Raw genomic sequence first — 250008 nt, forward strand, 5'->3', positions numbered from 1 at the left:
AGGATGGCTTGAGGCCAGGAGTTCAAGACCAACCTGGCCAACACAGCAAGACCCCATCTCTAATACATGCATATATATATATTTAAATAGAAAAAAAAAGATATGGGAAAGGTTAGGTCGCCTCTTGGGCTCCCTGTAGAGGGAGGTGCCCAGCAGTGTGACAGCCTGGCCTAAGGGTCAGGTTGCTTCATGAAGAGCGATGGCTCCCAGGGGCTGAGGGCAGAGGCTAGAGGGCAGGGTGCTGGGCACATAGGCTGGACTGGCTGGGGCAATGGATGGGGGGCACCACCCTGGGTGGGGCACCTGGGACACGTGGCCTCAGGGCTGGTGAATTGGGAGGCCACATCTGGGGGATCAGCCCAGACAGGGTCTGGGGTGGCACTGGCCCACTGAGAGGGTAAAGAATGTGGCCATGCTCCCACCCAGCCACCAGAATGGAAAGCTTGACCCCCGTGGACCCTGACCTCACACTGCCCTGCTCCTGTGCCATCACACGGCCAGGCCGCTCCCCCAGAGGAGTCCGCACCACTGCAGCCTCCTTCCCGGACTCCCCCACACTCTAGCTGACTCCCTCTTCCCTGGGCCATCTTTAGACGCAGAGCCCTTGGCCCCTGACCTTAGCCCTCTTCTGTCTGACCTCCAACCCCTCTCCTGCAGGTGAGCTCCTCTTCCCAACCCTTTACCCTCCACCCCTGGCTTAGGGCGCCCACAGAGCCTCTTCTGATGTCACCTTTTCCTGAACTGATCCAATATCAGCTCCCATGGGGGACATAGTGCCATATCTTGCAGGCTCTGAGGCCCAGCCTGCCCAGCCCAGCTTCCTCCTTGGGTACAAACCCGTGTAGATTGGAATTCCAGCCAGTTCCAGAACTCTTATGGGCTGAGAGATTTGAGAACAAGATACTTTTCCTCTCTCTCTCTTTTTAAAATTATTTTTATTTTATTTATTTATTTATTTATTTTTGAGATGGAGTCTCGCTCTATCACCCAGGCTAGAGTGCAGTGGCGCGATCTCAGCTCACTGCAACCTCTGCCTCCCAGGTTCAAGGGATTCTCCTGCCTCAGCCTCCCGAGTAGCTGGGACTACAGGGATGTGCCACCAAGGCCGACTAATTTTTTTTTTTTTTTTTTTTTTTTTTGAGATGGAGTCTCACTCTGTTGCCCAGGCTGGAATGCAGTGGCACGATCTTGGCTCACTTCTACCTCTGTCGCTTGGGTTCAGGCAATTTTCTGCCTCTGCGTCCTGAGTAGCTGGGATTATAGGTGCCTGCCACCACGCCCCGCTAGTTTTTGTATTTTTAGTAGAGACGGGGTTTCACCATGTTGGCCAGGCTGGTCTTGAACTCCTGACCTTGTGATCCACCCACCTCGGCCTCCCAAAGTGCTGGGATTACAGGTATGAGCCACTGCGCCTGGTCACTTCTCCTATCTTTATTGCCCCATAAAGTGAGGCTCACATGCTGAGCCCAAGGTGGTAGTGAGGGCTCAACATAAAGTTCTCAGAGCAGTGCCTGGACAGAGTAAGTGTTCAAGTATGATTGTGATCCATTCCAAGAGAGGACCCCTTACCAACTCTGTAGGACTCCTCACTGGGCGCTCGTCACACTCAGCCTCCAGGAAGGCCCCCAGTGATCCCTGCCTCCTGCTGTCTGTTCCCTTATGTACTCCCTGAGTGTGAGTGGGACTGGGTGACTTAGGAATAGAATACAACCCACACGGCCCAGCACAGTGGCTCACGCCTGTAATCCCAGCACTTTGGGAGGCTGCGACGGATGGATCACAAGGTCAGAAGGTTGAGACCAGCCTGGCCAACATGGTGAAACCATGTCTCTACTAATAATACAAAAATTAGCCTGGCATGGTGGCGGGCACCTGTAATCCCAGCTACTCAGGAGGCTGAGACAGGAGAATCACTTGAACCTGGGAGGTGGAGGTTGCAATAAGCTGAGATTGTGCCACTGGACTCCAGCCTGGGTGACAGAGAGAGACTCCATCTCTCAAAAAAAAAAACAAAAAAAAAAAAAAAACATTGTGCTGGAAGCGGTGGCTCACACTTGCAATCCTAGCACTTTGGGAGGCCAAGGTGGGTAGATCACGAGGTCAGGAGATCGAGACCATCCTGGCTAACACGGTGAAACCCCATCTCTACTAAAAATACAAAAAATTAGCCGGGCTTGGTGGCGGGTGCCTGTAGTCCCAGCTACTATTCGGGAGGCTGAGGTAGGAGAATGGCGTGAGCCAGGGAGGTGGGACTTGCCGTGAGCCGAAATTGTGCCACTGCACCCCAGCCTGGGCGACAGAGTAAGACCCTGTCTCAAAAAAAAAAAAAAAAAGGCCGGGCGCGGTGGCTCAAGCCTGTAATCCCAGCACTTTGGGAGGCCGAGACGGGTGGATCACGAGGTCAGGAGATCGAGACCATCCTGGCTAACACGGTGAAACCCCGTCTCTACTAAAAAAATACAAAAAAATAGCCAGGCGAGGTGGTGGGCGCCTGTAGTCCCAGCTACTCGGGAGGCTGAGGCAGGAGAATGGCGTGAACCCGGGAGGCGGAGCTTGCAGTGAGCTGAGATCCGGCCACTGCACTCCAGCCTGGGTGACAGAGCGAGACTCCGTCTCAAAAAAAAAAAAAAAAAAAAAAAAAAGTCCCGGTGCGGTGGCTTACACCTGTAATCCCAGCACTTTGGGAGGCCGAGGCAGGCAGATCACCTGAGATTGGGAGTTCGAGACCAGCTTGACCAACATGGAGAAACCCTGTCTCTTCTAAAAATACACAATTAGCTGACTGTGGTGGCACATGTGTGCAATCCCAGCTACTCGAGAGGCTGAGGCAGAAGAGTTGCTTTAACTCGGGAGGTGGAGGTTGCAGTGAGTGGAGATCGCGCCATTGCACTCCAGCCTGGGCAACAAGAGTGAAACTTCATCTTAAAAAAATAAAAATAAAAATAGGCCGGGCGCGGTGGCTCAAGCCTGTAATCCCAGCACTTTGGGAGGCCGAGATGGGTGGATCACGAGGTCAGGAGATCGAGACCATCCTGGCTAACACGGTGAAACCCCATCTCTACTAAAAAATACAAAAAAAACTAGCCGGGCGAAGTGGCGGGTGCCTGTAGTCCCAGCTACTCGGGAGGCTGAGGCAGGAGAATGGCGTGAACCCGAGAGGAGGAGCTTGCAGTGAGCTGAGATCCGGCCACTGCACTCCAGCCTGGGTGACAGAGCAAGACTCCGTCTCAAAAAAAAAAAAAAAAAAAAAAAATTAGCCAGGTGGTGCAACACCTGTGGTTCCAACTACTCGGGAGGCTGAGACAGGAGAATTGCTTGAGCCCAGGAGACTGAGGCTGCAGTTAGCTATGATGGCACCACTGTACTCCAGACTGGGTAACAGAGCAAGACAGTATCAAAAAAAAAAAAAAAATACACACACACACACACACACACACACACACACACGTATATATGTGTATATATGTGTATGTATATACACATGTCTATACATACACATATAGACATGTATATGTATACACATATATACATGTATACACATATAGACATGTGTGTGTATATATACGTATATATGTGTGTGTGTATATATAGAGTCCACGTGATGGGACATCCCTTCTGAGATTAGGTTAGAAAAAGACCAACTTTTGTTTTGGATACTGGTGCCCCCATTCTTGCTCTCTTGGCCGGGGAGAGCCAGCTGTCCCAAGCGGGAGAGGCAAAGGTGGCCAGTAGCTGAAGGCTTCCCGCTGTGGGTGAGCTCAGAACAAATCCCTCCAAGAACAAATCCCTGCTGTCCCCTCTGCAGCCTGCTGGAGACCCTGGGTCAGAGCCATGGGCTGGGCCACTTCTGAATTTCTAACCCACCTATGCTGTGAGATGGTGTTTGGTTTTCAGTTGCTAAGCTTTGAGGTAATTGACTATGCAGTAATAAATAGATACCTAATACCAAAGTTGATTGAAAAAGCCATTTACAGTAGAAAACAGTCTACTGTAAACAGGAGGCCGAGGCGGGTGGATCACAAGGTCAGGAGTTCAAGACCAGCCTGGCTAACACAGTGAAACCCCGTCTCTACTAAAAATACAAAACTTAGCTGGGCGTGGTGGCAGGCGCCTGGACTCCCAGCTACTCAGGAGGCTGAGGCAGGAGAATCACTGGAACCCAAGGGGCGGAGGTTGCAGTGAGTTGAGATTGCGCCACTGCACTCCAGCCTGGGCAACAGTGCTAGACTCTGTCTCAAAAAAAAAAAAAAAAAAAAAAAGACCAGCCTGGATAAGATGGCGAAATCCCATCTCTACAAAAAATTAAAAAATTAGCCGAGTGTGGTGGTGCACACCTGTAGTAGTCTCAGCTATTTGGGAGGCTGAGGTGGGAGGATTGCTTGAGCCGAGGCGGTTGAGGCTACAGTGAGCTGTGATTGTGCCACTACACTCCAGCCTGGGTGACAGAGCGAGACCGTGGCTCATGTCTGTAATCCCAGCACTTTGGGAGGCCGAGGCAGGCAGATCACCTGAGGTCAGGAGTTCAAGACCAGCCTGGCCAACATGGCAAAACCCCGATGGAGGCTCTGTCCACGGAGCTGTCTGGCAGGTCCTTGCCACTGTACAGCACAGCCAGCACAGCCTCCAGGCCTGACACCTGGGTGAGTCATGGCCCCTCCATCACAGGCGATGCATGGCTCTACCCCGAAGGTGCTCGGCTGGACGAATTTCACACAAGGTGATGGGGGCCAGGGCATGTTTCGGGCAGGAAGTCAGCCCTGGACATCTCAATACTCACATGCGTGTCTCAGTCACACTGTGTTTGTGTGTGTGGAACAGTCACACTGTGTGTTTGTGTTTGCATGTGTGGAACATAAAAAGCTGATCACCTCAAGGGACATCCCAGCCCACAGCTCCCCACCGCACACGCCCCCCACTGCACACACCCCCCCACCACACCCACCCCCCACTGCACACACACAAACATGTTCCCAATGCAAAGCAAGCAGTTTTGCCCCACGCGCTCATCCCAGAGGCAGGTGTCCGCTTCCACACCGTGTGGTGACGCACATGCACGACGGGGGCAGATCCCCAGCACCCGCCTTCTCGTGAGCCACGTTTGTTCTGGATTCAGATACTCCGAGCCCCGGGAACCAAGCTGCAGGGCCAGTGCCTTCCAGCCTCCCCAGCCAGGAGCCTCCAGTCCCTCAGGAGCTCCGCAGGCCTTCAGGAGCCCCAGGAAGCGCCCTCTGGCTCCCAAGCCCTTCCGGGCCTGCTGTAGAGTGGGGTGGGAAGCTGTTGGGAGGGAGGAGCAGAGGAGTTCTGGTCTCCCCTAGCCGGGCCTCCTGCTGGGACCCCTGCCAGCTGCTCCCCACCCCCAGCCTTGGCTCCAGGCCTGGCAGCCCCCGATTCCTCCCCTTCATACTCTCACAACTGCAAAGAAGGCCGGGGGAGGCCCCACTAAAGCACAGCCTCCAAAGTACACCTGGGGACTCCGGGACCCTGGGCGCCCTGAATCCCTCTGGGCCTCAGTTTCCCCCAGAAAGACAGACCCAGAATCAAGAGGGATCTTTGACGATGGGGGTGGGATTAGGCGTGTGTGTGCTTCCCGCACATCCTGGCAGGCTGTGGGCGTTCTTGGCAGGCAGCCACCAGTCCCCAGGCTCTGGAGGAGGAGGCCGGATGGGGGTGGGAGGCCGGGAGCCCCAGGGGAATGAGCTGCACCGCCCACGCCTCCATAGGAGCGGCCTCCACACACCCAGCACAGAGAGGCTGGAGCCACAGGGCCTCGGAGGAGCTGCTGGGCTCCCTGTTGCTGTGGGGGAGGTTGTCTTGGGTGGTCTTCCTCCTAGCCTTTGCCCAAAGGTGCTCTGGGACAGACCCCTGACCACCTCCAAAGACTTGGGCCTTAGTCTCCATAGAACGAGGGGTTTCTGGACCACCTGCCAGCTACCTGGGCAGGGCTGGGTACCAGCACTTTAGGTCCACTGAACCGTTAGGGGCTGCCCAGTCCACCCCACTACTTTCACCTCTGTCCTGGGTTGCAAGAGCGGCTTCAAACCCCAGACCCTACAACCCAAGACCTCGAAACCCAGATCCTGGAATCCTAGACTCCAGAACCCCCAGACGGGAACCCGGACCAAGAACATTCCCAAGAGCTGCTCAGGGGCCATGTGGGGCCTTTCCGTCCTTCTGTGACAAAGACACTTGTCACTCGCTGTCCAGGGATGGAGCATGGAGTGCCTGCCTTCAGAATCTGAAAGGCCTTCTCCAGAAACTCCTGGTCTCCACTCCCAGCCCGCCGAGGGGCGAGTGCGTCCCACCCGCTGTGGGCTGAACCTAGTCCTGGGGGCTCTTATCAGTGCCCTGAGAGGTCCCCGGGAGGGAGCCGCATCCCACCAATGGATGAGGACACAGGAGCCCCACAGAGCTCACCCCCAAACCCGGCCTTCCCAGAACGGAAAGATGGCAGCCCCCAGGAGGCCCTGCTGGCCCTGGCCTGGGTCTGCTGAGGGCAGGGCCTGGTGACAGTTTCCAGTGTGCCCTCTGCAACAGCCTTCTCAGGCTCTCACCGTCACCCCACCCAGTCTCTGTACACCACTGCTTGGACAGCCGGGGGCACACAGAGCATGACGCTGGCCCAGCAGGACCAGGGTGGGGGCTGTACCTCAAACGCCTTTGACCTGAGTCCTCTAGTGGTTGGGAGGAGCCACCCCGACAGGGGCATCAGGTGATGTCCTAATTGCATCCAATTAGGATCCAATAGGCCTCAGTGGGCCCCACATAGCAGCTGGGGCCAATCCTGGAGGAGGGGATCTGAGCCCTGGGCGGGCTGGGCAGCTACGCAGGACTCTTCGGGGCCAGGCACGGCCTGGCTTTTCACACGACCCAGTCCCATCCCAGGGCCTCGGTCTTCTGTCTATGTAACGGGAACACCCCCTTGAGGGCTGTGGTGTGGACCTGATGATGGCGGCGAAGTGTCCTGGGCCCAGCTAGCCCTCCTGTCTTGGTCCTGGGGGGCGAGGTGGGGAGGGAGCTGGGGGCAGAGTGGGGCAGAGTCGTCCCCCTCCTGCCTTCCTGGCATGGCGTTGAGTTGGGAAAGGTCGCAAAGGGGTGGGCTCTCCTGAGCTGGTGGCCCAGGCAGCCGGGGAGGGCAGCACAGGGTGCCCCTGCTGGGTGCTGGGTAGGGCACCAGTGTCCGGAACGCTCAACACAGCCCTCCCCGTGGGGCTGCAAGGCCCCCACCCCGTATTAGCCGGGCAGCGCTGGGGATGTGGCACCAACACCTTCCAGTGGAAATGTCTGTGTCGGGAGCTGAAGGCTGGGCATTGAAACACCTGCAACCAGCTCTGAAGGCCAGGCCTGCTGTGGGGGGGTTGGGTTCCACCCAGTGTGGGAAGGATCGCAGCAGTGTGGGCCAGTGGAGAGCGGTGGCTGGCTCCAAGTGCAGATTCTGCCTCAGTTTCTCCATGGTTGTCTTGGGGGCCGGTCTCCCTCAGCCCCAGCTGCCTGCCCTTCCCGCCCCCCCACACCTCATTCCTGCAGGTGGCCCTCCCTCCAGCCCCGGCTGGGCCCCCTTCCCTGTGGCTGAGTTACCCCCTGGCCTGCACCAGCCAGTGGGGCTCCTGCTCCCACGGGGGCATCCTTCATGTATTTTTTCCCAAACCGCCCCTCTCCCGCGTCATCGCAGCTCCTTGGATTTACATTGGCCAGAGCAGCAGGCCTGGGCCACCCGTTCACCCGCCATCCCTTTCACTGAAGCTGGTGTGCCCTGGGGCAGGGCCAGGGATGTGGCACAGGAGGCTGCCCAGCAAGTGCCTGAGGAAAGAGGGAAAGTCTGAATCACAGAAACAAACACATCAACAGATGCTGTTCACAGCTCACAAGAATCCCATGATATCCCCATTTACAGAAGTAGTGGGCTCAGAGAGGTTAAGCAACTTACCTGGAGTCACACAGCCCAGAAGTGGCAGAGCTGGGATTTGAAGTCAGATGAGTGAGCCTTCAGAACCAGACCCTTTCCCTGAAAAATGGGACCTCCTGGAGGCTGGATAAGGCCTCAGTGGAGACACTGTGGCCCTCACAGCAAGTCTGACAGACACACAAACAGAGACTCCAGGTCTTGCCCTGGGAGGAAAAAATGCTGGCCCTGCTTCCTCTCCTGCCTGGGGAAGGACGTGCACACACCAGGAAGCCACCAAGAGGGGCTCAGATCCCAGCAGGTTTGCCCCTGACCTGGGCCCCAGAGCCCCCTGTGGTCCTAGGTTTGAGGACCTGCCTGGGGACAGGGCTAGGCCGCTGGTCCCAGGGCCTTGCAGCCCCAAGGTGAGGGCTGTGTTGGGTGTCCCTCACACTGGTGCCCCACCCAGCACCCTGACGTACCCCCTGGGAGTCAGCTCTCCACAGCAGCTGAGGTTGGAGGGATTAGAGGCCCCAGAATTGCCCTGCCGGTCAGTCACCCTCAGAGCACCTGGGAGGACTCTCCCAGGAGCTTATTAGAAATGGAGGGTCCAGCCGGGCGCAGTAGCTCACGCCTGTAATCCCAGCACTTTGGGAGACTGAGGAGGCAGGTGGATCACGAGGTCAGGAGATTGAGACCATCCTGGCTACCATGGTGAAACCCCGTCTCTACAAAAAATACAAAAAATTAGCTGGACATGGTGGTGGGCGCCTGTAGTCCCAGCTACATGGGAGGCTGAGGCAGGAGAATGGCGTTAACCCGGGAGACGGAGCTTGCAATAAGCCGAGATCTTGCCACTGTACTCCAGCCTGGGCAACAGAGCGAGACCCCATCTCAAAAAAAAGAAAAAAAAAAAAGAAAGAAATGGAGGGTCCAGGCCGGGTACGGTGGTTCATGCCTGTAATCCCAGCACTTTGAGAGGCCGAGGCGGGGAGATCACAAGGTCAGGAGTTCGAGACCAGCCTGGGCGACATGGTGAAACCCCGTCTCTACTAAAAATACAAAAATTAGCCAGGCGTGGTTGCGCATGCCTGTAATTCCAGCTACTCGGGAGGCTGAGGCAGGAGAATCGCTTGAACCCGGGAGGTGGAGGTTGCGGTGAGCCGAGATTGCGCCACTGCACTCCAACCTGGACAACAGAATCGAGACTCCATCTCAAAAAAAAACGAAAAAAGCAAAAAGAAACAAGCCCTGACCTCTGTGCCCTCTCCTGTCTCCACCTCGCCAGGAGAAGCAGGCGGGCTCGCAGGTTATCTGCAAGGCTGTCGTCGTCAGGCAGGCCAGGGGACACACGGTAATCCCTCGAGCGTCCTATCGATGTCCCTGGTCACTCCACAGTGATAGCAAGAGGAGCTTTCACTGAGCACTCCAGCTGTCCCGAGAGCTGTCAGGGGATCTCATCTGCTCACGACTCCTGGTTTTGCAGTGGAGGAAAGTGAGGCACAGAGAAGTTATGCAATTTGTCTAGGGTAACACAGCTGCATGCATAGGAGCCGGGATTCGAACTCAAGCCATCAGGCCCAGAACCCCTGCTCTTAACCATGAAAGTTATATGTCTTCTTGTGTTAAACAGCTGGAGCCCCCATCATGTGACAGGGAGAATGGCCGTCTTTCTACCCTGGGTCCTACAGGAAGTTCAGGCACCCCTGGAGCTTCCTCCATTCTGAAGAAAGACTAGGAAAGCTTCTGTCCCAGGACACCCTTCTCTGCTGCCCGCTGCGCGGCTGCTGGGGATGCCTCACTGAGGTAGGTGTCAAGGGGATGGGAGGGGAGGGGTGCTCCCAGGGCCTGGCTGCCAGGGAATTTACATGCCCTACAGTCACGACGCTTCGTCTGTGCTTGCTGAAGTCTCCCCTGCCCCGTACTCCCTCCACAGGCCTGGATCACAACCACATCGCCCGGAAGTTTCCCCAGAGCCTCTCCCCTCCCTGCCTGCCCCTCAGAGGGGTGAGGGCAGCAAGTGGCCTTGCAGGAAGGAACAGAGTGGCCTGGGGGCCCCTAGAGAGTCTCCCTGGAGCAACAGACTATCCACTCCAGCAAGGCACCCGGGCTCCCCTGACACCAGAGGACAGATAGTCTTTTTTTTTTTGAGACAGAGTCTCGTTCTGTCACCCAGGCTGGAATGCAGTGGCGCACTCCAACCTCCACCTCCTGGGTTCAAGTGATTCTCCTGCCTCAAGCTCCCGAGCAGCTGGGATTACAGGCATGCACCACCACCCCTGGCTAATTTTTGTATTTTTAGTAGAGACGGGGGTTTCACCATGTCGCCCAAGCTGGTCTCGAACTCCTGACCTTGTGATCTGCCCGCTTCTGCCTCCCAAAGTGCTGGGATGATAGGCATGAACCACCGTGCCTGGCCTGGACCCTCCATTTCTTTTCGTTTCTTTTTTTTTTTTTTTGAGATGGAGTGTCACTCTGTTGCCCAGGCTGGAGTGCAGTGGTGTGATCTCGGCTCACTGTAAGCTTCGCCTCCCAGGTTCACGCCATTCTCCTGCCTCAGCCTCCCAAGTAGCTGGGACTACAGTTGCCCGCCACCACACCTGGTTAATTTTTTGTATTTTTAGTGGAGACAGGGTTTCACTGTGTTGGCCAGGCAGGTCTCGAACTTCTGACCTCGTGATCCACCTGCCTCGGCTTCCCAAAGTGCTGGGATTATAGGCGTGAGCCACTGCGCCCCGCCCGCTTTTCTTCTCTTTCTTTCTTTTTTTGTTTTTTTTTGGGATGGAGTTTCACTCTTGTCACCCAGGCTGGAGTGCAGTGGTGTGATCTTGGCTCACTGCAACCTCCACCTCCTGGGTTCAAGTGATTCTCTTGCCTCAGCCTCCTGAGTAGCTGGGATTACAGGCAAGAGCCACCATGCCCAGCTAATTTTTGTATTTTCAGTAGAGATGTGGTTTCACCATGTTGGCCAGGCTAGTCTCGAACTCCTGACCTCAGGTGATTCACCCGCCTTAGCCTCCCAAAGTGCTGGGATTACAGGCGTGAGACACCACACCTGGCCCTTTTTTTTTTTTTTTTTTTTTTTTGAGATAGAGTCTCACTCTGTTGCCCAGGCTGGAGTGCATTGGTGCCATCTCGGCTCACTGCAACCTCCACCTCCCAGTTCAAGCGATTCTCTTGCCTCATCCTTAATAATAGCTGGGATTACAGGCACCTGCCACCATGCCCGGCTAATTTTTGTATTTTTAGTAGATATGGGGTTTCACTATGTTGGCCAGGCTGGTCTCGAACTCCCGGCCTCAGGTGATCCGCCCACCTCAGCCTCGCAAAGGGCTGGGATTACAGACATGAGCCACCGCGTCTGGCCCGGTTTTTTTTTTGTTGTTGTTTGTTTGCTTTTGCTTTTGTTTTTGAGACAGAATCTCACTTTGTTTCCCAGGCTGGAGTGCAGTGGCATGATCTCGGCTCACTGCAAGCTCTGCTTCCCGGGTTCACGCGACTCTCCTGCCTCAGCCTCCCGAGCCGCTGAGACTACGGGCACCCGCCACCATGCCTGGCTAATTTTTTTTTTGTATTTTTAGTAGAGATGGGGTTTCACCGTGATAGCCAGGATGGTCTCGATCTCCTGACCTCGTGATCCGCCCATCTCGGCCTCCCAAAGTGCTGGGATTACAGGTGTGAGCCACTGCGCCTGGCCTGGCCAGGCTTTTTTTTTAAGTAAATAAATATACATCTATTTTTTGCAGAGAGGGAGTATTGCCACGTTGCCCAGGCTGGTCTTCAACTCCTGTGCTTCAGGGATCCTCCCACCTCGGCCTCCCAAAGTGTAAGAGTTGTGTGAACCAGAACAACTCCATCTTGAGAAGGGGCTGAGTGAAATGAAGCTGAGACCTACTGGGCTGCAATCCCAGGAGGTTAAGCCATTCTAAGTCACAGGATGAGATAGGAGGTCAGCACAAGATACAGGTCACAGCCGGGCGCGGTGGCTCAAGCCTGTAATCCCAGCACTTTGGGAGGCCGAGACGGGCGGATCACGAGGTCAGGAGATCGAGACCATCCTGGGTAACACAGTGAAACCCCGTCTCTACTAAAAATACAAAAACTTAGCCGGGCGAGGTGGCAGGCGCCTGTAGTCCCAGCTACTCGGGAGGCTGAGGCAGGAGAATGGCGTGAACCCGGGAGGCGGAGCTTGCAGTGAGCTGAGATCCGGCCACTGCACTCCAGCCTGGGTGACAGAGCGAGACTCCGTCTCAAAAAAAAAAAAAAAAAAAAAAAAAAAAAAAAAGATACAGGTCACAAAGACCTTGCTGATAAAACAGCTTGCAGTAAAGAAGCCAGCCAACACCCACCAAAACCAAGGTGGAGACAAGAGTGACCTCAGGTTGTCCTCACTGCTACATTCCCTCCAGTGCCATGACAGTTTACAAATGCCATGGCAACATCAGGAAGTTACCCTATATGGTGTAAAATGGGGAGGCATGAATAATACACCCCTTATTTAGCATATAATCAAGAAATAACCATAAAAATGCGCAACGTTGGCCAGGCATGGTGGCTCACATCTGTAATCCAAGCACTTTGGGGGGCCAAGGCGGGCAGATCATCTGAGGTCAGGAGTTCTAGACCAGCCTGGCCAACATGGTGAAACCCTGTCTCTACTGAAAATACAAAAATTAGCCGGGCTTGGTGGCTCATGCCTGTAATCCCAACTCCTCTGGAGACTGAGGCAGGAGAATCACTTGAATACGGGAGGCAGAGGTTGCAGTGAGCCAAGATCTCGCCACTGCACTCCAGCCTGGGAAACAGAGGGAGAAACAAACAAACAAACAAACAAAAGGGCAACCAGCTGCCTTCGGACCTGCTCTGCCTATGGAGTAGCCATTCTTTTTTTTTGAGATAGAATCTTCTTGCTCTGTTGCCCAGTCTGGAGTACACTGGCACAGTGTCGACTCGCTGCAACCTCTGCGTCTTGGGTTCAAGCGATTCTCCTGCCTCAGCCTCCCGAGTAGCTGGAATTACAGGTGCCTGCCACCATGCCCAGCTAATTTTTTGTATTTTTAGTAGAGATGGGTTTTCTCCATGTTGGCCAGGCTGATCTTGAACTCCTGACCTCGTGATCTGCCTGCCTCGGCCTCCCAAAGTGTTGGGATTATAGGCGTGAGCCACCACGCCCGATCCAGAACAGGCAACTTTTTTTTTTTTTTTTTTTTTTGAGATGGAGTCTCACTCTGTTACCAGGGCTGGAGTGCAGCGGCGCGATCTCGGCTCACTGCAACCTCCGCCTCCTGTATTCAAGCGATTCTCCTGCCTCAGCCTCCTGAGTAGCTGGGATTACATGTGCCTGCCATTATGCCCAGTTAATTTTTTTAAGTAGAGGGGTTTCACCGTGTTGGCCAGGCTGCTCTTGAACTCCTGACCTGGTGATTCGCCCACCTCGGCCTCCCAAAGTGCTGGGATTACAGGCGTGAGCCACCGCACCCGGCCAGGCAACTTTTAAACCCAGGCAACTTCTGTTCTTGTCTTTGGCCACTCTGGGCTCCCTGCTTCGAAGTCTCAAAATGTCAAGTCAGGGAGGGTCCTTGGAGATTATCTTTCTACGTCCTCATTTCAAAGACAGGCAGGAGCTCAGAGATGTGAAGGGATTTGCCCAAGGACACGCAGCTTGTCAGTGATTACATCAGATATTGCTCATGGTCCTCCACTTCCGGTCCCCACCTCCCCCTCTCCCAGAGATCCAAGGGATTAGAAGCTCTGATATTTTATCAGGGCATTTGCTGCCTGGAATTAAGACATTTCCCAGCCTCCCTTACACATAGGTGTGGCCATGTGACTAATTTTTGGCCTTAATGTAAGGAGTGTGTTTGACTTCATAAAGAGTCCTTAAAGGGAAAGGCACACTCTACTCCCTTCTCATTTCTGGGGATGTAGATTAAATGGCAGGAGTTTCAGCAACCATTTTGAACACGAAGTGATCTCAGAAATGAAAACTATTCATGTGGCCGGGTACAGTGGCTCACGCCTGTAATCCCAGCACTTTGGGAGGCCAAGGTGGGCGGATCACCAGGTCAGGAGATCGAGACCATCCTGGTTAACACGGTGAAACTCCGTCTCTACTACAAATACAAAAAATTAGCCGGGTGTGGTGGTGGGCACAGCTACTTAGGAGGCTGAGGCAGGAGAATGGTGTGAACCCGGGAGGCGGAGGTTGCAGTGGGCCGAGATCCCGCCACTGCACTCCAGCCTGGGCCACAGAGCGAGACTCCGTCTCAAAAAAAAAAAAAACTATTCATATGGGCTGAACGCAGTGGCTCATGCCTGTAATCCCAACACTTTGGGAAGCCAAGGCAGGAGAATTGCTTGAGTCCAGGCATTCAAGATCCCCACCTGGGAAACCAAGGCAGACCTCCATCTCTACAAAAAGCACGAAAATGAGCCAGGCATGGTAGTGTGGGCCTGTAGTCCCAGCTGCTTGAGAGGCTGAGGTGGGAGGATCACCTGAGCCCAGGAGTTGGAGGCTGCAGTGAGTTGTGATCGTACCACTGTTGGCGGTGGAGGGTTTCCAGGATCTTGGTGTCCTGAACAAAGAATTGGACAAAACGTATAAACAAAGCAAGGAAAGAATGAAGAAACAAAAGCAGAGCTTTATTGAAAACAAAAGTACAATCTGCTGCCCAGAGTGGGAACGGGCCGGAGCATAGAGGCTCAAGAGCCCGTTACAGAATTTTCTGGAGTTTAAATACCCTCTAGAGGTTTCCATTGGTTATTTGGTGTGCACCCTATGTAAATGAAGAGGCTTAAAGTGAGTTACCAAAGTGAAGTTACAAAGCTATTTACTGTGTGTACACCCTATGTAAATGAAGAGGATGAAGTTACAAAGTCATGTACTTGGTGAACACCCTATGTAAATGAAGAGGATATTTCCTGTTGTGGCTGCAGTGCCTCCTCTCTCCTCTCCATTTGATTTAGTTCTGGGAAGTCCTCAGGTTCCCTGCCTCCAGGTCTTATTCTCCTGACTCAGCACTGCACTCAAGCCTGGGCCACAAAGCCAGATTCTGTCTCTAAAAAAAAGGAAAAAAAGAGGCCAGGCACAGTGACTCCTGCCTGTAATCCCAGTACTTTGGGAAGCTGAGGAGGGTGGATCACGTGAGGTCAGGAGTTGGAGACCAGCCTGGCCAACATGGTGAAACCCTGTCTCTACTAAAAAGACAAAAAATTAGCCAGGTGTGGTGGCATGCACTTGTAGTCCCAGCTACTCTGGAGGCTGAGGCAGGAGAATCACTTGAACCCGGGAGGCGGAGGTTGCAGTGAGCCAAGATTGCGCCACTGCACTCCAGCCTGGGCAACAGAGCAAAACTCCATCTCAAAAAACAACAACAAACAAAAAGAAAAAAAATAAAACTACGTATGGCAGAGCCACAGGATAAAAGGAGTAAAGGGAGCCCAGGTTCCTGACACTGTGACACTCCTTGTCATACAAGCCCTGGCACCCTCTAAACAGATTTTGTTTTTGTTTTTGAGACGGTGTCTTGCTCTGTTGTCCAGGCTGGGGTGCAGTGGCACAATTCAGCTCACTGAAACCTCTGCCTCCCCGGTTCAAGTGATTCTCCTGATTCAGCCTCCCGAGTAGCTGGGATTACAGGCACCCACCACCACGCTCAGCTAATTTTTTTGTATTTTTAGTAGAGACAGGGTTTCACCATGTTGGTCAGGCTGGTCTCGAACTCCTGACCTCAAGCAATTCACTCACCTCGGCCTCCCAAAGTACTGGGACGACAGGTGTGAGCCACCGCGCCCGGCCAATATCTTGACAATGAGAGAAAAATAAGCTTCCATCGAGTCTGAGCTGTCCTTTTCTCAGGTTTTCTACTGGGTCTGCTTGACTCTGAGTCTAGCACTTTTCTTGCTTTTCCAGCGTTTCTTCTCTGAGGAGGTGCAGTGAGGAACAGAGAGGTCATGGTTCAGAGTAGGCCCTGGGGTTTATGATTTGACATTTTATGTAGGGTGCAGGGACCCCAAATGATTTCTATCTTTATTTTATTATTTATCTTTTGGGACGAGTTCTGCTCTGTCACTCAGCCTGGAGTATAGTGGCTCCATCCTGAGTCACTGCAACCTCTGCCTCCTGGGTTCAAGTGATTCTCCTGCCTCAGCCTCCTGAGTAGCTGGGATTATAGGGGTGTGCAATCACGCCCAGGTAATTTTTGTATTTTTAGTAAAGACAAGGTTTCACCATGTTGGTCACGCTGGTCTCGAACTCCTGACCTCGTGATCTGCCTGCCTTGGCCTCCCAAAGTGCTGCAATTACAGGCGTGAGCCATAGCGCCCAGCTATTATTTTATTTTATTTTATTTTTTTATTTTTTTATTTTATTTTATTTTTTTTGAGACGGAGTCTTGCTGTGTCACCCAGGCTGGAGTGCAATGGCCAGATCTCGGCTCACTGCAAGCTCCGCCTCCCGGGTTCACGCCATTCTCCTGCCTCAGCCTCCCGAGTAGCTGGGACTACAGGCACCCGCCACCTCGCCCGGCTAGTTTTTTTTTTGTATTTTTTATTAGAGACGGGGTTTCACCGTGTTAGCCAGGATGGTCTCGATCTCCTGACCTCGTGATCCGCCTGTCTCGGCCTCCCAAAGTGCTGGGATTACAGGCTTGAGCCACCGCGCCCGGCCTATTTTATTTTATTTTATTTTATTTATTTATTTTTTTTTTTTAATTTTTTATTTTTTTTGAGACGGAGTCTCGCTCTGTCGCCCAGGCTGGAGTGCAGTGGCGCGATCTCGGCTCACTGCAAGCTCCGCCTCCCGGGTTCACGCCATTCTCCTGCCTCAGCCTCCCAAGTAGCTGGGACTACAGGCGCCCACCACCGCGCCCGGCTAATTTTTTGTAATTTTTAGTAGAGACGGGGTTTCACCGTGGTCTCGATCTCTTGACCTTGTGATCCGCCCGCCTCGGCCTCCCAAAGTGCTGGGATTACAGGCGTGAGCCACCGCGCCCGGCCTTTATTTTATTTTAGAGACAGAGTTTCACTCTTGTTGCCCAGGCTGGAGTGCAATGGCATGATCTCGGCTCACCACAACATCTGCCTCCCGGGTTCAAGTGATTCTCCTGCCTCAGCCTCCTGAGTAGCTGGAATTACAGGCATGTTCCACCATGCCTGGCTAATTTTGTATTTTTATTAGAGACAGGGTTTCTCCATGTTGGTCAGGCTGGTCTCGAACTCCTGACCTCAGGTAATCTGACCACCTTGGCCTCCCAAAGTGCTGGGATTACAGACTTGAGCCACCGCACCCAGCCTTTATTTTTAATTTATTATATATTTTTTAGACAGGGTGTTGCTCCATTGTCCAGGCTGGAGTGCAGTGGTGTGATCACAGATCACTGCAGACTTCACCTCCAGAACTCAAATGATCCTCCCATCTCAGCCTCCTGAGTAGCTGGGACTCTGCTGTTGCACCTGGCCCAAAAATGATTTTTAGTCATTAACTCCTTTTTCTTTCTTTTTTTTATTTTTGTTTTTTTGAGACAGGGTCTCGCTCTCTCACCCAGGTTGTAGTCCAATGGTGTGATCTCCATTCACTGCAGCCTCGACCTCCTGGGTTCAAGTGATCCTCCCACCTCAGCCTCTCGAGTAGCTGAGACTACAGGTGCACACCACCACCCCCAGCTAATTTTTTTTTTTTTTTTTTTTTTTTTTTTATAGAGACGGTTTCGGCCGGGTGCGGTGGCTCAAGCCTGTAATCCCAGCACTTTGGGAGGCCGAGACGGGTGGATCATGAGGTCAGGAGATCGAGACCATCCTGGCTAACACGGTGAAACCCCGTCTCTACTAAAAAATACAAAAAAAACTAGCCGGGTGAGGTGGCGGGCGCCTATAGTCCCAGCTACTCGGGAGGCTGAGGCAGGAGAATGGCGTGGACCCAGGAGGTGGAGCTTGCAGTGAGCTGAGATCCGGCCACTGCACTCCAGCCTGGGAGACAGAGCAAGACTCCGTCTCAAAAAAAAAAAAAAAAAAAAAAGTAGAGACGGTTTCACCATGTTGCCCAGGCTGGTCTCGAACTCCTGGGTTCAAGCAATCCTCCTGCTTTGGTCTCTCAAAGTGGTAGGATTACAGGCTTGAGCCACTGTGCCTGGCCGCTAAACCCATTTTCACAGGAAATTTTACTCAGAAGCTCAACAACAACAACAAAATCACTTCCTGAACTGAGAATGTCCAGTTGAAGTGAGTGGGGTGGGAGCCCTACCCACGTGGCCTCCCCTCCTAGGTCCCCAGTTCCCTAAGCCTCTGGCACAGCTACGTATTTATTTATTTATGTATTTATGTATGTATTTATGAGACGGAGTCTCGCTCTGTCTCCCAGACTGGAGTGCAGTGGCATGATTTCGGCTAACTGCATCCTCCACCTCCCAGGTTCAAGCGATTCTCCTGCCTGAGCCTCCAAAGCAGCTGGGATTACAGGCGTGCACCCCCACACTCAGCTAATTTTTGTATTTTTAGTAGAGAAGGGGTTTCGCCATGTTGGCCAGGCTCGTCTCAAACTCCTGACTGCAGGTATCTGCCCACCTCAGCCTCCCAAAGTGCTGGGATTACGGGCGTGAGCCACCGTGCCCGGCCAGGGCTACATTCTCAAAAGCACCTTCCTGCCCCCTGCCGTACCACAGGGTGGCAGGACCCAGTCTCTGGGTGTCAGACAGAGAGAGTGATGGGAAGGCTACAGTGACTCAGCCGGGGAGCCACCAACAGCCAGCCATTACCCCTGGGTCCGGGGTCAGGCAGGGCTGCTCTGTCACCCTCAGGAGTGTTTGGCTCCAGGGACTCAGGGCATAGCAGCACCTTCCCCAAGTCCTCCCCCTCCCACAGGGCAGGCATGGGAAGCAGCAGGTCCCATCTTTCCCCAGGATACTGCCTGGCAATGCCTGGGTAGCTGGAGTCCAGGTCAAATGCGGGGGAGCAGGAGGGCCCAGAGCCTCAGCTCCCCTGCCAGGCTCCTCAGGCTTCTCCTACATCAACAAAGCAAATGAAGGCAACAAACTCAGAAAGCACTTCTCCACCGTTCCCTCTGCCATGAGTGGCCGCGCCACACCCGGCCCTGCCCCACCCCACCTCTTCCTTCCCACCGCTCTGTGACTCAGAGTTAAGAGATGAGATACTCTGAAATCACTCTAGGGTGAGGGGCTGGCATTTGTGTTGCCAGCCTGATGGACTTGGGAGGCACCCACAAACTACACCCTCGGTGGCTGAGGGTGCATCCTTCTGTTCAGCGAGTCATCAGGAAGCATGTCACAGTGGAGTGGTGCTTTCTCCATTGGTAGCAGGTGGAACACAAGTTTCTCAAACTTTTCCACCATTGTTTCCCTAATTGTGCAGGCCAATTGACCAGGATAATGGAGGACTGCTGCTATCACAAAAGAACCTTGGTTCATCAAAAATCCACGTGAGGCTGGGTGTGGTGGCTCATGCCTATAATCCCAGCACTTTGGGAGGCCAAAGCAGGCAGATCACTTGAGGTTAGGAATTCAAGACAAGCCTAGCTAACATGGTGAAACCCCGTCTCTACCAAAAATACAAAATTAGCTGTGTGTGGTGGCGCATGCCTGTCATCCCAGCTACTTGGGAGGCTGAGGCAGGAGAATCGCTTGAACCCGGGAGGCGGAGGTTGCCGTGAGCTGCAATCACACACGCCACTGCCCTCCAGCCTGAGCAACAAGAGCGAAACTCCATCTCAAAACAAAAACAAACAGAAAAAACAAGAGCGAAACTCTGTCTCAAAAAAAAAAAAAAAAAAAAAAACTAAAACAAACAACAAAAAACAAAAACCAAAACCAAAAAATCCATGTGAGTGTTATGCTCTACCCCTGCAATATGGGAATGCTTGTATGATGCAAAACTTACGTTTTATGCATTTGCTCAATTTTGCACCTCCCACTCCAAATGGCCACGGAAGCCTGGTGCTCCAGAAGCTGTTCTGTGCTATCCGGTGGCTTCTCCTCAACCTAGCCTGCACTCGCCCGGCTCTCATTCTTCTAGTTGAGAAGCAAAGTGTTAGAGAGAGCATGGATTTTGCCATTGGAATTGCTGGCTTCTGGTTGTGGCTGTGTGACCTTGGGCATCTCACTTGACCTCTCTAAGCCTCCATTTCCCCTCTGCTTTTAGTCCCCACTGAGGCCAACATGTGTCTGGAAGTGGGGGTGGGGGTGGGGGTGAGGCGTTGGGATGGCGTTTTCTTCCTTGGCAGGCAGGGCCCTCAAGAGACTTAAAGAGGGGCCGGGTGCGGTGGCTCATGCCTGTAATCCCAGCACTTTGGGAAGCCAAGGCAGGCAGATCACCTGAGGTCAGGAGTTCGACACCAGCCTGACCAACGTGGTGAATCCCAGTTTCTACCAAAAATACAAAAATTAGCTGGGCATGGTGGCACGTGCCTGTAGTCCCAGTTACTCAAGAGGCTGAGGCAGAGGCTTGAAACTCTTGAAACTGGGAGGCAGAGGTTGCAGTGAGCTGAGATGGCGCTACTACACTCCAGACTGGGTGACAGAGTGAGATCCAGTCTCAAAAAAAAAAAAAAAAAAAGAATCTTAAAGAGGGCTGCTGTGAGTTATTCTTGCAGACGCGGAAAGTACCCCATTTTGACTCCTTAGTCTTTGGCTCTGGCTGGGTAGGGCCATCCTGGCTTGGTACTTTTGCCCTAGCTCAGTCCATGGTGAGCCCACCCAGGTGAGCAATGCTCCTGGGCATGCGGTGCAGAGGCTGGGCCGGGCGCTTTGTGGATCCCCATGCAGGATGGGTTCTGGGGTGCACAGAAGAACCTTTTTCAAACATGGTGGTAAAATACACATCACATAACATTTACCGTTTGAACCATGTTTAAGTGTACAGTTCATGTCCTTGCCATGGTCAGGGGAAAGAAGGAGGAAGGGAGGAATGGAAAGAAAAGAAAAGAAAAGAAAGAAAGAAGAAAGAAAGGAAGGAAGGAAGGGAGGGAATGAAAGCGAAAGAAAGAAAGAAAGGAAGCAGGAAGGAAGGAAAGAGAGAAAGAAGAGGAAGGAAGGAAAAGAAAGAAGGAACTAAAGAAAGAATGAGGGAGGGAGGAAGGAAGGAAGGAAGGAAGGAAGGAAGGAAGGAAGGAAGGAAGGAGGGAAGGAAGGAAGGAAGGAAGAAAGAAAAGAGTGTACAGTTCAATCTTTCCAAGCCAAAACTCCATACCCATTAAACAATAGCTCCCCATTCCCGGCTCCTCCCAGCCCCTGGCAACCACCATGCTACTTCCTGTCTCTCTGAATTTGACTACTCTGGACACAGAATATAAGTGGAATCCTACAGTATTTGTCTTTTTGTGACTAGCTTATTGCACTCCGCATAATGTCAGGGTTCGCCTTTCATCCATGCTGCAGCATATGCAGAATTTCCTTCTTTCTACGGTTAAAGAGCTCTCCACTGTCCATATAGACTATTTGCTCAACCCTTCACCCGTCCGTGGACCGGTGGGCTGCTCCCACCTTTTGGCTGTTGCGAATGCTGCTACTGTGAAAGTGGGTGTGCAAATGGAGGAACATTCTTTTGATGGTGTTGAATTTGGTTTAACCCATATTAGAGCAAACATAAGGAGCACAGCAAACATCACAGATATGAGACATGAATGCTTAGGGTGCGGCTACAGTGACGAGGTGATTTCAGGTCAATCACGAAAGGGCGACAGCGGACAGGGTGAGAGTCGCCAGGAGCCAGCGGGAATGACTTCGGTTTGAGAAAGTCTAAGCTGGGTCAAGCCAAGGAGGAGCCGGGGCCTCTCGCCCCGCGTCTCCCTCTCCGGGATCCCCTCCCCGGACCTGCCACTCCTGTCTCCGGGCTCGCCCGGCTGCCTGCGGCTACCACACACCCTGGGGCAGTTTTGGCCCCGGGTCCCAGGAAAGCATCTGATTGGCTGTGTTCTCACTAGGCCAGCCCTGATAGATCACTGGCCAGCCTATGGATAGGCTCCCCTCAGTCAGATGCCCATGCCTGGTCCAATCAGCGGTGGGCAGCCTGGAGGGTTGGGGAAGGAGCTGTGGCTGGCGGGGCTCCCAAGTCCTGCAGGGACTCCTGGCGGGTCCAAGGTGAAGCCCGGCCAGCCGCAGGCTTCACAGCGCCCCCTGGTGGTCCGGGGCGGAGGCGGGGAGGAGCCCAGGCAGCGGCAGAGGGAAGTTCAGGGCAGGCGCGGAGGCTCAGACCTGTAATCTCAGCACTTTGGGAAGCCAAGAGGGGAGGATCGCTTGAGATCGAGAGTTTGAGACTAGCCTAGGCAACATAGTGAGAGCCTTATCTCTACTAAAAATTAAATTTAAAAAAGGGGGGTCAAGGTCTGAGGATGGCTAACTCCACTCTGGACTGAGGGTAACCAAGGGAAGGGTGTTGGGGAGCGGTCCTGCCTGGGGCTGACCCCCCAGAACTTGCCCAGCTCCTCTTCTATCTGGGGCTGGGGGAGTTGGTTAGTGCGGAGTGGGGTGCGGGGACCCAGAACCCCCCAAAGCTGTTCTTCTCTCCCGGTCAGCCTCTGCCCTCTCCTAGCCCCCTTTCATCACTCAGGGAACCCTGAAAGTGAGGACCTCAGGTACTGTGCGTTTCCTAACGTCGCCTCAATCCTGGGTGTCCTGTTTGGACCCTCGGGCCTTCTGCGCGGCTCTCAGCGAATCTCTGAGCACAGGGATGCGTGGGTACCCCGCCCTTTGGTTCCAGGCTCAAATCAGTGGCACAGTGTCCCCGCCAGGCCAGAGAGAGGGGTCGGCTCCCAGCCGTTCGTGGGTAGCTGGGGCTGGCGCACGCACATCCTCTCTGCCTTTCCCTCCCGAAGCCCTGCCGTGGGCCAGGCCGCACCAGAACGGGGAGCGTCCCTAATTGCCCTGCACTAATTGCAGCTTCACCTGCGCAGCTGGGCTGGCCTCCCCTGAGCCTGGAGCTTGTTATTGGAAATAAGCCGATTTCTCCAGTTTGGGAGAATTCAGACTTGGGGGTTGAACTACTTGTGATTTGGGGCATTTATCATTGAAAATAGGCCTCGTTCCCTCATGGAGAGTTTTGTGTAAACAACTCGGCGCCACACATCCAGGCTCGTGTATCCGTGTGGGGTTTCCAACCTAAGAAACACGAGGCGGCACCCCAGGGCCCTAGGACCACGCACAGGCCCCAAGGGTTTGGGGACTGAAACTGGGAAGGTTCAGGGCTGCCTCCAGCATTGACCAGATCTCAGCTGAGCCACAGCCCATATGAAGGTTTAGCCCAAGCTCTGGCTCTTTTTCCCTCCCTCCCTCCCTCCCTCCTTCCCTCCCTCCCTCCCTCCTTTCTTCTCCCTTCCCCTCCCCTCCCCTCCCCTTTCCTTTCTTTTTGACAGAGTTTCACTCTTTCACCCAGGCTGGAGGGAAGTGGCTCACTGCAACCTCCACCTCCTGGGCTCAGGCAATTCTTTTTTTTTTTTTTTTTTGAGACTGAGTCTGGCTCTGTCGCCCAGGCTGGAGTGCAGTGGCCGGATCTCAGCTCACTGCAAGCTCCGCCTCCCGGGTTTACGCCATTCTCCTGCCTCAGCCTCCCGAGTAGCTGGGACTACAGGCGCCCGCCACCTCGCCCGGCTAGTTTTTTGTATTTTTTAGTAGAGACGGGGTTTCACCGTGTTAGCCAGGATGGTCTCGATCTCCTGACCTTGTGATCCGCCCGTCTCAGCCTCCCAAAGTGCTGGGATTACAGGCTTGAGCCACCGTGCCCGGCTGGGCTCAGGCAATTCTGTCTCAGCCTCCTGAGTAGTTGGGATTACAGGAACCCACCACCACACCCAGCTAATTTTTTTGTATTTTTTAGTAGAGATGGGGTTTTACCATGTTGGCCAGGCTGGTCTCGAACTCCTGACCTCAGGTGATCCACCAGCCTCGGCCTCCCAAAGTGCTAGGATTACAGGCATGAGTCACCACGCCTGGCCCTTTTTTCTGTTTTTGTGATTGAGTCTCCCTCTGTCACCCAGGCTGGAGTGCAGTGGTGTGATCATAGCTCACTGCAGCCTCAAACTCCGGGGCTCAAGTAATCCTCCCAACTCAGCCTTCTGAGTAGCTGGGATCACAGGCACATGCCACTATGCCTGGCTAATTTTAAAAATTTTTGTGGAGATGAGGTTTTGCCATGTTTCTCAGGCTGACCTGGAATTCCTGGGCTCAAGTGATCCTCCTGTCTTAACCTCCCAAAGTGCTGGGATTACAGGTGTGAGCCACCCACACCTGGCCTTCTCTAAGAGTTTTATTGATGTAGGCCAGGAGTGGTGGCTTACACCTGTAATCCCAGCACTTTGGGAGGCTGAGGTGGGTGGATCACTTGAGACCAGCCTGGGCAGCATGGTGAGAATAATTATTGCTGAATAATTTCCATTGTATGGAAATCCCACACTTTATACATCTATTCACCAGTTAATGAATATGCCTTTCCATTTTGGGGGTATTATGAATAATGCTGCTATGGACTTTTTTTTTTTTTTTTTGAGACGGAGTCTCGCTCTGTTGCCCAGGCTAGAGTGCAGTGGCCAGATCTCAGCTCACTGCAAGCTCCGCCTCCCAGGTTCACGCCATTCTCCTGCCTCAGCCTCCCGAGTAGCTGGGACTATAGGCGCCCGCCACCTTGCCCGGCTAGTGTTTTATATTTTTTAGTAGAGACGGGGTTTCACCTTGTTAGCCAGGATGGTCTTGATCTCCTGACCTCGTGATCCGCCCGTCTCAGCCTCCCAAAATCCTGGGATTACAGGCTTGAGCCACCGCGCCCGGCCTGCTATGGACTGTTGACTAAATAAATAAAATGTGGCTGGGCATGGTGGCTCATGCCTGTAATCCCAGCACTTTGGGAGGCCGAGGTGGGTGAATCACGAGGTCAGGAGTTTTAGTCCAGCCTGGCCAATATGGTAAAACCCCGTTTCTACTAAAAAAAAAAAAAAAAAAAAAATTAGCCAGGCGTGGTGGCACACACCTGTAGTACCAGCTACTTGGGAGGCTGAGGCAGAATGGCTTGAACCTGGGAGGCGGAGGTTGCAATGAGCCGAGGTCGCACCACTGCACTCCAGACCAGGTGACAGAGCAAGACTCCATCTCAAAAATAAATAAATAAAAATTTAAAAATGAAGAAAAAAAGAAAGCTTTTAAAGATATGAATTTGATGGCTGGGCACGGTGGCTCATTCCCGTAATCCCAGCACTTTGGGAGGCTGAGGTGGGCGGATCATCTGAGGTCGGGAGTTCAAGATCAGCCTGACCAACATGGAGAAACCCCGTCTCTACTAAAAATACAAAATCCAGCTGGGCATGGTTTTGCATGCCTGTAATCCCAACTACTCAGGAGGCTGAGGCAGGAGAATCGCTTGAACCCGGGAGGCGGAGGTTGTGGTGAGCCAAGATTGTGCCATTGTACTCCAGCCTGGGCAACAAGAGTGAAACTCCGTCTCAAAAAACAAAAAAGAGTGAGTTTGATTCAGAACCCTCCTGAGGACATTACACAGAGGCTGATAGCCCAGAACATTTCCTTAGAGAGTTTTTCTTACATTGCTCCAAAATAGTGTTTCAGCTCACAGCTACACATGAGCTGTGGGAGTCCAATACGGGCAAAATCACATCAGACTTGCTCAGAAGTTACACTGAGGCAGTCACACCAAGGTTTGGGTAAGAATACATCTGGTTATAGATTACAGAGGCATCATCACTAACCAGATGTTTTTTTTTTTTTTTTTTTTTTTTTTGAGGCGGAGTCTCACGCTGTCGCCCAGGCTGGAGTGCAGTGGCGCGATCTCGGCTCACTGCAAGCTCCGCCTCCCGGGTTCCCGCCATTCTCCTGCCTCAGCCTCCTGAGTAGCTGGGACTACAGGCGCCCGCCACCGCGCCCGGCTAATTTTTTGTATTTTTAGTAGAGACGGGGTTTCACTGTGGTCTCGATCTCCTGACCTTGTGATCCGCCCGCCTCGGCCTCCCAAAGTGCTGGGATTACAGGCTTGAGCCACCGCGCCCGGCCACTAACCAGATGTTATGAGGAGGAAAAGGCAAGGCTAGGGTCATGGATCTTTTAGAGAATGTAGCAACTCAAGCCAGAGGTGTGGGGATGGAGACTGTGTGCTCGTCACGTTTTGTCTTCAAAGCATCTTTCTGGAGAGCTGCGGGTGGTCACAGAGGTGGGCTTTTGTGAAATTGTGCTGCAAACGGAAAGGAGCATGCATGGCTTCCTAGGTGTGCTACTTTACCTCACAGAACGTTCACATACAAATCTTTGTGTTAGAGAAGATGTTTTCAGGCCAGGCATGGTGACTCATGCTTGTAATCCCAGCATTTTCGGAGGCTGAGGCGGGAGGATTGCTGGAACCCAGTTCGAGCCAGCCTGGGCAACACAGTGAGACCCTGTTTCTACAAAAAAATAATTTAAAAATCAGCCAGGTGTTGTGTCACTCCCTGTAGTCCCAGCTACTCGAGAGGCTGAGGTGGAAGCATCACTCGAGCCTGGGAGGGTGAGGCTGCAGTGAGCTGTGACCATGCTCTCTAGCCTGGGTGACAGAACAAGATCCCATCCCTAAGAAAAAAAATATATATATTGTTTTCATTTCTTGGGCAGGTACCTAGGAGTGGAATTGCTGGTTCTTATGATGAGTTTAGGAAATGGCCAAGCTTTTCCAAAGTCGTTGCATCATTTTGCATTCCCACTGGGAGTGTATGAGAGTTCCAGTTGTTCCATGTTCTTGTCAACAGTCGGTATGTTTGGATTTTTTCTTTTTTTTTCTTTCTTTTTTTTTTTTTTTTTTGTGAGACAGGGTCTTGCTCCGTCACCCAGGCTGGAGTGCAGTTGCACGATCATGGCTCACTGTAACCTTGACTTCCCGGGCTCAGGTGATCCATCCACCTCAGCCTCCGAGTATCTGGGACCACAGGCAGGCGCCATCATGCCCAGCTAATTTTTTTTTTTTTTTTTTTTTTTTTTTTGAGATGGAGTTTCGCTCTGTCACCTAGGCTACAGTGCAATGGCGCGATCTCAGCTCACTGCAACCTCTGCCTCCTGGGTTTAAGCAATTCTCCTGCTCCAGCCTCCCGAGAAGCTGGGATTACAGGTGCCTGCTATCAAGCCTGGCTAGTTTTTTTTTGTATTTTTAGTAGAGATGGGGTTTCGCCATGTTGGCCAGGCTGGTCTCAAACTTCTAACCTCAGGCGATCCGCCTGTCTTGGGCTTCCAAAGTGCTGGGATTTCAGGTGTGAGCCACAGCGACCGGCCATGCCTGGCTAACTTTTTTATTTTTATTTTTTGTGGAGATGAGGTCTTACTGTATTTCCCAGGCTGGTCTCAAACTGCTGAACTCAGGTGATTTGCCTTGAGTTCAGGAGTTTGAGCCTTGAGCGTTTGTATCTTAGCGACTGGTGCTCCTCCAACCTCCCCAGGACCCTGAGGATTTGGAGCTTCAGGGAGAAGGAAGAGAATTCCCAGCCCCTCCTTAGCCAGTCCCATCCTCCTCCAGGAGCCTTCCCTGCTTGTTCTGGCCCTGGAAGGTCTGCTGTCTACAATCTGTCTCCACTGCTTCCCCATCATTGTGCTAAGCTGTGATGCCCATAATAATAAACCAGGCTTCCTGGGATTCATGCGTTTTTGAGTCTCATTCCACGTGGACTCTGGGCTTGTTTTGGAGAGTGAGGTATTAGAAAGCATGATGGGAGCAGAGGTTTAATGAGCTCTTGCACATTGGGGCTTGTCCTGTCATGCTGTGAGGAAGACCAAGTCAGCCACGTGGAGAAACCAAGCAAAGGAGCCTGGAAGCGGGGCGGCAGCCCATGCTGGCGGCAGCCGAGCTCCCACTGGCAACCAGCACCGACTGTAGCTGTGTGGGTGAAGCCACTTGGACATTTCACTCCAGTTGGACCTCCAGATACCTACAGCTGTAGAGTGAGCCCAGCGGACACCATATGAAGCAAAAGACTCATCCAGGCCGGGTGCGGTGGCTCACACCTGTAATCCCAGGACTTTGGGAGGCCGAGGCGGGCGGATCACGACGTCAGGAGTTCAAGACCAGCCTGACCGACATGGTGAAACCCCGTCTCTACTAAAAATACAAAAATTAGCCGGGCTTGGTGGCGCATGCCTGTAATCTCAGTTACTCAGGAGGCTGAGGCAAGAGAATCGCTTGAACCCGGGAGGTGGAAGTTGCAGTGAGCTGAAATCACGCCACTACACTCCAGCCTGGGCAAGAGTGAGGAAAAAAAAAAAAAAGAGCCATCCAGTCAATCCAGAGAACCGTGAACAATACTACATCATTGCTGTTTAAAGCCACCCTGGCAGGGTTGTTTGTTACACAGCAGAAGAGAACTGATACACTGTGGAGATCTCCTTGTCTCTCAGGGGTCACTGGCATCACCTGCAGCCCCTCCATCCTCCACCTTCCCCCTTCCTGTCCATCACTTTTGAAAGGTGGGCGGCTTACCCAATCACTGCCCTCCTGGGGCCAGGAAGCCCCTTCCAGTCCAGCCCTCTGCTCCTTTCACACTGAGCATTGAGGAAAGCATCTCCTGGCAGGGCCTCCGCACCCCTCTAGGCCCTCAGCTCCCTGCTGGACATAAAGACATAGGGTGGCCGAGTGAGGGGTGGCTCCTGGGAATCCTGATGCCGCCACCTGGACAGCACTGGACCCTCAGTGGGCTCTGCGGACCGTGTCCTGGGGGTTCCTGGGTGGGGACAGCTGACGGGCCGAGGGGGTGGCGCAGCAGGGATGGGAGCTGCAATGGAAGGCTAGGCTGAGTCCCTCCCCACACTGCCCGCACGCTCTCGCCTGCAGACAGCTCCTCAGCCGCTCTGGCCTCAGCGTCTGCACCTGTGAAGTGGGCCTGGAGTATGCGGAAGTCCCAGCCGGGGAGACACACAGGAGCCTGGTAGACGTGAGGCTGGGGAAGGCAAGGGAAGTGGCAGTCGGGACGCGCGAGCAGGCCGGGCTGGGTGGACGGCCACCAGGTGGAGGGTACAGGAGCGCGAGGGTCCGCTCTCCGAGGGAGATGGGGCTCGGACCGGGGAACACTGTCACCCGCAGGCCGCGGGCCGCGGGCCGCGGGCGGGCAGAGGCAGAGCCTGGGACCTTGAGGGCGTCTCCCGACTGGGCGGGGGGCGGCGCTCGTCCCCGCTGGCGGCGCCGGGAAGCGGAGGCGCGCACAGCCCTCTCCCTGCGCCCAGCGCGGTCCGCGGACTCCGGCTGGGGGAGGGTAACCCGGAAGGGGCCCGCCGGACCACCTGCCCCGCCCGCCCCGCAGGGACCTCCGATCGGTCCAGCCAGGGGCAGGCGCCGTGGCCGCAGCGCGGATGGAGGGACTGTGGCCATTTCACGCTGGGGAAGGTGGAGACCCTGGTGGGCAGGGGCCCGCCGAGGCCGCGGGGCGAGGGGAGAGCGGGGTGGGCATTCAGCCCGCGAACCCCACCACCGGGGACAGGGCGCTCGGACGTCCCGGCCCCCGCAGCCTGGGGCGCCCGGGTCGGGGGTCCCTCGCTGGGCTCTGGCAGAGGCGGCGGGTCGCAGTGACGTCCGCGGCCGCCAGGGGGCGGTGTCGGGCCGCGCTGGGCGCTGGGGTTGCTCTCTGTGCTGCCGCCCGCCTTCCCCTGCGCGGATGGGGATACTGAGGCTCGGACCCCGCCGGCACGGGCCAGGGCCTCGCCTCTCCCCGAGGGCGGTCGGCAGGGTCCGACCAGGGGACACCCCCGCCCCTACAAAATCTCTGCAAAATCTGCCTTGGGGCAGATCAGCGGCGCTCCGCCCCCCACCCATGTCCCGGCCCTGCTTCGGGGCTCGGTCTCCCGACCCCTTCCTCGCCTCGGGCCCAGAAAGTGATCGTGCGGACGCAAGGACCCGGTGGGGCGGGGCGTGTGGGAAGAGGGCGCGCCCGCGCACGGGCCGCTGACACCCTTGGGACTGCCCTGCACTGTGTGACCTGGGCTGGGCCAGGCCCTTCAGTCTCAGTTCCCCCTTCTGACTCACTTCTCTGCAAGCTGCAGCTACTGATCTAGCACAGTCCCGAAGGTGGTCCTGGAAAATAAGATGGGGGCGCAGACGAAGGGGGGCTGCAGTGACCCGGCCCCTGCGGTCCTGCGGGGGGCGTCGTCTGGAGGAGGCGCTGCGAGGAGGCGCCCCCAGCTCCGTAAACCTGCGGCTCGCTCATCCCCAGTGCGAACCCGTGGAACGCTTCCCAGCCCGAGGGGCAGGACGCACTCGAGACCACTCGGCCGAATCCAGCGCGAGGTTGCGAGGAGGGGCGGAGAAGGGCGGGTGCGTTGGATCCTCCCAGCCCGTCCTGCTCCCTGGCGTCCTACTTCCCGCCAGGCCTGGCCACACCAGGACACGCCGGGAGCTGGGCTGAGCCGAGCCACCACTGGTCTCCCACACCCCCCAGTGTCCAGAGAGCCCTAGGCAGGGAACTTGGTGCAGCCCGGGATGAAACACGGCTTCCTGCCCCCAGCCCTGCGCCAGTCGCTGAGCATCAGGAGGGCCGCACTAGCCGCATCCCCAGCACGCCCTGGCCCCACCCGCTGCCTGCTTAATTCTTCCTCTATGTAGTCATCTGCATTTATGGGCACCCACAGGACTACCCGCCCAGCAGGCATAGGCAGGCGCCACCCTGTGGGCGGGCAAAGGGGAACCCTCCACCTGGCCGGTGCCAGTAGCAGGGCCCAGAGAGCCCGCGGGAGTTCCTTTAGCCAGGTGACAGCTGAAATGAGGCCACACAGACTCCTGGGAGAGACGCATCCAGGCAGAGGGAACAGAAGGGCCAAGGGCCCTGAGGCTTGAACACAGTTTCCTGGTGGCACAGGAAGGGGTTCGGCCTAGACGGAGAGGAGTTTTGTTTTGTTTTGTTTTGGTTGTTTTTTTTGAGATGTTGTCTTGCTCTGTTGCCCAGAGCAATGGAGTGCGACGGTGCAATCTTGGCTCACGGCAACCTCCCCCTCCCGGGTTCAAGTGATTCTCCTGCCTCAGCCTCCCAAGTAGCTGAGACTACAGGCGCGTACCACCATGCCCTGCTAATTTGTGTATTTTTTGTCATCATGGGGTTTCATCAGGTCAGCCAGACTGATCTTGAACTCCTGACCTCAAGTGATCCACCCACCTGGGCCTCCGGAAGTGCTGGGATTACAGTCATGAGCCACCGCGCCTGGCCCAGGGGAGTGGTTTTAGTCTGGCATGGGCAGCCCAGGAGAGGAGGGCTTTAGTCTGGCATGGGCAGCCCGGGCGGGGAACTGTAAGGAAAGAGGGGCCAGGTAGGTGTGACTTTGGTTTGGGGAGGGTCCCTCAGGCTACAGGGAGCTGCAGCTGGGCCTGAGAGGTGTGATGGAGCAGTGACAAGGGGGTCAGGGCATTTCTGCACAGATCCCACGGGGCTTGACCAATGATGGGGGATGCAGGCGATTCCTTATCTCAAGTAGCCTCCTCCAGGAAGCCTTCTCTGCCTACTCAGCTCTGGACTGCAGAACAGCTCCGAGAGCCTGTTTGTTGAATACATTAATCAGTGAGTCTGCTCAGTCGTGTTGGCTGACAAGTCAACTGTCTGACCAGGGGTGGCTGAGCTGAGTCCCCCCATATTGTGAGTGGGAGGAGGAACTACAGCTTTCATCAAGTACAGAACCCCAATGGGGTTACTACAAACTCATGAAACCAAAGGAGGCTGAGGCTAGAGGATCCCTGTGTGAGGATCTCTTGAGCCCCAGAGTTCAAATTCAGAGTTGAAATTCAAATTGAGACACTCCGCCATCTGCCTTTCTCTGAAAAAGAAAAAAACAAACAAAAAGTTTTACCTTAATTACACAAATACTATTTGAACATGTGCCACTTTCTTTTTTTCTTTTTTTAGAATCAGGGTCTCACTCTGTTGCCGAGGCTGGTGTCAAACTCCTTAGCTCAAGTGATCCTCCTGCCTCACCCTCCTGAGTAGCTGAGGTTACAGGTGTGAGCCACCATGCCTGGCCTATGTTGAAATATTTTTAAAAATCCTAGCAGCGGCCGGGCATGGTGGCTCATGCCTGTAATCCCAGCACTTTGGGAGGCTGAGGCAGGTGGATCACCTGAGGTCGGGAGTTTGAGACCAGCCTGACCAACATGGAGAAAGCTGGTTTCTACAAAAAATACAAATTAGCTGGGCATGGTGGCACATGCCTGTAATACCAGCTGCTCAGAAGGCTGAGGCAGGAGAATCGCTTGAACCCGGGAGGCAGAGGTTGCAGTGAGCCGAGATGGCGCCATTGCACTCCAGCCTGGGCAACAAGAGTGAAATTCCATCCAAAAAAAACCCCAAAAAAACAAAAAAACAAATCCTAGCAGCTATGTTATTGGTTCAAGCTTTGTGCCAAGTGTGGCTTCAAGGACTCGGTAGACATCACTGTCATCTCTCCTTGCAGATGAGGAAACCTAGACTTTTCTTTCTTACCTGAGGCTGCAAGTGCTTTAGGCACATGGTAGCCATCCATGTGACTGACTTTCCAAATCAGGACCTGGGGAATGTGAAAAGGAATGGTATTATAATTGTACCTGGATGACAGAGACTGTCCCGGGGAGGTCTCTTAGTCAGGACTTTTTCAAATGACAGATCCATATCCAATGGGCCTAAGCCCGAGTAGCTGGGACTATAGGCATGCACCACCAAGCCCAGCTAATTTTTGTATTTTTAGTAGAGACAGGGTTTCACCACGTTGGCCAGGCTGGTCTTGAACTCCTGACCTTGTGATCCACCCGCCTGGGCCTCCCAAAGTGCTGAGATTACAGGTGTGAGCCACTGCGCCCAGCTCCATTTTACTCACTTATTTAATGGAAAGCCCTAGTGCTCAGGCATGGCTGGATGCCGTGATCCTACAAGGACTCAGAGACAGTGAGGCCATGTAGACTGTCTCACATCTCTGCCCAGGAGGGACTCGGCCCTTAGGCTCCAGGCTCACACCCAGTGCTCTCAGCAGGCCCAGCAGGAGAGCAGGAGCCCGCAGCAAAGTCACAGCAGGCTTCTCCATGACCATGTCAGCCATACCCCTTCTGATGGTAACCTAGGTAGCTTCCAGTTTTTCCTTATTAAAGATGCAGTAGTGACTCTACCTCCCTAGTACTGGGTATGCACTTGTATTCTCTTCAAAGCTTTAATAATGACATAGTTAGAGATGAAATATAAAATTCAGCTAAATTCTTTTTTTTTTTTTTTTGAGACGGAGTCTCGTTCTGTCACCCAGGCTGGAGTGCAGTGGTGCCGTCTCGGCTCACTGCAACCTCTGCCTCCTGGGTACAAGTGATTCTCCTGCTTCAGCCTCCCAAGTAGCTGGGATTACAGGCGCCCACCACCATGCCTGGCTAATTTTTTTTGTATTTTTAGTAGAGATGGGGTTTCACCATGTTGGCCCGGTTGGTCTCGAACTCCTGACCTCAGGTGACCTGCCTGTCTCGGCCTCCTGAAGTGCTGGGATTCCAGGTGCGAGTCACTGCACCCGGCTGCTGAATTATTTTATGAAACATTAAAGAATTAGGGCAGTCGAGGTAGCTCATGCCTGTAATCCCAACACTTTGGGAGACTGAGGCAGGAGGATCGCTTGAGCTCAGGAGTTCAAGACCAGCCTGGGCAACATAGCAAGACCTGGTGTCATGTCTACAAAAATAAAAATAAAAAAATTTATTTTTTGTGTGTGGTGGCCTGTGCCTATAGTCCCAGCTACCCAGGAGGCTGAGGTGAGAGGATTACTTGAGCCCAGGAGATTGAGGCTGCAGTAAGCTATGATTGCACCACTGCACTCCAGCCTGGGCAACAGAGCAAGACCTTGTCTTTAAAAAAAAAAGAAAAAAAAAAGACAAGAGAACAAAATCCACAGCAGTGAGCATTGTATTGGACATGTAACTCGGAACACAGGCAGGTATTTACCTGGGATAAGATGCCTACAAAAGGATCTGCTGGGCCCACAAGGATGCGAGTTTTCCCTGCTGGTGGGGCAAGTGCCTGAATCCTAACCCCGCCAGCACAGGCTGTTCCCAGGCTACTCAGTTTTCGCCAGGAGCCTGTACACGTGCTGATTCCGAGCGAAGCTGAATCACATGTCTCCACATGTCTGTTGGTCAGCATGTGGATAGCCTATGGTGCCCTCGCCTGTCTTCCTCCCGGCTGATCTTCCAACTATGTTAGGGGCTCCCTGCGTACTCGAGACGCCACTCCTTGGCTATGCATGCTGGACCCTTTGGCTCCCAGGATGTCCCTTGTCTCCACTGGTTTTGTCCTGTCTTTGGTCTGTACTGGCATCCCAAAGCTGAGTCTTGAGAGATGCTAATGGGGCTGCAGACGTGGTGGGGCAGAGCCCAGCCTGCCACCGTAGGAGGGAGTGGTAGTGGCTCCTGGTGCAGGTGCCAGTCTTAAAGGCCAGGTGAGCTTTGGTCTGGTCTGGTCTGGCCAGGCAGTGGAAGGACAGGACCTGCATGAGGTGGGGCAAGTGGTGGGACACCCCCAGGCTCTCACCTGGTCCTAGCCACTCTGCATGCTGGCCCTGCCAGTCTTGCCACATGAAACACCTTCCTTCTGACACCCAAAATCCACCTGACTCACATCACAGATAAGTGACTAGTGCTCAGCCCAGTCCCACCGCTGGTAAGTGGCTAATTAGGGGGGATCCAGCGTGTCTGGTGCCAGTCCCTCCCTGAGGAACCTGCCTGCCTGCACCTGTGGTGCCTTCCTGGCCGCAGCCATCTGTCCCATCCCACTTGCCCAGATGGCAGGCTCCGCAGGCCTGGCCGGGCAGCAGGGGCTCAGGTCAGAGAGGATCTCAGTGCAGGCAGTAGATGAAGCCCTCTCCTCCAGCGCCTCCCCAGCCGCCACCCCTTCCCAGTCTCAGCAGACGGCCTTGAAAACAGAAGCCACCAGAGCAGATGTCTCCGAGCACCTTTACCTGCACCCTCCTCTGTGTCTGTGCCCAACGTGCTGCCGCCCCAAGAAGAACTTCCCATGCTGCCAGCCCAGGTGCCCGTCATGAGTGGCAGGCCCCACCCCAGCCGGCCTCCTCCAGGTTATCAGCTGGCCTGCATCGTCAGCGTTTTTGCCCATCAGCGCACTGCACACATAATGGACACACACACATGCAGGCTGCAGCATGCTGCCCACACACACGCGTGCACACACAGCACGCCGCCCATGATGCACAGATGCATGTGTGGGCCTGCCCACGTGTCTGAGTGCACATACATGCATATGCACGTGTGTTATCCCCACCGTTTCATTCTTTAAGCCTGCCCCTTCCTCTCCCATCCTCACGGCTCTATCCCGCTCCCCGCTTGCTCCTGAACTCTCTCCAAACAGGCTTCTCCCTCAACCCATGAGATTCTGTAAAGGGCACTGTGACCTATGTGTTGCCACATCTGAATCCATCCCACCTGACTGCTCCCTTATTTTTGGGACACCTTGTCTTCGGGGAGCCCTGTGCCTTGGCCCCACAGCCCTTACCCACCTCCTTTCTTGGAAGCCCCGGCTGGGGCCTTGGGCCTCTCACCTCCTGTCCCTGGTGCCTCACACTCCAAGCACCCTCTTTATACCCATGCCCCCCACCTCCAGGGCCAAGGACACCTCTTGGCTCCGCCACCTTCCAGGTGCTCAGCTTTCCCCTAACACATGGGAGGCCTCCTAGATTCTCCTCATCTGCTCACACCCTCACCTATGGGCCAGGGGTCCTGCAGCAGGTGGCACGTCTCTCCAGGGATTCCCGGTGCCCGCCGCCTGCTACAGCACAGTTGGCTTCAGTGGCTGCAGCCTCTGTCTCCTTGCCGTGCATTCTCAACTAGAGTTGCCAAGAAAACCTAAGCTGGCCATACCGCCCCTCTGAGGGCCCTTCCCGCTCCCCAGCGTCCTCACACGCTTTCTGGGGCCTCTGTGCTTGCAGCCCCAGCCTTCCCCCACTGCCTGTAGCTCCCTGCCTGGGCACACACAGACCCTGCCCTGGTGCGACAAGCCCTCCCAGAGGAAGAGGAGTATGCCTGGGTCAGGTCCCAGCAGGAGCATGATGGGGTCAAAGGTCAACTCCCATCTGAAGCTGGCAAGACCCCCCCTACTCCGCCCTCTGCCTGGGGCTTCCTAGGTGTTTGGAAGTCATGCTCTGCCTGTTCCCCTGTCCCAGCCACCCTCCCTGCAGCCCATCCTCCCTCCCTGAGGAACCTGCCCCTTTGCAGCTGGTCACATGTCCCCGGGCCGCCTCTACTGCAGCAGCGATGCCATGAAACCACGTGGAGGGCACCACCAACCTCGGCACTGCTGCCCTAGGAGGTGCAGGATGTCCACACTCGTGCCCACAGGGGACAGCTTTCATCAGAAGACACTGCAGCAGAGATGGCGGCTGCGACCCAAAGCAGGGGGTTCCCCTGGGGCTGGATCTAAAAGTGACCTGAGGAGAAAAAGGCAAGCGGCTGAGGTGAGGCAGTGCTTTGGGGCCCCGTGGTAGGCAGTGTTACAATGTCTGCTGCCACTTGCACTTACAGTGGGACAGACACGCGGACTCACACTGAGGCTGGCTGGGGAGGGAGGGACAGGCACGCAGGGCTTCCAATCTGCCCTGTGTTGCTCCTTCAACTGGGTCCTGGGCTCCCAGACATCTTAATGCTCTCTGTATGTGTGTCTAAAATAATTCACTAATGAAACCACTTCCCAACCCTCCACTTGGGTCTCCAGGGAAAATCCAGGATCCTTGCTGGGCATTCCAGGCCCCATGGGACCTGGCCAGTCAGGTGGCCTCTGCAGTCTTTGGGTCACACTCCAGACCTTTGCCCCTGCTTTGCCCTCTGCCAGAAATGCCTCTTTCTGCCCATCCGGACTTTGTGGCTATGTCCACATCCACAGGAAGCTTCTAGACAGCAGAGAAACAGGGTCAGACTTGGCTTTTAGAAAAAGGTCTCTGGGGCAGGCGGATCACTTGAGGCCAATAGATCGAGACCAGCCTGGCCAACATGGCAAAACCCCGTCTCTACTAAAAACACAAAAACTAGCTGTGCATGATGGTGCATGCCTGTAATCCCAACTACTTGGGAGGCTGCGGCATGAGAATTGCTTGAACCTGGGAAGTGGAGGTTGCAGTGAGCTGAGATTGCTCCACTGCACTCCAGTCTGGGTGACAGAGTGAGACTCTATCTTGGAAAAAAAAAAAAAAAAAAGGCCTCTGGGATCCCCAGTGAGGAAGGCAGGTGGGGGCACAGGGGCAGGGAAAACATCAAGGGGTGGAGAGAGACCTGCCCTGAGGCCCGGTGCACAGCTTGGCATCCACTGATGCCCTTTCACCCTCGTTCCACCAGTAGCCATGGAGACGGCTGTATCTTAACTCCAGCCTTCGAAGAGGGCAAGAGAGTAGGGGAGTCTTGAGCCACAGATAGCCCACCTGGGCACCATCTCCCCAAGATGTCCCTCAGGGCCTGGGGCTCCCAAAGGTCAATTATTGACCCCAGGACCTCCACTCATTTTGCTCTCCCTGCCATCGTACTCAGAGGCATCCAGAACTGGCGGATGGGAGAAGCTCTAGGGAGACAGGCCTAGACATAGGAGGAGACATGTGGAGCTGAGGCAAAGGCGGGTGCGGATGCCAGGCCCAGTGCCCTCTGTACCCCTACTCCTGCTGACGACCTGGACTCCCTGGAGAGACAGCGTGGCCTGCAAGGTCCCCCGCCCTGAAGTGGGGAGGGTAGGGCTGGTGGGGTCCGGCCATCCCCCTGGTGGGTCCATGCATGGCAGCCTGGGCAGGGTGCATGTGAGTGCCCACCTGTGCTGGGGTGGCCTGACCCTCTCGGCCTCACAGCCTTGCCTGCCTCGTGGTACTGCCCACCTGGCCTCTCACGACTGCTCTGTGGTGTGTGTGCCTAAGGGATTGAGCTCGTTGGGCTGGGGACAGGGGCCTGCCTAGGTCTGTTGAGAGGGCCCAGATATAGGACTTCCACCCAGACTGACTGGCTGGGGCACAAAGAGAAGCCAGGACAGGGCTGAGTGTGTGTGCAGGGGCGTGCCCTCTGGACCAGGCCCCTCCCACCGGGGCGAGGCAGAGGCCTTGCCTGGATGGAGCGGAGTGGAGGGTCTCCCTGGTGAGATAGTACTGGAAGGGCAGGGACAGCATTCTGGGGAAGGAACCAGAAAGAGCCCTTGCATGGAATGTGGGTATTTCACCATGAGACCCCAGCTGCCTGGCCATGTGTTGGGGACTCCAGGTGGAAGGTCGTGTCTGGGAGGATGGATGGGGGGCTGGGCAGTCATTGCCCCTCTCCAGATCTGCGTCCACACCTGTAAAATGGACCTAGAATTCCCAGCCGCTGGGGCGAGTGAGGCCATAAATTAGTAAAGATGGACCCAGGCTCCTAAGCCCCCTAGGTCATGACCCCAAACCTTGGAACCCCCCACGGAGACGGTAGGGGTGGCCGAGGCCCAATCCAATCTATCCCATCCAAATGTGGGAAGAACCGCAGGGCAAACCCCCGGTTTCCCTCCTGGCCGCTCCTGTCTTTGAGGACACCTCTCTTGAGCCCTGATTTGCTGGCGGATGAACTGGGGATCATCGTGTCCACTGTGGCTGGTGGTCGTGAAACGAAGTGGAAACAAGAGTGTTGAGGCCGAGATGGGCGCAGTGCGCGCTGCTAAAGAGCTGTCCCCATCCGTCCGCCCCTCCCTCCCTTGCGCGGGTCAGCTGGAGCGGGGGCGCGCCAGGCACGACCCTGGCCGGGCAGAAGGCGGTGGAGCCCTTGGGGGTGGCGGCTCCTACCCCGGGCCCTCCCATGTTGCAGATGGGGTAACAGCCCGGAGGTTTTTCCCAAGGTCACGGAAGGTCAGAGAAAAGGGGAGCTGGACGTGACAAGGAAAGTCACGCACGGCGGAGGGCGGGCCACCTACGCGCGCGCCCGGGCACACAGAGCAGCGGCGCCCTCCCCGGTCGGGGCCGCTCGGAGCGCGTAGCCTTTCTTCGCCCGCAGCTCGGGTTCCGGGAGACCCGCCCCCGCCCTCCCCGCCCCGCCCCTTTCGCCACGGCCCCGCCCCTCCTCTCCGTTCCCCCCGCCCGCGCTCCCTCAAGTTTCTCCGAAGTTTTCCGCGGGTCCAGCGGTGCGCTCCGCCCGCCGGCCGGTGACGTAACAATGGTGCAGCGCGGCGGCCAATGGGCGGTGGCGGGGGCCGGCGGCGCGGGCCAATGGCGGCGGCGGACGGTCCCGCGGTCCTGCCTGGCCGGGGCCGCACTGCGCCGCCCGCCGCCCGCCGCCCGCCCGCCAGCCGCCGGCAACGGCACCGCCGCCCTCCGATCCAGCCGCGGCGGCTCAGAGCGCGGCTGCGGCGGGCGCGGGCGGCGGCGGCTCCCTCCCTTGCGTCCGTCGTGGGACCTTCGCCCGCTCGCCCGCGGGGGACAGCGCGCGCTCCGACCCGCGGCAGGGGCGGGGACGCCCGGCCTGTGGCCCCGCGCCCCCCATGGTGAGTCCCCGTCCCCCTCGCCGCGCCCGCGGCCGCCCCCTCCTTCCCCGGCACACGCGCATGCAGGTGCAGCCCTCGCTGCGCCGGCCACCTGCGCGCAGACGCCCCGCACGCCTCCGCGACCCTCCACCGCCCGACGTCTGGCCGTGCCGGCCGGGAGGGGACGGGTAGGAGGAGGTGGCGGGCGGCCCCGGGCGCGGCGCTGCCTTCGATGGCCCAACCCCCCTATTCACGAGCCGCGGCCGTGACTCTGCCCGGTGACGTGGGGAGGCCGAACTTTACGTAACCCGCCCGGCGCCCCACGCGTGCCGGCACAGGGCATACCTGGGGCCCGGAGGCCCAGGCTTGGGGAAGGGGCTCCAGTCACGGTGTCGTCCACGGGCTGCAGCCCACCCTCACGGTGCGGCTCTCTTTAACTCAGTTACTGCCAGTGATAGTGACCCAGTCAGTGTGTGTGGACGCGGCCTGCCTTCTGTACCAGGCCCCTTGTGACCAAGGGCTTACCCTTGAAAGAAGGCAGTAGGGAGCTTGGGACAGAGCCAGAGGTCAGACGCCTATGCTCAGGTCGGGGCTGGGGACTCAGAAGGCAGGGTCAGGGCTCAAGCTCGATTCCCTGTGGGTTGGGGGTCCCCACCAATTCTAGAATGAGCCCAAACTGAGACACAGGAGACCTGAGTTCTAGGCCTGGCTCTGCTGTGGCTTGCTGACCTTGGAGAAGCTTCTGCCCTGCTGGAAAGTGGGATGGCAGTACCCGCTTCATCTAGTAGTTGGGGAGATCAAGAGAGGTATGAGACCTGAAGAGGACGGCAGACTATGCGGTGCGGTGCACACCGGTCTCCAAGTTGTTTTCAGCCTCCTGTCTCCTCCCAGGAGCTAGGGGTGCTAACCTGTAAGTGTAGGCAAACATGTTTGGATAGAGGGCTGGTGCCACGCCCCAGGCTCACCCCGCCCGCACAGCCGTCGTCCACCCCTCCCCTTTCTTACAGATGAAGCTGAGGCTCGGCCAGGGACAGTGATAGACCCACGTCCCCCGAACTAGGTGATCGCGGTGCAGGAACCAGGTAGGTCTGAGTCTAGATCATGCCTCTGAACAGCCCAGGAAGAGGCTCCAGGGGCCTCCAAGTGGTCTGGGGTCGGAGGTCAGGGTCAGAGTTGCGCTTGGGCCGGAGAGTGGATTTGCCTTATCTTGAGATGTGGGCCCAAGCTTCCTCATCCCCTCCCTGGCCTTTTCTTTTGGGTTGTATGAACCTGGCTTAGGTGGGAACAGAAGCTTTTCCAGTGGGTCCCTGGGTTGGAGAGGGGAGGGAAGATTTGAGGGCATGGGCAGCAAGGGCATTTCCAGCAGAGGTGCCAGAGAGCAAGTCAGTTTCAAGGAGGGAGAACAGGTACAACTAGATCAAGGATGGAGGCGGGGGTTCTGGGCGTGGGAGAGATGGAGCTGTGGGGTGACTGGAAGGGCCTGGCCAAGGCTGGAGGTAGGTATGAGGGCCTGGTGGGCCAGGACCGGAGGGGCTGTGTGAGGGGCAGAAGGGAGTCCCTGGGCCTCCCCAGCTTCCCCGTGCCTCACCGTGGCCCCTTCCTTTTCCCGCAGGTGTGCCTTCGCGGGATCCATGCCTTGAGGCCCAGGAGCGCCCCGCCGCCAGCATGCCGTGGGACGCGCGGCGGCCTGGGGGTGGCGCGGACGGCGGGCCCGAGGGCCCGGGCGCGGCGCGCTCGCGGGCGCAGAAACAGTGCCGCAAGTCGTCGTTCGCTTTCTATCAGGCGGTGCGCGACCTGCTACCCGTGTGGCTGCTGGAGGACATGCGCGCCAGTGAGGCCTTCCACTGGGACGAGCGGGGGCGCGCCGCCGCCTACTCGCCTTCTGAGGCGCTGCTCTACGCGCTCGTGCACGACCACCAAGCGTACGCACATTACCTGCTGGCCACGTTCCCGCGGCGCGCGCTAGCACCGCCCAGCGCGGGCTTCCGCTGCTGCGCGGCTCCCGGGCCGCACGTGGCGCTGGCCGTGCGCTACAACCGCGTGGGCATTCTGCGCCGCATCCTGCGCACCTTGCGCGACTTCCCGGCGGAGGAGCGGGCGCGCGTGCTGGACCGGCGTGGCTGCAGCCGCGTGGAGGGCGGTGGCACGTCGCTGCACGTGGCCTGCGAGCTAGCGCGCCCCGAGTGTCTCTTCCTGCTGCTGGGCCACGGCGCCTCGCCCGGCCTGCGCGACGGCGGCGGCCTTACGCCTCTAGAGCTGCTGCTGCGCCAGCTGGGCCGCGACGCCGGGGCCACTCCCTCCGCCGCCGGAGCCCTGGCCTCAGCTCCAGGGGAGCCGCGCCAGCGCCGCCTGCTGCTCCTGGATCTCCTGGCGCTGTACACCCCGGTGGGCGCCGCCGGCTCGGCCCGCCAGGAGCTGCTGGGCGATCGGCCGCGCTGGCAGCGGCTGCTGGGCGAGGACAAGTTCCAGTGGCTGGCGGGCCTGGCGCCGCCCTCGCTTTTCGCGCGCGCCATGCAGGTGCTGGTCACCGCCATCTCTCCAGGCCGCTTCCCGGAGGCCCTGGACGAGCTGCCGCTGCCCCCATTCCTGCAACCGTTGGACCTCACCGGCAAGGGCTAGGCCCGGAGCATCCTACGCGCTGGATTTTGGGACAAAACTATTTTTCAGAGCGTTGTACCCGGCACTTTATATATATTGATCTCTGTATAGCACAATCTCTGCCTCATCTGTCGCATGCATTGGGGGCTGGGCTTAGATGGTCAGGTGAGTTCCAAGTGGCAGGTTTTCTGGGTGCAGCTGGGCTCGGGCCTTCAACTCGCTGTCCAGCCCCGGAAAGGAGTGAGGAGCAGCCTCTCACCTTGATCTAGAGCCTTGGACAGGTGTGTGTCCCAGAGTGGGTGACAGCTGAGTGCCGCAGGAGCTGGGTAGGTGCAGGGGTGGGGAATGGCATGTCCAAGCAGCAGGACAGCGTGTAAAAAGACCTGGAAACCAATAGAACGAGCTCTGCAGCGTAGGATTCTCTCGGAAGGTCCTGTGCGATCAGCCTTTTGCACCCTGTGGACTCCGGGCCAGGGAGGGCACACGTGGCTGGTAGGCCCGTGGTGGTTGGTGTTGAGGCATGACCAAGTTGTACCTGGTATCCACCACCCCGCACTTACCACCAGCTCCTCCTTGGATATCACTCCCCTGACAGGTAGCCCACCCAGGGCCTGAATTTGTCCCTGTCGCCCCCCTTTTGCTCTTCTCCCATGACTAATGGGCACCAGGTCTTGCTGCTCCTGCTTCTCACCTCTGCGGTGGCAGCAGGCCCTGGCTCCAGCTGCATGTCAGTCAGTGGGGTTAGATGTACCTTCCTCCAGGCCTGCCCTCTGTTCAAGCCCAGAGTGGGCTGGGTGGGCCCCCTGGGTGGCCTCCAGTGGGTGCTAGGTGGTGTCTGGGGTTATTGAGGGGTGGTTCTATCACGGTAGGGACAGGCTTCTTGCCCCAGCCTGGAGAGCTGTTTTCTTCAGGAAGGTTCTGGAAATGGAGGCTTGTTCATGAATTCGCCACGACTCCAGGCTGAGAGGCTGGGTCTACGCCCTCAGAGCCGAGACCAGGGAGAATGGCCAGGCTGCCCTGCCCGGGAATTCTGCTGGGCCGTGAAATTCAACCCGCACCAACGTGGGCAGGAGGGCCACAATGTCCTGCCAGGAGCAGAGGGCTGAAGGTCTGCCGAAGGAAGAGCCACCATCCTGGCGGGGGGCACCTGCTGCCTACCCTGCCCCCAGTGTGCCTGTGGGGAGCACACCTGGGCGTGGAAGAGTCCAGGGTCCTGGGCCACACAAGAGAGGGTGGGGAGAGGCCTGGACAGTAGGAAGATCTTGCCTGGAGTCCTGGATCTGCCACCCTGGGGGTGACCTTGGACAGGCCTGTACCTTGGCCCTCAGTCTCCCCATCAACGTTTTTCCATTCAGGAGGTTTTGGGCTGTCTTCAGCCACCCTACCAGCCCTGAAAAGGATGTGACTCCTGTTTCTGGGAAGTGTGTGGTGTGTTAGGTGGGCACACAGCCCTGGTTGTGGGGAGGGAAGGATAGAGAGGGAGCATAGTGATGGAGCCCAGACTGTAGGCTGGAGTGAGGGCTCCACTTCCCTGCTGCTGTGTGTCCTGGACCAGTGCTTCTGAACCTTGGCACTTGGGGCAGTGGATATTAACATCTTTCCAAGCCCAAGACTTGGGGCATCAGGGCCTCTGGTCCTCTGGGAGGTGGCAGGTCCTCAGATCGGAGATGCCATAGGAGGGGGGAGGTACCTCTTTGGAGGATATGGAAGTGGAGACAGTGGTGTGGTGTAGCTGCCGTGGTTCTTAGGGGCTGGGCCTGGGGAGCCCATGGGGCCCTGATGCCCCAACAGCTTCTGCCTAGAAAGCCTGGGCTCCTTGCTGGGGCTGTAGACATGCAGACTTCATGTCCCCCCAGCTCCAGCTCTGTTCTCCATAGGTCAGCCCCACAACGCCAGAGGCCCAGAGCTAGTCCCCTCCATGTCCCCCCTAGACCTACAGCTGCCCCTTTGATGACAGCACCGTTGAGTCCCCTGGGCTGGGGGGTCATGCGGGGGTGAGGCAGCTGCCTGCCCCCGGGACTCCTTGCCTGGCCAGGCAGGACACAGGCTTGTGGGCACGGAGAGTGGGCCCCATGAAACCCATTGCCAGGTGACCAGGATGAGGCACCCAGGCTGGCCCGCGGAGTGCAGGGCGGGCCTGCCGCAAGAATTATGGCCACCGCAGCAGGAGGGCAGCCTGGGCCATTAGCTCCTGATGTCATCCATTTGGGTGAGGGGACAGGGAAGTCAGAGGAAGCTGGCCAGTTGCTCTCACGCAGCCTTATGGCAGAATGGTGCCTGATTCCCGGTACAGCTACTCCCACTGAGTCTCCAGGGATGTGTGGCTCAGGAACTTCCCCCTGCAACCCCTCCCCCTGCAACCCCTTTCCCCTGCAACCCCCTCCCCCTGCGACCCCCTCCCCCTACAACCCCTTCCCCTTGCAACCCCTTTCCCGACCCCCACACTGGTGGGAGGAGAGGACCTAGAGGAAAGGTGCTGGGCAGATAAGCAGCCGAGGGCGGCCCTGGGTTTGGCTTATCAGCCTTCTGGGCCCTCCTGCCCCAGGAAGGGCAGCGAGGACCATGGTGTTACCCCCTGTCATCCTTATCGTCCTGGCCATGAGCTTGCAGGACTGGGAGGGCTGGAGGCAGCCAGGCAGACAGCAGCACAGCTTTTGCCTGTTGGCAGGTGGCCTTGGTGGCTTCCCAAAGGCAGTCGCTCCATGCAGAAAAAAACTCACTTTTTGGGGGGGGCAAAGCACCTTGGTTCATTTATTTAGTTCATTAATTCCACCAGTCTGTTTCTAAGGGAACATAGCTGCAGCCAGTCCTGCCCCTCCACCCACCCACCAGGTGCCCAGTGTTCCCAAGGACCCTGAATCCCAACTCTATTCAGGGATCAGCATTTCTGCACCCCAAATGTCTGTTAGGGAGGATAGTGAAGGCTTAGCCCTCCTGGCTCATCAATATCCAGCAGTGAGAGACCACCCCCATCTCCCTGAGGTGACCTTCTAGGGCAGTCCGTGTTGTCTGGCTGGCCTGGGCAAGGTGGGCAGGGACTAAGGTGGGCAGGGACTAAGGCCTTCTGGTGCCTGGGCCTTGCTGGGCTTGCTCTGCGTGCTGACTTCATCCCGATAGTACCTTGATTTTCCTACTGTGACTTCCCCTTCCGTCGACTTCTTCACCAACTTTAAAATTCCGTATTGAGAGCGGTTAAATTACCTCAAATCCTATTCAGAACAAGGATCTTCCTGGAAGTTAGGAGGAGGGAAAAGAAGTTTAGTCACAGAAGACTACTCCATGTTTGAGCTGCTGTTTCAAGGGAAGTAAGTAACTGCTGGAGGAGCCCTGCCACTCTGCAGCGTGTGGTTTTGCCCTGATACTTTTCAGATTGAGGTGTTACTTACATGTAATAAAATGCACAGTCTTAAGTGTATACTTTGATGAGTTCTGATGAATGTCTACGTGTGTAATCACCACTGCAATCAAGATGGAGGGAAAGGCCGGGCACAGTGGCTCACGCCTGTAATTCCAGCACTTTGGGAGGCCAAGGCGGGTGGATCACGAGGTCAGGAGTTTGAGACCAGCCTGACCAACATAGTGAAAACCCGTCTCTACTAAAAATACAAAAATTAGCCAGGCATGGTGGCATGTACCTGTACTCCTAGCTACTCAGGAGGCTGAGGCAGGAGAATTGCTTGAACCCAGGAGGCGGAGGTTGCAGTGAGCCAAGATTGCGCCATTGCACTCCAGCCTGGGCGACTGAGCAACACTCTGTCTCAAAAAAGAAACAAACAAAAAAAAGATGGAGGGAAAGACAGATTTCTATTGGTGATTCTTAAAAGTTTATTTATTTGTTTATTTATTTATTTATTTAATTTTTGAGATGTCGTCTCTCTCTGTCATCCAGGCTGGAGTGCAATGGTGTGGTCTCAGCTCACTGCAACCTCTGCCTCCCGGGTTCAAGCGATTCTCTTGCCTCAGCCTCCTGAGTAGCTGGGATTACAGGTGCCTGCCACCACGCCCAGCTAATTTTTGTTTTTAGCAGAGGCTTGGTTTCAGCATGTTAGCCAGGCATGTCTCAAACTCCTTACCTTGTGATTCGCCCACCTCAGCCTCCCAAAGGGCTGGGGTTACAGGTGTGAGCCACCGCGCCTGGCTCTTGAAAGTAATTTCTTTCTGCTTATAAAATTCATGCTCACTGTGGAACACTGGGGATTGAGTAGAGAGGTCCAGGCCACGGTGTGGCAGGGCCCTGCCAGGGAAACACTGTCTCAAGCACCCCACCACCCCACATGGTTCCCGGAGGCGGGGCCCCTAAGCACTCACGGTACAAGTAAAGGTGCCAACTGACTGCGTCATCTGCACGCATACAAGCACTGCTAGCATTCTGGGGTATGTTTCTTCCAGGTCTTTCTATGCACATATATATTACATTTTTTTTCTGTGCATATTTATATATGTATGAAACCAGATCAGTTATACAATTTAGTATTTTTTAACCTTACTGTAGTATAAGCATTTCCCCCACTGTACTTTGTACATATGATTATTTTTTTTTTGATGGAGTCTCGCTCAGTCGCCCAGGCTGGAGTGCAGCGGCGCGATCTCGGCTCACTGCAAGCTCCGCCTCCTGGGTTCACGCCATTCTCCTACCTCAGCCTCCCAAGTAGCTGGGACTACAGGTGCCTGCCACCACGCCCGGCTAATTTTTTGTATTTTTAGTAGAGACCGGGTTTTCACCTTCTTAGCCAGGATGGTCTCGATCTCCTGACCTCGCCCGCCTCGGCCTCCCAAAGTGCTGGGATTACAGGCGTGAGCCACTGCGGCCGGCCGGGCCGTAAATATTATTTTTAAGAAGTCATTGGTGTCTATTTTGTGATATTTGACTCAACCAGCCTTGATAACAAAGAGTAGTTAGAGACAACTGAATTTTTAAAATGTAAATCTGATTTATTTTTGGAATAAATAATATATTTACATGACTGGAAATTCAAAGGATACAAAAAGGCATATACTCCAGGCAACCACTGTGACTAGCTGCTCATCACAAGTGGAGAACTTGTTTCTTTTCGCCCCTCCTCCTCCTCCCTGGAGTTATGAAACATTTCAAACCTGCCGAAAGTTTGAAGCTTACAACAAATACCCTCCAACGTTTAGGGTTGTCTCCCTCCCCCTTCTCTCCCTTTCTCCCTCTGATTTCCTACGGAACCACGTTTTCACGACCAAGCCCGGGAACTTCACACTGGCGCAGTGAGGTCCTGCACGGCCGCTTCCTGCACACACATGCTTCTTAACAGCTGCAGGCTATTTCATGAGGGAAATTTGCTCCCGTTAACAGGGCTGTTCCCAAATGCCAGGCTGTTTTAAGTGCTTCCGAATTATAAACAGGCTATACTGTTTTCCTTGACTTAGGACTTGTTCTTAGGACTGGCTTTCCCAGCAGGACGGCGCCAATGGGGGGCTCCCAGGCTGCTCCCATCTCACCTCTCCTTCTGGGGTGCTGGGGGTTTGGACCAGTGTTCCTTCTGCTTCTGTGAAGGGCCCTTAGACTCGACTTGAAGTGCTCCTCCTATTGGTTTTTAGTTAATACATATATTTATGGAACGCTTCACAAATTTGCGAGTCATCCTTACGCAGGGGCCACGCTAACCTCTGTATCATTACGATTTTTGTATATGTGCTGGCGAAGGGCGCACTCCTAGTATTGTTTGTATAAGTTTTTAAGGTAAATATTCAACATCAATTCCCGTTTGTTGCAATTATTCCCCTTCTTTGAGGTTTTTAATTTGCAGCATTTTTACATTTATTTCCTTCTATTTATTTATTTTTGAGAAACAAGGTCTTGCTCTGTCGCCAAGGCTGGAGTACAGTGGTGTGATCATAGTTCATTGCAGTCTCAAACTCCTGGGCTCAAGCAATCCTCCTGCCTTGGCCTCCCAAGTAGCTGGGACTACAAGTGCATGTCACTGTGCCCAGCAGCATTTCTACATTTTGGAGAAATCAAATCTACATACTTATTTTCCTCTGTGGCTTGTCCCATCACTTTTGAGTTTAGAAAGCCTTTGCCATCCAGAAATCAGTTTCCCCACTAGTTTTAGATTCTTTAATCCATTTAATATTATTTTGTCCAGAGAATGAAGCAGTGGCCACATTAGTTGTGACACCTCCCCCACCCCCCGCCGTTCCTTAAACGCATCTGAGATGCCCCCTCCATTCTGCTTCCTCCCTGTGGGCCTCGCTAGGCTGCTGCCTGGCCCTCCGAGGGTCTGGGCCCTGCCATTCGATAGAGTGGCCCCTGCTGCGGCTCCACCTGTCATCACTTAGCAGTTCTCACCCGTTTCTTCTTCCCAGGAGTGACAGGGAACAGTGAGGAGGCATCAAACAGCACAGGGTCTGCAGTTCTACAGAGCTGGCTTCCAGTCTCAGTGCTGGGTGAGCTTGAGCAAGCTACCTAACCTCTCTGAGTCTCCAGGGGCTAATGAGACTTCACCTTGCAGGGCTCTGGTGAGCAGCACATTGGCCACAGTCATGGGCATTTGTGGGCACTAACATGATTCCTCCCTGCCTGCCCCAACAAAACAATCCCAGTGGGGATTGGAAGTGAAATCAAGCTACACCTATAAATTCCTTTGGAAAGAATGAGGTCTTTCCATAATGTGTGTAGTCCTCCATCCAGGAATGTGGAACAGATCTTCCTTTATTCAAGTTTCCTTTTATGCCTTCTGGAAAGCTTTGCCGCTCTTCACATGGCCTGAGGTTTCTTGCTGAGGTCATTTCCTGGTACATGGTGTGTCCTGCTGCTGTTCTGGGCGTCATCTTTTGCGTGTGCTAGTTTCCAGCAGGGCACTTCTGTGATATGGTTTCGTTTGCTGGCTGGAGATGTAGAACCAGGGGCTTGAACCCCTCCAATGCCTGCCCACAGCTCCATGAGGAGGCAGCCCTGGACCTCACCCCACAGCATCCTCCTCAGAGGCTACCATGGGGGGCAGCCAGCTCTGGAGTGGCCATTCCCCCGTAACAGCCACTTGGGCAAACCGGTGTGTATTTCAACACCAGCCATGCCGGGACAGGTCTGCTGACGCACTCTGCCTGCGGTGGTGCTGGGCTGGCAGGTTCTCCCTTGCACTGCCCTCATGAGCGTTGGCTGAGGGCACTTCTCACAGCTCAGGCAGCACACTCGACCAGGTTTGGAAAAAGTCTAGTTTATTGCACTGACTCAAAGCACAACTAAAAATTAAAACCAGAAAGAAAACTGTACAAAGCACGAAGCTACAAGTTTAAAAGCATCACCTAGACGCGGGTTTAATTGCACTACAGTCCCGTGGGTGAGGAGAGCTTTGCCATCCGTGAGGCGCCGGGCAAGGCACAACAGACACAGAGAGGTGCAGCCCGGCCTGGGGCTGCCTCTGCTGCCACCAACTTTTACAAAAGGTTCTAGAAAAGGGAAGTGAGAAGTCAGATCTGGGATTTCGGCATCTTGACCTCATTTGGACATGGAAAACCTCCACCTATGTAGCTGGCTGGGTCCTGTCAGGGAACATAATTTATCACCCTCCACCTGTGGCCTGGGGGCTCCCTGACACCGAGGACTGGGCCTGGGCCAGAGGCAGTCTAAAAAAAGCAGCTAGCCTGGTGTCCTGTCCTGCAGCTGCCTCCGGGAGGGGGCGGGATGTGTGGTAGGGCGGCCTAACCCTCCCACGCAGATGCCAGTGGGCGGGGTGGGCACTGCCCATTGTCTGAAGGGGCAGCCATCCATAGAGGCACTGATTTCAACTTGTCGAGTGTCAACCCATACTCTGCAGCAGGCATGCGCTGCCACTCGGAGCCAGCCCGCAGGTCCCGGGCCCGCCCTGCCAGTCAAGTCTGTGTGGGGATGCCCGTCCCTCCGAGGCTGCAGGCGAGGACAGTGCAGGCTCAGGACAAACCCGGGAAGGAACAAAGGCCTTCCACTATTTTCGGAAAATACATCTCTCTTCTAAATTGGTAAGATTTGATTTGAAATGAGGTATTTTATGCAGGTTTGTAATACAACAAACAAAAAAGGCAATAATTAGTAGACTCATCTTCTGAGGATGCATCTGGTTTTAGGATGTCTGCCAGCAGCATTAGTTAAATACCATTCCAAAGACATTTCTGAGTGAGCGACCCTGGCTCAGCTCCCCACGCCCCATGCACCCTCCTGTGCCGTCCCTGCCTGGGACACACATGCACACGTCCAGGTTCCATTTGCACCCATCAGGCTTTACTGTTTCAGCTGAAATGTGCTCTCCAGGAGGTGGGCAGCCTGCGTCGTGTACGGGCAGCGAGGTGAAATGTGGTGTGGTGTGGTGTGGTGTGAGGTGTGGTGTGGTGAGGTGAGGTGTGGTGAGGTGTGGTGTGGTGTGATGTGATGTGATGTGGTGTGATGTGATGTGATGTGGTGAGGTGTGGTGTGGTGAGGTGTGGTGTGGTGTGGTGTGATGTGGTGTGGTGAGGTGTGATCTGGTGTGGTGAGGTGTGATGTGGTATGGTGAGGTGTAGTGTGGTGAGGTGTGGTGTGGTGTGATGTGGTGTGGTGAGGTGTGATGTGGTATGGTGAGGTGTGGTGTGGTGAGGTGTGAGGTGTGGTGTGGTGAGGTGTGTGGTGAGGTGTGGTGTGAGGTGAGGTGTGAGGTGTGGTGAGGTGTGTTGTGTGGTGTGGTGTGTTGTGAGGTATGAGGTGTGTGGTATGTGGTGAGGTGTGTTGTGTTGTGAGATGTGAGGTGCGGTGAGGTGTGGTGTATGTGGTGAGAGGTGTGGTGTGTGGTGTGAGGTGAGGTGTAGTGAGGTGTGGTGTGTGGTGAGGTGTAGTGTGTGGTGAGGTGTGCTGTGTGGTGAGGTGTGGTGAGGTGTGGTGTGCTGTGTGGTGAGGTGTGGTGTGGGGTGAGGTGTGGTGAGGTGTGGTGTGTTGTGTGGTGAGGTGTGGTGTGTTGTGTGGTGAGGTGTGTGTGTTGTGAGGTGTGGTGAGGTGTGGTATGTTGTGTGGTTTGCTGTGGTGTGTTGTGTGATGTGAGGTGTGGTGTGGTGTGTGTTGTGAGGTGAGGTGTGGTGTGGTGAGGTGTGGTGTGTGTGTTGTGAGGTGAGGTGTGATGTGAGGTGTGGTGAGATGTGGTGTGTGTGTTGTGAGGTGTGAGGTGTGGTGTGTTGTGTGGTGTGTGTGTGGTGTGGTGAGGTGTGGTGTGTGTGTTGTGAGGTGAGGTGTGGTGTGTTGTGCAGTGTGGTGTGTTCTGTGGTGTGAGGTGTGGTGTGGTGTGTTGTGTGGTGAGGTGTGTGGTGTGGTGTGGTGAGGTGTGGTGTGGTGTGGTGAGGTGTGGTGTGTGGTGTGGTGTATTGTGTGGTGTGGTGAGGTGTGGTGTGTGTGTTGTGAGGTGAGGTGTGTGGTATGTGAGGTGGTGTGGTGTGTTGTGTGGTGAGGTGTGGTGTGTGGTGAGATGAGGTGTGGTGTGTTGTGTGGTGAGGTGCGTTGTGTGGTGTGTGTTGTGTGGTGAGGTGAGGTGTGTTGTGTGGTGAGGTGCGGTATGGTGTGTGGAGAGGTGTGTTGTGTGGTGTGTGTTGTGTGGTGAGGTGAGGTGTGGTGTGGTGTGTGTTGTGTGGTATGTTGTGTGGTGAGGTGAGGTGTGGTATGTTCTGTGGTGTGAAGTGTGGTGTGGTGTGTGGTATGAGGTGTGGTGTGTGTGTTGTGTGGTGTGTTGTGTGGTGAGGTGAAGTGTGGTGTGTTCTGTGGTGTGAGGTGAGGTGAGGTGTGGTGTGGTGTGTGTGTTGTGTGGTGTGTGTTGTGAGGTGAGGTGTGGTGTGGTGTGGTGGTGTGTGTGTTGTGTGGTGTGGTATGTTGTGTGGTGAGGTGAGGTGTGATATGTTCTGTGGTGTGAAGTGTGGTGTGGTGTGTGGTGTGAGGTGTGGTGTGGTGTGGTGTGTTGTGTGGTGAGGTATGGTGAGGTGAGGTGTGTTGTGTGGTGAGGTGAGGTGTGGTGTGGTGTGTGTTGTGTGGTATGTTGTGTGGTGAGGTGAAGTGTGATCTGTGGTGTGAAGTGTGGTGTGGTGTGTGGTGTGAGGTGTGGTGTGTGTTGTGTGGTGAGGTGAAGTGTGGTGTGTTCTGTGGTGTGAGGTGAGGTGTGGTGTGGCGTGGTATGTGTTGTGTGGTGTGTGTTGTGTGGTGAGGTGAGGTGTGGTATGGTGTGTGTTGTGTGGTATGTTGTGTGGTGAGGTGAGGTGTGGTGTGGTGTGTGTTGTGTGGTATGTTGTGTGGTGAGGTGAGGTGTGATATGTTCTGTGGTGTGAAGTGTGGTGTGGTGTGTGGTGTGAGGTGTGGTGTGGTGTGGTGTGTTGTGTGGTGAGGTATGGTGAGGTGAGGTGTGTTGTGTGGTGAGGTGAGGTGTGGTGTGGTGTGTGTTGTGTGGTATGTTGTGTGGTGAGGTGAAGTGTGATCTGTGGTGTGAAGTGTGGTGTGGTGTGTGGTGTGAGGTGTGGTGTGGTGTGTTGTGTGGTGAGGTGAAGTGTGGTGTGTTCTGTGGTGTGAGGTGAGGTGTGGTGTGGCGTGGTATGTGTTGTGTGGTGTGTGTTGTGTGGTGAGGTGAGGTGTGGTGTGGTGTGTGTTGTGTGGTATGTTGTGTGGTGAGGTGAGGTGTGATATGTTCTGTGGTGTGAAGTGTGGTGTGGTGTGTGGTGTGAGGTGTGGTGTGGCGTGGTATGTGTTGTGTGGTGTGTGTTGTGAGGTGAGGTGAGGTGTGGTGTGGTGTGGTGTGGTATGTTGTGTGGTGAGGTGAGGTGTGGTGTGGTGTGTGTTGTGTGGTATGTTGTGTGGTGAGGTGAGGTGTGATATGTTCTGTGGTGTGAAGTGTGGTGTGGTGTGTGGTGTGAGGTGTGGTGTGGCGTGGTATGTGTTGTGTGGTGTGTGTTGTGAGGTGAGGTGAGGTGTGGTGAGGTGAGGTGAGGTGAGGTGTGTTGTGTGGTATGGTGTGCATGTGCGTGTGGCATGGCCAGTGCTCTCCTCTCAGGCCCAGCCTCGGCTTCCTGGCCAGAGTGTCTGGCGTGGAATGTGCTCTGCAGCTTTGTCTCTGGGGGGACACCCCCTGTGATGGGACGAAGTCATCACCGAGCACATCCTGCGCTGCAGAGAGCTGACCTTTGGCTCCACCTGGCCCTGGGGCTACTCAGGTGGAAAGAGGCCCTGGGCCAAACCAGCTGCCCGGCTGCCCTTGGCTCTGGGAGGCCTCCGGAGACCACTCCCAGCAACAAAAGCTGGAGCTATCTGTGGATGAGACCAGGACGGCAGCACGCGGGTAATCGGAGAGCATGCAGCCGGGCAGTCGCCACTGTCCTGAACTCCACTGCTGCAGCAATTGCGCCAGCCACGGGTGGAGGCTGTGGGTTCTGGAACGAGACAGAAACCAACATAGATGAAAGTAAGTGTGCAGGTCCAACCTGGCCAGAGGTGTCTGGACAAGTGTCGAGGCAGCACGTCCACCAGGGAGTGACACCGAAGCCACTGTGCCCACCACGGATGCCTGGCCCCTCCGCGTGACTCTGCCAGGGCTCCTTCAGATGACCTCCCACTCGTCCTCCAGATCCTCAGGGTGGGGCATGGCGGCCTGGCTGCTCTTCTGGGTGCCATGCGAGTGGCTGAACGTCTTTGTCAGCCGTCGGAGGAGGTAGCCGGGCGGGCCCACAGCCCACAGCTCATCTGACGCAGTCACTGCAGGGACAAGAGCCAATCACGTACTTGTCAATCACACAGACTGTGGAGTGGGCACAGATGGCACTGGGAGCTTGGGCGCAGGTCTGGGCTTGCTGCATTCTAGGTGGGGGACCCTGGACAAGCCACCATCTCCATGTGAACTTCGTACCTTCAGCTGTAAGTGGATGTCAACAGCACCCTGTCCTTGCCCAGGAGACTCTGGCAGAGCCCAGGTGTCCAGCCCCTTCCCTCCTTGGGACACACTCCTGCTTTGCCCTCAGTTCTTGCTTTGGGAGAGTGGAGCCCAGTGGGGGCAGCTTCTTTGAGAGCCCCCCGACATGGTCCACAGGAGCCCTGGGAACCCCAAGGGAACAACAGCCTTGAGCCCACGGCCCCTGGCACCTGCCTGTGAAACATGACACATTGCCGGGAATTTTCTTCCAGTAGTCTCCGGCGGGGTTCTTGTCTGTGATGCCATACCGCCGGGCGAGGTCTCCGTTTGGACAGCGGGCCCACACGGTCCTGGTGCTCAGCGCCAGCTGGCAGGCCTGCAACCCTGTGGGCAGACAGGGCCCCTCCTGAGCCCCTGCCGTGGACGGGATGGGCCACTGCTTCCCGAGCCCATCTTGTGACGCTGCCCTCCTCCACCAGGGTCCCTGCAGGGATGGAGTGCCCATGCTGGGCTGGGCTTGGGGCAGGAGCCGAGGGAAAGGACACCCAGTTGGCAGGGCCAGCAAAGCCACCAAAAGCCAGAAGTCAAAGGACAGAAGAGCCTGGGCAGTGTGCAAACCACCCTCCCACGAAAGCACCAGCAGGACGGCCTGGGTTCCCCCAACAAGGAACATGACTGGAGGCTTGTCCCCCGGTCCGGGAAGCAGCGGCAACAGCACAGCCCCAGCACAAAGGCTGCGGTGTGGTGGGGACCAGGCTGCGTCACAGACAGTAGCCTGGAGGGAGTGCCCAGCAGTCCCCAGTGATGGCAGACCCGGCTGGCCAGCACCGCAGGCCCTGTCTGCGGGCTCCTACCTGGCACGTGCTCCCAGGCGGTCCCGACAGGCATCTCCTCGGTGATCCCGGTCCGCACGTGCACGTTCCACCTGCTGTCAAGCACCCACAGCATCTGGTCGTTGGGGCTGGAATGGACGCTGACCAAGTTGACCCCGGCAGGCTGGAATCGGGAAGGGACTTTCAGGGAAGGCAGGAGTTGGGTGACAAGAGGAGGGACAGGAGGCTTCCAGAACTGGGGACATGTTAGTGGCAGCATGCAGCAGCCAGGGTGGGCCCCGCAGGAGGCAGAGAGGCCATGTCCTGCCCCCGGTGCCAGTCTCACAGGGGAGACAGTCACTTGTCTCCAGAGTGTCAGGTGGGCCAGACTGAGGGACAGCCCAGCAGATACCAGCATGGACTCCAGCAGGAGACCAAGAAGGGCAGGGATGGCCCAGGTGAACAGAGAGTGGAGGAACGAGAGGAGAGGCACGGCGGACCTGGCTGTGAAGGACCGTGGTGGGCACTGTGAGAAACAGTAACGCCAGCCCAGGAGCCCCTGCCACCTGCCTGTGCCGCCCTCACCATCCTGGCTCAGCTGACGCCCCTCTCCTCTAGGCATAGCCATCCTCCCGAATGTGCTGCCGGGCAGGCAACGTCCCTGTTGCCCAGGTCGTGGCACAAGACTGCCGCCCTGCCCTGGTCCTTGGGCAGCCTCTGTCCACGCTCAGCATCTCTGGTTCTTTGTCTGCTCTTCACAGGACAGAAGGAAGTCCCTTCAGTGTCCTGTCTGCTGTCCACTGGCAGCTCCAGGTTGCCCCAGGGCTGCCCACCCCTCGGTTGGACCAGGCCTCCGTGCCAGCAAGCACAGCACTGTCTGGAGGACCTGGGCCACTGGTCACCAGCAGTGCCGGGGGGTGACCTGAGCCCCAAGGGGCTGGCTGTCTTCCACTGCCTGGCGCTGCCTGCTTTTCTGGAACCCACAGTCTTCCCTGCTACATCTGTGGTCTTGGGTCCCTGCCCTCTTGGTCAGCCTCCATGGGACCCTGAGTGGGCCACCCAGTGGAAACTGGCGGGTCCCTTGCTGTCGCCACACATCTCCTGCTCCTTGCTTTGTGCTCAGGGTTGCCGGGAATACAATCACACTGGATGCCCTGTGCCACACTCTGGCCACACAGTGCTCCTGTCATAGTGCCCGTGTCACACACTTGCCGGGTCCAGACACTCTCAGGGCCCTCGGGCACCGGGACCTCCCTCCGCCTGCGCCTCCCCGATTGAGGTGCCCTCTCCAGGCTGCCCGCATCCTCACCCACCGGCTGCTCTGGGCAGGGGCCCCTAACTGTGGGCTGGTGAACACATGTATGAAATGCCTCCCGTGGGCACCAAGTCTCACGCCTCAGCCCCAGTGGATCAGGACATGGAGGATGGAGAAACAGGACAGCGAGGAGGATGGGGTGGTGGCCGCTCTTGTGGGCACATCACCACCGATCACCACCGCCTGGGCCAGTGTCTGCCTTTGCTGCTGCCAGGTCCTCTGAGGACCAACCGGTCCTCCCAGACATGGCAGGTTTCTTCCCCAGCTGCCCGGCCTCCCCACCCAGCCCTATTTTGCCGAGTGATCACAGGCCTCTCCCCTCCCTTCCCTGGACTCCCTGCATCCCCCTGGAATGGGGGCTTAGCCTAGAGCAGCTTTTCCCTAAATCTGCACCTCTGAACCCCAGGTCCATGGAATAGAAATGGGTGTGATGTATAGAAAGGGGGTTCCATAGACCAACAAGTTAAGCTAAGCTGAGGGATGGCGGTGAATATAAATCCCAAGCACGCCCAGACTTGGTCGCAACTCCACGGCTGAAACACTGACAGGCACAGGGCCACCCCCTCCCTCCTGCCCCCACCTGACTCTGGCTGTCAGAACGTTCTCTTTAAAAAAAATTTTTTTAAGACAGGGTCTCACTCTGTCACCCAGACTGGAGTGCCCTGGCGCAATCCCGGCTCACAGCAACCTCTATCTCCCCGGCTCGAGTGATCCTCCCATCTCAGCTTCCCAAGTATCTGGGACTACAGGCGCACACCACCACACCAGGCTAATTTTTGTATTTTGTTGTAGACACCGGGTTTCACCATGTTGCCCAGGCTGGTCTTGAACTCCTGGGTTCAAGTAAGCCATTCGCCTTGGCCTCCCAAAGTGCTGAGATTACAGGCGTGAGCCACCGTGCCTGGCCAGAAAGTTCTCTCTTGTGTGAGCTCACTCAGGGTGCAGCTGGAGTGACTGCAGGTCTCAGCCTGCCAGTGGGGCGAGTGAGCTAGTTTTTTTTTGAGTCTCACTCTGTCTGGAGTGCAGTGGCATGATCTTGGCTCACTGCAACCTCCGCCTCCCGGTTTCAAGGGATTCTCCTGTCTCAGCCTCCCAAGTAGCTGGGATTACGGGTGCCCACCTCCACGCCCGGCTAATTTTTGTAGTTTTTAGTAGAGACAGGGTTTTGCCATGTTGGCCAGGCTGATCTAGAACTCCTGACCTCAAGTGATCCACCCACCTCGGCCTTCCAAGGTGCTGGGGTTACAGGTGTGAGCCACCGCGCCCGGCCGCGAGGGAGCTATTTTAAGAGACACAGAGAGAACAGAGTCCTAGTGAGGGGCTCCCTTCGCTGCTCCCTCAGCCCTTTGGTTGCTCACTCTACACATTCGCCCAAATTACAGGCGCAGGCTTTGGAAGCCGTTGTGAGCGGGCTGGACGGGGCTCTCAGGTAGCACCAGAGCAGGCAGTTGGACGTAAACACCAGGCTAGGTTCAGATATTGGAGGCACCACCAGAAAATAAAATGAGCAACTGGCAGTGGGTGGTCAGGCGAGGAGGTGGCATTAGGGTTGATGCCCGGAGGACACAGGGCCACTGAGCAGAGAGAGGGAAGGGTTGGACGGCAGAGGCCAGAATGCTGGGCACCACCCTGGACAGCGGTTGCCAGCTTAAAGCAGAGTGGCACCGGAAGCCTGAGCCACTTTCCACGCAGAACTCCAGATGCGCCGGTGAGATCCGAGGGATCCGAGGGAGCCGTGCCTGTGCCACAGGGTCACCGTAGCCCCTGCCCACTCCACCTGGACAGCAGGGAGGCTGGGGCGGGGCGGCCAGCGGGGATGCAGTGGGATGCGGTCCAGGAGGGCAGGGGTGCCAGGGCCGAGTCCCCAGGGAACACCTGGAGAGCACTCAGACAGGTCCCCACTGCTGGCTGTGCTGGGATCAGATGTTTGAGATTTATATTCACTGCCTTCCCTCTGAGCTTAGCTTAACTTGTTGGGCTATGGAACTCCCTTTCTATACATCACACCCATTTCCGTTCCATGGACCTGGGGTTCAGAGGCGCAGATTTGGGGAAGCGCTGCTCTAGGCTAAGCCCCCATTCCAGGGGGATGCAGGGAGTCCAGGGAAGGGGAGAGGCCTGTGATCACTCTGCAAAGCAGGGCTGGGTGGGGAGGCCGGGCAGCTGGGGAAGAAGCCTGACTGCTGAGGCCACCAGGCCGTGTGGAGGAGAGGCTCCCGCCAGGCTCCAGCCCTCCCCACTCAGGAGGCCAGGTGGAGGAGACAGAAAAGCAGCCCGGGCCTCGCCACTCAGCCCACTGGCCAGAGCCCTGACGTGGTAGAGCAGAGCCGGGTCCCCACCACACGCTGCCCGCAGTCCTACCCTAAGACACTAAGACGCGCTGTCGTTTGAAGCCACTAGCTTTTGAATAGTAAGTCAGGGACAATGGGAATGACGGAGAAAGGAGGAGACGACTGTACTTCAGGGGAAGGGCAAGAACAGCGAGGATCAAAGTGGAGTCTCCGGGGGGTCTCCAGATAGAGAAAGATGGGCGCTGGAAGCAGCACGGTGGCAAGCGGAGTGCTCGTGAGCAGGCAGAGGACGGCTACCCCACATCCCTTTCCTCTTCTTTCCATCACCTTGCAACGTCTCTGGAACGTAAAACTTCCAGTCTCCCTTGGCTCTCTCACCTCCCGGCTCTGTCCCCTGACGTGAGCCTCCGCCCATTAACAGCCTTTACTAGAAGCCTCTAGAACAGAATACGGTGGGAAGTGCAGGCAGGGCCCAGCCTCACCCTGGCCTTGCCAGTCGTCCCTTCCTGGCACACATGCCCCCTCACACCTTGCTCACCTGGCAGGCTGCTGCCCACCCTTCACAACCCCACTCACACTGCCTGCCAGGCCTCTGGGAGGGGCCCTGTGCTGACTGCGAGCTCCCTGCAGGAGGCCACGTCTGCCCAGCTCCCGCCCAGCCCAATGCTGAGAAGGTGTGCGGAGGATGGACCCTGGCCACTTGCTTCCCTCGAAAACATCCTGTGTCCCCAGCCCCTCACCTGCTCTTATCCAATAAAAAGAAAAACTCTAATTTGTATTACTGGAGGACAATATACATTTGAAAACTATACAAATCCTAAGTGTACAGCATGATGGAGCTTCCCGATTTGAGTGCACCTGTGTGACCAGTGGCCGTCCCAAGAAGCAGAAGGTGAGCCCTGGCCCTGGCTCTGCCACACTCCTGACACCAGGACCTGCACTGTGCGGGTCTGACTTTACATGACAGAAGCTCGTGGCATGGTGGCTTCTCTCGGAAAGGAGGACTGGCACTCCCTCGCAGGGCCCTCATTCTAGGGGGGAGGCCGGCCTGCAGACAGCCCAGGAAGGCTTCAGGAAGGGGTAGGGATGGAGGCCAGGTCTCAGGGCAGTAGAGCAGAAACAGTCTGATGAAAAGCACATGGGACACCAGTAAATGCTCTTTAAAAGAGGAAGAGCGGCCGGGCGCGGTGGCTTACGCCTGTAATCCCAGCACTTTGGGAGGCCGAGGCGGGCGGATCACAAGGTCAGGAGATCGAGACCACGGTGAAACCCCGTCTCTACTAAAAATACAAAAAATTAGCCGGGCGCAGTTGTGGGCGCCTGTAGTCCCAGCTACTCGGGAGGCTGAGGCAGGAGAATGGCGTGAACCCGGGAGGCAGAGCTTGCAGTGAGCCGAGATCGCGCCACTGCACTCCAGCCTGGGCGACAGAGCGAGACTCCGTCTCAAAAAAAAAAAAAAAAAAAAGAGGAAGAGCAAGTCATTCTGCACACATCTTACTGGGTATATCATCTTGCCTCATGCCTTTACCCATTATTTCCTAGAAGGGCTTCCATGGTACGCCACACCACCCCTACCACTGGCACGGCTCACGTGGCCCAAGCTCTCGCACCAGCTGTCTCCTGGACACCTCTCACTGGAGGCATGTGATCATCTGTTCGACGAATGAGTACCCACACATGCTGGGTTTTGGGGGAAACTCAACTGCAGACAAAACACTTGTTTCTGCCTCCCAGAGCTGCCATCCTACTGGGACGGTGGGCCACAACCCGGACAAACCAATGCCACGCTGCGTAACAGAGAGAAGGGCCAGAGGGACACCCTGACTCTGACCCGGAGTGGAGGGGCAGTGGTCCTGCTGACACCCAGGGAAGGGCCCTGGCAGCCCTGGCAAGTGCTCAGGGTTGCAACAAGGAGGCTGGGAGGCTGCAGCCCAGTGGTGAGGCCGCAGCCCAGTGGTGAGGCCAGAGTGGCCACTGGGGCTGATGACAGGCTTCAGGCTGAGGGAAAAGTGTGATTTCATTCTGAGTGACGTGGGAAGCTGCCAGAAGGTTGTGAAAAGAGGAAAGGGCTGGGCACGGTGTCTTACACCTGTAATCCCAGCACTTTGGAAGACCAAGGAGGGAGGATTGCTTGAACCAAGGAGTTTGAGATCAGCCTGGGCAACAGCAAGACCTTGTCTCTACCAAAATTTAAAAAATTATCTGGGTATGGTGGCATGTGCCTGTAGTCCCAGTTACTTAGGCGTCTGAGGCAGGATTACTTGAGCCCAGGATTTTGAGGCTGCAGTAAGCCATATTCGCACCATTGCACTCTAGCTTAGGCAACAGAGCAAGACCCTCTGTAATAATAAATAAAATAAAAGTAAAAAAAGAGGAGAGATGTGGGCCGAGCGCGGTGGCTCAGGCCTGTAATCCCAGCACTTTGGGAGGCCCAGGCGGGCCAATCACCTGAGGTCAGGAGTTCGAGACCAGCCTGATCAATATGATGAAACCCCATCTCTACTAAAAACACAAAATTAGTCGGGCGTGGTGGCAGGCGCCTGTTAATTCCAGCAACTCAGGAGGCTGAGACAGGAGAATTGCTTGAACCCGGGAGGCAGAGGTTGCAGAGAGCCGAGATCAGGCCATTGCACTCCAGCCTGGGCAATAAGAGTGAAACTATCTCAACAACAACAAAAACAGAGGAGAGATGTGAACTAGCGCATGTCGTCAGAGGACTCCTCTGGCTGCAGTGAGGACAAGCTGCAGGGAAGGGCAGGTAGACAAGAACCCTGTTCCGGATGCTGGTGCAAATAAGCCAGGAGGCGGTGGTACAGGCAGGCCCTAAGAGGCCGATAGAACAGGCTTTGGAGGTGGAGCCCATGGTGCCTGCTGATGGACTGGCAACGTGACCCTGGGGTGGGCTGCTCTGCTTGAGTCTGGACCTTTTCAGAGCAGACCCCAGGCCGGGGCAGCGCTCAGCACCCCGGGTGGTCACGGCAATCATGATCCCAAGCCACAGATGGCGGGTGACTCAGGAATGTGTGTCTGCTAAGATACACCGAGGTTTCAATAGGCAAAAAACAAATGCTTGAAAAGTTGGCAAACTCGGGGTTGCTTTGCTGACTGCTCTCTGGGTTGGTAATGGAGAGGCCTGGTCCTAGCCCTGCCTGATGGGGCTCTGGGCACACCCTGGGTGTTATGACATGGTGCCTGAGAGGGGCTTCAAGACCAGCAGGGCTGGGCATCAGTGAAGGATGATTTTCTATTAGGTCAGAAACAGTGACAATCACTGGACCTCAAAGCAAATGACTTTATCATCTTCCTCTGGAGAAAACCGGTCTCTCCCGGTCTCAGAGTGGTGGAGCGGGAAGCAGCACAGGATCCCGGTCTCAGAGTGGTGGAGTGGGAAGCAGCACAGGATCTCGGGAGCGGGGAATTCCACTGTTTGCTCACAGTAAGCAAGCGCGGCGCCGCGTCGGGTTAACACACAGCCCTCCTGCGCGGCTTTCATCACAGTGACCTGATTCACTGGTGGCCTCAACACACCTTTGCTGTATTTATTTTATAAACTCACTGTATGTTTTTTTTTTTTTTTTTTTTTTGTAACTCTCACCTGGATTTTCTGGTTTTTGCTTATTTTTTTCAGAAAGCACTGATGTAAGTGCCTCCACACAAGTTAGTGTGGATTCTTATTGAGCCTTTCTTTGGAGGCAAAAGAACTCCCGGCTGAGCCTGGCACTGCTGGTTTGTTAGCTGTGCTGCGTGCAATAGTGGCTCGCTGTCCTCTGGTTTGTACCAGAAGTCTGGGGCCGAATAAACCCTCATTTAAACAGACAAAACCCAGACACACTCAGGGGCTGTCAGAGACAGCACGCATCACTTGGGGCCACACACTGTATGTAGGATTCCTTTTTTTTTTTTTTGACACAGAGTTTCGCTCTTGTTGCCCAGGCTGGAGTGCAACAGTGCGATCTCAGCTCACTGCAACCTCCGCCTCTCAGGTTCAAGTGGTTCTCCTGCCTCAGCCTCCCGAGTAGCTGGGATTACAGGCGCCTGCCACCATGCCTGGCTAATTTTTGTATTTTTAGTAGAGACAGAGTTTCACCATCTTGGCCAGGCTGGTCTTGAACTCCTGACCTTGTGATCCACTCGCCTCGGTCTCCCAAAGTACTGGGATTACAGGTGTGAACCACCGCGCCCAGCCAGGATTCCATTTCTATGAAACATCCAGAAGAGGAAAATCCCAGGTAAAAATCAGGTGAGCAGCTGCCAGAGGCTGGGAGAGAGGAGGAGGGAGGAGGAATGGGGAGTGGCTTCGTGTTGGTAGGGGCTTTCTGGAGGGATAAGAATGTTTTGCAACTAGGCTGGGCGAGGTGGCTCATGCCTGTAATCCCAGCACTTTGGGAGGCCGAGGCAGGCAGATCACTTGAGGTTAGGAGTTTGAGACCAGCCTCAGCCAACATGGTGAAACTCCATCTCTACTAAAAATACAAAATTAGCCAGGTGTGGTGGCGCGTGCCTGTAGTCCTAGTGTCTCGGGAGGGTGAGGCAGGAGAATCACTTGAACCTGGGAAGCAGAGGTTGCAGTGAGCCCAGATTGTGCCACTGTACTCCAGCCTGGGCAACAACAGCAAAACTCCATCTCAAAAAAGAAGAAAAGGCCGGGCGCGGTGGCTCAAGCCTGTAATCCCAGCACTTTGGGAGGCCGAGACGGGCGGATCACGAGGTCAGGAGATCGAGACCATCCTGGCTAACACGGTGAAACCCCGTCTCTAATAAAAAATACAAAAAAAAAAAACTAGCCGGGCGAGGTGGCGGGTGCCTGTAGTCCCAGCTACTCGGGAGGCTGAGGCAGGAGAATGGCGTGAACCCGGGAGGCAGAGCTTGCAGTGAGCCGAGATCTGGCCATTGCACTCCAGCCTGGGTGACACAGCAAGACTCCGTCTCAAAAAAAAAAAAAAAAAAAAAAGAATGTTCTGGAAACTGCATAGTGACAATGGTTGCACAACATTGCAAATGTACGGTCACTAACAGTAAACCTCATGTGTACTTTACCACAATTTAGGAAAAAAGAAAAAGTAGACGAGCCTTGCTTGTGACAGTGTACTACAGTGTTGCAGTTACCATTGTGGTGAACTGGGTAAAGGGTACTCAGGATTTCTTATAAATACAAATGCAGTGACCATTATTCAATAAAAATTTCAATTAGGCCGGGCGCAGTGGCTCACGCCTGTAATCCCAGCACTTCGGGAGGCTGAGGCAGGCAGATCACCTGAGGTCGGGAGTTCGAGACCAGCCTGACCAATATGGAGAAACCCCGTCTCTACTAAAAAATGTACAAATTTAGCTGGGTGTGGTGGCAGGTGCCTGTAATCCCAGCTACTCAGGAGACTGAAGCAGAAGAATCGCTTGGACCCAGGAGGCAGAGGTTGCAGTGAGCCGAGATCACACCATTGCACTCCAGCCTGGGCAACAAGAGTGAAACTCTGTTTCAAAAAAAACAAGAAAAAATTCTTTAAAAAAAAAAAGTAGTCTGGGCACAGTGGCTTACACCTGTAATCCCAGCTCTATGGGAGGCTGAGGCAGAAGAACTGCCTGAGCCCAGGAGCTCGAGAACTAATCTCTACTAAAAAAACAAAAGAAAGTAGTAGGTGGTCTAAAATTTTGGCTTATTCATATTAAAAACTTCATAAAAATGCAAAAGAGGCTGGGTGTGGTGGCTCACGCCAGTAATCCCAGCACTTTGGGAGGCCAAAGGCCAGCAGATCTCGAGGTCAGAAGTTCAAGACCAGCCTGGCCAATATGGTGAAACCCCATCTCTACTAAAAAAATACAAAAATTAGCCAGGCATGGTGGCACACGCCTTTAGTCCCAGCTACTCCAGAGGCTGAGGCAGAAGAATTACTTGAACTAGGGAGGCGGAGGTTGCAGTGAGCGGAGATCGTGCCACTGCACTCCAGTCTGGGTGACAGAGTGAGACTCTGTCTCCGGAAAAAAAAAAAAAAGAAAAAGAAAAAGAAATGAAGGATAGAACTTGTAAGATGGAATAAATAAGAAATTTGAGAGTTAAAATACTTTGGAAATGCTAAAAAAAAAAAAATACACAAAGTTTGGTAAGCTGAGAGGGGAGACAGGAAGGGAGGGAGGAAGTGTGTGTGTGCATGGCAGGCAAACGTATGTGCTTGTTTGTTTTTAAGTTCAAAATCCAGCTCCTGCAAGAAGGCTTGCTTTTTGTTTCTGGGACAGGGCCTTGCTGTGCTGCCCAAGGTAGAGTGCAGCGGTGCGATCACAGGTCACCACAGCCTCGACCTCTTGGGCTCAAGCGATCCTCCCACCTTAGCTTCCTGAATAGCTGGGACTATAGGTGCATGCTACCACACCTGGCTAATTAATTTTTTTTTTTTTTTTTTTGTAGAGACAGGGTCTTACTATGTTGCCCTGGTCTCAAACTCCTGGGCTTGGCCAGGCGTGGCGGCTCACGCCTGTAATCCCAGCACTTTGGAAGGCCAAGACAGGCGGATCACAAGGTCAGGAGGTCGAGACCATCCTGGCTAACACGGTGAAACCCCATCTCTACTAAAAAAAAAAAAATACAAAAAACTAGCCGGGCAAGGTGGCGGGCGCCTTGTCCCAGCTACTCGGGAGGCTGAGGCAGAAGAATGGCGTAAACCCGGGAGGCGGAGCTTGCAGTGAGCTGAGATCCGGCCACTGCACTCCAGCCTGGGCGACAGAGTGAGACTCTGTCTCAAAAAAAAACAAAAAAACAAAAAAACAAAAAACTCCTGGGCTTAAGTGATCCTCCTGCCTAGGCCTCCCAAAACGCTGGGATTACAGCAGCCCCACGGCACCCCGTTAGAAGCCTGTGGTCTACTTCTAGGTATCACGGCCTTCCAATGAGAGAAAATACTTAGAATTCAGTATAGTGAAGAGGGTTACTAGCTCCTAGAAACAAGTTTTGAAGAAGAGAGTTCAAAAACAATAGATGTTTAAATGGAGGTATAGGAAAAAAAGCAACATGGAAAAAATTAAAGGAAGTGGCAAAAAACAATTTAGTTTCCCTCAAAGGGAGCTGGTTCTGTCCCACACCATTAGACGGCAGTTGGGGAAGTCTCATAACTTCATCTGCAGGCAGCGCAGGTGTGTTGACGGAACAACTTATGGTGTAACAGGCAGCCCCACCAGCACCCAAATACCACTCAAAGATGTTCGGAGGGTTAGAGGAAAAGAGCAGCTATACTCTGGAGACTGATGATACCAGAACTGTGGAGGTGAAGGGGATGAGCTGCACCATGGTACTCAGTGCTGGGTATGTGCAAGAGTCACCTGCAGGGCTCCGAAGAAGCCAGAAGCTTCCGGACAGTGATAACAATGAGCACACATTCACCCTTTCACTCCCTTCTCAAGCACCACTACCATGAGAGGGAACGGGTTAAAGAAAGAAAAATGGGGTGGGCGCAGTGGCTCGCGCCTGTAATCCCAGCACTTTGGGAGGCCAAGGCAGACGATCACCTGAGGTCAGGAGTTTGAGACCAGCCTGACCAACATGGCGAAACCCTGTCTCTACCAAAGATACAAAAATTAGCTGGGCATGGTGGTGTGGACCTGCAATCCCAGCTACTCGGGAGCCTGAGGCAGAGAATTGCTTGAACTCAGGAGGTGGAGGCTGCAGTGAGCTGAGATCGGGCCACTGCACCCAGCCTGGGTGACAGAGTGAGACTCCATTGCAAAGAAAAAATGTTCAAATCTCCAAAGGACAGGGAGAATAAGGGGAGGAAGCAGCCGTACAATTTTGGAAGCTGGAAAGTGGGGGATGCATGGCAAGGACTCAGCGGGCCCTGGAAGGCTAAAAGCAACGACTCCCCGACCAGCAGCCCAGCCAGATCGCCGTCAGAGACCCGCGTGGCCCACAGGCTCCATGTGTGTGCTCAGGGCTTCCAGTCAGCCTTGCTGGGCCTCACTCTTCCAACCAGGGGACTGCCAACATCTGAAGAAAGCCTCTGCCATGGAAAAGGCGAACTAGACAGAAAACACACAACTTGGGACACACAAACACCAGGCAGGGAGAAGAAACTTCCAAAACATCCTTAGGAAGATGAGAGAGGACTCTACAGCCGTCAAACAATAGGAACTTTCAGAAATTAAACATGTGGGCTGGGCGCGGTGGCTCAAGCCTGTAATCCCAGCACTTTGGGAGGCCGAGACGGGCGGATCACGAGGTCAGGAGATCGAGACCATCCTGGCTAACACGGTGAAACCCCGTCTCTACTAAAAAATACAAAAAACTAGCCGGGCGAAGTGGCGGGCGCCTGTGGTCCCAGCTACTCGGGAGGCTGAGGCAGGAGAATGGCGTGAACCTGGGAGGCGGAGCTTGCAGTGAGCTGAGATCCGGCCACTGCACTCCAGCCTGGGCGACAGAGCCAGACTCAGTCTCAAAAAGAAAAAAAAAAAAAAAAAGAAATTAAACATGTGATCATGGAAATAATCTGACAGAGGGTTGGAGAAATAAGGTTGAGAACGTCTTCTAGAAAGTAGGATAGGCCGGGCGCGGTGGCTCAAGCCTGTAATCCCAGCACTTTGGGAGGCCGAGGCGGGCGGATCACAAGGTCAGGAGATCGAGACCACAGTGAAACCCCGTCTCTACTAAAAATACAAAAAATTAGCCGGGCGCGGTGGCGGGCGCCTGTAGTCCCAGCTACTCAGGAGGCTGAGGCAGGAGAATGGCGTGAACCCGGGAGGCGGAGCTTGCAGTGAGCCGAGATCGCGCCACTGCACTCCAGCCTGGGCAACAGCGTGAGGCTCTGTCTCAAAAAAAAAAAAAAAAAAAAAAAAAAGAAAGTAGGATAAAAGCATAAAAAGATAGAAACAGGAAAGAAAAGAAAAGTGGAGGCCAGCTTAGAAAGTCCACAATACAAAAGGAAACCTCCAGGCTGGGCGTGGCAGCTAATGCCTGTAATCCCAGGACTTTGGGAGGCCAAGGCAGGTGGATCACCTGAGGTCAGGAGTTCGAGAGCAGCCTGACCAACACGGTGAAACCCGATTTCTACTAAAAATACAAAATTAGCTGGGCGTGGTGGCAGATGCCTGTAATCCCAGCTACTTGGGAGGCTGAGGCAGGAGAATTGCTTGAACCCAGGGGGCAGAGGCTCTTGTGAGCCCAGATTGCACCACTGCACTCTAGCCTGGGCAACAAAGGTGAAAACACCTACTCAAAAAAAAAAAAAAAAAAAAGGAAGCCTCCAGCCAGAGCAAACAGAAAACAGGAAACAGGAGGGGCGCAGTGGCTCATGCCTGGAATCCAGCACTTTGGGAGGCTGAGGTGGGAGGATTGCTGGAGCCCAGGAGTTCAAAAGCAGCCTGGGCAATACAGTGAGACTCCATCTCTACAAAAAAAAAAAAAAAAAAAAAATTAGCTGAACATGGTGCACATGCCTGTGGTCCCAGCTACTTGGGAGGCTGAGGTGGGAGGACTACTTGAGCCCAGAAGTTTAAAGCTACAATGAGCTGTGATTGTGCCATTGCACTCCAGCCTGGGTGACAGTGAGAGACCCTGTCTCCAAAAAACAAACGAACACCCCACAACAAAAAAAAACCCCACAACAACAACAAAACACAAAAACACAACAACAAAAAAAGGAAAACAGGAGAGACAGGGGCAGAAGAGGAGCCCAGCAGAGGACCCAGACACCCACTGGCACACAGGCTGCAAGCGCCTGGCTGCACGGATTAACACAGCCCTCGCCAAGGCGTATCACTGTGTATCTGTTCTTACAACACTAGGAACAAAGAGACCTTACAAACCTTCAGAGAAAAAAACAGGTCAAGTATCAAGGATCAGGTGTTAGAACGGCCTCTGGCTTCTCTTTTTTTTTTTTTTTTTTTTTTTTTTGAGACGGAGTCTCGCTCTGTCGCCCAGGCTGGAGTACAGTGGCGCGATCTCGGCTCACTGCAAGCTCCGCCTCCCGGGTTCACGCCATTCTCCTGCCTCAGCCTCCCGAGTAGCTGGGACTACAGGCGCCCACAACCGCGCCCGGCTAATTTTTTGTATTTTTAGTAGAGACGGGGTTTCACTGTGGTCTCGATCTCCTGACCTTGTGATCCGCCCGCCTCGGCCTCCCAAAGTGCTGGGATTACAGGCATGAGCCACCGCGCCCGGCCGGCCTCTGGCTTCTCAACAGCAATCCTGGAAGCTGAGAGACAATGGAGGAAGACCCTCAAAATCCTAAAGGAAAATGGTTTCCAACCTAGACTGTTATACCCAGCAAGGTCAAGGGTGAACACAGATGAAAGACTTTTCAGACATGCAATATCTCTAAAAAGTCACCGACCATGGGCCGGGCGCGGTGGCTCAAGCCTGTAATCCCAGCACTTTGGGAGGCCGAGGCGGGCGGATCATGAGGTCAGGAGATCAAGACCATCCTGGCTAACACGGTGAAACCCTGTCTCTACTAAAAAATACAAAAAAACTAGCCGGGTGAGGTGGCGGGCGCCTGTAGTCCCAGCTACTCGGGAGGCTGAGGCAGGAGAATGGCGTAAACCCGGGAGGCAGAGCTTGCAGTGAGCCGAGATCGCGCCACTGCACTCCAGACTGGGCGACAGCGTGAGACTCCGTCTCAAAAAAAAAATAAAATAAAATAAAAAAAGTCACCGACCATGAACCCTTCCTTGGGAACCGACTGGAGGATAAACTCCACCCAAACAAACACAGACACAGAGAGAGGAAGACCCGGGATCCGGGAGAAAGGGGCTCTAACATGAGGGGAGGTCAAAGATGACACCAGGACAACAGCTGGGTCCCGGGTAGAGAGAGGTACCAGGCCAGACTGGAGCTGGCCAAGACAGTGCAGGAGAGATCTCTGCAGGGGGAAGAAACAGACAAGACACATTCCTAATGTGTCCAAATGTGTGAGACAACTGGCAGAGAGTTGGGATTGAATGTGTGAAACTGCACTTAGAAAACTAGATAAGCAGGCTGGGCGCGGAGGCCGAGGCAGGTAGATCACCTGAGGTCAGGAGTTCAAGACCAGCCTGGCCAATATGGCGAAACTCCATCTCTATTAAAAATACAAAAAATTAGCTGGGTGTGGTGGCACATGCCTGTTAATCCCAGCTACTCGGGAGGCTGAGGCAGAAGAATCACTCGGACCCAGGAGGTGGAGGTTGCAGTGAGCAGAGACTGATCAAACCATTGCACGCCAGCCTGGGCAACAGAGCGAGACTCTGTCTCAAAAAAAAAAAAAAAAAAAAAAAAGAAAAGAAAAAGAAAAAAAAACTAGATGAGCAAACAAGATGATTATCAAGTCCAGGGAAAACAGAGTCACAGAGACAAGGAATTGCAGGTGTGATTCATCCCCTGCCTCCACTGTGAAGCTCTCCTCCTTCCTCACAGCAAGGTCCATGCCTGGGAAGTGTTGCAGCTCTGGGAGGGTGGAAGCAGGAAGGGAGGTGGGTGGCTGGGGGACGGGGGAAGGGGGAGCAAGAGCTCTGCACGCTTCTGTTTCCCTGGAGAGTCAATCAGAAACACCTGAAGTCAGGGGACCAAACACGGCTCCAGAAGCAGCATTCGGAGACAGGCAGCGAAAAGAATTGAAAGGAGCTCTCCAGAGAGGGCAAAATTGGCAGAAGAGACTTGTTTCTTGTAGCACATCTTATACAACCCACTGAAATGTCAACCTACCGATTTTCACATGTGACTTTGTTTTCTTTCTTTTACACATGGAGTCTCACTCTGTTGCCCAGGCTGGAGTGCGGTGGATGATCCTGGTCTCCAGTGATCCTCCCACCCAGCCTCCTGAGTAGGTGGGACTAGAGGCACATACCACCACACTTGGCATTTCATGTCATTAAAAATAAAAACCAGGCTGGGTGTGGTGGCTCCTATCTGTAATCCCAACACTTTGGAAGGCCAAGACAGGTGGATAACTTGAGGTCAGGAGTTCCAGACCAGCCTGGTCAACACAGTGCAACTCCATCTCTACTAAAAATACAAAAATTAGCTGGGTCAGCCGGGCGCGGTGGCTCACGCCTGTAATCCCAGCACTTTGGGAGGCCGAGACGGGCGGATCACGAGGTCAGGAGATCGAGACCATCCTGGCTAACACGGTGAAACCCCGTCTCTACTAAAAAATACAAAAAACTAGCCGGGCGAGGTGGCGGGCGCCTATAGTCCCAGCTACTCGGGAGGCTGAGCCAGGAGAATGGCGTGAACCCGGGAGGCGGAGCTTGCAGTGAGCTGAGATCTGGCCACCGCACTCCAGCCTGGGTGACAGAGCGAGACTCCGTCTCAAAAAAAAAAAAAAAAAAAAAAAATTAGCTGGGTGTGGCCAGGCACGGTGGCTCACGCAAGTAATCCCAGCACTTTGGGAGGCCGAGGCGGGCAGATCATCTGAGGTCAGGAGTTCAAGACCAGCCTGGCCAACATGGAGAAACCCAGTGTCTACTAAAAATACAAATATTAGCCGGGCGTAGTGGCACTCACCTGTAGCCCCAGCTACTCAAGACGCTGAAGTGGGATGATTGCTTGAACCCAGGAGATGGAGGTTTGTAGTGAGCCGAGATCGTGCCACTGCACTACAGCCTGAGTGACAGAGTGAGACCCTATCTCAAAAAAAAAAAAAAAAAAAAAAAATTAGCTGGCGTGGTAGCAGGTGCCTGTATTCCCAGCTACTAGGGAGGCTGAGGCAGGAGAACTGCTTGAACCCAGGAGGCGGAGGTTGCAGTGAGCCAATATCATCCCCACTGAACTCTAGTGGGCGACAGACCAAGACTCCGTCTCAAAAAAAAAAAACTAACCAAAAACCGAAAAGCAAAACTGGCAGGGCACAGTGGCACATGCCTGCAATCCCAGCACTTTGGGAGGCTGAGGGCTGGGAGGATCACTTGAGGCCAGTAGTTTGAGACCAGCCTGGACAACACAGCAAGACCTCATCTCTACAAAATAAAAATTTAAAAAATGAGCCAGGTGTGATGTGCATCCCCCTAGCCATTCTGGAGGCAGAGGCAGGAGAACTGTTTGAGCCTAGGGGTTTGTGGTTCTAGTGAGCTATGATCACACCACTGTACTTCAGCTTGAACGACAGAGTGAGACTCTGTCTCAAAAAATAAAAATAAAAATCAACCAGGATGCCTGGGCCTCACCCCAGACCTGCTGAATTCATATCTCCAGGGAGGGGCCGGGGCCTGGACATTTTTTTTTTTTTTTAAATGAAATCTGGCTTTGTCACCCAGGCTGGGGTTCTCCGCTCACTGCAAGCTCCACCTCCTGGGTTCACGCTACTCTCCTGCCTCAGCCTCCCAAGTAGCTGGGACTACAGGCACCTGTCACCACGCCCAGCTAATTTTTTGTATTTTCAGTAGAGACCTTGTGATCCGCCCACCTCGGCCTCCCAAAGTGCTGGGATTACAGGCGTGAGCCACCATGCCCGGCCGAGGCCTGGATATTTTTAATAAGCTCCTCTGATGGCTCTAATGTGGATCTGACCCTTCACTTTACTGATGGGAAAATGAAAGTGAAAGACCAGTGAGTTTAAGCAACATTCCCAAGGTCACTTGAATCCACAGGCAAAAAGCAAGTATTAGTTGAAGTTCTTCTGATTGCAAGTAATGGATTCCGCCCACGATGGGAACAGTCCTTCCTGGCTGGCAGGGTTCCGGGATGCTGCAGTCTCCCTGAGCACGCACCCCACTGCTGGAAACGGCCGCATGCCACCTTCCCAACGCTCTGCAAGGCACCTGCATGCAGGCCAGCTGGGAAGGAAGGCTTCTGCAGCATTGTGGATACAAGCAGTGCTGGCACAGTGAGGTTGGATCAAGGTGACCAAGAGGCACTTGTACAGACAACTGGTCCAGTCACCAAAAGGGGATTAATGAGATTACAGACCCCGGCTGGGACGCCAGCATGGATTGGCTTCCTCTGCCCCAAAGCAATCCACGTCAGAGTCCCCATGTCCACTCAATCCCAACCTCACATCTCACAGATGTGCACCATGAATCCAGCGAATCAGGCCAGAGAATTTCCACAGCTCACTGCAGACTTTCCCATTTGGGTCCTGTCTGGCCCTGCTCAAGAGCCTTCCATAGGTCCCACTGCCCATGGAATTAGCCACAAACTCTCCAGCCTGAGAGTCAAGATCCTCCAAAGATGACCCAAAGGACATCTCAGGTCTTCTCTTTCCCACAACATCCTTTCTGCATCCTTCCCTCCCAGAGGTTCACTGCCAGGAGCCTAGAAGCCCACGGAGCTAATGTCTCACAGTCCTCAGGGTGGTCCAGCAACAGACAGTCCTCCCAAAGCAGCAGGGAGGAGCACTCTTCCCTACTCAGAAACACTGGGCCAAACCTCTTTACCTGCTGGTCACTGAAAATGCCCACCGAGTCTGAAGTCCCAGTTCAAACACTACCCATCCTCGGAAACCAGGTTTGGGACCCTGGGGATCTGTGTTTTTTTTCATGATTGTTTCTATAACCTCCTGCTCTGCTCTTCTTTTAGTCATTTAACTTTTGGTCACTTAACTCCAAAAACAGCTTCACTCATTTCCTCTTTTTTTTTTTTGAGACAGAATCTTAGTCTGTCGCCCAGGCTGGAGTATAGTAGAACGATCTCAGCTCACTGCAACCTCCACCTCCCAGGCTCAAGCAATCCTCCTGTCTCAGCCTCCCGAGTAGCTGAAATTACAGGCATGTGACACCAGGCCCAGCTAATGTTTTTTTTTTTTTTTTTTTTTTTTTTTTTTTTTTTTTTTTAGACGGAGTCTCGCTCTGTCGCCCAGGCTGGAGTGCAGTGGCCAGATCTCAGCTCACTGCAAGCTCCGCCTCCCGGGTTCACGCCATTCTCCTGCCTCAGCCTCCCGAGTAGCTGGGACTACAGGCGCCCGCCACCTCGCCCGGCTAGTTTTTTTGTATTTTGTAGTAGAGACGGGGTTTCACCGTGTTAGCCAGGATGTGAGCTAATGTTTTGTATTTTTGGTAGAAATGGGGTTTTACCATGTCTCTCAGGCTGGTCTCGAACTCCTGAGCTCAGGTGATTCACCTGTCTCGGCCTCCCAAAGTACTGGGATTACAGGTGTGAGCCACCATGCTCAGCCAGCTTCACTCATTTCTGTTCCCTCTGCAAATCCAACACAGTGTAGGGTATCCTATAACGTTCATTTAAAACTTTTTTTTTTTTTTTTTTTTTTGAGACAGGGCCTCATTCTGTCACCCCGGCTGGAGTGTGCTGGCATGATCACGGCTCACTGCAGCCTCAACCTCCCTAGTAGCTGGAACTACAGGCACATACCACCATATCTGGCTAATTTTTTGTGTTTTTCATAGAGATAGGATTTCATAATAATCCCAGGCTGGTCTTGAACTCCTGAGCTCAAGCAATCTACCCGCCTCGACCTCCCAAAGTGCTGGCCACCACAGGCATGAGCCACCACACCCAGCCCATTTAAATTTTTTTTTACACTTTAATATTTAAAACAACTGTACAGAGGCCAGGCATGGTGGCTCACATTTGTATTCCCAGTACTTTGGGAGGCTAAGGTGGGAGGCTTGCTTGAGGCCAGGAGTCCAAGACCAGCCTGCGCAATATAGCAAGACTATGTCTCTACAATTTTTTTTTTTTAAATTAGCTAGGTGCGGTGGTGCATGCCTGTAGTGTCCTAGTTAGTTGGGAGGCTGAGGTGGGAGGATGGCTTGACCCAGGAGTTTGAGGTTCCAGTGAGCCATGACCACTCCACTGTGCTCCAGCCTGGGCAAGGAGTGAGACTGTGTCTCTAAAAAACAAAAACAGGCCAGGCGCGGTGGCTCATGCCTGTAATCCCAGCACTTGGGGAGGCGGGTGGATCACGAGACCAGGAGATTGAGACTGTCCTGGCTAACATGGTGAAACCCTATCTCTACTAAAAATATACACACAAAAATTAGCTGAGCGTGGTGGTGGGCGCCTGTAGTCCCAGCTACTCCAGAGGATGAGGCAGGAGAATGGTCTGAACCTGGGAGGTGGAACTTGCAGTGAGCTGAGATCATGCCACTGCATTCCAGCCTGGGTGACAGAGAGAGACTCCGTATTAAAAAAAACCCCCCAAAAACAAAAAAAACCCCAGCTCTACAGAGGTATGTTGACATACAATGAAATGCACACATTTAAAGTACATAATTGGGTAAGCTTTGACATATGCATATACTCATGAAGCCACTGCCACATCTCCCCTTTGAAATTTCTGCCAGGCCTTGAGTAAGTACTGATCTGACTGATCTGTGCTAGCATTTTCTTTTTTTTTAATTTTAATTTTATTTTTTATTTTTTTGAGACAGAGTCTCACTCTGTTGCCCAGGCTGGAGTTCAAGCAATTCTCCCGCCTCAGCCTCCCAAGTAGCTGGGATTACAGGTGTGCACCACCACACCTAGGTGACTTTTGTAGTTTTAGTAGAGATGGGGTTTCACCATGTTGGCCAGGCTGGTCTTGAACTCCTGACCTCAGGTGATCCACCTGCCTTAGCCTCCCAAAGTGCTGGGATTATAGGCATGAGCCACAGCACCCGGCCTGTGTTAGCATTTTCTAATATTTTATATAAATAAGTTTGTTTTTGAGACAGGGTGACGCTCTGTCGCCCAGGCTGGAGTGAGGTGGCAGTCATCATGGCTCACTGCAGTCTCTGCCTCCTGGGCTCAAGGGATCCTCCCACCTTAGCCTCCCAAGTAGCCAGGACTACAGGTGTGCACCACCACACTCAGCTAATTTTTGTATTTTTTGTACAGATGGAGTTTTGCCATGTTGCTCAGGCTGGTCTTGAACTCCTGGGCTCAGGTGATCTACTCGTCTCAGCTTCCCCAAGTGTTGGGATTACAGACATGAGCCACCGTACCTGGCCAAATTTTATATAAATGAAATTATAACAGTATGTATTCTTTGTCTGGCTTCTTGACTCAGCATAATTATTTCATCAAATTTAGAAAACTTTCAGCTGTATTTCTTCTTCACATCTTTTTTTCCTGTCACCCTTCTTCCCTCTTCTTTTAAGACTTGGATTTCATTTATGTGAGGTCACTTGAAGGGGTCTGTGCTCACTGATTCTCTGAACATTTTCTTGCCTGTTTCCCTCTAGGCTTCAATGTGGATGGTTTTTCACTGCTGTGTCTTCAAGCTCACTAGTCTTTTCTTCTGCAAATTCTATGCTGCCATTAATCTCATCCAGTGCATTTTTCAACTTAGACACTGCAATTTTAATCCCTACAAATTTGATTTGAGTTTTTTTTTTTAGAGGCAGGGTCTTGCCATCTTGCCCAGGCTCATCTTGAACTCCTGAGCTCAAGCAATTCTCCCAGCTCAGCGTCCCAAAGTGCTGGGATTGCAGGCATGAGCCACCACGCCCAGCTTGGAGGTTTTTGTTATTGATTTTTTTTTTTTTTTTTTTGAGACAGAGTCTTGCTCTGTCACCCAGGCTGGAGTGCAGTGGTGTAATCTTGGCTCACTGCAACCTCCACCTCCCAGGTTCAAGTGATTCTCATGCCTCAGCCTTCTGAGGAGCTAGGATTACAGGTATGTGCCACCACGCTTGGCTAATTTTTGTATTTTTAGTAGAGATGAGGTTTTGCCATGTTGGCCAGGCTGGTCTCGAACTCCTGACCTCAGGTGGTCTGCCCACCCCAGCCTCCCAATGTGCTGGGATTACAGGTGTGAGCCATTGCGTGCCTGGCCTAGCCTGGAGTTTTTGTATCTCTCATTTTTCTACTTAACAGGCTGAATCTCTCTACTAGCTTCTTGGATACATAAAGGTCTAACAACTGTTTCAATGTCCTGTCTACGAATCTTACCATCTGTATCGTTTCTGGGTCAGCTCCTATTGATGGATTTCTTCTCCCTTCATTGCAGGTTGTATTTTCCTGCTTCTCTGCTTGTTGGGTAAGCGTTAATTGGTTGCCCATGTGAATTTTATCTTGTTGATGTTGGATATTTTTGCAATCTGTAAATATTCTGGAGCTTTGTTCTGAGATGCTGTTAAGTTACTCTGAAACCGTTTGATTCTTCCGAGTCTTGCTTTAAGCTCCAGTAGGTAGGACCAGAGCTGCATTTAGTGTCAGGCTAATTTTGCTCCATATCTGAGGCAAAACACTCCTAGGCATATGACCTACTTATGGGTGCATGTGATCTGTCCAGCAGAAGACCCCCTGGTTGGTCACAGGGAATTGTGTCACAGGCTCCTTCCTTAAACGTGGTCTACCCAGGCCACTTGCCTGGCTTCAAGCTCTTCAAGAACGATGCCAATGCCTTAGCCCAGGCCTCCCTGCCCTGGCCTGTGTCAGCCTCCCAATACAGCCCCTTTCTGCACCCTGGGCAAGGGTGCCTTCTGCTCAGTGCCTATACTTCACGTCCCCTCTGCTTGGAACACCCTCTGTCCTGCCTGCCTGCCACACTCCTACTTGCCTTTTTTGTACCAGTGCCACCTCTCGTGAGATCCTCTGACCACTCCAAGGCCCTGACAGCACATCCCTCTCCAGCTGGCTCCATGGCACTCTGCCCACAGCTCTAGAAGCATAGGGGCCAGTGGTTTGCGTGTCTCTACGGTAGCCTGTGAGTGTCCCTGGATGGGGCTGTTCTTGCCGCTGCTCCGTATACTGTGGGCCTTGAGGATGAGGGGCTGCAGAGGCCCAGCACAACCACTGACCACCCTGAGACCAGGAAACTCGCTTTGGCCAGGCCTTGCTTTCCTCACCTGCAGAAGTGGCAAGGCTACGTGTTTTCCAGTCTCCTTCTAACTCTAAAATCTTTGTGTGGGGCAGGGGGAAGGGGGGACAACCTACTGGGGTTCAGATTTATATGGGCTGGGTAGGTCAGAGATGTGCCTTGGAGAAGAAAGGTTGCTCAATGACCCACAAAAGATGGGTCCCTTGTAAAATATACATATTTTTCTCCCTGATCATGAACAAGTTTTCCTGCCCGTTATGAGAAAACATGGTAAATAGAGAAGAGTATTATAATCACTCATAATCTCTGGATCAAAATAGTCTTTTTTTTTTTTTTGAGATGGAGTTTCGCTCTTGTTGTCCATGCTAGAGTGCAATGGCGTGATCTCGGCTCACCACAACCTCTGCCTCCCGGGTTCAAGCAATTCTCCTGCCTCAGCTTCCTGAGTAGCTGGGGTTACAGGCGTGTGCCACCACACCCAGTTAATTTTGTATTTTCATTAGAGACGGGTTTCTCCATATTGGTCAGGCTGGTCTCGAACTCCCGACCTCAGGTGATCTGCCCACATCAGCCTCCCAAAGTGCTGGGATTACAGGCATGAGCCACTGCACCCGGCCTCATAATAGTCACCTTTGCTGTAGTTTCTTCTAGGTTTTCAGTGGGAAATTATTTTTAATTTTTATTGATTGAGACAGGGTCTTGCTCTGTTGCCCAGGCTGGAGTGCAGTGGTACAAACATGCTCACTGCAGCCTTGACCTCCTGGGCTCAAGTGATCCTCCCACCTCAGCCTCCTTAGTAGCTGGGACCACAGGTGCACGCCACCACATCTGGCTAATTTAAAAAATTACCTGTAGAGACGGGGTCTCACTATGCTGCCTAGGCTGATTTTGAACTCCTGGGTTCAAGTGATCCTCCTACTTTGGCCTCCCAAAGTGCTGGGATTATAGGCATGAGCCACTGCACCCAGCCTAGTAGGATTTTATAGTTTTGTTTTACAAAACTGGAACCACACCATAGATGCCATTTCAGAGTCCACTGTAAGCACAGTAAGAACAGACAACTCTTCCACTCAAGCACATAGGGCACACAGAATGTGAAACTTCGCACCAACTATGCTTGCGTTAGAGGTACCTCTAACACAGACAGAAAATTCTCTAACTCAAACAGCAAACTCCAGACTCTGAAGATGCTAAACACAACTATAAATATTTTCTCCAAACCCTTCCAAGTGTTAGCAAGTCTGAAAACTGAGTCATTTGTTTTGAGTACTTTGTTAAAACTTTATTGCAAAACTACTACAGGTGGTATCTTCCCAGAGAAGAGAATAGGACAATGGAACTAAATAGAGGAGCTGATGCTAATTTTAAAGATTTCTGTGGCTTCACTTCAGGTGCCCTTGAGCATCTAACCCCTGCCTCCATTTCCATTTCCACTGCAAATACATCCTCTATGCAGATGAAGAAGCTCAAGTCGAAGAAAAAATAAAACAAAGTGGAAAGATGTAGAACATCATCAAAATACATAAACCCCGCTTGTTCTCCAATCCTCAGATTCAACCATCTCTTCTGACTTCCAGTCCTCAGAGTGAGCCCCCGTCTCCCCTCACTCCTGGGCTCATTTTCAGGACCCTCTGCGATGTAAAGATTTGCACGTGTAGGCTTTGTCCTAAAATACCACGTGTGAGGCCACTAAGCCTATGACATGTCGCCACAACCTGGTGCTTGCTGCAGATCTTGGGCCTCAGAGCCATAGGAGGGGCAGAGGCGGGTGTCACACACCTGGGTCTATGTCCCAGTCCTGCCGCCTGCCCGCTATGAGGTCTCAGGCAACTTTCTGAACCTCTGAGCTAGGGTTTTCTCCTCTGTCAAATGGGGAAAGATGCAGCCACTTCCCAAGTTGTTGTGAGGACTGAGGGAAAGATATACTTCAGGCATTAGCCTGGCACAAGGCGAGTGCCTGGCAGCAGAACTTGTCTTCACTTCTGATCTCAGCAAACAATTGTCAGTGCCAGCAGCCTGGGAGAAGTGCCTTCCTCAGCCCAGGGGAGCCTCAGCAGGGGCAGCACCTGGGAGCTGGGGGCCTGGGTCCCCGCCTGGGCTTGGCACACACTAGAGTTGGGATCCTGGGCAAATTGCTCAACTGTTCCGGGTAACAGATTTCCTCGTAAGATAGGGAGAACCACTGACTCTTCTGTTTCCTGGGGCGATAAAAGGGTTAGGGATCAGGCAGTGCTTGGCAAAGTGCAGGAGAAAGGCCTGTGTACATGTGAAGCCTGACTCCTTTCCCACAGAAACCAACTTCAGAAGCAATTTGTATCTACAGAATCCGTGGCAAACCGAATGTCTTCCAGAGCATGCTAAAAGCTAACTCAATGAGAAAATGTGGCTCTATTCAGCAGAACTACTTGAAATAGTTCATGCTTAACATCCCATTTAGCAATCACTACTTTATTCAGAGCACAGCTTTGAGGTCCTTTCATGTGAATTTGTTCTATTTTGGCCATTTTCCTGGGCAAAGCTGTTGATCACCACAGTCAATAGAGCACTTTAAGCAAAGCTTTCTTCCCCAGTTTAGCTTTGCTTCCTAGAGGTTATTCTAGAGTCTACATGGAGACAGGAACAGGAATTTGTGGTTGCACACAGTTCTCCACGTAACCCTTTTGCCAGGTACCCGTGTGGCCCCATGGCTACAGATAGGTACACACAGCACAGGCAAGAGTGGCTCCAGCCCCACTGAGGACTGAGCCCAGCAGCTTCCCGCCTGCCCTACTCTCCAGCATCCTGGCCTCTGGCTTGCTGGGAAAAGGAGGAGGTAAGGCACATGGGCGCTCAACCCACTCAAGGATGTTCTTTCCACAACATATCCTGCAAATCTCGCTCTTCCACTCAGCAGCCCTTTACTAACACTGGCCTGCCTCTGCACTGGGATCCTACAAACTTTACAGTCCAGTGTTACCACAGGTCTTCCATATGTACGTGATAATTGTGACAAATATTCCTGGGAGCTCCCAGAGGAATATCACTATCAAGCAAAGCACTGTGCACAAGAATGTGTGGAGGAAGTAACAGAGTGGAAATAGAAGAAAGAGAGAATAGAAAAACAACAGAGAAAAAGCAAGAAAACCAAAAGGAGGTGTTTTGAAAAGAGCAACAAAATCGACAAACCTTTAGCTAGACTGACTAAGAAAAAATGAGAGAAGATTCAAATTCTTCTTCTTATTATTATTAGAGTCGTGCTCTGTTGCCCAGGCTGGAGTATAGTGGCAATTGGCAATAAAATCAGCAATCATAGCTCACTGCAGCCTTGAACTCCTGGGCTCAAGCAATTCTACCTTAGCCTTCTGAGTAGCTGGGACTACAGGTGCACTACTAGGCCCAAGAAATTTTTTTTGTGTGTGTGTGGTAGAGATGATGCCTTGCTATGTCGTCCAGGCTAGTCTTGAACTCCTAGGCTCAAGTGGTCTTCCTGCCTCAACCTTCCAAAGTGGGATTACAGACATGAGCCACTGTGCCCAGCCAATTCAAATTATTAAAATCAGAAAGAGGAGACATTACTATCAACTTCACAAAAATGAAAAGTATTACAGAAGAATACTGTGATCAATTGGATGCCAACAAATTAGATAAAATAGATGAAATGAACAAATTCCTAGAAAGAATAAACTACTTAGATTGAATCAAGAAGAAAGAGAGGCAGGGTACAGTGGCTCATGCCTGTAATCCCAGCACTTTGGGAGGCCAAGGCAGGCAGATCACTTGAGGTCAGGAGTTCAAGACCAGCCTGGCCAACATAGTGAAACCCCGTCTCTACCAAAAATACAAAATTAGGCTGGGCACAGTGACTCACATCTGTAATCCCAGCACTTTGGGAGGCCGAGGCAGGTGGATCACAAGGTCAGGAGATCAAGACTATCCTGTCCAACATAGTGAAACCCCATCTCTACTAAAAATACAAAAATTAGCCAGGCATGGTGGTGCACGCCTGTAACCCCAGCTACTTGGCAGGAGAATTGTTTGAACCTGGGAGGCGGAGGTTTCAGTGAGCCAAGATTGTGCCATTGCCCTCCAGTCTGGGCAACAAGAGCAAAACTCCGTCTCAAAAAAAAAAAAGAAGAAGAAATAGAAAATTCTGAATTGGCTGGGTGCAGTGGCTCATGCCTGTAATCCTAGCACTTTGGGAGGCTGAGGGGGTGGATCATTTGAGGTTAGGAGTTCAAGACAAGCCTGGCCAACATGGTGAAACCTCATCTCTACTAAAAATAGAAAAATTAGCTGGGTGTAGTGGTGCATGTCCGTAGTCCCAGCCACTAGGGAGGCTGAGGCAGGAGAATTGCAAGAATCTAGGAGACGGAGGTTGCAGTGGGCCAAGATCACACCAATGCACTCTAGCCTGGGTGACAGAGTGAGACTCCATGTCAGAGAAAAAAAAAAAAAAATTCTGAATAGACCTACAATGAATAAAGAGATTGAATTAGTAGTCAAAAAACTTCCCACAAAAAAAGCTCAGGCCTACATGGCTACATTAATTCATGGATGGGATGATGAATTCTAACAAATGGGGTTTAAGAAATAAAACCAATCTTTCAAAAACTCTTCCAAAAAGTAGAAAAGAAGAAAACACTTCCCAATGCATTCTATGAGGCCAGCATTACCTTGATACCAAAACCAGACAAACACATGACAAGAAAACCAAAGACCAATCTCTCTCATGAATATAGACACAAAAATCCTCAACAAAACTTTAGCAAACCAAATCCAGCAACGTACACACACAAACGATTACACATCATGACCAACGGGGATTTTTCCCAGGAATGAAACTGTATTTCAACATATAAAACTCCATCAGTATAATGTATCATATTAACAAAGGAAAAAAACCACAAGGCCATCTCAATAGGCATAGAAAAAGCATTTGACAAAACCCAACACCCTTTCATCATAACAAACACCGAACAAACTAGGAACGGAAAGAACTCCTAGAATTCCTTCTAGGAATAGAAGGGAACTTCAACCTAATAAAGGGAGCCTAAGAAAACACAAAGCACGCCTGTAATCCCAGCACTTTGGGAGGCCGAGGCGGGCGGATCACAAGGTCAGGAGATCGAGACCACGGTGAAACCCCGTCTCTACTAAAAATACAAAAAATTAGCCGGGCGCGGTTGTGGGCGCCTGTAGTCCCAGCTACTCGGGAGGCTGAGGCAGGAGAATGGCGTGAACCCGGGAGGCGGAGCTTGCAGTGAGCCGAGATCGCGCCACTGCACTCCAGCCTGGGCGACAGAGCGAGACTCCGTCTCAAAAAAAAAAAAAAAAAAAAAAGAAAACACAAAGCTCACATCATATTTAATGGTAAAAGACTGAATGCCTTCCCCTTAAGATCAGAAACAAGACAAGGAAGTCCACTCTTGCCACTTCTATTCAACACTGTCCTAGAAGTTCCAGCCAGGGCAATCAGGCAAGACAGTAAAATAAAAGACATATAGATAGGAAGGAAGAAGTAAAATTATCTCTATTGGCAGACCATGTCAGAAGCCATGATCTCATCTATAGAAAATGCAAAAGAAATCTGCAAAAACCTGTTAGACCCAATACACAAGTTTAGCAAGGTTGCCAGACACAAGATCAATATACAAAACTCTATACTAGCAATGGGCAATCTGAAAATGAAGAAAACAATTCCATTTACAATAGCATCAAAAGGAATAAAGAACTTAGAAATAAACTTAACAAGAGCAGTATAAAACGTATACTCTGAAAACTACAAAACATTGGTGAAGGAAAGTAAAGAAGATCTAAATAAATGGGAAGACATCCCATGTTCACAGACTGGAAGATTTTCCAAATTTATCTACTGATTCAACACAATTCCTTTCAAAATTCCAATTAGTATTTTTTTTTTTTTTTGCAGAAATTGACATACTTATCCTAAAATTCACATGGATGTAGGAGGGGCTCCATGTAGCTGAAACAATCTTGAAAAAGAAAAAGTTAGAGGATTCATACTTCCTGATTTCAAAATTTACAACGAAGCTAAGTACTCAGGACAGTGTAGTATAAGGATAGATATACACAGATCACTGGGATATAACTAGGAGTCCAGTAGTAACCCTTTATATTTACAATCGATTGATTTTGACAAGGGTGTTAAGATAATTTAATGTGGACAGAATAGTCTTTTCACTAAATGGTGTTGGTACAACTGAATAGCCATATGTAAAAGAATGCATTTGGACAACTATCTCATATCATATACAAAAATTAACTCAAAATGGATGAAGCACTTAATGTAAGAGCTAAAACTATAAAACTGCTAGAAGAAAACACAGAGGTAAATCTTCGTGACCTTGGATTAGGCAACTAAAAGCAGAAGCAAATGAAGAAAAAATAAATAAACTGGACTTCATCAATATAAAAATTTTTGTGCATCAAAGAACATCATAAAGAAAGTAAAAGACAACGCACAGAATGGAAGAAAATACTTGTAAATCATGTGTCTGATAAAGGTCTAGTATACAGAATATATAAAGAACTCTTTTTTTTTTTTTTTTTAAGATGGAGTCTGCTCTGTTGTGCAGGCTGGAGTGCAGTGGCACATCTCAGCTCACTGCAAGCTCCGCCTCCCGGGGTCACACCATTCTCCTGCCTCAGCCTCCTGAGTAGCTGGGACTACAGGCGCCTGCCACCTCGCTCGGCTAACTTTTTTTGTATTTTTAGCAGAGACAGGGTTTCACCATGTTAGCCAGGATGGTCTCGATCTCCTGACATGATCCGCCCGCCTTGGCCTCCCAAAGTGCTAGGATTACAGGCGTGAGCCACCGCGCCCAGTCAAGAACTCTTATATAGAACTCAACAGGCTGGGCATGGTGGCTCACACCTGTAATCCCAGCACTTTGGGAGACTGAGGTAGGTGAATCACAAGGTCAGGAGTTTGAGACCAGCCTGGCCAACATGGTGAAACCCCATCTCTACTAAAAATACAAAAATTAGCCAGGCATGGTGGCGCATGCCTGTAATCCCAGCTACTCAGGAGGCTGAGGCAGTAGAATCACTTGAACCCAGGAAGCAGAGGTTGCAGTGAGCCACGATCACACCACAGCACTCCAGCCTGGGGGATAGAGCAAGACTCAATCTCAAAACAAACAAACAAACTCAGTAAAAGATAACACAATTTTAAAATGAGCAAAAGATTTGAGGCTGGGCGCGGTGGCACATGCCTGTAATCCAAGCACTTCGCGAGGCCGAGGTGGGTGGATCACCTGAGGCCAGGAGTTTGAGACCAGCCTGGCCAACATGGTGAAACCCTGCCTCTACTAAAAAAATATGAAAAAAAAAAAAAAAATAGCCAGGCATGAAGGCACATGTCTGTAATCCCAGCTACTCAGGAGGCTGAGACAAGAGAATCACTTGAACCCAGGAGGCAGATATTACAGTGAGTGGAGATTGTGCCACTGCACTCCAGCCTGGGCGACAGAGTGAGACTCCATCTTAAAAAAAAAAAAATTGAATACACAGTTCTTGAAAGCAGATACACAAATAACCAATAAACACATGAAAAGAGGGATGTTCGGCCGGGCGCGGTGGCTCAAGCCTGTAATCCCAGCACTTTGGGAGGCCGAGACGGGCGGATCACGAGGTCAGGAGATCAAGACCATCCTGGCTAACATGGTGAAACCCCGTCTCTACTAAAAAATACAAAAAACTAGCCGAGCGAGGTGGCGGGCGCCTGTAGTCCCAGCTACTCGGGAGGCTGAGGCAGGAGAACGGGCGTGAACCCGGGAGGCGGAGCTTGCAGTGAGCTGAGATCTGGCCACTGCACTCCAGCCTGGGCGACAGAGCGGGACTCCGTCTAAAAAAAAAAAAAAAAAAAAAAAAAAAAAAGAGGGATGTTCCATCTTATTAGTTATTAGGTGAGTGCAAATCAAACCACAATGAGATACCACTTTACAACTACTGCGATGGCTAGTATTAAAAAATTAGACATATGAAGGCAGTTCCTGAGACCAGAAAAATAAAATACCAACAAAAAACTGCAAAGGCCAGGCGCGGTGGCTCTCACTGGGTGTAATCCCAGCACTTTGAGAGGCCGAGGAGGGTGGATCACCTGAGGTCAGGAGTTTGAGACCAGCCTGACCAACATAGTGAAACTCCATCTCTACTAAAAATACAAAATCAGTTGGGCATGGTGGCATATGCCTGTAATCTCAGCTACTCAGGAGGTTGAGGCAGGAGAATTGCTTGAACCCGGGAGGCAGAGATTGTAGTGAGCCAAGATTGCACCACTGCACTCCAGACTGGGCAATAAGAGTGAAACTCTGTCTCAAAAAAAAAAAAAAAAAATATTGATGAGGATGGGAAAAACGAGAACCCTCATATCTTACTGGTGGAACACAAAACGGTGTAGCCACTGTGAAAAACACTTTGACATCCTTAATAAGTTCAATACGTAATCACCATATGACCTGCAATTCCACTTACAGACAGACACCCAATAGAACTGGGAACATACATCCTCCCTAAAGACTTGCACCCAAATGTTGACAGCAGCATTATTCACAGTAGCCAATAAGCAGAAACAATCCAAATGTCCATCCACTGGTGAAATGATAAACCAGTGTGGCCTATCCATACAACAGAGCTGTTATGCAGTCGTAAAAAGGAATTAAGAACTGATACATCTACAATGTAGATGAACTCTGAAACATGATACAAAGTGAAAGATGTCAGATAAAAAAGGCCATACAGTATATGATCCAATTTATATAAAATGTCTAGAATAGGCAAAGTCATAGAAATAGAAAGCAGATGAGTGGCTGCCATGGGCGGAGGGGCTGGTTCTGTGAGAAGAGGAAGTGACTCTAATGGGTGAGGGTGTTTTTTTTGGAGTGATGAAAACGTTCTGGAATTGGATAGTGCTAACTGTTGCACACTCTGTGAATATGCTAAAAACCACTGAGCTGCATACTGTAGAAGGCTGAAATTTTATGCTATGTGGGTTGTAACTTAAAAGGAACAATATAAAGTAGTTAGAAGGAAAAAAAGGAACATATTAACAGTGGTGTGTCAAAGGAGTCCACCTGGGTGCAGGCAACCAGCGAATGTAAGGACAATAATGAAACTGACGACAAGCAGCTTGCTTTTCATAATCACTGTACCCTAGCAGTGCTAAACATGGCAGAGATAAAGGCTCCTCTCTGCAGGGCGGACTGCTCCCTCTGGGCCACTGTGAGTAGTCACTGTGCGCAGAGGGAAAACGGAGCATGTGTTATACTTCAGTATGTACAACCTCATGTTTGCACAGTGCTGTATCATTCACACAGGACTGTCGGAGACATTACCATCCCCATAACCCTCTGGAGGAGGAAGACCCACCAATGAGGACGAGAAGCCTCCCTGTGGCCACGACTGCTAGTGGCGGCCTCCACAGAGCTCTGGAGCCGAATACCGATTTCGGCAAAGGGCCTCCCACCAACCACACTCCCCAGGGCTGGTGGAAAGACTGGGGTCCTCATCTCTGAGGCCTCACCATGACCAAAATGTAGACAGTTAGGCACAAAGGCATGTACCCGACTCTTTACCTCTCTCCTGACTCCACTGAAGGTTTCTCTGCCCAACAAGGAACCATTCCTCCCCGCCCTACTGCTGCCTCCACAACTGGCAACTTCACCGGTTTCCCAACAGAGTTACCAAATAGGGACTAGCGGGAGTCTGGGCAAATAAGTCTCAAAAAACCACAGCCCCCAGTTATAAACTTCAACAGAAATCTATTCAGCATGGGAACCAAGCCTGTGAGATCTTTTAGGGTAACTAGATAGTCCATTCGAATCAGACTTCTGCTTGTGAGCTGGGTGCTGGAGGTCAGGAGAACACAGACCGTGCTGGGATGCACTGTCAGCTGAAACACGGCAGGAGCTGGCCAGCGGAGGGCCAAACAGGAAACGGAATTTCTTCAACAAACCAGGAGAGGCACTCAGCATTTTCTCCATGACAAGATTGACTTTTACTTTCTTCTTTATACTTCTGGGTACTGATTTATTATCATTATTATTATAAAACAGAGGTTCCAAAATATAGGCAGATTTAAAAAATAATATTCACTTAGTAAAAAGTCAGAAACAAAACATTGTTATTTTGAAAGAGAAAATACATGTGTTGACTCATAATCTGTAACCATCTGTTGTTCAGTTCTAAACTTCACAAATTCCGAATTCCAATTGTGATCTTGATGAACGAGAGTGTGTAGACCCTGTGGGCATGGTTCCCCGCATTTGCTGGGAGGCCTCTAGAGGCTGTGGGGATCCTTTTGCCCAGTACCAGCACCCTCACAGTTTCTGTCCTACTGAGGAATGAGTTCCACCAGCTAACTTCTGCTTACCTGGACAGGTGGCTCAATCATTATCCAGGCTGGAAGCATGAGACTGGGATTCAGAGGCTGAGTCCCTACACGGAAGTAAACTCCACCCCTGGAATCACAGGCCCAGATGTGCTGATTTCCACATGCCAAGCTTGTCAATTTCACAGCTCCTGGAGACAAAGAAAAGTACACACACTATAATTACTTTTGTACAATGACTAATCTTTCATCTAATCTATGAACTTTGATTTTCTACTTCAAAGAAAGAAATGAGGCTGCATTTGCAACTGAATTTGGACGCTGAGTCATCGGATCTGTCCTAGTCCATCCACATTGGCTGTGTGGACTCAGCTGGGCTTGAGAACATTGTAACTCAAGAGAGTAATGATGGCCTCTGGCCACTCTGCCACCTGCCAGGTGCCACACGGCACCCCTTCCAGGCAACAGGCAAAGCAGTCAGGATGCTGTTAGCACAGCGCCCTGAACCACCAAGCCCTGGGATTAGTATCTCAATGTGGGTCCCATCATCAGCTTCCTCAGAGATGTGACTAATGCCAGTGAATTCTGGATTTGGAGAGAGGGAACTCGCATTTACAGATAATCTTTTTTTTTTTTTTTTTTTTGAGACGGAGTCTCGCTCTGTCCTCCAGGCTGGAGAGCAGTGGCCGGATCTCAGCTCACTGCAAGCTCCGCCCCCCGGGTTTACGCCATTCTCCTGCCTCAGCCTCCCAAGTAGCTGGGACTGCAGGTGCCCACCAGCTCGCCCGGCTAGTTTTTTGTATTTTTAGTAGAGACGGGGTTTCACCGTGTTAGCCAGGATGGTCTCGATCTCCTGACCTCGTGATCCGCCCGTCTCGGCCTCCCAAAGTGCTGGGATTACAGGCTTGAGCCACCGACAGATAATCTTAATCTTAATTAGAATTAAACTGACTGGGCACAGTGGCACACACCTGTAATCTTAGCACTTTCAGAGGCCATGGTGGGTGGATCAGTTGAGCCCGGAAGTTCAAGACCAGCTTGGGCAGCATAGTGAGACCCTGTCTCTACAAAATACACAGAAATTAGTTGGGTATGGTGGCACACACCTGTAGTCCCAGCTACTTGGGAGGCTGAGATCGCTTGGGCCCGCCCAGCAAGTCGAGGCTGCAGTGAGCCATGATGGTGCCACTGCACTCCAGCCTGGGTGACAGAGCGAGACCCCATCTCAAATAAACAAAACTAAGTCTCCCAAAGAATCTTCATTTTTATTCATTTCTCACTGCTATTGAGACTGATTGCAAGAGGAAAGGAAATGGGAAGATTTTTTTAAAAACAGAAATTACATTTGATAATAGTCTGGCTAAAAGAACAGCAGTCAACAGTTCCTGAGCAGCTGCTGTGGACAGGTTATCATCCTGAGCAGCTGCTATGGACAGGCTGTCAGCCAGGTCTTCACACACTCATCTCAACCCACAACAGTGACACACGATGAGTGTCATCCCACTTCACCCACGAGACCATCGGGACTCAGCCAGAAAGAGATCTGCTGAGGGCCACAAGGCAGGAGGTGGCCAGGCCAGGAGGCAAAGGAGGATCTAAGGCTTGGACCTGGGTCGGCCTGGGTCCTCTGCATCAGCAACCTCTGACCTCTGAGACTTTACCTACAGCGTAATGCACAGATCTTCAGGGTTAAATCGAATTGGTTTGTTTTGTTTTTTGTTCGTTTTTTTTTTTTTTGAGACGGAGTCTCGCTCTGTCACCCAGGCTGGAGTGCGGTGGCCGGATCTCTGCTCACTGCAAGCTCCGCCTCCCGGGTTTACGCCATTCTCCTGGCTCAGCCTCCCGAGTAGCTGGGACTACAGGCGCTGGCCACCTCGCCCGGCTAGTTTTTTGTATTTTTTTTTTTAGCTTTGTTGATTTTCTCTATTTGTTTTCTATTTCATTGATTTCTGTTCTTCTTTACTGTTGCTTTTCTCTCACTTAAGATATTTAATTTACTCTTTTTTTTTTTTTTGAGACGGAGTCTCGCTCTGTGGCCCAGGCTGGAGTGCAGTGGCCGGATCTCAGCTCACTGCAAGCTCCGCCTCCCGGGTTCACGCCATTCTCCTGCCTCAGCCTCCCGAGTAGCTGGGACTATAGGCGCCCGCCACCTCGCCTGGCTAGTTTTTTTGTACTTTTTTTAGTAGAGACGGGGTTTCACCGTGTTAGCCAGGATGGTCTCGATCTCCTGACCTCGTGATCCGCCCATCTCGGCCTCCCAAAGTGCTGGGATTACAGGCTTGAGCCACCGCGCCCGGCCTCGGCCTGTTTCATTTTTAAAGAAACCGCCAGTTTCCCCAGTGGAGGTCCTGTGCTCCATGGCCACAGCTGTGTCTGCGGGTTCTGGCTGCCCATGCCCCTGAACCTTTCCACGGCAGCCGTTCTAGGAGAGGTGAAGTTGTATCATGTCGTGGCTTTAATTTGTATTTCCTGCTAAGGAATGATGCTGGGAATCTTTTAATACGCTTATGAGCATCTGTATATCTTCTTTTGTGAAGTGCCTGTTCAAGTTTTTGCTCATTTTAAAATGAACTGTCTCCCGACTGCTGAGTTAGAGGAGTTCTCTGCACATTGTAGGTACCGGTCTTTTGTCAGATACGTGCATTGTAAATCTAGTCTGTGGTTTGGTGTTTCATTTTCTTAACAGTATTTTTTTGGATGACAATTTTTAAATTTTGATGGGTTATTCTGACCGGGGATTAAAAGGTATGCGGCTCCATTAGCTGGCAGTGCTGCCGGAGGAGGGGCAGGTGGAGGACGCCCCACACTGGGTGCAGAATCGGGAGGTGCCGCCCTTGCACAGTTGTCACTGGTATCAGATGACAGCCCACGGAGCGTAGCAAAACACGGAGGCACGACTCTGCCATGTGAGAATCTCGTCATGTGTCTTCAGTTATAACATCAACTTAAAGCTATTCATTCACTGCTACACAAAAGATTATCATTATTCCTCTGTGCATTTTCTAAAGATGACAATTTCTCTATTCCAGAAATTAACTGTATTTTCTCCTTCCTTGATCTTGTACGGAATGTTATACCAGGGAGTGTAAACAGAACTCCCTGGAACTCTAGCATTATATATGCAAAGATCTGTACCAGTCAAAATAAAGTACCTTCAGCAGTAACTCTAGAAATAGCTGAGAAACAAATGCTAATTAAAAAACACTTACGTTAGTCTTCAACCTGGCTCTAAGAGAAACTACAGGCAGCAGTGATCATGCTAACAGAGTCACATGTGACAAAAACACACCAGCCAGCATATCAGAGTTGGCAGCAACAACACTGCTCACAGAACGCGGAGTTCACATGACACAGTGAACACCCTTTCAGAACACATAGAAAAGACTGCCAGATGATGTACTTCCAGCATACAAACCAGCTGATTCTGAATCGAAGAGACAGGTGAAAGATGACAAAGCGGAACTGAGGGCTTTCCTGCAGATTTTTACCCCAGAGTGTCACCCAGGCCACCAGGCCACCTGGATGAATGAGGTTTGTGAGCCTGCTCCAAGGAAGAGGCAGTCAGGATGTGATGAACGCGGTGGCAGAGACCACAGCCCTCCCCAAACACTCCATGGCTCCCTCACATTCCCTTAGCGTTAGGCAGGATCGCACGACCAGTTCTGGCAACAGGCTCTGAGCAGAAGCAACCGAATGGTGGAACTGCAGAGCAAAGCAGGCAGGATCAGGAAACCACCACCTGGAGGACCACTGCCCTAGAAGAGGACAGACGCAGGGCCGGCTTCGTGGAAGCGGGGGCCACGGTTCACTGTGTGAAGTCGCTGATGTCTGGGGCTTGCTACCGAAGCACAGCCCAGCCTGGCTGACGCAAACACACTGACATTTTCCTGCCTGTCCCTGTTTTGTCCTTATTTTTTTCTCTTGTTTTTAAAAAATGCTTTAATTACTTTATTCGACAAAGCAGACATTTTCCCTTTAGGATTATTTCTTTTTTTTTTTTTTTTTTTGAGACGGAGTCTGGCTCTGTCGCCCAGCCTGGAGTGCAGTGGCCGATCTCGACTCACTGCAAACTCCGCCTCCCGGGTTTACGCCATTCTCCTGCCTCAGCCTCCCGAGTAGCTGGGACTACAGACGCTCGCCACCTCGCCCGGCTATTTTTTTGTATTTTTTTTTTTACTAGAGACGGGGTTTCACCGGGTTAGCCAGGATGGTCTCGATCTCCTGACCTTGTGATCCGCCCGTCTCGGCCTCCCAAAGTGCTGGGATTACAGGCTTGAGCCACCGCGCCCGGCCCCTTTAGGATTATTTCTTAAACATATTATTTTAAAACAAAAAGAGGCATTTATTTAATGTTTTACTATTTATAAAATACTTTTCTGTATAAATTACTGCATAATATAATCCTGTTTGTTACCTAACGGCATAAACTGGCACTGAATAGTTCTTCATTAAATGCTGTGACCTGATAAATTAAATTACAAATTTCATTAGTTTGCTAAACAATCCAACGCCTGACATAATGCATATTTATGTGTACTGGGAAATGAAATGTTATAAGCATCTTAAATATCTGCTAAGTGATGCAAATTTTCTTCCAAAAACTAGGATTATAATAAATCACTACAAAATTCCATATTCAACCACTACAATGTGGTTCAGCAGCCAACCATTTAATTTAAGAATTCCTTTAATTTAATCCTATAGCAGAAATTGCTCTGGTAATTTGTATAGGGGCAGAAAGAAGAGGGATGCTGGCCGGGCACGGTGGCTCAAGCCTGTAATCCCAGCACTTTGGGAGGCCGAGACGGGCGGATCACAAGGTCAGGAGATCGAGACCATCCTGGCTAACACGGCGAAACCCCGTCTCTACTAAAAACACAAAAAATTAGCCGGGCGAGGTGGCGGCGCCTGTGGTCCCAGCTACTCGGGAGGCTGAGGCAGGAGAATGGCGGGAACCCGGGAGGCGGAGCTTGCAGTGAGCTGAGATCTGGCCACTGCACTCCAGCCTGGGTGACAGAGCGAGACTCCGTCTCAAAAAAAAAAAAAAAAAAAAAAAAAAAGAAGAGGGATGCTGTATCTTAAAAAAAAAAAAATTGAGGCCGGGTGCGGTGGCTCACGCCTGTAATCCCAGCACTTTGGGAGGCCGAAGTGGGTGGATCACGAGGTCAGGAGATAAGATCATCCTGGCTAACGCGATGAAACCTCATATCTACTAAAAATACAAAAAAATTAGCTGGGCGTGGTGGCGGGCGCCTGTAGTCCCAGTTACTCGGGATGCTGAGGCAGGAGAATGGCGTGAACCTGGGAGGCGGAGCTTGCAGTGAGTGGAGATCATGCCACCGCACTCCAGCCTGGCGACAGAGCGAGACTCTCTCTCAAAAAAAAAGAAAAAAAAAATTAAAGGCAGAAATCATGATCATTATTTGATACTTCACTAAAGTCATCCTCATCCTTGAAATTAAAATTTAATTTTTTTTTTGAGACAGAGTCTCGCTCTGTCACCCAGGCTGGAGTGTAGTGGTGTGATCCTGGCTCACTGCAATTTCTGCCTCCCAGGCTCAAGGGATTCTTGTGCCTCAGGCTCCCAAGTAGCTGGGATTACAGACGTGTGCCACCACACCTGGCTAATTTTTGTATTGTTAGCAGAGATGGGTTTCACCATGTTGGCCAGGCTCGAACTCCCAACCTCAGGTGACCCACCTGCCTTGGCTTCCCAAAGTGCTGAGATTATAAGCATGAGCCACTGTACCTGGCCTTGTTTTTAATTAATTAATTTATTATTATTATTATTATTATTTTGAGACAGTCTTACTCTGTCACCCAGGCTGGAGTGCAGTGGCACCATCTCGGCTCAGCAGTGGCATAATCCTGACTCACTGGAGCCTCCGCCTCTCGGGCTCAAGTGATTCTCGTGCCTCAGCCTCCAGAGTAGCTGGGACTACAGGGCCCACCACCACACCCAGTTAATTTTTGTATTTTAAGTAGAGATAGGGTTTCGCTATGTTGGCCAGGCTGGTCTCAAACTCCTGGCCTCAAGTGATCCTCCTGCCTTGACCTCTCAAAGTGCTAGGATTACAAGTGTGAGCCACCACACCCATCCTGAAATTAAAATTTCTGCTTGCCATTTAGAGAAGAGTGATGATGGTTCAGACCCAACAATGAGTGAGTGCTGCCCAAGGTCAACACTGTCCCTGAGGGAGCACAGGTCATGCTGTCCAAGCCTGCTTGCTACTACTCATAGAACCAGGAAGACACTCGTAAAGAAAATACCAGGGTTGAAGGGAGAACACATGTAAATGTATCTCTGACAAGCTTTTTTTGGTTTGTTTTTTTGAGACTGAGTCTCGCTCTGTTCCCAGGCTGGAGTGCAATGGCATGATCTTGGCTCACTGCAACCTCCATCTCCTGGGTTCAAGCAATTCTCTGGGAATTGCCTCAGCCTCCTGAGTAACTGGGACTACAGGCTTATGCCACCACACCCAGCTAATTTTTGTATTTTTAGTAGAGATGGGGTTTCACCATGTTGACCAGGATAGTCTTGATCTCTTGACCTCGTGATCCATCCACCTCAGCCTCTCAAAGTGCTGGAATTACAGGCGTGAACCACCACACCTGGCTGACAAATTTTTATAACCTAACATCGTCTGCCTCATACCCTGGGAAGGCTGATGGCAACTCAGAGCAAGAGTTGAGAATTTTCCTGGGAGGGTGGGAGTCACATCATCCACCAGGTGGCTGTGTGTGATGACATCCTGTACCTGCGTGGAACTCAGTTTTATCTTTGATTACCAGTAACATGGCCAAATATAGGATCAAAACTCACATCCCAGAGTTACTCAGAAATGGAGCTGCAAATAGTACTGCCTTTCCCTGATATTTTAAATCCTGCTGGTGCAGTTGCATGCAGTTGTAATCCCAGCACTTCGGGAGGCTGATGTGGGAGCATCACTGGAGCCCAGGAGTTTGAGACCAGCCTGGGCAACACAGTGAGATCCTATCCCAAATTAAAACAAAAATCCTGTTGGTTACATACTGTCACCAAGCAATTGGCCCCTGCCTGTAAAGTCCCTACACATTCTGTGTATAAACTTCCAACAAAAGTAATGTGAATCAAACTAAAAAAATAATGTGAGTCAAACTAAAATAATTTTTTTTTTTTTTTTAAGAAACAGGAGCTTGCTCTGTTGCCTATATTAGGCTCAACTTCCCAGGCTCAAGCAATCCTCCTGCCTCAGCCTCCCAAGCAGCTAGGACAACAGGTGCACGACACCGTGCTTGGCTCTGAAATGACAGGTAGAAGCAGAGTGCTATGATGGGGACAGTCACTGAAGGATGTTTGGAGGGGAGGTGGCAATCTCAACTGAGTCCTGAAGGAAGAAGAGTTGAAGAAAGGAAAGCAGCCCACGGAAGGAATGCTAAGCTGCAGGAAGAGAAGCAAATGGGCGGCATGAATGTGCACGGCACATTAGGGAAGGGCAGGAATTCAAGACTAGCCTGGCCAACACGGTGAAACCCCATCTCTACCCAAATATGAAAGTGAGCTGGGGCCCCAACACAAAGGCTAGGAGTGGCTGGAGCCCCTGATGCACGAGGCCCTGGAACGGCAGGCCGGGCCTGGCTGCGAGACCCTGGGCGCCACACCAAACACTGGAGCTTTATTCTAGTGGCAATGTGGAGCCATGTAACATGGAGGGCGACACCATCTCAGCTGGGTTTGAGGAAGCCAGCTCTGGTAGCCGTGGTGGGAGGTGGGCACACCTGGTGCCATAAGGCAGCTATTGCACTATAGCAACTTGCTGACGAGGGGGCTCCACGCTGGCAGTGGTGGGAGGGAAGCAGAGGTCCAGAAGCAGGGAGACCCTCAGGTAGATGGCCAGGACACTGCTGAGAGACTGGCCAAAAGAAGACTCTGGTCTTTCCAGCAGAATTTACTGGGAGCAGCAGGGCTCAGTGGCTCACCCCTGTAATCTCACCACTTTGGGAGGCCAAGGCGGGTGGATCACCTGAGGTCAGGAGTTCGAGACCAGCCTCGCCAACACAGTGAAACACTGTCTCTACTAAAAATACAAAAATTAGCTGGGTGGGGTGGCATGGGCCTGTAATCCCAGCCACTTGGGAGATTGAGGCAGGAGAATCACTTGAACCTGGGAGACGGAGGTTGCAGTGAGCCAAAAACCACACCATTGTATTCCAGCCTAGGCAACAAAGTGAGACACTGTCTCAAAAAAAAAATAAATAAAAAATAAAAATAAATAAATAAATAAATAAATAAATAAGGAATTTAGTGGGAGCAGAGAAGTGAAGTTAGGAAAAAGAGCACAATTGGGGGAGGCTAAATTTGATATTGAACAAAATCGTCAAATGCAGTCACTATGTTTCCATTCATTGCTGAGTGCACCCCTGACTGCTGACTTTTACAAGTATTTTTAGAGGTGCGGTCTTGCTATGTTGGCCAGGTTGGTCTTAAACTCCTGGCCTCAAGCAATCCTCCCAAAGTGCTAGGATTACAGGTATAAGCCACTGCACCTAATCCACTGCTGACTTGTAAAAGATAAATGAAGCACCCCAATTAATTCCAGATAAGTAACACAGGCAGCAGCCATGTCAGTCTGATGACTCTTCTTTACAGTCAATCCTATTCAACGTACGCCACCTGATGACAGCTGCCACGCACAGTCATACATGGGCTCCTGTGCAGATAGCACACCTGAATTCAAAATTATCACTTAAATATGTAATTACTAAAAGGTCTCTTGGGTGGGGCGCAGTGGCTCACACCTGTAATCCCAGCACTTTGGGAGGCCGAGGCAGGTGGATCAGTTGAGGTCAGGAGTTCGAGACCAGCCTGGCCAACATGATGAAACCCTGTCTCTACTAAAAATACAAACACTAGCTGGGCATGGCTGTGCATGCCCGTAATCCCGGCTACTCGGGAGGCCGAGGCAGGAGAATCGCTTGAACCCAGGAGGCGGAGGTCTCAGTGAGCTAAGACTGTGTCACTGCACTCCAGCCTGGGCAACAGAGTAAGACTCTGTCTCAAACAAACAAACAAACGCAGAAACAAAAAAAGAAGTCTCTTGACCTACCTGCTTTTCCTGCAGGACACAGACCACACCTGGAGAGAGCCCAGTAACTGAATACCTGGTGCCCCTGGCCTGATGCTCACTGCCCCTACCCTGGCATAGTAAAGGCTGGGGAGGTGGCTGTTCTTTCTAGGGGAGAAACCCAGATTCAGTGAGATTGAGTCTCAAGAGTGAGAGGGAAGCCAGGCATGGTAGCTCATGCTCCCAGCACTTTGGGAGGCCGAGGCCAGCGGATCATGAGGTCAGGAGATTGAGACCATCCTGGCTAACACGGTGAAACTCCATCTCTACTAAAAATACAAAAAATTAACCAGGCGTGGTGGCGGCCGCCTGTAGTCCCAGCTACTTGGGAGGCTGAGGCAGGAGAATGGCGTGAACCCGGGAGGTGGAGCTTGCAGTGAGCCGAGATCGCGCCACTGCACTCCAGCCTGGGCGACAGAGCGAGACTCTGTCTCAAAAAAAAAAGCAAAACAAAAAACAAAAGTGCGAGGGAAATAGGAACAAGTCCACCCTGAGTCCAAGATGACATCGGACCCTCCAGTGTTCAGCAGATATTCATTGAGGGGATGGGTGTGTGAGCAGAGGAATGGCCTGGGGGTCCTAGTCGCCTGCTCGCCTCCCTTGCCCCAACACAAAGCTGCCAACCCTGGACTTGCTGCATTCTCTCAGGATGTGTAGGAAACAGGAAAGGAGTCTTAATCTGACATTTCAAGATCAACCAGATAACTCAGATAAATAAACAAAATCTAAAGCTCAGGGCAGGAGCCGGGCGCAGTGGCTCACGCCTGTAATCCCAGCACTTTGGGAGGCCGAGGCGGGCGGATCACAAGGTCAGGAGATCGAGACCACGGTGAAACCCCGTCTCTACTAAAAATACAAAAAATTAGCCGGGCACGGTTGTGGGCGCCTGTAGTCCCAGCTACTCGGGAGGCTGAGGCCGGAGAATGGCGTGAACCCGGGAGGCGGAGCTTGCAGTGAGCCGAGATCGCGCCACTGCACTCCAGCCTGGGCGACAGAGCGAGACTCCATCTCAAAAAAAAAAAAAAAAAAAAAAAAAAAAAGCTCAGGGCAGGATAAGGACTAAGCAAGGTGGTGCTTTAACAAGAAATGCTGGATTTGCCCTCCCTGTGGCACAAACTGGGGCAACACAAGCAAAAGCCCCACGACCAGCAGCTAACAAAGGCTAGAGAGCACCCCCAAGCAAGATGTGTCACAGCCTTCGGATGACCACACCGCCCGGAGATGGCCCACACTTAGACAGGATGCCCCGTGCATCCTCCGGGTGGTTGGGCTTGGGGGTTGCTGCTCCCATTAGAAAGGAGAGGAAACCAAGGCTAGGCATGGTGGCTCACAGTTGTAATCCCAGCACACTGGGAGGACGAGGCAGGTGGATCACTTGAGGTCAGGAGTTCAAGCAGCCTGGCCAACATGATGAAACCCCACCTCTACCCAAAATACAAAAGTTAGCAGGGACCGTGCGCGGTGGCTCACACCTGTAATCCCAGCACTTCGGGAGGCGGAGGCAGGCCTATCACCTGAGGTCAGGAGTTCAGGACCAGACTGGCCAACATGGTGAAACCCTGTCTCTACTAAAAACACAAAAAATTAGCCAGGTGCGGTGGTAGGTGCCTGTAATATCAGCTACTCAGGAGGCTGAGACAGGGAGAATTGCTTGAACCGGGGAGGCAGAGGCTGCAGAGAGCCAAGATTGTGCCACTGCACTCCAGCTTGGGCGACAGAGCGAAACTCCGTCTCAAAAAAATAAAATAAAACAAAATAATTAGCTGGGCATGGCAGCACATGCCTGTGGTCCCAGCTACTTGGGAGGCTGTGGTGGGAGGACTGCCTAAGCCTGGGAAGGCAGAGGTTGCAGTGAGTCAAGATCGTGCCACTGCACTCCAGCCTGGGTGACAGAGTAAGACCCCATCTGGGAAAAAAAAAAAAAAAGAAAGAAGAGCAAACTGCGGTTCGAGGTAAGAGCAGCTTTCTCAGAGTCCCAGAGCCTGCCTGGGGCCCAGCTGTCCTGCCTCTGCCATGAATTCCCACACCTCTGCCTGTGACTTCCTTGCACCCACTGCATGTCTGATCCATTTCAGGCTCAGCTGGATACTTACATTAGTTTGCTAACGATTTTGCAGGAAGAACACAGGGCTCAGTGAAAACCTGCCCATCCACAGCGACCAGGACCCCCAGGCCATCCCTCTACTCACACACCCATCCCCTCAATGAATATCTGCTGAACACCAGAGGGCCCAAGGCCATCTTGGACTCAGGGTGGACTTGTTCCTGTTTCCCTTGCACCCTTGAGACTCAATCCCACTCAAGCCAGTTTCTCCCCTAGAGAAACCTCCCAGTGAAGCCCAAATACACACCTTAGAGACCTGTACCACTTTGGCCAGCTAGCCAGTGCTGGGAGGACTGGATCGAGCCAGGAGGGAGGCACGAGCTGTGCTGGAGGTGGGAGGCCCAGGCAGGGCTGACTCCAGCAGTTCAGAACCTGGCACGACGCCCGTTCACTCTGAACCCCACCATGGTGCGGCAGCCTTCCTGGAGGGGCTGGGAAGGGGACGTGCAGGGGAAACAGTTCTGCTTCTCACCCAAATGGTGCAGGTGAACACGGCCTCTCACAGTGCTCAAGATTCAGGAGCAGGGAGAATACACATCACGCCCTGGACTTTTTACCCCCAGAGGGAACTAGTGGCATTTTCCAGTTAGTCTGGGTAGGAGCTGCTGGAGAAAGGTTCAGGACCAGTACGGTCTCTGAACAAATGAAAGGCTTCCCAGGGCAGGCGACACATCAGCCAGCACCAATGTTCAGGCCACTCTCAGCCTCAGCCTTGTCTGATCAGTCACTGTCAGTGACGCCGAGAGTGGGGTGTTCTCAAAAAGCTAGATGGTGACTGGTGGGTCCAAAAGGCAGGTGGGGAGGCCCAAAGAACAAAGAACAAAAACTGCCCTGGACAAACCTTCAGTTCCCAAGCCTTGGAACAGAACTTGCTTCTTCAGCTGAGTTAGTGTTCAGGGGCCTTTTCAGGCAAAAGAATAGGTGATGTCTACTCAGCACCCCGTAGGAGCCCCCAGGGCTGAGCACGCCAACCACCACCAGGCTGCCTAGGACAATGCTTGCTTTACAGAATGGCAAAAGGCTCTCCTTGACAGCTGGTAGCATACAGACTGCAAGGCAGCCAGGGGCTTGGGGAGAAGGGGGACAAGCCCTTCTCTTCTTGCTTTCTTTCTTTTTTTTTTTCTTTTGAGACAGAGTCTTGCTCTGTCACCCAGGCTGGAGTGCAATGGCATGGATCTCAGCTCACTGCAACCTCTGCCTACCAAGTTCAAATGATTCTCGTGCCTCAGCCTCCCAAGTAGCTGGAATTACAGGCGTGTGTCACCACACCCAGGTAATTTTTGTATTTTTAGTAGAGATGGGGTTTCACCATGTTGGCCAGGCTGGGCTTGAACTGACCTCAGGTGATCCACCCGCCTCGGCCTCCCAAAGTGCTGGGATTATAGGCATTAGCCACTGTGCTCAGCCCTCTTCTTGCTTTCTTTCTCCCCTTCCTACTTTTTTTTTTTTTTTTTTTTTTTTTTGGTGAGTACATGTGGTTGAGTTCTTATATAATTCAAATCTACCACATAACCAAATGCTGGTTGTAAGTTAAAAAGCTGGGAAGCCTCACAGCCAGGAAGTTCCTAGGTCAGTCCTGCTGCCAGCGCAGGGCTCACCCGGGCCCCGGGGGCCATCTGCACAACTCCACCTGCAGGCAAACCACACCTACCTACGCTTCCTGATCCACCAAGAATCTACTCAGAGAGAAACCTAACGTGGGCTTATGTTATCAGTTCTTGGAACATGAATGAATTATTTACAAATAGCAGCACTACATTTCTTTCTTCTTTTTTTTTGAAACAGAGTCTCGCTCTGTTGCCTAGGCTGGAGTGCAATGGCATGATCTTGGCTTACTGCAACCCCCACTTCCCGGGTTCAGGCAATTCTCCTGCCTCAGCCTCCTGAGTAGCTGGGACTATAGGAGTGCGCTGCCATGCCTAGCTAATTTTTTTATTTTATTTTTTGTATTTTTAGTAGAGACAGGGTGTCACCATATTGGCCAGGCTGGTCTCGAACTCTTGACCTCAGGTGATCCACCCACCTCAGCCTCCCAAGGTGCTGGGATGACAAGTGTGAGCCACCGCTCCCGGCCTTCAAATAGCACTACATTTCTTAGCCTACTCTGCGGCTTTTGAGGGGAGATTCAGAGAAAAGCAGGAGCTAGAGGGCGCAGTTCCTCCTGGATCTGGCTGAGCTGAAGGAGAGGTGGCACCTGTGTGCTAAGCCACTCTCCTCTGCCAGTACTGTCCTGAGGGGATGGACAAACGTGGCACCGATCCTGTCGTAGGAACACCCATCTTTTTAGCTTTTAAGGTCATAAAGCTATGTTCCATATTCAGACAGACTGACAGGCAGCTGCATCACCACTATCCTTCAAGCTGCTCTTATTATTATTTTTTTTTTTTTGAGACGGAGTCTCGCTCTGTCACCCAGGCTGGAGTGCAGTGGCGCAATCTTGGCTCACTGCAAGCTCCGCCTCCCGGGTTCACGCCATTCTCCGGCCTCAGCCTCCCGAGTAGCTGGGACTACAGGCGCCCGCCACTGCGCCCGGCTAATTTTTTTCTATTTTTAGTAGAGACGGGGTTTCACCATGGTCTCGATCTCCTGACCTTGTGATCCGCCCGCCTCGGCCTTCCAAAGTGCTGGGATTACAGGCGTGAGCCACCGCGCCCGGCCTCAAGCTGCTCTTAGTGAGTGGCCCCTTGATCTGAGGACGTGCGCCCTCCTCAGGTTCTGACAGCCCTGCAAACTCTAAGGGGCAGGGAAGGGACAAAGCCCAGAGCCGGTCTAGTCTGGAAGAGTGGCCAGCTGAGCTCCTGAAATCCAGCAACTTATAAATATCCTCTCAGAACTCTCACGAGTTGAACACAGGCCGGGAAGTTTTGTCCGACATCACGCTGTGTTGCGGTTTTAGGGCAGTCAGGGCACCGGCAGGCGTACTCACGAGGCGGCCATACCTAACTGGGAGAGATCCAGCCTGGTCCAGTGCATGCCCGTGGGGCAGCTCTTGGAGAGGGTCCTGATGAAGACTTGGCCGAGGCTGTCCAGTGCCCACAGCGCATCCTGGCAGGCGGCGTAGGCGCGCATCTCGGCGTCGGGAGGCAGCTGCACCGTGGAGGGCCGCGACTGTGCACTCTGGGCGCTGACGCTGCACAGGTCCTTGCTGCTCTGGCACAGCCACAGGAAGCTTCCTGCAGAAAGGGGTCATGTTTGTCATCAAGGTGCTGTCTGCACCGAGCTGCCTGCCCTAAATGCACAAGGCAGCCTTTGCCTTTCGGCAGACGCCGGCCACCTGGTCGCGGATGCCGGCTCACTCGTCCGCCCATTCCCACGCGGGCAGGAGTGGTGTAGCACTTTAAGGTAGAAGGCAGAGGGAAACACCACGACTAACAAGAAACATGCCTGAGATGTTGGAAAGAGATGGAAAGAAGGCAAGGCTTAGGAGATTTTATGACGGCCATAATGTTGGCTTAGTGGCTTTGACTTCCCATTTATCATGGGCTGGGAAGTTTTTCACTGAACAAAGGCACCAGAGCATTTTTAATATAGAAAGTTAATTTTACCAAGAGGAGAAGACCATCAACTCAGTGCCCTGGATGGAAGGAGGGAGGGTTAGCAGTTCCTCGGAAGGATGGCGCCATGGCGCTCTCCCAGGCCTTCTGGGGGTGGGGCCGGGGGGTGGGCCAGCTGCTAGAGAAGGCTTAGGAAGCTGGAAAAGCTTCTCTTCCCATCCTTGCCTCAAAATCACATCCTTTCATTCCCTCCAGCATTTTAAAAAAAGTCCTTTAGGTTTAACAGATTCTGTTTAAAATGCAAATAATCCTTAGGGCAGTTAAAACCTTGGTCATAGTACATTATCTGAAGTATTATCTACAACTTGTGGCCACATATGTTTTGGAATTCAAACTTTTTCTGTATTTTTGAAAACCTAAGCTAATGGGTATGCTAGAGGTTTACAAAACAACCCCAGAGGGGCCAGGCGCTCCCCGGTGAAGCGCAGTAACATCTCTGCAACATGGATACGGTCACAGCCAACAGATCAACCAAGGCTGGAGGCAGCTATGTGAGATCTGGTCAGGTTCTGCTGCCAAATTAATTTATACCAAACTTAATAAATAACTTATTGTTTTCAGAGATTTCTGGGTTCCAGAACTGTGGTCCGAACAATCTGGTGAGTAAGAAGTTATTGTACTGACCCAGTCACCCGCATCCTAGTGGGACTAATGGTTTGAACTAAGCAAACGATTCCCTCTTCACCACAGATTTCACAGCATCTTCACGTTTCATCCTCATGCAGTCCTGGGAGGAGGTACGGCTACTTCCCAGAGAGGTCACCTGACTGCCTGGGTTCCCAGCGAACTGGGTGGGAGAACTGCCTCTCCTGGCCGCAGATGCCAACTCCCTCACCCTCTGGTGTTCTGGCTCCCTCACAAACCCCGTACTCTGTAGGGACACTGAGTCCTGCCCAGAATGTAGTTGGCAGGAGCACCCCCTGCAGGGCAGGTCTGCCTAATGGGGTGCAAATGTGGGACTTAGGTTATCCAGAGGCTGTGAACAAGATGGAAGGAAGTTGCTGGGAGGTGACAGAAGGATTCTCAAGGGGAGATGGGAAGGTACCCAAAGAAGCTGTGGCCCCTGCCATGGCACTAGATGTCACCAGCTGCCAGCCCCGGTGGCTGCACTGTGTGAGCCCCTCCTTCAGAAGGACGCTTTCCCTCATCTTCATTGCACTCAGTCCCTCTCAGAGGCTCTCCTGGTCAGGCCTATCCCACTTCAGGGCCCTCCCTCAGCTAACAAGGGCTGCTGGCCTCTGACACCCTCACGTGGCCGGTCTCCGAGGCGTGCCCATCACCAGCAAGGCCACAGTCGGACCATGGTTTGAACCCTTCCAGTGGCCAAGCCGTGCTCGAGATTTTACAGCGAGGCTAAGACTGACCCACCTTCCTTCGTGGGAGCCACAGAGGCCAACACAAAGGCCCATTTTGTAGCAGAAGCTGTCCCACGGGGAACAACATGATTCCAGTAGGTGCCTGGAAAGAGTAAACAGGAAGAATATGTTAAAGAAAGAAACTTCAGATCTTAGTTCTAGATGACATCTGGCCTTCAAATCCTTTCTCCAGATAATTCTAGAGTGTCCCTAAATTAAGCAACATGAGCAATCACAGCCTGCCATTCATTTCCCTCTGAATACTGCCAGGCAGAGCCACATCCAGCCCAGGGTCATGGAGGCCATGCAGCAGGGAGAGGGCTGGAGAAAAGCAAGGGGTTCACTCATAGAAACGAACCCCAGGATGTGTGGACTGGCATCTATATTCCCAGACCTGGCCAGAGCCCTGCATTTCCAACAGTGGCGATCACTTTCCCTCCAGAAAATGGACCATTCTCTCTCACTAGGTTTGGGTGGACTTTTTCATTTAAAATGTGAAATTGTTAACATAAAAATGACTCCATTTGCTTTTCTTACGTCATAGAAGGTTTCCCCACTATCCAGACACAGGGATCCAAGTTTTAGGAATGACTGATTTTTTAAAAAGCAGAGAAACTGATCACAAAGCAGAGTGCCTTCACTAGACACTTCATACCGCTGGCACTAAACTGTGTTTTCAAGTTGAGATCTTAAAGCTTCTATTTAAATGTTGGCTTTGAAGTGCAGCTGCCTATAAAGCCAGTGTGAAAATTACAGCAATTCACCCACCTATGAGACTTCCCTTAGCGACGTGGAATTCATTCTTGCCCGAGGAGATCCAGACGCCACTGTTATTGACCCCGAGAAGGCTTGGCTGGCACTGAAGCTGCTGGGACCAAAACGCCATGCGCAGCTTATCTGCCACCTTCTCTACAGGGGCTTGGGCAGCTGTGGCCACTGAGTGAGTGGCATGGATTATCGTCTGAAATAAGCTGCACTGGTCAAACACCACATAGTCCGTGATGCTCACCTGGAAGGAGAAGACAGACAAAAGCCCTGCTGTCAGAGCAGTTACAAGTGTAGACTCTCTGCCTTGAGGGAAGGTTCTAGCCCAGGTCCACACCTCTGCATTTCCAGTAACAAGATGACCATCCAAACACAAATGTGCACATGTGCGCTTGTGAAAAGACCAAAAAAACGTGGCAGGATGCCATCAAACTGCTAACTCTAACTCCAGCTCCTTTGTAGGGTTGGATTTAAAGGTATGGAAGAATATATTCGCATTTTACACACATGGATCTGTTACAAGCATGTATCACTTTTGTGATTAAGTATCACCCCCTTACACCCCTTGTAAGAAGACTTTCATTCTAATCAGAGTGAGAAAGAAGAATTTTGCCATCTTTTCTGAGACAGTCTTGCTCTGGCATCCAGGCTGGAGTGCAGTGGCACAATCATACTCATCCCTGACTTCCATGATCAAGCAATCCTCCCGCCTCAGCCTCCCAAACACAGGCGAATGCCACCACATGTAGCCAATTTTTATTTTTTTTGTAGAGACAGGTCTCCCTATGTTGCCCAGGCTGGTCTTGAACTTCTCGGCTCCAGAGATCTCCCTGCCTTGGCCTCCCAAAGTGTTGGGATTACCGGCATGAACCACTATGCTTGGCTTTAATTTTGCTTTTAAATCAGGTATTTCCAATGGACAACAGTATATGGTACTTAGAAACATAATATGCATTTAAAAAGGTATCACAAGTAGAGTGATGAACTATTTTTTTTTTTTGGAGACACAGTCTTACTCTGCCACCCAGGCTGGAGTGCAGTGGCACAATTTTGGCTCACCGCAACCTCCGCCTCCTGGGTTCAAGAGATTCTCCTGCCTCAGCCTCCCGAGGAGCTGGGACTACAGGTGCACACCACCACACCCAGCTAATTTTTTCTATTTTTAGTAAAGATGGGGTTTTGCCATGTTGGCCAGGCTGGTCTCGAACTCCTGACCTCAGGTGATCCGCCCGCCTCAGCCTCCCAAAGTGCTGGGATTACAGGTGTGAGCCACCATGCAAGGCTGTGATGAACTTATTTATGATCTGAATTGGGACTACTAATAATTACTGCAGGGCAACAGCATCAACCAGGCCCGTCCTGGGTATCTAGACTGTAACCCTAGCTCAGAAGGGTAGCTTGCTTCTATAACATTCCTGAAAAGCATTCATATGCCTCAGACATTTCTCCAACCAGCCCTCCCTCCAGGAAGCTCCTCTCCTCTCGAGCAGCTTGATGTAGGGCAAGTTCTTTATGAGTGAACACCTGATTCTCCATCATGTTCACTCACATTTCTGCTCTGCTGGGTTTGATTACATAGAACATCACTGGCATAAATGCCCTACTCCTGGTTGGGCACAGTGGCTCACGCCTGTAATCCCAGCACTTTGGGAGGCTGAGGCAGGTGGATTACTTGAGGTCAGGAGTTCCAGACCAGCCTGCCAACATGGTGAAACCCTGTCTCTACAAAAATACATATATGTATATTTGTACATGTATATGTATATATATGGTTACAAGTGCACAAAATGTATTTTAAAATCATTTGCATAACTATCAAATATTACCTAGTATATAAAATTAGATACATCTGCATACAATGAACATATTATATACAATACACATTTTATCAAAGAGCAAACACAATTCATTTTTCTACATTCTCATCTGAAAGAGACCTCAGAGCAGTCAATGCAAGACAAGCCATCAACAAAGCAAGTCTGAGGTGACAATAAAACACAAAACAATGGGACGAGATAAGAAACATCAAATATTGGCCGGGTGCAGTGGTTCACGCCATAATCCCAGCACTTTGGGAGGCTGAGGCAGGCAGATCACAAGGTCAAGAGATTGAGACCAACCTGGCCAACATGGTGAAACCCTGTCTCTACCAAAAATACACAAATTAGCTGGGCGTGGTGGCGGGTGCCTGTAGTCCCAGCTACTCGGGAGGCTGAGGCAGGAGAAACGCTTGAACCCGGGAGGTAGAGGTTGCAGTGAGTTGAGATTATGCCATTGCACTCCAGCTTGGGTGACAGAGCAAGACTCCGTCTCAAAGAAAAAAAAAAGAAACATCAAATATTTCATGACCATGGACTATCAGTGCAATCTTACTACCACAGTGGCAGGCTGCGGGAGCAACACTCAACTATACCAAAGATGGAGAAAGTAGACACTCCTTTGAAAATCCATTCTAGGGCCGAGGGTGGTGGTTCACGCCTGTAATCCCAGTGCTTTGGGAGGTCAAGGTGGGAGGACTGCTTGAGCCAAGGAGTTCGAGACCAGCCTGGGTAACAGCAAGACCTTGTCTCTACCAAAATAATTAGCCGGGCATGGTGGCATGTGCCTGTGGTCCCAGCTACTTGGGAGGCTGAGGTGGGTCCTGATCCTGCCACCACTCCAGCGTGGGCAAAAGAGTGCAACCCTGCCCCAGAAAAAAAGAAAAGAAAAAGAAAAGAGATTCATTCTAGGCACTCTCGCTGGGACCAAATCACACAAAGTGAGCTTGATTATACCCTCATCCTGTTTCTTAAAGTGTTTCCTTTTCTGGAAGCACGTGGGAAATTCTCCTTTCTTTGCTGAAATATCATTTACTTAGAGGCCTTCTGAATAAGCAGAGATAGCTCAATTTTAATTCTGGGTTGGACTGTCAAACCTATTGTCTGGGCTCTTTTATTAGCACATTTATTCATAATTAAACATCATTATTACCTACGTCTTCAAATGGATGTCACTGGGTTTATTTAGCCTATAATAAATTTATAAATAATATCAAAATAAATACGATTTTTTTTTTTTTTTGAGATGGAGTCTCGCTTTGTTGCTCAGGCTGGAGTGCAGTGGCGTGATCTTGGCTCACTGCAAGCTCTGCCTCCCGGGTTCACGCCAGTCTCCTGCCTCAGCCTCCCGAGTAGCTAGGACTACAGGCCTCCGCTACCACGCCTGGCTAATTTTTTGTATTTTTAGTAGAGACGGGGTTTCACCATGTTAGCCAGGATGGTCTCAATCTCCTGACCTTGTGATCCGCTGGCCTCGGCCTCCCAAAGTGCTGGGATTACAGGCGTGAGCCACCGCGCCCGGCCAAGATCATTATTTACTCAAAGAGTTTTGCAAATTATTTCCTATGATGAAAAGTCCTTGATGTTTCTAATGTACTCAAACCCAGCAAAGTCTAATCCATCAGATAGAAAAAGTGAATACTATTGGTTGGGAGTGGTGGCTCCACCTGTAATCCCAGCACACTGGGAGGCAGAGCGGGCGGATTTCTCTCTCTCTCTCTCTCTCTCTTTTTCTTTGACAGGGTCTAGCTCTGTTGCCCAGGTTGGAGTATGGTGGTGTGATCTTGGCTGAAATCTTTGTCTCCTGGGCTCAAACCAGTCTCCCACCTCGGCCTCCCAAGTACTTGGGACCAACAGCGTGTGCCACCATGCCCAACTAATTTTTGTATTTTTGGTAGAGACAGGGTTTCACCATGTTGCCCAGGCTGGCTTTGAACTCCTGGAATCGAGTGATCTGCCTGCCTTGGACTCTCAAATTGCTGAGATTACAGCATGAGCCACTGTGCCCAGTCTGGGTGGATTTCTTGAGCTCAGGAGTTTGAGACCAGTCTGGGCAACATGCCAAAACCCTGTCTCTACAAAACACTAGCCGGGCGTGCTGGCACATGCCTGTAGTCCCAGCTACCTGGGAGGCTGAGGTGGGAGAATCACCTGAGCCCAGGAAGTCAAGACTGCAGTGAGCTGTGACTGCACCACTGAACTTCCGCCTGGGTGACGGAAGGAGATCTTGTTTCAAAACAAACAAAAAACAAACAAAAAGTGAACATTTTAAATTTAATCCAGTATCTTTAAGGAAAAGAGAGAGGTAAGAAAAGGGGAGCAGAAAAGGTCAGGGAGACCTCAGCACGCGGCCCAGAGCTGAACACCTACTTGCCACCAATGGTCGTCATCTCCTTGGGGCGTCTTGGAAACAATGCCAGTTCTGAACCACAGGTTCCCATGGATGTCCAGGGCCCAGAGAGTCTGCTGATCCCCGAGTGTTATGCAGACGGGTTCTAAAGCTTGCCTTTCGCTGAAAATGAGGAGGAGAACAGGGGGTCAGCACCCACAGGCAGAGTGCCCAGCGTGTCTGGACTGCGGACATCCAGGGTCTCCCAGCAGGCATGGCTGGGAGAAGAGATGTGACCCTGGAGCGGATCATCAAGTACCAGGGAAGGAAGTTTAAGTCTGAGTTAAATTACTGTGCAAGATACACGGTTCAAGTGGGTGGCAGCTTTTGAAAGACACACTGATGACCCAGAATGGCCGGGAACACTCTTCAGAGAGAAAATAACCTAAGAAAAAAGTGAGTAGGCACAAAAGGAATCCAAGGCCCCTGAGCGCCTTCATCTCTCTACTCCCTCCCTCACCAAGGGAGTGAGTGTAAACTCCCCCTATGTGCCAGGCTATTCTGTGCAGCGGGGCCTAGGCGGACACTGCCCTCTCTGCTGGGGACGCCCTCCCCTCCTGCCACACAGGGAAGTCCTCATCAACTTCAAGGCTTAGCTGTGGGTCCACTCTGCAGGCCGCCTTCCTAGCCTCTGCATGGAGTTCATGGTTCCCTCAGTGCTGCACGCTCCTGTTTAGGGCCATCTGTGCTAATGGGTGTCCATTCATGCACGGGGCCCCCCATGAGACCTGCAAGTGGTGAGAGCAGGGCCAGTCTCAGCCCTCTTGGCGCACCCAGCCCCTAGCACCATTCTGGCTTTTTTGTTGTTGTTGTAGCTTTTTTTGTTTGTGTGTTTTTTGTTTTTTGAGATGGAGTCTTGCTCTGTTGCCCAGGCTGGTGTGCAATGGGGCGATCTCGGCTCTCTGCAACCCCCGCCTCCCGGGTTCAAGTGATTCTCCTGCCTCAGCCTCCTGAGTAGCTGGGATTACAGGGACATGTCACCATGCCTGGCTAATTTTTGTATTTTTAATAGAAACGGGGTTTCACTATGTTGGTCAGGCTGATCTTGAACTCCCGACCTCGCGATCCGCCTGCCTCAGCCTCCCAAAGTGCTGGGATTACAGGCGTGAGCCACCACACCTGGACCATTCTGGTTCTTAACAGGTATTCACTGAAAGTTTATTGGTTTGCTAAATTCAAACTAAGAATATCCTAATCTAGTTTTTTGAAGGACTATTAATACTTCCATATTAGTAAAATGATCTGATGGCAGTTCTATAACATCTTGAATGGTTAAAAAAAAAAAATAGCTTAATAAATTACAGTTCAGAGATCGGGCCAGGTGCAGTGGCTTATGTCTGTAATCCCAGCACTTTGGGAGGCCGAGGCAGGAGAATTGCTTGAGCCCAAGAGTTCGAGATGAGTCTGGGCAACATGATGAAAACCCAAAACCCGTCTCTACAAAAAATACAAAAATTAGCTAGGCATGGTGGCACATGCCTGTAGTCCCAGCTACTTGGGAGGCTGAGGCAGGAGGATCACTGGAGGTCGAGGCTGCAGTGAGCCGTGATTGTGGCACTGCACCCCAGCCTGGGTGACAGAGTGAGAACCTGTATCCAAAAAAAAAAAAAAGTTACAGTTCAGAGATCAACTTCAATTGATTAGCATGAAAATAAAGAAAAATATTTGGATGTAAGCCGTCACAGACACTAAATAGGAACTACCTGACAGTGGGCAATTCTGAGTAGAGACTGTCATGACAGACTCATGACGCTATGATGCTCAGGGCTGCACAGAGGGCAGCAGCATTTTTAAAAATTGAGCCCTGCCTCAATGTCCAGTTTGCTGGTCAGAACTAGGCAGAGATTCAAGCTTAGCCTATAGCTATGGAGGCTGTGGGTACTGCCTCCCAGGGAACAGCCTTGTGGTGCCTTGTGGTGTCAAGTGGACAAGAACGAAGGGTAGGACAAGCACGACATGAAAGGAGTCTCCGGCCCACCAGTACCTGACGATGTCACACTTCCACTGCTCGCCTTCTGGACAGAAGCTGCTCACGCCCTCCCGGTACAGGAGGGCCCTCTGCTCTGTCAGCGCCCACACCACATTGTTCCGGGCTGTGATCTGGGACAGCGGGTAGGGACAGTCCACCTTTACGGCTCTGGCACAAGGGCGATCCACACTCAGACCTGCCAGGAAGATGGGAAGAAGCCCCAAAGACACACAGTCAGAACTCCACACCTCATTTTGACTGGGTTATTGGCTTATTTTTCCTTTTTCGGTATTTTGCTATGTTCTTTCATGGTGAGTGCTTTAAAAAAAACTTAGTTAATTAATTAAAAATATAGACAGGGCCTCTCTATGTTGCCCAGGCTGATCTCAAACTCCTGGGCTCAAGAGATCCTTCCACCTTAGCCTCCCAAAGTGCTGGGATTGCAGGCAGGAGCTGCCCTGTCCAGCTGCTTTTTCGTTGTCAAGTTTAGTCAACATAAAGTGGTTAAATTCTGCCTAAATGTAACATCGATCTGAAAGCAGCTTTAGACGCTCTTTGAAAATTGAACAATTCAGAATTATCTGGTGTCCCAATGTAGCTTAAGAAGTTCTAAGAGAAGAACACAAAAGCCAAGAGCAGGAGAGTGGCCAGATGGAGGCCCAGAGGTTGCAGGGCAGAGCAGCTCTTCCAGGCAGAGGGCTGCAGAGCTGCTGGAGTCAGCAGGGACCTGAGGCCTGCAGCCATCCCTGCAGAGAGTTCCAGCACGGCGGCTCCCCTCTGCTCTGACTGGGTGCGAGGTTCCATTAATAAAATGAAACCCCGAACTTCCCAGATGAAATCTGAGGTCTGTCAAACTGCAAGGCAGTGGCAGGCCAAAACTCAGGGTCCCTGGCTCCCTGTCCAGGGCTCTTCCCTTGCCTCCTTGTCGCCTGTCAATAAAGTATGTCTAAATGAGCTCAAAGGCTATTCCCAGGAGAGCAGACAGACCAACTGTCGCCTACAAACCTATATTCCTTGACCTTAGGCCTGCAATTAGGTCTCAGTACTCAAATATGCTCCGTGACTAATCACAGACGCACCTATGGTATTGCAGTCTATGGGTGATCTTTCCTTCCACTCGACTAGGTGGGAATCACCGGCAGGACTTCTTACAGACACATTCCCGAGCAGTCCCCAGAGGGACTGCACCTAACCCAACAGGTCTGGGTGGGGCCGGCTATTGTGAAACCACTGTCCTGGTGATTCCTCTAGCACTACTGGTTAAGAGGTCACTCGCTCCTCACCCCCAGGCTAGAAGCACCTCCTGTCTCCCCCATGACCAAAGCTCAAATGTCCTGGCAGCTTAGATGTGCATGTGCCTTGCCAGAGCTACTTTCATTTAAAGAAAGACACAGGAACTAGGCTGGAGAGACCTGGGCCAGCATATGGCCTATGAAGCCAGCAAGGCTGCGCACCCAGGCTGGAGGTTCTTACACACCTAGGAGAGAGCCAGCTGTGCAAGCACTTCAACCTGAAGACTCATCCCTAGCTGACGACTCACAGCAGAGATTAAAACATGCTCCTGAGGCCGGGCGTGGTGGCTCACACCTGTAATGCCAGCACTTTGGGAGGCCGAGGAGGGCAGATCACAAGGTCAGGAGTTCAAGACCAGATTGGCCAACATAGTGAAACCCCGCCTCTACTAAAAATACAAAAATGAGCTGGGTATGGTGGCACATGCCTGTAGTCCCAGCTACTTGAGAGGCTGAGGTAGGAGAATCGCTTGAACACAGGAGGTGGAGGTTGCAGGGAGCTGAAATTGTGCCACTACACTCCAGCCTGGGCGACACAGCAAGACTCCATCTCAAAACAACAACATTCTCCTGGAATCAGCAATATTCAATGCCTGGAAGACTGATCTTTACATAAATCCAACATGGCCTCTGGACAACTGATGATAACTCCTGCCCCACGGTTCTTCCAGATACTGATAAATCACACTGCTGGTGGAAGATCCTCCCCCATTCTGCTGACAGTAAACACTAACTGTCATTACAGCTTATTTTTAATAAGCAAGTCCCACTGTGCCCTTCCATCAGCTAAAAACTTCCCTGAGGGCAGCTTCCTGTGACTTGCTGAACTGCTATTTTTATTTCGTTTTGTTTTGAGATGGAGTCTCGCTCTGTCACCAGGCTGCAGTGCAGTGGTGTGATCTCAGCTCACTGCAAGCTCCGCCTCCTGGGTTCAAGTGATTCCTGTGCCTCAGCCTCCCAAGTAGCTGGGACTACAGGCATGCGCCACCATGCCCAGTTAATTTTTTTTTTTTTTTTTTTTTTAGTAGAGATGGAGTTTTGCCATGTTGGCCAGGCTGGTCTTGAACTCCTGACCTCAGGTGATTTGCTCGTCTTGGCCTCCCAAAGTGTTGGGATTATAGGCATGAGCCACCACACCCAGCCTGAACTGCTATTTAGAGCAAATTATGGCCTGGTGTGGTGGCTCATGCCTGTAATCCCAGCACTTTGGGAGGCTGAGGCAGGCAGATCACTTCAGGTCGGAAGTTCAAGACCAGCCTCGTTGACATGATTAAACTCCATCTCTACTAAAAATACAAAAATAGTAGCTGGGCATGGTGGTGGGCACTTGTAATCAGGAAGCTGAGGCAGGAGGATCACTTGAACCCAGGAGGCAGAGGTTGCAGTGAGACAAGATGGCACCACTGCACTCCAGCCTGCACAAGAGAGAGAGACTCCATCTCAAAATAAAAAAGAGCAAATTACTTCTTGTTTTTTCCTGGCACACAGGTAAATATGTATATAGGAGCTGGGCTTTGATATGGCTGAAAAAAAAATGCAGTCACTTAAGCTTTAGCTTAAAGGGGGAAATGAATTTTATGTCCTTCTTCTGTCTTCTTTCCTCTTAAGATCTGACATTGTAGGATACGTGATATGCAGTGGTTGGCCATAGGAGAATAAGATTCTGTTTCTGTATCTCACCAAATATTCCTATTCATTCTTGCCCTAACTTTGTCCCAGGTTGAGTTTGTGTCAATGCAGGAAACTGCTAATACATGCCAAATGGCAAATACTCTGTTCCCAGAAGTGTCTTAATTCAAATGGATTTAGCCTCTTAATCATAGTGATTGTTGTAAGCATGTTACTAGCAAAGCAGGGTGCAGCAGAGGCAGTGACGGCAGAGCTGGCAGGCCCCTGAGCGTGGCCCACGGTTACCTGTCTGCAAGTATAAGTCCCCACTGGTCCTGATGATCCAGGCGGTGTCATCGCTCAGGGCCACAAACACTGCCTGGGGCAGGGCTTCGTACCAGTGCCGCTTCCCCTTGATGGTGACTTTCCCACAAGCAAAAGCCCGGTTAGATTTCTGTTCAATCTTCCAGAGAAGGGCTCCTATGGAAATAAAAATTCTATTCACTATCCAATAAATATTAGAATATATTTCTATACAAAAGTCTTCATGCTGGGCATCGAAGGGAGAAAGACTGCTAAAACACATCCTGTTCTGTCCCCCCAAGTGGGGAAAGAGGCCACCAGACCCAGGTTTGGGCCCTTGGCCACCACCCAGCTTCAGGCTCCATGTCGCCGTCCATCTCCAAGCTTCACTTTCCTCCTGGGCAGTGGGTATCATCTCCACCTCACAGGGCTGCTCTAAAGACTGGAGGCAGGAGCAGATCAACCACATGGCCACAGAGCTGGGCACATGACAGGTGCTCCTCACATGGGATGAGGAACACTGATGACATTATTAGGTTTGAGAAGTCTCCAAATAAACATCCTGAGACACAACTAGTGCCCTAGGAGAGGCTGAAAAAGTCCTTTAGGGATTCAGAGAGAGGGATCAGTTCTGGATGAGCTGAATGGAAAAGATGCACAGAAGGAAGACACTTGCACTGAGTTGGCCCATTTTCACTGTGCAGGGGACTCTGATGAAGAGACGGAGGAGAGAGAGGAAAGGGAAGGCAGGACAGCGCTGCAGCTGGAGGCCTGGTGCAGGCCAACGCAGGCAAGGTGAGGGGCCACCAGTGATCACCGAGTGTCAGATGGGCTGGACTAGAGGGCCTGTCAGGCATCTCTGCCTGTGGTACCCTTGGCACAAGGGCTCTGCTGCCCACCAAGGACATGGGCCTGGGCCCTGAAGGACACCTTAACTGAGCACGTGAATCTCATGGAGATGGAGAGTTCCCGCTAGCACAATGAGGGACCAAGGGGCCTGGGAATACAAGTAACTAATGTACTCAGGAATAGAACCAACGGTCTAAAAGGCCAAGGAGACAAACCTGAAGGTAAATGACAGCAACAAGAAATGCATTAAAACACACAACTGTGTAATGCCAGCTTGTGGAGTGGGTTGTTAGCCAGTCTCTAAAGAAAAATATTTTTCACACAAACAGTGAAAGCAAGCAAGCAAAACAGCGCTGAACAAACTAATATTTTAAACAGTGACAAAGACCATGGAGAATTAAGGGAAATTCATCCCAAAACACACTGAAGTTACAGAGGACAGACGGGTCCCAAGCCACAGACTCGGCTTCGGCTTTGTCTGACTTCTATTCCAGCGTCCTGACAATAAACCGGGCTGCTTCAAGGCAAAAGTGCCCCTGCTGGCGCAGGTATCAACGTGGCCAACACAACTTTAAGAAACACATGGATGAAGCTGGAAACCATCATTCTCAGCAAACTATTGCGCGAACAGAAAACCAAACACCGCATGTTCTCACTCATAGGTGGCAACTGAACAATGAGATCACTTGGACTCGGGAAGGGGAACATCACACATCGGGGCCTATTATGGGGAGGGGGGAGGGGGGAGGGATTGCATCAGGAGTTATACCTGATGTAAATGACGAGTTGATGGGTGCTGACAAGTTGATGGGTGCAGCACACCAACATGGCACAGGTATACATACGTAACAAACCTGCATGTTATGCACATGTACCCTAGAACTTAAAGTATAATTAAAAAAAAAAAAAAAAAAGGAAACAACAAGCCAATGATTCCATGCAGATAAGGGAGATCTTCCAGCCCAGGAGAACCTTGTTCAGGAAACACCAGCTCCAATTCACTAACAATGGCCTAACAGCAGCATGAAAGAATGAATGGACTTTCCTTTTAGAGTCAGGGAGTAGATTGTTCACCCACAGCAGAGAGCCCATTAAAATAGAATTCCTAAAGAGGAAGCCAAATAATTGGAATATATCCAACATACCCATGGGCCTGTCTTAGTTAGTTCGGTTGCTTTAAAGCAACACTAAGAAAGAGAAACACATATTATTTTTATAAACAGTTAGTATATTAATATCCCTAAAAAAGTCCCTCAAATTTCAAACTTTTTGTTTAGCTTACAAAAATATGATCAGGGGTTACCATTGCAATTAATAAAGAAAACAAAAACTCAAACTGAACACCATTTACACTATGAATTGACATCCAATGAAGCAATTCACGTTCTTTGGAGAAAACCCCCTTAAACGTTCCAGAAGAGGCAAACCTGGTGAGGCAGCCTGAGCCCAGAGCTGCTGCAGGGGAGCCCTGTGCTAAGATGTCTGCCCCGGGGGGCGGGGAGCAGGAGCAGGGAGCAGAAACAGGGAGCAGGAGCAGGAGCAGGGAGAGGGGAGGCGAACCTGAGGGTGAGACTGCCACCTGCTGGACAGCATCTTCAAACTTCTGCCAGCGCAGCCCGGCGCCCGGCAGCGCACTGCAGAACAGGCCGCCTTTGTAGTCCAGGCACCAGATATACTTCTCGGAGACCACCAAGCTGAGGATGCCATAGCCGGGACCCGAGTAGCCCATCCAGCTTTCTGCAAACTAACAAGGGCAGAGCCAGTGAGTTCTGTGGCAGAGGACACAGCCACACTCGGCTTACTATTGTCAGTAAGAAAGGCGAAAGGATATCATTAACACGAGATAGTAAAAAAAGATCAGCAAGAAGCCAGGTCAACCCTCCCCCCAACCCCTACTACCTTTGGACACCCCTCTACTACAAACGTTCTGAGACGCGTGCTGCTGTCTCCCTACAAAGACTCCCTGGCGTCCCTGGATGACATTTTCTCCTGTTCTAACGCCTCTGCAAATGTAACGCTTACAGCATCACATCCTGAAGGAGCTGCTTTTATTCTGCAGGCATACCTCACCTTACACAAAGAGCCAGGTTCTTCAACATTTGGATGCAAGTAAATTTTCGGTAGTCGAATTATTACAGATGCACTGGATATATGGCACTACCACTGTCTTTTTTTTCCACCATATTTTCTTTGTTTTCTTTTTTGAGACAGAGTCTGGCTTTGTTGCCCAGGCTGGAGTACAGGGGCATAATCTTGGCTCACTGCAACCTCCGCCTCCTGGGTTCAAGCAATTTGCAATTCTCCTGCCTCAGCCTCCCGAGTACTTGGGATTACAGGTGTCTGCCACCACACCCAGCTAATTTTTGTATTTTTAGTAGAGATGGGGTTTTGCCATATTGGCCAGGCTGGTCTCGAACTCCTGACCTCAGGTAATTTACCTACCTTGGCTTTCCAAAGTGCTGGGATTACAGGCATGAGCCACCGTGCCTGACCTTACTAGAATTCTTTTAAAAATCAAAGCTAAATAAAGTCTTTGTACTTTAACACTTTCAATAAAGGCAAAGAAAATAAATGTATCTGTACAGATACTCACATAGAAGTTAACTACTTCAAAGAAAATGGTACCCAACTCTTCTCAATCCAGCCCTGCTCACCATGGCAAGCCTTACTTCTACCCCCAACCTCCAAATAAAAGCACACCATAAAATTTCTTGGCTTTCCAGCTACCTAGAGTAGGATGAGGAAGGGAGGAAGTTAGAGGGTTGGGGGCTCAAAGGGCCAGGACCCCTGTCACCTAAGTAAGGGCTTTCCTAAATTTCTAGTCTAGAATTCCAATTCCCCACCCCACCGACAGTCTGCCTGGCTACTGCCCAGACATCAGGGGGCCATGCTGCTTGCACTTCCCACAGCCCTGCCCTTTGCTCAGTACCCTCATCTGAGTCCCACTCAACTGCAAGGATGTGAACATATACCTGGCTCCCCCTCAAGACTCTGAGGCTCAGGAAGATGGACTCCACAACTAGTGCCATGTGCACTGTGGTCCCCAGCACAATCACAGAGGCTGACAGTCAAGGCCACTCAAGAACCACTGGGTTGAAAAGATAAATACCGGATGACTGAATAAAAGGCCACCCTTGGCCGGGCACAGCAGCTCACGCCTGTAATCCCAGCACTTTGGGAGGCCGAGGAAGGCAGATTGCTTGAGCTCAGGAGTTGGAGACCAGCTTGGGCAATATGTCAAAACCCCTTCTCTACAAAAAAAACACAAAAATTAGCTGGGCGTGGTGGCATGTGCCGGTAGTCCCAGCGATTCAGGAAGCTGAGGCAGGTGGATCACTGGAACCTGGGGAGGTTCAAGCGGCAATGAGCCATGATTATGCCACTGTGCTCCATCCTGGGTGACACAGTGAGACCCTGTCTCAAAAAAATAAATAAATAAAAAGCCAGCCTTATGGCATTTTGTCTCAAAACAAGTAAACAGCACGTTTCACTTCTGAGGCATGACAGCACACGGGGTGAGCAAGGGGGTCCTGGGGCCCGCCCTTCACTCGCTATGTGACCTTGTGCGAGCTGTCCAGCTGTTCTGTGCTTCAACTTTCTCCTCTGTAAAATGGGGACAAGGACAGTGCCTATTTTATAGTTCGTGTGTAGAGAAGTAAAAGAGTTAAACCTGTAAAGTGCTTCGCAGGACACCTGCACATGGTGAGCACTGACCGCGCGTCACACTGCTAGCACTGACAGAATCCAGTGTACACTATGGAAAGCACATGTGGCTGTGAGTGCACAGCCATAATTCATACCTCACATCACCAGTTAGTAGGAGACACGACAATACACAGTTAGTTTTGAAACAAATACATCTAGTAGTAATTAGTTGCTAAGGGAAGCAGGCACTTTAAAAAAAATCACTTTTAATATAAAATGCTCAAGGATAGTTAAAAGTCATCTCCTAGTTACATGTGCTGGGTGGACCTACAAAGACTGGTTACTCCGAACTGTTCCTGCACAGCTTGCAGGAGAGCCTTGGAGCCACTGTTTGGAGGTGAGGAGACAGCAGTTCTGGAAATGGCCTCATGCTCTTGCAGATGGTTCCTTGGAGGGGTCTGAGGAGGAGGACAGGAGAGTCCCTGCCTCCAAACTGCTCAGAGCTTTCTCTACTCCACGGGTGGACAGTCCTCTAGCCACTGGTTTTCTGAGATGGCCCCAGGCCAATTCAGCCCTGCCCTATGATGGCTAACAGTAAGTGCCTCTGCCAGCCTGCACTTGTGGGGTCAGAGGAAACAGCAAGACGCTACCTTGGTTGGGGAGGCAGGTTACTGAGCAGGGGAGAACAGGTCAGAAGTAGCTCAAGCCATCATAGTCCCTGTGCTGGAAATCCCCCAAAACCCAGATTTGAAAACAGAGTTGGCCTTTGGATTTTGCAGTAGGAATAGATTTCTTTCCATGAGAAGGAAAATAATCAGTCTTGCCAATTATTCCCCTCAAGAAAGAAGCCTTAGCTACGTTTCCACCACCTGAACCCACATACCTGATCTGGCTTGAGCAGCCCGGCATCATCTGCACCCAGCCGGCTCAGGTCCTGCTGGGAGCGACTAGGTCCGAGCTCTGTCACACTTGCCTCTGAGGATGAAGAAGGAAGCCCGTGGGCATAGATGTCCTCCTCATCGCTGGACGTCAATGCCTGATCCCGTGGAGGCTGCTCAAGCCAGGCCTTGGGAGTGCTGGCCGCCAAGGCAGAGACCGGAGTCAACTGTCCTCCCACACTCCCCAAGTCACGTTCAGAAAAGGGCGTTTCTTTCTGACCTGTGTCATCATCAGTGCCAACATGCCAGAGATTTGTGCTGAGGTGGCCAGAGGCCTCCATGCTGGTTAGGACGTCCTGCTCTTGGCTGGGCTCCACGGGGCTGCCTTCATCAGCTCCGGTCCCAGGTAGCCACTGCCCAGCACTTGGGGCCAAGCTGAGGCTGGAAGGCACGGTGAGTGAGTTCAGAAGGGGCGCTTCACAAAAAGTGCTTTGGGGGCCAATGGGTTGGACATCTTCCCCATTCTGCACTCCAGGAGAGCTGTGCTGTTCTTGGAAGGGTATCTGTGTGCTATGTGGTCCATCGTCTGCAGGACAAGGCTCATCTTCAAGTCCCGTGACATCACTGCCTCTCACATCTTTCCTCACTCCATTGACCAGCTCCTGCCCATATGCATGGTGACAGTGTGGCATTTCAGTTCTAATGTCATCTTCCACAGCCAGAGAATCAGGCGCAGATCCTGGCACCTCCAGGACATTAAATGTTTCGGGGTCAGTATTTTCCTGTGGGACACCGTTCACTTCACCACTGAAGCCGCTTTCCAGGTCTGGAGACTCTGCACTTAACTGATCCATGCTACTGCCCAGGACACTTGAGGTCATTGACAGCAAGTCTGTGTTCAACGACTGGGGACTGTCCCCAGGAAATTCGGAGCAGGGTGTAGATTCCAGGGAGCTGTGACAGGTGCTCCTGCTTCCACCTTCTAATTCAGAATAAGAACATTCAAAATAAGGCACGGTTCTATATGATTAGTAAGAGACTAATTCGCACACATATTTTTGGCTCAAGAAAAAATATTTTATTTTATTTTATTTTTATTTATTTATTTTTTTTTGAGATGGAGTCTTGCTCTGTTGCCCAGGCTGGACTGCAGTGGCCGGATCTCAGCTCACTGCAAGCTCCACCTCCCGGGTTTACGCCATTCTCCTGCCTCAGCCTCCCGAGCAGCTGGGACTACAGGCGCCCGCCACCTCGCCCGGCTAGATTTTTGTATTTTTTAGTAGAGACGGGGTTTCACCGTGTTAGCCAGGATGGTCTCGATCTCCTGACCTCGTGATCCGCCCGTCTCGGCCTCCCAAAGTGCTGGGATTACAGGCTTGAGCCACCGCGCCCGGCCAAAAAAAAAAAAATATTTTAAATAAACATTTATTTAGTGAATGAAGAATAAACCTCTTAAGTACAAATAATCCCAACAAAGAGATGCTTTCCATGCATGCAAGTACTGAACGAACCCATGGGTTTGAGGCCTCACTCAAGAAATGCCAGCTAAGAAAAACCAGGGGACAGGCCAGGCGCGGTGGCTCACGCCTGTAATCTCAGCACTTTGGGAGGCCGAGGCGGGCGGATCACAAGGTCAGGAGATCGAGACCACCCTGGCTAACACAGTGAAATCCTCTCTCTACTAAAAAATACAAAAAATTAGCCAGGCACGGTGGTGGGCGCCTGTAGTCCCAGCTACTCGGGAGGCTGAGGCAGGAGAATGGTGTGAACCCGGGAGGCGGAGCTTGCAGTGAGCCGAGATTGCATCAGCACTCCAGCCTGGGTGACAGAACGAGACTCCATCTCAAAAACAACAAAAAAAGAAAAACCAGGGGACAAACTGAGATGTTCACCTGGGTCACAAACCAATTCCTTATAATTATTAAAATGCTTAGAAATCTAATAAAATTTCCTTCAGTGCTGCAGTCATCTTAGCTAGAGAGGATTAACAGAAACCAAGGAGTAAAAGGTTTAAAAAATTCAGTGTTACACAGCCATAACAAAGAATGACATCCAGGCTGGGCACAGTGGCTCTCGCTTGTGAGCCATCTGAGCACTTTGGGAGGCCGAGGCGGGTGGGTCACCTGAGGTCAGGAGTTCAACACCAGCCTGGCCAACATGGTAAACCTCTACAGCTACTTGGGAGGCTGAGGCAAGAGAATTGCTTGAACCTGGGAGGCGGAGGTTGCAGTGAGCTGAGATCGCGCCACTGCACTCTAGCCTGGGCGACAACAGTGAAACTCTGTCTTCAATAAATAAATAAATAAATAAATAAATAAATAAATAAAAATAAAGAATGAAATCTTGTCCTTTACAGCAATATGGATGAAACTGCAGGCCATAATCCTAAGCAAATTAATGCAGGAACAGAAAATCAACTGCATGTTCTGACTTGTAAGTGGGAGCCAAACATTGAGCAAGTACGGACATAAACATGGGAAGGACAGACACTGTGAACCACCAGAGCGGGAAAGGAGGCGGCATGGGTCAAAAACCACCTACTGCATACCATGCTCACTACCTGGCTGCTATATACCCATGTAACAAACCTGCGCATGGACCCCTGTATTTAAAAGTTGAAAACAAAAAAGAAAAAAATTCAATGTTACATCCCATATTTGGTAGCATATTCAACACTAAACAAAATGTCCCATGTATTTACCAGCATAGATCTTCCGGTTTCCAATACTTTCCACCCAGGCTCACAGAATCTCTGGTTTAATTAATGGTATACATGGATAAACCAACCTTTTTTTTTTTTTTTTTTTTTGAGACAGAGTCTCGCTCTTGCCAGGCTGGAGTGCAGTGGCCCGATCTCGGCTCACTGCATCCTCTGCCTCCTGGGTTCAAGTGATTCTCCTGCCTCAGCCTCCCGAGTGGCTGGGATTACAAGCACGCGCCACCACACCCAGCTAATTTGTGTGTTTTTAGTAGAGACGGGGTTTCACCATGTTGGCCAGGATGGTCCCGATCTCTTGACCTCGTGATCCGCCCATCTGGGCCTCCCAAAGTGTTGGGATTACAGGTGTGAGCCACCGTGCCCAGCCCCGACATTTTAATGTAAATATTGAAAAGTATGCCAGGCACAGTGGCTCACGCCTGTAATCCTAGCATTTTGAGAGGCTGAGGCGGGTGGATCACCTGAGGTTGGGAGTTCGAGACCAGCCTGACCAAGATGGAGAAACCCCGTCTCTACTAAAAATACAAAACTCACTGGGCATGGTGGTGCACGCCTGTAATCCCAGCTACTCGGGAGGCTGAGGCAGGAGAACTGCTTGAACCCAGGAGGCGAGGTTGCGGTGAGCCGAGATCGCGCCATTGCACTCCAGCCTGGGCGATGAGCGAAACTGTCGCCAAAATAAATAACTAACTAAATAAAATAATAAAAAATAAATAAATATTGAAAAGTACAAAACCGAGACCCTTTAAGCAGGGTGGTGCGTACACAGGTGGTCTGTCATCATTTAGACCTTTGTGTGTGTGTGTGTGTGTGTGTGTATGTATGTGTATGTGTGTGTGTATTTTCTGTTAATGTGAAGTATTTTGCAGTAAAACTCCTTTGGGGAAGAAACGTAGGTGTTCTCTTTTGGATGAATGGGCCAGGGCTCACTCAGTGAGCAGTGGGATTCCCAGAGAATTGGGAAAGCCTGTCACCCCAGGTGGGTGTATGCCAGCTACAGAGGGTACCTGTCTTCTTCTTCTTCTTCTTCCTTTTCACTTTGATAGGCTTCACGACAAGCTCCTGGTCAAAGTCCTCTGAGCTGATGGCGTTGAATCTCTGTGAGGGGGGCTGGTTGCCTTTGCCCAGCTCAGGGGCGGCCTGGAGCCCAGGGGGCAGGAGCCCGGAGCTGCTGTCGGTGGAGTTGAGCGAGCTGCTCCTGCTCCTTGGCTCACTGGCCACGGAGCTAGCCACAGAAGAGCCTCTGAGCCTCGTCTCAGAAACTGTGGCCCCTGGTAGCTTCTCTGCTTGCTGCACGTGGACTCGCTCTGAGCATCCAGACATCTCCAGACCATCTCTCACTAAGAAAGAAGAGTCTGGTTTTACCACTAGTGATCCAAGAGAGAGCTGATGTGCACTTATCCAGGTTTGCTAGCCCTAAATACCAGTTGTCACATAGGCGCCAGCCGGCTAAAGAACTGAAAGATTCTAAATTCATAGAAACCAGCAAAACTAAAAGAATCACACAATTGAGTCTAAGAAATAGTTTTTGTTCTTCAAGAAGCTCATATATTAAAATCAGTAAAATAATTTGCCATAGCTGTCTTTTTAAAGCAACTCAGTAGTAAGGAAAGGTTAGAAGTGGTGGCTCACACCTATAATCTCAGCACTTTGGGAGGCTGAGGTGGGGAGATCACTTGAGCTCAGGAGTTCAAGACCAGCCTGGGCAACATGGTGAAAACCCATCTCTACCGCAATACAAAAAATTAGCTGGGTGTGGTGGTGCATGCCTGTAGTTCCAGCCACTTGGGAGGCTGAGGTGGGAGAATCATTTGAGCCTGGGACGTGGAGGTTGGAGTGAGCTGAGATCATGCCACTGTACTCCAGCCTGCACGACGGAGTGAAACCTGTCTCAAAAAAAAAAAAAAAAAAAAAGTAAAAAAACACTACGAATACAGCATTTCTCACTTTAATTTACAAAGTATTTATAAATGAGAGATGCCTGTGTATAACAAAACAGCTTAGTTATACTATGCCTTGAATATACTTTAAGATTACTCAAAGGGCACTTGAAAATATATGTGTAGCTGTAATTAAATTTCCTGAAAGAGGGAAAGGTAATTTTCCATTAGAACAAATTCAAGACAGAGAAGTCCATTACCACACAGCATCAAGGCAAGTAGACAGCAGAGTGAGAGCAGGCATGTGAGTCTCTGTCCCCTGTCCCCGAGACCAAGGGCCAGTGAGCTTACTACTGCAGTGCACTCATCCTTCCTGCAACATGACACCACAGGGCACCAGGCCAGAGCAGTTCCAGCTACAGTACCCTCAACACAAGACCACAGCCCACTTTGATCCCTTCGCCATCCTCTCTTTATCAGGGATCCTCTGTGTGCCAGACATAGGGCTAGCTGCTGGGACATGGCAGTCCATGAGACATAGGAATTCCTGCCCTTGAAGCACGCACCTTCTATTGAGGGCATGTGTTAGGGGAAGACTGTAGGCAATGGAGTGTATGCTGGAGACTGGAGGGGCAGGACTCTGCTCTGAAGCGACTTGTCGAAGATTACATAAGTTAATGGCGGATCTTGCCTAGAGCTGCCCTGTCCAACAGACAGCCACCAGCTACTTGTAACTATTGAAACTCACATTGATCAAAACTGGGCCGGGCTCAGTGGCTCGCGCCTGTAATCCCAGCACTTTGGGAGGCTGAGTCAGCAGATCACAAGGTCAGGAGATCGAGACTATCCTGGCTAACAGGGTGAAACCCCATCTTTACTAAAAATACAAAAAAATTAGCTGGGTGTGGTGGCGGGCGCCACTAAAGCTGGGCATGGTGGCTCATGCCTGTAATCCCATCACTTCGGGAGCCTAAGGTGGGAGGACTGCCTGAGCTCAGGAGTTTGAGACCAGCCTGGGCAACATGGTGCATGGTGAAACCCCATTTCTACTAAAATATAAAAAATTAGCCTGGTATGGTGGTGCACACCTGTAATACCAGCTACTCAGGAGGCTGAGGCAGGAGAATTGCTTGAACCCAGGAGGTGGAGGTTGCAGTGAGCAGAGATTGCGCCACTGCACTCCAGCCTGGTGGACAGAGCAAGACTCCATTTCAAAAAAAAAAAATTAAACAAAATGTAAAATTCATCCCTCAGCTGCATTTGCCATATTGCAAGTACTCAGCAGCCACCCATGGACAGTGACTGCCTACCAGACAGGGCAGATAAGAGCATCTTCATCACTGCAGAAAGCTCTATGGGCAGCAGAGGTCCAGAGCTTAGCCTGGTGGCCCCAAGTCACCACCCTTCCTGAAAGCCATACTGTCCCTCTGATGACACTGTCTGAGGGGCTCATAAACTCAAGAGTCAGAGCTTATTCGCTTCTTATACAAATTATGTTTTGGAATATTCATCCCAATTTGCCCTCTCTGACTTCAGAGGTAATGGCAGTGAGGAGGAGGGTGCTGGGGCCCACATGGCTGTTGTTGCCACCATTAGGAACAAGTTCCCTGAGGAACCCAAATATATAAAGTGTGTGGATGTCCGCACGAGGACACATATTAGGATTCTTTGCTCATTAAAATTTGGGCTTGTATGAATTACCAAAAAGTGTCAAAAGCACAGAGAAAAATCAATCCTACAAGGAAGAACTGAGTTAAGGGTAAACGGTAAGTCCCAGATAACGGATTTAAATCTTCTAAAACTTCATGCAAATCTATGTCTTTTGGAGCATTAATCCCACATACTGTCTCAGACGGAGATCAGGGATCAGTAAAGTGGTTTCTGATTTTTCCTTCCTCCTTTCTCAATCTCCCCATCTTCCACAACCATGAAAGCAACTCCACTAAATGTGAGACTATCTGATGTAAGCCCTAAAGTAGGTGACTTTCAAGAAATGTAGTGTAAACACTATTTTTAACAATCAGAGGAGCGGCCAGGCGCGGTGGGCTCACGCCTGTAATCCCAGTACTTTGGGAGGCTGAGGTAGGCGAATCACCTGAGGTCAGGAGTTCGAGACCTGCCTGACCAACATGGAGAAACCCTGTCTCTACTAAAAACACAAAATTAGTCTGGCATAGTGGTGCATGCCTGTAATCCCAGCTACTCAGGAGGCTGAGGCAGGAGAATAGCTTGAAACTGGGAGGCAGAGGTTGTGGTGAGCCGAGATCGCGTCATTACACTCCAGCCTGGGCAAGAAGAGTGAAACTCCGTCTCAAAAAACAAACAAACAAACAAAAAAAAGAATCAGAGGAAACCCTCCAAATCTTCCATGTTCAAATAAAGTTGCAATAGTTTAGCAAAATCATGGTAAGTTTTTGGTTTTGTTTCTGAGACGGGGTCTCACTCTGTCACCCAGGCTGGAGTGCAGTGGTGCGATCTTAGCTCACAGCAACATTCGCCTCCCAGGCTCAAGTGATCCTCCCACCTCAGCCTCCCGAGTAGCTGGGACCACAGGCACACACCACCCCACCTGGCTAGTTTTTTGTATTTTTGGTAGAGACAGGGTTTCACCATGTTGCCCAGGTTGGTCTTGAACTCCTGAGCTCAAGTGATCCACCCACCTTGGCCTCCCAAAGTGCTGGGATTACAGGTGTGAGCCACCATTGCCTGGCTCAATGGTAAGTCTGATCAATTATTAACTGTGATTACAAACAACAGAGTATAGTACTTCCCATCATACACACGGTACATTTTATAATAAATACAAACCTATTGATGTTAATCCTTCAGGCCTGCTTGAAATTCTTATAATGTTCCTATCTCCTTTCAAGAAAAATATTTCATTTTCTGTGCATGAAACAGACACAATATCACCGGATCCTTCCAAACCAGCAATTGTGGCCTGTCAAAAAAAAAAAAAAAAAAATGCATGTGTGAGAGTCCAAATCAGTCAAATGATAACTGCACTTTACTATGGCAACTTTCTGAAAATTCCAATTCAATCCAAAGTTAGGTAACATCTGACAGATTGGTAAGCAGGATCTGAGGGGTCCCCTGGCAGGGTGGGGCCTCAGTCATCTCCAACCCATGTGCCACCCTGCCCTTGTCCCTGCTGCAGGTGCACTGGCCCTGACAACCCAGTCCCAGCCCTGTTCCTCCATGGTGCATGCATGTGCTTCTCTTTCTGCTCAAATTCCTTTCCTGTCCATGTTTGCTGGGGGAGTTCTAGTTCTCTCCAGATGCCACCTCCCTGAGAAGCAGCCTCGGACAAGCTCGCCCTCTGCTGCAAAGCCCAGGGCTCTCAGGGCTCGCGGCACCTCATCCAAACCTCCGCTTGGCACCCCACTCCTGTGGCTGAAATAGCGTGCAGATAGGTCTAGTCCTCCTACTGTGTGCATTCCTGCAGGAGAGGCCAGTGTACACTGCAGCTCAAGGGTTTTGAATGAATACACGAAGGGAGGCAAGGTTCCTTCAGCATTATCTGAAAGGGGTGGAAACAAAACACAGGACATCCCGAGCCCACATAGACTTAAAGCAAGTCCTTGCTTTGCTGTCAACAGTGCAAATAAGAGACTGTAATTTTAAATAACTGATGGACAGCTGCAAACATAACATTTGTTTCTGAAAGCTGCCAGTCATGCTGCCACTGGGTGGTCCAGACTCTGAGGGTGACTGTGACATCTGTCCCAGACGGTCCCGTCTCCATTTCTCTGCCTATAAAATGAAGTTAATTATACCTACTGGGTAAAGCATCGGGTAAGTGCTCAGATGAAAAAACCAATGCACAGTTACAAAGCATCTTGATGCTACTAATTAACAAGTGCACATAAGTCCAAAAGGTATCCAGGGCAAGAAGTTCTCTGTAACTGAGGAAAGGGTGCAAAAATATCTTTCAGAATATCCCTTAGAAAATGAACAAACTCAAGGCACCTTAGTGATTCCCCTAAATCGAAGCTTCTTACACCCACCCCATTTTACAGGAAAGAAAACCAGGCTCAGGCCAGTAAGAGACTCTTGGTTAAAGGCGGAACCGAGCTAGAAGAGTCGAATCTAGTTCTGCCCCTCCACCCCGGGTCAGTTTTCTTTCTGCCAAGCCAGTATTACCAGGCACGGCTGATAATAATTCAGAAGGCTTCAATGAGGAGAGGATGAACTTCATGTCCTGCTGACACACACCAAAGAAGAAAACCCTTTCTTTTATTTATTTATTTTTTTGGAAATGGAAGTCTCACTCTATCGCCCAGGCTGGAGTGCAGCGGTGTGATCTTGGCTCACTGCAACCTCCACCTCCCAGGTTCAAGTAATTCTCCCTGCCTCAGTGTCCCGAGTAGCCAGGACTACAGGCACCTGCCACCATGCCTGGCTAGTTTTTGCATTTTTAGTAGAGACGGGGTTCTGCCATGGTGGCCAGGCTGGTCTTGAACTCCTGACCTCAGGTGATCCGCCTGCCTCGGCCTCCCAAACTGCTGGGATTACAGGTGTGAGCCACTGTGCCTGACCAAAAACCATTTATTTTCTATAGTGAGGCTCTGCTTATAAGAGAAAGGGGTGCCTGGCAGAGGCCTGCTGAGCTCAGAATGGAAGAACGTGAACAGGACAGGGCCTGGTCTGGAATCTGGGGGTGAGGAGTTGGGAGGGTGAGGCATAGAGATTATTTTAAAAAGAGCAAAAGCTCTGCTCTTAAGACAACGAGAAACTGAAACTAAACAGCTGTGTTTAAAGTTCCTAAATCTGTCTCTAACGATAATCTGTTATCATCTTGGTTTAAGCAGAAATTGTTTCCTACCATGATTTTAATGATGTTGGAAATTTGCCCAAGATATGTTGCTAAGTAAAGAAAACCGAAAATAAAAAACAAAAAAACAAAAACAAAAAAAAAACAAGTGGCGGCCGGGCGCGGTGGCTCATGCCTGTAATCCCAGCACTTTGGGAGGCCAAGGCGGGCAGATCACAAGATCAGGAGATCGAGACCATCCTGGCTAACATGGTGAAACACCACCTTTACTAAAAATACAAAAAATTAGCTGGGTGTGGTGGTGGGCGCCTGTAGTCCCAGCTACTAGGGAGGCTGAGGCAGGAGAATGGCATGAACCCGGAAGGCGGAGTTTGCAGTGAGCCAAGATCGCACCACTGCACTCCAGCCTGGGCGACAGAGCCAGACTTCATCTCAAAAACAAAATCAAAAACGAAAACAAAACAAAAAACCAAGTGGCAAAATGATGTGGCTCCATTTGAGTAAGAAGACAAGGGCAAAATAACAGAGAAAGCATGCTGAGGGAAGGGCCCCTCCTCAGGAACTAAAATTCTCTGCTACTGTTTCTTTTTTTTTTGAGATGGAGTTTCGCTCTGTAGCCCAGACTATGGTACAACGGTGAAATCTCAGCTCACAGCAACCTCCGCCTCCCGAATTCAAGCAATTCTCCTGCTTCAGCCTCCTAAGTAGCTGGGATTACAGGAGTGTGCCACAATGCCTTGCTAATTTTTTTATTTTTAGTAGAGACGGGGTTTCACCATGTTGTCCAGGCTGGTCTCGAACTCCTGACCTCAGGTGATTTGCCCACTTCGGCCTCCCAAAAGTACTGGGATTACAGGCATGAGCCACGGGGTGCCCATCCTCTGCTACTGTTTCTGTCGTATTTGAGTTATCACTGTATGTGCTCATAGTAATTGGATAGTCAGAAAAAACATGACCCAAATAGATTATAAAGAACAAGGTTGGGCATGGTGGCTTACGCCTGTAATCCCAGCACTTTGGGAGGCTGAGGCGGGTGGATCACCCGAGGTCAGGAGTTCGAGACCAGCCTGGCCAAAATGGTGAAACACCGTCTCTACTAAAAATACAAAAATTAGCTGCGTCGGGTGGCATGGGCCTGTAATCCCAGCCACTTGGGAGACTGAGGCAGGAGAATCACTTGAACCTGGGAGGCGGAGGTTGCAGTGAGCCCAGAAAAAAAAAAAAAGGGGGCCAGGCGCGGTGGCTCAAGCTTGTAATCCCAGCACTTTGGGAGGCCGAGATGGGCGGATCATGAGGTCAGGAGATCGAGACCATCCTGGCTAACACAGTGAAACCCCGTCTCTACTAAAAAATACAAAAAACTAGCCGGGCGAGGTGGCGGGCGTCTGTAGTCCCAGCTACTCAGGAGGCTGAGGCAGGAGAATGGCGTGAACCCGGGAGGCGGAGCTTACAGTGAGCTGAGATGTGGCCACTGCACTCCAGCTCTGGGCAACAGAGCGAGACTCCGTCTCAAAAAAAAAAAAAAAAAAAAAAAGGGCCAGGCATGGTGGCTCACGCCTGTAATCCCAGCACTTTGGGAGGCCAAGGTGGGTAGATCACGAGGTCAGGAGTTCAAGACCAGCTTGACCAACATTGTGAAACCCTGTCTTTACCAAAAATACAAAAATTAGCTGGGTGTGGTGGCATGCGTCTGTAATCCCAGCTACTCAGGAGGCTGAGGCAGGAGACTTGCTTGAACCTGGGAGGTGAAGGTTGCAGTGAGCCGAGATCATGCCACTGCACTCCAGCCTGGGCAACAGGGTGAGATTCTTTCTCAACAACAACAACAACAACAACAACAACAAAAGAACAAGTTTAATGTGTTTACATACAAAAAACATACATAATTTCTTGACAGAGAATTGGACCTAAATGTCAAAACCAAATTTTTTTTTTCAAATCTATAAAAATGACCAAACCTTCATTTAATTTCCTTGACTGGCCCAAAGGAAAAAGTAAAGTGTAAATCAATACTGCTCCTGGTAGCATTCTGAGGGCGCTGAGCAGAACAGTTTGTAGAGAAACATTCTCTTGCCTACAGACACTGAAGATATGGCAGCGTCCCTTCGCTTACCTGGTTGACTGTGTCTAGGAGATAGATACTATATTCATTCCAACTCAGCACCCAGCCTTCTTGAAAGAAACACGAAACAAGCCCCAGGTGCCTCTCAGGTAAGCTGCAACTTCCCCTGTTGGGGGATTCCAGACGTGGGTGCAGTTCAAAAGGCTTGACTCCCCCGGCAAAAGCATCTTTCAAGATAAATGTGGCTTGAACAGTCCCGTGGACATCAGCCTTCCACAGCCGGAGCCCGGGCCGTGATGCATACAAGGTTAGATCACTTTGCTTACAGAGTCCTGGTATAAAACAAGCACCAAATTTCCCAGTACTAAAATTAGAAGGAAGAAAGAAAGAACAAAAAACAGACATGGACCGATTTAAAGTAATGCAGTTGTCAACCCTCAATATTAAGTACAAGAATTTTCTGGCTAAGACAATAATTGATTTTTCACCCTTTCTACTGTTTGTTTTTTTGTCAGTTAAACCACACTGTCACCCCTTACCGACAGAGGCCCACCACACCCTCACAGGTGTGTGCCCCATTAGCACACAGGGAACCATCACTGAGTACCCACACAGCTTGCACTGCGCCTGGGGCTTGATCCCACTCTCGTGTCTAATCCTTACAACAACCATGTGTGGCAGATACAGTCACACACCACGTAACATTTTAGTCAGGCTGGGTGCAACGGCTCATGCCTGCAATCCCAGCACTTTGGGACGCTAAGGGAGCAGATCATCTGAGGTCAGGAGTTCTAGACGAGCCTGGCCAACGTGGTGAAACCATGCCTCTACTAAAACTACAAAAATTAGCTGGGCGTGGTGGCGCATGCCTGTAGTCCCAGCTACTCGGGAGGCTGAGGCAGGAGAATCACTTGAACCTGGGAGGCAGAGGTTGCAGTGAGCTAAGATCATGCCACTGTACTCCAACCTGGGTGACAGAGCAAGACTCTGCTTCAAAAACAACAATAAGCCATTTTAGTCAATGATGGACCGCAAATACAACAGTGGTCCCATAAGATCATAATACCATATTTTTATGGCACCTTTTCTATGTTTAGACATACTAATACTTACCTTGGTGCTACAGCTGCCTAAAGTATTCAGTGCAGTCACAAGTGGTGCAGGTCTGCAGCCCAGGAGCAATTTGCTGTACCATTTAGCCCAGGTGTGAAGTAGGTTGTACCTACCTCCTACGTTTGTCAGTACACTCTATGCTGTTCACACAACAAAGATGTCACCTAACAATGCATTTCTCAGAATATATTCCTGTCGTTAATTGACACATGACTGTATTCCAACTCTCGTTTTGGAGGAGAGGAAAGTGAGGCAGAAGGTGAAGAATCCAGGTCTGCTCATCCTTTCCTGCTGATTCTGTTGCTCTGACATCTGATTGCTGTGCTCACTCCACATCCTGAATGAATGAGCTTCACGCAACCCATCTATAGTGTTGCCCTTTGAGAATTTCTCTAAACCCATCAGAGGCACCAATGTCCCTTCCTGTCCCCAAGCTTGATATTTTTTCTTTCTGAAATTATGAAATATCTGACACAAACAAAAGAATATGCTATATATAGAGTCACGGGTCACTTAGTGACGGGGATGTTTGAGAGATCTGTCATTAGGCAATGTCTCCGTTGTGTGAACATCATGAGTGTACTTACACAAACCTAGATGGCACAGCCTATGACACACCCATATAGTCTAGCCCAGGGATGTTCAATCTTTTGGCTTCCCTGGGCCATATTGGAAGAAGAACTGTCTTGGGCCACACATAAAATACACTAACGATAGCTGATGAGCTAAAAATAATAATAATCACAAAAATACCCTCTTTTTGTTTTGAGACAGAGCTTTGATCTTGTTGGCCAGGCTGGAGTACAATGGTGCACTCTGGGCTCAATGCAATGGAATCTCTGCCTCTTGGGTTCAAGTGATTCTCCTGCCTCAGCCTCCCAAGTAGCTGGGATTACAGGTGTGCACCACCACTCCCAGATAATTCTGTATTTTTAGTAGAGATGGGGTTTTACCATGTTGGCCAGGCTGGTCTCGAACTCCTGACCTCAAGTGATCCACCTGCTTTGGCCTCCCAAAGTGCTGGGATTACAGGCATGAGCTACCACGCTCGGCCAAAAAATCTCTTTTTTTTTTTTTTGAGACGGAGTCTTGCTATGTTGCCCAGGCTGGAGTGCAGTGGCACCATCTCGGCTCACTGCAAGCTCTGCCTCCTGGGTTCACGCCATTCTCCTGCCTCAGCTTCCTGAGTAGCTGGGACTACAGGCGTCCGCCACCACGCCTGGCTAATTTTTTGTATTTTTAGTAGAGATGGGGTTTCACCGTGTTAGCCAGGATGGTCTCGATCTCCTGACCTTGTGATCCACCCGCCTCGGCCTCCCAAAGTGTTGGGATTACAGGCATGAGCCACTACGCCCGGCCAAAATCTCATGTTTCAAGAAAGTTTACAAATTTGTGTTGGGCCATGGGTTGGACAAGTTTAGTCTAGCCTATTGCCCCTGGACTCCAAACCTGTACTCCATGTGACTATACTTAACACTGTAGGCACCTGTAACATAATGAGTGTTTGTACACCTAAACATAGGAAACGTAATGTGTGGTGCTAAGACACCAGCTGATGGGAATGTTTTCAGCTCCATTATAATCTTCTGCGACCATTGTCATACATGCAGTCCGTCAATGACTGAAATGTTGTTATGCAGTGCACAACTGTGTCTATGTACATATATCCATGCAGTTATAAAGCCTAGCAAGGAAAGGTACGCCTGGGAACCCATCCCCAAACTTAGGAAAGAAATCATCAGTCATCCAACCGATGGTCTCTTGTGTTCCTAACACTTCCTGCCCCCTTGTGCCCCAGATGGAACCACTGGATTGCATTTTGCCTTTATCATTTCCTCACTTTTTTTTTGGTTTAATCACATACCTATGTATCTCTAAAGACAACATAATTTAGTATTGTTTATCTTTCATTTTTATTAAAATGTATGATGCTAATTGTACACTTTCGCAACTTGCTTTTTTTTACTTAACACTATGTTTCTCAGATTTATCCTGTTGATAAAAAGAAGCTGTTGCGCTAATTCGTTTCTACTGCTGTATGGTACAGTACATCCTACTCAGCGCCCACAGGTTCTTGGAAACTACAACTGTAAGCGAAATGACATAGAGCAGGTCCTCAGATAAACATCATTTCCTTCAACAACATTGGTGAGGGAAAAACACTGGTTTTGTTATACGTTGCTCTGCTAAAGTCGCAGCTTCCAACAACCTATCAATGACATTAAATGAGGACTTAATGTATTCCACAATTTATTTATTCACTTTCTTGTTGATGGATATTTCAATTATTATTATTTTTTATTTTTATTTTTTGTGAGACGGAGTCTTGCTCTGTCGCCCAGGCTGGAGTGCAGTGGCGCGTTCTTGACTCACTGCAAGCTCCGCCTCCCGGGTTCACGCCATTCTCCTGCCTCAGCCTCCCGAGTAGCTGGGACTACAGGCTCCCGCCACCACGCCCAGCTAATTTTTTGTATTTTTAGTAGAGATGGGGTTTCACCATGGTCTCGATCTCCTGACCTCGTGATCCACCTGCCTCGGCCTCCCAAAGTGCTGGGATTACAGGCGTGAGCCACTGCACCCGGCTTCAATTATTATTTTTAAACCTATTTTGAACAATTGTGCTATGAGCATTTCTGTGCATTAGCCCCTAGCCCACAGGTGTCAGAGTCTGTCAAGGACACTCAGGATGAAGTTGGTGGGCTGTTGGGTTATCGCTGGGTTGCTGAGAGCATATTCAAGTTTAGAAGACAACTTCAAGCTTTTTAAACGTGATTATAACAATCTACACTCCCACTGGCAATCTGAGTTCTCATTATTTCTCAGGCTGCTATCAGAGTTCACATGTAAGCATTCCAGTTCAGTCCTACGCCTGGCTGATTCCTTCTCCCAAATACTTCTTGTTGTGAACCACAGAAACAGCACTGGTTTTAGAGCAAGTCCTGGGCTCGATGTCCAGCCCTGATACTTAGTGGGTACATGATATGTGCAGTTATTGAACTTTTCTGGCCCTGTTTCCCATTCTGTAAACCAGGCAGAGTAACTCCGATCTCAAAGGCTGAAGTGAGGAATGAATGAGATAACCTGCATGCAGCACAAAAGCAATGCTTGTGACACCAAGTCCCCAGAAGTGCCCGACTGTCCTGAACGAGGCTACAGGCAGCTCACAGTTGAGAGCCGCCTCCGTGCCACTGCTTCCCCACCAGACCTCGGCCAACTTGTGCTGTGCCTGTCCCCACGCTCCCTGTACACAGCAGCACACCCAACCCCAGAGGCCGCCCCCAGGGCCCACCCACACAGGCACACAGATAGTTATTTGCGGGGTTCCTTCGCACACCAGAATCTCACTAGGTCCTTCTGGCACCTCAGTAACTAAATCCCTTTGGATAGGGTCTGAGGAGGATATCATATATCAAATTCAGCTTTGAACAATGATCGTCAGGACGAACCAAGGGTGTTTGATGCTGTGGGTCTTTCACGGACAATTCTATAAGCAGCATCGGATCTGATTACTGCCTTTGGTGGGCTTGCTCTGGAGAGGTCCTCTAAATAGAGTGACCCAGAGGAATTCCAGCAAGGGAGCCCATAACCTCTTCCTCTTGCCTTTCCTCTCCTGTCAATCAACTTCTCTTGGCGATCCAATTTTTAAATGTTTTCCTTCTATTTGTAGGACCCCTGAAAAATCTCTTGTCATTTCCATTTTGACTGGTTCATCTTACGTAACTAAAGCACTCATGTTAACAAACATTTAGTGATTCCTACGTTCTGTAAGACACCGTGTTTGATGCTCTGGGTAAAATAAAAAATAAGGCCGGGCGCGGTGGCTCACGCCTGTAATCCCAGCACTTTGGGAGGCCGAGGCGGGCGGATCACAAGGTCAGGAGATCGAGACCATGGTGAAACCCCGTCTCTACTAAAAATACAAAAAATTAGCCGGGCGCGGTTGTGGGCGCCTGTAGTCCCAGCTACTCAGGAGGCTGAGGCAGGAGAATGGCGTGAACCCGGGAGGCGGAGCTTGCAGTGAGCCGAGATCGCGCCACTGCACTCCAGCCTGGGCGACAGAGCGAGACTCCGTCTCAAAAAATAAATAAATAAATAAATAAAAATAAAAATAAAAAATAAATGAGATGGGGTCCTCAGCCTGTCTCATATCACCGTGCTGACCTGTGCAAACAATTACAGCAGCATCTGGAAGCGCCACATCTGAGGCTCAAAGAGCTGCTCAAAGAGCTCAGATCAAGGTGGTGCATCTGAGTGGGCATGAGAAGGCGAGGTCCTGAACACCGGGTGGACTCTTCCCCTGGAGGAAGGGGAAAGCAGCCCTGCTGAGCACAGTGCTGGGAGTGGCTCCTCGAAAACTGCTGAACGGCTGAATGGCACGGTGGCTCACATCTGTAATCCCAGCACTTTTGGAGGCCAAGGAGGGAGGACTGCTTGAGCCCAGAAGTTTGACAGCAGCCTGGATGACACAGAGAGACTCCATCTCTACAAATTAAAAAATTGAGACAGGCATGGTGGTGCGTCCCTGTAGTCCTAGTTACTCAGGAGGCTGAGGGAGGAGGATCGCCTGAACCCAGGTGTTCAAGGCTGCAGTGAGCTGTGACCACACCACTGCACTCCAGCCTTGGTAACAGAGCAAGACCCTGTCTCTAAAGAAAAGAGAACGGAAATGTCTGACGAGTGGGTTGGTCAAAGGCAGTGAAGTTGTGAAGAACCAGCTAGAGAAACCGTCCTAAGCCCCCGACTCAGCCACCGTCCACTTGCAGTGCGATGCTCCAGTACTTGCTGGTGCTTTCTGAATTTGACACCAAAACTCCAACTTTTATGGTCTAAGTATTGCAGGATTCTAAAATCATAAAGAAATTAACAAAATTTCTTAATTTCTGTAGAGATGATTTCCAAAAACTCATTGATTACCTAAACAAATTTTAATTCCCTTTACAGACCACGTTGATATATAAGGAGTGTTTTCTGGCTAACAAATTCTAGCTACAAAATAATTGTGTTTTTTGATTTTGTGCATAATGTATGGTGCCACAGACCTGATATGCTGAAAGCTGACAGCACCCAAAATGGGAGCCTGAAAGTCTAAGCTGGGAGAGAAGAAGGATCCACAGAAGCCCTGCCAGAGATCTCAACAGCTAAACACCCACCAGCCATCCAAACAGATGTGCTGGTGGTGGAGTTCCAGAACCGGCTGCTGGCTCTTACCCAGATGCGGGCGCCACACCTACAGATTGCTTCATCTCCTCCTCCCTCCCCAGGGCAAAGTGCTACTGCCAGGGAGGGCTTCCCTGAGCACTAGACTCACAGGAGACACAGTAACAGGTCTGCAGAGGGCTCTGACACACGCAACAGTGCGACATACACAGGACAGCAAACCCACAGCTGCGGGTGGCCGGGGTCTGAGGTTTTCTGGATGTAACACACACATCGTCCGGTCTGAAGAGGTCCACAGACTCGAAGGGAAGAGGACCCCTCATCTTCTACCTCTGAGTCCCCTGACCTGCCTGCACCTGCCCTGGGCTCAGTGCCCTGCCCTTCCTCTGGAAGAGCATCTCTGGCCTGGTTTCTGGTCAACCCTACACTGCTGCCCATAAGCGAGCCAACTGAGGCCACCGCCTGCACTCTGTCCCCACCAGCACTGTGTTCCCTCCACAGGCACCCACGTCACACACCTATGTGCTGCCACATGGCCCCTCTCCCAAAATTCTCAGCAGGCCACACGGTCCCCCGGGCACCACTTATTTCTCTTTCTTTGTTCTCTTCTGCAAAAACACTCCTCCCAAAAGCTCTCCATACTCGCTGTCCACTCCTCTTTCAGCCCTTCCAATCCCTTGGCCCTGCTGACGAGGAGGGCTGTGCACAGCCTCTGTGCTACAGACTCAGGCCCGTCACAGCTGTCTCAGCCCTTGGTCTCGCAGCAGCTGCTATGTCCCTCCACGTGGCCTCTGACTCCTCTGACCCCCCATCTCCTGTTCTCTCCTGATGCCATTTCCTCTTCAGAACACAAGGCCTCCCCAAATCTCCCTAGGCGAGCTCCTGTCTGCACGCAAGCGGCTGCTGGTGCACAGCTCCCTGAGAGGCACACCTGCCACCCACCTCCCACGCCAGTTCTCTACTGTGGCGAGAGGACAGGGCAGGGCCACAGCAGGCTGTTTCATCTCCTCCTTCTCCCTGTGCCTCCAGGATTCTCTGCATCAATCCACGGCATGTCCACTCACCCAGCTGCATGGACCACAGACCTAGGAATCATCTCCAACTCATCCCTGTCACACCCCAGAACCAACATGGCAGCAAATCTGCCAGCTCTGCCTTGGAAGCAGTCCCACCACTGACCCCGCCCCATCCTGTCATCTCCCACCTGGATCACCCAGAACCCTCGCTGGCCCTGCTGAGCTGCCACACCTGCCCCCTCCAATATATTCCAAGCAGCAGCCAGAGTGACCTCCCCAGCTTGGCCACAGTCCTCTGTGACTGGCCACAGCACGGGACTGAAAGAGCCCCATGGGCAGGGCCCACAAAGACGATGGGCGGGGCTCCCCGCACCCTGCTCCACACAGCTGGCCTGGCTGCTCAGATCCTCGGTGTGCAGGGGCCTCCTGCCTCCAGGGACTCTCTCCAAGGTCTTCTCGCACTAGTTGCCTCCTTGCTTCAGGAATCAGCCCAGGCTACCTCCTCAGAGAAGCCGTCCCTGTCATCCTATTAAAGAGACACTTGTGTCTCCTGCGCCTCCCTCTGTGGCTCTGCACCCTCTGACATGTTTATCTGTTCACCACTCTGCATACACCACTCTGCATACACCACTCTGTAATCTGAGATTACAGATCTGTTCTGCCTTGTTCACAGATATCCCCAGATGAGGAGTACCTGGAGCAGGGCAGAGGTTTGGGGCAAAGCTCCAGCACCGAATGAACAGACACTCCCTGCGTGGATTCATCCAATGTCAGGTGTCAATGTCACCTGTATCTGGTGACCTCATTTTCCCCTCTGGTCAAGACTTCTTCCCTGGGCTCCAGACTGGTCCACAGAACTCTCTTCTGTGACTCCCACACGGCAACGTGACAGACCCGTCAAACCCCCTATGTCCACAGCAGGGGTCCTGATGTCCTGACCTCTGGCCCAGGCTTCCCCAGTCTCCATCTCAGTCAATGGTTTCCCTGGACTCCCACGGCAGCCTCCCCGCGGCTCCCCTGGACTCCTGCAGCAGCCTCTCCATGGCTCCCCTGGACTCCCGTGCCAGCCAACCTGCGGCTCCCCTGGACCCCTGTGCCAGCCTCCCCGCGGCTCCCCTGGACTCCTGTCATAGCCAGTGCCCTAGTCACTTCTGGCTTCTTGAACATCTAAGCCCTGGCCCAACTGAGGTCTTGGCATATGCTGTTCCCTGAGCCTGGAATGCTCTTCTAGCAGCTCTTCCCAGGCTTCAGCTCAAAGATCACTGCCTTTATAGAGGCCTTTCCTGACCATTCTATCCAAATGCAACATCCTGCCCCAGGCCTAGCGCTCCCTAATGCTTCACCCTGCCCGCTCCTTTACAGCATTGACAGCCTCTACTCTTCTCCTGCTGACCCACAGTCTCTCCCCTTGTGTTTGAGGGCAGAGGCCTTGTCTCCTTGGATGCCTCCTTACTTGCTGCCACACCTCCACGTGTACATGCCCAGCTAAACAGTTGTGAGGGAAGCACTGCTTCCAGGGAGAGACACACACAATAGTCTACAGCAGAAAGCAAGTCTTTAAGACACAGATGTTAAGAACATTTCCTTTTATTCTGTTAGCCCCCATTTCCCCACGGCTCAATAAAATCTCTCTCCTTCTGAGAAGGGGACACATTTATTTGTTTCTGCATCCTAAAACAGTTCCTGGTGCAGAGGACGCTTTCAATCAATGTTCCCTGAAGACTGCACTGCACAGACGCACTAGGAGAGGTTTACAGAAACTGCTTGGGTCTCCACACAAGAGGTTAAAGGGCCAGGTTTGTTTTTTGTTTTTGATTTTTTTGAGATGGAGTCTCGCTGTCACCCAGGCTGGAGTATAGTGGTGCGGTCTCAGCTCACTGCAACCTTTGTCTCCCGGGTTCAAGCGATTCTCCTGCCTCAGCCTCCTGAGTAGCTGAGATTACAGGCGCCCGCCACCACGCCCGGCTAACTTTCGTGTTTTTAGTAGGGAGGAAGTTTCACCATGTTGGCCAGGCTGTTCTTGAACTCCTGACCTCAAGTGATCCGCCCACCTTGGCCTCCCAAAGTGCTGGGATTACAGGCGTGAGCCACTGCACCTGGCCGAGGGCCAGGTTTTAAGAGAGATTGGTGGGAATAGGATCCACAAGATAATTGGTTTTCAATCCCTGTCTTTACACCCTGCCGTCCTTCCAAGACACAGTGCAGTAAGACATCGACAGATGAACCAGGATAAAATGCCAGAGGAGTAAGATACTGGCAGAGGGAACAGAAGAACTAAGATCTGCAGGACCATAAATTCCACTGAGTTCTCCAGGGGCCAATAGGGAGACTGCAGATATAAAAAGGCCAGATCGTTGATGGAATTAAGAAAGTGTTCAGCAGGCTGGGCCTGGTGATTCACATCTGTAATCCCAGCACTTTGGGAGGCCAAGGCAGGTGGATCACCTGAGGTCGGGAGTTTAAGACCAGCCTGACCAACATGGTGAAACCCCATCTCTACTAAAAATACAAAATTAGCTGGGTGTGGTGGCACATGCCTGTTAATCCCAGCTAGAACCTGGAACCTGGAACCCACGCCTTCAGGATGTCTTCCCTGACCCTTCAGCTGGACAAGTGTGTCTACACTCACACAGCATCCTGTGTATTTTGGTCCACAGCGGCTGCCGCAATGGTCAACAAGCGTTTTATCTGCGTTTCCATTTCCACAACGGAAGGCTCAGATCTGCCGTGTTTACCATGTCACTGCTGAGCCTGCCACAGTGCACAGGGGTGCATGGTAAACACGTGCTGAATAACAAGTGAGCCCCACAACCCTGAGCCCTCACCAGGCTGTGTGGAGGAGGTGCCTACACAAGAATGGATGGACCAGGCCACCCCTGAGGCTTCTCCGGGCCGACCGTGGCACTTTGAGAGGCAGAGTGGCTGTGCGTGCAGGCTCCTACAGCTCTGCAACAAGAGGAACCCATTCTTCTTGTCCGCCTCTGCGAGGAGAAATCCTAAGCAGGCACAGGGCGCCACCAGGACCCCCAGGCTTAGAGCCGCTGTGGGCTTGCGTCCGGCAAAGAGGAGACCTAGGAAACCCTAAAGCACCCTCTACAACAAGGCCCAGCATTTAGGCCAAACAGGAAAACTTAGGGAACTTACCTTTTCCTTGGTTGTGTTCCAATTTGCCTTACAGACTTCTCTTCAGTGTAAAAGAGCAGACTTCTTTGCAGAGTAGAGACCAGCAGCACTTTCTGGCTATAATCCAGCTGCACAATGGAAGACGGCTCCTCCAACACCAGCTGGGAGTTACAGAGCCCCTGGCAGAGAAAGTCTGGTTACGCCTCACATCAGCGCCAGGCTAAAGAATGGACCTCCCTTAGGACAAGACAGTGTCCTTCCTGCGAGCTGTGCTTAGGTCAGCTTGCACCCTACCTAATGTATGCTTTCTCTCTCTGCAGATTCACTCTCAACCTACCACAGAGAGATTATCTGATGGATGGGAAAATAGTCCATACTAACATCTCCCTCATGCTACATCCAGTTTGACAAGAAACATTTTAAAATCTGCGTAATTTTTAAAAACATGTCCTCAGTAGATACATTCTTTTTTTTTTTTTTTTTTGAGACGGAGTCTTGCTCTGTTGCCCAGGCTGGAGTGCAGTGGCCGGATCTCGGCTCACTGCAAGCTCCGCCTCCCGGGTTTATGCCATTCTCCTGCCTCAGCCTCCCGAGTAGCTGGGACTACAGGCGCCTGCCACCTCGCCCGGCTAGGTTTTTGTATTTTTTAGTAGACACGGGGTTTCACCGGGTTAGCCAGGATGGTCTCGATCTGCTGACCTCGTGATCCGCCCGTCTCGGCCTCCCAAAGTGCTGGGATTACAGGCCTGAGCCACCGCGCCCGGCCAGTAGATACATTCTTTACTGTGCACCACAGCAGGCTCAGGGATGACACAGTAAACATGTAGAGAGTTCAAAGAAGCATCCATAAAGATCTAAACAGAAATCTGTTGCACTGTGTGTATTGCTTATTCTATTATAAAACAATGGAATGGAACCTTCTATAAAATTATTGTGACAATAATCAGCTCTGTAAATTCATATTATAGTCTCCCCTCACAAAGTGCTCAAAGCAGTTTTGAGGACATTATATACTTGTCAACCAAAAGGGTCATAGAAAACAGGAGGTCAGAAGAAATTAAATGATATTAAATATATAAAATGCTATTAACATAAAATGAGATTTTACAAGACCAGCCTAGGCAACATTGTGAGATCCTGTCTCTACAAAAAAAACCCATTTTATTAGCTATGTGTATTGGCATGTGTCTGTGATCCCCGCTACTTGGGAGGCTGAGACAGAAGGATCATTTGAGCCCAGGAGTTCAGATTACAGTGAGCTGTGATCATACCATCGCACTCTAGCCCAGGTAACAGAGTGAGACTCTGTCTTTACAAAAACAAACAAACAAAAACAAAAAACATATTTTATATATAAACACAAAATAAAATTCTAGAAGGCATCTGACTGCTAACAGAGAGCATTTTTTTTTTTTTTTTGAGACGGAGTCTCGCTCTGTCGCCCAGGCTGGAGTGCAGTGGCCGCATCTCAGCTCACTGCAAGCTCCGCCTCCCGGGTCTATGCCATTCTCCTGCCTCAGCCTCCCGAGTAGCTGGGACTACAGGTGCCCGCCACCTCACCCGGCTAGTTTTTTGTATTTTTTAGTAGAGACGGGGTTTCACCGTATTTAGCCAGGCTGGTCTCGATCTCCTGACCTTGTGATTCGCCCGTCTCGGCCTCCCAAAGTGCTGGGATTACAGGCTTGAGCCACCGCGCCCGGCCTGAGCATAGTTCATTGTATTACAAATCTGATTCCATAAGTTACTCGTATAGAAAAGTGTCATCAGGCTGGGTGCAGTGGCTCACACTTGTAATCCCTATATTTTGGGAGGCTGAGGTGGGTGGATCATTTGAGGTCAGGAGTTCGAGACCAGCCTGGCCAACATTGTGAAACCTCGTCTCTACTAAAAATACAAAATTTAGCTGGGCGAGGTGGCACATGCCTGTAATCCCAGCTACTTGGGAGGCTGAGGCAAGAAAATCACTTGAACCCAGTGGCAAGGGTTGCAGTGAGCCGAGATCACGCCACTGCACTCCAGCCTGGGCAACAGAGCGAGACTCCATCTCAAAAAATATACATATATGAAATACGTATATATATATTTTTTTCGTATATATATATGAAATATATATATATATGAAATCCAGTATATTTGAAAAGTTTCATCAATTATTTCAGAAATATTGCTGTAACATCACTGACATTTTGTGAGGGAAGCAGGGGGCAGTGATCAGATTTGTTGGTAAAACTTAGAGTAAATTTTGTCCTTTTTTAGGTATACGATTCTATGAATTTTGACAAATTTATAGCCATGTAACCAACACCAAAATCAAGATAAAGAAATTTCCATTACGTGAAAAGGTTGCAAACTTTTTTTTTTAGACAGGTTCTGGCTCTTGGCCCAGGCTGGAGTGCAGTGGTGCAATCTCAGCTCACTGCAATATCCACCTCCAAGGCTCAAGTGATCCTCCAACCTCAGCCTCCAGAGTAGCTGGGATTACAGGTGTGTGCCACCATGCCTGGCTAATTTTTATATGTTTTTTGGTAGAAATGGGGTTTTGCCATGTTGCCCATACTGGTCTCAAACTCCTAGGCTCAAGTGATCATCCTGCCTTGGCCTCCCAAAGTGCTGGAATTACCGGTGTGAGACACCGTGCCTGGCCAGAGGATAGGTAGTTTTCTATTCTCCCTTCTGCTGCACACTGAAACACACTCAGTGGTTCTCTCAAGAAAAGCACTTGTGCAACTGTTGCAGCTATGAGCTGAGCCAGCTGCTTTCTTCACAAAACACCATTTTTATTTGAAATGCTGTAATTATTCAAATTTGGGTATTTAGCAGACATTCTCTCAAAAAACAAAAGCCTGTCACTTCAAGGAAAACAAGTAATGGTATTTGTTGCTCTCATGTGAAGATTAGCCATACGAAAACTTGTACCTGTCCCTGTGAACTTGACATGATTCCTTATAGCTAGACTTTCCCGATTACAATGATATTGATGTTAACAAAGGTTTTTTTTTTTTTTGATATTGTATTAGAAAATGTACCAGCCGGCACAGTGGCTCACACCTGTAATCCCAGAACTTTGGAAGGCTGCGGTGGGCAGACTGCTTGAGCCCAGATGTTCAAGACCAGCCTGTGCAACATGGCAAAGCCGTGTCTCTATAAAAATACAAAAAATCAGCCGGGTATGGTGGCGTGCACCTGTAGTCCCAGCTATTCGGGAGGCCAAGGTGGGAGAATCACCTGAACCTGGGAAGTCGAAGCTCCAGTGAGCCATGATTGCACTACTGCACACCAGCCTGGGTGAGAGGAGTAAGACCATGTCTCAAAAAAAAAAAAAAAAAAAAAAAAAAGTGTCAACATTTGGAAGATCTACACCACTCTGTGAATAGTATTTTCTTTTTTTTTTTTTTTTTTTTAGACGGAGTCTCGCTGTGTCGCCCAGGCTGGAGTGCAGTGGCCGGATCTCAGCTCACTGCAAGCTCTGCCTCCCGGGTTTTTACGCCATTCTCCTGCCTCAGCCTCCCGAGTAGCCGGGACTACAGGCGCCCGCCACCTCGCCCGGCTAGTTTTTTGTATTTTTTAGTAGAGACGGGGTTTCACCGTGTTAGCCAGGATGGTCTCGAACTCCTGACCTCGTGATCCGCCCGTCTCGGCCTCCCAAAGTGCTGGGATTACAGGCTTGAGCCACCGCGCCCGGCCGTGAATAGTATTTTCTAAGTGACCAATACATAATGTTACAAAATCCAACATGTGTAAAGTAGATTTTAATGTAACAGAGTAGGAAAAATTCATCCATGTGGTTTCAGATTCCAATTTTTACTAACCTTTAAAGAAACTACAGTTTGTCATTTGTCACTGTAACCCTTAAAGCAACTACCATTTGTCAATATGAGGATATTATTAAAGAATGTCCACAATTATCTGAAAAGGCTATCAAAATACTCCTCCCATTTCCAACTACATGTCTGTGTAAGGCCAGTTTTTCTTTATATACTTCAATCAAAACAATGTATGGCAACAGATTGAATGCAGAAGGCAGTCATCTTCTATTAAGCCAGATAATAAAGAGATTTGTAAAAATACAACTCAATGCCACTTACTCTTGTCACCTGTTTTGAAAACAGAGATATAGAGATATTTTCACAAAATATGTCACTTATGTTCAGATATTATGGATTTATTATTTCAAAGTAAAAATATTTTCAAATGTCAGCCAGGTGCAGTGGCTCACGCCTGTAATCCCAGCACTTTGGGAGGCTGAGATGGGAGGATCACAAGGTCAGGAGAGCGAGACCATCCGATGAAGCACTGTTTCTACAAAAAATACAAAAAATTAGACGGGCATGGTGGCGGTTGCCTGTAGTCCCAGCTACTCAGGAGGCTGAGGCGTGAGAATCGCTTGAACCTGGGAGGCGGAGGTTGCAGTGAGCTGAGATTGTGCCACTGCACTCCAGCCTGGGCAACACAGCGAGACTCCATCTCAAAAAAAATATACATTTTAAAATTTATCAGTTTTAACTTCTAACACGGTGTACTCGGTAGAGATAACCTATATAAACAAAAATGCTTTGGGGTCCTCTTTCTAAGAGTATAAAGGGATCCTATGAATACAAAGCTTGAAAACTACTACTAGAGAATATTTATAATAGGTCAGTCTTGGATCAGAGGGACTGAAAGTCATGCAGCTAATAATTGCTGAATTCTTGGCCGGGCATGGTGGCTCATGGCTGTAATCCCAGCACTTTGGGAGGCCAAGGTGGGCAGATCACCTGAGGTCAGGAGTTCAAGACCAGCCTGACCAACATGGTGAAACCCCATCTCTACCAAATAGAAAAATTAGTCAGGCATGATAGCAGGTCCCTGTAATCCCAGCTACTCGGGAGGCTGAGGCAGGAGAATTGCTTGAACCCGGGAGGCAGAGGTTGTAACGAGCCGAGATCGCGCCACTACACTCCAGCCTGGGTGACAAGAGCGAGACTCCATCTCAAGAAAAAAAAAAAAATTGCTGAATTCTGACAGTGTTCTAGGAATGAAGATTACAAATAAGAAAAAGAAAGGACTGTGCCAACCAAGGAGTTCAGTTTGGTTGCAGACCCATGACAAAACAAATAAAACCCAGCAGATCATAAAGCCACACATGCAGTGGAAAAGGCACGGGCGTCGAAGCAGAACCTCGGTTTGAAAGCAAGCCCTGTGAGGTGCAAGCCTGCAACCCTGGGCTAGTTCCTGGATCTCTTGGAGCTCCAGCTTCTTCATCTTCACCGTACTGCCACCTAACCTTCTCCTCTGCCACTTCCTGTCACATGAGGTCATCTCACACAGGCCAGGTGGCTGGCAGAGAGTCCTCCATCCATTGAAATCATTGACTTGTCCACAGTTAGGATTCAGAAGTGCTTGGCATCACTCCTACTAACCTTTCAGGAAGTAGGAATGATAATAGCTTCTTTTCCAAGTAGGAGTAATACACAACAGTGGAATGAAAAAAGTGAATGTTCCAGTAGGCCAACTCCTTAGTCTTAGAAGTGGAAGCTTATAAAACATAAGTCTATAAAAGTAAATGTTACAAATAACAATTGAGATTATAAAGGGACAATGTTCAAGAATACAAACTGAATAAAAATACAATTATAAATATAGTTTTTCCAAATGTAAGAAGGCAAGAGCCAACAGGATTTCTGAAAATAATTTTACCTGGTCTAGATCCAGAGAGGAATAAACAATTTTGCCTTTGTCATCTCCAGAGAACAGTTTCATTCCATTGGGGCTCCAAGCCAGAGCTGTAATGCTGTTTTTGTGAATACCAGTGACATCAAATCTCCGAAGCTATGAACAAGGGATAAAAATAAACACAAGAAAAAGAAAAGGATAAATGCTGTGAGCTGGGGCTACATGGAAAAGGTATACAATCGCTCCTAGTTACGGAAGAGCTGGTTTTCCCAATCTCCTTTTCCAAGCAGAACCTGCACAAAGTTCCATCCCTCTAGTCACCTTGAAAACCCACAGAGAGCATACCTTGAGGATATTAAGCAAAAATGAAATGACCCACCTGTGCTTTATGCCAAGTGTTCAATTCGGCACAAAAATGTTCTCCAATTATAAACAGCACTGTGTTAAGCTTCTCTGAGCATAATTTTTTTTTTTTTTTTGAGACGGAGTCTCACTCCATCAGGCTGGAGTGCAGTAGCGTGTTGCAATCTCGGCTCACTGCGACCTCTGCCTCCCGGGTTCAAGTAATTCTCCTGCCTCAGCCTCCCGAGTAGCTGGGATTACAGGCACACACCACCACGCCAAGCTAATTTTTGTATTTTTTTTCTTTTTTTTTTTTTTTTTTGAGACGGAGTCTTGCTTGTCGCCCAGGCTGGAGTGCAGTGGCGCGATCTCGGCTCACTACAAGCTCCATCTCCCAGGTTCACGCCATTCTCCTGCCTCAGCCTCCCGAGTAGCTGGAACTACAGATGCCCGCCACCACACCTGGCTAATTTTTTGTATTTTTTAGTAGAGATGGGGTTTCACCGTGTTAGCCAGGATAGTCTCAATCTCCTGACCTTGTGATCCGCCCACCTCAGCCTCCCAAAGTGCTGGGATTACAGGCGTAAGCCACCGCGCCTGGCCAAGTTTTGTATTTTTAGTAGAGACGGGGTTTCACCATGTTAGCCAGGATGGTCTTGATCTCTTGACCTCATGATCAGCCCGCCTTGGCCTTCCAAATTACTGGGATTACAGGTGTGAGCCACTGTGCCCGGCTTTCTCTGAGCATAAACTTTCTAAGCAGATGAGGATTTCTCATTTTAAAAATCCATGAGGAATTTACCAAGAAGTTAACACGTGTTCAGATCATGAGTACTCACCTGTTTATTTCTTCCTGGCAATGAAGACACAAGTTGAAAAACTGCAACCCTGCCAGAGGCTGTGCCTGCTGCCACCAGGTCATCAAAGCAGCTCAGCAGCTTCACCACAGTGATAGATTCCGTCTTCCCCTGGGGAAACGTTGAAAACAAATGAATCTGTAACTATGCAGACTTTGAAAATGTAAAACAAGGAGGACATTACCAACGAGTGAAAAACTTCATCAGGCTGCAGCCCATACATATTCTTGATTAAAAAGGTATGCAAGTCAGAAATTACGTCTGTTGAAAAAAAAACACAAACAGGGCTGGGCACGGTGGATCACACCTGTAATCCCAGCACTTTGGGAGGCCAAGGCAAGCAGATCACCTGCGGTCAGCAGTTCGAGACGTCTGGCCAACATGGTGAAACCCTCTCTCTACTAAAAACAAAAATCAGCTGGGCATGGTGGCAGATGCCTGTAATCCCAGCTATTTGGGAGGCTGAGGCAGGGAGAATCACTTGAACCCAGGAGGTGAAGGTTGCAGTGAGCCAAGATCATGCCATTGCATCCAGCCTGGGTGACAGAGCAAGACTCTGTCTCAAAAAAACAATAAACAACAACAAAAAACCAGAAAACAAATATACCTCGGCAGGACGGCAGTGGTGCAATCACAGTTCACTGCAGCCTTGACCTCCCAGGCTCAAGCGATCCTCCCGCCTCAGCCTCCCAAGTAGCTGGGACTACAGACGTGTGCCCCACACCCAGCTAATTTTTAAATTTTTTTGTAGAGACAAGGTCTCACTATATTGCCCAGGCTGGTCTCGATCTCCTGGGCACAAGGAATCCTCCTGCCTTGGCCTCCCAAAGTGCTGGGATTACAGACATGAGCCACTGCACCCTGCCCTCATCCCCCAATTTTTATTTTTATTTTTGAGATGGAATCTCACTCTGTTGCCCAGGCTGGAGTACAGTGGCACAATCTTGGTTCACTGCAACCTCCACCTCCTGGGTTCAAGTGATTCTCCTGCCTCAGCCTCCCGAGTAGCTGGGACCACAGGCACCCACCACCAAGTCCCGCTATTTTTTTTTTTTTTTGTATTTTTAGTAGAGATGGGGTTTCACCTTGTTGGCCAGGATGCTCTTGATCTCCTGACCTCGTGATCTGCCCACCTCAGCCTCCCAAAGTGCTGGGATTACAGGCGTGGGCCACCGTACCCAGCCCTCATCCCCCAATTTTTTAATGTTAAAATACACCTAATATAAAATTACCAGTATCCCTTTTTAAAGTATACATTTCAGTGGTATTCAATACATTCATAATGCTCTGCAATCACCACCATCATCCATCTCCAGGACTACTGAATCTTGTAAAACTTAAACCGACCCTATTAAACAATAATTCCCTATTCATCCCTCTCCCCAGCCCCTGGCAACTACCATTCTACTTTCTGTCTTTATGATTTTTACTACCCTTTAAAAAAAAAAAAAAAAAAAACTCCTCAAATTCCTTTTACTGTGATTTTGACTACTCTAAATACCTCATATAAATGGAACCATACAGTATTTGTCTTTTTTCTGATTGGCTTATCTCCTTCATACAGTATCTTCAAGGTTCATCCGTGTTATAGCACATATCAGAACTCCTTCCTTTTTAAGACTTAGTAATATTCTCTTGTATGTACATACTACGTTTTGTTTCTCCATTCATCCGTTGATGGACATACAAGGGTTGCTTCTCCATTTTAACTGTGAATAAGGCTTCTAGGAATATGAGCGTACAAACATCTCTTTGAGATACTGCTTTGAATTATCTTGGGTACACACCCTACCCAGGACTGAATTTTGGTATCATATGGTAATTCTATTTTTAGTTTTTTGAGCAACCACCATACTGTTTTCTAGTAGTGGCTGCATCATCTCCTATTCCTGCGAACAATGCACCAGGGTTCTGATTTCTCACATCCTTACCAACCCTTGTTATTTCCTTTTTTTTTTGACAGTAGCCATCCTAATGGGTGTGGGGTATAGTTTTGACATGCATTGCCCTGATAATTAGTGATGTTCATTCTTCATGTGCTTATTGGCCATTTGTTTACCTTCTCTGGGGAAACATCTATTCAAGTCCTTTGTCCATTTTTGAATTGGGTTTTTTCATTGTTGAATTTTTTGTTTGTTTTTGAGATGGAGCCTCACTCTGTAGCCCAGGCTGGTGTGCAATGGCACGATCTTGGCTCACTGCAACCTCCACCTCCCAGGTTCAAGCAATTCTCGTGCCTCAGCCTCCCAAGTAGCTGGGATTACAGGTGTGAGCCACCGCGCCTGGTCTCATTGTTGAGTTTTAAGAGTTCCCTATATATCCTGAATATTAATCCCTTAACAGATACATGATTTCCAAATATTTTCTCCGATTCGGTGGGCTGCCTTTTTACTCTGTTGATAGTGTTTTCGATGTATAAAAATGTTTAAATTTTCATGAAGTACAATTTGTCTATTTTTCCATGTTGCTTATGCCTTGATGTTATATCCAATAAATCATTGTCAAATCCAATGTTGTGAAGATTTTGTCCTATGTTTTCTTCTAAAAGTTTCATAGTTTTAGTTCTTACATTTAGGTCTTTAATTCATTTTGAGTTTTTTTTTTTTTTAAAGACAGGGTCCCCCTCTCTTGCCCAGGCTGGAGTACAGTGACACAATCTTGGCTCACTGCAACCTCCAGCTCCCGGGTTCAAATGATTCTCATGCCTCAGCCTCCAGAGTAGCTGGGACTATAGGCATGCATCACCACACCTGGCTAATTTTTTGTATTTTTAGTAGAGACAGAGTTTCCCCATGTTGGCCAGGCTGATCTCAAACTCCTGGCCTCAAGTGATCCACCTGCCTCAGCCTCCCAAGTGCTGGGATTACAGGTGTGAGCCACCAGGCCCAGCCATTTTGAGTTAATTTTTGAATGTGGTATTAGATAAGGGTCCAACTTCATTCTTTTGCATGTTAATATCCAGTTTCCCCTATACCATTTGTTGAAAAGACTGTCCCTGTGGAACAATCTTCATGTCCTTATTAAAAATCACTTGACTGGGCCAGGTACGGTGGCTCACACCTGTAATCCCAGCACTTTGGGAGGCTGATGCAGGCCAATCACTTGAGGTCAGGAGTTCAAGACCAGCCTGTTAACAGGAAATCCTGTCTCTACTAAAAATATACAAATTAGCCAGGTGTGATGCCACACGCCTGTAGTCCCAGCTACTCGGGAGGCTGAGGCAGGAGAATCATTTGAACCCAGGAGGTGGAGGTTGCAGTGAGTGGAGATCATGCCACTGCACTGCAGCCTGGGCAACAGAGTAAGAGTCCGTCTCAAAAAACAATAAAAATTCACTTGACTATATAAGAGGATTTATTTCTGGGCTATTGATTTCATTGGTCTCTAATGTCTATTTTTATGTATCACTGTTTTCTTTTTTTTCTTCTTATGTCTTCATACCACAGCCAAGTCCAATATACTGTTTTAATGACTGCATTTTTGTAGTAAGTTTTAAGTTCAGGAAGTATGAGATCTCCAGCTTTGTTCTTTTTCAGGTTTGTTGGGGCTTTTCAGGGTCTCCTGAGATCCCGTATGAATCTCAGAATAAATTTTTGTATTCTAAAACTCCCAAGTCAAAAAACGTCCTTGGGAGTTTGATAGAAATTGTATTGAATTAACTTATAAATCACTTTGGATGGTATGGACAGCTTAACAATATTAAGTCAGGCTAGGCGGGGTGGCTCATGCCTGTAATCCCACAATTTTGGGAGGCCAAGGCAGGAGGATCACTTGAGCCCAGGCGTTCAAGACCAGCCTGAGCAACATAGTGAGATCCCATCTCTACAAAAAATTAAAAAAATTAAAAAAAAAAAAAAAAAGCCAGGCATAGTGGTGCATGCCTGTAGTCCTAGGTACTTGGGAGTCTGAGGTGGGAGGATCGCTTGAGCCTAGGAGATTGAGGCTGCAGTGAGCCGTGATTGTGCCACTGCACTCCAGCCTAGGTGACAGAGCAAGACCTTGTCTCAAAAAACAAACACACAATGTTAAAGTCTTCCAATCTCTCAACATATAATATGTTTCTATTTATCTATGTCTTTAATTTCTTTCAGCAATGTTTCATGTTTCATTGTACGAGTCTTTCACCTCTTTATTCTTTTTAATGTCATTTTAAGTGGAATTTTCCTCTTAATTTCTTTTTCATATTATTCACTGTTGGTGTTTAGAAATGCAACTGATTTTTGTGCATTGACTTTGTATGCTGCTACTATGCCAGTTTCATGCATTAGTTCAAACAATTTTTTGTGGAATCTTTAGGGTTTCTACATACAAGATCATGTCATCTGCAAACAGAGATACTTTTACTTCTTCCTTCCTGATTTTGAAGCCTCTTAATTTCTTTTTCTTGGCTAATGACTCTGGCTAAAATTTCCAGCACTGTGTTGAACTGAAGTGACAAAAGCATGCATTTTGCCTTGTTTCTGATCTTAGAGGAAAAGCTTTCCGTTTTTTGCCATTAAGTATAATTGTTCACTGTTTTTCATATACAGCTTTTATTATGTTGGGGTAGTTTCTATCCCAGTTTGTTGAGTGTTTTTACCATAAAAGGGTGTTGAATTTTGTCAAACGCTTTTTATGCACCAGTGGAGTTGACCATGTAGTTTTGTCCCTCATTTTGTTAAAACAGTGTATTCGGTTTTATAAGGTTCAAGAGACTTTCATATGTTGAACCGTCTTTGCATTCCAGGAATATATCCCACTTTGGTCATGGTGTATAATCCTTTTAATATGCTGCTGAATTTGATTTGCTAGCATTTTCTTGAAGATTTTTGCATCAGTGTTCATGAGGGATACTGATGTGTACTTTTCTTGTGGTATCTTTTCTAGTTTTGGTATCAGCATAATTCTAGCCTCACAGAGTGAATTCAGAAGTATTCCCTCCTCTTCAACTGTTTGGAAAAATTTGAGAAGAAATAGTGTTAGTTCCTTAAATGCTTGGTTAAATTCACTGGTGAAGCCATCGTGTCTAAGGCTTTTCTTTACAAGGAGATAATTGATTCTGATTCTATCCTCTTACTAGTTACAGATCTACTCAGGTTTTCTATTTTTTCATGGTTTAGTCTCAGTAGGTTTTGTGTTTCTAGGGGTTTGTCCATTTCATCTAGGTTATCCAATTTGTTGGTATTCAACAGATCACCATCCTGTCATAATCCTTTTTGTTTGTTGAATCAATAGTAAGGGTCTACTTTGTTTCTGGTTTCAATCATTTGTGTCTTCTCTCATTTCTTCTTGATCAATCTGGCTAAAGGTTTGTCAATTTTGTTGAACTTTACAAAAATTCAACTTTTGGTTTCACTGATTTTCTCTATTGTTTTCTAGTCTCTATTTCCTTTCTGTCTGTTCTAAGCTTATTATTTCCTTCCTTCTGCTAGTTTTGGGTTTAGTTTTTCTTCCTTTCTAGTTCCTTAAATTGTAAAGTTTAGGTTGTTGATTTGAGATTTTTCTTATTTTTTAATGTATGTATTTAAAGCTATAAATTTCCCCCTCAGCATTATTTTCACTGTCTCATAAATTTTGGTATGCGTGTTTTTGTTGTAATTCGTCTTTAAGTATTTTTAAATTTCCCTTGTAATTTCTTTATTTACCCATTGGTTGACTGAGAGTATATGGTTAATTTGCACAAATTTGTGGATTCTCCAATTTTCCTTTTGCTACTGATTTCTAACTTTATCCTGTTGTGGTTGCAATAAGAAGATACTTTGTATATCTTTTAAAATCTACTGACACTTAATCTGTGGCTTAACATATGGTCTATCCTGGAAAACATCCCATGTACATTTGAGACAATGTATGCTATTGTCATTGGGTAGAGTGTTCTATAAAAGTCTGTTATATCTAGTTGATTTATCATGTATAGTTTCTTTATTTTTTTATCCATTATTGATAGTGGGATATTAAAGTTTCCAACTTTTATTGTAGAACTGTCTATTTCTTCCTGCAATTCTGTAACTCTTTTTGTCTGACAGAAGAATAGCCCCCCGATCTCTTTTCATTACTATTTGCATGGAATATCTTTTTCTATTCTTTCACCAGCAACATTTGGATCTAAAGTGAGTCTTTTTTTTTTTTTTTTTTTTTTTTTTTTGAGATGGAGTCTCGCTCTGTCGCCCAGGCTGGAGTGGAGTGCACGGGCACGATCTCGGCTCACTGCAAGCTCCGCCTCCCGGGTTCATGCCATTCTCCTGCCTCAACCTTCTGAGTAGCTGGGACTGACTACAGGCACCCGCCACCAAGCGTGGCTACTTTTTTTTGTATTTTTTAGTAGAGACGAGGTTCCACCGTGTTAACCAGGATGGTCTCGATATCCTGACCTTGTGATCCGCTGGCCTCAGCCTCCCAAAGTGCTGGGATTACAGGCGTGAGCCACCGTGCCTGGCCGTGAGTCTCTTATATATAGCACATAGTAGGATTTTTTGTTTTGTTTTCTTTGAGATGGAGTTTTGCTCTTGTTGCCCAGGCTGGAGTGCAATGGTTCTATCTCAGTTCACTACAACCTCCGTCTCCCAGGTTCAAGTGATTCTCCTGCCTCAGCCTCCTGGGTAGCTGCGATTACAGGCATGCACCACCACGCCCAGCTAATTTTTGTATTTTTAGTAGAGAAGGGGTTTCACCATGTTACCCAGGCTGGTCTCAAACTCCTCACCTCAGGTGATCCACCTGCCTTGGCCTCCCAAAGTGCTGGGATTACAGGTATGAGCCACCGTGCCCAGCCTGGATTGATTTTAAAATCCATTTTGACAACCTTTGTCTTTTGATTGGAGAGTTTAATTCATTTACATTTAAGGTAATTAACTGAAAAAGAGGGACTTATTTCTATCATTTTGTTCCTTTTGTTTATTTATTTATTTTTTTGAGACGAGTCTCACTCTGTCGCCCAGGCTGGAGTGCAGCAGCATGACCTTGGCTCACTGCAACCTCTGTCTCCTGGGTTCAAGCAATTCTCTGCTTCAGCCTCCCGGGTGGCTAGGATTATAGGTGGCCGCCACTACACCTGGCTAATTTTTCTGTTTTTTTTAGTAGAGACGGGGTTTCACCATCTTGGCCAGGCTGGTCTTGAACTCCTGACCTCGTGATCCACCTGCTTCAGCCTCCCAAAGTGCTGGGGTTACAGGCATGAGTCACTGTGCCCGGCCTGTCATTTTGTTGCTTTGTATATGCCTTAAGGTTTTTGTCCCTAGTTTCCTGCATTAGTGTCTACTCCTGTGTTTAGTTGATTTTTTGGGGAACATTAAAATATTTAAATTCCTTTCTCATGTCCTTTTGTGTATATTCTACAGTGATTTTCTCTGTCATTACCATGGGGACTACATTTAACATCCTAAAGTTATAACACTAATTTAAATTTCTATCAGCTTAATTTCAGTAACACAGAAAAACTCCACTCCATTACAGCTTGGTCCTCAACCTTTTTGTTTACTGATACCACAAAATTATATCTTTACAAATTGTGTGCCCCAAACCATAAAGTAAATAATTATTTTAAATTCTTTAGAAATTCTTTTACCAAAAAAAGTACTTTAAATTATGTAGAAAACAAAATGTGGGCTGGGCACAGTGGCTCACGTCTTTAATCCCAGCACTTTGGGAGGCCAAGGCGGGTGGATCAACTGAGGTCGTGAGTTTGACACCAGCCCAACTAAAATGGAGAAACCCCATCTCTACTAAAAATACAAAAATTAGCCGGGAGTGGTGGCACACACCTGTAGTCCCAGCTACCTGGGAGGCTGAGGCACAAGAATCACTTGAACCTGGGAGGTGGAGGTGGCAGTGAGACAGTATGGCACCACTGTACTCAGCCTGGGTGACGGAGTGAGACTCCATCTCAAAAAAAAAAAAAAAAAAAGAAAAGAAAAGAAAAGAAAATGTAGATTTACAAGCCAACATTACAATACTAGCTTTTAGACTAATTTAAAAAAAAATTTAGTCTCTTAAATCATGTAGAAAACAGAAATGCAATTATAAACCACTGTCACAGTAATATTAGCTTTTATAATTGCACATATCCTTCACTTTTGAGATCTTCAGATCTTCATTTCTTTTTCTTTTCGTTTCCTTTTTTTTTTTTTTTTTTTTTGAGACGGAGTCTTGCTCTGTTGCCAGGCTGGAGCGCAATGGCCGGATCTCAGTTCACTGCAACCTCCACCTCCCGGGTTCAAGTGATTCTCCTGCCTCAGCCTCCTGAGTAGCTGGGACTACAGGCACAAGCCACCACACTTAGGTACTTTTTGTATTTTTTAGTAAAGATGGGGTTTCACCATATTGGCCAAGATGGTCTTGATCTCTTGACCTCATGATCCACCCGCCTCAGCCTCCCAAAGTGATGGGATTACAGGTGTGAGCCACCACACCCGGCCGAGATCTTCATTTCTTTATACGGCTTTGAGTAACTGTTTAATATCCTTTAATTTCCCTCTGCAGGACTCACTTGAGTATTTCTTGCGGGGCAGGTCTTGTGGCTAATGAACTCCCTCCATTTTTGTTCACCTGGTAATATCTTAATTTCTTTCTCACTTCTGAAGGACAGTTTTGCTGGATATTAGATGCTTAGTTGACAGGTTCTTTTTTTTTTTTTTTTTTAACACTCTGAATATATCAGCCCACTGTATTCTGACCTCCAAACTTTTTTTATTTGTTTGTTTGTTTTTTGAGACAGATTTTTGCTCTGTCATCCAGGCTGGAGTGCAGTGGCCTGATCTCAGCTCACTGCAACCTCTGCCTCCCAGGTTCACATGATTCTTGTGCCTCAGGCACCCAGATGGCTAGGATTACAGGCACATGCGCCATCATGCCTGGCTAATTTTTGTATTTTTAGAGACAGAGTTTCACCATGTTGGCCAGGCTAGTCTCAAACTCCTGGCCTCAAGAGATCCACCTGCCTCGGCCTCCCAAAGTGCTGGGATTATGGATGTGAGCCACTGCACCTGGCCCCTCCAAAGTTTTTGATGAGAAATCTGCTTATAATCTTACTGGATATCCCTTGTATATGATGAGGCATTTCTCTCTTCTCTGAAGTTTTTTTAGTCAGCTTCCTCAGGTTGAATCCTTTCTTGAGACAGGGTCTCATGCTGTAGGCCAGGCTGGAGTACAGGGCCTCAATCATATCTCACTGCAGCCTCAACCTTCCAGGCTCAAGCAGTTTTCCCACCGTAGCCTCCCGAGGACCTGAGACTACAGGCACATGCCACCTCGCCCGACTAATTTTTTTGATTTTTAGCAGAGATGAGGTCTTACTATATTGCCCGGGCTGAGCTCGAACTCAAGTGATCCTCCTGCCTTGTCCTCCCAAAGTGCTGGGATTCCAGGTGTGAGCCACTGAACCCAGCCCAAAGGTTCTTTGATTTTCACTTTTGGGAGTTTGACTGTAATGTATCTTGGTGTGGGTGTCCTTGAATTCATCTTACTTGGAGTTCATTTAACTTCCTGGATGTTTATATCCATGTCTCTTGTCAAATCAGGGAAGCTTCCAGATACTTTCATTTCTTTCTATAACTCCCAGAAAACATGTTAGTCTGTTTGATGATGTCCCACAGGTCCCTTAGGCTCTGTTTATGTTTCTTCAAACATTTTTCTGTTTCTCAGACTTGATAATTTTAAGATCTTATCTTCAAATTCACTGATTCTTTCTTCTGCTTGCTCAAATCTGCCTTTGAATCCCTCCAGTGAATTTCTCATTTCAGTTATTGTATTTTTCAGTTCCAGAATTATTTTCAGTTTCTTTTTAGGGTTTCTATCTCTTTATTTATATTTACATTTTATTCATACACTGTTTTCCTTTTTCTTTTCTTTCCTTTTTTTTTTTTTTTTGGAGACAGAATCTCTCTCTGTTGCCCAGGCTTGAGTGCAGTGGCATGATCTTGGCTCACTGAAACCTCCATCTCCCAAGTACAAGTGATTCTCCTGCCTCAGCCTCCCGAGTAGCTGGGACTACAGGCTTGTGCCACCACGCCCAGCTAATTTTTGTCTTTTTTACTAGAGATGACCCAGGTTTCAACATGTTGGCCAGGCTGGTCTTGAACTCCTGCCCTCAAGTGATCTGCCCGCCTCAGCCTTCCAAAATGCTGGGATTGCAGGCGTAAGCCACCACATCCAGCCTTCATACACTGTTTTACCTTTCTCCACATCTTTCTTATTTATTTATTTATTTATTTATTTACTTAGAGAAGGAGTCTCACTCTGTTGCCCAGGCTAGAGTACAATGGCACAATCTTGGCTCACTGCAACCTCCACCTCCCAGGTTCAAGGGATTCTCCTGCCTCAGCCTCCCAAGTAGCTGAGATTACCAGTGAGTGCCACCACACCTGGCTAGTTTTTGATTTTTAGTAGAGACAGGGTTTCACCATCTTGGCCAGGTTGGTCTCATCTTGGCAAGACTGGTCTCAAACTCCTGACCTCAAGTGATCCACCTGCCTCGGCCTCCCAAATGCTGGGTTTACAGGCATGAGCCACCATGCCCAGCCCTACATCTTCTTTAGTTGTTTGAGTACCTTTAAGACAGTAGTTTTAAAATCTTTTTCTAATAGGTCTACTATGTGGTCTCAGGAACAGTTTCAGTTGGTTTATTTTTTTCCTTGAAAGAGCATACTTTCCTGTTTCTTTGTGTGCCTCGTGATTTCTTTTGTTGAAAACTGAACATGTGAATCTAATAATGTGGTAATTCAGAAAATCAGATCCTCCCCTTTCCAAGTTTACTGGGTTTTGTTATTCTGTGTGTGCGTGTGTGTGTGTGTGATTCTTTCTGATTACTGTAGGCCGTCTGTGCCAAAGATCAGTCTCAGGTATAAACTTAGGTCTTTTCTCAGGTCTTTTCTGTGCCTATACCTTTTCCTAGGCATGCACAGTCACTTCTTAATTCTCCCCCTTAATGCAGTTGCTTTTCAATGTCGTATTCTCTAATATCTAGCTCCCAAATGGGAAAAAAAAAAAAAGTGAAGCAAGGGAGCAGGACCATTAGCTCTTTAAATCCCCTGGAAGTCTTGTTAATTGGAGGAGGGAGAACTTGCAATAACGAGGGAGGTGTAATGACAGTGGCCACCCATCTCTTTGTCTGCACCTCTATGATTAGAAGTAGCAATCAGCAGTCAGAGCACAGACCCCAAATATTTAGAGGACAGGATGCTTTTTGCCTATTCTGGCTCCCACAAGCTATGTGCAAGCTCTAGGAACATCCGCAGAGCTGCCTTCCACAGAACTGGGGTTGGGGAGTGCATTTTTGAGACGGAGTCTCGCTCTGTCGCCCAGGCTGGAGTGCAGTGGCGTGATCTCGACTCACTGCAAGCTCCACCTCCCGGGTTCATGCCATTCTCCTGCCTCAGCCTCCTGAGTAGTGGGACGACAGGCATCCGCCACCACGCCTGGCTAATATTTTTGTATTTTTAGTAGAGATGGGGTTTCACCGTGTTAGCCAGGATGGTCTCAATCTCCTGACCTCGTGATCCACCTGCCTCGGCCTCCCAAAGTGCTGGGATTACAGGCGTGAGCCACCGTGCCCGGCCAACCGCACCTCATTTCTAATGAAGAAAATGCTGATCAATCAAGTATGAATATATTGAGCTCCTATTAAAAGATGGGTCAGATGCAGTGGCTCATGCCTGTAATCCCAGCATTTTGGGAGGCCAAGGTGGGCAGATCACCTGAGGTCAGGAGTTCAAGTCGGCCTGGCCAACATGGCAAAACTCCATCTCTACTAAAAATACAAAAATTAGCCTGGCGTGGTGGCACGTGCCTGTAATCCCAGCTATTCGGGAGGCTGAGGCAGGAGAGTTGCTTGAACCCAGGAGGCAGAAGTTGCAATGAGCTGAGATTGCGCCACTGCACTCCAGCCTGGACAACAGAGCAATACTCCATCTCAAAAAAAAAAAAGAGTACTAAAGAACTTCAACAAGAGAGGTATTTTCCCCAGCCCCTGCTCAAACAAAACAAAACAAAAACAAACAAACAAAAAAAAACAGGAATCTAGAGTCACAAGAACTGTCCCAGATTCAAGTTCTACTTTATTTTACCTGATCAACAGGGACAATTCATGAAGTGAACACTTGTTATCCATAATCTACCTGCCCCACAGGTTTGCTGAGAGGATTATAAGACGATACATCTAAATACGACTTATAAACTAATTCTTACCATGTTTTGGTTTTCAGATCAACAATCCTATTAAAGCTTAATATGTTGGTTTATTTTATTTTATTTTTTTGAGACAGTCTTGCTCTGTCGCCCAGGCTGGAGTGCAATGGCGTGATCTCTGCTCACTGCAACTTCCGCCTCCTGGGTTCAAGCAATTCTCCTGCCTCAGCCTCCTGAGTAGCTGAGATTACAGGCAGATGCCACCACGCCCAGCTAATTTTTGTATTTTTAGTAGAGACGGGGTTTCACCATGTTGGTCAGGCTAGTCTCAAACTCCTGACCTTGTGGTCCTCCTGCCTCAGTCTACCAAAGTGCTGGGATTACAGGCGTGAGCCACCGTGCCTGGCCCAATATGTTGGTTTATAAAAAGCACATGTATAAGCATTGCTCACAGATGTTCAGGCTTCTAGTCTGAGTGATCTTTTTTATTTTGAAAGTATTCATTCAGAAAAATCACACAACTGTTTTGACCTTGCTAAGATATATGGCGATATCGGCCGGGCGCGGTGGCTCAAGCCTGTAATCCCAGCACTTTGGGAGGCCGAGACGGGCGGATCACGAGGTCAGGAGATCGAGACCATCCTGGCTAACACGGTGAAACCCCATCTCTACTAAAAAATACAAAAAAAACTAGCCGGGCGAGGTGGCAGGCGCCTGTAGTCCCAGCTACTCGGGAGGCTGAGGCAGGAGAATGGCGTGAACCCGGGAGGCGGAGCTTGCAGTGAGCTGAGATCCGGCCACTGCACTCCAGCCTGGGCAACAGAGCAAGACTCCGTCTCAAAAAAAAAAAAAAAAAAAAGAAAAAGATATATGGCGACATCTTCAGTAAACCATTTTAATCTTCAACATAGTAATTTATATAGTAATCAATCTGCCATATATGTAAGAAACAAATATACCTCCTTGCTCTGGGTACCAAGTGAGCTGCTATAGAAATACAAAATAAAGTAGGTCACAGTCCCAGGCCTCTTAAAGCTTAGCTGTTGCACCGAGACAGGCACATGAAAAGCCGCCTACAGTGAGTGGAGGTGGTAATGAAGGAGCTCACTTTCATCTAGTACTTTAAAGCTTTCAGGGTATTTTCACGGACTATAAATATATCTAGTGTCAGATCATGATCTAGGTTAAGAGATTTGGATCTTAAGCTACAGTAAGAAAAAGGGAGATCCCTTGAAGATTTCTGATTTTGCCAGTGTATCAGTTAGAGGCATTTCTGACAAACACAATTAGGAGCAAGACGGAGGAAGGAGGGGGTGGGGCAAGTCAGGAAGCTGCTGGGAGTGTTTCACAATAGCCCAGGCTGAGGTAAGTAAGGGCCCAGTCTAGAAAAGTGGTAAACAGAACAGGCATGAGGGCAGTGAAACCTTGATGAAGACAGACTCCATCGAGACTTTGAGAAGGATGACAGCAACAAACTTTGAGAAGGATGACAGCCAGGTAATGTGTTAAGCACTTTAAACGTATAACTGGATCCTCAAACAACTTTCTATAAGGGAAGGTGCTGTAGTTATTCACATTTTACAAATATGGGACTGAGCTCCAGATAAGTTATTTGTTTTTTTGTTTGTTTGTTTTGAGACAGGGTCTCGCTCTGTCACCCAGGCTGAGTGCAGTGGCCTGATCATGACTCACTGCAGCCTTGACCTCTCAGGCTCAAGTGATCCTCCCACCTCAGCCCCCACAAGTAGCTGGGAATACAAGTGTGTGCCACCACACCCAGCTAATTTTTTTATTTGTTGTAGAGACAGGGTCTTGCTATGTTGCCCAGGCTGGTCTCAAAGTCCCTCAGGTCCCAAAGTGCTGGGATTATACGTGTGAGCCACTGTGCCTGGCAGTAATTTGTCCAAGGTTACAAAGCTAGTGAAAATCAAGAGTCGGCCGGGCGCGGTGGCTCACGCCTGTAATCCCAGCACTTTGGGAGGCCAAGGAGGGCGGATCACGAGGTCAGGAGATCGAGACCATACTGGCTAACATGGTGAAACCCCGTCTCTACTAAAAATACAAAAAATTAGCCAGGCGTGGTGGCGGGCGCTTGTAGTCCCAGCTACTCAGGAGGCTGAGGCAGGAGAATGGCATGAACCCGGGAGGCAGAGCTTGCACTGAGCCGAGATCGTGCCACTGCACTCCAGCCTGGGTGACAGAGCCAGACTCCAACTCAAAAAAAAAGAAAAGAAAATCAAGAGTCAGGATTCACACACAAATGTGGCACTCTCCAGAGGCCCTGCTCTGCCTCTGTGCTCAATACTTTCTGTGTGAATGAATCCAAAGGACTTGGTGATAGAGGATTTGGTAGGTTTGTGGAAAGGAAGGAGAATGAGGGAACCTTTATGATCTGGAGTTGGATAACATGAGATGGATGATACCATTAACGGAATTCACTGGCATTGCTTTGAAGGGAAAAGGTGATGTAATATGTTTTAAAATGCAGAGTCTTGACATGGTGGCAAGAAGTTGAAAACAAAATATTTTCCTTAGAAATTTATCATTATAAAAATGAATGCATCAGGAATTAAAATGATTTACTAGAGATTTTGCCATGTCATAGCACAAGTTCAAAATGGCTGTGAAATTTTTCTGAATGAATGGTTCCAAAACAAAAATGATCATGGCCAGGCGCAGTGGTTCACGCCTATAATCCCAGCACTTTGGGAGGCCGAGGCGGGTGGATCATTTGAAGTCAGGAGTTCGAGACCAGCCTGTCCCACATGGTGAAACCCCATCTCTACTAAAAATACAAAAATTAGCCAGGTGGTAGTGGTGTACGCCTGTAATCTCAGCTACTCGGGAGGCTGAGGCAGGAGAATCGCTTGAGCCTGGGAGGCAGAGGTTGCAGTGAGCCGAGATCATGCCATTGCACTCCAGTCTGGGCAACAGAGTGAGACTCTGTCTCAAAAATAAATAAATAAATAAATGATCATGTAGAGGGGGCTGGAAGCCTCAATATTGGTGTGCAGTGCTTGTACGTGTGCTTTGTAATGTATCAATGTCCTTTGTAATGTAACCAATGAGCTTGAGTTAATGTTATTTAATATGATTATTAATAAATGTCATGGTTGTTGATGTAAGAACCAAAACATCCCAGACATCAGATTATCAATACTTAACTACAGTTCATATAGAAATAGAATATGAGGCTTCAACTTTGCACAATACAATAGCCTAGCTATTCCAAAACACCCCCCTCCAAACACCTGGCAATGCTGAGTGAAATATATAACAGCCTTTCAAATGCATAGCTGAGTTTTCGAGAAAGTATGGAAAATCCACAGGATCCAAAACCAAAAACAATGCTCCCAAACTAGAAGAGAAGCCAGCCCTGAAGCTACAGGCTACCTGTAACTAATGGGCACACCCGTGGAGCCTTGGTTTTCAGAGCTGAGTAGATGGTGAGCAGCTGGAACTGATATTCTCTGCCAAGCCAGAATCCCAAGGACCTAACCCTAAGTGAAAGAGTAAGCTAGGGAAAAATCAATCTGCTGGCAAATGGAGCTGACAAGGAAATCTGTCTTATCTCAAGCATTGACTGGAATGAATAAAAAACAGTCTTTCCTGGCCGGGTGCGGTGGCTCAAGCCTGTAATCCCAGCACTTTGGGAGGCCGAGACGGGTGGATCACGAGGTCAGGAGATCGAGACCATCCTGGCTAACACACTGAAACCCTGTCTCTACTAAAAAATACAAAAAACTAGCCGGGCGAGGTGGCGGGCACCTGTAGTCCCAGCTACTCAGGAGGCTGAGGCAGGAGAATGGCATAAACCCGGGAGGCGGAGCTTGCAGTGAGCTGAGATCCGGCCACTGCACTCCAGCCTGGGCAACAGAGCGAGACTCCGTCTCAAAAAAAAAAAAAACAAAAAAAAAACAGTCTTTCCTAAGAATCTGTCATCATAAGCCTGCCCCATTCAGCATCAGAGTTTGAAGTTATTCTCTCTTTCCAAGCAAAGTTCTACACAGACGGTGAATCTGAAGTGCTTCTATGTTGGTAGCACTCCAACGTGCCTGGCATTGGTAAACATAAACCCCATCTGTGGGGCTGTCCTGATCCAGGTCCCCCAGGGTTCTCATACATTAGGATGAGGCACATCACTCGCAATTAGAAATTACCATAGGGAAGTAGGCCCACGAGTGAGTCAAGTAAAACAAACCATAATAGCATTGAACAACCCTAAGTATTTCATTTAGATTGAACAACACAAAACATAAAAGAAAAATGATTAAAATGTTTTTAAAATAAAACAGGAAACTGAAATGTAAGCAAAGAACTACTACTATTGGAAATAGAAATGAAAAAATCCAAGAGAGTTTAAAATGTCACTGGGTGGAATGAAGAGCAAATTAGTCACAGTTGGAAAAAAAAAGTATTGAACTAGATGATAGATCTGAGGAAATTACCTACCATGCAACAAAGAGATGAAAAGATTAAAAATATGAAAGACAAGTTGAGAGACATAGAAGAGAGAACATAAAGGTCCAAGCTACACATAATTGGGTTTTCAGCTGGGTGCGGTGGCTCACACCTGTAATCCCAGCACTTTGGGAGGCTGAGGTGGGTGGCTCACCTGAGGTCAGGAGTTCATGACCAGCCTGGCCAACACAGTGAAACCCCGTCTCTACTAAAAATACAAAAAAATTAGCTGGGTGTGATGGTGCGCGCCTGTAATCCCAGCTACTCAGGAGGCTGAGGCAGGAGAATTGCTTGAGCCCGGGAGGCAGAGGTTGCAGTGAGCCGAGATCACACCATTGCACTCCAGCCTGGGCAACAAGAGCGAAACTCCGTCTAACACAAAACAAAACAAAAAGACAAACAAAAAAAGGGGTTTCAATAGGAAATGAAAAGAGAGGATAACGAAAGTGGTATCTTCAGAAATAAAGGCTAAACAGTTTCCAAAATTCAACAAAGACATATCCTCGGAAGCTCAACCTTTGCAAAAGACAAGGGTGCTGCCTTCAGGAGGCCTCAGAATCTAGGAAAAGGAGCAAGACTTCATCAATAATACAAGAGCAACGCACTATTGGCACTGACAGCCGTGTACAGGTGGGTAATGGGGAGAATGCGATCAACTCTGCCAAGTGCAGAGAGGGGAGGGCAGGAAAGGTGCTTAGGATGCCAGCTGGTTAAATATGAAGTAACTCATTTTATGGTATGCTCCTTGCCTTCATTTTTAAAATACTGATTATCTGTCCATGACTATATATAACATGTTCAGCTTAAAGAACAATTAAAAAATGAGCACCCATGAAATCCCCATGTAGCTTGGGAAAGGGACCATTAACAGCACCTTTGAAGCTCTTGTGTGCCTCTCCCTGACTACATACCCCACCCCACCAAAACGACTCTCCTAACATTGAGATGAAATATTCTCTTGCTTTGATTCATAGCTTTACCACACGCACATATATCTTTAAAAACCATAGTTTTAGGCCTGGCACAGTGGCTCATGCCTGTAATCCCAGCACTTTTGGAGGCCAAAGTGGGTGGATCACTTGAGGTCAGGAGTTCGAGACCAGCCTAGCCAACATGGTGAAACTCTGGTCTCTACTAAAAATATAAAATATTGGCCAGGCGTGGTGGTGCACACTTGTAATCCCAGCTATTTGGGAGGCTGAGGCAGGAGAATCTCTTGAACCCAGAGGCAAAGGTTGCAGTGAGCCGAGATCATGCCACTGCACTCCAGCCTGGGCAACAGGGTGAGAATCTGTCTCAAAAAACAAAACACAAACCCATAGTTTTACCTAACATGCAGATTTACAATGGTGAATTAGCACATGTAGGGTCTGGCCCTCTACCTTCCTGACCCAGATACTCAATCTTTTTAGCGTCCTGCTGTTAATCAGCTCAGGGAGGTTGTCTCATGATCATATAATATTCAAGAAATTGAAGTTTAAGCTGGAAAGCCAATTTATTATTTTACATTGAAGTAACGGTCATACAAATTAGATGTTAAGATAGGTTCTCTCTCTCTCTCTCTATATATATATATGTTCCTCCCCTGATATACATGGGCAGCAACTTTTAGTCCAAAAGTTGCTTGGCAAGCGTGGTGTAATTTCTGATCAAACCACTGTAAGTGTTAGATCTCAGGAAGGGTCCCACAGCATGAGTCATTTCAGATACAAATATCTGCCCACAGCCAGCCACACCAGCAGGATCACAGCTCTCAAAAGCTATCTCTCCCACTAAACAGGTAATTTGGCCCAATTTCTGGTTTTCCTAACTGACACAGTGTAGAGTCCACTTTCTTCCTTCTGCCACATACATTCTCCTTTTTTGATCTAGGGACAATTCAGTCTTATTCTAGCCAGGGAGCCATTCTGTCTCTTTAAGACAACTTTGCCCATTTCCGATCTCATCTATTGTGTTTAACTCTCCTTTTCCTTCATTTCCAACTTCCCAGGGGGCATTTATTGCTACCCTCATTGTAGCAACATAAATTCCTCAAACAGAAATCCAGCAATCAAAAAGCTTAAGGAAAAAAAAAAAGTTTTTGATTTGAAAGGTGTCAGGAATGGTTTTCTGGACAAACACCTCACCATTACAACAGCATTCAGCTAACCTTCTTGGCCTCCTTGGCAGGCAGCTTTCCTTTCATACACAAGACAAAACTACATTGGGAAAAAGTGTTCTTTGTGAGCAGGTTCATGGGAACCGAAGTCTGACAAAGCTTTCTTTATGAGCTTCCTTTAGTAGGTCAAAGCTTAACCTTCAGTAGAAACCACTAGCATACCAAATAATTGATCTGAAATATTTTGAAATATTTAAGAAGACCAAATATGAATTCATTCAATTCTTAAGAATGGTTTCACTATTTTCCTCCTTTTACTAACAAAGAACAACTGTTTAATGTTTGAATACTAATACAACTTTTTAATGATCTGGAAGTTAAACAAAGACATCTGCTTTTCTGGAATAATTTTCTTAACTCCGTAGAACAAAACCAAGTAGGGAATATCCACTGGAGTTGAAGGAAGAAGCCTAAAGCCGGGGACTCTATCATTAGAGAAGACTTGAAGGAGAAAGAGACAAGGCAAATTCCCGGTAAAGGAAACGATTACACTGCCAGCAGAAACTCAGCAGTCAAGAGACAGTGGCATCAACACTTTAAAGTGCTCAGACAAAATAACCGTATGAAGTGAGGTAGGGATCCAGTGTCATTTTTCTCCGCATTCATAACCAACTGTTCCGCACTATTTACTGAAAAAGACTTCGTCGTATCACCTTTGCAGTGACTCAAATATCCATATATGTGGGTCTTCTGACTTCTCTAATCTGTTCCAATGATCTACGTATCTTTTCGTGTGCTAATACCACACTCCCTTAATTACTAAAGCTTTAGAAATCTGGTTACCCAATAGCAACTTCTCCCATTTGCTTCCTCTTTTCCACTAGTATGACTATTCCTAGTATCACTAGTATCACTACAATTTCACATACATTTTTAAATCAGCTTATCTTATTTATTTATTTGTTAAGACGGAGACGCTCTGTCACCCAGGCTGGAGTGCAGTGCCATAATCTCGGCTCGCTGCAACCTCTGCCTCCCAGGTTCAAATGATTCTCCTGCCTCAGCCTCCTAAGTAGCTGGGACGACAGGTGTGTGCCACCATACCAGCTAATTTTTGTATTTTTTTTTTTAATTTTTATTTATTTTTTTGAGATGGAGTTTCACTCTTGTCACCCAGGCTGGAGTGCAGTGGCGTGATCTCGGCTCACTGCAGCCTCCACCTCCCGGGTTCAAGTGATTCTCCGGCCTCAACCTCCTGAGTAGCTGGGACTATAGGCACCCACCACCATGCCCAGCTAATTTTTGTATTTTTAGTAGAGATGGGGTTTTACTACACTGGCCAGGCTGCTCTCAAACTCCTGACCCCAAGTGATCCGCCCACCGTGGCCTCCCAAAGTGCTGGGATTACAGGTGTGAGCCACCACAACTAGCCAGCTTGCTTTTTTTTTTTTTTTTTTTTTTGAGACGGAGTCTCGCTGTGTCTCCCAGGCTGGAGTGCAGTGGCGTGATCTCGGCTCACTGCAAGCTCCGCCTCCCAGGTTCACGCCATTCTCCCGCCTCAGCCTCCCAAGTAGCTGGGACTACAGGCGCCCGCCACCACGCCCGGCTAGTTTTTTGTATTTTTAGTAGAGACGGGGTTTCACCATGTTAGCCAGGATAGTCTCAACCTCCTGACCTCGTGATCCACCTGCCTCGGCCTCTCAAAGTGCTGGGATTACAGGCGTGAGCCACCACGCCCGGCCTTGTTTTTTTTAAATTAATATTTTTTAAAAAGCCTGTTGGAGTCAGGCGCGGTGGCTCACCCCTGTAATCCCAGCACTTTGGGAGGCTGAGGCGGGTGGATCACGAGGTCAGGAGATGGAGACCATCCTGGCTAACATGGTGAAACTCCGTCTCTACTAAAAATACAAAAAGTAGCCGGGTGTGGTGGCGGGCGCCTGTGGTCCTAGCTACTCAGGAGGCTGAGGCAGGAGAATGGCGTGAACCCGGGAGGCAGAGCTTGCAGTGAGCTGAGATCCGGCCACTGCACTCCAGCCTGGGTGACACAGCGAGACTCTGTCTCAAAAAAAAAAAAAAAAAAAAACTGTTGGAATTAAGTTGAACTTAGGTAAATTTAGGGAGAATGGACATCTAATAAAATGTATTTTTTTTCCTAAGAGTCACTGTTAAAAACATTTGAAAGCAAAATTTCCAGCAACCAATGAATGGAAGCAATCCATGCTAAGAAGGACACCAGTGAAGCCCTGTATGGTAATGTTACCAACAAACCAGAACACAGACGTCACAGGCTCCTCATCACTGGACCGAAGAGTTACTCCCACAGGGAAAGACAATGGGAGGCACTGGGCAAACGCACCTTGGCTGCTACGGTGAGACAAAAACTCTCCTTTCTGCACCTCTTTAAAATATGTCTAGAAAATATTAGTCAATGAAATATTTGTAACATTCTGAAGCATGGCTTTCCTGAATGCAAAATATCCAAGACGTGTTTCAGGCTCAGGGCCTTTCCCTTCTGTCTTCTTGGAATACAGACAGTCAGCATGGTGTGCTGGTCATGCTCTTTAGGTCTTTGTTCCAACTGTCACCTTCTCCCTGGAATTCTATTTAAAACTGCAACAACCTGGCCGGGCACGGTGGCTCACGCCTAGTAATCCCAGCACTTTGGGAGGCCAAGGCAGGATCACCTGAAGTCAGGAGTTTGAGACCAGCTTGGCCAACATGGAGAAACCCCGTTTCTACTAAAAATTAGCCAGGTGTGGTGGTAGGCACCTGTAATGCCAGCCACTCGGGAGGCTTAGGCAGGAGAATTGCTTGAACCCTGGAGGCGGGGGTTGCAGTGAGCCGAGATGGGCCATTGCCCTCCAGCCTAGGTGACAGAGCGAGACTCCATGTAAAAAAACAAAAAAAAAAAAACAAAAAAAAAACCCAAAAAAACTGCAACCACCTTACTTGGCACTCCTTATCCTCTTCTCTGGTGTATTTTCCCCTTGGCACTTCCCCTCATCTTGTTTATTTGTTTATGTATCTGGCCGACTTCTCTTACTTTTCTGCTTCTTCCTGTTAGACTGTAAGCTCCAAGAGGGCAGAGACTGCTTATTGTGTTCTTTACCGCAGCTCCACGACCTTTGGGACGGGCACGTACTGAGCACTCAGTAAATACTTGTTGAATTAATTCACGGAAGAGGTGCAGAAATGCAAACTATTATAGCATTCCACCACCAGGTATCATGCTGTGGTTTGTGCAAAGACAGCTCAGAAGGCAAATCCATGAAATCTCATTAGCTTGTTGAATACTAAGGAAAAGGGATCATATGTTTAACTTCAAAACAGAACATTAGAAACTCAGGTCAAGTAGTCTTTTTGGTCTATGCTTACACATGTCAGACCCATATATTTAACACATTTTTAACATTTTTGTACTTGTTATTAGCTCCTTGCAACATTTTCTCAGTGCTTTTGGCACTAGGTAGGAAGAATCTGTGTTTCCATCTGCCCTCTCCCACTAACTTCTGTAGAAAAAAACGGTTTCCAAAGCACTATTCTTGAAAACACATGCAAGGCTATATTTACCACAGAGAAGGTCTGCTTTCCTCTTTAGGAAACATAACTTCATTTAAAAACACAATCTTTCAATCATGCCATACATGGATTTGAGCATAAACTTTTTATCTTCCCGTAAAATCTTAGATTTTCCCTAGTTAATCCATCTTTATCTTTTCACGTGGACATTCCAAAGAGACCATGAATCTGTATTCCATTACCCTTGAAATTCACAGACTGCACAGAGGGCCTGCCTCCTCTCACAGGAAGCGAGCACAATGGTTAGGCAATCAGAGATATGTGCCTGGAAGCAGGAATCTTAGAATTTCTTTATCTATAAAAAGTGGGGATTATACCAAATGATTCTAAGACCCAGCCAGCTCTCATGATGAAAATGACAACAACATCATAAATGTTTAATTCACCTCTGGGGTTAAACCACTAATAACTGGCAGCCAAAGCTCAAAACAAATCTTTGTGTTGTTGTGTTTATGTGTGTAATATGTACCAAAAATTTCTAGTAATTCCACAGTAAAGTTTTAAAAATATATAATTCCCTTTCACTCTTCCTCCCTCAGCCCATCCCTTTCTCAATCTCTACCCAGAGTCAAGTAATCATTGTGAAAATTCCTTCATACCTTTTCCTATGTGTTTACATACAGGTATACAGCTTTGTTTCCAAGCTCTAATCTTCTAACTCTAAATTCTACATTCTTGCCAAAAAAAAATTTTATTTCATTTTATTTTTGAGTCAGAGCCTCGCTCTGTGGTCCAGGCTGGAGTGCAGTGGCACAATCTCTACTCACTGCAACCTCCGCCTCCTGGGTTCAAGCGATTCTCCAGCCTCAGTCTCCTGAGTAGCTGGGATTACAGGCGTGTGCTACCACGTGCTGCTAATTTTTATATTTTTAGTAGAGACGGGGTTTTGCCATGTTGCTCAGGCTGGTCTCGAACTCCTGAGCTCAAAATGATCTGTCTGCCTCGGACTACCAAAGTGCTGGGATTATAGGCGTGAGCCACCGTGCCTGGACAAGAAGTTTTATTTTATACCTCTCTTGTGATTCTCCACAATTTTAAGTTTGATATTCAATATACAATGGGTATTCAAAACATGCTGTTGATACTCAGGGCCACCAAGTATGGATTTTGGCCCCAGCAAAGTACATTTATTTCCAAATGTTAATACTGTAGATTTTAAAAGTTTTTGTAGGTACACAGTAGGCATATATATTTATGGGTGAAATACATTTAAAGGATAACCAGCTAAAATTTTTTTTGTTGTCATTGAGGCAGGGCCTCACTGTTGCCCAGGCTAGAGTGCAGTGGCTTGATCTCGGCTCACTACGATCTCGACCTCCTGGGCTCAAGTGATCCTCCCACCTCAGTCTCCTGAGTAGCTGGGACTACAGGCGCACGCCATCACACCTGAATAATTTTTGTATTATTTCATAGAGATGGGGGTCTTGCTGTATTGCCAAGGCTAGTCCCGAACTCCTGAGCTCAAGCTGTCTGTCTGCCTTGGCCTCCCAAAGTGCTGGGATTACAGGTGTGTGCCACCATGCCTGGACTAGCTAAAATCTTTACATGGGATTCTCCCAGAGTCCCCTTCTATGTTGCTGGATCCAGTAATTTGTACCAGCTTCCCTCAATCTCTGGTAGAGCCTGTGGATGCTGTTCCACCACATCACATTCCTTCAGAGCTCACGCGACTCACCATATCTGCTATGGTTTAGATGTGGTTTGTCCTTGCCAAAATTTATGTTGAAGTTTGATCCCCAAAGTAGCAGTGCTAGGAGGTGGGGCCTAGTGGAAGGTGTTTGGGCCATGGGGATAGATCCCTCATGGATAGATTAATGCCCTCCTCGTGGGTGAATGAGTACTCACTCTCCAAGGACTGGATTAGTTTCCAAGACAGCAGGTGGTTAAAAAGAGTCCGGTTTCCTTGCACAAGGATGGCACACAAATTTGTGAAGCACTCCATACTAAAAGAAAAAGAGCCAGGTGCAGTGGCTCATGCCTGTAATCCCAGCACTTCGGGAAGCTGAGGCAGGCGATCACCTGAGGTCAGGAGTTTGAGATCAGCCTGGCCAACACGGTGAAACCCTGTCTCTACTAAAACTACAAAAATTAGCTAGAGGTGGTGGCGCACACCTGTAATCCCAGCCACTCAGAAGGCTGAGGCAGGAGAATTGCTGGAACCCAGGAGGCAGAGATTGCAGTGAGCCGAGATTGCACCATTGCACTGCAGTCAGGGCAACAAGAGTAAAACTCTGTCTCAAAAAAAAAAGGAAAGGAAAAGAAAACGAGTCTGGCATCCTTGGTTCCCGTCTTGCTTCCTCTCTTGCCATGTGATCTTTTTTTTTTTTTTTGAGACAGTCTTGCTCTGTTACCCAGGCTGGAATGCAGTGGTGCAATCTCGGCTTACTGCAACCTCTGCCTTCTGGATTCAAGCGATTCTCCTGCCTCAGCCTCCTGAGTAGCTGGGATTACAGGCACCTGCCACCATGCCTGGCTAATTTTTCTATTCTGGGGAGCAATAAACTTCAACTTTAGTATTTTCTTTTTAATTTGGTGGCTGAAAATATTTAAATACTTATACAGTTTTTCTAAAAGAGAATACGGGGCTGGGAGCAGTGACTCACGCCTGTAATCCCAGCACTTTAGGACGCTGAGGCGGGTGGATCACTTGAGATCAGGAGTTTGAATCCAGCCTGGCCAACATGGTAAAACCCTATCTCTACTAAAAATACAAAAATTAGCCGGGCATGGTGGCAGGCGCCTGTAATTTCAGCTACTCAGGAGGCTGAGGCAGGAGAATCATTTGAACCCAGGAGGTGGAGACTGTAGTGAGCCAAGATCACTCCACTGCACTCCAGCCTGGGTGACAAAGTGAGACTCTGCCTCAAAAAAAAAGGACAATACAATGGTGATCAATGAGACACATGTGCTTTATGAAAAACTGGGTTGTAACTGCAACCTGAGTAAGGAGTCCAAATTCCGCTAAAGCATATAAACCTTACTGCCAGAGGTTACTTCAGATTGAATTAAAACCCAAGGAGCTAGCAAAACTACTCTGTAGAAGTCAAAACCACTCTGTGTTAGAAGTCAGAATAGTTACCTCGGGGAGGGTTAATGATTGGGAGGTAGCACAAGAGAATCTTCTGGGGTGCTGGAAATGTTCTGTATCTTGAACTGGGTGATTAAACAGGCATACACATATAAATTTATCACATTGTACAATTAAAATTTGCAGGCTGGGCACAGTGGCTCACGCCTGTAATCCCAGCACTTTGGGAGGCCGAGGTGAGTGGATCATCTGAGGTCTGGTGTTTGAGACCAGCCTGGCCAACACGGTGAAACCCCATCTCTACTAAAAATACAAAAAATTAGCCGGGCGTGGTGGCAGGCGCCTGTAATCCCAGCTACTTGGGAGGCTGAGGCAGGAGAATCACTTGAACCCGGCAGGTAGAGGTTGCAGTGAGCCGAGATCATGCCATTGCACTCCAGCCTGGGCAACAAGAGCAAAACTCCGTCTCCAAAAAAAAAAAAAAAAAAAAAAAAAGCAAACCTTGTGTAAATTATATTTTAATAAAAAAATGAAAAAAAAAAAAGTAAAACACAAGGGCCTGGAAAGCCTAGTCTAAATGTGTTGAGGTATGTTTTCTAACTCAGGACATGATCCATATTGATGAATGTTCCACATGCACTTGTAAAGAATGTATATTCAGCTGCTGTTGGGCAGAGTGTTCTATAAATGTGAATTAGACCAAGCTGGCTGATGGTGTTGCTCAGTTCTTCTGTATCCTGTTGGTTTTCTGTCTACTACTTCCATTATTGAGAGAGGAATATTGAAGTCTCCACATGTAATTGCAGATCAGCCCATTTCTGCTTCATGTATTGTGTGAAGCTCTGTTGTTAAGGGACATAATACATGTAGGATGACTGTGTCTTCTTTGTGAACTAACCTGTTATTATGTAATGTCTTTTTTATCCCTGGTTATTTCTTTGCACAGAAGAAAACCTTGATATTAATACAGCCACTTCGACTTTCTTTCTTTTTTTTTTGAAACGGAGTTTCACTCTTATTGCCCAGGCTGGAGTGCAATGGCACGATCTTGGCTCACTGCAACCTCTGCCTCCCAGGTTCAAGCAATTCTCCGCCTCAGCCTCCTGAGTAGCTGGGATTACATGAGTCTGCCACCATGCCTGGCTAATTTTTGTATTTTGAGAAGAGGTGGCGTTTCACCATGTTGGCCAGGCTGGTCTCGAACTCTTGACGTCACATGATCCACCCGCCTTGGCCTCCCAAAGTGCTGGTATTACAGGCATGAGCCACTGTGCCAGGCTGCCACTCCAATTTTCCATTGATTAGTGTTAACATGAGGTATCTTCTTCCATCTTTTTACTTTCAGCTTACCTGTATCATTATATCTGAATTGAATTTCTTACAGACAACATACAGTTGGTTCATCATTTTATACCCATCCTGACAATTTCTGTCTTTTAATAGACGTATTTAGATCATTTGCATTTAACGTAACTATTGGTATATTTTGATTTAGGTTATCATTTTATTTGTTTTGTCTGTTCTTTCTGTTTTACCTTCCTGCTTCCCCTTTCCTGCTCTCCTCTGAGTTGTTTCAATGTTTTTTGGAATTTCATTTTGATACATCTACCTCATCGTAGAGTAGTTGCTCTAGGGATTACAATACATAAATACGTAATTTTTCAAAATCTACTTAGAATCAATATTGTACCTCTTCAAGAAGAATGTACAAATGTGTAGGGTACCTTACTCTCTCTTACTTATGTTGTACTTGTCTTAGATATTACTACATCTACAACCATTAAAACTTGATCAGTTATAATTTTTGTTTTCAACTGTCAAATATATTTTAAAGAACTCAACAGGGGAAAAATCATCTATTGTATTTATTCCCCAGGTATTTACTATTCTTCATTCTTGATGTACAGAGTTCCCTTCTGTCTAAAGAACTTCATTTAGCAATGACTTTAGAGCAGGTCGGCTGGCAACGAACCCTCTTAAGTTTTCCTTCATCTGATAATACTTTCACTTCACCTTCTTTCTTGATAGGTATTTTCACTGAGTAAAGAATTCTGGGTTGACAATTCTCTCAGAACTTTATTTTATTTTTCAGATGGAGTCTCACTCTGTCGCCCAGGCTGGAGTGCAGTGGCATGATCTTAGCTCACTGCAGCCTCTGCCTCCCGGATTCAAGCGATTCTCATGCCTCAGCCTTCTGAGTAGCTGGGATTACAGGCATGAGCCACCACACCCAGCTAATTTTTGTATTTTTAGTAGAGATGGGGCTCTCACCATGTTGGCCAGGTTGGTCTCGAACTCCTGACCTCAAGTGATCTACCTGCCTCAGCCTCCCAAAGTTCTGGAATTACAGGTGTGAGCCACCATGCCTGGCCTCTCAGCACTTTAAAAATGTGCTACTATCGGCTGGGCGCGATGGCTCATAGCTGTAATCCCAGCATCTTGGGAGGCCGAAGGGAGTGGATCACCTGACATCAGGAGTTTGAGACCAGCCTGAACAACACGGTGAAACCCCGTCTCTACTAAAACTAGAAAAATTAGCTGAGCGTGGTGGCATGTGCCTGTAATCCCAGCTACTACGCAGGGTGAGGCAGGAGAATTGTTTGAACCCAGGAGGCGGAGGTTGCAGTGAGCCGAAATCGTGTCACTGCGCTCCAGCCTGGGCAACAAAAGCAAAACTCTTCCAAAAACAAACAAACAAAAAAAAGCCAGGCGCGGTGGCTCACGCCTGTAATCCCAGCATTTTGGGAGGCTGAGGCAGGTGGATCATGAGGTTAGGAGATCGAGACCATCCTGGCGAACACGGTGAAACCCCCTCTCCACTAAAAATACAAAAAAATTAGCTAGGTGTGGTGGCAGGCGCTTGTATTCCCAGCTACTCGGGAGACTGAGGCATGAGAATTGCTTGAACTCGGGAGGTGGAGGTTGCAGTGAGTCGAGATCGCACCACTGCACTCCAGCCTGGGCAACAGAGCGAGACTCCATCTCAAAACAAAACAAAAACAAAAAACCAAAAAAATGCTACTGTCTTCCAGCTTCCATGGTTTCTGATATGGTTTGGCTGTGTCCTCACCCAAATTTCATCTTGAACTGTAGTTCCCATAACCCCCACATGTCGTAGGAGGGACCACGTAGAGATAATTGAATAATGGGTACGGTTTCCCCCATCCTGTTCTCATGACAGTGAGCCCTGTGAAGAGGTGCCTTCCACCATGACTGTACATTTCCTGAGGCCTCCCCAGCCATGCGCAACTGTGAGTCAATAAAACCTCTTTCCTTTATAAATTATAGAGGCTTGGGTATTTCTTCATAGCAGCGTGAGAACGGGCTAATACAGCTTCTGATGAGAAATCCACAGTCATTTAAATCATTGTTCCTCTACAGGTAATATGTCATTTTTCTCTGGCTATTTTTAAGATTTTTATATTTAGCAGTTTGACTATGATGCCTCTGTGCATGGATTTCTTTGATTTATCTTGTTAGGATTCATCGCTGGATTCACAAGTCTTCCTTATAAGTGTCTGAAGCATTTGAGAGATTTCAGACATATTAAACTCATAACTACAGTTTGAAAGATTATGTAATGGTTTTAAATGTTTGGGGAATTTGATCAGTCAAATCCGTGAGCTATTACTCAAAGAGAAGAAATAGCAGTAGTTCTAATTTTTTTTTTTTTTTTTTTTTTTGAGACGGAGTCTCGCTCTGTCGCCCAGGCTGGAGTACAGTGGCCGGATCTCAGCTCACTGCAAGCTCCGCCTCCCGGGTTCACGCCATTCTCCTGCCTCAGCCTCCCCAGTAGCTGGGACTACAGGCGCCCGCCACCTCGCCCGGCTAATTTTTTTGTATTTTTTAGTAGAGACGGGGTTTCACTGTGCTAGCCAGGATGGTCTCGATCTCCTGACCTCGTGATCCGCCCGTCTCGGCCTCCCAAAGTGCTGGGATTACAGGCGTGAGCCACCGCACCCAGCCAGTAGTTCTAATTTTTATACAAAAAATATTAATACACGGCCAGGTGTGGTGGCTCACGCCTGTAATCACAGCACTTTGTGAGGCTGAGACAGATGGATCACCTGACATCAGGAGTTCGAGACCAGCCTGGCCAACATGGTGAAACACCGTCTCTACTAAAAATACAAAAATTAGCTGGGTGCGATAGCGGATGCCTGTAATCCCAGCTGCTCTGGGGGCTGAGGCAGGAAAATTGCTCGAACCTGGGAGGTGGAGATTGCAGTGAGCCGAGATCATGCCATTGCACTCCAGCCTGGGCAACAAGAGTGAAACTCTGTCTCAAAAAAAACCAAAAAAACAAAAAACAAAAAACAAAAACAAAATTAATACAGACCCTAGAGACAGTCTGCCCAAGTTCACATGACGGTGCTGCCATTTACTACCAGCCAACCTCAGGCAAGTCACCTACCCTCTCTCCACCAGCTGTCTCCTTAGTAAATGAGGAAGATAATAACAACATCTGCCTCAGAGAGTTTTTGTGAGGATAAAATGAGTTAATATATGTCTGTCCAAGAAACATAGCGAGAAGGAAAAAATAATTTTTTAAAAAATTTAAAAAAGATATTTTTAAAGAATAATGTCTGACACATAGAAAGGGCTGTACGTGTACCAACCATTTTTATTATTTTAAAATGAGCACAGAGGCTTAAGTTAGTTAAGTTTTAAAACTTTAATATATTGAATATTGATTAAAACACAAGTATCTGTAAACATTTCTCTTAGACACAAAAGCTGTATCTTGGTCCATAAAAGCCCCCTAACCACAGACAGAATAGAGTCCCACGTGGTAGAAGCCACAACTCAGTCAACTTTGAGTCTCTCACAAAAGTGATGTACTCAATAAACTACAGATACTGACTAAACGGGTGAATTACATTACAGTTCACCAATAGTTGGTGCCAGCCACAACACGGTCAAATAACATCTCCACCAATATCTACAATACACAGAAATGCCTGAGTCCACAGCACTGCAGAAACAGATTGGTCAGGATCCCAGTGCTATAGAAGAGACCTCCGCTAAGAGGTGCATATTCTGGCAATGAGCCAATATTCATATAAATACTTTTCTCATAATAATTTCAAGAGAAGAACTAGAGATTATTCAAAACTTTGAAAAACAGGCATGTGCCTGCTCCTGCAAACACTCAGGAAAAAAAATGTCTGCTTTCAAAGTGTTATAGTAAGTTTTAAATACTAAAATGTTCTCTTTTTTTTTTTTAAGATGGAGTCTCACAGTGTCACCCAGGCTGGAGTGCAGTGGTGTGATCTTGGCTCACTGCAACCTCCACCTCCCAGGTTCAAGCAATTCTCCTGTCTCAGCCTCCTGAGTAGCTGGGACTACAGGTGCATGCCACCACACCCAGCTAATTTTTATATTTTTAGTAGAGATGGAGTTTTACCATATTGGTCAAGGCTGGTCTTGAACTCCTGACCTCAGGTGATGTTCTCTTTTAAAGTGATGTTAGGCCAGGTGTGGTGGCTCATGCCTGTAATCCGAGCATTTTGGGAGGCCAAGGCAGGAGGACTGCTTGAGCCGAGGAGTTCAAGACCAGCCCAGGCAACATAGTGAAACCATGTCTCTACAGACAAAACAAAAATTAGTTGGCTGTGGCAGTCATCCCTGTGGTCCTAGCTACCCAGGAAGCTGAAGCAAAAGGATCACCTGAGCCCAGGAGTTTGAGGCTACAATGAGCTGTGACTGTCCCACTGCACTCCAGGCCGGACAACAGAACGAGACTCTGTCTCAAATAAACAAATAAAGTGATGTTAGATTTTTGGAGGCAGGAAAAAGTTAAAAACACCAATGTTTTTAGTTATATTCCACTTCAGCTAAAGATAGTTTTAAAGTATTGTTTGAGTGAGGTATTATGGCCATATTCTGGCAAATCAGAAGTAAATTATCTCATCCTAGAACACAAGCATGTTAAGCGTCAGCTATAGCTCGTGCCTCCTCGGGTGAAAAGCAAAGCAAGGCTCACCTCGAAGTTGTACTTCCTCATCTGGTTGAGGTGCCGGCAGTACAGATAGAGCATGCCGATGCTGCTGCCCACTGCGATGTAGTCCCCGTTGGTGTCGAGGGCCGTGAGATAGACCACGATAGAGCGGAAACCCTTCTGGATCTTTGTCGGAATGGCATTGAGGAGATAGTACAACGGGCAGAACTCTCTGAATGTAACAGGCTCTGATATCGATGCCATGGCCAAGGTTTCCACAGATGATCTTCACGCAGGAAAAGAAATGCTTATTTGTCATCTAGGGAAACCTGGGGGCTATAGAACAAAGCATTACAATCCTTTCAATACCTAGTCATGGCAAAAAAGAAGTATGTTTAATAATGGGAACATGGAACTTTTAGGCAGGTAAACATTATAGCTGGAGCTTAAGTAAACAGAGAAAGTAAACAGGTGTCATGAAGATCACTTTTGAGCATTTTAACTCAAAATGCACTTCAGTATGTTCTGACCTCTATGATTTATGTTGTAGTGAATGCCACAGACAAGAATACAAAAAACAAAACAGTTCTTACTCCCGAGTAGCTTATGATCTAGACAGGGAGGCAGAAGAAACAGTGAAAAGACACAAATCCACAAGTAATGAGGTGATAATTTGTGGGTCTCCATGAGAAGAGATCGATCAGTGGGCATTAGAGTGAATGTAGACAGGGCTTCACCGAACACATCCTGAACTATGGCGCCCACCAGGTTGGACAGGATATGGAAAAGAGAAACAGGAAAGACACTCTAGTAAGAGAACAGTGGGCCAATCTCAAACGCAGATATGCTGGCTGTGTTAATGAGATGGTGAAGAACAGGCGCCCTGGCCTGGTTGGATGCCCACAGCCTCCTCAGCGCTCAGAGTCCAGCCACACAGCATCTCACTCTGTTCTACATGGAGACCCACCCACTTGGCACTTTGGCTTCAAAGCTTCCCTTACTAAAGATATGCAACCCTTCCATGCACGCCATCTTTCACAAAGTGCTTACTCACTCATTTAATCCTCACCCTACCTTATAAGGCAGGTAGCAACATCCCCAACTTTTAGAAGAAAGAGACTGAGGGCCAGAGGGTCATGAGCCTCACTCAAGATCAAACAGCTGAGACTCGACTCTCGGTCTTTTCCCTGCAGTCCTAGGCTCTTGCCAACAGCACAGTCACAGCTCTGACAGGCAGGCTGTAACAGCCCAGGCAGATGCTCTGTACCTGATTACACCTGGAGGGATATTTTAGTTCTTCAGGTTCTAAGGAGACTCCCAAACTTCTCTCATAGAAACTTCATGCATCATGGATTTACGGTCTCTTTGAATTGTGCGTTTTCTATTTCTACAGAGTGGACTGACCAACTTCCAATCCCTCTTCTGATCAAATTCATCCAGCTCGTTCTCACCTCGGGGCCCTTGCATTGGCTGTTCCGTCCACTTGGAATGTTCTGTCTCTACTGAGTTTTTCCTCCTTCTCAACTGTGCCCTCTTTCATGAGCCATACTTGACTGCTCATCCCTCCACTGAGTTCTCTCTCTGTCACCTCCCCCTGTTTTACTTTCTCTACACAGTCCCTTTCTCCTTCTTCTTCTTCTTTTTTTTTTTTTTTTTTTTTTTGAGACACAGTCTCGCTGTGACCCAGGCTGGAGAGCAATAGCAAGATAATGGCTCACTGAAGCCTCAAACTCCTGGGCTCAAGTGAACCTCCTGCCTCCACCTCCCACGTAGCGGGGACTACAGGAATATGCCATCACACCTGGCTAATTTTTTAACTTTTTTTGTAGAGATGAGGTCTTGCTATGTTGCCCAGGCTAGTCTCAATCATGGCTCACTACAGCCTCAAGCTCCTGGGCTCAAGGGATCCTCTCATCTCAGCCTCCCAACATGCTTGGACTACAGGGTGCCCGTAGTCCCGTGCCTGGCCTATCCACACATCTCCTTTCTTTTCTCTGACTGGGTATCTGCCTGCCTGCCACCCCGACACACACACACTAGTCTGTAAGGCCCATAATAGCAGAGCCCATACCTGCCTCACTCGCCCTTCTTTCCCCCGCACAGAGAAAAGGGCTAGGCACATCACAGGCATTCAGCAAGCATTTGTTGAATAAATGAATTAATGATGAAATAGGAAAATTTGGCCCAGGAACAGTGGCTTACGCCTGTAATCCTAGTGCTTTAGGGGGCCAAGGTGGGAGAACTGCTTGAGAACAGGAGTTCACAAGCAGCCTGGGCAACATAGCAAGACTCCCACCTCAACAAAAAATATTGTTAAAAATTAGGCATGGTGCTGCATGCCTTTAGTCCTAACTACTCATGAGGCTGAAGTGGGAAGATCACGTTTTTAAAACAAATATTTCATTTTATAAAAGAGGGTTTCACTATGTTGCCTAGGCTGGTCTCCAACTCCTGGGCTCAAGTGATCCTTCCTCCTTGGCTTCCCCAAGTGCTGGGATTACAGGTATGAGCCACTGCACTCAGCCAGGAAGATCACTTGAGCCTAGGAATTTAAGGCTGCAGTGAGCTATGACTGTGTCACTGCACTCTAGCCTGAGTGACAGAGTGAGACACTGTCTCTTAAATGAATAAATAAATAAAAGGAAAATTTGCAAGGAAGGAATGAGTGACAAGAACGGAAGAACAAAGGCTGTGCTTTCTGGGGTCATTTCTAGTTCATTACTAGAGAAGTTTCTCTGAAAGTGTAGAGCAAAAGAAAAAATATTAAATATAAAATTCTACAACATGGAATGGAAGAGCAGCAAAACATCATCTTTTCTTCAATGTGACCTCGATTCAATGCTGGGATAATAATTCCCTATTGGGAGGCCGAGACGGGCGGATCACGAGGTCAGGAGATCGAGACCATCCTGGCTAACACGGTGAAACCCCGTCTCTACTAAAAAATACAAAAAACTAGCCGGGCGAGGTGGCGGGCACCTGTAGTCCCAGCTACTCGGGAGGCTGAGGCAGGAGAATGGCGTAAACCCGGGAGGCGGAGCTTGCAGTGAGCCGAGATCGCGCCACTGCACTCCAGCCTGGGTGACAGAGCCAGACTCCGTCTCAAAAAAAAAAAAAAAAAAAAAAATTCCCTAAACCTGTACAGCATATCCAGTTTTCCAAGCATTTTCAGATTCTATTTCTTTCTTTCTTTCTTTTTTTTTGAGACGGAGTCTTGCTCTGTCTCCCAGGCTAGAGTGCAGTGGCATCATCTTGGCTCACTGCAACATCTGCCTCCTGGGTTCAAGCAATTCTTCTGCCTCAGACTCCCAAGTAGCTGGGACTACAGGCGTGTGCCACCACGCCTGGCTAATTTTTGTATTTTTTAGTAGAGACAGGGGTTTCACCACATTGGCCAGGCTGGTCTCAAACTCCTGACGCCATGATCTGCCCACTGGAGCCTCCCAAAGTGCTGGGATTACAGGCGTGAGCCACTGCGCCCGGCCTTAGATTCCTATGTTTCATCTGATAGTCATAATAGCCAATACAGCGAAGTAGGAAGACAGAATATATCCATGTATGAGAACTTTCTTAAGGGTAAATAAATAATAATAATAATAATTGCATTCCTCTGTGATACTTATGAACCCAATCCAACCTCTTTTGCAGTAATAATAATGGGAATAGCTAATGTTTTTACAGATGCTTCTCAACTTACAATGGGGTTACGTCCCAATAAAACCATCCTAAGCTGAAAATATAAGTAAAAATACATTTAATGCACCTAACCTGCCAAACATCTTAGCTTAGTCTAGCCTAACTTAAATGTGATTAGAATACTTATGGTAGCCTAGAGCTGGGCAAAATCACCTAACCAAAGCCTATTTTATCATAAAGTGTTGAATATCTCATGTAATTTATTTAATACCATATTGAAAGTGAAAAACAGAATGGTTGTATGGTTACTTGAAATACAGTTTCTACTGAATGGTATCGTTTTCGTTCAATCTTAAAGTCAAAAAATAGTAAGTTGAAACCTTGTAAGTTGAAAACTGTCTGCACTTAATACAAACTGTTCTTAGCACATGAACCCATTAAATCCTCACCAAAAAGAGAGGAAAAAAAAAAAAAGACCAAGAAGTAGGCATCATAGTTACTTCCATTTTTTTTTCCTGCAATCCCCAAACATTAGACATGAATGTTCCTCCACTTCATGGGTGTGGAAATTTCTCATTCTTCTTTCCAAGGCACAGAAATAGTAAAGGCTTTGTTTCCTTAAAGAGTGCATACATACACACTCATACACACATTGATGTGCCATAATTTATTTAACTTTTTATAACAGTTATAAATGCTCACTATCAAAAATTTGCTTTTTTTTTTCCTGAGACTCACTCTGTTGCCCAGGCTGGAGTGCAGTGGCATGATCTTGGCTCACTGCAACCTCCGCCTCCCAGGTTCAAGCGATTCTTGTGCCTCAGCCTCCCAAGTAGCTGGGATTACAGGTGCCCGCCACTACGCCTGGCTAATTTTTGTATTTTTAGTAGAGATAGGGTTTCACCATGTTGATCATGCTGGTCTTGAACTCCCAACCTCAGGTGATCCACCCACCTTGGCCTCCCAAAGTGCTGGGATTATAGGTGTGAACCACCATGCCCGGTCTCAAAAATTTGTTAATACAGAAAAGCACAAAGAAGGCCGGGCACGGTGGCTCACATCTGTGAACCCCAGCACTTTGGGAGGCCGAGGGGGGCGGATCACCTGAGGTTGAGAGTTCAAGACCAGCCTGACCAACAAGGAGAAACCCCGTCTCTACTAAAAATACAAAATTAGCCGGGCGCGGTGGTGCATGCCTGTAATCCCAGCTACTCGGGAGGCTGAGGCAGGAGAATCACTTGAACCCAGAAGACAGAGTTTGCGGTGAGCCGAGATCGTGCCACTGCACTCCAGCCTGGGCAACAAGAGTGAAACTCCGTCTAAAAAAAAAAAGAAAAGAAGAAGAGAGGAGAAGAGAGGAGAGGAGAGGAGAGGAGAGGAGAGGAGAGGAGAGAAGGCTGGGTGCGGTGGGTCACACCTGTAATAATGCCAGCACTTTGGGAGGCCAAGACGGGTAGATCACTTGAAGCCAGAAATTTGAGACCAGCCTGGGAAACATAGCAAGACCCTGACTCTACAAAAAATACAAAAATTAGCCAGGTATGGTGGTACACAGAGAATCGCTTGAGCCCAGGAGATCAAGGCTGCAGTGAGCTGATTATACCACTGTACTTCAGCCTAGGTGACAGAGTGAGACCCTGTCTCAAAATAAAAGGACAAAGAAGTAAAGAAAAGTCACAGTCTCATCATACTGAGATATGCCATATACATAGATAGCTACACATACACATATGTATAAACATATATGAACACTCGCAGACTTTTTCACTTAATAAATCCTAAGTCTCTTCCATGCCATTAAACGTTCCCCTAGAATGTGATTTTTAGTGACTATACTATACAGAAAAACTGCAGAGGATACACTGTATGGATAAACCAAAATTTTCTCAACCAAAAGATTTTAATTTCACCATCATAAACAACAGACACATATCCAAGCATATTCTTGGAGTACACTTCAGGAGGTGAAAATGTTGAATTAAAAAAAAAAATGTATTGCCAAACTGCCTTGAAGAATGTTCATATCAATTTATGCCTCACGTATGCTTTTCCAAAGGACATCTACAGGCCTGTAAGCCACAGCACCCAGATGAGTCAGGACAGCCACGTCTGGGGGCCAGTTGCCCAGGAAGACCCCAGCAGGCACAAGAGAATCCAAGCTATTTCCCTATCTGGGGGCCTCTGGATGGGCTTAGCACCAGGCTTGCCTGTCCTTCACCCACCATTCAGATAGGAGGAGCAGGCTGAGGCCAGTTCCCAGCAAAACTGTCCTCCTGGCAGAAAGAGTGTCTAGGATGGGCTGAGGAAGAGCCACTGTCTCACCGTCCTGTGCTAGGTTGGGAAAAACAATGCAGACTCAACAAACATTTCTGCTAAGACTTTCTGCTCCTCCTCCTTATCCAATTTTCATCCAACTCCATGTTCCACCCTGCCCAACCCCCAGGTCTCAGACCCACAGCCACAGAACTGACCCTCTTTCCACTGGGGAAGAACTGTACAATGAGTGGCTAATGATACTGAAGTTAAAAAGACCTGAGTTCAAATCCCAGTACTCCTAAAATTACCCGAGGCACCCTGGAAAAATTGCTTAACCTCTCTAGATCTCCATTTACCATCTGAAATGGGATTAGTAAAACATACATCCTAGCTATAAACACAGAGTAAATGAACAATGTCAAAAACACTTACCTATCTTGTATCTTCTACCAGCTGCTTGGGCCATGCCGTCCACGCCAGAAAAGGGGCATCATCCCTAATCCCTCCTCCTCTCCTTTCCATGCCCCCAATTCTCCATTCGGTACATCTCCCACACACTCCAGTGTGTCACCCCTAACTCGGGCCACCGCCGCCTCTCACCTACAGCTCTCTCTGGTGCCTAGCCCGTCTGCCCGCCTCTCCCTTCCCCCATCCACGTGGCAAACAGAGGGATTTTCCTCATGTGCAAAGCTGATGTCATCACTCCCTTATTTAACACTCTGCAGTGGTCCCCATCCTCCTCCTGCTAAAAGCCCAAGTGTCGCTGGCTTACAAGAACCTTGGTGATCTGGCCTCTGCCACCCCAGGATCTCTCACCTGTCCTCCAGCCACACTGAACTGCTTCTAATTACAACAGGCCTGACCTCTCACGTCCTGGCCTTCACGTCTTCTACTCCCTATCTCTAGAAGGCACTTTCGTATCTGCTTTAGCTGATGAGATCTCCTAGCAAGCAAGCGGAAGTGCTGAGCTCTTCACCAATAAGTATTGCCTAATGTTATTTCCTCCTTTACAAATCTCATTACCGGCCGGGTGTGGTGGTTCATGCCTGTAATCCCAGCACTTTGGGAGGCCAAGGTAGGTGGATCATCTGAAGTCAGGAGTTTGAGACCAGCATGACCAACTTGGTGAAACCCCGTCTCTACTAAAACACAAAAATTAGTTGGGTGTGGTGGCAGGTGCCTGTAATCCCAGCTTCTCAGGAGGCTGAGGCAGGAGAATCGCTTGAACCCAGAAGGCAGAGGTTCCAGTGAACCGAGATTGCACCATTGCATTGCAGTCCAGTCTCAGCAACAAGAACGAAACTCCATCTCAAAAAAAAAAGGTGGGCAGATCACTTGAGCCCAGGGGTTGGTTTGTTTGTTTATTTATTTATTTTTGAGATGGAGTCTCGCTCTGTCACCCAGGCTGGAGCGCAGTGATGCGATCTCAGCTCACTGCAAGCTCCGCCTCCAGGGTTCAAGCCATTCTCCTGCCTCAGCCCCTCAAGCAGCTGGGACTACAGGCGCCCACCCCCACGCCCGGCTAATTTTTGTATTTTTTTTTTTTTTTAAGTAGAGATGGGGTTTCACTGTGTTAGCCAGGATGGTCTCGATCTCCTGACCTTGTGATCTGCCCACCTTGGCCTCCCAAAGTGCTGGGATTACAGGCGTGAGCCACCGTGCTGGGCCGAGCCCAGAGGTTTGACACCAGCCTGGGCAACGTGACGAAACTCTGTCTCTACAAAAAATACAAAAAATTAGCCAGGTGTGGTGGTGCATGCCCGTAGTCCCATCTACTCAGGAGGCTGAGGCACGAGAATCAATTGAGTCCGGAGAATCGACTGAACCTGGAGGATCCACTGAGCCCAGGAGTTCGAGGCTACAGTGAGCCATGATCAAGCCACTGCACTCCAGCCTGGGCGAAAGAGCAAGACTCTACCTCAAATCAATCAATCAATAAAAATTTTTTAACATAAAAATAATTTTCCTTATAGTAGCTCTGTCAAAATTATGACATTTAACTTTCAAGAATCCATCCGCTTGATTTGATGCTATCCACTGACAGCTCGCAGTCTCTACACAGCAAGGGCTTGGAGACTGCGGTCTAGCTAGAATGGAGTCAAGGGATTTACCTCAAAAGTGCATTTGCAGAGCAGGTGCACTATTCTACTCCAATAATATGTTTACTTGTGGTGGCTTAGGAAGTCTTAGTGGGTATTACAAAAGGTCAGAATCCCTGGCCATCTCCTTGGCACACTCAGTGATAATCCTACCAAAAGCAACTTCAGAACCCAGGGAGGGAGCGCACAGCTGCCCTTGCTAGGCTCCAGCGGGTACTAGAAACTGTCACAATTGTCTGGCAGGTAACAGCATAACCACATTTTGAATCAAAAGTGTTGTTCAAGCTGAAATCCTAGTATTCACCCTCAATTCCTCTGTTTCCCTCACCCGTACAACAATCTCTCAACTCAGTCCATCAGCCCTATCTCCAAGCCTCCCTCAAGCCTGCCGCCTCCTCACCAACTCTGTGGCCATGCCACAGTAGAAGCTATCATATCCCTCGCCTACACTGCTGCCATGGTCTTCCACGCCTGCCCCCAGAAGCCAGGCTCATTCAGCTGTCAAAATTAGCTGTTTGACTTCACTGAAATGAAAAGCGCTTGTGTTCCAAAGGGCACCATCAAGAAAGTAAAAATACATCTAATCCACAACACTGACTAAAATTAAAAAAAAAAAAAAACCCACAAAACGGAAGAAAATATCTGCTGGTTATATATCTGATAAGAGGTTTTACCCAGAATATATAAAGAGCTCTTAAAACTCAATAATAAAAGACAATTTTAAAAGCTGGGTGCAGTGTCATGTGGCTACAGTCTCAGCTACTTGGGAGGCTGGGTGGGAAGATCGCTTGAACCCAGGAATTTGAGACCAGCCTGATCAACACAGCAAGACTTCATCTCAAAACAACAACAAAAGACAATTTTACAATGGGCAAGGTCTAAGAAACATTTCTCCGAAGAAGACACACAAATGCCCCGTAAGGCTGGGCGCAGTGGCTCACATCTATAATCCCAGCACTTTGGGAGGCCAAGGCAGGTGGATCACCTGAGGTTGAGAGTTCGAGACCAGCATGGCCAATATGGGGAAACCCCGTCTCTACTAAAAACACAAAAATTAGGCTGGCATAGTGGCGCATGTCTGTAATCCCAGCTACTCAGGAGGCCGAAGAAACGAGAATCACTTGAATCCAGGAGGTGGAGGTTGTAGTGAGCCAAGATCACACCACTGCACTCCAGCCTGGGCGACAGAGCAAGACTCTATTTCAAAAAAAAAAAAAAAAAAAAAAAAAAAAGGGCCAATAAGCACACGAAAATATGCTCAGCATCATTAATCATTAGGGAAATGTAAATCAAAACCACAAGGAGATACCACTTCACACCCACTAGGATGGCTACTAAAAAAACACAGAACATGTGTTAGCAAGGATGTGGAGAAAACTGTATACATTGCTGGTGAAAAATAAAATGGTGCAGCCACTAGTCAGTGGTTCTTCAAAAGGTTAAACACAGAGTTACCATACGACCCAGAAATTATATTCCTAGGTTTATGCTCAATAGAAATGATAACACGTCTACAAAGAATTTGTAGATAAATGTTCATAATATCACCACTCATAATAGCCAAAATGTCAAAACAACCTAACTGTCCATCAGCTGATGAATAGACAAACAAAATGTGGTCTATCCACACAATGGAAGCCTGTTCAGCAATAAAAAGGAGTGAAGTACTGATTCACGCTACAACATGGAGGAATCCTGAGAACATTATGCTAAATAAAAGCAACCAGACACAAAACACCACATAGTATATGATTCCACGTATACGAAACGTCCAGAATAGGCAAGCTATAGACAGAGAGTAAGTCAGTGGTTGCCCAGGGCTGGGAGAAGAAGGGGTTAGGGTGTATTGCTGAAGGGTACGGAGTTTCCTTTTAGGGTGATGAGAAAGTTCTAAAATTGATGTAGTGAAGGCTGCATAGCTGTGAATACAGTAAAAACCATGGAATTGTATACAAATGTGTGAACTGTGTGGCATGTAAATTATATCTCAATAAAGCTGTTACCCCCCAAACAACAAAGAGAAAAATCGGTTCCTTCAAAGAGAAATCAGACCATACTACCCATTCTACTCAAAACTCCTCACTTGTTCCCCAGTGCTCCAAGAATAAAAACCAAATGCCCCATGTAGTCTAAGCCCTTCACAGCTCCCCGTCACCTCTCTACCCATCTCCACTTGTCCTCCAAGTTCTAGCTCCACTGACCCACTCTGTCCTGCTCAGGTTTCATAATTATTTCCTCCATGCAGAATGAATGATGATCTCACTTCATTTATCGGGCTTCTTCTCAACCATGGGGTCTAGCTTAAATATCACCACCACAAAAAGGCCTTCTCTGACCAGATCACTTAAGAGTACCCACTGTCCCTTCTTTCCTCTATCACACACGCTTCATAATTCTCATTACAACCTCTAATTGCTTTATTTGCTAAACCATTTAAATATCATCTCTTCTATGAGAATGTAAGCAACATGAATTCTCTCTTGCTTACCAAGGTAACTCCTAGTATCTAATAATATCTTTGGCACAGAGTAGATGCTCGGTAAAGATTTGTTAACTTCAGGTCTTACTGCAAAACAATAGTCTCAATCCAATCTTTAAAACTGGCCTTGGCACAGTGGCTCACGCCTGTAATCCCAGCACTTTGGGAGGCCGAGGTGGGATGATCGCTTGAGGCCAGGAGTTCAAGACCAGTCTGGCCAACATGGCGAAACCCATCTCTACTAAAAAATACAAAAATTAGCCGAGTGTGGTGGTACACACCTATAATCCCAGCTACTTGGGAGGCTAAGGCAGGAGAATCACTTGAACCTGGGAGGTGGAGGCTGCAGTGAACCAAGATCGTGCCACTACACTCCAGCCTGGGCAACAGAGTGCTATTCCATCTCAAAAATAAATAAATAAAAATATAATGAATAATACTTCCTCAGTCATGAATATTTCAGTTAAAAAAATACAAAACACCACTCTACGGCATTCTTCAAGTTACTATGCTTCCTTTCCCCACCAGCCCCATCACTCTCATAACCCTGGAAGGTGCAGCTAGGCTTCACTGCTGACTGCTAACACCCAACTGCCACCATGATGGCCAATTTCTCAAAACTGGAGCTAGGACTAATACAGAGTCTATGTCATCCACTTAGCAGTACAATAACCATGTTATCAGAGTGCTCTGACTACACTAATGGTTTAAGGATTCTCTCCAAAATCCCTAGGAAGCAACAATTCGTATCCCTATTGTAGAATCTACATTTGAAATCTGGCTACGACATCTATTAATTATTTAAGTATTAAATTCTTAAGGAGGAATGTAATGAGACTGAGGCAATCATTTATCTTCTAAACAAAATTTTGTCACTTCCTTGCTCCCATCCCCATCAGCTACCCAATGGTCACAAGCTAAAGCCTAATACAAGCATGGAAAGTAGACATTACGACAAAACAGTCTATATCTAACTTCATCTCAGGCCACTCTTCATCCACACACTGTGCACTTCCTAACTTAGCAATCACCCCTCTACTTGCTTCTTCTCCCAGCCCTGGGCAACCACTGATCTCCTCTCTGTTTACAGCTTGCCTATTCTGGACATTTCATTTAAATGGAATCATATACTATGTGGTGTTTTGTGTCTGGTTGCTTTAACTTAGCATAATGTTCTCAAGGTTCCTCCATGTTGTAGCACAAATCAGTACTTCGTTCCCTTTCATTGCTGAACAGGCTTCCATTGTATGGACAGGGCACATTTTGTTTGTCCATCCATCAGCTTTCCATCACAGTCCCTGCACACACCACAACCTATATGTCTCTGTAGAACGAAGTCCCTTTCCCCTCTTCCCTTTTCCCTCATATGTACCCTGTAAGAACTAGTCCTCCTCCACCAGGAAGCCTTCATAGATTCCCTCAGATATTTAGTTGGTCTTTCTCTACTTTCATAGAACTCCATGACGGCAGTTATTACACAGCACCATCATTATCTGTTTTCTCTCCCCTTCAATGGACTCTTTGTCATCTTTGTCTATGTTCTTCTAGTCTATATACTTTGTGGTGCTTAAAAAGACCAATAAAGAGTATGGTACAATCAATGCTCAATACATGTTTGTTGAATGAATCTCTCTCTCAAAGCACTGTGCTAGATTCACCCAAGTATGATAGCCCTAAATATAAAATAGTGGCAAAAATTCGGTGGAACTCTTATGTCCAGGTCCAAAGAATACATTCATTTTAAACTGAACACACATCTTGAGTAACAGCTCCCTTCTACCTTAGCAATTCACAAAGCCATCAACTACTCCCTTCTAACTTTACTGAGCTCTCTGTGCATTACTGAATCTAGAAATCTCTTCACGCTTGACACCAAAGCTTTTTATTATAACCCTTTCCTGATCTATTCCTCATCTTCCCAAGTTCAATCAACTGCCTCTGCCTGATGCCTGTTTCCTTCCTTTTCTTCCTACTAAGTTCCAGTAGCCATTTTGTTCAACTCATAGAGAAGCTAGTATGAAAAGAGATTCTCCCCAAACTTAAGTGTAACTTCTTTAAGAAAAAATTGGAAAGAAAATCCAGTAGATGACAGTCTTCCATTGAAAAAGACATGTGGGTATAATATAGCTGATGTCTGCCTAACAAAAACTACTTTCTAGTCACTCCTTCATAAGAGGGTTTTCCTCATTCCATCTTCCCCACCACTGGTTTTCCAAGGCAGTCCTGAAAATTCAATTTGTGTGTCCCCTACACCTGCACTTAGTTCTCTCTTTTAAAGTTCAAAGGCCAGACCATGATCTCCCTGAGGCAGTGACCGGGTCTGTCTGGTTCACCACAGCATCCCTAGAGCCAGCCTGGCACAGTGGCTGGCATACGATGGCCAAATAACAATCAACATGGGACGTAAGTCAGGTTAACAACAACAACAAAAACAAAGTCAGAGGTTTATCAAGGTACATTATAGCTGGGTGTGAGAAAACACAAAGTCCTGCAGCTTAAAAGACCAGGAATCACTGGTGATCACAAGGAGCTACAGTGGCTTCATTCCCAGATTCTACCTATGCCCGCGATTTGGGTTTGCGGATTTCCCAGAACTCTCTGTTTACAAGACCTTGGCTGCAAGGAGGCAGTCAACAAGTGCAACTGATCACTCCAGTAGATGAGAAAAGAATGTACCCAGTTTGGTATCCCACATTCTGCCAACAAATGGAACATAAGTCACAGAACAGAATAAAATTCCTGAATCCCAATAAGAAAGAGAGGAAGAAAAAAGGGCAGGGAAGAGAAATGGAAGTAGAGAAGGAGTAACTAAAGTCATGAGAAGGCAGGCTAGCACAAATTGACAGCAGAGGCTCCCCTTTACTGAAATGTACAGCGGCAGGCACCATGCTTAACTTTACATGCACTGACCCATTTAATCCTCTCACCAAGCCAGAGGTAGAAACTATTCTCATCTCCATTCCACTGGTGATGAAACCGGAGCGGCGTGAGGTAGGGCACTTGCCCCAGCACAGAGCGAGGAAGATGCCGCTTTGACCTGCCCGGGTCTGACTCCAGGACACCCCATTCTTTAACCCTTACTACCTATTCTGCCTCCCAGGCCTTCAAATAGGGTTGGGAAAGGAGTCATTCGCTTATCCATTCATCGAACACTGAACACCAACTGGGTGAATGTCAAGGCCTGGGGCCAGGCGCCGGTGGGCGGATGTAAGGGACGCGGGCTGCGAGTGGGGAACAGAACGCGACGTCAATCCTAAGGCGAAGGAGCACAGCCCGCGGCCAGACCGGCAGCCGGGGTGCAGGGTGGGACCGAGGGCACGGGGCGCGCCGCGGAGGCCTGAGGAGGGGCGGGCGGCCCCCGCTCCCCGCTGCGGACCGCCGGCTTCCGCGGGCGGCAAGCCAGGCGCTCAGTGTGTTGTGGCATTTAGTGTCCGCCACTCCGCGCGGGCGAGACCGCGGGCGAGGGAGGCAGGGCGGACGGGCATGGAGACCCTGCGGGGCTGAGGCAAGGGAAGAGTGGCCTGGGGGAGGCCGAGGAGGGGGCGAGGGGCCAGGCGTCGGGGGCGTCGGGGGCGCCTGCGGCGTCGCGGGACTCACCTCCCGCGGCAGCCCCTCCGGACTCGTCGGCCCCACCGGGCCGGAGGAGGCGGGGATGGACTCCGGGCCGCGGGGGCTGCCGGGAGCCCGTTCCCTGGGCAACGGGGCCGACACCGGGGCCAGCACCGAAGAGCGGCAATTGGCTCCGCCGGGGGCTAGAGCGGCAGAGCCACAAGTGGTAGCGGGCGAGGCGGACGTGACGCAAATGCGTTTCCGGCGGGGGTGGGCGGGGCTTCGCCTCTCCTTCTAGGGATCTCTGCGGACCGCATGGAAGGTGCGTGAGATGGGTTCCTTTCCCGGGGCAGGGTGGCTGTGAATGTTACTGCTTGGGCCGCAGGTTGGGCCAGAAGCTGAGGAGCTCCCCGGATTAAATGAGGTTAAATGGAGGTCAGATGCCTTGCCCCAGCCTAGCCCGCAGGCCCCGCGCAGCCTCTGCTGGCTGCTCGGGAGACAGTTTTGCCGAGCCTCCGTTTTTTCACATGTGGAGTGACAGATGAACGGGACGATATACGCAAATGAGTGTCAGCAGATCAGACACCCAAACTGTAATTATTTTCACTATAAATTAGCACTAACAGAGTTCACTGGGTGCCAAGCCTTGCATGCTCAGCTCCTCCAGTAACTCCTCTCTGAACTGCCTTGTCAGAACATTCTGCTTGTAATGAAAGCTGGCTTTCGCCTAGTGCTCAGTCTGCTGAGTGCTGCTCCAAGTACTTTAAGTGGATCATCTCATTTGAACCTCACAGTGATCCCATGAAGTAATGTCAACCCCATTTTGCAGATGGGGAGTAGAGGCTCAGAGGGGATAAGTAACTTAGTCACTGTGCCCTCACCCTGCCCTGTCCTGTGACGCTGATGACTGGTCTGTCTTTACTGGCCCTTAAGTTTCTTGAAGTCGGTTATGTTTTTGGTTCCTAAATATGTGCCCAGTATGAGTCAGGCTGACCATAAATCAGATGTGGTCCTGCCCTCAGAATCTCCTGCTGGGGGAAAACCCTCAGACAGTTATAGAACAGGTGGTAAGAGCTATTCCTCCATTTACCTCATTTTATGCAAAGCCTCCTATGTGTGGAAGGTTTGAAAGAGAACAAAACATAGTTCCTACCCTAGTTGAATTCCCAGTTTAGCAGGGAATATAGACATTAAACAAGCAAATACACTCCACCGATGAATATCGTGATAGCAGAATTACAGGATGTTCCACATATCTACCCCCCAACTTGGGGGATCCAGGAATACTTCTCTGTGGAAATGACTTTCTAAAAACCTGAATCAGATAATTTCACTGCCCTACCCAGAGCTTATTGCTCACTCCCCATTGTATTAGGTTAGTGCAAAAGTAATGGCAGTTTTGGCCATTAAAAGTTGTGGCAAAAACCTGTTACTTTTGCACCAGTCTAATACTTAGAATAAGTCCAAACTTCTTATCTTAAGCTATTAGGTTCTAGTTGTCTGATCACCTCCTCACCCACTAGTCCTTTTCTGTCCATTTCATTCCAGCACACTGGTTTTTGTTTGTTTGTTTTATTTTGTTTTGTTTTCTGTTTTTTGAACTCACCAACCTCATTCTCATAATTAGGGCACATACTACTGACCTACCCTTTTTCTGGCTTTTCATCATTCAGATCTCAGCCTGAATGATACCTTCTCAGGGGGTCACACTAACACAAGACCCTGTTTTATTTTCCACGTACACTTACCATGATCGGAACTGATCGTGGCCATTTAAGCGTTTATTATCTGCCTCCCCTTTGGAAAGTAAGTTCCTTGAAAACGGTCCTGATCCATCTCATTCAATCACTTCATTCCCCCATGCCTGGCATATTGTAGACAGTAAGCAAATATTTGTTGTTTAAGTAAAGAATGAGTGATAAATCAATATGATATTTAAAAGTGAGGATACTAAGTATGAGGCAAGGGAGTGGGGACACACACAGATAGGAAAAACATTCCAGGTCAAAGTCAGAACTTGGACAGAGCCAGCTCTGAGGCACAGAGGGCAAGTGGGAAAGGGGGAAGCTGAAGGGATGGGCAGAGCTTGGATAGTAGAGGCCTTGAGCTAACAGGTGAGATACTGGGTTTTTGCCATGTGCCAGGCCTCACAGCTACATATATTATCTCATCTCAGCAATCCTATGAAGTAGATACTATTTTTTTTTTTTTTTTTTTTTTTTTTTGAGACGGAGTCTTGCTCTGTCACCCAGGCTGGAGTGCAGTGGCCAGATCTCGGCTCACTGCAAGCTCCGCCTCCCGGGTTCACGCCATTCTCCTGCCTCAGCCTCCCGAGTAGCTGGGACTACAGGCACCCGCCACCTCGCCCGGCTAGTTTTTTGTAATTTTTAGTAGAGACGGGGTTTCACCGTGTTAGCCAGGATGGTCTCGATCTCCTGACCTCGTGATCCGCCCGTCTCGGCCTCCCAAAGTGCTGGGATTACAGGCTTGAGCCACCGTGCCCGGCCTAGTAGATACTATTTTTATTCCCATTTTACAGATGAAAATGTTGAGGCTCTGAAAGGTACATTAACTTGCCCAAGATCTCACAGCTGGCAGAGCTGGGATTCAGACGCAGGCAGTGTGGTCTTCTGACTCGAGACGTCAAACCATCCAGCTGTTGTGTGTCCTGGATTCCTGAAGGGGACTTTATCCTGTGGGCCGTGAGAAGCCTTTGCGGGGTTCAAAGTAGAGAAGGCGAGAGGGCACCGGAGGGCTGGGGGAGAACAAACAACCTGAGTTGGCTCTTAGTGGTCTGGGGGTTGCTTCCCACAGGCAGTGGGATCCGGGTACATCTTGGAGGATAGGCGTCATGAGCCTGAGGAAGGAAGGCGCTTTCCTGCAGAGAGAACACGTGCAAAGGCCTGCAGGCACCTCAGCTTTTCAAGAGCTGCCAGTAGTTCATTTTCACTGGAGATTGACAGGGGGCCAATGTGTATGTGTGGGTTGATGTACGTGTTGATGCAGAGGGGTAGCTAAGTCTGGAAGGACTTTGGACTTCCTCCTGATTTCCAAGCAGGGCCGTGGCAGCATCGTGATCAACTCTGCATCTCTGTTGTCTCAGTGTCTTGAAATGATTAGCACTCATGAGCCATGCCACTCTGAACAAATTTAAAGTATCAGAGTGCCTGAGACTAGATAGTGGAAGTACTCAGGAGTCAGGGCTAGATAGATTATCCTGTAGGGAAGGTAACCGGAGCCATTGAAGAGTTTTAGCAGAAAGTCACAACTTTACCTTATTTCCAATCTTTGGAAAACAAAGGGCTTAAGGTAAAAATTTTGCGGAGCCATTAAGCTGGAAAAGGATTCAGCTATATCTGGTGAATCTTAAAATGTTAAAAATATTCTATGTTGTCTTCTTCCAGGAACCTTCACATTCATTCAGACTTTGTAGTTTCCACATTTATTTGTCCAGTTGATACAGCATTTGAGATAGTTTTACTGTTGAAAATTATGAGGACATTTGCCCTCCAACTATGATTGTATATTCCATGATAATAATTTTGTTTCTTTTATACCCTATCAGCAAAGACTGTTGGAATTGTAACGCCCAGAAAACCTGTCTTATCTGTCAGTGCAAGAAAAATTAAGGACAATGCGGCTGATTGGCATAATTTAATCCTGAAGTGGGAAACCCTCAGTGATGCAGGTTTTACCGCTGCAAATAATATTGCCAACTTGAAAATCAGTTTATTGTAAGTACATATCGGTTTTTCATGCTCTAAGTTTTTCACCCTTAATAACTGGGGAAATATCAACATGAATAAATTTGAAAATAAAATATTAAGCAAAAAAAGCAAGTGGTAAGATGACACATGAGACAAAATTATATTCCTTTTTTTTTTTTTTTTTTTTTGAGATGAAGTCTCACTCTGTTGCCCAGGCTGGAGTGCGATGGCGCAATCTTGGCTCACTGCAACCTCCACCACCTGGGTTCAAGTGATTCTCCTGCCTCGGCCTCTGGACTAGCTGGGATTACAGGCGCCTGTCACCACACCCGGCTAATTACTGTATTTTTAGTAGAGTCGGGGTTTCACCATGTTAGTCAGGATGGTCTCGAACTCCTGACCTCACATGATCCACCTTCCTCAGCCTCCCAAAGTGCTGGAATTACAAGTGTGAGCCACCACGCCTGGCTATTCTGATTTTTAAAACCATAGATTCTTTGATTCTTTTGTAGTTCATAGGCGTGATGATTGGGTTTTCATGCTCATGTATGACCTGTGCCTTCCTCAAACTTTGCTATGATGTTGACACAGTATGTAGCTGATATGGAAAAAACTACCATGGATTCTTTTTGTCCATTTTTTGATTTTACATAAACAAAAAACATATGTTAGTGTTTCCTTTATGTCTCGCTTTCTTTTTCTATTTTTATTTTTGGAGATGAGTCTCACTCTATCCCCCAGGCTGGAGTGCAATGGTACGATCTCAGCTCACTGCAACCTCTGCCTCCCAGGTTCAAGCAATTCTGCTGCATCAGCCTCCTGAGTAGCTGGAATTACAGGTGCCTGCCACCACGCTCAGCTAATTTTTGTATTTTTTGTAGAGACCGAGTTTCACCATGTTGGCCAGGTTGGTCTCGAGCTCTTGACCTCAGGTGATCCGCCCACCTCAGCCTCCCTAAGTGCTGGGATTATAGGTGTAAGCCACTGCACCCAGCCATGTCTCACTGTCTTTCAACATGGAAGCCATCCATGTAATGTAGAGCCACTATTCTGGTTCTGTTCTTTCTCATTGCTGTTTAATAGTGTTTACCCACATTAGACCTCTCAAACTCTGCCACTGGTTTATCAACTAAGTTATGTAATGTTCTCAATCTTTTGTTGTCATTTCAGCAATGTGCACAGCATCTTTCCCAGGAATAGATTCCATCTCAAGAAACCACCTTCTTTGCTCATCCATAAGAAACAACTCCTCATCTGTTCAAGTTTTCTCATGAGATTGCAGCAATTCAGTCCCATCTTCAGACCCCACTTCTAGTTCTGCTTCTCTTGCTTTTTCCACTGGCAGAGTAGATTTAACATCATTCTTAAGGGCCCTAGGAGTTTGAGAATGGTAGATGAGCACTGGATTCAACTTAAAGTCACTAACTGCAATATCCCCTAACGAGAGGGTCAACCTGTCTCTTGAAGCTTTGAAGCCTGTCATTGACTTCTCTGTAGTTGTGAATGTCTTGGATGACATGTTCTTCTAATAGAAGGCTGTTTCATCTACATTGACAATCTGTCATATCGTGTAGCTACCTTCATCATTGATCTTAAGTAGATCCTCTGGATAACTTGCTCCAGCTTCTACATTAGCGCTTGCAGCTTCACCTTGCACTTTTATGTTATGGAGATGGCTTTTGTCCTTAAACCTCATGAACCAAATCCTGTTAGTCTCAAATTTTTCTTCTGTAACTTCCTCATGTCTCTCAGCCTTCACAGAATTGAAGAGAGTGAGGGTCCTGCTCCGGATTAGGCTTTGACTTAAGGGAATGCTGTGTCTGTTTTGCTCTTCTGTGCAGACCCCTCAAACTTTCTCCATATCCGCGCTAAGGCTGTTTCACTCATCATTCACATGTTCACTGGAGTAGCACCTTTAATTTTCTTCAATAACTTCTCTTTTGCCTTCACAACTTGGCCAACTGTTTGACACAAGAGGCCTAGCTTTTGGCTTATCTTAGCCTTTTTTTTTTTTTTTTTTTGTACAGATGGAGTCTCGCTCTGTCGCTCAGGCTGGAGTGCAATGGTGCAATCTTGGCTCACTGCAACCTCCGCCTCCTGGGTTCGAGCAATTCTCCTGCCTCTGCCTCTCGAGTAGCTGGGACTACAGGTGCATGCTGCCACGCCCGGCTAATTTCTTTTGTATTTTAGTAGAAATGGGGTTTCACCATGTGGCCCAGGCTGGTCTTGAATTCCTGAGCTCAGGCAATCCACCTGCCTCGGCCTCCCAAAGTGCTAGGATTACAGGCGTGAGCCCCCGCACCTGGCCCCTTATCTCAGCTTTTGACATGCCTTCCTCACTAAGCTTGATCATTTCCAGCTTTTAATTTTTTTGTTTCTTAAATTGGCCAAAGTATAGCTTTTGATTTAAAATGAGAGATATGCAACTCTTCCTTTCACTTGTACATTTAGTGGCCAATGTAGGGCTATTAATTGGCTTGATTTCAATATCCTCCTATTTCAGGAAATAGGGAGGCCCAAGGAGATGGGGAGAAATGGGAGCAGCCAGTCAGTGGAGCAGTCAGAACACACAACATTCATTCATTAAGCTCGCTGTTACATGTGAACATGGTTCATGGCACCTCAAAACAATTAAACTAGTAATATCAAAGATTATCAATCAAAGATCGTAGATATAATAATGAAAAAGTTTGAAGTATTGTAAGAATTACCAAAATATGATACAGAGACATGAAGTAAGCATGTACTATTGGGAAAATGGCGCTGGTTCATTTGCCGTACATACATACCCAGGGTTGCCACAGGCCTTCAATTTGTAAAAAATGCATTATCTATGAAACTCAGTCAGGTGAAGCATAGTAAAATGAGGCGTGTCTGTATTCCTGGATTGTGAACTCTTTGAGGAAATGATCCATGTCTTGTTCATCTTTGTACATCCAGCACCACGCCCTATGCCAACGATGCCACACAGCTGAATGTTGTTTTTTTTTTTTGAGACAGTCTTGCTCTTTTGCACAGGCTGAGTACAGTGGTGCGATAACGGCTCACTGCAGCCTTGACTTCCTGGGCTTAAGTGATCCTCCCACCTCCGCCTCCTAAGTAGCTAGGACCACATGCGTGTCCCACCATGCCCAGCTAATTTTTACTTTTAATTTTTGTGGAGATGAGGTCTCGCTATGTTGCTCAGGCTGGATTCAAACTCCTGGACTCAAGCAGTCCTCCCACATCAACCCCCCAAAGTGTTGAGATTACAGGCATGAGCCACCAAAACCAGCTGTCATGGCTGAATTTAACTGACTTATTTTGGTGCAAAATTGAGTGACCAATGGACATATTCATTGCACATATAAATAATAACTGAATTTATATCATAATGATATGAAAGAACAATGCTTATGCAAAATGTCCCACGTAACTATGTTGATATAGAGGTTTGCAGAATTTATTATAAGGAAATAAGGCAAGCTTAAAGAGTTTATAAAGAATATATTTTGTACACACCTCTTATTTTCTATTTTGTTTAGGAATAAAGACAAGGTAGAACTAGACAGCAGCAGCCCAGCCTTGAAGGAAAATGAAGAAAAGGTGTGTCTGGAATATAACGAGGAACTGGAGAAGCTATGTGAGGAACTGCAGGCCACCTTGGATGGGTTGGTAAGACATAAAGACACAGGCCACTTGTGGTCACTGTTGCTGAATCCGATGGATGTATTTGGGATTCACTTGACCACTGGCCATCCCTTCCTCCTTCTCAATCTCCTCTGATGTTCTCTTCCTCTGCCTGCCACGTAAATCTTAATGTTCCCCAGGATGCTGTCTTAGACATTCACTCCTCCTGTGCATCATCCAGGGAAATTTCACCCACTTTCCGGTCTCATCACATAGTAAAAACTTTTTTTTTTTCGTGAGATGGGGTCTTGCTTTGTCGCCCAGGCTGGAGTGCAGTGGCGCGATCTTGGCTCACCACAACCTCTGCCTCCTGGGCTCAAGCAATTCTCCTGTCTCAGCCTCCAGAGTAGCTGGGACTACAGTTGCGCTCTACCACGCCTGGCTAATTTTTGTAATTTTAGTTGATACAGGGTTTCACCATATGGTCAGGCTGGTCTCAAACTCCTGATCTCAGGTGATCCACCTGCTGGCCTCCCAGAGGGCTGGGATTACAGGCATGAGCCACTGCACCCAACCACAGAGTAAATATTTTAGGCATCTAGGGCCAGCCAGTCTCTGTCTCAGCTACTCATCTCTGCCACATAGGACTAAACAGCCATAGACAATATGTGTGTAAATGGATGTGGCTGTGTTCCATGAAACTTTATCTTTGTTTTTTGATTTTTTTTTTTTTTTTTTTGAGATGGAGTCTCACTTTGTCACTCAGGGCAGAGTACAGTAGCATGATCTCAGCTCACTGCAAACTCCACCTCCCAGGTTCAAGTGATTCTCCTGCCTTAGCCTCCCAAATAGCTGGGATTACAGCCTTGCACCACCACATCAGCTAATTTTTGTATTTTTAGTAGAGACAGCATTTCACCATGTTGGCCAGGCTGGTCTCGAACTCCTGACCTCAAGTGATCCGCCTGCCTCGGCCTCCCAAACTGCTGGGATTACAGGCATGAGCCACCACACCTGGCCTTTTTTGTTTCTGTTTGTGTGGTTTTTTTGTTTGTTTGTTTGTTTTTGAGACAGAGTCTCACTCTGCCACTGAGGCTGGAGTGCAATGGCGAGATCTTGGCTCACTGCAACCTCCGTCTCCCGGGTTCAAGTGATTCTTGTGCCTCAACCTTCTGCCTAGCTGGGATCACAGCTGCGCACCACCATGCCCAGCTAATTGTTGTATTTTTAGTAGAGGTGGGGTTTCACCATGTTGGCCAGGCTGGTCTCGAAGTCCTGGCCTCAAGTGATCTACCCACCTCAGCCTCCCAAAGTGTTGGGATTACAGGCTTGAGCCACTGCACCCATACAGGAAAACTTTTTTCTTTTTGAGATAGAGTCTTGCTCTGTCGCCTAGGCTGGAGTGCAGTGATGTGATCTTGGCTCACTGCAACCTCCATCTCCCAGGTTCAAGCGATTCTTCCACCTCAGTGTTCTGAGTAACTGGGATTACAGGTGCGTGTCACCATGCTCGGCTAATTTTTGTATTTGTAATAGAGACGGCGCTTTGCCATGTTGGCTAGGCTGGTCTTGAACTCCTGACCTCAAGTCATCTGCCCACCTCGGCCTCCCAGAATGCTGGGATTACAGGCGTGGGCCACCATGTTTGTCCAGGAAAACTTTATCTTTGGACACTGAAATTAAATTTTGTATAATTTTTATGAGTCACAATCACTATTGTCCTTTTGGTTATTTTCAACCATTTAAAAATGAAAAAACCATCTTAGCTTGTGGGCCGTACAGAAATAGGCTGTGGGCCAAAATTGACGTGTGTTCCAGGGATAATTTGCCCATCCCTGATACAGCACGTAAGAGACTAAAGTGTTTGTTTAATGAACTAATAACTAAATTTCAAAACCTACCATACTGGCCACTAGATGTGAAGATAATACCACCTTATTTCTTTGCTAGGCACAGGAAATTAGGTTTTACACATATTTGAACTTGGATAACTGAAGCTTACCCATAAACGTTTAAGATCTTTATATTTTCACCTTTTTATTTGTTTGTTTGGAGACAAGGTCTTGCTCTGGAATGCAGTAGCGTGATCACAGCTCACTGCAGCCTTTACTTCCTGGGCTGAAGTGATCTTCTCGCCGCAGCCTCCTGAGCAGCTGGGACTACAAGCATGAATCATCATGTCCGGCTAATTTTTAAAATTTGTTTGTAGAGACAGGGTTATCATGTTCACCAGGCTGGTCTCGAACTCCAGACATGACGTCATCCTCCCACCTTGGCCTCCCAAAGTGCTGGATCACAGGCGTAAGCCCTGGCACCCGGCCTTAGCTTTTCTGTCATGTCTTCTTTCGGCTTCAGGATCCCATATGACATTGAGTCCCTGTGTTTCCTTAGGCTCCTTTTGGCTGTGACGGTTTCTCAGACTTCCGTGTTTTTGATGACTTGGACAATTTTGAGGAATACTGGTCAGGTATTTTGTAGAACGTCCCTCAATGGAGATTTCTCTGATGTTTTTCTCCGAATTAGACTGAGGTTATGGGTTTGTTTCAGAGGAGGACCACAGAAGTAAAGTGCCATTTCTATCACATCGTATCAAGGGCACATACTGGACATTCTGTCATCAGGACTTTTCTTTGGGTCTCACCTATTGCCCAGGCTGGTCTCAAACTCCTGGGCTTAAGCAGTCCTCCCACCTCAGCCTCCCACAGTGCTGAGATTCCAGACGTGAGCCACTGTGCACGGCCAGGACTTTTCACTGTCGAAGTTGACCCTGATCACCAGGCACACCAGGTTCCTCTGCTGTGAAGTTGCTCTTTCTCCTCCTCCCATGCTGCGCTCTCTGGCAGGAAGTCACTATGTGTAGCCCATACCTAGGGGTAGGGACGTTTTCACCACCTCCTTCAGGGTGCAGTATCTACATAAATTATTCAGAATTATTCTGCAAGGGAGATTGGTTCCCTCCCTCCCATTTGTTAATTTTTTTTTTTTTTTTTTTTTTTTGAGATGGAGTTTCGCTCTTGTCACCCAGGCTAGAGTGCAGTGGGGTGATCTGGGCCCACCGCAACCTCTGCCTCCCGGGTTCAAGTGGTTCTCCTGTCTCAGCTTCCCAAGTAGCTAGGATTACAAGTGTCTGCCACCACACCCAGCTAACTGTTGTATTTTTATTTAGTTTTAAAAAAAATTTGTTTTGGCCAGGCGTGGTGACTCATGCCTGTAATCCCAGCACTCTGGGAGGCCCGAGGCAGGTGGCTCACCTGAGGTCAGGAGTTTGAGACCAGCATGGCCAATATGGTGAAACCCCATCTCTACTAAAATACAAAAAATTAGCTGGGAGTGGTGGCAGGCACTGCAATCCCAGCCACTTGGGAGGCTGTAGCAGGAGAATCACTTTCAGAGGTTGCAGTTAGCCGAGATCACGCTACTGCACTCCAGTCTGGGCAACAGAGTGAGACTCCGTCTCAAAAAAAAAATGTCCGGGCGCAGTGGCTCACATCTGTAATCCCAGCACTTTGGGAGGCCAAGGCGGGTGGATCACAAGGTCAGGAGTTCAAGACCAGCCTGGCCAAGATGGTTAAACCCTGTTTCTACTAAAAATACGAAAATTAGCCAGGGGTGGTGGTGGGTACCTGTGATCCCAGCTACTCAGGAGGCTGAGGCAGAGAATTGCTTGAACCCAGGAGGCGGAGCTTGCAGTGAGCTGAGATCGCACCACTGCACTCCAGCCTGGGTGACAGAGTGAAACGCGTCTCAAAAAAAAAAAAGAAAAGAAAAGTGGTTTGGGAATAAGTTTTCATTCTATGTTCAAAACCAAAAGTTGATTTTATAAGGGTATTATTATTATTATTATTCCTATTTTCCTCTATCAGTTAAGGAGCATGGTTTCCAGACCTGGTCTGTGTCTTTCATAAGTTTGACCTTCTGGGGGTTGCATGCACTGTTTTCCCTAAGCTGGGCTAACATTTCACTGTGGTCTGTGTTTGCTGTGGGAAGAAGCCACCAATGTTGAAATGTAAGGGGCTGTTGTTTATGCATTGTTCATTCAGGGATGCACGTGCCTATGTGACCTGAATTCCTTATTGATGGCTGAGCGACAGAATTGAGCATGACTTCTCGCCTGGGGTCAAGGCTCCAGGATTTCCCTTATTCTCCTGTTATCAGCTTTTCTTAGAATCAGGTGGCACCAGGGAGCTGCCGCAGGACTCAGAGGAAAGATCAGAGGACTGGGTGTTAAAACTTGGTGTCAGAAGGCATGGTATCGAGTTCTGGCCTCATCCCTCTCAGCTCAACCTGGAGCAGTTTCCCAGCTGTGAAAGGGAAATGATGAGTCCTGCCTCTTGGGGTTGGGCCAAATAAAATATCAAACCGTAAAAGATTTGGGAAACAAAGTCCTGTAAAAATTAACATTAGCTGCATTTAGTGCTTGCCACTTCCAATGTAATTGGAGGGTGGTTGGAAGGACCAAGTAAAGGAATTAATATTTTTGACAATTTATATATCTTTTCTTATTTCCCCCCCATGTATGTAAAGTCAGCTATACTTAGGAGTTTAAAATTTGGTCTTCATAGACCTATGCTACTTAAATCTGAAATCCTAGTTACTTTACCCATTAATTTTCTTTATCAAACCCTTACATATCTCCAAGTAGGTGCTTCACAAATACTAACTCAATCCTCTTCACCACGCTGTGGAAGTAAGCCCGCCATTGCCCCTATTCTGTGCGGCCTGCTGTGTGCAGCGGGGATGGTTTAGTAGCTCCCACAAGTGGCTGTGCACATCATGCAGTTACAGGGCTTAGGACAGAGCCTGGCCCCCACTGAGGGACCGTCAATGGCAGCTCGCCACGTTTCCTTACTTCCTGCGTGAAGTGTTGAGGGCTCCCTTTCTGTGTTGCCATTTTATAAACAAGGAAGTCAAGGAGGTTTCCGTAAACAAAGGCAGTTAATAAGAGAGGGTCAGGCCTGGTGCGGTGTCTCACGCCTATAATCCCAGCACTTTGGGAGGCCGAGGCGGGTGGATCACGAGTTCGGGAGATCGAGACCAGCCTGGCCAACATGGTGAAACCCCATCTCTACTAAAAATACACAAATTAGCTGGGTGTGGTGGCACACGCCTGTAATCCCAGCTACTTGGGAGGCTGAGGCAGGAGAATCACTTGAACCCGGGAGTCAGAGGTTGTAGTGAGCCAAGATCCCGCCAGTACACTCCAGCCTGGCACTGCACTCCAGCCTGGCACTGCACTCTCCAGCCTGGCACTATACTCCAGCCTGGCACTGCACTCCAGCTTGGTGACAGAGCGAGACTCCGTCTCAAAAAAAAAAAAAAAAAGAGTCAGAAATGAGCTCATTTGATGCCTTTCTCTCTCACTTCTTAAAAGCAGCAAGAGCCAGCCAGGCGTGGTGGCGCATGTCTGTATAATCCCAGCACTTTGGGAGGCTGAGGTGGGAGGATCGCTTGAGCCCAGGAGGTAGAGACCAGCCTGGGCAACATAACGAGACCCTGTCTCTACAAATTAAAAAAAATTAACTGGGCATGGTGGTGCACACCTGTGATCCCAGCTACTTGGGAGGCAGTCGAGGCTGCATGAGGCACGGTCATGCCACTACATTACAGTTTTACAACTTGGGCAACAGAATGAGACCCTGTCTCAAAAAAAAAACAGGCAGCAAGAGGCTGCCTTGGGATTCCCCCAGGACTTTGGGCCTAAAACATCAGTGCTCTTTGGAAATCCTAGTGAAATGGCACTCAGAAACCTTTCTTGCTCTAGGACTGGAAATCTGGGGTTTATTACCAAAGTAATTCAAATTAATGGAATCATAGCAACTGTCCACCTTCGTCTCCCTGGGAATTTGCTGTACTTAGAGTTAACAGTGTTTAGTTATTGGAATTTTTATCACAATAGATGTACACTTCTTAGCTTTGAAATCTTATAGGTATTGAATCTGAGACTGGATATTTCAAATATTATCATATTCTAAATGAATATGTTTCAGACCAAAATACAGGTGAAAATGGAAAAGCTGTCTTCAACTACCAAGGGAATTTGTGAACTAGAAAATTACCATTATGGGGAGGAGACTAAACGACCCCCTCTGTTCCACACTTGGCCTACAACCCATTTCTGTAAGTAGTTCCTTCTCAGTTAACTTTCAGGAGGGTAAAGGTTATTAAGGGCATTTAGTATCGTTTACATCTGGTACTTTAAGAAGCTGACAAGGCTTTGAAATTCAATGCAAAAGTATCTATCGGGAGGAAAAGAGACAGAGGCGCCTTAAAATAAACATTTCTTCTTGGCTTTAATTACCTGGTTATCAGCAGAGTATATTAAACATAATTAGAGACCCGTGAAGCAAGCTGCTGTTATTAGGCCTCTAAAACCAGTGGGACAGAGTGAATTCCACCTCCTCTGTGGAAGCAGAAATCTCTTGTTTTGGGGGGGAAGGGGAGAAAGGGGGTTTTTTGGTTTGTTGAGGTTTTTCTTTTCCTTTTTGTTTTAATTAAAAAACAAATTGAGGTCACTGCAGCCAACCTCATGGAAGATGACTGGGAAAAATGAAAGCCATGACTTCAATAAACTCTAGGAGGTACTTCTTAAAGGGCTATTTTAGCTTTATTAGTTCAAGACAAGGGCTAAGCTGTTTTATGTTGATCTGAGACTTTTTAAATAAGGCAGGAAAGGGGAAAATCACCTGGTGGAATGTGTTTAGTGATATATTGTCAGTTTGAGGGGAATCTCCTACTTATAATCACTGTAGGTCACCTAAGGGTCAGGTAGAAAAGGTTATATATACTTTTTTTGAGACAGAGTCTCGCTCTGTCACGCATGCTGGAGTGTAGTGGTGCAGTCTTGGCTCGCTACAGCCTCCGCCTCCTAGGCTGAAGCAATTCTCGTGCCTCAGTCTCCCAAGTAGCTGAGATTACAGGCGCACGCCACCACACCCGGCTAGTTTGTTTTTTTTTTTTTTTTTTTGGAGATGTAGTCTCGCTCTGTCGCCCAGGCTGGAGTGCGGTGGCGCAATCTCAGCTCACCGCAAGCTCCGCCTCCCAGATTCACGCCATTCTCCTGCCTCAGCCTTCTGAGCAGCTGGGACTACAGGCGCCCGCCACCATGTCCGGCTAATTTTTCATGTTTTTAGTAGAGACGGGGTTTCACCGTGTTAGCCAGGATGGTCTCGATCTCCTCACCTCGTGATCCACCCACCTCGGCCTCCCAAAGTGCTAGGATTACAGGTGTGAGCCACCGCGCCCGCCCTAGTTTTTGTATTTTTTAGTAGAGACAGGGTTTTGCCATGTTGGCCAGGCTGGTCTCAAACTCCTGACCTCATGTGACCTACCCACTTGGGCCTCCCACAGTGCTGGGATTACAGGCGTGGGCCACCGCGCTTGGCCTATATACGCTTTTATTTCACTCTGCTGACGATGTTATCAAATTGTACTAATCTGTACCAGCTAGAGTGGTAAACTCCATCGGGCCCTTCTTCCTTTCAGTGCTGTTGCTAATTCTGGTTTTTAATTAAGAGCTGTTAAAAATGTAGTTCTTCCTGAGTCAAGACTACATTCTTGAATCACTGCCATTAAGGGACACTCACGTTTCTTTCAGATGAGGTTTCGCACAAGCTCTTGGAGATGTACAGGAAGGAGCTGCTCCTGAAGCGCACAGTGGCCAAGGAGCTTGCACACACCAGGGATCCTGACCTCACCCTGAGCTACTTGTCCATGTGGCTGCACCAGCCCTACGTGGAGAGCGACAGCAGGCTGCATCTGGAGAGCATGCTGCTGGAGACGGGCCACCGAGCTCTGTGACGTCCTGAGACGGCTGCGGACACTGGCTCCTTCCACTTCTCACCAGGCAGACAGTCTCCTGCCTAGGACCCAGTGCCGCAGGCCTGGATCAGACCTCAGGATCAGACCTTCTTGGGGTCTTCTGGCCAGAGCTTGTCACCAGCCCCGTGGCCTCTCCAGGCATGCCCATGTCCACAGCCCGCGGCCAGCCCCATGTGGTGCCGCTCAGCCTCCTCTGCCCCTCCTGGGAACCCGTCACTCGTGGGTGCTTCTGAGTAAAATCAATGAGTTTCTGAGCAGAATGAGTGAGTGATCTGGTTTCTATAAATAAGGCATGCTTTGTACATTTGTGTAGAAAATCCTTGGTTTAATATTTTCACTTTATGCCTATCTGATTGTTGAAGTTTTTATGAGAATATATTAGTTTTTGGGCCAGGTGCAGTGGCTCACGCCTGTAATCCCAGCACTTTGGGAGGCCGAAGTGGGCAGATCACTTGAGGTTAGGAGTTCGAGTCCAGCCTGGCCAACATACTGAAACCCTGTCTCTACTAAAAATACAAAAATCAACCGGCATGGTGGTACGTGCCTGCAATCCCAGCTACTCGAGAGGCTGAGGCAGAAGAATCGCTTGAATCAGGAGGCAGAGGCTGCTGTGAGCCATTGCAGCCCAACCTGGGTGACAGAGTGAGACTTCAACTTAAATAATAAGATCCCATAGAGTTAAAGTGAAGTTTGACATCATGACAATGAAAATAACCTACGAAAAAATTGCCGCTGTTTGCATACTGGGGACGTGACAAGTGATGTAAACTGTCTTCCCTGGCATTCTGCTGCCACAAATCCTCGGGTTTCACAATGTTTGCGGCCATTTCCAGAGTTAACATACTAGGTTAGAATGAGGAAAAGGTGACAGTTTTGAAACAGACTGAAGAGACTGGCCAAAAGCTAGGATGTGGAATGTGAAGGTATGCAAAAGCCTACTTTTTTGTTTGTTTGTTTTTTCAAGTGGAGTCTCACTCTGTCACCAGACTGGAGTGAGTGGCACAATCTCAGCTCACTGCAACCTCCGCCTCCTGGGTTCAAGTGATTCTCATGCCTCAGCCTCTTGAGTAGTTGGGACTATAGGCACGCGCCGCCACATCGAGCTAATTTTTGTATTTTTAGTAGAGACAAGTTTTCACCATGTTGGCCAAGATGGTCTCCATCTTCTGACCTCGTGATCCACCCGCCTTGCCCTCCCAAAGTGCTGGGATTACAGGTATGAGCCACTGCGCCCGGCCTGTAAAAGCCTACTTTAAACTCTTCTTTTTGGTGGCATTACTTGTTACATGGTTCTACATCTGTGTTTGCCTTTTTGTAAGTTCTCTGATCCCAAACTTTATATTCTGTGGGACTATATATATAGTGATACTTAATAAATAGCAATTTTAGTTTTTTTTTTTTTTTTTTTAAGAGATAGGATCTTACCATGTGGCCCAGATAGTGCCAAACTCCTGAGGTCAAGTGATCCTCCCTTCTCAGTCTCCTGAGAGACTACAGTCATGCACTGCCCAGCCCAGCAATAATGTTGTTGTTGTTGTTTTTAGACACAGGGTCTTGCTCTGTTGCCCAGGCTAGAATGCGGTGGCATGATCGTAGCTCACTGTAATCTCAGCCTCAAACTCCTGTGCTCAGGTGATCCTCCTGCCTTAGCCTCCAGAGTAGCTGGGACTATAGGTGTGCATAACCACGTCTGGCTAATTTTTTAATTTTTACTTTTTAGAGATGGGGTCTTGCTATGTTGCCCTGGCTGGCCTTGAACTCCTGGCCTCAAGTGATCCTCCTGCCTCAGCTTCCCAAAGTGCTGAGATTATAGGTGTGAGCCACTGCACCTGGCCAAGTATAGTTTTTAATTGTGTCCTTTTAGTATTTAACTATAAATACTATTTATCTAAGTTTATTAAGACTATTGTAACTTTATTTATTTTTTGAGACAGAGTCTCACTCTTGTTGCCCAGACTGGGGTGCAGTGGTGCGATCTCGGCTCACCACAGCCTCCACCTCCCAGGTTCAAGCGATTCTCCCCCCTCAGCCTCCCAAGTAGCTGGGATTACATGCACCTGCCACCATGCCTGGCTGATTTTTACAAGCATGCACCACCATACTCAGCTAATATTGTATTTTTAGTGAGATAGGGTTTCACCGTGTTGGTCAGGCTGGTCTTGAATTACTGACCTCAGGTGATCCCCCACCTTGGCCTCCCCAAGTGCTGGGATTACAGGTGTGAGCCACCGAGCCCAGCCAGAAGCATTTAAAGGCAACATTTCTTAGGATTTCTCTTTCCTCTTCCTTTGCTATATTTATTAAGATCTGACTATCAGCCGGGCGCGGTGGCTCACGCCTGTAATCCCAGCACTTTGGGAGGCCGAGGCGGGCGGATCATGAGGTCAAGAGATTGAGACCATCCTGGCCAACACTGTGAAACCCAGTCTCTACTAAAAATACAAAAATTAGCCTGGCATGGTGATGCACACCTGTAGTCCCAGCTACTTGGGAGGCTGAGGCAGGAGAATGGCTTGAACCCCGGAGGCGGAGGATGCAGTGAGCCAAGATCGCGCCACTGCACTCCAGCCTGGCAACAGAGCGAGACTCCGTCTCAAAAAAAAAAAAAAAAGAATTGACTATCATCAAAGTAGGCACTCGGGCATCTTGCAGTCTGGAGACCACATGGTCAGCTTTTGACAGGAATGGTGTTGTCCCACTTCAGCCTCCCCTGCATGCTGAGGAAGCAGCTACTGCAATGAGCTGCAGAGGCAGATGGGCTGGGAGAGGCAGGACCCCAGAGGCTCCACTCACCCAGACCTGCCTGGGAGAGGCCTTGGCATCAAGTCCACAGGCAGTCACTTGTATGTTGGGGGTTACTTAAAGAATAAACGCTCTTCAGAGGAGATGTTGAAAGATTTCATACCTGCACAGGATTTCTAGGACAACTCACGTGTCCCTGATGGTGCATGTCCCGGACACCCTGCAGCAAGTGGCTCAGGAAGACTAATGGAAAGGATCAATACTGCTAAGGACAATCAGAAGTAAAAGACCTAAGTGATGAATCTGCCAAGCAACTTCTATCTGAAAGGAACAATGAAGTAGGTTGATTTGGGACTTCTAGCTGAACCTACTGGATGAATTACATACAGTTATGCCTTCCACCTCCAGAAATCCTGCCATTTTAAGTATGAAAACCCAGAGAGCCACAAAATCAAAGAGAACAGGATTGGGGGAGGAATTCCTGATAAGTACATTTTTTAAAACCTTTAAAAATTTTTTTTGACAGAGTCTGGCTCTGTCATCCAGACTGGAGTGCAGTGGCGCAATCTCAGCTCACTGCAACCTCCGCCTCCCAGGTTCAAGCAATTCTTCCACCTCAGCCTCCTGAGTAGCTGGGATTACAGGCACCTGCCATCACACGCAGCTAATTTTTGTATTTTTGTAGAGATGGGTTTCACCATGTCGGCCAGACTGGTTTTGAACTCCTGACCTCAGGTGATCCGCCTGCCTTGGCTTCCCAAAGTGTTGGAATTACAGGCGTGAGCCACCCCGTATGGCCCAAAAACCTTTAAAATTTAGGACTTCAGGCCAGGCGCGGGTGGCTCACACCTGTAATTCCACACTTTGGGAGGTAAAAGCAGGTGGATCACCTGAGGTCAGGAGTTCCAGACCAGCCTGGCCAACATGGTGAAATCCCATCTCTACTAAAAATACAAAAATTAGGCTGGGCACAGTGGCTCATGCCTGTAATCCCAGCACTTTGGGAGGCCGAGGCGGGTGGATCACCTGAGGTCAGGAGTTCAAGACCAGCCTGGCCAACACGGTGAAACCCCGTCTCTACTAAATATACAAAATTTAGCCGGGCATGGTGGTGCGCGCCTGTAATCCTAGCTACTCAGGAGCCTGAGGAAGGAGAATCCCTTGAACCCAGAAGGCGGAGGTTGCAGTGAGCTGGGATTGCACCACTGCACTCCTGCCTGGCAGCAGCAAGACTCTGTCTCAAAAAATATATAAATAATAATAATATGACCTGGCTAGGCATGAGTCATTATGGGCTCACACCTGTAATTCCAGCACTTTGGTGACCGAGGCAAGTAGATTGCTTGAGCCTACCAGGAGGTTGAGACCAGCCTGGGCAACATGTACAAAAAATACAAAAAACTAACCAGGTGTCATGCTGCATACCTGTGGTCCCAGCTACTCAGGAGGCTGAGGTGGGAGGATCACCTGAGCCTGGGACATAGAGCCTGCAGTGAGCCATGATTGCACCACTGCACTGCAGCCTGGGTGACAGAGTAAAACCCTGTCTCAAAAAAAAAAAAAAAAAAAAGTGCCTCAGAGGGCATAAGATCCACTCTGCCCTGGCTCCTTTCTCTCCTGCTGGTTCAGCTCTCCCCACCCCTGTGACCATTTGGGAGGTGCCAGGGCTGCAGTGCCACAAGTGCCTGATCAGGGGTACCCAACCAGGGTTGCAGCCACAGGGTCCATCATGGTTTCCAGGGAACACAAGGGAATTTTCTTTCTTTGCCTTTAGTAATAAGTAATAATAACTGAACATGGACCAGGTGCCAGGGATCATGACAAATGCTGAAACCACGTGTCCTCATTGAAGCCCCAGCCAGCCACCCCTGGGAGTCATTTAGGTGTCCTTGTACCCCGGTCTGTGCTCTGTCTTCACCCTTGTTCTTTTTTTTTTTTTTTTTTTTTTGAGACGGAGTCTTGCTCTGTCACCCAGGCTGGAGTGCAGTGGCCGGATCTCAGCTCACTGCAAGCTCCGCCTCCCGGGTTTATGCCATTCTCCTGCCTCAGCCTCCCGAGTAGCTGGGACTACAGGCGCCCGCCACCTCGCCCGGCTATTTTTTTGTATTTTTTAGTAGAGACGGGGTTTCACCGTGTTAGCCGGGATCGTCTCTCGATCTCCTGACCTCGTGATCCGCCCGTCTCGGCCTCCCAAGTGCTGGGATTACAGGCTTGTGCCACCGCGCCCGGCTTTTTTTTTTTTTTTGAGATGGACTCTTGCTCGGTCACCCAGGCTGGAGTACAGTGGCAATCTCAGCTCACTGCAAGCTCTGCCTCCCGGGTTCACGCCATTCTCCTGCCTCAGCCTCCTGAGTAGCTGGGAGTACAGGTGCCCGCTACCACGCCCGGCTAATTTTTTTGTATTTTTTAAATAGAGACGGAGTTTCACCGTGTTAGCCAGGATGGTCTCGATCTCCTGACCTCATGATCCACCCGCCTCAGCCTCCCAAAGTGCTGGGATTACAGGCGTGAGCCACCGCGCCCAGCTACGCCTGTTCTTAATCTGAGTATTTGAAGTATTTGAAAGTACTATGTATACAAAACAAAGTTCTTTATGAGAAAAGGAAATTTCCATTTATCATTCTCTCATAAAGAAGGTTATGTCTATTTCTTTTTTTCTTTCTTTTTCTCTACAGGTGTGCACTACCACACTGGGCTAATTTTTTAAAATTTTTAGTAGAGATGGCGTCTCACTGAGTTGCCCAGGCTGGTCTTGAACACCTGGGCTCAAGCAATCCTCCTGCCTCAGCCTCCTAGGTTACATCTATTAGAAGGGGGTTGTAATGTGGAAGCTGTGCATACATCTGTCTATGCTCTATTGGGGAACTCCGCAAAGGCCAAGCTGGAAGAGGATAAGGCACAGGGCTCCCAAAGGGTAGGGCCCATGAGTCCCGCTCACTGCCGTCAGTCCCGAGCCTGGCACACAGCAGCACTCAACAGGCACGTGGCCGATTCATGAGGAGACCGCTCTCAGAGCCTCCTGTGTCTTCAATTCTGTCCAGTGGAACAAAGGTTTATTTGTTGTGGTTTTCTGCAGTTACATTGACCATCCATTCATAGTAGCACATACACAGTGGTGAAATTAAGATGTGTTGGGGTATTTGTTAGTGTCCTATAGATAGAAAATAAATGTATACTTACCAGGGCCTCATCCAGACCACGGTCATATTCGACCCAGCATGCTGTGTTAATCGCCTGACAGTGGTTATGAATGATCCTCAAGAGGGCTCTGTCTATATCTCCAGGATCCCAGGAGGACACTCATGGTGGTTTCATGGGACTCTGGACTCCTGAGAAGTGGCCTTGAGTCTACAGGACACAACTACAGCCTGACCTGACCACCCCACGCTCCCAGGCAGCCGCGGCTTGCTCCCCTACTGGCTGTTTGCAGCCTGCTGGAAGACCTGCCTTTCTGTTCCTACCGACCCCGGCTTGGAGATCAAGTGAGGGTAGGAAATGCCCCGGTCACTGTAAGGGCTGTAGGAAATGCTGGCTCTCTGAGAATACAGCCACCCTCCAGGGCAGGACCTGGAAAGAGCACATCACCAGGGCGACACGTGGTCGCAAGCCCAGCTCTGTCCCTGAGCAGCGCGATCTCTGCTTGGGGTCTCTCCTGATTGTCTCTGCAAGGTGCAGGGAGAGAACTGCTGCTCCCTTTGAATGCTTTCTTCCATGTGTGGACCAATGGCCCTTCCCTTCCTTCCCCATAACACAGCCCGTGGAAATACTGAGATATGCCACGCCGTGACTTTCCAAGTGGGACATCAAAGAACTGGGCTTCTACCCTGAGCATCATCTTGCTGTGGACCTCAAATAAGTCACCCCATCATTTATGCCTCACCTTCCTCGTCTGTAAAATGAGAGGAGAGCCAGGCACCGTGGCACACACCTGTAGTCCCAGCTACTCAGGAGGCTGAGGCAGGAGGATCGCTTGAGCCCAGGAGGCAGAGGTTGCAGTGAACCGAGATCGTGCCACTGCACTCCAGCTTGGGCTACAGAGTGAGACTTGGTCTTGAAAATAAATTAATTAATTTAATTTAATTTAATTAAAAAAATCATGCAAGTAGAAATGACTTTTTTCCCCTCCTATCAATAAAATGCTGCCTAGAATGACTGGCTTATTTTCTTTTTAATTGAACCCAAAAGAAGCTGCTAGTATGGAGCAAGTCTGGTGGAAAAGCAGCAGATCTCCCAGGAGAGAAGGGAACAGGGCAGGGCCACTCATCACCATCACAAAAACTCATGAGCGTCAGATGCGCCACAGGGATTCCTGATCAGGCAACATCTGCTATTGTTATGACAAGCTCCATCGAAAAATGTAGACAGCAGGGTAGAAAGACATTCTTTATAAATAAAAGGTTCATCTGTGCAAAATTCACATTAGAAAAATATACATTGCTTGCCACAGACTTTCTCTGGATAAAATCAGACAAATCTAGGATCTGACTCCTCTTCACTGTGAGGGCTCTGGCTCCACGGTGAGGAACGACTCCACAGCTTCTAGGGGAACTCCTTCTGGTGGGCCCATCCGCAGGGCACGCCCCTCTGCATCGGTCACTATGACAAAGTCCTCCTCCCGAGACACTATTGTACCTGGAGGGGACAAGATAAACCCATCGGAAGTCTGAATAAAAATCTGCTTCTGTCCCTGAGACAGTAACTCATGGCTCCCATTGGAAATTTCAAAAGCCATGGCTTCGCCGACAGCAACCACACTCTCCAGTTCTCTCTGGCCAGAGTGCACCTCCAGCCCACAGGGGAACTGCTTCAAGTCCCCCGAAAGGCTTCTGAGACACCCTTCAGTCAACAGTGATCCATGTGGGCCAGGCTGAGGCCCTGGCTTGGGCACAGTCCTGCAGGCACAGTTTACTGCCACGCTATCCATGGACAAAATTTTCTCAAGCAGAGGGGCCGCCACCTCCATAGGCAGGACGCTGCTGGGGCTGGGCTGCTGGTTGTTCAAATGGAAGTCACAAACCTTGCTGAGGTGTCCTGCCTCTGCATGTCCAGGCCTCCCAGGCAGCAGGGACTCTGCTCCGCCAGCAGATGACAAGGTGCTACAGAAACCCGGGCTCCTCAGGCTGTCCCGGGTATCCTGGTCTGAAGAGTGTTTCAGAGCATTCTCTCCAGGAAACGCTGCCACCTGTGCCTGGGTCAGCCTCCTAGGCTCTCCTGACTGAGCATAAAGAGGCAGCCCACTGACATCCTGGGATGAGACAGCAGCACCTATAGACCCACTCCTGGCTTCTAAGTCAGCCAGTGCGTGAAGCTGCGGGCCCGCCTGGAACACGCTCCCATCGCCACCAGAAACCGTCGTCGTATGGCTTTCTTCAGAATGGGGAGAGACACTGCCATTTACTGGAGGGGCAAAACCGAAACATTTTGGGAAACAGGTGAACATGCGTGTACTGTGTCAGGCCCACTCACTGCACTCACCATCCAAAACCAGCGAGGCCAAGTCACCTGCCCTGCAGGGAAGTCAAAGCATCAATGCTCCTTGCTCCTTGGGATTGGTAGCAATTTTAAAAAATCCATCCCTGTTATCTATTCACAAAGACGGATTTTGTACTGAAAATGTGCTCTAGGAGCCATTCGACAGTGTGCCTTTTTTTTTTTTTTTTTGAGATGGAGTCTCACTCTGTCCCCCAGGCTGGAATGCAGTGGCACGATTTCGGCTCACTGCAACCTCCACCTCCTGGGTTCAAGTGATTCTCCTGCCTCAGCCTCCTGAGTAGCTGGGATTACAGGTGTGCACCACCATGCCCAGCTAATTTTTGTATTTTTAGTAGAGACGGGGTTTCACCATGTAGGTCAGGCTGGTCTCAAACTCCTTACCTTGTGATCCACCCGATTTGGCCTCCCAAAGTGCTGGGATTACAGGCGTGAGCCACCACACCCAGCAACAGTGATTTTATGCCAACACTGAATGAATGATTGGTGGTTCTTCATCAGAGTGAGCTGGAGAATTGCCCAAAGAGGCCTTTCCAAATACATCCACACCCTCCCAACAACCCTACCCACAGACCTGGAATTCCCAGAGGTCCAGGCCCCTGTATTTCACAATAACCTCCCCAGGTGATTCCAACACATGCCCCAATTAAGAATCACCGTCAGGCTGGGCATGGTGGCTGCTCACGTCTGTAATCCTAACACTTTGGGACGCTGAGGCGGGCAGATCATTTGAGGTCAGGAGTTCAAGACCAGCCTGGCCAACATGGGGAAACCCTGTCTCTACTAAAAACACAAAAATTAGCCGGATGTGGTGGTGGGCACCTGTAATCCCAGCTACTCAGGAGGCTGAGGCAGGAGAATTGCTTGAGCCTGGGAGGCAGAGGTTGCAGTGAGCAGAGATCAAACCATTGCACTCCAGCATGGGTGACAGAGCAAGACTCTGTCTCAAAAAAAAAAAAAAAATGCTAGTGCAGTGGCTCACGCCTGTAATCCCAGCACTTTGGGAGGCCGAGGTGGGCAGATCACCTGCGGTCAGGAGTTTGAGACCAGCCTGACCAAAATGGTAAAACCCCATCTCTACAAAAATACAAAAAAAAATTAGCCAGGCATGATGGTGGGTGCCTGTAATCCCAGCTACTGGGAAGGCTGAGGCAAGAGAATTGCTTGAACCCGGGAGGCAAAGGTTTCAGTGAGCCAAGATTGTGCCACTGCACTTCAGCCTGGGAGACAAAGCGAGACTCTCGTCTCAGAAAAAAAAAATTTATATATATAAATGTATATATATAGAAAACATATATTTACATAAATATATATATAATTTTTTAAGTGCCTAGTTGGTAGGTTCTGGCTAAAGCCAGAATAATAACCAGACCGTGTCTTGTTTTCAAATGTTACATCTCAGCTGGCATGTACAGCGAAGTCTCATGAAAGTCAAGGCATAGATGGATGTGTCCTTGGGACCCATCTCAGCCTAACCACCTCTCAGGACCCTCCTGGTATAGCCCGCTTACCACCACTTGGTGGCTCTTTTTTTTTTTCCTTTGAGATGGAGTCTCACTCTGTCACCCAGGCTGGAGTGCAGTGGTGCAATCTCAGCTCACCGCAACCTCCTGCCTCCCAGGTTCAAGTGATTCTCATGTCTCAGCCTCCGGAGTAGCTGGGATTACAGGCACACACCACCATGCCCAGCTAGTTTTTCTGTATTTTCGGTAGAGACAGGGTTTTGCCATGTTAGCCAGGCAGGTCTCGAACTCCTGACGTCAGGTGATCCGCCCGCTTCGGCCTCCCAAAGTGCTGGGATTATAGGCGTGAGCCACTGTACCCGGCCTGTGGCTCTCCATTTTAACAAGGCACTCTAGAAAACCCTGACGACCTCAAGACTCGCAGGGAACGAATCTGGAATGATAGAACACTGGGAGGCTGGAATGAAACTTGAGAAACCAGAGGGTCCCCCTAAATCCAGCACAGGTCACCCAACCTGAAAAGTGGCAATCCTGGGCACATCTGTGCATGCCAGCAGGGCTGCCAGGCCACGGATACACCCCACAAACAGTGTTTTACCCTCACCAGCAGCCAAAGCATGCAAGGGCCTGGGCTTCTCCCCGCCTCTGCTGTTAGCAGCAAGAGATTCAGTGGTGTCATTGGGCAGGGCTTCTCTTCTGGGCCTTTTCACCGAGGCCAGTCCCTCCTCCGCAGCCTATGAAGAGAAGACCCAATCAGCTAGAAGAGGAAGAAACAGGCAAACCTGTACCTCCTCTTCCTGGTGTGAATGGAAAAAGGGAAACCCCAGTAATTCACCGTGCACAGAGTCACCTGGCACCCACTTCAGCCATGCCCACCTCATGTTCCCTCTTCTCGCTGCCGGCTCCCTCTGGCTGCTCCCCATCCATCTCCCGGCTGGGGCTCTCAGGTCCAGGGTTGTCTGGGTGTATTTCTTTATTCCTCAGGAATTCTGTGATTCCTAATGACTCGGCAACCTGAAAAGAAATGGGCCAAGAGAATAAACTTCACCCAAACAGCACACACCCCTAGAAGTACATTCACATGCAAGAATTAAATGACTTCACAGAATTAAATCCTGTGAATTTGTACTGTGAGGTGCCATCTCAACAATGAGAAAGATGAAGATCAATATAATGTTAGATGGACTAGCTGATGATAAAAATGGATCATTATCAAAACTAGAAGGTTCTATGTGAGCACAATTTAGAGGAGGAGACCAATCTTTTTTTTTCTGAGACAGAGTCTTGCTCTGTCGCTCAGGCTGGAATGTAGTGGCGTGATCTTGGCCCATCGCAACCTCTGCCTCCTGGATTCAAGTGATTCTCCTGCCTCAGCCTCCTGAGTAGCTGGGATTACAGGCACGCACCACCATGCCTGGCTAATTTTTGTGTTTTTAGTAGAGACGGGGTTCCACCCTGTTGGCCAGGCTGGTCTCGAACTCCTGGCCTCAAGTGATCCGCCCGCTTCAGCCTCCCAAAGTGTTGGGATTACAGGCATGAGCCACCGTGCTCAGCCTAGAACAGTCTTTACAAAAAATTTAAAACAGTCTCTTTAATGCTATCACAAGCTTAATAATGTTAGCTGATACCATGGTAACTTTCTTTCCCACTGTCCCTCCTTTACTGAATTCTCACTGGTCTCTTCAGAAAAACGATCCTGCCTATCCCACATCCAGATCTCCCTTCCCAGCTGGTAAAAAGTCATGGGTCTGGGGGCCTGAGCTGGTTCCCAGCTTCTCTGCCCACGGCCTGGGTGATCTTGGTGAGCCACCATCTCCTGAGTCTCCCTTGTCCATCTCCCTGACTTATCCAGACAAGAGATTACAGCTGCCTGGAAGGGCTTTTGTGAAGATGAGATCTGACTCCATATGCAATGCCTATGTGAAACACCAGACGTGAAGGTGTTAAGAGACAGCTGTTATCATTTATACATGGACATTATAAAGAGAACCCCACAGAGCACGAGATGGGGGCGGGCACAACAGGAAGGGCAGCAGAACAAGGCTAAAGGAGAAAACAGGCCATGTGGGTTCTGCGCAGACGAACCTGGGCGGTGTCCCCTCACAAACTGAGCCACTGTCATGCTCCCAAGAGGCGATGGCACAGTATGAGCTGCTCAAAAAGCCAGATTCTGTAGGGCATGCACAGTATGTGTGTGTGGCCAGTTCTGCTTCATGGCAGGATGACACCCACACTTGCTCTCTGAGTTTAGCAAGCGGGTATCATGTTTTTTTTTTTTTTGAGACGGAGTCTCGCTCTGTCGCCCAGGCTGGAGTGCAGTGACCGGATCTCAGCTCACTGCAAGCTCCTCCTCTCGGGTTCACGCCATTCTCCTGCCTCAGCCTCCCGAGTAGCTGGGACTACAGGCACCCACCACTTCGCCCGGCTAGTTTTTTGTATTTTTTAGTAGAGACGGGGTTTCACCGTGTTAGCCAGGATGGTCTCGATCTCCTGACCTCGTGATCCGCCCGTCTCGGCCTCCCAAAGGGCTGGGATTACAGGCTTGAGCCACCGCGCCCAGCCGGGTATCATGTTTAAAAAACACACAGGTGACTGCTGTGCAGGGCATCCACATGAGGCTTAGCAAAAACCTTTTACATTTTCATGATATATAATTTAAGAATATAAGGCAGGGCATGGTGGCTCATGCCTGTAATCCCAGCACTTTGGAAGGCTGAGGCGGGCAGATCACTTGAGGTCAGGAGTTCGAGACCAGCCTGGCCAATACGGTGAAACCCTCTCTCTACTAAAAAATACAAAAATTAGCTGGGCGTGGTGGTGCACACCTGTAGTCTCAGATACTCGGGAGGCTGAGGTGGGAGAATCGCTTGAACTCGGGAGGCGGAGGTTGCATTGAGCCAAGATGGCACCATTGTATTCCTGCCTAGGCAACAGCGAGACTCTGTCTCAAAACAACAAAAAACACCCAAAAAAGTCCAATGTAGCTAAAGGCAATTTGATAATAACAATGACATTGAAATGAGAATTGTGTTGGAACAACCACAAACAAAAATGAATGGCCCCTGGCCGGATGCAGTGGCTCACGCCTGTAATCCTAGCACTTTGGGAGGCCGAGGCGGGTGGATCACGAGGTCAGGAGATCGAGACCATCCTGGCTAACAGTGAAACCCCGTCTCTACTAAAAATACAAAAAAAAAAAAAAAAAATTAGATGGGCGTGGCGGCAGGTGCCTGTAGTCCCAGCTACTTGGGAGGCTAAGACAGGAGAATGACGTGAATCTGGGAGGCAGAGCTTACAGTGAGCCAAGATCACACCACTGCACTCCAGCCTGGGTGACAGAGCGAGACTCCATCTCAAAAAAAAAAATGGCCCCTATATAATCCATCCCCAAACACCCACATAAGGAAGAAAACAGGGCTGGGTGTGGTGGTTCATGCCTGTAATCCCAGCACTTTGGGAGGCCAAGAAGGGAGGATCACTTGAGCCCTAAAGTTCAAGACCAGAGTGGACAACATAGCAAGACCCATCTCTATGAAAAATTTAAAAATTAGCTGGGCATGGCGACACACGGCTGTAGTCCCAGCTACTCAGGAGGATTGATTGGGACCAGGAGGTTGAGGCTGCGGTAAGCTGTGATTGTGCCACTGCACTCCAGTCTGGGAGACAGAGGGAAACCCTGTCTCAAAACAAAAACAAACAAAAGAAGAAGAAAATGATACCTGAGGTTTTAACTCTGATCATCAGTGAGTGGGAAGATTATGGTGTTTTCCATTTTCTTTTAGCTTATCTTCATTTTTGAGTTTTCTGGAACAGCATTTATTGGTTTAAGAAAAAAAAATTGGGGGCCGGGTGCCGTGGCTCACACCTGTAATCCTAGCACTTTGGGAGGCCGAAGCAGGCAGACTGCCTGAGCTCAGGAGTTCGAGACCAGCCTGGGCAACACGGTGAAACCCTGTCTCTACTAAAATACAATAAATCAGCCAGACATGGTGTTGTGCGCCTCTAATCCCAGCTACTCAGGAGGCAGAGGCAGGAGAATTGCTTGAACCTGGGAGGCAGAGGTTACAGTGAGCTGAGATCGTACCACTGCACTCTAGCCTGGGCGACAGAGCAAGACTCTATCTCCCCAAAAAAAAAACAAAAAGAAAAAAATTCACTTGATGGGGAAAAACTAAAATGAGGTACAACAGGAAAATGTTATTACTAAAAACATTCTCCTTCATACATGAAGTTTTTTGTGGTTTTTTTTTTTCGGAGACAGAGTCTCACTCTGTCAACCAGGCTAGAGTGCAATGGTGCAATCTCAGCTCCCTGCAACCTCCACCTCCTAGGTTCAAATGATTCTCGTGCCTCAGCTTCCCGAATAACTGGAATTAGAGGCATGTGCCACTGCGCCCAGCTAAATTTTATATTTTTAGTAGAGACTGAGTTTTGTCATGTTGGCCAGGCTAGTCTCGAACTCTGACCTCAAGTGATCCACCCGCCTCAGGGTCCCAAAGTGCTGGGACTACAAGCATAAGCCACTGCACCTGGTCCTTCTTTCTTTTGTCTAACTCTACGAGCAAAACTCTTTCTGCCATGGGAGATTGTTACCTTATCATTGTTTATTTCCAGGGTCTCCTGGGAACACAGACCAGAACTACTGAGGTAATCTTGGCACATTTTCTTAACCATTTTATGCAACTCTTCAAATTCCTTATATATAGCTGGGAAAAAAGGCTTTGCTAGATGATCTTTTTCAACCTTAGTGAAGATAAAGACCAAAAAAAAGAGTTTAAACTCGAGGCACTGATATGGAAAATACAAAAGAATATCTAAACAAAGTTTCAGTTCCTTACCCCCTCAGCAGCCACTCAGTGGTGTACGTTTCCTTCAGTCCCCAGTAAGCACCTACTGTGTGCCCTGCATGGCGTAGGGAAGCCAGGATGGGCATGGGAGGAGCAGGCCAAAAAACAAACAAGCCTTGGGTTGGAGCCACGTAAGGCACGGGTGAGCTCCGGGACAGGGTGGGAAAGGAAGGCAGAAGGCCCTGAGCCCCGGCTGGGTTGTCAGCTCCAGAGGGAGTGTGGGGCACAGGCAGCCTGGGCTGTAGCCTCAGAGTGGGCTCAGAGGGAGCAGAGCCTTGGGCAGAAGAGGCCAGCTGGGGTGAGTGGGCTCCAGGAGAGCCCAGGATGGCTGTTATTTGTGGCTGCCACTTCCATTCCTCCCGTACCAAGTTAAAAGTCAAGGGAGTGGATGGGCACCCGCCTGAGACACCCAACTACCCAGGCAGCAGTCCCCACACCAGGCACAGTGTGTGACCAACAGGCTCACTTCAGCTGTCCTGGAAAAGGAAAACGATTCCAAATGGCCAGGCTCTTTCCAAAATGACTATGAGCTGGGCACGGTGGCTCACACCTATAATCCCATCTCCTTGGGAGGCCAAGGCAGGAAGATTACCTGAGGCCAGGAGTTTGAGACCAGCCTGGGCAACAAAGCTAGACCCCATCTCTATAAAAAAATTTTTTTAAATAAATTAAAAATTAGCTGGGTATGATGGTGTGTGCCTATAGTCCCAGCTACTTGGAAGGCTGAGGTGGGAGGATTGCTTGAGCCCAGCAGTTTGAGGCTGCAGTGAGCTATGAAGGCACCACTGCACTCCAGCTGGGCGACAGAGCAAGACCCTGCCTCAAAAATAAAATTAAACAACTATGCAGGCTATTGAAAAATAAGTAATAAATAATATTATTTCTAAATAACTTCTAATCATCCCGCTATATTTAGAAACACTAAGAGTACTCACCTTCATCAGAAGAAACTCATACACTGTCACAACCTGAGCCAGCTGAGGTAGGGCCAATTCCACCAGATCCTCCGGGTCACACTGCTGGAGGAACTACCAAGGGAAAGCGTTTCATGCCTTTGAATGTCCCACAATAATTTCCCAATAGCCAACAAGTTGGTGCAACATACAACATAAAAAACAGAAAGTTCTCCAAAAATTTCAGTCACCAAGTAACTCTAAACATTCTGCTTTATTAACTATTTCACTTTTTTGCTCCTTAATGAAGTACTATGATCCATTCTGGGTTCCCCACGACAAGCTCTGGGCATGTCCTGGGCACAGGCCCTGGAATAAGGACACAGTGATAAGGAGATGTGTATCCTGCCCTCCAGGACTCACCCAGGCTGTGCCGCAGGTGAGGGGACAGCACAGCTGGAGGCGGTGCCTGGAAACGGACAGGTCAGAGGGGCTGAAAGGCAACCCAGGCCCAGGCTGAGAGGGGCCAAGGGGTTTGGATTCCCTTCTCCAAGCAGTTGTGGAGGGAGGTTTTAGGAAGGTGCCTCGGGTGGTGGTGCAGAGGGTGGGGCAGGGCTGGAAGCCTGGCAGGCAGTCAAGACTACCCCCAAAGTACAGGCAGGAAAAGATGAGGACTCAGGTAAGAACAGGGATGTGGGTGGCAGTGGAGGGATATGAGGGGAGGGCACAGTCCTCCAGGCTTAGCGACCACAGGACATGGGGAGCAGTGAGTGAAGGAGAAAGTCAAGAATGGCTCTGGGTTCCCAGCTTGAGCCTGGGGTAGGCGAAGCGGCCCCTGACAATGCAGGGGTGGACAGGAAGCCAGCCTGTGGGCTCTGCTCTGCTCAGACATGAAAGGCAGAGGGGTTCACAGGATAGCCAAGTGGAGATGTTTCAATGAAGAGATCGGAGGCACCAGAGAGGTCTGAAAAGGAAGCGTGGGAGTCTGCAGAGGGAAGAAGGCTTGGGAAACCAGGAGGATGGAGAGATTCCCAGGGAAGCAATAAATTGAGGGGGAAGCTGAGGAAGTCCTAGAAGTAGGAAGTCTTCTGAGGTCCAGGGAGGTCACAAGATCAGTGCTTAGAAGGCCAGACACAGTGGCTCGCGCCTGTAATCCCTGCAATTTGGGAGGCCAAGCCAGGAGGACTGCTTCAGGCTAGGAGTTTGAGACCTGCTTGGACAACATAATGAGACCCTGTCTCTAAAAAAAATAAAAAATTAGCTGGATGTGGTGGTGTGCACCTGTGGGCCCAGCTACTCAGGAGGCTGATGCAGGAAGATCAATTGAGCCTGGGAGGTGGCCACTGCACTCCTGGGTGACAAAACAGGACCCTCTCTCAAAAAAAAAAAAAAAGATTGGCATTTAAGGAGAGAGCGAGAGATTGAGTAGGAGCTACAAAGGGCTGGAAGGGCTTCAAAGAAGGGCCACAGATGCTTGCAAAACAAGCAGAAAAGTTACAGAAAAATATTTTCATTGTAAGACAAAAATGTTTAATTAAGACTTTCAAAAACCCTTCGAAAGAAGTGACCAGCTGACTTTCAACTCCACAGGAAGTGGGAGAAGGTGGGAATATGGGATATTACCTTGCCATGGCCTGACCTAAATTCTGTAGGAGCTTAATAACAGGAGAGAGGGAAACTCCGCAATTTTCTGCTTAACACTCAGTTTCAAACAACAGTTTTCTTTTTTTTTTTTGAGACGGAGTCTCGCTCTGTCGCTCAGGCTGGAGTGCAGTGGCCAGATCACAGCTCACTGCAAGCTCCGACTCCGAGGTTTACGCCATTCTCCTGCCTCAGCCTCCCGAGTAGCTGGGACTACAGGCGCCCACCACCTCGCCCGGCTAGTTTTTTGTATTTTTTAGTAGAGACGGGGTTTCACCGTGTTAGCCAGGATGGTCTCGATCTCCTGACCTCGTGATCCGCCCATCTTGGCCCCCCGAAGTGCTGGGATTACAGGCTTGAGCCACCGCACCCGGCCTTTTTTGTTTTTTTTTGAGATGCAGTCTCGTTCTTGTCCCCCAGGCTGGAGTGCAATGGCATGATCTCGGCTCACTGCAACCTCTGCCTCCTGGGTTCAAGTGATTCTCCTGCCTCAGCTTCCTGAGTGGCTGGGATTACAGGCACCCGCCACCACGCCCAGCTAATTTTTGTATTTTTAGTACGTAAGGGGTTTCACCATGTTGTCCAGGCTGGTCTCGAACTCCTGACCTCGGGTGATCTGCCTGCCTCGGCCTCCCAAAGTGCTGGGATTACAGGCATGAGCCACCGCACCCAGCCTCAACTGACAGTTTTGTCAGGTGACTGGTTTCACTGTCCTCTTTCTCCCCCAAGAGTAGGGCCCTGTCTATCTGGTACACACTGTCCCTTCCATCCCTAGAACAGGGACTGATAATTGATGGACACCCAGTAAATGTATAAATTAATATCCATTTCTGGAGAAATTATCATCTGTAAGTTAAGAATGGTTCTGAAGCCGGGCGTGGTGGCTCAAGCCTGTAATCCCAGCACTTTGGGAGGCCGAGACGGGTGGATCACGAGGTCAGGAGATCGAGACCATCCTGGCTAACACGGTGAAACCCCGTCTCTACTAAAAAATACAAAAAAACTAGCCGGGCGAGGTGGCGGGCGCCTGTAGTCCTGGCTACTCGGGAGGCTGAGGCAGGAGAACGGCGTGAACCCGGGAGGCGGAGCTTGCAGTGAGCTGAGATCCGGCCACTGCACTTCAGCCTGGGCAACAGACCCAGACTCCGTCTCAAAAAAAAAAAAAAAAAAAAAGAATGGTTCTGAAGGCCAGGCACGGTGGCTCACATCTGTAATCCCAGCACTTTGGGAGGCCGAGGCGGGCAGATCACAAGGTCAGGAGTTTGAGACTAGCCTGACCAACATGGTAAAACCCTATTTCTACTAAAAATACAAAAATTAGCCAGGTGTGGTTGGCAGGCGCCTGTAATCCAAGCTACCCAGGAGGGTAAGGACGGAGAATGACTTGAACCCGGGAGGTGGAGGGTGCAGTGAGCTGGGATCGCACCACTACACTCCAGCCTGGGCGACAGTGTGAGACTCCATCTCAAAAAAAAAAAATAATGGTTCTGAAAACCATTTCCATTGTTTTCTAAACTGCTTCCATATAAACGCAAGTTATAATTATTCCAAAACTTATCAAGTCAAGCAGCTTTCGAGCTTCACCAAAGGCCATATAGTCACTTTAAACGGTAAGAGTATGAATTAGTTCAGATATTACTGTCCTTGGCTTCATCACACACTTAATGCAATGACATTTCAGGTGACCGGTTTAGGTGATTCAGAAACTAATAGTGAATTGCCACATATCATGCTAAAGACATGGTTTTCAAGCCCAGGGTTGTAAGAGTGAGGTACCTCCTTAAGCCTGGCTTTGCTTGGCGACGCCCTCTGCTCCCCTGCCGCAGCAGGGCCACCAGGTAGCTGAGCGGCTCTTCTCTGCTGGAGGACAGCTGTGCGGGACTCTGCAGGGGTCTCTGAGCATGCACGTCTTCTAGGTCCTTGGTATCTCTCTGATCCCAAAAGAGCTCCATTTTCTGGTTCAGATGGCAATGTCTCTTCAATGTCTATAGACTGACCATTCTAGACAGTGTAAAACAAGCATGCTTTATGTACCCCATAAAAACCTTTTGGTGGCTGGGCGCAGTGGCTCACGCCTGAAATCCCAGCACTTTGGGAGCCTGAGGTGGATGGATCATTTGAGGTTAGGAGTTTGAGACTAACCTGGCCAGCATGGTGAAACCCCATCTCTACTAAAAATACAAAAAATTAGCCAGGCATGGTGGCGCATGCCTGTAGTCCTGGCTACTTGGGAGGCTGAAGCAGGAGAATCATTTGAACCCAGGAGGCAGAGGTTGCAGTGAGCTGAGATCACACCCCTGCACTCCAGCCTGGGCAACAGAGTGAAACTCTGTCTCAAAAAAAAAAAAGAAAAAAAACCCAAACCTGTTTGTTTAAATTTTGGATTTGGAGGTACATGCGCAGGTTTGTTACATGGGTATACTGTATCATGCTGAGGTCTGGGCTTCTAATGATCCAGTTGCCCAAGTAGTGAACACAGTACCAAATAGGTAGTTTTTCAACTCTTGCTGCACTCCCTCCTTTCCTGCCATGAAAGCCTTAAAGCAGAAAAATGTCAAGTCAAAAGCAATGAACTTGCTAAATTATTTCTTCTTCACATAATCAAGAAATATTAACTATAATCAATGCATCTTAAATGTTCCCAACAAAATCCCTGTTGGACACAGGATCAATATTAGCTAGGCAGGCTGGGTGCACTGGCTCACCCCTGTAATCCCAGCACTTTGGGAGGCCAAGGCAGGAGGATCACTTGAGCCCACAAGTTGGAGGCCAGCCTGGGCATATAGTGAGACTCCATCTCTACAAAAAAAAAATTAAGTTAAAAAAAAATTGGCCAGGCACAGTGGCTCATGCCTGTAATCCCAGCACTTTGGGAGGCCAAGACTAGAGGACTGCTTGAGCCCAGAAGTTTGAGACCAGCCTCTACAACATGGTAAAACTCTATCTCTACAAACATACAAAAACTAGCCAGGCCTGGTGGTGTGTTCTGCAATCCCAGCTACTTGGGAGGCTGAAGTGGGAGGACTCCTTGAGCCCAGGAGGTTGAGCCCTGGAGATTGAAGCAGCAGTGAACCATGGATGCAACAACACTGTGACAGAGTAAGACCCTGTCTTAAAAAAAAAAAAAAAAAAAAAAAAAATTTTTTAAATATTAGCTAGCCTCTAAGTCTGGGGTAGCAAACTGTAACCCTGGGATGTTGACCAAAATGAAACAAAAGACTTCCCTGGAGCTGCGCGCAGTGGCTCACCCTTGTAATCCCAGCACTTTGGGGGGCCAAGACGAGTGGATCACCTGAGGTCAAAAGTTCAAGACCAGCCTGGACAACATGGTGAAACCCCATCTCCACTAAAAAATACAAAAAAATAGCTGGGTGTGGCGGCAAAAGCCTGTAATTCCAGCTACTTGGGAGGCTAAGGCAGGAGAATCACTTGAACCTGGGAGGCAGAGGTTGCAGTGAGCCGAGATCACACCACTGCACTCCAGCCTGGGCGACAAGAGGGAAACTCTGTCTCAAAAAAAAAAAAAGGCTTCTCTGATGTGACTGTCATCTTAAAACCTAACCTATATTTTGTTCCTAATTCATTACTTATCCATGACTTTTAAAACTTTTAAATTATTTTACTGGATAGATTTAAAATACCATAAAATTCATCCTTTGAAAGTATATAATTCAGTGGATATAATACATTCGTGAAATTGTGCAACCATCACCACTATCTAATTCCAGGACAGTTTCATCAGCTCAGAAAGAGACCATACCCATGAGCAGTCACTCCTCCTTCCTCCCTCCCAACAGGCTCTGGCAGCCACCAGTCTACTTTCTGTCTCCATGCATCTGCATGGCTTTTGAAGAGAACCCTAGATCTGACCTTGTCCTCAGGTCCTATTTCCTCATTCCCTGACAATTCCCTCCTCTGAAAATAGGAATAATAATGTAGAAAAATAAAATAAAGGCCAGGCACGCCGGTGGCTCATGCCTTTTATCCCAGCATTTTGGGAGGCCGAGGCTGGTAGATCACCTGAGGTCAGGAGTTTGAGACCAGCCTGGACAACATGGTGAAACCCTGTCTCTATTAAAATTACAAAAATTGGCCAGGTGTGGTGGTACACGCCTGAAGGCTGAGGCAGAAGAATCACTTGAACCCAGGAGGCGGAGGTTGCAGTGAGCTGAAATCACACCACTGCACTCTAGCCAGGGCAACAGAGTGAGACTCTATCTCAAAAAAAAAAAAAAAGAGCTGGGAGCGGTGGCTCATGCCTGTAATGCCAGCACTTTGGGGGACTGAGGCAGGTGGATTGCCTGAGGTCAGGAGTTCGAGACTAGCCTGGCCAACATAGTGAAACCCCGTTTCTACTAAAAATATAAAAAATCAGCTTGGCATGGTGGCAGGTGCCTGTAATCTCAGCTACTAGGGAAGCTGAGGCAGGAGAATCCCTTGAACCCAGGAGGCAGAGATTGTAGTGAGCCAAGATCGTGCCATTGCACTCCAGCCTGGGCAACAAGAGCAAAACTCCGTCTCAAAAAATAAATAAATAAATAATAATAAAAAGAGAGAATTATAATAGAATACTAAATACTACAAACTACTGTACAACATGAATAACCTAAATGAAATGGACAAATTCCTACATACACAAAACCTGCCAAAACTAAATCACAAAGAAGTAAAAAATCTGAGGCCGGGCGCAGTGGCTCACACCTGTAATCCTAGCACTTTGGGAGACCGAGGTGAGCAGATCATGTGAGGTCAGGAGTTCAAAACCAGCTTGGCCGTCATGGTGAAACCCCATCTCTACTAAAAATACAAACAAAAAAATTAGCTGGGCATGGTGGTGCATGCCTGTAATCCCTGCTACTTGGGAGGCTGAGGCAGGAGAATCGCTTGAATCGCTTGGAGGTTGCAGTGAGCCAGATCATGCCACTGCATTCCAGCCTGCGTGACAGAGTGAGACTCCATCTCAAAAAAAAGAAAAAAGAAAAAGAAAATCTGAATAGACATAAAAGTAGTGAGGAGATTGAATCAAAAATCTCCCAACAAAGAAAATTCCTGGACCTGACGGCTTCACTGGCAAATTCTATCAAACATTTAAAGAACGAACACCAATCCTTTATTTAAACATTTCCAAAAATTAAAGAGGAGAGAACACTCCCTCACTCATTCTGTGAGGCCAGCATTTCTCTGAAACCAAAGCCAGACGAAGCCACGAGAAAGGAAACTACAGGCCAATATCCCTCATGAGCACTGATGCAGAAAAACAAATACTAGCAAACCAAAATCAGCAGCTTATTAACAGGATTGTATGCTGTGACCAAGTGGGATTTACCCCTAGAAAGCAAAGATGGTTCAATATATGAAAGCTGATCAGTGTAATATACCATATTAACAGAATGAAGGAAAAAAATACGATCATCTCAGTTGATGCAGAAAAAGCACGGACAAAATTCAACACCCTTTCATGATAAAAACATTCAACAAACCAAGAATAGAAGAAACTACCTCAACATAATAAAAGCCATATCTGAAAAACCCACATCACGCTCAATGGTGAAAAACTGAAAACTTTTCTTCCAAAAGCAGGAACAAGCCAAGGATGCCTCCATTCATTACTTCTGTTCAACACAGGGCTGGAAGTTCTAGCCAGCACACTTAGGCAAGAAAAAGAAATAAAACGGTAGCTCATGCCTGTAATCCCAGCACTTTGGGAGGCCAAGGCAGGTGATCACCTGAGGTCAGGAGTTCAAGACCAGCCTGACCAACATGGTGAAACCCACGTCTCTGCTAAAAATACAAAAAATTAGCTGGGCATGGTGGCGGGCACCTGTAATCCCAGCTACTCGGGAGGCTGAGGCAGGAGAATTGCGTGAACCCAGGAGGTGGAGGTTGCGGTAAGCTGATACTGCGCCATTGCACTCCAGCCTGGGTGACAGAGCAAAACTTCGTCTCAAAAAAAAAAAAAAAAAGAAAAGGAAAGAAAGAAGTAAAATTATCTCTATCTGCAGGTATGATCTTATATGTAGAAATGCCTAAAGATTACACACACACACACACACAAAATTAGAATTAATAAATGAAGCTGGGTGCGGTGGCTCATGCCTATAATCCCAGCATTTTGGGAGGCTGAGGTGGGTAGATCAGTTGAGGCCAGAAATTGGACACCAGCCTGGCCAATATGGCGAAACCCTGTCGCCACTAATAGTACAAAAATTAACCAGGTATGGTAGCACATGCCTGTAATTCCAGCTACTAGAAAGGCTGAGTCAGGAGAATTGCTTGCAACCAGGGGGCGGAGGTTGCAGTGAGCCGAGATCACACCACTGCACTCCAGCCTGGGCAACAGAGCCAAACTGAAAAAAAAAATAAAAGTAAATACACAAAATCAGCTGCATTTCTAAACACAATGAACAATTTGAAAAGAAAATAAAATAATTCCACTTAAAATCTAGTAATTCCACCTCTGGATATATACCCAAAGAAACTGGGCTGGGCATGGTGGCTCACGCCTGTAATCCTAGCCCTTTGGGCAGCTAAGGCGGGTAGATCACAAGGTCAAGAGATTGAGACCATCCTGGCTAACATGGTGAAACCCTGTCTCTACTAAAAATACAAAAACTTAGCTGGGCACGGTGGCGGGCGCCTGTAGTCCCAGCTACTCGGGAGGCTGAGGCAGGAGAACAGCTTGAACCCGGGAGGCAGAGGTTGCAGTTAACTGAGATCACGCCACTGCACTCCAGCCTGGTGACAGAGCAATTCTCCGTCTCAAAAAAAAATAGAAAGCAGGGTCTCAAGATGTAATTGGACATCCGTGTTCATAGCAGCATCATTCACAAAAGCCAGAAGGTGAAAGCAACCCAAGTGTCCGCTGAGAGATGAGTAAGCAACATGTGGTATATACACACAGTGAGATATTACTCAGTCTTACAGAGGCAGGAGATTCTGACATTGGCTATAACATGAACCTTAGATATCGTGCTAAGTGAAATAAGCCAGCCACAGAAAGACAAATATCCCGTGACTCCACTTCTATAAGGAAATTAGAGTAGTCAAAATCATAGAAGACAGAAAGTAGAATAGTGGCTGCCGGGGTTGGGGGAAAGGGGAATGGAGAGTTGGCGTTTCCCAGGAACAGAGTTTTAGTTTTTTGTTTCTTTTTCACTTGCCCAACGTGAAGCTTGGAGTTTTAGTTTCAGAAGATGAAAAGAGTTCTGGAGATGTGTAGGGGTGATGGTTGCACAACACTGTGAATGTATTTAATACCCTTGAACCATACACTTAAAATATGGTTAAGATGGTAAATGTCATGCTATGTGTATTTTACTACTATATATATGTGTGTGTGTGTGTGTGTGTGTGTGTGTATATATATATATTTTTTTTTTTTTTTTTTTTTTTTGAGATGGAGTTTTGCTCTTGTTGCCCAGGCTAGAGTGCAATGGTGCCATCTCAGCTCACTGCAACCTCCACCTCCCAAGTTCAAGCGATTCTCCTGCCTCAGACTCTCAAGTAGTTGGGACTACAAGCATGTGCTACCACACCTGGCTAATTTTGTTATTTTTAACAGAGATGGGGTTTCACCATGTTGGCCAGGCTGGTCTCAAACTTGTCACCTCAAGTGATCTGTCCGCCTTGGCCTCCCAAAGTGCTGGGATTACAGGCGTGAGCCACTGCACCCGGCCCAATAAAATATTTTAGAAAAAAATTTTTTGATGTGATAACGCAAACTCATAGCGACTCACACCTGCTTTATCAGGAGTTTCAGAAGGCGTAGAAGGGGGAGAGGACACGCTGAGCAGCCAGGGGCTGTTGACACTCCAGAAGCACCCCTGGGGACGCCTTTTCTCAACAACACCCTCTGTAATGGCAGCGTCAGCCACGAGTGCACTGCCATTGGTTTTACTGACCAAACCTAAAGAGCTGACAGATGCATTCCCATCAGATGTGCTCATGAAATCATGTCGACACACAGAAGACACACATCTCCTGGCCTGTTGGGCAGCAGTGCAGACAACGTGGGGGTCTCAGATCCTCCACTAGAATGATTCTGGTCCCGCCTGAGCCTTCGCCTGAGTCCCCATCAGACACCATAAAGGTCAGTGTATGGATGATGAGCAGGCAGGGGCAGGAACTGGGACTGATTTGGTTTGAACCTGTGTCCCCACCAAATCTCATGTTGAAGTGTAATCTCCAACCATAGAGGTGGGGCCTGGTGGGAGGTGACTGCTGGATCATGGGGGCAGAACCTTCATGGCTGGTTCAGCAACATCCCCTTGGCACTGCTCTCATGATAGTGAGTTCTCATGATATCTGGTTGTTTAAAAGTGTGTGCTGGCCGGGCGTGGCGGCTCACACCTGTAATCCCAGCACTTTGGGAGGCCGAGGCAGGCGGATCACCTGGGGTCAGGAGTTCAAGACCAGCCTGGCCAACATGGTGAAACCTCGTCTCTACCAAAAATACAAAAATTAGCCAGGCGTGGTGGCGGGTACCTGTAATCCCAGCTACTTGGGAGGCTGAGGCAGGAGAATCACTTGAACTGGGGAGGCAGAGGTTGCAGTGAGCCAAGATCAGGCCACTGTGCTCCAGCCTGGATTACAGAGCCAGCACCCGTCTCAAAAAAATAAATGAGTGTGTGACACCTCCCCCTGCTCCTTGTTCCTGCTGTGGCCACGAGGCACCTGCTCCCACTCTGCCTTCACCCTGAATCTGTTTCCCGAGGCCTCCCCAGAAACCGAGCAGATGCCAGCACCATGCTTCCTGTACAGTCTGGAACCGTGAGCCAACTAAACCTCTTTGGTTTATAAAATACCCGGTCTCAGGTGTTTCTTTATAGCAGTCTGAGAATGGCTCAATAAAAAGACACATACCCAGACAGAAATATTACCTGCAGGCCACCGTGTGCTGACTCTGTCACCAAGCAGGAGCGGGCCCCTCCCTCGCATGGAGCCGCTGGCATGGACAGCCCCGGGGAGGGCAGGCCGAGTGTCCTTTCCTCCGTGCACCCCTGGAGGGTGCTTCCCTTGGCTTTCTCAGACAGCACCATCTCAGGATCCACCTGGCCATGGCCTGGATTCAGTTTAAAATGTCGGGCCAGTCCCCCCTTTCCTATATATGACTTTTCACAAGTCTGACACTTAAAGCTTTTGGGCCTCAGGGAGCAGCTCGATAAGTCAAAGAGCGTGTGCCTCTCCCTCTGATCTTCATCTTCTTCCACACAGAGTTCCGAATAATCATCAGAATCTGACAGATGACTATCCGCCAAATCCTCTGTTTTTATGAACTTATAATCTTTAGCTTTATACTTGGGAGGTCGAGATACCCGTCCAGAACGTGTCTTTACTTTTAACGATTTTTTTAGTTTCTCAGTATGTTTTGTATGCAAGTTGGAAACAAATGGATGTGCTGAACTGGATGAAAGAGATGTTACTGCCAGCGGGTTGGAGGCAGACAAAGGAGTCAACATTGAGCCCTGTTCATTTGGAGTCTTGGGGGCTGGGACTTTCTTTGCAGGGACCACCTGGAGGGCTGGCAGTGGTCTCTGTACAAACACCTGAGCAGGAGGTTGGCGCAAGTCACTTAGGAAGCATGACTGTGGCTCGGTTCTCACAAGCGGCTGTACCCTGAGCAGCTGAGGGCTGGCGATGTGGAATCCCACGAGGCAGGAATTCCCCTGGGGTGGCTGGCTCTGTCTTGCAGTTTGGGGCTGACTTGTGGCTGGTAAGGGCATTGGCCTTTCCTGACCTTTCACTTCTCCAGATGTTACTTTGACACAAATGGCTTCTAGTTGCTTATGTACAGAAAGACAAGAAAAAGAAGCATTGTGCTTATCAACATGTCTGCAATTTCACTCTCATCATAAACCCATCATTGACATTTTTTCTGAATTATATCTTACATATAAAAATTGATGTAATGCGTTTGTACTAAGGTGGTGTTTTCCAGACCTTTCTGACCAGAGACCACAGTGATATAAGTTGGGCTTGGTGGCTCACACCTGTAATCCCAGCACTTTGGGAGGCCGAGGCAGGCTGATTACTTGAGGTCAGGAGTTCGAGACCAACCTGGCCAACATGGTGAAACTCCATCTCTACTAAAAATACAAAAATTAGCTGGGCATGTTGATGCACGCCTGTAATCCCAGCTACTCGGGGGGCTGAGGCATGAGAATCGCTTGAACTCGGGAGGAGGAGGTTACAGTGAGCTGAGATTGTACCACTGCACTCCAGCCTGGGCAACAGAGTGAGCCTCCATCTCAAAAAAACAAAAACAGAAATCACTATGATACATTTTACATTATGACCCAGTACACGTGTATATAAATATCTACATACATAAATAAAAAGTTGATGGAACTAGTTATCATTCCTATATAAATGCCCGCTGATTGTATCTATTCTACATCACTTTTTTTTTCTTTTCCGAGATTAGGGTCTCACTCTGTCACGCAGGCTACAGTGCAGTGGCGCGATCTCGGCTCACTGCAACTTCTGCCTCCTGGTTTGAGCAATTCTCCCATCTCAGCATCCTGAGTAGCTGCCACCACACCCGGCTAATTTTTGAATTTTTTGGTACAGACGGGTTTTACCACATTGGCCGGCTGGTCTCAAACTCCTGACGTCAAGTGATTGATCCACCTGCCTTGGCCTCCCAGAGTGCTGGGATTACAGGATTACAGGTGTGAGCCACCACGCCTAGCCCTATTCTACATCACTTTTTAAAAAATACTAGTCATAATCCACTAAATTGATTTCATGACCAATTAAGAGATAATAAGAGCCTTCTTAACAGTTTTACCCATGTGGGTTTTTTTTTTCCTTTGAGATCGACTCTCGCCCTGTCGCCCAGGCTAGAGTGGAACGGCACAATCTCGGCTCACTGCAACCTCCACCTCCCGAGTTCAAGCGATTTTCCTGCCTCAGTCTCCCAAGTATCTGGGATTACAGGCACATGCCACCACACCCCGGCTAATTTTTGTATTTTTAGTAGAGACAGGGTTTCATCATTCAGGCTGGTCTCGAACTCCTGACCTCTGGCGATCCACCTACCACAGCCTCCCAAAGTGCTGGGATTACAGGTGTGAGCCACCACACACGGCCAGTTTTTGTTTTTTGTTTTTTGTCTTTTTTTGAGATGGAGTCTTGTTCTGTCGCCCAGGCTGGAGTGCCACTGCAACCTCCACCTCCCAGGTTCAAACGCTTCTCCTGCCTCGGCCTACTGAATAGCTGGGATCACAGGTGTGTGCCACCACGCCAGCTATTTTTTTTTTTTTGAGACGGAGTCTCGCTCTGTCGCCCAGGATGGAGTGCAGTGGCCGGATCTCGGCTCACTGCAAGCTCTGCCTCCCGGGTTCACGCCATTCTCCTGCATCAGCCTCCCGAGTAGCTGGGACTACAGGCGCCCGCCACCTTGCCCGGCTAGTTTTTTGTATTTTTTTTTTTTAGTAGAGATGGGGTTTCACCGTGTTAGCCAGGATGGTCTCGATCTCCTGACCTCGTGATCCACTCGTCTCGGCCTCCCAAAGTGCTGGGATTACAGGCTTGAGCCACCGCGCCTGGCCAGTGTTTTTTTTTTTTTTTAAAGATGGAGTCTCGCTGTTGTCCAGATTGGAGTGTAGTGGCACTATCTTGGCTCAGTGCAACCTCCAGATCCCAGGTTCAAGCGATTCTCCTGCCTCAGCCTCCTGAGTAGCTGGGATTACAGGCGCCCACCACCATGCCCAGCTAATTTTTTTATTTTTAGTAAAGATGGAGTTTCACCATGTTGGTCAGGGTGGTCTCGAACTCCTGACCTCATGATCCGCCCACCTCGGCCTCCCAAAGTGCTGGAATTACAGGTGTGAGCCACCGTGCCTGGCGTTACCCATGTGTTTTTGGAGTTTTTAGTACTCTAAAAGCAGATGTAATTCATAATGTGGGCCCATGTTTTTTAAAAAGTTTTTAATGAAATTCTGGAAGCCACAAAAAAGCCCTAAGGAACAATATTAACCAGCTTCCTATTGCCCAACCTGCATGCCCATTTCTTCACCCTCTCTGGAATGTGCTGTTTAGCATTCTTTTTTTGTTTGTTTGTTTTTGAGACGGAGTCTCACTCTGTCGCCCAGGCTGGAGTGCAGTGGCGCGATCTCGGCTCACTGCAAGCTCCGCCTCCCGGATTCACGCCATCCTCCTGCCTCAGCCTCCCGAGTAGCTGGGACTACAGGCACCCGCCACCATGCCTGGCTAATTTTTTGTATTTTTAGTAGAGGTGGGGTTTCACCATGTTAGCCAGGATGGTCTCGATCTCCTGACCTCATGATCCACCCGCCTTGGCCTCCCATGTTTAGCATTCTTATGCTTTTTAAAAATTTATATGGCATATGCAGATATTTCTAAAAATATATAGTTCAGCTCTGAAATGTTTTCAACTTTATATAAATGGTATCATCTCCTGCAACTTCAAAGGACTTTTCTAGGTTTCTTCATTTTGCTTCGTGAATGTTATCCACATTAACATGGGTAGGTCTCAGGGGTTCATTTTCTCTGCAGTATGAGTACACCAGTCTCCTGTTGACGGACAGGTGGTTTCCAGCCTTCTGTTCCTAAGGTCTGCTCTGAATCCTCATGATGTATGTGGGTGCATGCGTGAGTTTCTCTGGGGGCATGCACCTAGGCGTAGGGCTGAGTATCTTCAATAACTTTTTACAAACATATCTAACAAAACTTCAAATACATGTGCTTTTTGATCCAGTAATTCCATTTCCTGGATTCTATAAAAAAAGTCAGGCGGCCACAAAGATGTTCTGTTCTACAAAGTTCAAAGCAGCACTCTCTATAATAGCAAAACACCTACCAAAGGGGAGAACTACCTTCAATAACATCCCACAAATATTTACTGAGCGCTGACCGCGTGCCAGAAACACTGTTACAGGTGTCAGGGAAACAGCTGTCATACAGCTTAGGGGAGAAGGTCAGGAAGCAAAAGAAAGAAGCCTCCCGCCCTCACAGAGCAGAAATAATGAGCATTTTCCTCCGGGGAGAAAAAGAGGCAAACCTCATCATCCAGAACACGATTTCCCAATCAACATTTCATAACATAAGCCTTTGACATGGGTGGCTGGAGGATGCCCAGCAGCATCTCTGCCTCTACCCACTAGATGCCAGCAGTGATCCTGAGTCCTGACAATGAAGACATTGCCAAGTGCCCCCTGTGGGGCAAAACTGCCCTCAGTTGAGAGTTACTTATTTGGGATCACCAAGTGGCCCTCTTTGGACTGAACCTTCTGGTGTGACCCTCAAACAGTGGAGCATCACCAAAAATGTCACACAGGACAGAATAAAAATCCTCACTGAGATCAAGCTGGAGTGTGTCTCTCATCTGTCTCTTGTTATTCTAGTACAAATAGCAGAGATCAGCCAACACTTTGTTTGAAGAATTGTACAGAGCTGGCACCATAGCCCTGGGAGTCCCCAACTCCTGGGCTACTTGTGAATCAAATGACAACGAGATTGACTGTGCATATCCTTCAAGAACCCCATCTCTTTCATGTTACTGCCAGTCACACCTGTAATCCCAGTGCTTTGAGATGCTGAGGTGGGAGGATTGCTTGAGGCCAGGAGTTCAAGGCCAGCCTGGACAACATAGTGAGACCCTGTCTCTACAAAACATTTCTAAATTAGCCAGGCATGATGGTGCATGCCCGTAGCCCCAGCTACTCGGGATGCTGAGGTGGGAGGATCATTTGAGCCTGGGAGTTCCGGGCTGTAGTGAGCCGAGATCAGTCCAGCCTGGGTGAGAAAGAAAGACGCTGTCTCAACAAAACCCCAAAACAAAAACAGAATACATATACATACATACACTAAACCCTACTGTTTTAGGATAACCACAGTGGCAAAACCAGACTCATAATGTATTTATCCTCTGTCCTGACTGGCTTACCCTATGGGTATTATACTTGATACTTTGTTATGTTTAGTTAATTCAGCTGACGTTGACTAAGTATTTCTGAGTAGAATACATACACACTAGCCAAGTCGTAGCCTCACCCTTGAGATGGTGGGCGGTTTCCCCTGCCATGCCTCAGTCCCCGCAGACCTGCTGAATCGGATCTCCTGGGGTGGGGCCCCAAGATCTGCCCTTTCAAAAGCTCCACTGACTATTCTGAAGGCAGACAAGGTTCCCTAAGGAATGCAGACAGGTGAGGCAGACAGGAAAAATGTCATCGTGGTACAACAGGTGCAATAAAGAGGCAGAAATGGCCCAGCAGTGGTGGGCTGCCCAGAAGCAGTGATCTCTGAGGGGCATTTTGAAGGCTGGGAATTTTTGCCAGGTGAAAAAGGGCCTACGTCCATGTGTAAATGCACGGATGCATGAAAAGGGGCACAGCATGTTGGATGGCACTGGAAATTTCCGTGGGGTGGAAAGAGGGAGGGTCAGGAGAGACAGGGGCCTCGATGTGACCCAAGTGTGTCCACTGGTCTGTGCTCCTGATCCACACCATCCCCAACAGCAAAAACTGGGCCTTCTGCTGCGGGTGTTGAAATGTACCCCACCACCCGCCACAGAACCTGCCTCGCCTCCGCTGCATTTCCAACCCAGACTCACCCTTTCAAATCTAGTTCAGATACCACCTCTTCAGCAAAGCTGCTTCTGGCCGGGCGCGGTGGCTCAAGCCTGTAATCCCAGCACTTTGGGAGGCCGAGACAGGCGGATCATGAGGTCAGGAGATCAAGACCATCCTGGCTAACACGGTGAAACCCCGTCTCTACTAAAAAATACAAAAAAAAAAAAAAAAAAAAAAAACTAGCCGGGCAAGGTGGCGGGCGCCTGTAGTCCCAGCTACTCGGGAGGCTGAGGCAGGAGAATGGCGTGAACCCGGGAGGCGGAGCTTGCAGTGAGCTGAGATCCGGCCACTGCACTCCAGCCCAGGCAACAGCGAGACTCTGTCTCAAAACAACAACAACAACAAAGCTGCTTCTGATCGCCTCAGCCAGGAACACTCTCCCTTTCTCTAAATACTTTTAGTTCTTTTCACTATCTTTTGTTTTCTGGCCTTGATTAGAAGTTATCTGGGTGGCCCGGCGTGGTGGCTCAAGCCTGTAATCCCAGCACTTTGGGAGGCCGAGACGGGCGGATCACGAGGTCAGAAGATCGAGACCATCCTGGCTAACACGGTGAAACCCCGTCTCTACTAAAAAAAATACAACTAACTAGCCGGGCGAGGTGGCGGGCGCCTGTAGTCCCAGCTACTCGGGAGGCTGAGGCAGGAGAATGGTGTGAACCCGGGAGGCGGAGCTTGCAGTGAGCTGAGATCCGGCCACTGCACTCCAGGCCTGGGTGACAGAGTGAGACTCCGTCTCAAAAAAAAAAAAAAAAAGAAGTTATCTGGGTAATTTTTTTTTTTTTTTTTTTTGAGAAGGAGTCTCACTCTGTCGCCCAGGCTGGAGTGCAGTGACGCAATTTCGGCTCACTGCAACCTCCACCCCCTGGATTCAAGTGATTCTCCTGCCTCAGCCTCCCGAGCTGGGATTACAGGCACCCACCACCACGCCCAGCTAATTTTTGTATTTTTAGTAGAGACAGGGTTTCACCATATTGGCCAGGCTGGTCTTGAACTCCTGACCTGTGATCCGCCAGTCTCGGCCTCCCAAAGTGCTGGGATTACAGGCGTGAGTCACTGTGCCCGGCTATGGGTCTTGTTTTATCTCCTGTTAGTTCATAAACTACTGGGCAAAGTATACATCCAGTTTGCCTTTGTGGCCTCCATGACACAGCTGGGCCTGAAAGAATATTAGCAGAATGTGCTGCAAAGGTACATTATTGCAGGTAGATTAGCTACAAAATACAATCCCATCATGCTACCTAACCTTGATTAAGTTTGCTTTTACTTTATGAAAAATATGTCATTTTTGGATTCGAAAGCCAAAAAGCTGTGGCCATATTCAGGGTATGGTGAGGAGTACAGGGGCTCGGGAGAGCAGCCACACCTGAGGGACCTTGGGCAAAGCCACGCAACCTCCCTGAGCTTGTTTCCCTCCTTCAAAATGCCGGTACAAAAACTCTGCTGAAAACTAAGCAGCCCAGCACAGTGCCCGTTGCAGAGCAGAGGCTTTGCAGATGGCTGCCCCCGGAAGGCGTCTTGCAGCCTTCTGACCCAGACCGAAGTCCAAAAAGGTTGAGTTACCCAAGGTGACACCTCTACACAGCGATAATGTGGCATCTGGGCAGAATCACACTCGTCTTCCTAAACCTTTGCAAGACAAGTCTCCAGTCTTGATGATTAACTGGACACAACCCCAAGCAGCTAACATTAGTCAAAAAAACTCACGAGCGAAGGTTCCTGATTCTATTCTCTAACCCGTTTCTTCTAGTGGAAAAGCTCTCTTCTTTTGGCAGTTTTGGGGTGAGACCCCAGTGCTGAAATGGGATGGAATTTTACAGATGCCGTGTAGGCCCTCTGGCTTCAGGCGCTATGCTACCCCCTCCGGAGTTGGGCGACCGTGTTCCAGTTATCACTCTCCCAGCAACCAAAAGGTGTGTGGCCCAGGAAATAAACCCAATGGGAAAGGATGTTTTGTAGTATAGAGTGCTTTCACATATTCCAAACATTAAGTGTGTATCAGGCACTGTGCTGGGTACCGCGGTTACAAATCAGTCACTATCACCCAGGATGGTAAGTCCTGTGGCGAACTAGTGTATTGTGCTTAACTTTGTTCCAAGCCTGGGCCTCGGCACCTTACACCTGGAAAACTAAGTTGGTTCCTTTTAATTCATTCATGTTTCAGCTCCAGTGTCTGGCCTAAGGGACCACCCACTCTAAAGCAGCCCCCGTCAATCCCAGAACCTGCCTTATGTTCGTTCAAGTGTGTTCAAGGCTTCACCTCCTGCACATAGTGGGAAGTGCTGGGAACACGGTTTCTAAGTGCTCCACAAAGGCTTAACCAGCGGTCAAAGGCCTGTAAGAAGAGCTAGGCAGCACGCGAAAGCCCCCAGCAGGGCTGTGAAGGCAGAGAAGGCACGAGGGTGTTCCAGGCACAGGGCCCAGCGTGAGCCACCGCTCCTAGAGTGAGGTTCCTGGGGTGAAAATGCCAGGGTGGTGACAAGTGGGGGCCGAACGCCGTCCCTAAGAAGCTCAGCCTGAGGACGCCCTGAGTCTTAACCCAGGCCGATACTGGCCTTCCCGGACGAGCAGCTAGCCCCGCCGCGGGGCCTCGGCACCCTTCGGGCCTCAGTTTCCCCACGTCCCTCCGACGCCTCACCTGGGGGGGGAGCAGGCGCGGCGGGCGAGGGGGCTCGGCGCCCTGGCCCCGCTGCAGGGCGGCCTGCTGGGCCGCGTCCCGCAGCCGCCGCGCCGCGTCCTGCAGCACGAAGGGGGGCGGTGGCGGCGGCGGCTGCGCCTTCGTCACCTGCTCCAGGACCCGCCGCAGCTGCTCGGGGCCCAGCGGAGCCACACGTGCTACACTGCCGCTCTGGCCTGGAGGAGCCGGGCCGCCGCCGCCGCCACCATCCTCGCTGCCGCCCCCAGCCTCCGGCTCCGCATCCGCCATGGCGGCCGAGGCGGGGACTCGAACCCGGGTCGCTGAGCGACGGCGTCTCCAATGTGCGTCACCGGGGAGAGGGGCGGACTACGAGTGCCTCGCAGGCCAAGACACCTCGGAAGGCGACCGTGTCTGACCGGGAAGGTCGCAGATTGCCCCGCCCTAGCCGACAACGCCGCGGCTCCTAGAGCTAATCAGCAGAGCGGACCCCTGTTATTTTCTTTATTGCCTGCCACGGATGTGTTTAACACTCACCTTCTCCGAGAGCTGTCCCGGATCTCCAGTCTTCGGGGTTCTAGAGCCCCTGGTCCAAAAGTTACCACACTATCCAAGTGTTCTGATGTCATCGTGCATCCGAATCAGCGGAGGATCCTGTCTGGAGATGCAGAGTCCTGTGCCCACTCCCAAACGTTTGGATTTATAGATCTGAGAGGGGACCACAGTTTGAATTGTTAACGAGAGTGTTTCCCAACCCCCAAATTTTTGCCTTGTCACCCTAGCTTCTCTCTACCCACCCACCCAGATTGGGTGCACTTGAAGGGAGAGATGATAAATTACTCAGTCGGTGCCCAGTACAGGTCCTGCCCAGAACACAATACATGCTCAGGTAATGAATGATGGATGGATAAATATGAATAAACGAATGAGTGAACGAATGAATGAACACCCCCCCCCCCATCCATCCGGCTCCACTGCCCCATCTTCCTCAGCCTGATCGCCTCTCCTTCTTACAGTTGAGGCTCTGTGCGCCCTCCGAATCTTGTAGCTGCAGGTGTGTACACATGTCCGAGCTCCTCTCCCCAGGGAGAGCAGGAGGTTCAGTGGTCAACAAACCCTTATTAAGCACCTGGTGGGTAAATCGCTGTTTCCGCCCCGGGGGGTACACAGTCTAGGTGCCGACGAGGAGGAAACTAACATTTGCAGCCAGTATGATGAGTGCTGAAGCCAGTAAAGTAAGGCTGGGGGCCTGGGGGGTGTCAGAGAAGGTTCTGGAAGATCACCATCATCCTCATCAATACATTGCATTCACGTTGCTCCCTTCTGTGTTATTTTTTAATGGTGAATTTTATATTATGTGTATCTTACCACAATTTTATTATTATTGCTATTATTACTATTATTGAGATAAGATCTCACCCTGTCACCCAGGCTGGAGTGCAGTGGCAGGATCTTGGCTCACTACAACCTCGACCTCCTGGGCTCAAGTGATCCTCCCACCTCAGCCTCTGGAGTAGCTGGGATTACCGGCACGCGCCACCACGCCCACCTAATTTTTGCATTTTTAGTAGAGACGGGGATTCGCCATGTTGGCCAGGCTGATCTCAAACTCCTGACCTCAGGTGATCCACCTGCCTAGGCCTCCCAAAGTGCTAGGATTGCAGGCGTGAACCACTGTACCTGGCCTGACAATTGACTTCTTTTGAGATCTTGGGAAGCTCTGCTTTTCGGCAGATAAGAGATTTCAGGATATATATATATATATATATAATTATTATTATTATTATTTTTTTTTTTTTGAGACAGAGTCTCATTCTGTCACCCAGGCTGGAGTGTAGTGGCACGATCTTGGCTCACTGCAACTTCCACCGCCTGGGTTCATGCGGTTCTCCTGCCTCAGCCTCTTGAGTAGCTGGGGTTACAGGCGTCCGCCCCCACGCCCGGCTAATTTTTGTATTTTTAGTAGAGACGGTGTTTCATCATGTTAGTCAGGCTGGTCTTGAAATCCTGACCTCAGGTGATCCGCCTGCCTTGGCCTCCCCAAGTTCTGGGATTACAGGTATGAGCCACCATACCCAGCCAGATTTCAGGAATTCAAATGCCTTCTGCTCAAAGTAATTTTTATGCCACCGTGGCATATTCTAAACCCCTTCAAGCTCAGGAAACTTGAGGGCAGCAACCTCCACCGATTCCTCCATGCTGTGTCCCTGCATCTAACAACGTGCCTGGCACGACTATTAAAATATGTGACATCCATCGTGTGTCCAGGTGTCTGTTTTGGGTGTCGGCTGCCCCAGGCTCTCCTAACTTTGCTTATAATAGCAGCAGCGCCATCGACTGGCATTTATTGAGAACTTTTACTACACCCTGGGCACTTACCAAGGTCTGTAGATTTTGAGCTGCTTCTTATTTAGGTCAGAGCTAGTAGCTGTTTCCACTGTAGAATTTTCGAAAACAGGTGGAGCCCCTGCCGGATCCTGACGTAAAATGGCATTAACCCTATACAACGGGCTTGTGTTTAACTGAACACACCTGACCACCCTAGAAACTTGAACCAAGTGAGAAATTCATCCACTTGCTCTGGCTGCAAAATGCAGAACTAAGAGGAAGAAATGCGAAGCCTAGGATGTCTCTCTGAAAAGAAAACGCTGGGGGGAGCAAAAGAAGGGTTCCAGCGGCTTCCACAACCTGGACGCCTCACTAAAAACGTGGCAGTCATCTTGTGGCTGGTCACTGTCTCCACGCGGGTTGGGGTTTGTGTCTCACCGCTTTGCTCCCAGCCTAGAACGGTGCTGGGCATGCAGTAGCTCTCCATACGCATCTGTGGAATGCATTGATTCCAGACCTGAATTTTCAACTCTAAGACTTCTCTGCAAGGAACACTAGGCGGTGATATCTGGGAGCACCTGTGTTCACTGGGCGGTTCCTCCAGGCCAGACGCAGCCTCAGAAAACGTGGGGTGGGGGATGTGCATTGGTTTGGATGTCCCGAGTGTCCTTTAAAATGACAAATGTAAAAGGCCTAACCAATGGCATTCTAAAACAGACCCTTCAGGTGGTGGCGGGCGCCCGGACTCGGGGTGATGAGCCACCGCCCCAGCGCGCGCTGAGTTCCTCACCAGCAGGCCGCCTTCGACAACCTCTGGGCCGGGTCCAAAAGATTCCGCAATTCGCTCCTGCATGCACGCCGGTTACAGTACCAGAAAGGAATATTTTTAAAAAGAGTTGCAAAAAGAATTCATAGAGGGAAAAAAACAAAACAAAAAAAGCGAGACTGGCCCGTACGGGGATCGAACCCGCGACCTTGGCGTTATTAGCACCACGCTCTAACCAACTGAGCTAACCGGCCAGCTGATGCTGGGATGCCACCAGAGTATTTAAGAGGGTTCCATGCCCGCGCCCGCCCCCTAGCGACTCCCTGCCGAGTCCTCGCCGCTGGCTGCATTCCGCTTCGCCCCGGCAGCGACTTTCGACCTCTTCACAGTCATCTCCATTGGTCCGATGCAGAAACTGAGACCTAGGGGACTTCAAGGAGAAGGGAGGCGGCTCCCTACAGCGAAGGCGGCTTTCTTTCACAGGGAAAATGCGAATTGCACATGGGAGGCTTAGCTCGGCAGTGAGAAGGTTTTCAAACATGCCAACTCAATGTTGTTTTTATCTCCGAGAATCCTGCAGCGTGGAAACTTCGTGTAACAGAGGCCTTTAGCATGGTTAAATCAAGCTTGGAAACTACAGAAAACCAGACAAAGGACAAAAGAACCACTGAATTCCCTATCGGCCAATAAACAAGGGCCGCTGGGGTCTTGGCTTCCTTCCTGCCGGTTTTTTTCCTACTGCACACGTGTATTTTTATATATATATAATACATATACACACATACACACACACACACACACACACACACACACACACACACACACAATCCAAAGCCTTGTATGAAGCACTCTTTTTTTTTTTTTTTGAGACGAAATCTCCCTCTGTCTCCCAGGCTGGAGTGCAGTGGCGCGATTTCAGCTCAATGAAGCAGTCTATTTTTTATCTTTCTTTTTTCATTTAATATTCTAGAATAAGCATATCCCTAAACAATTACAAATGTCATTTTAAATGATTCCACCATAGCTTTCTCTCCTTTTTTTTTTTTTTTTTTTTTTAGTGTCGGAAAAAATGTTTTCATTTTGCTCTCTCTCTTAACTGAGCACGTAAATAAATCACATGGTACAAGGTAGAAGGGTTGAAAGTGCCACTGGGTGGGCAACGATGGTACCCACCCCTAAAAGCATAGGATCTATATGCAAAAAAAGAGAGAGAGAAGGAAAAGGCGGGGAAGACAAACCACCACCGTGCCTGCCTCAGAGGCCTGCTGGTCTCCTACAGGGCCTGACTATGGTATTGCGCTGTGGCCCTCCCACTCCAGACACCAGCAGCGAGCACCAGCTTTTTTTTTTTTTTTTTTTTTTTTTTTGAGACAGAGTCTCGCTCTGTCACCCAGGCTGGAGTGCAGTGGCGCAATCTCGGCTCACTGTAACCTATGCCTCTCTGGTTCAAGCGATTCTCCTGCCTCAGCCTCCCAAGTAGCTGGGACTACAGGTGCGTACCACCATGTCCGGTTAATTTTTTTTTTTTTTTAATTTTTAGTAGAGATGGGGTTTCACCATGTTGGCCAGGCTGGTCTCGAGCTCCTGACCTCAAGTGACCCGCCTGCCTCGGCCTCCCAGAGTGCTAGGATTACAGGCGTGAGCCATCGCGTCCGGCCAGATTTTTAACACTATACATTCTGCTCTGATTACTCCACTAAACTGCCGGGACTGATGTATCGTCAGGGTTCCATGTCACAAGCAGCAGAAACCAAGTCTAGCTGATTTGAACAGATTTTATGTAAAGGATGTTAGGTAGGTCACCCTCCACGAGCAAGGCTAGAGGACCAGGTTTAGAAAAACGGACACTCAGTGAAGACATACTCATTCAGTCTGGCAGTGGCTGGCCCCCAATCAGCTGTGAGTCAAAGAAACCTAATCCTTGTCCTCATGGAGCTCACCGCATAGCAAGGAAGGCGGATATTACAGGGAATAGAGAAGATTAGGTGGTGTGTTGGGAGGCTGGGCAAGCTTCCTGAAGTCTGGAGCACTTTACAGTGTCCAAAGGACAAGGATGGATGAGGAGGCCAAAGGGGAAGCCCTCTCACAGAACACGGGCGGGGGTGCAGGCATCCTGTCCATTTTGCTTACAGCTGAATGAATGCCCAGAACCTAGCACACTGGCATAGCAATAGGTAAGAGTCACATGGGTTTAAAACAGTCAGATCAAGTCATTTCTCTGTTCACACTCTCCCCTTTTGCCCCAGCCCTAAAAGGCCTGCCAAATTTAGCAAATATAGATCAAGATGCCGGGTTAAAATTGAATTGCAGAAGGACAATGAAGCTTTTTTTTTTAGTGTAAGTATGTCCCATGCCGTATTTGGGTCATACTTATACTAAAAGAATACCTGTGCTATATCTGACAACCCTACGCCGAGGGTGACAACCCTACGCCCAGGGTAACATCCCGTTGAAAGACACCACCTGGCCGGGCGCGGTGGCTCACGCCTGTAATCCCAGCACTTTGGGAGGCCGAGGCAGGTGGATCACGAGGTCAGGAGTTTGAGACCTCCCTGGCTAACAGGGTGAAACAGCGTCTCCACTAAAAATACAAAAAATTAGCCGGGCGCGATGGCGGGCGCCTGTAGTCCCAGCTACTCGGGGGGCTCAGGCAGGAGAACGGCGTGAACCCGGGAGGCGGAGCTTGTAGTGACCCGAGATCACACCACTCACTCCAGCCTGGGCGACAGAGCGAGACTCCGTCTCAATAAAAATAAAAATAAATAAAAATAAAAATTTTTTAAAAAAGACCTGGCGCGGTGGCTCACGCCTATAATCCCAGCACTTTGGGAGGCCGAGACGGGCGGATCACGAGATCAGGAGATCGAGACCATCCTGGCTAACACGGCGAAACCCCGTCTCTACTAAAAATACAACAATTAGCCGGGCGCGGTGGCGGACGCCTGTAGTCTCAGCTACACGGGAGGCTGAGGCAGGAGAACTGCGTGGACCCGGGAGGCGGAGCTTGCAGCGAGCGGAGATCGCGCCACTGCACTCCAGCCTGGGCATCAGAGCGAGACTCCATCTCAAAAAAAAAAAAAAAAAAAAAGACACCACCGGACCTGCGCCTTTCTCCTCTGCCCTCCTCCACCCCTGCCCGGCTCCCTCCGCGGCAGACCCCTCGCCTCCTCCCTGGCCCTTGCTCCTGTGCTGGGGCTTTTGCGCTTCCTGGACCACTCCTCCTGCAGACAATGTCAAAACTCCTCCTCCTCGTCGTGGTCGCTGCTTAAATGTCATTTACTCAGCGAGGTTTCCCCGATGCCCCCATTTGCAATCGCAACCCGCACCCAGGACCCCTGCGGTTCCCGGCCCGACCCCTCTCCATCGCTCATTCGCGCTGCTAACCGTCCGCCTCCCACCGATAGAGCGAAGTCCAGGGGCAGTGGGCTCTATCTCACCAGCACCTAAACAGTGCTTGGCACACAGCGGGTGGTCAGTCAAGGTCTCCTGAAGGAAGCCGAGTTGACCGACCCTTGTGGGTGCAGCCGTGGCATTCCCGGGACTTCAAGCCACGCGTCCCAGGTGGGCGGAGTGGACTGGGCACGCCGGGGCGGGGGCGCAGTGACTGATGTCGGCCGCTAGAGGGCACCCGAGACCTGCGCCGTCAGTCACGAACCCAGGCTTCGGGCGACCACGTGCAGTCGTAGGGCGAGCGCGGGCGAGCAGTTTTCTGTCCCCGGGACCTCTCCCTCCCCTTCTCACCCCTTCTTAAAGCTCTTCTTAGACAAACCCTAATTCTCATTCTTTGAGTGACGAAAACACAAATCTACATACTTCCAGAATTAAGTGGTACAGAATACCATTCGGGCTTGCTTGCTTGTTTTTGCTATTTGCTTTTGAGACGGAGTCTCGCTCTTGTGCCCAGACTGGAGTGCAGTGGCGCGATTTCGGCTCACTGCAACCTCCGCCTTGTATTTGTTTTTTTGTTTGTTTGTTTTGTGTTTTGTTTTTAATGTGGGGCGGGGAGCCCACGTGCATTTTAAATAATCCATTTTCTTTAAACTCAACTTATGAAATGTTTCATTCTGTTTATAAGCTGGAACCTTTGGTCTGACAGTAACGACCCGCTGTGTTGGCCACACAACAGAATATATGGCCTCACAGTTCTAGCAGGCGGATGTCCAAGGTTAGGGTGTCGGGAAGGTCGCTTCCTTCGGAGGCTCCCGGGGAGACCGCCCCAGGCTGTCTCCTGGCTTCTGGTGGATTTCGAGCCAACTTTGGCCTTCCTTCGCTTGTAGAAGCTTCACCCTGATCTCTGCCTGCATGTTCATATGCTCTTCTCCCTGTGTGTCCCTGTGTCTAACTCGCCCCTTTTGTGCAGATGCCAATCATAATGGACTAAAGCCACCCTGAAGACCTTTTTTTTTTTTTTTGACGGAGTTTCCCTCTTGTTGCCCAGGCTGGAGGGCAATGGCGCGATCTTGGCTCGGCTCATTGCAACCTCCGCCTCCCAGGTTCAAGCGATTCTCCTGCCTCAGCCTTCTGAGTAGCTGGGATTACAGGTGTGAGCCACCACGCCCAGTTAATTTTGTCTTTTTAGTAGAGACGTGGTTTCACCATGTTGGCCAGTCTGGTCTTGAAGTCCTGACCTCAAGCGATATGCCCGCCTTGACCTCCCAAAGTGTTGGGATTACAGACATGAGCCACTGTGCCAGGCCAAAGACCTCATTTTAACTTGATTGCCTCTGTAAAGACCCTATCTCCAAGAAAGGTCACAATCTGAGGTACTGCAGGTTAGGACTTTAACATCTTTTCGGGGGACACGATTCAATG

At 49.4% G+C, this 250008-nt stretch overlaps 4 protein-coding genes, 4 long non-coding RNA genes and 3 other non-coding genes across 22 annotated transcripts; 5 read left to right on the plus strand and 6 right to left on the minus strand.

Moving 5' to 3' along the window:
* Window positions 1–19779: 19779 nt before the first annotated feature.
* On the minus strand, window positions 19780–29986 carry LOC105467382 (uncharacterized). The gene is made up of 4 exons (XR_011625489.1): window positions 29852–29986; window positions 28316–28438; window positions 26102–26261; window positions 19780–19899 (listed from the first exon to the last, which is right to left on the minus strand). It is a non-coding gene; the product is annotated as an uncharacterized lncRNA (long non-coding RNA).
* A 9013-nt stretch (window positions 29987–38999) lies between these two features.
* On the plus strand, window positions 39000–41986 carry LOC105467383 (ankyrin repeat domain 9). Of its 4 annotated transcripts, XM_011716948.3 has the most exons (4): window positions 39000–39293; window positions 39937–40182; window positions 40280–40354; window positions 40885–41986. In XM_011716948.3, the coding sequence occupies exon 4, from the start codon at window positions 40938–40940 to the stop codon at window positions 41889–41891; it is 954 nt and encodes a 317-aa protein (XP_011715250.2). In that variant the 5' UTR covers window positions 39000–39293; window positions 39937–40182; window positions 40280–40354; window positions 40885–40937; the 3' UTR covers window positions 41892–41986. The 4 variants fall into 4 exon arrangements, with proteins under 4 accessions (XP_011715250.2, XP_011715251.2, XP_070955657.1 ...); XM_011716949.2 differs by lacking the exon at window positions 39937–40182; XM_071099556.1 differs by lacking the exons at window positions 39000–39293; window positions 39937–40182 and adding an exon at window positions 39389–39693.
* A 2342-nt stretch (window positions 41987–44328) lies between these two features.
* On the minus strand, window positions 44329–192856 carry LOC105467653 (tectonin beta-propeller repeat containing 2). 6 transcript variants are annotated; one of them, XM_071099548.1, is made up of 22 exons: window positions 192715–192854; window positions 178693–178983; window positions 147424–147552; window positions 146267–146398; window positions 140612–140769; window positions 136078–136137; window positions 130233–130545; window positions 126154–126286; window positions 122473–122805; window positions 118752–119728; window positions 115784–115967; window positions 113378–113551; window positions 110187–110367; window positions 108184–108325; window positions 104000–104240; window positions 103245–103334; window positions 101262–101495; window positions 87157–87305; window positions 54571–54712; window positions 53951–54100; window positions 53292–53562; window positions 44329–45100 (listed from the first exon to the last, which is right to left on the minus strand). In XM_071099548.1, exons 2-21 carry the CDS (start codon window positions 178909–178911, stop codon window positions 53408–53410), a joined length of 4296 nt encoding a protein of 1431 aa, XP_070955649.1. In that variant the 5' UTR covers window positions 178912–178983; window positions 192715–192854; the 3' UTR covers window positions 44329–45100; window positions 53292–53407. The 6 variants fall into 6 exon arrangements, with proteins under 6 accessions (XP_070955649.1, XP_070955651.1, XP_070955652.1 ...); XM_071099550.1 differs by lacking the exon at window positions 192715–192854 and adding an exon at window positions 184972–185895; XM_071099551.1 differs by lacking the exon at window positions 136078–136137 and having other exon boundaries at window positions 44330–45100; window positions 192715–192852.
* On the minus strand, window positions 47445–47548 carry LOC112427642 (U6 spliceosomal RNA). Its single transcript, XR_003019341.1, has one exon. It is a non-coding gene; the product is annotated as a U6 spliceosomal RNA (small nuclear RNA).
* LOC139364175 (uncharacterized) lies at window positions 75482–83600 on the minus strand. Its single transcript, XR_011625490.1, has 2 exons — window positions 82121–83600; window positions 75482–81834 (listed from the first exon to the last, which is right to left on the minus strand). It is a non-coding gene; the product is annotated as an uncharacterized lncRNA (long non-coding RNA).
* Window positions 160952–176297, plus strand: LOC139364174 (uncharacterized). Its single transcript, XR_011625488.1, has 4 exons — window positions 160952–161037; window positions 166525–166731; window positions 168257–168468; window positions 175888–176297. It is a non-coding gene; the product is annotated as an uncharacterized lncRNA (long non-coding RNA).
* A 19-nt stretch (window positions 192857–192875) lies between the features above and the next one.
* On the plus strand, window positions 192876–208060 carry CIN (cyclin dependent kinase 2 interacting protein). Of its 2 annotated transcripts, XM_011716951.2 has the most exons (5): window positions 192876–192988; window positions 196232–196400; window positions 199898–200027; window positions 205970–206099; window positions 207577–208060. In XM_011716951.2, exons 1-5 carry the CDS (start codon window positions 192982–192984, stop codon window positions 207777–207779), a joined length of 639 nt encoding a protein of 212 aa, XP_011715253.1. In that variant the 5' UTR covers window positions 192876–192981; the 3' UTR covers window positions 207780–208060. The 2 variants fall into 2 exon arrangements, with proteins under 2 accessions (XP_011715253.1, XP_024644145.1); XM_024788377.2 differs by lacking the exon at window positions 205970–206099.
* Window positions 196874–196977, plus strand: LOC112424209 (small nucleolar RNA U13). Its single transcript, XR_003014932.1, has one exon. It is a non-coding gene; the product is annotated as a small nucleolar RNA U13 (small nucleolar RNA).
* Window positions 208061–208069: 9 nt separating the features above from the next.
* LOC139364173 (uncharacterized) lies at window positions 208070–216503 on the plus strand. The gene is made up of 3 exons (XR_011625487.1): window positions 208070–209016; window positions 210714–210880; window positions 213827–216503. It is a non-coding gene; the product is annotated as an uncharacterized lncRNA (long non-coding RNA).
* Window positions 214692–242723, minus strand: LOC105467386 (zinc finger protein 839). Of its 3 annotated transcripts, XM_071099555.1 has the most exons (9): window positions 242106–242410; window positions 233756–234658; window positions 226653–226877; window positions 223278–223370; window positions 222089–222238; window positions 218372–218509; window positions 218100–218229; window positions 215560–215939; window positions 215032–215174 (listed from the first exon to the last, which is right to left on the minus strand). In XM_071099555.1, the coding sequence occupies exons 1-9, from the start codon at window positions 242391–242393 to the stop codon at window positions 215166–215168; spliced, it is 2316 nt and encodes a 771-aa protein (XP_070955656.1). In that variant the 5' UTR covers window positions 242394–242410; the 3' UTR covers window positions 215032–215165. The 3 variants fall into 3 exon arrangements, with proteins under 3 accessions (XP_070955655.1, XP_011715254.2, XP_070955656.1); XM_071099554.1 differs by lacking the exon at window positions 242106–242410 and adding an exon at window positions 242640–242723 and having other exon boundaries at window positions 214692–215939; XM_011716952.3 differs by having other exon boundaries at window positions 214692–215939; window positions 242106–242408.
* A 2653-nt stretch (window positions 242724–245376) lies between these two features.
* TRNAI-AAU (transfer RNA isoleucine (anticodon AAU)) lies at window positions 245377–245450 on the minus strand. The gene has a single exon. It is a non-coding gene; the product is annotated as a tRNA-Ile (tRNA).
* Between the last annotated feature and the right edge of the window lie 4558 nt (window positions 245451–250008).

The sequence above is a fragment of the Macaca nemestrina genome, chromosome 7 (genome assembly GCF_043159975.1).
Source record: "Macaca nemestrina isolate mMacNem1 chromosome 7, mMacNem.hap1, whole genome shotgun sequence".
In the NCBI taxonomy this organism is placed as follows: domain Eukaryota; kingdom Metazoa; phylum Chordata; class Mammalia; order Primates; family Cercopithecidae; genus Macaca; species Macaca nemestrina.

Bases quoted from the DNA above. Each gene is read 5' to 3' on its own strand.
- LOC105467653 (XM_071099548.1), bottom strand. From the start codon at position 178,911: ATGGCATCGATATCAGAGCCTGTTACATTCAGAGAGTTCTGCCCGTTG. The intron at 126,287-130,232 runs GTAAGCGAAGGG...TTTTTTTGACAG, and splicing joins TCCTAGACACAGTCAACCAG to GCCACAATTGCTGGTTTGGA. The intron at 53,563-53,950 runs GCAGGTGCCAGG...TTGTCCCTGCAG, and splicing joins CAATGTGTCATGTTTCACAG to TGACTGCGTCAGATGAGCTG.
- CIN (XM_011716951.2), top strand. The intron at 196,401-199,897 runs GTAAGTACATAT...TATTTTGTTTAG, and splicing joins AACTTGAAAATCAGTTTATT to GAATAAAGACAAGGTAGAAC. The intron at 200,028-205,969 runs GTAAGACATAAA...AATATGTTTCAG, and splicing joins AGGCCACCTTGGATGGGTTG to ACCAAAATACAGGTGAAAAT.
- LOC105467386 (XM_011716952.3), bottom strand. From the start codon at position 242,393: ATGGCGGATGCGGAGCCGGAGGCTGGGGGCGGCAGCGAGGATGGTGGC. The intron at 234,659-242,105 runs GTGAGGCGTCGG...TCTGTACATAAG, and splicing joins CGCGCCTGCTCCCCCCCCAG to CAACTAGAAGCCATTTGTGT. The intron at 222,239-223,277 runs GTGAGTACTCTT...ATCTTCACTAAG, and splicing joins ATGAGTTTCTTCTGATGAAG to GTTGAAAAAGATCATCTAGC.
- LOC105467383 (XM_011716948.3), top strand. From the start codon at position 40,938: ATGCCGTGGGACGCGCGGCGGCCTGGGGGTGGCGCGGACGGCGGGCCC.